Genomic DNA, 288,358 nt, shown 5'->3' with positions numbered 1-288,358 from the left:
CAGGCGTATGGGTTGAATGGCGGCCTCCACAAGGTATGTCCACTCTTTAATCGCAAGTGTCTGTGAGTATTACTTCAATAAAAAGTGTAAGGGAGGCGCCTGGGTGGCTCCGTCGGTTAAGCATCTGACTGTTGACCTCAGCTCAGGTCTTGATCTCAGGGTTGTGAGTTCAAGCCCCGCGTTGGGCTCCACGCTGGGAGTGGAGCCTACTTTAAAATACACACACACACACACACACACACACACACACATATATAAAATAGACAAAATTATAAAATAAAAGAAAAGAAAGAAAAGAAAAGAAAAAATAAAATAAGATATACAAAGTTTAAGTAAAGTCTTTGAGGTGAAGAGATCGTCTTAGTCTCTCTGGTAGGCCCTAAATCCAGTGACAAGTAAGAGTCACAAAGAGGACGATAGCTTGGAGGGATGCCTGAGGCCACCAGAAGCTGGAAGAGTAGAAAGGACCCCCACCCAGAGCCTGTGTATGTGGCCCTGCAGTCACCTCCACCACACACTCTGGCCTCCAAAACTGTGAGAGTTTCTGTTGTCTTAAGCCACTCGGTTTGCGGTAATTTGTTACAACAGCCACAGGAAACGAATACACACACACACACACACACACACACCCTAGCAAGCAGGCTATACACACAGGGCCCGGACTCCTGATGGAAGCCGGAGGACAGCTAAGACAGCAGGCGCAGCAGACGCCAGGATCATTTCCTCCTCGGACCCGTACCTCCCTTCCATCCAGGCTCTGCTGTTTGCCCAGCAGATGCCCGCCATTCGGCCTCAGCCTCCAGGTTGCCGCCCCAGAATGTCCTGCCCCCAGTTCTGCAGCTCGGCAGACCCCCACGGCTGGAGGGGTCTGCTGACCTGTCTGAAGTCCGGTGCCCTGACCCCCAGGCCAACCCTTGTGGGGGCCGCCACCCTATGGCTCCAGGGCCCTTCTCCTTCTGGAACCCGCTCAGCTGTTCTGCTGTGTCTGCCCCTGAGAGCCCCAGGCGGCCCCGAGAGGCCCCGGCTCAACCCCGCCCTCGATGGCTCATCCACTACCCGTCCCTGTCACACAGCCATCCTCTGTGACTTTTTATTTCTTCCCCGGAAATACGTTCTGTGACTCCTTCCTTTCCTGGTTGGATTTTAAAGATGATTTGTGCCATTTTGGATTTCAATGAAGAGTCTTGACGATTTGCCTTCTCCCCCTTTGGGTGTGTGTTGAGTTTGAGACAGCGACCGTTTTATGGCACAGGCCATGCCAAAGTTCCTGTCCTGAAACTGAAAACGTAAAGGTTTTCAGCACATTAATACAGCGAATAATACATTCCGAACATTGTTCTGAGGGGAAAAAATTCGAAATTTATCCTGTGTAACTTTTCACCGTGACTGTTGATCTAGAATACTGATGTTAGTCTCAAGAGATCATGCATTTTGTCACTATTTTATCCCTTAGCCTCTAGAGTTGGACATTCTCTGAAATGTCAATTTCTTTTCTTTATTTACTAAAACATTTTTAGTTTATTTTAGAGAGAGAGTGAGGGGGAGAGGGGCAGAGGAAAAGAGAGGGAGAATCTTAGGCAGACTACAAGGCTCAGCATGGGGCCCGACACCGGGCTTGATCTCACAACCCTGGGATCGTGACTTGAGCTGAAATCAAGAGTTGGACCCTCAGCCGACTGAGCCATCCAGGTGCCTCTGAAATTGTATTTTCTTTTAATATAGTTTTTGATAAGACGGCCCTATATAGGGCAAACATTTCTAAAGAAATATAGAGAGGTAAGTAAGCAAGGCATGACTTCACAAGGTGTCAGATGACCTGTGACTGCCTCTTTTGTGTCTTCACATTAACTCCTATCGTGACCATCCATTGAGAAGAGGATGCTGGGGTTTTCGCTTTCTCTGCTCCTCTGTGATAGCATATGAGGTCCTGTTTTTGGCAGGATAAATCATGGTTAGCCTCACGATGCCCCTACTGTCCAGAGCAGTGGGGATTCTCTTCATTCCAGGCTGAAACTTATCTTCTGATTTTCTGCACACTCCAAAAGCAGTCCCTTCATCCCCTTCCCCATCCATCATGGTGGAATGCTCCCGTCACGGGCTCTGATGAGAAAGGTCAGACAGGACACCTGTTGGACACACGGCTTTTGTCAAATAATAACCAGAGAGAAAATAATTGACGGAAGACAGACAGGAATTCATTACTAATTACAGAGCCGGGCCATCTTGGCTTCGGATGCAGAGTTCAGGCTAAGTATATTTGCAAAGCGAGTAGTATTAAAAAAGTTCACGTTTACATGGTGGCCATAGTTCCTATGTTCTGCGAGATGTCAGAATTATAAGCCATCGAGGAGGGGCTAGAAGAGACCAAAGATAATTTTACTTTTCATCATGAGTAGCTTCACTCTCAAAATAAAAGCTTCCCAGCCGTGATGTCATCTAATTACTAATAAAAGCAATTATATTCCCATCTTGCAACGTTCTCAAATAGTTATTATTAGAGCCCTAAAGCCGATGGAATTCACCGGGTTACTTTGGGCTGACTGCAGAGTCCTGACATCGACGGCTAAACTTGTCCTTTGAAACAAAAGGGCATCAACTAAAGGCAGGTCCCCTGCGGGCGGCTGTGGGGACAGGCTGGTGGGCACATCCAGAAAGACAGATACTACCTCTGCTCCAGACCCTTCCCTCATTTTATGACTTGCCCCCGCCCATGGCCAAGGCGTGTTGCTAATTAGCGGTTTATGGTGTGTTTACCTGCTTCCCCACTCCAGCTTTTAGGAAACTCAGAGGCAACTTTACATTATTTCACATCAACATCCTATGCTCCTTGAAGATGGTCTCTCTTCTGCTTTGGTCTTTCATTTTAGGTAACGTTCTGCAAGGGCTTGGGGACCCCCCGGGGCCCCGCTAGGAGCTGGGCATCACGCCCTGACAGAGAGGGGTTGAAGCGGGCCAGTGGGGACAGGGAGCTTTGGCAGACAGGGCTGCTGCAGAAAGTTCTAGAGATGGAGGGGGTTGCACAGTAAGCATTGTTGGCAAGTCTCCCCCGAAGTAACCTCCAGTTCTTCCAACATGCCCTCCCCACTCCCACGGCACCCCCACGACCCCCGCCCCAGCCTCCCGCACCCCCTCCGCCCCTGCCCTGCTCCCAGGATTACACATGGAGACAGCTCTTGTCCCCCCCTGCAGAGGGGCCTTCTTGTCTCGCTGAGGAACCCTGGCTGGGCTGGACTGGGGCTGAAACAGAAAATAATGTGTGGTTTTATTACCAAATTCTTGAACAGTTTTATATATATTCATAACTGGAGATAAGGTGAGTAAAATAACCCCATGCCCATAATTCTTCTGAAACATCTGTTTTCAAAATATTGTTTTACCCAGAGGGTGCCACCTTCAAACAGTTGAAGCAACTTCTAAAAGGACCAGGCTGTCAAGCTGGAGTTTAATGCATGAATTGTACTTTAACCCTTCAGACAACCCTTCAAACCCTTCAAACACCCAATTGCCATTCTTTGCTTAATGTCTGTGTTCTTTCTTTTTCTTTCTTTCTTTCTTTCTTTCTTTCTTTCTTTCTTTCTTTCTTCTCTCCCTCCTTCCCTCGCTCCCTCCTTCCCTCCCTCTTTCTTTCTTTTTCTTCCTTCCTTCCTTTCTTTTTCTTTCTTTCTTTCAGAGAGCTCGAGTGGGGGAAAAGGGGAAAGGGGGAGAGAGAGAGAGAGAGAGAGAGAGAGAGAGAGAGAGAATCTTAAGCAGGCTCCATGCTCGGTACAGAGCCTGACACAGAGCTCAATCCCACAACCCTGGGATCGTGACCTGAGCTGAAATCAAGAGTCAGACACTCAACCAACTGAGCCACCCAGGTGCCCCTAATGTCTGTATTTCTTAAATAGCTTTTCCCAAAAGAGGTCCAGAAGCACTTGCTTTAGGATCCTCTAGAAATCTGTAGACTTTTCTTACTCAGTTACAAATTTTCTGGATAGGACTTGAATTTAATAGGCTCCAAAAAGATATTAGGTCAATATAAAGCTTGAGACCCTCTACATTAGGGCGTTGGCAAACGTTTTCTTCAAAGGGCCAGATAGTAAATATTTGAGGTTTTGTGGGCTATAGGTCTTTGTGACAACTAAACTCTGCCATAGCAATACACAGATGGATGGACATGATGACTGTGTTTCAATAAAACTTTATTTACAAGTAAGTGGTAGCCTGGATTCAGCCCCTGGGCTGTAGTTTGCCAACTCGTGCACCAGACCGTGAGTTTAGAGAATGGAGACCCTGTCTATCTTGTTTGCCACTGCACAGAATCCAGCCAAGTCTGCATCATAAAATAGTCACATGGTAAACATAACCGAGTGCATAAACGAATAGATACTTAACAATGGACCTTGACTTTTTAAGGCTATTTGAAAATTTACAGAAGGTGACAATCATTCTTTTTGGTGTGCAATTCTACGTGTTTTGGCAAATGCACAGTCATGTAACCGCCACTGCAGTCAGGATAGAGACTTTCTCTCTCTCTCTCCACCCTGACCCCCAATGCCCCCCCTCTCTCCACCCAGACCCCAAATCCCCCCTAGATACTATTCACAATCACACAGATCTGTTCTCTGTCTCTATGGTTTGGTCTTTGAATATTTGCAACTCATTCGTGTTTTTGCATGTGTCAACAGCCTGTTCCTTTCATTGCTCAACGGTATTCCGTTTTATGGATGTACCTCAGGTTTTTTTTTTTTTTTTTACACATTTGGCCATTGTGGGAAATTTTGGTTGTTTTTAGCTTTTGCCAATTAGAAATAAAGCTGTTCTAAACACTTCTCTACAGGCTTTTGGGGGGGGGGGCGTATGTTTTCATTTCTCTTGGTTGAGAACTTCAGAACGGATAGCTGAATTATATGGGAAGAGTATGTTTAACTTTATTGGAAACTGTCACATTGCTTTGGAAAGCTGTCCTATTTTGATTCCCACAAGCAGTGTGTAAGAGTTCTTGTTATTCTGCATCCGGGCAAGCACATGGTATATTCAGTTCAAAAGAATTGCAGTCATTCTGGCAAGCACGTAATGGCAACTTATTGTGGTTTTAATTCACATTTTCCGAATGAGGAATGATGTTGAGCATCTTTTCTTGAACTTACTTTCTGTCTGTGTATCTTCTTTGGTGAAGTGACTGTTTAACTTTTGCCCACTTTTTAAAAATTGGATTTTTTGTTTTATGTTGAATTTTGAGAGTTGTTTATATATTCCTGATACAGGTTCGTAGTCAGTAGTATGACTCACAAATATTTCCTCTCAGTAGGTAGCTGGTCTTTTCTCTCTCTGCCATAGGACAAACGTTCTGGAATTTTGATAATGTCCACTTTATCACCTTTTTATTTTATGGATTATGCTTTCATTATCTCATCTAAGACTTTTCTGCCCAACAGTTGGTCAGAGATTTGTTTCCTACATTTTCTTTAATAACTTTACAGCTTTACATGATACTTTTAGGTCTGTGATCCACTGAGTTAGGTTTTATATGAGGTGGCAGATGTAAATCAAGACTTAACATTTTGCATATGGGTGTCCAATTTTTCCAGCCCTATTTGTTGAAGATTATCCTTTCTTCCTTGAATTGCCTTTGCATATTTGTTGAAAATCAATTGACCATAATCATGTGGGTCTGTCTGAGCTCTCTCTTCTGTCCCATAGATCTATGTATCTATTTATTTTTTTACCCCTCTTTCATTCTTGTATTAATAATTTTTGTATTTCTTTTTTCCTGATTGGCCTAGCTAGAGGTTTTATTAACTTTATGGGTCTTTCCAAAGAACCAGCTTTGGTTTCTTGATTTTCTCCACTATTTTACTATTGTAAATTTCATTGATTTCTGTTCTCATTTTCATTATTTCCTTCCTCTGCTTGCATTTAGATTTTATTTGTTCTTTATTTTCCTAAGGTGAAAGTTTAGATTATTAATGTTAAATATATGTCTCTAAAGTATGCATTTAATGCTATACATTTTCCTCTAAGTGCCGATTTCACTGCATCAAACACATTTTTACTTTATTTTCATTGTCTCCTAGTTCAAAATATTTTTTCTGACTTCCTCGAGACTTCTTTGATTCATGGGTTGTTTAGCAGCTTATGGTAGAATTTCAAATATTTGGGAATTTTCCAGTTATTGTTCTTTACTGATTTCCAAACTAATTTTGTTACAGTCTGATAATGTATGAGTTCTTTGTATGAGTTCTGTTTTTAAAGATTTGTTGAGCTGTGTTTTATGCTCCAGAATGTAGTCAATATTAGTGAATGTTCCGTGCACTGTTGAAAAGAATGTATACTCTAATGTTGTTGGATGTCAGTTAGGCCAGGTTGATTGATAATGCTGTTCAGGTCATTTACTTCCTTCCTATTTTCTATCTGCTTTGTCTATCAATTACTGAGAGAGGGATGTTGAAGTCTCCAACTATGATTGTGAATTTATTGATTTCTCCTTTCAGTCCTATAAGTTTTTGCTTCAAAGATTTTGCCATCCTGTTGTTATGTGCATACATGTTTAGGATTGCTGTCTTCCATAAGAATTGATCACTTACCATTATATAATGTCTCTTTTTGTTCCTGATAGTCTTCTTTGTTCTGAATTCGGCTTTGTCTGAGATTATTGTGGCTACCCTAACAGTTTTTGAATTATATCTATGGTATATGTTTCTTCATTTTTTAACTCTTACTGTGTTTGAGTTTTATGAGTTGAGAACATTGAGTTGAATTAAAATGTGTTTCTTATGGAGAGCATATAGTTGAGTCCTTTTATTTCCTTTAGATCTAATTTGACAGTCTCTGTCTTTTATCTGTTGTGTTTGGACAATTTGCATTTAAAGTGATTGTTCGTAGAGCGCCTGGGTGGCTAAGCTGGTTGAGCATTGGACTCTTGAATTTGGCTCAGGTCATGATCCCAGGATTATGGGATTGACCCCTGCATCAGGCTCTGCACTGAACATGGAGCCTGCTTGAGATTCTCCCTCTCTCTCTCTTTCTCTCTGCCCCTCCCCTGCTCATGAGCTCTCCCTCTCTCTCTGTAAAATAAAATAAAAAAATAAATAAAGTGATTTGGGTCACCTGAGTGGCTCAGTTGGTTGTGTCTGACTCTTGATTTCAGCTCAGGTCACAATCTCACAGTTTGTGAAATTGAGGTCTGCATCGGGTTCTGCACTGACAGTGTGGACCCTGCTTGGGATTCTCCTTCTCTCTCTCTTCCTTTCTGTCTCTCAAAATAAACAAATAAACTTAAAAAGAAGTGATTGTTCATATACAGGCATCCTTGCTTTGTATAGTTGCATGGGGCTGTAGAAATGACCATGGAAGCTGAAACTACACAGAGCGATCTCGATAATCAATGGGAAAAATAAGATGGTTAAAAATATTTTGTCAAAACATTAACAACTCTCGCGCTGTTGTTTCCTAATGTATAGGAAAATGAAAAATAGTAAGACTAATATTTACTTAGAACACTATAATGTAAAACATTAGAAACATTCATTCCTTGTAAAAAAAAAAATATCAGGTGTGTGATCATTGCTTGCCTTCTCCTCATATACACCTTCTGTGGGTACTGGGCATCCTCTCTGTGCTTTGGCAGGCCGCCATTTTGATCAGCCTCCAACATTGTCTCCTTTGCTGTTATGTCATGAAATATCTCTGGGAGTTCCATTAGTGTGAAGCTGATCCGGCATCCCTGGCACTAAGGAATCTTTCTCCTTTTTGTCAGAACGAATCTCCCCATGTGTGTTGGGCAGGGTGGCTCACGAAGGTCCTGGTTCACATGTGGAGCCCCTTCATGGCAGCCGTGTCAGCATCACCATGGTCATCCACTTCATCTACCAATCTGGTTATGTTCAATTTGAACTTTTCCTGAACAAACCGCTTTTCACTTATTGCATGCATGCTTATGTATGTTGGCCAATGCCCTTTTATGATTATCCATTCATTGTAAACATCCCATGGTTTTATTGCCAGGACACAGGCAACAGAAATAGAAATTTTGCTGTCCATGACACCCTGAGTAAGAGGGTGACCATCCAACAACAGACGCTGGAGGAAGTGATGGGATTAGTGACTGAAGTGATGTGCATCATTACTTGCCTCATGGTCTATGGATTGCAGAGCCAGTGGTGAAGCTGTGCCTTATGCAATTCCTCACAGTTAATGTGCCATGGTAGCTGAACCCCGAAAGGTGTTTTGGGGGCACTTTCATCACTGACCTCAATTTTTCTTGTCTCTCTCTGTGCTTCTCCTCAGAATCTGTCTCTGACAGTAACTCTGTTGTCGTCCAGCATTATTGTGATTGGAGGCCTAACCAGGTGGTGTAGAGAGTGGGGAAGGGGGTTGGATCACACATAGTTCCCTTTCACTGGCTGGATGGGGTGTCACTGCTACTATTTGGAAATGTCCTTCCCAAGATGAAGGTTTTGTTCTGTAAGGAGGATCACACAATGGTTACTCCTTCCTTCCTCCTATCAGGACCATGGGAAGTGTTGGGGGGAGGGTATTCCCTTTGCATTCACCCAATCCTCTGCTAGTTGGAGTTCCTGAAGGAAAAGGCTGAAGAAGTGTGGGGACTTCTCTAAAACTGTGGCCTCTAAGAGGTTCTCACTCAGTATCCCACACTCAGAGTCTAGCAAATTCCTCAAAATTCCTACCTTAATGTTCCTATTGGCTTGTGGCATCTGGTGATTGCTGTTTCAGTTTAGTAAATATCATGTCCTCTGTCTGCTCAGAGCACCTATTTTTTTCAGATGTCAGGGTGGTGGTCTGCCTTGAGACCTCAGTTTTCTGAAGGGTCCAACAAAAGTTGTCAGTATTCAGTTCATCTGGCTTTTCTCATGGCAAGGATGGAGTGCTGGCATCTGAGTTCTTTACATGTCCAGCTAAAACCAGAAGCCCAGCAAAGTCATGCTGGAGTTTCTGTCTCAGCTGTCCAGTTGTGAGGCTCACAGAGAGAGGGAGGCCACAAGTGGAAAGCCATTAGTTGCAAGTCAGAACAACCTAGTTCCCTCATCAGACCCAAAGTGTTCAAGAAGGGCTAGAGTCATTCCCTGTCACAAAGCAAGGTCGTCGAGTCTTTCCCCAAAAGGGATGGGAACATCTACAGGACACTCAAGCCAAAGAAGAGACACTTGGGGAACAGAGCAGACCCATTTTCTAAGACTGGTTACTGTCTGGGTGTCAGACACCGTGCTATGTCCTCTACATGGATGGGGCAAGTATGATACTCCCAATCCAAATTCACATGCCTTGTTAAACACCTACAATGATTGCGTCTCACTATATCTACCTTTCCAAAAGTGTGTCCTGAAATGCTATTTTTTGGAAGATGTTAATCAGAGTCAGGGGATGTTGGGGCAGAGAAGAGTGCTGTAGGAAGCTAGTTTGGGAAACTGGGTTGCACCTTGCAGAAAACTCTGATTCCAGGGCTCTAATCCTTGTACAGAGCTGGATTCTGGGACTGAAGGAGGAAGGTGGCAGAGTCCATGGAGGCAAGTTTCCTCCAAGCCATTAACGAGGGATTGATCATGTTGGTGAATCAAAGGGTTCTGAAGCCATGGATTGATGTAGCCAAGTTAAATGCCTAGTTAAAAGCTCTTGAGGAAGAAAGAATCCAAATGTGCACGGATTAACTGAAGCAGATGAAACAATCGATGCCCTTAAAGATCACACAAGAGGTCGCTACCCTGGGAGAGCTTTGCCACAGTTAGAAAATCACAGTCTGAAGGAGGAGGCAGCATCCTCCTGAACTGCATCAAGGAAAAGAAAGAGTGTTCGCCAAGTATCTGATTTGGAGGGGGTTTACCTTGTCGGGGTTCAGGAGAATCTTCCAAAGCACATGATAGGATCAGTCGCACATGTGAAGGTGTCTCATATGACACCTATACAATACAAGCCAAAGTTCTGTTGGAAAAATTTGAAGGAACCACTGGCTATTATCCAAGACAGCTTATTTTCCACGAAAGTAAAAGCTCAGAATAATGCACTGAGTGCTCTTTTGGCTGAGAGACGCCCACACAACTTAAAAAATGAGAGTGCTTACCTGAGACCAGAAATATTGAGGAAGAATCTTAAAGGTTTCCAAAGTATCCTTTTGTCCCTGCTGTTGCCGATGGACTTTTGGCAGACCCTTGGCCAAGAGCCTCCACCAGGTCAGCCCCATCCCCACATGGCGGCCTTACACTGAGCATGAGAAGGAGGGGCTGGCTTTGATCCAGCCTTGCCAAGGAACCGAATGTGGCTGGCCTGGGCTCCATCTTGCTTTGTCAAATGGTGTAGGTTCCAAGGGCTCTGGGGTGAGGGGCAGCTCCTGTGAAGTGACTCTGTCCTTACCCACATTCTAGAATGAGAGGAAAAAACTGCCTAGAGGTCTTCCCTACCTAGGGGGTCACCTCGCCCAGCACATCTTCTCCTGAGGTGCAGAGAAATATGTCTACACCAAGCACTGGCCACACAGCCTAAAGGCAGAAATGAATTGCCTCTGAGTTGCCTCTGCTTTCAATGAGGCTGCTTCTGAACATCCAGAACCACAGCAAGACACTTTTGTCTCTACCAAAATAATTTTTCTTTTTTTCTTTTTTAGTTTTACTTCTGTTAGTTTTTATTGGCCCAAATGGAAACTTGATAGGATTTTGTTATTCTTAGATAATGTTTTATAACTGCAGATTATTTAATATGACTCATAAATTACTTGATTCTATTTTATTTGTAGATAGTGCAATGATAGTATCTCTACTGTTGTTAACAAGTCCACTAAAATCTTCCAAAAACATGGCAAGAATTTTGTTTTGTCTTTCTTCTAGAATGATTTTGAAATTTTTCTACTTTGTTTTTACTCTGGTTAAGGAATTATACAATATTTCAAATGGAGACTTGATGCCTAATTTTTAGGTTAGTGTTTTATAAATATATTTTATAGAAGTGTGAATCTTGTTAGTCAATTGTTTCCATCTTATCTGATTTCTAGATGGTACAACAGTATTTTTATTACTGCTATTGAACAATATCTTCCGTTGATCCAGAAGATCTTTGGTAAATTTTGGTCTCTGTTTGAAAGTAATATTAAATTTTTCTCATTTGATTTTGCTGCAATAGTTGAGTGATTATACAAATGCTCAAATGGAAGCTCAATAGAATTAAAATTCTTCGGATGGTGTTTAATAAATGTAGCTTATTTAAAAGTGATTTCCCTGAGTACACAGACTCTTTCCCCTCTGAGTGCTTCAGCTGCTGTTCAACAAAGCCCATAGCAGGAGTGTGTGAGAATTTTATGTGAATTATCTTATGTTTGGAGATACTTGAAACTCAAACATTTATTTTTGTTTACCAAAGGAATCATTCACTCTATTATAAGATTAGCTAAATAAACTTTGGTTTTAAAAAATAGCTTTGGAAGCTTTGAATATGGCTAAAGATCCCTACTTTAGTATTCATTGTGAATATTAGGATGTATGTGAGGAGGGGCATGGGCAGGGTTTTGGGGGACTCTACAAAGGGTTGGGATTTCTTCCCCTGTTTCACCCTTAAAACTGAAGAAGAACAACCTGAAAGAGTCAGTGCTCAAAGCTAGAAGAATTTTGGCAATAAAATAGATAACGTAATATTGAATGATAAGATACAGCATAAAGTAATCACATATAACTCCACACTGATGGAAATGGACCTGAAAATTCTCTAAAAAAAAAGTATGGAGAGGAAAAAATCCTAACACTCCAGTGGAGAGGCCTCACAGATGCCACCTTAACCAAGTGATCAAAGTTAGGATCTCCTGTGATAAGTCACACTGATATTGTGTCCCTCCTGATATGAGAAGGTCACTGCATCTCCATAGATTCTACCCCCAAACCTATGATTCCAGTCAAATCATGAGAAGCTATCAGACAAACCCAAATTAAGGGGCCCTGCGAAGTCCCTGACCAGCACTCTTCAGGTATATGAGGTCGTTGAAAGGAAAGATGTACTGACAGAGGATTGCAGACCAGAGAAGACTGGAGACATGATGAGTAAATGCATTTAGGAAAAGGGTATTAGTGGAAATACTGGTGAAATCCAATAAAATCTGGAGTTTCGGTGATAATGGACCGATAGTTGGAGTAATGCAGCAGTGGTAATTTCTTGATATTGTTTGGACAAATGTGTCCTAGTTATGCGAGATATTAAGAAACTAGGTGAAGGGCATACAGGAACGCTACTGTATTGTCTTTTCAACTTTTCTGTAGATCTAAAATTATTCCAAAATTAAAAGTTTGTTAAAAAAAAAGTTTGTTAGGGTTACCTCGGTGACTCAGTCAGTTAAGCGTCAAGCTCTTGATTTCGGCTCAGATCATGATCTCATGGTTTGTGAGATAGAGCCCCTCGTCGGGCTCTGCACTGACAGCACGGAGTCTGCTTGGGATTCTCCCTCTCTCTCTCTCTCTCTCTCACTCTCTCTCTCTATCTCTCACTCAATAAATAAGTAAATAAACTTTTTAAAAAAATAAGAAAAAAAGTTCGTTAGACTTCTGAGTCTGGAAAAGATGGTGGAGACTTATCTCTCTGCTACTCCTGCTAAGTACAGCAAAACCCTGGACAGAGGCAATAGACAATTGATCCTAAGATGACTCTTAACATCAAAAGGACTGGCTAGGACCCTCAGGGCTAGAGGAATAACATGGCGATACATTCCCTGACTTCTTATTTTTTATTTTTTTTATGTCCTATTTTTCCCAGACTGCATGCTGGGGGAGCCTGAAACCAAGAACTGCCGGAAGGAGTAGACAACAAAAACACCAAGACAATCTTGCTCTTTCTGGTCCAAAGACATTTCAGTCGGACAGAAAACTTTTTTGGCAACATCAACTCAACATCAACTCAACGCCATAGCCCCAACTCAACGCCATGGATGCCCCACGCCACCCCACCCCAAGGTGATGTCAGCAGAGCCTGAGAGGGGAGTGCAGACACCCACCCCTCTCCCCTACATTGGGCAGAGGCACTCCTTTCCTGTTTCAGTGTCAATGAAGACAAATAGGAGACCCTGGGCTTCCTCTCCCAGGGCAGCTGGTGCCCCTCCCACTCCTAGCGTAGAGACTGACAGGAGAATTTCAGATGGGAGCAGGCTGAAGAAAGGATTCTTTCAACTCACATAAGAAGTCCTGGGCAGACACCTAACCGCTCACATGTGAAACTGACCTGAATAAACATGCTGTGGCCTCTGGGCACTGTACAAAGGAGACCAGAATAGTGCTGCAAGGATTCCAATCCAAACTGTCACCGGACCTACAGCCCACACCTGTAGTCAGGACCTGTGCCGGCTGTAGCCTGAGTGACCGCTGTTAAAATGGAAGATTCATAGAGGATCCAGATTGCCTAATATACTACCCAGATGTCTAGGGTATGATAGAAAATCACTCATCATAACAAGGGGGTCTCTGGAATGTGCACTGCACGGACTTACACGATCACACAGGCGGCTCTGAGATAGGGCACCTACCTGTACATCAACGTTCTAAAGTTTCAAATGTCTCTAAAGAGTGCCCTTGGGCACCTGTTTGGGCAGTGAGGAGACCCTCATGACTCTTTGTGGGGTATGGGGGCAGAGGACTGGAAAGGGGGAAAGAGAGTCAGGAGGGAAGGGAAGGGCGATTTGGAATGGGGAACACACACCAACACCTTCCAACGACGTTGAAATAGGGTCCTTTCCTTGGGTTCATCACACGATTGACCATTTTCTGTTGTAAGTGCTCTGGATTTATGTTCATGGCCAAAGGCAATAAACAGACACTTGATCGTTATCTGAGTTGGTGGAAGGATGAGTGATTAGTTATTCCTAAAGAACTAAATTCATAGAGCTCCCTATTAAGTTTCAGGCCAGAATGATGCTGTCCCGCTCCCGCGTCTGCAGTAAAACCTGTGACTCGTGCCACTTTGACTTGCGCCATCCATTCTGTACCTGCCTCAGCTTTGCCTAAGAAATAGGATATTTGGGAGACAGATCTTGTCTATTTTCTTTTGGAATGAGCACACTCGCTAAACACTGTTAGATCATCAAGAAGCAAAATGCCTTGACCACATGACCTCAGTTATCCCCCTCAGAAATGTTTCCATTCAGTGATGAGAACAGAGGGGCCATACAAACAGTGTGGAAACAGAATACGGCTTTCGGTTTAGACTACCTAAGACTGGTTAATGCCCTTTATGGTTTACAAAGCACTTTCACGTACGACAGTGTCTTGTTTGAGCCATACATTACTCCGTGTTGTGCCCCGTGGACTTGCAGAGAGGTTCATTAACGCCCTAGTCGTGATGAATGGGTTTCCCATCATTAGACAAGGATTGAGTTAAATCCTTGGGTGTAGCATCAGCAGCTCTCTCCAGATGTGTTTTCATGGCACCTTTTGTTTAAAAATGCCAGTTGTGCCCCAAGTGTTTCCCTTTTGACTGGCTTTTAGGAAACTTATAGCTAAAAGTAGTGTTAACTTGTTATAATAAGCTCATATCGAGACACTGGGACACTCGCCCCTTCTGCTTCTTTAAGATGGTCTCTAATTGTACTACTTTTCATTATGTTCCATCGTGCTTTTAGGCATGAAAGGGGCTTTGGATGTTATCCAAATGGCAGTGGGAAGCCATAAAAGGGTTTGGCAGGGAGGTGACCTGATTGAATAAGGATTTAAACGGATCATTCTGGCTGTCACATGGGGAATGGAGTGCAGCGGGCAAGCATTGGGGGTGGGGGGGAGACCAAGCGTGAGATGAGCGCCGGGGCCTGGAGCAGGTGGCCGCAGAGGAGATGGACAAGGGAGACTTGTCCGGACTCCAGGCGGTTTTGGAAATAGAATCCATAGAGATGTGGTAGGTGGTGTGGCAATGGGGATGAGGCCACAGAGACTGTGTGATGGACGGCCGGATAGCAAGAAGGGAATGGAGGGCAGGAGAGAGTGGGTGGAGAGAGGGAGCAGCAACCATGGGCGCCCTACTTTATGTCGATATACTAGACGTCTGTTACCTGTGAAATTGCAGGGAGAGGAAGGCAATGGATCCGAATGGGAAGGGAGTCTGAATTTTTCAGGGACATCAGGGACCCACACAAGAATAGTGCTGCTTGTCGAGTTGCTCTGGTTAACAGTGTGTGCCCCTTGGTGAGGGATTTCTTCTGTTGAGTTGTGGCTGGGGATTCTCCCACTTATGACCCGGAAAGATAACCCCTTGGTGGTGGTGGGAGGGTTGGGGCAGGTGTTACCCTCTGAGGTCTATCTTGGTTATCAGTCACCACTCCCTTCCTTTTCCCTCCCAGGGTAAGAAGATAAGGGGGCCCACTAACTCAGCGTCTTGAATGTTGCTTCTGCTGGCTTATCCCATTTCCCCAGCATAGGGATCCTCCTCTGTGACTTGCTCCTCTTCTAATTAAGTGGGAGGAAGTGGCATCCTGGCTGGAGTTAGGGATTGACCGCCATGTTGCTTTGATACGAGGATGGTGTCTTCTCTTTCCCTGTGACGATGCTGCCTCCGCCAGGTTCGTTCTGTGGGGGACTCCTGTCCGTCTTTTGCCTGGTGTAAGTCCAAGGCTGCAAAGGAGGTGGCAAGAACAGGGTGCCAGGCAGCCATGACCTCTCGCACCACATTTGGCTGGTCCCAGGGCAGTGCAGTCGTCTGCCATTAGACAGAAACCTCTGAGTTAACAATTAGGCAAGCGAGTAAAAGGATGTTCCAGACTCGAGCATCTCAGGGCCACGGCCACGGCCGCGTGGCACTCACCCAACAGCATGAGTTGGATAAACATCTGTTTCTATAAGAATCCGTCTACGGTTTCACTTAGAGAGCTTTTCTAACCTAATTATGTGTGTCAGCTCCGTGGCTGTAATCAGTGCTCTTGGGTTAACCTTCATAAACAGTCAAATTTAGATGGCTTTATGGGCTGTCTCAGGGAGTCCTTGGGTTACATTAGACATGACGGATTACCGCGCGGTGTAACTGAACTATGCAGCCCACTGACCTTTAAATATGCACATTAATGGTGATTGAGTCTCGGCACCACCTTGCCGTTTTGGCTCTTGGGTTGCCTTTGTACATTAAAGTATGGATAATAGCGGACATGTCTATCAAATTAGAGTGACCTGAACTGGTTCCAAGTTATGAGTGCTCGGTGAGTTGGCTTAAGAAGGAGCCCAGCAATTAGCTCTGAAGTCATTCTCATCTCCCATTGCCCACCCGTCACCTCCCCCCTGCCCCAGCCCTGGGCTAAGTAAAGGGATTACAGATTTAACCCAGTTGGGTTGGCCATCAAGATAAAATCACGCACGTTGTCTCTCCTTGGAAATCCTGAAGAATGAATGGCCATTGTTTTTTCCCCCAACTCTTTCCAGCTGTTTGTCATTTGGAATAAACACGAAGGCACAATGCGGGGAAGAAGGGGGCTTCGGGTTGCTCTGGATGTTTATTCGAAGCTCTGTGATGTGTTAGAGTCAAGGTCTTTCCTAACCTTTCCAGGTTCCTACTGAGTGTCTTTTATGCTCATACAGCTGTCTCTCTTCCCGATGATTGGCCCTGGAGCTGCCACTTGCTCAGCCCCTCTCTTTGCCCAGGGGGATTCTAGCAGAGAACACCCTGCATGCCTGTGGTCACCATGTCATCAGAAGTGGTCAGTTATTTTCAAATAAGGAAGCGATGATCCTAACGTGGCGAGCCAATCTGTGAAGCTACATGATTTTTGTTCCTCCTGTCACTAAAGGGCAATCTAAAATCATAAAATCGTTTTAGGAAGGCGGGAAAAGCAGAACGAGTTGTTTTGGGAGACACCATTAATATTCAACCGTAATAAAAGATTAGTGGGTAAAAGCAATCCTGATATATAATAAAGATTAGCTTCATTTTATGAGGCAGTCTACTCCCTAGTTGAGTAGAGTTGAAGAAAAATAAATCACCTTTCCCTCTTCTGGGAGATAAAAATCTGCCTGCGTTTGATGTTGGGTACAGTGTGTGTTCTTCAGGGTTCGCGGTCGAGAGCATTAAACTTTCTTACTCTCTTTTGCAGCTACCATGCCTCTTGTAAAAAAGGCGAACTCGAATTTACTCAAACTCCCCTTTGTCTTTTCCAGAGCCAGATTGTCTGGTTCTCTTGCCAAAAATGTTTTTAATTCTTCGGCATTTATGAGACAAGACTAAATAAGGTACATCGGAGCGCTAAGCGAGGTGGTGTTGCAAAGGGGAAACAGCCCCAGACTCTGTGGCGTGCCAGAGTGGCTCGTGCTTGCTTGCAAGAACTGTTAAATTTTCAGCCATTGGGAGAACTAGCTGAGTGTATGTGGGTAGCTTAAAATCGGCCATGGAGGGATTATTGACTTGGCAAGAGCTGCAAATTAGGGCTCTCCACCCCAGCCACCTATGAGGCCGTTAGCACATACCTACAAAGCACCGCTTCGTCTAGAATAGACCACAAGCTGGGTGCAGAGCCCTCCTCCGCCACTCGTGGCTCAGATGGCAAAATGGGTCATTTATCAGGTGCTCTGGAATACACTGAGGCTCCGGAGGGAGAGGTCTGGGACTGGGGATCTGGGCTGTTTTATCGGCAGCCTTCATAGCTGGGATTCTCTCGCTCACACCCTGGTTCCGTTGAGTTCTGGGAACAGAGAAGCTTCTGGCTGTCTCTGCTCGGACTTATCAAGCATTTAAAAGGACACAGGTGAGCTCCTGGGCCAAGAAGCCGTCCTGAAGTGCAGCAGGTGTGGAAGCCGGACGGCGCTCAGTCCTGATGCCTGGTCCTAATTTTCCCCTCTCTGTGGCTCTCACAGACAAGGTCCAGGCATATCTGTTTTAGGAATAGAAATAGTGTAGGAACTCATTTAAAAGCACTTGTTTCCATCCTAGCCGCCGATCTTACCCATATTGAAGAAGTCAAGCTAAAAAGATGTTTTCGAGAGACCTCAGGTGGGCACCAAGGGGAAGGAATCATGTCCTCGGCGTTATATCCAACGTTCAGGGCTCTGATAATGAAATGCCATGATGTAGCAGATGTGGGAGGCATGGAGCTTCTTCCTGTAGATTTCTGGGTTCCCTGCAAACCAGAATCAGACGCTCTGAAATCTTGGGTCAGGCTTTCCTCGGCACCCTTAAACCACTCTGCAATTCTGGCCGTCCTACAGCCAGCAGCGAGGCGTCCGAAGCCCGGCTCTCAGTTTTTTAAAACCGGCTTTGTTTCAGCCAGTTGGCCATTTGTTTGAAGAAGTCAAGCACCAGCTTTCGCATTTCGTTTCATTTAAATGTGGACTCGTTTAGCTCCTCCCCTTCCAGGGGCTGGAATGACTGGAAACCGTCATCTTCAGGCGGAAGGAACATTTTGTGAAGTTCATTTACGAAGCTGTCTGCTGTGAGTGCTCTTGGCCCAGAAGGAAATCCCAAAGGAGCCCTGTTTCTGTGGCCTCCCCTCCGCCCAGCTCACTACCCTCCTGTTCCCGCATCGTGCGGGCACTGGGCATGTTTGCAGCCTCACTTTCGCCATCACGATCCTTGTAATACTCAGCGAGGACTTCCAAAACCCCGAGTTTTTTGTTGCTGTCCTTGCTGTCCCGGTTAAATTCGTCTTAGGCTCTTAGTGGGTTCACAGTCTGAACGGAGCTGATGATCTGGGGAAAGGTAGGAAATTAATGGAATCGTTAAGGTAAGGATCTTGCAGTTGGAAGGATCCTCATCAGTATTCCACCCCGGTGCTTCTCGACCAGGTGACTTGGCCTCTCAAGGGACATTAGCAACGTCTGGAGACGTGGTTTGCCTGTCACTATTGGGAGGAGGTGCCACTGATGTCTGGTGGGTAGGGGTGGGGGAGGGAGTTACACACATTGTACAGTGCACAGGGCACCCCTCCCCTCCCCGGTACAGAATGAGCCAGCCCGGAGAGTCCATAGTGCCAAGGTTGAGGCACCCCAGTGTCTCCCCAGTGAGTGAATCCCTTTGATCTCGGATTGGACAGCTCCAGGGATAGAGAAGTTCAGGAAACTGAGCACAGGAGACGGCCCCCGCCCCGTCCCACCCATGTCTTAACGAGCAGGTGGCCTGCTGTGAGAGCAGGAAGGGCCAGAAGGCCCCTGAGGACCCACCTGCATGCAGGGAACCCCCGGGGGGGTGGCTGTCTTCTGCGCACAGAAGGGCACACATGCATTCGTTAAAAGAGATGGGCCTTCGTCTGTGGTCGCAGAGGGAGGTTTGGAGTGGTGACGTGGTGAGGTCAGATCTGGCTCCACGAGGATGGCTTACTAAGTCTCCCCGGAGGAAGTTTCACGCGAGCCCCGCTGTTGCCTCTGCCCGAGTTCACAGTCAACGAAAATCCCGAGGCTTCCTTCGTGCGTCTTGTTGACTTACGTCTCCGGCCCCTGCTTCATCCCGTTCCTGTGCAGTTGATATTTTTGGCCCGAGCAAAGTTCACGCTGGGCCGGGGGACACGTGGGGACAGTGAGGGTTGAAATTCCAGGAGCAGACCTGCGGGGCGCTTCAAGGCCCCGAGCACCATCTCCCTGGCCGTCCTCCCGCTGGAACGGCCTCCGCGTCCCGTCAGCGGGGACAGGCCATCGCGGCCAAACGCCCGAACCTCGCCTGCGAGGGAAGAACAGAGAGACACAAGTGGGGGAATGAGCACGTGTGTGCGTGGCTTATAGGATGTCCCTGGCTCTCCCGGAAAGTCTGGATGGCCCTGCGATCCACACGCTGAGCGTCCCGCTCTGGGCTGAGGCGGGCTTGGAGTGTCTCTTGGGGGCGTCTTTGAAGGGCTGCCCAAACCGCAGCCCTAATCACCGAGGCACGTGGCTGACGTTTGAGCAAGCCTGCCGGGACCCCGCGCTCTCCCAGAGCAGAGACTGGGGGATCCTGTCCCTCCAGAGAGCCGCACAGCTCTCCCTCTCCTGCCTCGGGTCTGCCGGCTTGTCAGCAGACACCCTCTTTGGGCAGCAACTGTGTGGGACCACACACAGCAACGGGATGTTGCTCAGGGACAGCGTCGAGCTGAGGGTTTCAGCGGAGACCCGGAGAAGCCCGGCCTTGGCCTGAGCTGGAAAGTCACGGGGGCCGACGCTGTTCCGTTGTACAGGGAGGGAGCGAGGACCGAGATGGACTGATGGGCCCGGTGAATGGTATCATAGGTGGTAATCAGAGAGGTCTTGTGAGTGGTCTGAGGTCACACAGCTAGCAGCTGAAGCAGGACCGAGCTGTCACCAACCAATGGCAGGGCCGAGTTCAGAGAAAAGGGCAACTTCCTCGGGGCCAGAAGACCGGCTTTCTAAGGTTTTCTAAGGAAGGCCACTTCCCTCTTCCCCTAAGCTGGAAGATGGATCCTGAGTGGGGCGCCTGGGTGGCTCAGTCGGTTAAGCGTCTGACTCTTGATCTGGGCTCAGGTCACGATCTCTTGGTTCATGGGTTCGAGCCCCGCGTCTGGCCCTGACTGACAGCACAGAGCCTGCCTGGAATTCTCACTCCCTCTCTGCCTCTCCCCAACTTAGGCTCGCTTGCTCTCTCTCTCTCTCTCTCTAAATAAATAAGCTTAAAAAAGAACCACAACAATGGATCATGAGCAGGGGGGCAGGAAGTGGTTTGGGCCTCTGCAGGATCGACGTGGGCTGAGCAAGCCCTGGGGGGAGTGCAGATTTGAAATCCTCTTTTGTGGCCTCTGTGGCAAGCCGGCCAAACCCGGTGACCACCGAGTGCTCCACACAGCTCCGGGGCAGGGGCTAGGCGAGGCACCCACGCGCCCCTTCTCTTCCTCTCGCCACACCCCTGCGAGGAGGCCATTCTCATTTCCGTTTTGCTGCTGAGGAAGTGGAGTTTTAAGGAAGTGGAGGGATTTGCCCAAAGACACCCGCCCTGGAAGCTCTGCCCTTCCCACTGCCCTCCCACTGGCCGGGGACGGAGCGTGGCTTCCCCGCCAGCCCTCATGCGCCCCTCGCGCAGCCGTGGTCCACTTATCCTCTGACCCCGAGCCCCCATCACGGCACCTAACACGTGGTGAGTGCTCGATGAGGGGCCTTTGGCTGGCACTGACAGCATCCCGTCTGCCCTTGAAGACTGACCTTGACTCTTTGGTTTGACGTAAGCCGTGATTGCATTTGCTCTAGGGAGGCGTCACCAGGATGAAAATCCCGCAGGGGGGACTTCCGTGGCATCTCACCACTCCCCGGCCACATGCCTGAGGCGTGCGTAGGAAGACTCCCTCCAGGATGTCCCCATCCTCCTCCCTGGAGCTGGTGAAAATGTTAGGTCACATGGCAAAGGAGAACTCAGCCTGCTAATTAGTTGACCTTAACTGAGGGAGATCATCCTGGGTTATCGGGGGGTCCCCAGTGTAATCACAAGGGTCTTCAAAGAGGAAGTGTGGGGACCGGGCCAGTTCTGGTCGCTGTCGCTGCTGGCCCCCAGGATGGGCTGTGATGGAGGGAGGACCCTGTTGGCCAGGGCAGGACCTGGCCCAGGGTGAGCTGGCCACTGCCACCTGTGGGTTTCAGCTGATTTCCCAGCGGATTTGATGTATGTTTTTTATAAGCGAATGGCCCGAAACACGGGAAGGAGGCTGAGCTAAGGGGTTAGCCCAGGTGCCTGACTCAAAGGCTCAGGATGTTTCTCGATATCAGCATTCATTCATTTATGCATTCATTCATTCACTAGGCAAGTATTACTGGCCTCCCCAGGACTGGACATGATTCTAAGTGCTGAGGCTGGGGTTCAGGTGCCCGGATGCCTTCCTATGTCTTCATAACACACACCCTCCACCCAGGGGCCACGACCTTCAATGTCCTGGGGGCCAGGCTCCATGTGTCCATGTGACTGCTTGCTTGCAGGGGCCAACGCCCGGTGGGCTGGGATCCCTTGAACTTCCAGAGGAAGCCAGATATCTGAAATCTCGAAAATGTGAAATATCGTATAAACATTTAAGATGAGATGACTTTCGAAATGCCGGCGACGAATTCAGTTGTAAAAAAACATCCCGGAGACAAACAGCACCCTGGGGGGCTGGATTCAGCCCGCTGGCCGCTGGTTTCGAGCGCTGGTCAGCGCTGGGTTGGCTCACACTGGAGCGAACTGCAAATGTCCCCGGGGAGGAGAGGTCAGGGGTCGTCGGAACAAGTGGGCACCGGCCTTGAGGGAAGGCTTTGTGCGGCTCCCGTGCAAGGGGCAGACGCAATTACAGACAGACACGACCGCGTGGCTGGGAGTAGTGCCTTGGCGAGGAATTTCCACATTTACTGATAGAGCTGGGCTGCTGTTCTCAGTGGAAAGAACAAAAAAGATAACGGCTCAAAACGAAGGAAATCTTGCTCTGGTTCCTCACTTACGGACTTCTCCTTAGGAAATCAAAGATGAATCATTTTCTCTTGAGTTGAAGTTAGAGTTGCCGTTGCCCGTGACCTGCGGGTCACAGCGCTCAGTCTTCAGTAAATCCGCCCTCCCCGGGACCAGGTGGCAGGGTTTTCTGCTCTGGCTCAGCCAGCCACACAGCGTCACTGTGTTTAAGGTCCCTGTGTTCTTGGAGGAGCTCAAGCTCTGTGCCCTGGGGAACCTGCCTCTGCTTTCGGATGGCGCTGTCCTCTGGAGGTTGGCTTTGCCTTGTCCCTCTATGGGTTCAGGGCTGGGAGGAGCCGGGTGGCCGGGCACACGCTGGGCAGCCTCTGGCTGGAATATGGAACAGGTGTGTGGGGGGGGGGGTCTGCCAGAGGAATCCCGCCCCTCTCCGGGGTCCCTTAGGATCGCACTTCTGACGCTCTCCCATGTGACTGGTCTCGAGTTGTCAGCGGAAGTGCATTCTTTCCAAGTGGCACCTTTATTGGCCAGGGCGAGACCTGCCAGGGCTCTCTGTCCCTGAGCCCAGATTGAGGCACAGGCTGCTCCATTAGCCTGGTTCTCAGAGCCCCCAGTTGTCCTGCGCGTAAGTGAGAAATAACCCTTTGTTGTTCAGGCTCCTAAATGGGATGGTTCACCAAGAGCGTAACCTGGTCTGTCCTGACAGACACGGGGACCAACTCTGTTTTCCACACCACCAAACTCTCCCTGGTCAGCGGCCCATGAGACGATGGCAAGATCTCCCCAGTTCCTGGAGCTCCTGTCCGCCCCCCAGAGCCACATACTCAGGCCACCCAGGTGGCCTCTTAATGACCAAATCACAAGACGTTCACGCTTTGTCCCCCCGCCGCGTTCTGGCGGTCCCCGGTGATACAGTGACCGTCCTGGTGGTCACTTGCACGGAGCCGGCGGTGTCCCCTGAGCCTGGGCTCACTGCCGCTGCAGGTTCCATGTGAGCATCTCGAGTCTGGCTTCCTGTGCACCCGGCCTCTCCCCAGTATAGACGCGGTGCCATCTACTAATTGCTCAAAGTACGGCAGAAGTGGAGCGGTCATGACTCGCACGGCCTGACTGAAGCCCGGGCTGGCAGGGAGATTATGATGCAGGAAAGTCCACTTAGCAGGGACTTACAGCCATTCTTGTCCCCATCGGGGGCCCCGCTGGCTCCATCTGTCCTTAGCTCTCGTTCTGCTGCCTCCCGCTTCCCGGACACCCTCTTTTCCCAGAGTCCACACTCCCAGGCACTTTGAGGGACAGCCGTGCTGCCTCCCCTCCCCCACGGCCCCCCTGGTATCCCTGCCTTGACATCTCCCGGTGACAAGCACGCCAGCCACAAAGGCAGCCTTCGACATTCTTCCTGCACGCGGCGGTCTGGCTCCCGGGTGTCTCCCGTGTTCCCGCCCAGGAGGATTCTGGCTTTCTCTTGCACGGTGATTATCAGACTGTTTTACCGTTATTTTCCCCCAACCAGAGCAGCAGTCTGTCCTCAAAGATGAGGCCAGATGGCCACCTGGAGAGTCAGGGATGTTCTGCCACCTTACACGGCTTCCCCACCTTTCTAGCTTGTCAGGGCTTCCAAAGCTTGGTACTCGCCCGACTCTGAGCGACGTCTACCCCAAAGTTGTCACGCGCTGGCCATCTCCTCGGTCATGTCACACAGCTGAGCTTGGCGGGGGGGGGGGGGATCCATCACACCAGGGTCCCCATCCTTGAATCAGGTCGCCGTTCCCTCATCATCGGGCAGCAGGTGGGGTCCCCTCACCAGCCAGGCGGCCGTCATATCAGGCAGATGCTGATGCCATTGTGCTGTTCATGGTCCCTCACGCCAGGCTGCTGGCCCACAGGAGGGCCTAGATTTTCATGACACAGGACAGCCCTGGGCCGGAGGGAGAGCATCCAGTTTTATACCTTATTGCCTTCATCCAGCACGTTCTACTCTATGGCCTGAGGACAGATGTCCTGCTCCTGGACCAAGGATGCCGGTGCCCAGACAGCAGGACCCCAGACCTCCCGGATCTCCTTGTGCAGGTGGCTCAGTTGTAGGAAGACGGGGCACCTTTGCCACCCCAGCTCCTCCCCGGAGCAGAGGTGGGGCCCCCGACCATGCACATGGCATCTACTGTGCCTGACGCCCCGTGGACACCTGGTGGCATTTGCAGCCTCTCGAGAATGAAAGGAATGTTTGTGTGGCCCTCACGCTTGCTCTCAGTGCAGGGGACGGGTGGGGACCCTGGCGTCCAGTACAGTAGAAGACTGCACATCGTGAATGTGATGGAGCCTCACCAGGTGACACTTAGAGAGCGGCACGAGGACAGGATCCCTGATGGACTTCTGGCCCGAGCGCACGCCCTGTTCTCATGTCTGTATTTTCTCCCCGTCTCCTCCTATATGTCATTTCCTATCACAACCCAATCATATCGACGTAGAATGTTATTCGCCACCTTCTAATGGCTGGTAAGTTACCACGACGGTTGAGAACTCTGTGTGGCGTGCGTGTGCACCTGTGTGCACTTGTGTGTGTGCACTTATGGGCCTGCATGTGTGTGCACCAGTGTGTGTATGTGTGTGCGTGTGTGTGTGTATATGCCCGCATGTCTGTGCATGTTCTTCTTTAAAAAAAATTGTTTTTAGTGTTGATTCTTGAGAGACAGAGAGAGACAGAGCGCAAACAGTGGGGAGGGGAAAAGAGAGAGGGGGACACAGAATCCGAAGCAGGCTCCAGGCTTCGAGCTGTCGGCACAGAGCCCGATGTGGGGCTCGAACTCATGAGCTGTGAGACCGTGACCTGAGCCGAAGTCGGACGCTCGACTGATGGAGTCCCCCAGATTTTTCTGTCTGTGCATGTTCTTGCACATGTGTGTGTAGGCACGTGCAGTCTGCTGGGCGGGGACCCAGGTCTCAAGGTCCGAGGGCTCAGTCAGGGTCACCCTCTGCAGCAACAGTGACTCCAGGCCGGCCCGCTGGCGGGGCTGGCTGTGGAAGGCTGTCCGGGCCAGACTTCTGTCCTCCACAACCTCACGTAGCCAACGGGGTAAGTCCGGCGAAGTCAGGGACAGAGTGGATGATTTCTCGCCCAGTAAGTCTGTATGTTGTCAGCGAAAGGCATCCACGAATACGCTCTTCTGTGACCTTATTCACAGAAGGTTCCACAGGCTGTGGTGGTGATGCCTCTGGTACTGGGATTTGGGCAGGAGCCCCGTGCCGTCAGGTCGCAGTTGTATAGGCTGGCGGTGCACGTTCGGGCGCGTTTGTGTTTGCACATGTGTTTCCGAGTATGAGTGTGTGCAAACCTCTGCCTGAGCGTGCGCGTGTGAGTACATACAAGTGTAGGTGTGTACGTGTGTTTGATTGTACACACGAGCGTGTGAGCCTTCGGGCGTGCACACCTGTGTAGTACAAGTGCACGTATGCCCGAGTGTGAACGTGTGTGTACATGATCGTGCACCTGGGTGTGAGCGTGTACGTGTGAATGTGGGGGCTTGTTGGCTGTAAGTGCTGTGACGCCCACCGCCCTTCCACAAGAAGGAAGAACATTCCAGGTTGTAGTCTCTCGCATTCCTCAAAAGTTCAGACGAGGGCTAGAAATCGCCATGCCTTGGCTTTGCGACGAGGACACTCTGACCTTTCTGGGCAAGGATGTGGAAAAAGGGATAAGTGGTATTTACGCTGAGATTAGCCCACGCCAGGACCGGTGGGAACAATGAGGTGGATATTCTACATTTCCTCCGGCGGCCCTGGGGAAGTCGGGAGGACAGGATGCTCTCGGGAAGGCTTAGTGCACACAGGGAAATGGGACAATTTCCCCCTCACATTTTAGAGTTCTTATTGCCTACCGCAAAGCTCCTTGAAGGAACTCGGGTTGAGAGTTTAACGTTAAACCCTGGTGGGTCTGCTGACTCGAGTAGACAGGGCTCCTGGATTATTCTGCAGCTGCTTCCCGGAGCGAACCCGGGATGCCCCGTGAGACGCAGCGATGTAGAATGTTTGGGGTGGGGGCGGGATCACAGAGGGCGCGGGTGGGAATCTGCATCTTTAGCCAGACAAGTAGGCCACATTGGCCCAGAGCTCCTTAGGGCCCAGGGCTGAGTACCTGAGTGTGCGATCTTGTTCAGTGCTCACCGTGAGCCTCTGTCGGAGTTGCTGCTCGGGCAGGCTTTGGGTCCAGCAGAGCTGAGTGTGGCTCCCAGCCTGCAGCGGGGCCCTGGGGAAGGGTGGGCCTCCGGAGGCCCCTCTTCTTCATCAGGACCCGGGATGGGACTCAGCCGACTTTCGACTCTCCTCCGGCAGGAGGGTGGCGCCTGCCGACCTTGGTCATTTCCTCAGACCTCGGCTTCACCAGGCAGAGAGCTTCCAGAAGCTTCCCAAATTCGAGCACCCGTGTCCGTTTTCTCTTGCGGATGGTGCGACTCTGCAGACCGCAGCCAGCAGGCTTTCCCGAGCCTGGCAGCGCGGCCCACGCTCGGACCCCAGTCCCAGCTCAGGCTTGCCGTGTCCCATCCAGTCCCCCGTGGCTCGGGGCAAAGGGAGCTTGGAAAGTCGGGTGGGTACAGTGAGGGGCCGGTTGCGTGCGAGGCTCCAATTCCCGTATTTTGCCGAAGGCCGTGTTGGCGGGTGTTTATTTTCCGTCCCAAAAATAGATTAGAGCATTCAGACGGTCTTCTCATTTGCTGAAAGTATGTGTTCAAGACGAAAACCTGAGTGTGCCGCTTTGTTCAATCGTCTTTTGGACCTGGCATTTCCCCCCCACCCCCCGACTTAACCACCCGGAAAATATGAGACTCGTATTTTCAATCCAGAGGTCTTTCTCTGGTCACCGCTGCTATCCATCACGGGGGAATGTAATCTCCTGGTAAGCGTATCTGGAAACATACCGCCCAGGATTTATACGGACTCAAGAATACGTGCTGAGTTTAAACACAAGGACACACAGGCAGTGAGGTCTGCTGCTGAGCCTGTCCAATGGTGTCTCCACGAACATGACACCGTTTTCTTTCTGCTTGTTAAGCAGGTGAGGGAGGAAAAACTTAGACATTGGGTCTGCTTAAAGAGTGTTGCCCCCAGGGGCGCCTGGGTGGCGCAGTCGGTTAAGCGTCCGACTTCAGCCAGGTCACGATCTCGCGGTCCGTGAGTTCGAGCCCCGCGTCGGGCTCTGGGCTGATGGCTCGGAGCCTGGAGCCTGTTTCCGATTCTGTGTCTCCCTCTCTCTCTGCCCCTCCCCCGTTCATGCTCTGTCTCTCTCTGTCCCAAAAATAAATAAAAAAAGTTGAAAAAAATTAAAAAAAAATTAAAAAAAAAAAAAAAAAAAGAGTGTTGCCCCCAGACCTTTGTCTTTGGGTACGAGTGAGGGTTTGAGCGTCCGTTTGGGGCAGTTTCCTTCCGGACGCGTGTCCTTCGACGGCACCCTCACTGTTCCATGCTGTGGACGGAAGCGGCCACGAGAGAGGTCATCGAATCCATGCTGTCGTGTTACAGCTAAGGACGCGGAGGTGCAGGGTGGGGATTGACTCTCCCACACAACTAGTTCATGACAGAGCTGAGGCCAGACTCCAGAAGTCCCGACTCCAAGACTGGTCGGGGTTTTCTCTGCACCCTGCTATCTCCCCTGATTGATCTCCTGATGGAGACTGAATGCCCCGCTTCTTAGTAATGGTAATTGCCTCATGTTGTGTCTTTATAAAGACTCCAAAATCATGATGCACGCTTCGAGGCAATGCAGAAGTTTTGAATTTGCAAGTCTCAACTTCCTTCCAGCTCGTGGAAAGTCATGATTTCGTTATAAGATGCGAGACTTTAAAATACATCTAATTTGATGGTGCACATAGCTTTCTCTGATCAACTCAGAGAAAAATCATTATCGCCATGCACAGGGAGTTTAGTACCAGTCTAGTTTTTGCTGTGGGAACTTAAAAAAAAGGGGATCTTGGTTTCTATCCATCTCTGTCAATCAATGTGGGGGTTGATTCTGTGATATTTAAACCAAATTACGTTCAGTCACATTAATTGTAGGAAAATGCAAACAGGCTTAGGGAACTTTTATTTTTATTTTGTGCTCCTTGCTTTCCTCTATACTGCAGCAATTTAAAGACTAGAACACATAAATGAACGGTATGGAAATTTAGCTAAACAGTTGGCTGAAAATAATAGAACCCTTTCATGTTCACTGCAGAGATCACTATTCATGTATTGTGATGCCAACTTTTGGCAAATAAGCCAAGTTTGGATTAAGTTACAGCCAAGTATGTTGGCTTTGCCCATTCAATTTATTCTTGGCAAACTTCAGGGAGTATTTATAATAAAGTCCCATTTCGAACATTCTATTGCCCCAATGGAGTTCTAATAACACTGGGTATTTATTTAATGTCTAACTCAAGGAGTTCAAAGCGCTTTATAGACATTCTTTGACGGATCTTAATATCCCTGCAAGATTTTACAGATTGGGAAAGTCAACTGAGGCATGGAAACTTGCTTGAGATCACCCAGGAAGACCACGGAATACTTCAAATTAATCACACACCTCCTGACATTTAGAAGTTCCTGTACCTCAGATGGTGATGCATTCCCAACGTCTTATCTAAGTGTTGTTGAATAGAAAAGTATTTGTTTGTTTCTCCATGGAGATCTTTAATTAAGGAAAGTAAAAACCCCACCACACTTATGTTTGTATGTCACAGCATTCATTTGGCAAACCATCTTTTAAATACTTTGATTCTCTGGCAATGAAGTTAGCATTTTGGTAGCTAGAGAAGAAACAGTTTGGGAGGCGTCCCGTTTGGAGAAGGAGCGAACAGTGATTTCTCCATGGCTTCTAGAGTAAATCCGCTCTTGCCTCGAAGGTGTGTGCATGTGTAGTGGGGATCGCAGGGCTGTGGTGTGGACGGTATCGGAGGGATCTCTGTGACATCTCCAGCTAGTAAAAGCATCAACCTGAATGTTATTACCGTGCAGCCGTCTGCTGTTCTCGGGCCCTGGCGGGAAGATGGCTAGTTAGCGTTTTCTTCGCCTTTCTTACCTTTGCCAAGTTATGCTTCTGTTAATCTTTATATCGTGTTTGAGTTGGAGACCATGCCACGTCGAGCCTGTGTAAGATGATTAAAAGAAGGAGCGACGTTCCGGTCCACGTGCTGGCTGACGGGCCTGTGCACAGGCCAAGAGCTTGTGATGTGCTCTGGGCAGAGAAGCATCGGTTATTCTGCAGCCGCTTCTCTGATGCATGGTGTGGAAAGGCCGGCTCACGGACTTGCCCTGATAACCGCAGACTGGGCATCTGCTTCACCAGCCCTGGCACGGGGGGGCTCGTGTAGGGATGGCTCCTGCCCTTGCTATCTGTTTATCTGACAGCTGATGTGTGGCCCGAGGTCCTCGCTGGGACTGCTGGTGGGGGCCAGAATTTAAAGGTTTTTTTTAAACATTTATTTATTTTTGAGAGAGAGAGAGAGAGAGATAGTGCGAGCAGAGAGAGAGGGAGACACAGAATTGGAAGCAGGCGCCAGGCTCCGAGCTGTCAGCACAGAGCCCCACACAGGGCTCGAACCCACCAACCGTGAGATCATGACCTGAGCTGAAGTCGGATACTCAACTGACTGAGCCCCCCCCCTCCCGCAGCTGTGTGATGGGAGAAGTCATTCCGATTCGGTGTGCCTTAGTTTCCTCATCTGTAATGTGGGAACAATAATATGCCTCGTGACGATTGGGTGGGTTGGTATATGCCAGATGCTCAGGACTGTTCTCGGCCTCATCGGAGTGCTGGCTGTTCTTACTATCCCTAGAAACATCACGGAGGAAGACTAACCGCCCAGCTTCTCTCTCTCTCTCCTTGGAACCGAAGCCAAAGTTTGGCGGTAAGACAAAAATAGGTGGGGCAAATACCATCGGTGCTGAGGGTCCCTGGCCGAGAGTGGTGAGGGCATCCTGCTGGATGTGGTGTAGGCGAGACAGCAGCAGGAGTCCCGGAGGCACCTCATCCGTCCCCAGAAGTCAGCGAGGGCTGTGGGTGTGGCAGGTGGTCTTCCGGAGAACCGTGCCACAACCCGGTCTCGGGATACAAGTCTCAAGCTGACCCTGGGCCCAGGCAGAGTCGCCTCTTGTCTTCCCTTCGCCCTGACCCCTGCGACCCCCAGGGAGGATGAATGGAAAGCTAGTTGATGTGGAGCTTGTCTCTGAGTGGCTCCTCCCATCCCCAGGAGGATCACCTGATCTCTCGGGAACGTTCGTGATCCATAGTCTCATTTGAGGCGGGAGGTAGCAGTCCTCCAATTCAGCAGGTGTAATGCCCACCAGCTAGGAGGCCAGCCAGAGACACCCTGGGTGCTGGAGCGGTGCCCTGGCTGGACAGCCAGCCAGGCGTGGACACCTGGGTGTTGATGTGAGGGTTTGGCCAATGAGAGAAGACGTCAGGCAGAGACCAGGGGACGAAGCAGGGCCACACTCACTGTCAGCCCCGGAGACCCAGCACCTTCCGTGGAAATCTACCCCTGTCTGCTCTCCAGATCAGGGTGGGTGACATGTCTGGAGGAAGGAGGGCCCAGAGGTGCCGTTCTGATCAGATGGCATCCTGTGACGGCCCAGGTCCATGCACGCACCCATGAGAGGAGTCTGCAGAGTCACAGAAGGAGGCAAACCCATGTTGCAATCGATGGGAGAAACACATTTAAAAGAACTTACTACAGGAAACGGATGGAGGGGAAATTAGGGGAAATTTAGACATCATCTTCTTTCCCCTTTTCCAGACTCTGCACAGGCAGAGGGGAGTCATGACACGGTCCGGCAGAGATGAAAAAAGAAATGGCAGACGTCAGAAGAAGTAGTTAGAGACAAAGAAAATGGCAACAGAGTTTAAAATGGGTTAGAAAAGGTAAAAGCCAGTAAGAATTCTGAAAATTGAGTTAGGCGATGTTTAGGATCTTTTCTTAGAATGAGGTAAAAACATGGCGGAAAGACGTCAGAAAAAAACATAATAGCTATGGATGAGAGACGGCAGTGTTTCCATGTACTGATGCCCTCTGTTCCTCGAGAAAGATGTGTAACATTTGGAAAGATGGGCTTCAAGCAGATGGTACAAGTCACCTGCCGTGGACCTTCAGGCTACATCCAATGGCAGCCACACAGCACTGTGACTTCACATTAGTGAGAGGGAACTTGCCGGAAATCAACACTAGTTTATTAATACACACTAGGTTCTTCCTTGGGTTTTAAGAGATCGCGTAAGCAAAACACAACAAGAGTGAGGACTTGAATCCTGTAATAAACAACTTTGAATCAAGAGCTAAGAGTCCAATGGTGTGCTCTCCAAAGGGAGAATCCAGCACTTTCTAACTGCCCCGGGGACATCTGCCAAAACTGACCTCACGTCTTAGCTAATTTTTTTAGACAAAACTCCATGAATTTCAAAGAGAAGAAACAGTATGAGCCGCATCCTTTGACCGCAACTCAGGAAAACTTGAGAGAGGTAATGGAGGCATAAACAGGAAACTTCAAACCCTGGAAAATTAAAACAAAGCAGGACAACATAGAACAGCCCTACGCGACTGAGGGGTCAAAGATAAAAATCAGACCACAACTACAAGCTATGAAAAGATTTCATGCTTTGCAAAAATTCAGCATCAGTGATGATAGATGCCTTTGACAGCATTGATTACAACAGGGAGAAAATGGGACATCCAGAATAGTGAACAATGAGTAGGCTCGCCCTGACGGTAAAACGCCATGTGGCTGTGAAAACATCTTTGCTGATGTGGAAAGATGCCCATGTTTTGTGTAAGAAAGTTGGGGGCTATAGAATCCTCCCACTTAAAAAATTCTCTTAATGTTTATTTATTTTTAAGAGAGAGAGAATGCAAGCAGGGGAGGGGCAGAGAGAGACAGGGAGACACAGAATCAGAAGCAGGCTCCAGGCTCCGAGCTGTTAGCACAGAGCCCGGAGCGGCGCTCGAACCCAGGAACCATGAGCTCATGACTTGAGCCGAAGTTGGACGCTTAACCGACTGAGCCCCCCAGGTGCCCCTAGAACCATCCCCCTTTTTAGAACTGTGCTTATGTTTTAAATGTGGGTGGTAGAGTAATGCACATGCTTTTCCCTTTCTGCTTATGGCTACCTTCCACTTTGTCTCGATGGGCGTGTATTTATTAGGTATCAGAATAGACAAACGTACCGACAAAAGGGGAGGCTAATGTGAGGATTTGGCATACGACAGCCGAGGGACCCATCCAGGGATTTTATGTGGGGCTGCGACAGTATGGAATTCACCATGTGGACTTTGCCTCTATAAAATCTTCAGAGAATTTATATTTAGCACACGATCATTTAGATACATTTTCATGAACAACTTTATGGCGTTCTGACCAAGTCCCGGTTGATGATTTCCACTATTTGCACGGTAACCATAACCCACTCACTAACTGGTAAATGGTTTAAGGATCCTGAGACCAGCTGGTAATGTTTAACTTTATTTCCAGAAACGCAGTGGCATGTGTAGACAAGACAAGTTGCTCTGAGCCATGTGCCACATGATGGCTTCAGGGTACAATCGCCCAAGACACCCAACACATGCTTCGGTCCAGGATCTAACTGCCAGAGATTCTGACTGATAGATTAGGTGCTTCATATAGATTTGGAAGCTATCCTCCTCCTCCAACCTCGTTTTAATAATCCTCGTATCACCCTTGCCCATGTCCAAGGTTACTGCTGTCAACAATTCAGAACAGTGTCGGGATTCCGGTTCACATACCAACCACTGAACGGCCAGGCCAAATGCTTCGTGCTGGAAATTGAACAAACTCAGTTGCCACATTGAGGAGCACAGAGGAACGCGCAACAGCCTAGACATGTCGGTGACACGTTAGCACTCCTCAGGGTTTTCTCCTCAAAAGTGTAACAGTGTGCCGACCTTATGGGCAAATTGGAAAAAAACACACCTTTCTATAAAGCACAAATAAAACGAAAAACAAAACCCCCAAGAATAGGATAGATTTATGGGTTTATACAATTCAGCAATTATTTACGGGACCTGATCACGATGAATCGTTGATGAATCATTTCTGGGAGGGTCGGTGTCATGAAGCAAAAAAGCTGACAACAGAGCCATCGAGTTGGAACTGTAACACGTACGAGGCAGCAGCTTAAACTGAGAACAGATTGCCCATGCGTACAAGGAGAGGTAAAGTGGCTGGATCCGGGGAAAGGAGGTTACTCCAAGATGTTATTGTCAGAGGCTCCACCTAGGGTTGTCAGTTAGCAAATAAAAATACAGGGCACTCAGAGGTGCCTGGGTGGCTCAGTCTTTTAAGCATCCGACTTCGGCTCAGGTCATGATCTCACCGTGCGTGGGTTCGAGCCCCGCATCAGGCTCTGTGCTGACAGCTCAGAGCCTGGATCCTGCTTCGGATTCTGTGTCTCCCTCGCTCTCTCTGCCCCTTCCCCACTTGTGCTCTGTGTCTCTCTGTCTCTCAAAAATAAAGAAATCTTAAAATAATTTTTAAAAACACAGGACACTCAGAGACATTTGATTTTCAGATAAACATTGACTCAGGTTTTTTTTTTTAGTGTCAGTGTTCGACCTGTTACCTTAGCAGCCCAGCTCCTTCGCGACCTGTCGCGTTGCTGTGAGAAGACCCACCGTGTAGTTTCCGACCGGGACTTGGCCCCCGGGCCACCCGTGCCCTAGGAAACCAAGTGGGGTTACGGTTCTAGGATTATTTTCTTCTGAGTGGTTCTGGGATTATTTTGTGCAAAGACTTTGCTTCGCCTTCCTGGTCCTTATTTTCTGGGCTGTGCCAGAGCTGGCTGTAGGCACTGAGACGCCAGCCAGGTCTTTGGGGCTGCGAGGGCAAGGCCAGGGCCATGGATCGCACGCCATGCTGTGTGATGAAAAGGTAGCAGTAAAACACCTTCCTCCAGGCAGTGGAGTCCAGTGAAGGAGGTGCTTGGTTTAAGGGTCTGGGACACATCGTGTCCCTCCCGTACCTATGGGTCTGTCAATCCGTGTGCCCAGGGAAGGACACTTCACTTCTTCTGTCTTGGGCCTGATCATCCCTTGGCAGCAAATGTACCCGTGAGCATCCCACCCCCCCCACCCCTGCCTCCCTGCCACCAGCCACTCTATAGCTGCTCACTCCTCTCTCCCATCAGAAGCCACGCTTGAGTCAATGCCAAGCCAAGTGGTACTCAGTCACAAAAACAAAATGGAGGTCCCCTTTGACTGGGATGCAGGCCACCACTTCCTCGGGCTAGCAGAAGAGTCCAGGAGGGAGATCGGATGGCCGGTCAGGGTCGTCATTTACAGGAGGCTCAAGCCCGATGCCCCGTCTCCAGCACCCGGGCGGGTCCTGCGCTTGTCCTGTTGATGTGGGAGCTCGCTGCATGGGACATACAGCTGAGGAGCGCCACCCAGGACCAGAAACCCACCTCCTGAGGCCGGGAGACAGGTTCGGAGGGAGAAGGTGGTAGAACTTCACGGCCGCAGCCCTGATGTTTCTTTCTCTTCCAAGTCAGCCCAAAGGATCCCTCATCCCCAACAACCCGTTTTGGGCATAGCAGCTCGTTGCTAAGAATCACTGTAACTTCCCCGGGGTGATAACGCTCAGAGAGGTCAGGCTGGAGCTCTCTTTGTCTCTGCATCCGAGCTACAGGAGATTCTGGGATCCCCGAGCCAACGATTTTGGAATTACATGGGCCATCATGGGATACGCATTAATTGGAGACTCTATTGTGTTTTCCCCATGTGGTTTGTAGCTAAGAAAATAGAGGTCTCTGAGCTGTGGTTCTAAGGTCCTCTGTGCTCCCTGGGCGCTTACAAGAAGGAACCTACCCATGGGACACCTGCTCTGGTCACCCACCTGGTCTTCTGCAGCCCCACTGGCAGCATTTGCCTGATTTCTCGGGCGAGGACCAGGAGGAGGCAGGTCAAGGGCGAATCAAGGTTGCCACTGTTCGCAACAAGGCTGAGGTCCGGGTCCTCGTGGCCCTCCATCCCGAGACTCCTGGTGGGGTTTCCAGCACCACTGAGACCCCAGAGATCTGCAGATGGTGTGGTTTCTGTAATCAGAGAATTCTGTAAACCAGCTTCTAGAACACACCAGAGAGAGAGAGAAATAACCAAAGAGCACTTTCAGGCCATTATACATCTCAAGCCCGTCAGATGCTGCTACTTTGGGGCATATTGTTATTTGGTTTTGGTTTACTGGAACTGACCAAGCAGAAAGCGGGTGTGGATCCCTTTTAAATTTTTTTAACATTTATTTGTTATTGAGAGACAGAGAGAGACAGACCGTGAGTAGGGGAGGGGCAGAGAGAGAGGGAGACACAGAACCCGAAGCAGGCTCCAGGCTCTGAGCTGTCTGCACAGAGCCCGAGTTGGGGCTTGAACCTATGGACCGTGAGATCATGACCCGAGCCGAAGTCGGACACTTCACGACTGAGCCCCCCCACTGGGTGCCCCCAAAAGGGGATTTTATTCTTGTCTCCTTGGACTTGAGAAAAAAAAAATGTGGTTACAGAGACACCTTGATCTGCCAGTTTCTGGGAAGCAAGTGCCTATAAAACTCAGTTGGCCTTGCTTCAAAAAGAAAACAAAACAGATTCATAAATCCTGGCCCTCGGGCTGGGCTTGTCATGGACGGGACCGCGCTGCTCCCCACCAGCCGTGCCAAGTGCCAGAACCTTCCACTCAGCTCGGAATGGAAGCCAGTGGGGGGCAGTCCTCACCCCTCGGTCCCGTGATGAGCAAGCTTGGCCGGAGCGGTGAGGCCACCTGCCTGATGTCACGCGTGCGGTGAGTGGCAGTCTGGGAGGCAGTTAACAGAGGCCCGTCTCCAAAAATCTTCTTCTAATTTCTTCTCAATTAGAGGCAAGAAGGTGAGCCAATGTATTCGCACTCTGCCTTTAAATCTCTCCCCAGTTATGAGTCTTGCCCACCCAGGCGCCCCGCAGCCTGCGTTCCCCAAGCTTTTCTGCCACAAGAATAGAATTAGAGCTCTCTGGGTGCCACCCCCCCGAGCCGTGGACCCCGGCGCATTACTCATTCCCACTCACGTGGTGGAACGTGGGATCTGGGGTCCAAGCAAGTGTTTGAACCTTATCCCTCCTCTTCAGAGGTAAACCCTCTGAGCTTCTTTTCCTCCTCCCCAGCAGAGGGGAGGTCAGGCTGTCCACCCCTTGGCGTCTTTGTAGGGATGAGATGAGAAAATTCTGGAGGGGGCGCCTCTCGCAGCCTTGTTGCGAATACCTCATGATCTCGCAGTCCGTGGGTTGGAGCCCCGCGTCGGGCTCTGTGCTGACAGCTCGGAGCCTGGAGCCTGCTTCGGAGTCTGTGTCTCCCTCCCTCTCTGCCCCTCCCCTGCTCACGCTGTCTCTCTCTGTCTCTCAAAAATAAATACATATAAAAAAATTTTAAAAAGAAAATTCTGGGGAGCTTGGGCATGTACCAGGCACACAGAAGAATTCAGTGATTGCTAGACATTAGTGATAATGCAGCCATTATTTTGCCCCAACCAGACATGTGCATTTTGAACCTCTCTCTTCTACCAGGGTCAAAAGACCTTCTGCATGTGACCTGTGGGCACTGGTTACCACGTATGAACAGAGGGGCCCCAATATCACTCTATGAATAAGTCCAGTTTTGTGCTGATAGTCAAATGGCCGCATGGCACCATCACTGACCTGGCATGGCCCCAGTGGAATGGAAGCCTGGTGGTAGGGTGTTCCGGTACATTCCAGCTGGATAAGAAGCCTGGGTCTAGCCCAAGAGTCAACTTGGTGGACAGAAACCCACTTCCTTGTGCAACTTATTAGGTGGAGATACCAGAAGCCTGCCTGTGTTGGCTACAGGAAACCTAGTTCCAGAAGCTTCTGAGGGTGGAAGAAGGCCGTTCTCTAATTTCAGAATCTCCGTCGGTTATAACCCCTCCCTGGAAGGCTCAAGGCGTAAGGAGAAGGTCTTTTCATTCTTCCATCGCTTGGTCTCTGCCCGGGCCTGCGCCTGGCCAGCCTGGCCAGTTTCCAGTGGCCCCTGAGCCTCTTCCAGCCCTGGCCTCCACCTGCAAGGCCCCCCCAGGCATCCAGGGTGGGTGGGGGGAGGCCAGCCTCCTACTTGGCAAACGTCTTCCCGGCCCTCCTCAGGCCCCGAGCGTCTCCCAGACCAAGCCTCTGGGCCTGAAATTCCCTGCATGTGGATGATCTGGCGTCTTCCTCCTCCTTCTTGCTCTGTGCAGGTCCCAGGGCAGAGGACGTTGGCTATGGCTTCCTGCCTGTGTTGCCCTGTTGTCTTCCCCAGCACCTGCCCCCCGCCCCCTTCCACTCAGCCGCTCCAGCCAGACATTTCAAAACCGGTGACCTCTCCGTCCCTCCCACCCTGCCTGCGCTCCCAAATGCATCCTGCGTGCTTCTGCCCTTCCACTCTTCTCCATGTCCCCGGGACCCTGGCAAGAGGTTGCACTTCCTGCTCTCAAGCTGACCCACTACGTCCTGTCTCCACACAGCAGCCAGGGTGATGCTTTATAAAAAATGCTATGGTCTCCTTCCTTAAAGCCCTTTAAAATGTCAGCGGTGCATTTAGAACGAGTCCTGGCCAATCCTGGCCCCCAGGACCAGAGGGGTCCTGCCCTGTCACCTGAGCATCCGTGGGTCCCTCTTCCCATATTTTCTGTGTTTGTCTTCATCACTACTCACATCAAGCTCTTTCTGGCCCCAGGACCCTTGCACATGTGGGAGGCACTCTGCCTGACTCCCTGCTCCCCACTCCATGGGCAGAGCCCATTCCTTCTCATCCCTCACACCTCAGCTTCGTGGCTGATCAAGCTATCACCTGCCACGTGACTCCCGCCTTTCTACTCAGCATGGAGCAGATTCACTCTCTGCCTCTGCCGTGAGTGGAAGGGCCTCAGAGGCAGGGTCAGACCTGCTCACCACCGCGTGTGTCCCCCAGGGCCTGACCGCGGGTGGGCATCCGCTTCCACACCTGGCTTCCTGTGTGTGTGTGTGTGTGTGTGTGTGTGCACGCGTGCATGTGAGCCATTCTGCCACCAGATCCAAGAGGGACCCTCTACTGAAATGACCTGAGGGAAGCCAGGATTTCTTGCATCTGACCCACAGAGCAGGCCCCGGCCAGAGTGCTGGCACCTCGGGGCGGCTGACTGGTTTGCACGGTGGCCGCAGGCTGAGATGTGAGTCTGCATTTGTGCTGTGACCTTCCCTGGCCCCAGGCCCCGGGCCCCAGACCTACAGCAGCTCCCGCTCCAAGCTGGCCTTTCTTAACCAGCTATGGAAGCTTCTTCTCTCCCTGCCAGACGTAGATGTAAAGTCCTTTCCAGACAGAAAGGGGAGAAGGTACGCCTCTGGGGTCACGCGGGCTCTTCTGGGTGGGGTGCCCTCCCCGGGAGCTGATGTCACGGGGTGGTGGCCGGAACTGGAAATCAGGTGGACGGCAGAATGTGCAGGGGCTGGGCGGGAGCCAGGGCCTCAGGCCCCACAGTGCTGGGTCATAGCAGGCCTCACCCGGTCGTTTGTGGGGAAGGAAGGGGCGATTTGGGATGTGGGGCCTCAGGGCTGAAGGCAGAGGGCAGAGGACCCAGGTGGAAGACTGGAGTGGAGGGCGGGGCGTCAAGGGTCAGGGGACTCGTTGGTGTAAGTGGGTGGGCAGCAGATCCCCCGCTGTGCCTATTCTCGGGGCTCCGCCTGTGCCTGGGCTGAGCCCCCCGGAGGCCTGGAGAGCTGACGCTCTGCTGACCAAGACACCTCCTGGCCGGGTCGCCCACACACCTGGGAAGTTTGGTGAAAGAAGACAGAGGAGCTTGTTCCAGAAGATGACACCCTCCCCCTGGGGCTTTCTGCTTGCAAAGCGTGGAAATAAATACGCAACGGGATCCGGAGGGTTTTCGTTTCTCGTTGCCGATGGGCTGGCATCAGAACCGTGGGTTTGTCTGGGACTCCCGGGCCCTCCCTCTACCGCTGGCTTCCGTATCAGACCCGAACATCGGCCTGCTGTCTGCTGCCTCCCGCCCTCTCCTTATGTGGCCGGTTCTCCAGGACGTGAGGTCCAGGGGCTGTGGGTGTGCTCCCGTCGCCGGAGGGGGGGCCGTGCTTTGCCTTCTCGTGGGCACCGGGAAAGCCGTCCATCGAGATGAAGCCCCTCGTGGTTCCTTCTGCGAAATGGTCAATAGGCTTCGAACCTGTTCTGAGAATTTCGGTTTGCACTCTTCCAGGTTTTTCCTAAGAGCCTTAGCTGTAATTCAGCCCGTCCTGGAGCCTGCCGCAGAGAACGTGCTCACTCTGTCTTCCAGCCCCTTCATCTGGAAAAACAATCACAAGGTCCCCACCTATCTCCACAGAGAGTTCCTGAAGGCCCTGGGAATATGATGATGTTTGGGGAATTGTCACGGTTTCCATGGCGATGTCTGGGCCGGGAGGGGCCATGACATGCGCCTGGGGTAGGGTGGTGCAGGAAGGACCTGGAGGTGATCCAATTTTTCAGGCAGGCCTCAGCCGTGACCTCGCAAGGAGGAACAGCTGTGCCTGATAAAGGGTCATACCGCCTTTCTCCTGATGTGACAAGGTGCATCTCTCTCCTGAAGCTCACAGGTGTTGGCCCAGCGCCCTCCCCTCTCCCCTACATGGCAGGGCTCCAGGGGACCCAGGAGACCTGGGGTGGACGCCAGCCTGGAGATGAGGCCCTGCCCTGCCCGCAGAACCGGGGGGTGCCGAGGACACTCCTCTAGAGGGGGCTCCCAGGCGGGGTCCGTGGGATCCGCTGGGGAGAAGCAGATCGTGTTCCCAACCGAGAGGGCCCAGGAATGCCGCTGTGGGGTCGAGCATGTTGAACTGGTTTGAATCCAAATGAAGGCATATCCAAAGTATGACAGGCATTCCTGTTACAGAAATACACATGGGAAAAGCCAAGTAGCTCTGGGACCACCCTGCAGACAACCAACAAGAGGCAGTAGATACTCTGTTCACTGCCCAGCTCACTTCTCCAATTCTGGGAACTGGGGAGCTGTCTAGAATATTCTACTTAAAAGTCAGCGTGTTCTTCACAAGCAGACGGCACCCCCGTGGCCCTTTATAACTCCCCACTGAAGCAACCGGCCCTGTGCGCACATCCACCCCGGCTGGCACCTGCAGGCCCCTCTCGGGTGGGGGGGGTCCCCATCTCCCTCGCTCTTGTGCACTTAGTTCAGAATCGGAGATCTCGCTGGGGCATCCGCTGCTTTGGCCAAAAACCTGCTCCTTAACCCTTTGATGCCTGACCCTTAGCGATTCCTAGGGGAAGAAGGGAGGTTTAGGGAGCGTTGGAATCAGGAGATTTGAGCTGCCCTGTCACTGAGGAGCTCCAGCGGGTGCTGCCCCTCAGGCGTGCAATGCTTCCTCCCCCGTGGCCGCACCGTCAGGCTGCAGGAGGTCGTTTCCGAGGTGGCTCTCGGGGGCAGGGTGGCCTCAGCGGCTGTGATCTCCCCGCTAACAAGCAGAGCCGGCAGGATACAGGGCATCTCCCTGCTGCAGGGGGGCCCCCGCCATCCCTGGAAGTGAGACCCCTCTGCTTCTCGGAAAATAAAGCAGGACGTTTTCCGGGGATCAGGCGGGGGTGGGGCCTGCTGAGAGCTGACCCTGCATTCGCTTCCTGGAAGTGAGGCCAAAGCATAATCCGGAGGGTGGTTACCAAGTGGTTAGTTATGTGAGTCTTGTGGGTGCTCCATGTTCAAAAATATTTTATTAAAAATTTTTTTAAGTTTGTTTATTTGTGTTTGAAAGAGACAGAGAGAGAGAGAGAGAGGAAGAGAGAACATGAGCAGGGGCGGGGCAGGAGAGAGAGAGAGACAATGGCAATCAGGCTCCTAGCTATTAGTGCAGAGCCCAAGGTGGGGCTCGAACTCATTAACCAGGAGACCGTGACCTGAGCTGAAACCAAGAAGCAGATGCTTCATGGACAGAGCCATCCAGGCGCCCCTCTAAAATATTTTATATATAATTTATATACATTATATATAATATATATATTTATTTTTATTTATTTATTTATTTATTTAAAATTTTTATTTTTTTTATTTATCTATTTTTATTTTTATTTTTATTATTTTTTATTTTTATTTTATTTATTTATTATTTATTTATTTTTTTAATTTATTATTATATATATTTATTTATATATATATTTATATATATATATATATTATATATATAATATTTATATACATACAATGAGGCTTAGGTAAGGTAGCAGGTCCAAGGCTGTGGAGTTCACAAACGCTGGGGACGTTGTGGTCGAGTGCTGGGTCAGTCTGAGCCCAAAGCCCTTGCCCGTGGTGATCCTGCTGTCACAGGCTTGGGAGATCCCAACAATCCATGCACATGGTGGGTACTGGGACTCGTCCCGTTCTTGAGTAGGACAAGCTCTCCCCGGGCCATGCCCCTTGCTTTCCCCGGTGACTCTCTGCCCTGGGCTCCTGTGGCCACCATGCCACTCCTGCTGTGTGCTTTCTGTCCTCAGACGGAAGGACAGTGGACCCTGCGGGCAGTGGAGCAGGACCCCTCTCCCTCAAAGAGTGAGTTTTGCACAGCACGTAGGGGTGTTCGCTTATGTGTGAATAGTACAGTCTAGCTCTGAGGGGACCATTTGGTTTTCTTTTTTTATCCCAAGTTTTGGTGGAATGTTCCGCCTCCTTCATTGGCTGTGTGGTTGGAAAAGGTGGTCCTCACCCTATCCTTCAAATTTGAGTCCGCTTGTCTACGAACTGTTATAAGATATACCCTGTAGGGATTAAAAAAATTTTTTTATGTTTATTTTTGAGGGTGAGAGACAGAGCATGAGCAGGGGAGGGGCAGAGAGAGAGGGAGACACAGAATCGGAAGCAGGCTCCAGGCTCTGAGAGAGCACAGAGCCCGACGTGAGGCTCGAACTCACGGACCGCGAGATCGTGACCTGAGCCAAAGTCAGACGCTCAACTGACGGAGCCCCCCAGGCGCCCCGTCCTGTGGGATTTTTGCGTGAAATGAGAAAAGCACCATACTGAGACGCAGAGGCTCTCCGCTTTGCATCTCCAGCTTTCGACTGCAGGAAGTAAACTTGCAAATTTCCTCTGGTCAGACTGCAAAGCGTGTTGCGTGTACCAGCCTTTCTGCAGCCTCTTCCTGAGGACGAGGAACCGCACTGTCACACCGAATTCGCAGGGGGAGGGCCTCTTCGCTCCCCGGGGCCGGTTTTGGAATGCCTTGCTCCGAAGTTTCTGCATGTCACACGGGCAGGGGGGAGCCGCACAGAACCCGTCAGTGGCGATCGGGATTGAAAAGGAAGAGTGTTTCCTCTTATCTCGGATTTGAGCCACGACATGGGAATCTGGCAGACTGACCACCTCCACCTCCGGCCGGCTGCCCGTCGGACCAGCCGTCCCCACCCCCCACCTCCCACTCCCCCTGCCAGGCCCAGGCATTTGCTTGTGCAGTTCGAGCCCCTCTGGGCTTGTCAGCAGGGAGACACCTCACACAGGCCCAGCCAGATAGCCTCCGTTTCCAGATAAGAAAACGTGGCCCAGGATAGATGGGAGCAGCACTGGCAGGCTGTGGGCCCCGAGGCTGGGTCGGGTCTCTGTCTGTGACATTTCCCTCCGTCCCTTAGCCTGAGGAATTATTATCTGCATCTTACAGATAAGCAAACAAACAGATACCAGGGAGGTGGAGGGATGTGTCCAAGTTGAAACGCAGTTTTTTGGGGCCTCGGGTTCAAAAGAGGGCCCTCCAGGGGCACACGGTTCATTCGTTTGCACGTGCACGTGTTCATTCGTGCGTGTTCGGCGAGTGCCCGCAGGGACAGCGGGGCTCGGGAAACCTCTTCTCCACGAAGACGGGGACAGACGGCTGCCCTCTTCTGCACCCCCAATATGGAGGTTTCGTGCAGTCGGGACCCTCGTCAGTTTTTCCCTTCTTGCCCTACGCCCTCTCCCCTGGGGAGAAAAGTCACGCTCTCCGATGGATCGGCTCTCGGCAGGGCACAGGATGATCTCCAAGTCTCTACCTTCCTGCGCGTGTGTCTGCTGCTCCTCCAACCCCCGGGGTGTCCCGTAGGCGCCCCCCCGCGTGCTGACCCCTGGCCTGCTGGTTTCCCGCCACACTGCAAGAAGGATTTCGTGCCCAGCATGTAGCAGATGTGTTCCTTCCCCCTTCACCTTCCGACTCTGTTCCGGGCTTACGGGACTGACGATGGTGCTGTGCACCTGCTCCCTGGCCGCGGCCAGGATTCGCCCCCGTCTCCCTCAGCCTCTACGCTTGATCCCCCCATCCCTGATTCTTGCCCTGCGGCTGCTGCAGCTTCCTGGGTGGGGAGGAGGACCTCGCCAGCCTGGACACCTGAAGCACGTCCCAGCCAGGTGAGACCTCACGGTGAAGAGGGTTGTTCTCCCTTCTCTCATCCTGGCCTTGCCCAAAAGAGAGTCTTTCTCTTTTACTCTACCGGTTCATGGGTGGCGGGGGGGGGGGGTGGTCGAAGGACTTGGATGGGCCCCGCCTTCCCTGGACACTGCCCTTCTGGGCCGTCAGAGCTGCCCCTGCTTTCATCAGACAGACAAGAGCGTGGCGTGTGACATTTCTACAGCCATCCCACTTGAGTTGGCCAGGGGCTGAGGTGACCCACTCGGCCAGAGACAAAAGGTGGGCAACCGCCACTGTGACCAAGCTTCTGCCCCAGAGACACTTTGCTCTGACACACTTTGCCCCCCAACTATAGGTGCCCTGGACACCTGACATTCTACAGTCTGGAGCAGCCTGTGGCTCAGGGCCACCAGGGCTCGCCCTCTGTTGGCCCTGGTGTGGACTTCCTGCCTGTCAGTGCCTCTCTCCAGGTCCCTCTAGTGAGATATTTCTAGGTGGGAGGACCTGGTCCTCCTGACATGGGATTCTTGACCAAGGCAAGAAAGAGGGAAGGAAGTGCCTGAGAGCCACAATTGTCCCAGCAGAGTTCTTCTTTGGGAAGCCCCAAGGACATCCGGCACCTCTGCGTAGGAGCCCCGCACCGTGCTCATAGTCTAGGGGCTTGGCAGACCCAGAACTGCAGGGTCCGTGGAAAGAAAGGCCTGGGAAGCAGGATTCAGGGGACGCAGAGAGAAAGCTCTCCTTGTTCTGTCTTCTCTGACCAGCCAGGATCTCATGCCTCCCTGCTGCTTCTCTGTGGCCTTCGTTTTTGGGTCTGTGCACTGTCCTGCTGTCCCTTAGCAGAGGACCGAGTGGATTTGAACCTGGACACCCCCCCCCCCCCTGGCCCCTGCCACCATTGCCGTTGGACCTTGGGCAGTTTAATTCTGTTTGGTGCATCTGCACAAGGCACAGCCAGCGTGAGAAATGCAGGAGATGAGGCGGAGATGGGTGTTGCAGCCTCAGGCCGGAGGGGGTGCCCATGTCTGGGAGTCCCCACTCCTGCAGCCCTCTCTTTATTCCCCTCCCTGGGCCTCTCAGCTCTTCTCATCCTGTAAGCCAAAGGTCTTCAAACTAACGCCCACAGGCCAAATCTGGCCATGGCTCATTTTTGTTAATAAAGTTTTATTGGAACAGAACCATTTGTTTATACATTGTCTATGGCTGCTCTCAAGCTACAGTGACGGTGCTGAGTAGTTGTGATCACTCCCAAATCTTAATTTCAACCTTTCTCTCAAAGTCCGAACATACAAGGAATCACTGACTAAACTCAACATGTTTCAACTGAAACTGCTTATCATTTCCCCCAAACCGGCTTCTCTTCTGGATTACCCTGTTTAATTAGTGGCAGTTTCAGTCCCCAGAGCTTAAACCCTGTGGTCAGTGGCCTTTGCTGGGTTCCTCATACTTTCCATACTTTCTCTCTCTAATGTGATAAAGTGCTTATCACCTCAGGAGAGGAGAAATGTCCTCTTCATAGGGTTGGGAAGTAGAGACAGAAGGGGTTGATGCTTATAAAACACTTAGCACTGGGTTGACACAGAGGAAGGGCTCCTAATCCATCTGGATGGATGGATGGATGGATGGATGGATGGATAAATGGATGGATGGATAAATGGATGGATGGATAAACGGATGGATGGATGGAAGGATGAATGATGGATGGACAGGTGGGTGGGAGGGAGGGAAAGTGGATGAATGGGTAGATGGGAGATGCACCAACAGCTACATGAGGTTAGATATGGGTGATAATGTCACAAGAACTCTGCTCCGTGAAGCTATGGCAGCAGTGTGTCAAGTGGTATAGAGGAGGAGGACTTGCAAGACCATGTCCGTGTCCCAGGTTAATAATGGCCTAGGCACTACCCACGATGGCAAAAGTGTGTGAGAACGAGCCAGGAAGATGCTGTTGGGGGACTGGATGGTGACCGGAGCTGTATCAGGCTGAGCGGAGAGACAAAGCAAGAAGAGGATGAGAGACTCATCAGAGGTGATCACGGCATGTTTGAGCTCTGGGGACTGGAGCTGTCATTATCTAAAATAGGGTAATTCAGAGGAGAAGCAGATTTGGGGGAAATGATGAAGGGTTTGAGTTCGGAAACACTGAATTTAGTAAACACGTTCTTGTAAAGGTATCGAATGTTCTAAAAAGTGATTTAAGGCAGCTCACCAAAATACAGGCTGTACCAGTGAAGGAGGTCAGGAAACCAAGGCCAAGGGAACAAGATGAAGCTTGTAAGCTTCCTGAATGTGAGCCCAGGCTTTTCTCCTGGTGTTCCAGTAGGCAGACTGAAGAGGAGAGCCGTCCATCTCCCAGGGCTTCTGGGAGGGGGGCCTGAAAGGATTCGTGTTTACAGAGCGCTCAACCCCGGGTGGGGACAGAGAAAGGCTTCATAAACACTCATGATTCCTTGCTGTTATCTTGACTTCCTTCCTTCCTTTCTTTCTTCCTTTCTTCTTTCTTTCTTTCTTTCTTTCTTTCTTTTTCTAGTTTCCTTCCTTCTTCCTTCCTTCCTCTCTCCCTCCCTCCTTTCTTTCTTTCTTTCTTTCTTCTTTCTTTCTTTCTTTCTTTCTTTCTTTCTTTCTCTTTCTTCCTCCCTCCCTCCTTTCTTTCTTTCTCTTTCTTTCTTTCTTTCTTTCTTTCTTTCTTTCTTCTCTTTCTTTCTACATACATACATACATACATACATGCATTACCAGCCTGAACGAGTGTAAGATCTCTGAGGGTAGGAGCTGTGTCTCATTGTAATCATCGCCCCCCCACCTCCACCCCATCACAGCTCCTAACACACAACCACATTGGAGCAGTGAGGCCGCTGGATGATTGAATGAGTGACCTGGCCCCGCTTAGGTTGGCTCCCGTCTGCACATCTGGTCCTTCTGGTGTGTAAATACAGTGCCTGTGGTGACGAGGACCCGGAGCCGATCCAACCCCCTTCACCCTCCGGTCCCCGTGTGTAGGCGAGAGGCTTGGTGAGTGATGGGGCCAGGAATGAATGGGCACTCTGGGGGCAGAGGAAAGATTTGAAAGGTTTGTCGAATGTTTCATTTAGTGTGACATAATTTCTCACTTGAGTTATTTGGGTGTTTTCCGTAGCAGTTAAGTATTGAAAGCCATGCTTAATTTAATACTGTATTTGCTTATTACATGCTGTGATTTCCAATCATAATATCTCCCAGGATTGTTGGCAGAGATAAACTATCGTAAGTAATCCCTTCAGAACTGGAAATTTGGGGTGTCAAGTAATGGGTCGTTACATAAATTTTATTATTATTACTTTTGTTATCCCCTAGGGCATTTTATAGCTGGAAGTTAGTATAATTTTTTATTTGAAAAGATCTTTGGTTCCTTAAAAAATACACCTCGTTCTATTTTTAAGTTGCTCGAAAATTTGATTTTTGAATAGTGAGTCCGTGCGATAAATTCCTTACCCTTTTCCAAAATCTGGGGTCAACATTTTTGCTGAGGAGTCAGGGGAGACGGAGTTAGGATCTTCATTTCTGTGCAAAGATGGGGAGACTTATCTGCCACCCTAGGAATGAGGCCTGTGTATTATTACTTGGTCTGGAACGTCCAGTTTGGTCTTTGATCTTTGGGCCATTGTTAACTTTATGGTTTACACAACTCGAAGTGTCAGACAACTGTGAAGTGTTTGCTCAGGAAAGAAAACCAGAGCAGGACGCCTCTGCTGAGCCGCCCTCTCTAACACACACCTCTTGGGAGGCTCCGAGCAAATATTTGCACAGCCAATTGCACATTCGAAGGCTACGTACTCAAGTGGAATTCTCTTTCCAAGTGCCCGAGAGGCTCCCGCCTCCTGGCTACTTCCCTGGGAAGGTAGAGATGGGTGACCAGTTCTCTCTGACCGGCCTTGAGTTGCTCTGTAGGCACAAAGTCAACACCCAAAAGTGTCTTGCACGCTGCAAGAAGCACGTGGAAGTGTGCTCTTCCTGGAATACATTGGCGATCTCCAGGGTTGCTTGCGGCAAATGTATTCCTTGTGGGCTGCGTGCGTGCGCACGGGTAAGCACGTCTGTATTCACGGCACACATGTGCCCACGCGTGAGTGCTTGTGTGTGCACTTAGGTGTGCACGTGTGTGCGTGGGCATATGTACGTGTGTGTGTGTGTGTGTGTGAAATGCACCGCTTCTGTTTTGGTCCCGAGGTTACTGTATGTTTGGTCTTAAGGGAGGAGAAGCAGACAAGTGACTGCGGTTTCAAGATCCAGGCGAGTGTCCACAAACCCACCAACGGCTGTTACTATTATTGCTGTCATCATTTATCAATGTATTTGTAAGGGGAGGAAGAGAGAGGCGAGGGGGTGAGGCTGTCAGGGCGGATTACGGCGGGAGGGCCTGAGCGCGAGGGCTGTGGGGAGCGGAGCAGGATGCAGCTGAGGTTAGCCCGAGAGACGGCTTTGCCTTCCCTGTGTCCCCCTTAGGAGAGACGGTGAGGGGACTTCAGGACAGAGTGCCGAGGGGAGGCGGCCCTGGAGGCCTTGTTTACCTCCTCGGGATGCAGAGGGGAGAGGCAGGTGCATGACCCTTCCTGCGTCTCTTCCTGCAGACCCCGGGGACCACCAGGGAGGTCAGGACCAGGAGCTCTGAAGCCGCTAGGGGGTTACCTCGCTCACTCCATCCAGAGCCCTCCCGGTGCCCACAGGGGATAAGGCTATGAGAGGGGAGGGAACCGGGTCCAGGGTTTGCCCGGCATGGTCACCGACGCTTTCCTGATCGCAGGTTGCTAATTTCCCAGAATAATCCTTGATGGGCCGTGTGATTTGGGACTGAGGAAATCGAGGCAGGGAGACGAAGCAACTTGACGGGGACCGGACAGCCTACAGAGAATGAAGCCTCGGTGTGACTCTAGGCCGAAGCCACCGCCAGGGGCTTTCACAACGTCCCGGGGCCGATGTGCCCTTGTGAGACACGGGTCTGCAGCTGTGTGTAGGATGGTGTCGGGGCAGCTCAGGGAGCCGCGTGGTGGGGACTTGCTTTCGGGAACGACGGGGAAGAGGAGGAACGTTCGGGGAGGGCCGGTATGGACATAAGTGAATTTAGCTACTCACTTCATTTCCACAAAAGCCTGTCAAGGGCCAGAACTTCCCCTTTCGTGGCCTAGGAGTAGGCGCCTTGCCCGAGGCCACATGACTGGTGGGGTGTGTTCAGGAACGTCTGGGTTCCCACTCGCTGTATTTTGCACAGTATCGTGGCGTGGCTGTGAATTGCCTTGGTCGTCGCACAACGAGTCCACTCCAGCGGCGGGTTGCCTGGCCCTGCGGTTCGCGGATGGGACTCATCTCTCTTGTAATGGTGGGTCCTGTGGACACGTGATCTGGATCATTCTTCACTGGAGAGCGGAACCTGGGGGTCACTACAGTCCTCTGGCCCCTGTGGGCTGGCCAAGTGATGGGTTTGGGAACCCTGCCCGAGTCCTAAAGACAACTTGAGGGCAGCCTTTGATCCAGGCTGTCCTTGTACAGTTCCCTTCGGGGTGACTCCCGGTGGGAGAGAAGTGTGTGACTTTGTCAGGGGTACAAAAGGAGGTGGGTGTGCCTCGTATGACACTTTCGTGCCTTTGATGGGACCGGGAATGGTTTCGTTGCCAAGGCCTCATGCTCTGGGTTATACGGCAGGCCCAGGCCAGCAAGCGGTCCAAGGCCCATAGAATTTTATGGAGTCACGAGGGAAAGGCATCTCTTAAAGCCACAGAGCTAAGAACCGCACGCACTTTTCAGGCCAACAGTTTCTGTGGTTACTAGAATGTAACTCATGGGTGTTTGGGGTTCAAGTCTACTGTTAGAATCTAGTCCTGTCTCTTTGGAACTCTGTGGACAATCCAAATTGTTACATGGTGTTTCTTTAGGATATCAGTCTTTGGAGAGTGGATAATGGAATATGGTTTGAGTTATCTGTTTTGTTTTTTTTTCTATCAGCTATTGGCTTTTTGGTTAATATCAGATGTGTATTTCTTACTTGAAGCTGAAAAGAACATGGCTTTATATGGACATTTTTAACTGACATTTCACTGGACACCTTCAGGTGTCAAAATGAAGCAGAATTAACCTTTCTGTCCCATTCACACATTATAATTACTACCACATTCCAATATTTGTGTGCACTGCTGGCTTCCCATTTCTAGAAGGTCTTCATCAAATGGTTGAAAAAATACGTCCTGCCTCAGGTCTGTCAACTGGCCAGTATTTTCCTATTACGCACAGTAATGACATGTACCATTATTAAAGCAAACCTGACCTTTCTAAAGGAAGGCCCAATCAAATGTCATATCCAGTATTCCAAAATGGCCTTGTAAAAACGCGTGAAAGCAATCTCGGGAGAAGCCATTTTCCAAGAAAAGCCAACTCAGGATCCCGTGAAACCTTGCTGGGTTTTAGTTTTCTCTATCAGATTACATCCTGGGTTTCCGAGGGGATTACAGATTACAAACCAAAAGGAAGGCCTTTTTTGAGTTGGAAGAAAAACAAATGAAATATGCAAGATGTTTATATTTCCAGCAGCTCGAGTATATACACACATACCCGCACACACACACACATCCCCACACGCCGCTAAGAACATAAACTTTTTAATGAGCACCCGCAGTCCTATCATTTTATGTGCATGAATCTTTAGCATAAAAATCAGATTGCATGTGGAACAGATCAGCAGTGGAGAGGAGCTAATGGCCCCGGAATCTCCCCGCTTGCTTGAAACCTGTCCCAGCTCCTTGACAGTGACCGTGACCTCGTTCCCGTGCCTGGCCACCTCACCTACTTAGGAGAACTCTCCGGCTCTCCCTCACTTTCCTGCCCCAGGAATGCATTCCCCTCCCAGTGGTTACGCCTCATGGATGCAGGTGTGTCTGTGGGAGAACGGAGCGAGTGGGCTTTTCCCAAAGGGGGTGACCTCTGCAACCCTCAAAAGATAATAGCTCCTGTGGACATTGTATCGCACATTCCGCTTTGCAGATCGGGTCCCCTGTTGTCCTTCTCAGTCTTCACTGAACTCTGAACTCACAAGGACACTTGAGACTGCTTGTCCTCTGGGTTGGATATTAAGGAAAAGGTGACTTCAATGGTTAAGACCCTGGCAGATGAGGACAAAGGACCTACTTACTTCATAAAACTATTTACGTATGGATTTGAGAGTTGCCTCTCACCTACCCACTGCCTGCCATCTTCTTCTGGGATTCTGGGCCACTGCCCTGCTGCCCACCCACCTCGCAGAAATGCTCTCCTTCTGCAGGGCTGACCCTCCCACCTGCCCTCCCACCCCTCTGCCTATTTTGTTCTTCCAACGCCCTTGCCAATGTGAACCGACTGTGACTGGTCCTCCAGGCAAAACCCATATCACCCAGATGAGGATTGCAACCCTACACCCACCTCCCTCCCTGTCCCCAACCGCCCTGTCCTGGCAGAATCCCCCGTTCCCCCAGGGGACCTTCTGCTTTGAGTCACAAGAACATAAATGACTTGAATGCATTTAAAAGGTATGCGCCTACCTTCTCAAACTAGACCGTGAACATCTCGAGGGTATTTAAGTGTTGTTTTTTTTTTAATATTTCGTGTCTCGCCTAGCATGTGATTGTTACACTTGCTTGATCTTTGTTGGTTGAGTAAATAAAGGAGTGCATCGCATGGATCCTGTTCCCAACTCTTAAAAATGTGGGGCATCCTCCATTTTATTGATTGTAGATATGACAACACGCATGCCGTGGATTCTTCTGATGATGCTATGAGAAAGCGTGGGCAGGACATTGCATCGGCCACTCAGGAGATAGCAGCTCCCTTTTCTGGCCGCATTCAGCACCTTGGTGTCTTTATATACAGCGTTTCACTGTCCGCTGGGGACATAGCTCTCTCTTACCTCCAGGAGAGGGACTATGTCCCGTCTGTCTTCCACTTACTCCCCAGTGGGGGTTCCAAGCATAATTCCAGCTGCTTGAGGAAGGAGGTGGTTTCTCTGAGCTGGCTCTATCTATTTCGTCCGGGGCAGGGAGGGCAGGGGTAAGCCTCTCACCTGGTCACTCCTGAGCCTCACCTTCCATGGTCCCACACCGTGGCCTCCCCCAGGGCCTGGACGATGGCAGGGCTCCCATCCAGGCCGTCTGGAGGCTGAGTTTCATCCACAGGTCTGACCCTCCCATCCCATGGGCTGGGCTGCGACCAGAAGCTACCGTGGTGACGTCTGGTAGGTCATTATCATCCCCCAGAAGCTGGCTGCTGAGGGGAGGAGCCCCCACAGGGGAGAAAAGCGTACAAAAACCCCCTGTATTCTGAACCACCAGACTCAGCATCCAAGCCATGGTGTGCCCAGAGGCAGGTTGGGACAAGATAGGGACTGGCCAGGTGCAGACCAGCCGGCCGGGAGGACCAGGTATGTCCTAGCCTGTGGTAAGAAACACAGTTTACATCCAACCTGGTGCCTGCATGAGTGTATGTGCACACCCCCCCCCCAGCCCCCCACACACTGGAAGCAAGCATCTTGTGAAAAAGTCCATGAGACGTATTCTGATATTCTCTTGTTTTTATTCCACTCCAGGCAAGTCTAGTCTATTTCAATTTTTTAAATGTTGGTCGTGGCTCTCTACGTGGATTTCACACCAATTTACATTAGTGGCTTGAGACCCTCCATTTGGCAAAACGGTGTCTTAGTCAGTTACTTCCAAGACCAGAGTTGGGGGGACAGGCGGTGGCGAGGGTTCATGCCTTTAAGGGCATGAGGGTGTGCAGGTGGCTGGGCTCCAAGCAGGGCTGGGACTAAGGTGAGGCCAGAAAGCTGCCTGGTTTAAAGGCACAAAATTTAAGGAAGTGCTTACTCCCTAGACCTGCAAACCTGAGGGTAGCTCCTTACATTTTGTACCTTGGGCACCACTGGCCCAACCCCGATTCCTACATATAATCGTTCTGCTTTACATATGAGAGCTGTCAGCAAGGGGCCAAGCCGTGGCCTCGGCCATGGTGGCTGAGGCAGGATTTGAACCCGGATCTGTCTGACTTCCCCGGATCTGTCTGACTACCCCAGCCCTGTGGGGACGCTAACAGCGAGGCAATAGACGACGTGTGGGGAGGCTCAGCTTAAGTGGGGCAATAGGGAGCCGTGTCCAGAGCAGCTGGAGGAGAAGAGGTTAAGTTTCTGAGGATCGGGTTGGGTGTCTTGGGTTTGGTGGTTTCCGAAAACACATCATATTCCACAGCCTTCAGGCTGGACTGGTTTAGCTCTTTGTGCTTGCTAATGAGTCATCTCCCACCCACCACGACCTGGAGTGTGGTTGACAGAGGAGAGAATCCGCCGGAACAGCTGGACCGAGTGCCCAGGAGGAAGGTCCCGGAGGAGCCGGCTTGTGGCCCCCGGGCTCAGCTGTCACACAATTTAGCGTGTCCTGGGTTAGAGGTCACAGGTACTGTGGGAAGAACACCGAGCACCCCCACGGGCATTTCTCTGCCGGGCACCCCTGCTCCCCTCACTCACCCTTGTGTTCACCCCTCCTCCTGCTGTGGGCAGGCTGGGCTCCGTGGCAGCGAAGCTCCCCTTCCTGCTTGGCCAGCTGGAATGTTCCGGTCCTCCCCGAGTCAAGGTAGAGCCTGTCTGCAGGCCTAGGTTGTGACAGTTGTGGCTAAAAGAGCCTGAACTTGCCTCTGACCTGTGGGCTGCCAGGTCCTTGCGGGCTCGTGAAGGACTCATGGCTCAGACGTGGGGTCCAGACACAGGTCTCCGTGGCTGGCCCATCAGCTCCTCGTACGAGGACTGGGGGCTGTAACGCGTATGGAACACCTTCTAAAGCCCCCACCCCAGCCGCGCGTCCCAGGGGAAGTAGGCGTGCGACAAATGCTTGCTGAAGGGCTAAAAGTCCCCACGTGAGGACAAAGCCAACCAAGAGGATCCAGGCGGCGACAGAAGAAGTGGTATTGAGGCCGGTGGAAGAATGGAGGCCGAGAGGAGAGGCTCTGTTTGTCTCTGCTTAGGGGTCGAGAGTTTCAGGGGGAATGGAACCTAGATCCAACTCCTGGTGAGTTTACCAAAACGTTCCGACCTTTAGTGTCCTCGTCTGTAAAATGAGACGACGTGGCACTGTCTTTGGTGAGCTTTGAGGGTTTAATGAGGTGGTGAGTGCGAGACTCATCCATAACGATGAATGTCAGCCACTAGTTCTGAAACTTGGCCTTGGCTGTGTCCTTGGCAGAAGGCAGGCGCTCTCCCACACCCCTTTATAGGTAGCCAGGACCAGAGCAGCTCAGGGCTCCCTGTTGGTGGCCTGCCCTTCCCTGCAGGGTGGCTCTCGGAGACCAGGCTGCGGGCCACGTGCCGATGCCCTTGCCTGCTGCTGGCAGCCCAGTCTGAAATCCGCCGGTGGCTGTGGCTGGACCTTTCACAGCCTGAAGTCGAGGTGGGGTTCCGACACCAGAAGTTTGTTTTTTCTTCTGACCTCAGAAGTTTTAACCCGTTAAAGTCTAAGGCAGCCTTCGAAGACGGGGAAGGTGTTTATCTCCATATGATTCCCGTCCAGGGAGTCATAAGTGAAAATCAGACGAATTTTCTCTTGATCACCAGTGTCATACTTGCTTTGAAAATTTAGAAAATAGGGGCACTTGGGTGGCTCAGTCGGTTGGACGTCTGACTTCAGCTCAGGTCGTGATCTCATAGCTCATGAGTTCGAGCCCTGTGTCAGGCTCTGTGCTGACAGCTTGGAGCCTGGACCCGGCTTTGGATTCTGTGTCTTCCTCTCTCTCTGCCCCTCCCCTGCTCACACTGTGTCTCCCTCTTCTTCAAAAATAAATAAACATTAAAAAAGACGGAAAAAGAAAAAGAAAATTTAGAAAATATAGAAAAATGAACACATACATACACCCACACACTCCAGCCATAGTGTTGCTAACCAGAGGGGAGACTTTGTTAATATCTATCTTATTATAATCTGTCTCTTTGAATACACCTTTCCTTACGTAAATGAGGTCCCTATATAGGTAATTTTAAATCTTTTTTTGGTTGTGGTCGTCTAACAGTATAATATGAACATTTCCTGGTCTTAAAGGCACTCAGTAAACAAACTAAAGTCTGCCCTGCACAGCACTGGCTGTATGTGTCATGATCTATTCACGTTGCCCCATCATGTCGGACACAGATCGTTACAGAATTTTCTCTGTTATAAATACTGGTGGGGTAGACGTTAGAAATGTATTTTATATCAAACACCCCAACATGTTCTCTGCGAAAAGTTTTACTTAGGTCTGATGCTGCTCCTAAGGAGAGAGAGATGTTCACGTGTTGGCCTTTGTCATCTGATGGTGTTGGTGGCTTCCTGGGCTCTCTAGTGTTGGCTGTAGATTTTCCACACAGAGAGGAAATGCCAGTGTCCTAAATCATGGGAAGCGGTGCGCTTGTAACAATAACAATGGCCGGGGCCTGCAGATCACTGCCTTAATCCTCACTAGGGCCCCACGAGGTGAGTGTGCTGATGGTTTTTACAGATGAGCAGACAGAAGGTCAGAGACACTCCATAACTCACCCCAAGTCTTGGAGCTGGTGAGTGGAAGGTAAACTTGGAAAGAGCCGGGCACACACTCCCTGGGGAAACCAGGTCCGGAGGAAAGAAAACAAAACCAATTGCATTGGCCCAATTGCCTCGCCTGGAGACAGGAGCCGGGGAGAGAAAAGTAAGGATGGGTCCATTTTTCATGTGTGAGGCTTGGTATTCGAGGACGCACATTTCCCTAGCTTTCGTGCATGTGCTCGTTCTTCTGGTCAGGGACTCATTTAGTGATTAACTTGATCGACAGATACTGATTGAGCCTCCCCCAGATGCCAGGCTGGGAACGTAAGGACGAGGTGCAGGCTGTCCCCGGGGACTCATGGAGAGGCAGACAGTGGGTCACCTCACACGCACGTGCGCACACACACACACACGCTTGAATCACGTCTGTGAGAACGGCTCTAAAAGACAGTAGCTTTTCTGAGGAGCCAGGGAAGATTCTCTGGGCAAGGGGTATTTACTGAAACCTGGGGAAGAGCAAGAATTAGCCGGGCAAGAAGGGAGAGGCCACACCAGCAGCCGCAGGCGTGTGCACCGGGCCCAGAGTCAGAAGAGCAGGGTCAGCAGACTACCGGGGCTGGTGCATCAAATCTGGCCCACCATCTGTTTTGTCAATAAAGTTTTATTGAAACGCAGTCAGGCCCATATGGCTGTTTGTGTGCTACAGCAGAGTTAAATGGTTATGACAGAGACCCTGTGAGCCACCGATCCTAAATAGAAAAGGTCCTTAACAGAAAAGGCTGAACAATCTCAGCTCTGGAGAAAATGGTACGGTGTCTCTGGGACATGGTGAGCGAGGGGCCACTAGCCCAGCAACAAAGGAAGGGTGAACCTCTAGGCCTTATAGGTGTGGGAGGCCGCAGGCGGGAGTCTGACCCTTTCCTGAGCAGAAAGAGGGAGACGTTGAAGGTTTTGAGCAGAACAGTGGAAGGATTGGGTTTGTGATGTCACAAGATTACACTTTCGGGGGCACCTTGGTGGCTCACTCAGTTAAGCGTCTGACTCTTGATCTCAGCTCAGGTCGTGATCTCAAGGTTTGTGAGTTTGAGCCTCATGTCGGGCTCTGCTCTGACAGCATGGAGCTTTCTTGGGGTTCCCTCTCTCTTCCCCTCCCTTGCTCATGCTCCCTCTCCCAAAATAAATAAATGAACGTAAAAAAAAAAGATTACACTTTTCATCTAACAGTCCCTAATGCTCAGCTTTAAGCTTCCTTTCCTTGGTTTGTAAATATTAAGTGGTCCCTTAATAAATATTTGCTAAATGAATGAACAAATAATTGTAAAAGGTTTCGATGGTAATCAGATGTAATTGGAATACAATAATATAGTGAGGCCCTTCATTATTTCAGACGTTTACTTCACGCAACTTTTTTTTAGAAAGTACACATCCTGTAAATAAATGAACAATCCTTAAATATTTTTATTAACACTATTCACAGTGCTGTCCTTTTTTATAGTGATTCTGTGTTTCAATATTTTACCTCAAAGCAAATTAAGTCTATGGAAGGAAGAGAGTTATAATGACAATTACAGACCACAGTTACATTTTGATTTCAACATGCCAGGTTTCTTTTGATGAGAAGCCCAGTTCCCCAGCTGAATTGGGTGTGAGTCAGAAATGTAGAGCTTTAGGAGGAAGTTTGGTCTGATGGGTTCACCTGCTTAGTGGGAGTGAGGTCATATTTATGGGTCAGAACAAAAGTGTTAGTTACTTTCTGGAACCAGGATGTCCTGGCTAGATATCTAGAACATCTCAGTCTGACCATCTGGTCAACCTAAAAATTAACTACTCTTGCTGGAGTGAGCCCCAGGGTCCAAGGAGCTGCTCTCTAAACGTGCACGTGCACACAAACACAAATACACACGTGCATGCATGTTCAGACACACCAGATTTCTTGTGTTTTATTGGTCAGTGTGATGGTTAATTTTATGGGTCACCTTGACTGGGCCACGAGGTGCTGTGACGTTTGGTCAAACATTATTCTTGATGTGTCAGTGAGAGTGTTTCTGGATGAGATGAACATTTGAATAGGAGACTGAGGACAGCAGATTGCCCTTCGCAATGTGGGTGGGCCTCAGCTGATCAGTGGAAGGCCCAAAGGAAACAAAGAGACTCAGTGAGGGGAACTCCTGTGGCCTGATTTCCTTGACACGAGACATCAGTCTTTTCCTGATTTTCAACTCAAAGTGAAAAATCAGCCCCCCTGGGTTTCTAGCTTGTCAACTGTAAATCTGGGCACTTCTCAACCTCTGTAATCATGTGAACCAATTCCTTATAATAATCTCTTTATACACGTGTCTCTCTGTGTGAATGTATGTGTCCATATGTAGATGTATGTATGTATGTATATGTATATGTATATGTATATGTATATGTATATGTGTGTGTGTGTGTGTGTTCGGTTCTGTTTCTCTGGAGAACCCTGGCTAATAAATATTACCATCAATTGCCACCTTCCTCAGCTTACTCTTTTTTAAAAATTTTTTAATGTTTTATTTATTTTTGAGAGAGAGACAGACAGAGTGCAAGCAGGGGAGGGACAGAGAGAGAGGGAGACATAGAACCCAAAGCAGGCTCCAGGCTCTGAGCTGTCAGCACAGAGCCCGACGCGGGGCTCGAACTCATACACCACGAGATCGTAACCTGAGCTGAAGTTGGACACCCAACTGACCAAGCCACCCAGGCACCACTTCCTTAGCTTACTGTTTGCATTATTGTTTTCCTTGAAATTGACTTATTTTTTGTAGTATGTTAGAAAGGGGACTGGGTATCCATGCTTGAAGTTGAAAAGCACCACCACCTGCCACGAATAGAAGCGGAGGAATGTTGTGCCCCGTAGGTTTGTCGCTGTGGCCGGCCCCGGGATCAGCCTTGGAGGCCTCCTGTGTTTCTCCGTGAAGTAGGGAGATTAGCACGTGTTGGGTGTTAAAGACAGACTAGCAACAAAGAGAGCTGCGACACCAATAAAGTTCTCACCATGTGATTTATGATTTGATGCCTTAGGCTTGTCCCCCATTGCCAGAAATGGCAGCTGATCCTGGCCCCTGTGAGCTGACCCATAGCCCTGGCTTCTCTCGAGGATGGAGGTCAGGAGAAGGCTGGCCAGTGGTTTTCCACAGTTTAATAAAAGTCACCGGGCGGGGGCGGTTATTAGAAATGCAGTTCCTGGGACTCCCATCCCCAGGGGTTCTGATCTGGGGGGAGGTTGCGTTGGGAGCTGACCAGTTCCCAGGTCCCCCGGGCAATCTCGAGCCTGTGGCACGTGGCTCCTCCGAGAAGCATGGCTGAGGTCCGATCCCTGAAGGGTCTGGGGCAAGCACGGTCCTGGATGAAAGGGCTCCAGCCAAACAGCCGTAAGTAGCTCTCAACCAACCTGCGGAATCTTTCTGGCTTCCTTCTCGCAGGGATGGTTTGGAAAAATAATCCCTATGCTACAGACGGGACCAGAATTCCACCTATCTCTAAGAGTGATTCTGGCTCCAGGCACTTTATTGCTGAATTCCTGGAATAAGAAATTGTTAGCTATTTAGTTAAAGCAAATGAGAGTTAAGTAAAATGCAGAATGCATTAAAAATTACTTGAAGGCAGAGCGCCTGGGTGGCTCAGTCGGTTGAGCGTCTGACTTCGGCTCAGGTCACAATCTTGTGGTTCGTGGATTCATGTCCCACGTCAGGCTCTGTGCTGACAGCTCGGGGCCTGGAGCCTGCATCGGATTCTGTGTCTCCCTCTCTCTCTGCCCCTATCCCCCTGCTTGCTCTCTGTCTCTGTCTCTCTCTCTCTCTCTCTCTCAAAAATAAACAAACATTAAAAAAATTACTTGAAAGTAACAGGGACATATGCTCTCTGGCTTCTGGGATAACAGATACATTCAGGCGGTGAGAAATCGACAGTTCCCTTCTCCTCAGGGATCCCGACCTGGGGTTCATTTTCCCTCCCTGTAATGGGCTTAATGGTGACCCCGAGAAGATATGTCCACGTCCTAATTCCTGGAACCTGTGAATATTACCTTATGTGGCAAAAGATTTGTGATGAAGTCAAGGTGCCTGAGAGGAGGACCTTGTCCTGGATGATCCAGATGGGCTCCCAGGAAGGGTCCAGAGCAGCACTGCCCGGTAGAAATACAATGTGAGCCACGTATGCGACCTTAAACTTTCTGGAACCTATATTTAAAATATTTTGAAACTAAGGTTCATAATATGTTTTATTTCCTTCGGTATATCCCAAATATTATCACTTCAACGTGTACTCTGTATAACAATGACCAGGGAAATATTTTACACTCTTTTCTTTTCCTCTGGTACGAAGTCTTGGAAATTCGGTGTACATTTTGCCCTTACAGCGCATCTCAGTGTGCCCTGGCCACACTGCAAGGGCTGGAGGACCACAGAACTAGCGGCTTCCGTGCTGGGCGGCGTGAGGTTAGGGCTCAGGCAGCTGGGAAGGAGTGGGTCCCAGGGGCTGCTTTGATCACTCCGTACCCTTCCACCGTGGCGTTTGGTCCACGTGCTCCCTGACAGCGATCCCTTGCAAGTATTTCCAGGAAGCTAGCCTGTGTGGTTGTGGTTTGGGGCTGGGGCCACGCAAAAGCAAACCAAGGAAGATGCTGTTGAGAAGAGGCCGAACGAGGGACACCTGGGTGGCTCCGTCGGTTGAGCGTCTGACTCCTGACTTCGGCTCAGATTGTGATCTCACGGTTCGTGAGCTTGAGCCCTGAGTCAGGCTCGGTGCTGGCAGTGCGGAGCCTGCTTGGGATTCTCTCTCTCTCCCTTTCTCTGCCCCTCCCCTGCTTGTTCTCTCTCTCTCTCTCTCTCTCTCTCAAAAAAAAAAATAAAAATAAAAATAAAAAAGGAAGTAACAGGACAGCCATGGTCCAGACATCTGCAGCTCTTTCTACCAGTTCTGAGTGAATTCCTGAGCACTCCAGGATTCGATGTGGTTGAGGTCCTGAGTTCTTAGATCATGGGATCTTCTCGAACAAAATCCCCTCATGTGGCATCGGCTCGTGAAAGTGCTGGATGTGTCAGACTTGAAGCGTCTTTAGAGAGAAGATAGGAGGAGAAATGGGTTTGCCTCCCTTTGAATGGGAACTTAATTGCTTTTTGGAAAGTTGTTTTCGGCCAGATGAAGACCACACAGAAAAAAGCATGGCCCTCCGATGGGAGCTGAGCCAACAGCGACAATAGCCGCCTGCTTTTCTGAGTCTGACGGACATTGAGGGCGACCCAAGGAGGGACCATTGTTCACACTGACAGCTTAACAGCAGGCTTGAGGAAGAAGAGGCTGTGATGGCAGAGAGGAGCCATAAACACTTAATCCGTCACAGAAACTTTGAGGGAATCAGGCGCCGTGGAGGCCAGACCCAACCCTTAATTGTTGGGTGACTGGCCGTCTGGGGCTGCGTGTCTGCGCCCGTCTGATGCCTGTGATCGGGCCGCCCACGGAGGGCGTGAGGGTGTGGTGGCATCCATGCCCGGGGAAGTGTGGGAGGCATGATGGCCACCCACCTGTCCAAGGCGCTTGTCTCATTCATTCAAATCACCTGGTGCCCAGAGCTGGAGACAAATGGATCTGGACCCCGACAAAGATGAATTACGGCAGAAATGAAAGCTACAACCCAGAACACCAGTACATCAGGCCACTGGGATGTTATGAGCTGATCACGGCTGTGATCCTGGGCTTCTGGAAACGCTGCTGTGACTGAACATTCACCTCGTACCCGTAAGGACTCTTCCGGATTCCTGCCGAGCAATGCGGGAGGGAGCAACACGTACGGTCACGGCCGGCTCCCCACCCTGTTCTTTTTCTAGCATTTTCCTTTGTTGCCCCGGTACCATAGATGTTTCTGCTACTGACGACACTTCGAATCATAACATCAGACCTAAGCGGGGGGCCCCCACCCAAGACCCAAGGGTCCGGCGTTATTTAGATCTCTCAGGGATGGCTAAGCATCTCCTACCAGGTACGAGGTGCTGGTGCGTTTCGGATGCAGGCAGTGAGTGCCTGTGGCGGCTGTCGCCAGCACCTTTGACCTGTGCACGTTCTGGGTTCCTGCTTTTTGGCTTTTCCCCCCTTGGCTGCATCTTTTACCACTTGGCTCAGGGTGTCCACTACAAGCTCTGACCATTTTATTCTTGCCGCCCCTGCCATCCCAGCCTGTGCTCCCCTGTGCCTTGGCTGTGGCTTCCAAGCCTACACTAGGGGACTCACGTCCCCCTGCCCCCCCCTCACCGTGTGACGTCCTCACTGGACAGCCCCCAGCACGTGGGGTCTTCCATTTTCTGTCTTTCTGTCTGAGGCTTCCCCAGCCGACGGACTCTGCCAGGATCCTACTGGACCAGCCAGGAGTGCCTGAGGCAGTGAGTCTCAACCACTGGGGGAAGGAGCCAGTGGATGAATCCCTTGCCTGATTCCCCAGAGGGACAGTTCCTGAGACATTCCGCGTTGTTCTCCGAGGGTCCCACGCAGGATCAAGGCCCCGTTCTCCTGTCTGAGTGGACCCCGTAGTAACAGCCTTAGGCGGCCTTCCTGCCCTTTCTTGCTCCCTTGCCTTACTCCAGCCCTCCCGCTGTTGCCACGGTAATCTTGCTGCTCAGCGGTACCTGTCTCAGATTTTTGCTTTTTGGGGGAGGTGGAGGATGGGGGGCAGCCCCTTGAGTCCAGGGTCTCACCAAGGGCATGGAAAATTGCCACCATTGGTGACCATTTTTTTTTAACGTTTATTATTTTTGAGAGACAGAGAGAGACAGAGAGAAATCAGGGGAGGGGCAGAGAGAGAGGGACACACAGAATGCGAGGCAGGCTCCAGGCTCTGAGCTGTCGGCACAGAGCCTGACGCGGGGCTCGAACTCGCACGCTGCGAGATCATGACCTGAGCCAAAGTCGGCCGCTCAGCTGACTGAGCTACCAGGCGCCCCACAATTAATTAGTTTTTAAAAACAAATGAATTCGCCTTGTGCTCTTTGACCCCAGGAGTGTGCCAGGCTGAAACACTGAGTGGGGCTCAGAGACTCGGCAATCCAGCCCCTGCCTGGAGGCAGTGAGGACAGAAAAGGAGGAGACCGGGTCTAAATCAATATGGAGGAAGGGTTGGCCTGCTCGGTGCCCGCAGTCTTGTAATTTCTTAGGATAATTAAAAATGGATCGAAATGCCGAAATCCCGGATTCCCTGCAGGACGTAGGCTTCCTCCCGAGGCAGCATATTAACAGCCCTGCTGCATTCTTTCTGTGTAATTTGATGATGCTGATAAAACCATTCATCATCTCATGAGCTGCACCGACTATCTTATTTGAGAATATGACTGCAGGCCCCGAATTTGGCGGATCCTGACACGCCTTAATGAGGGCTTCCCAAATCTGGGCATGGGCTCCTGTCGGAAGGTGGGACTCCACAAGCGTTTCACTCCTTCCCCGTCCCCCACGCTCCCCCGTCAAAGCAATACAGAAAAAGGAGAAATTCTACGTCTTCCCTGGAAAATAGAAAGGCTGCCATCAACAGGCTGGAATTAGGAGCAATTTCTGCAGACTGGAGGCACGGAGATGTTCACAGCCTAACGAGGCAGAATTCCTACCAGGCGTCCCCTGAACCCTGGCTCCACTGTCTTTGCTTTCCCGGCTGTGTTCACAGTGCAGTGTTTCTCCGAGTTTAGCCCGAAGACCGGCGTGGTCATCTGATTATAATTGTGACCAGTCTCGGAGCACCGCCTCGAATGCCAGAGTCCTTAGGGGCAGGGTGCCAGGAATCGGCTTAGTCCTTACCTCCCAGGGGTCCTCTGCACACACAGGACAGCCTAAGTGACGCGGGTGCACAGATTTTCCTGTCCCATAGTGATGGAAACCGTGGGTCTTGAACACACACAATTGGAGAAATGCAGCTGCGGGGGGCCAGGGCTAAGCATTGAGAGCTTCTCTGTCTCATCCCTGGCAGCCAGCAGGGCGCTGCGGTGACTCAGAACATTTCTGGGCTTCTCCTCCGATGAGTTCATCTTGCTCCCTGGTACTTCAGCCCCCAGAAATCAGCAGGGGCCAGGGGCGCCTGAGTGGCTCCGTCGGTTAAGCGTCTGACTCTCGGTTTTGGCTCAGATCATGATCTCATGATCGCGGGTTCGAGCCCCTCATCAGGCTCTGCTGACAGTGCAGAGCCTGCTTGGGATACTGTCTCTCTTCCTCTCTGTCTGTCGGGGTTGTGTTGGCATGTCAGGGGCAGGTCAGAGTCAAGGCCACTAGGGCCTCTGTTTACAACCCACAAGGCAAAGGGCGGGGGGCATAAGAAGGAGGAACCAGGGGCCAGGCCTTCAGCCCAGGCAGTGGGGGCAAGTCGGGGTCAAGGCCAGAGCCCTGGCTGCTACCCGGGTCATGGAGGGGAAAGCATGGAGCCCGGGGGGGGGGGCAGGGGGGGGAGAAGCCAGCGTGGGCTGCTGAATGCAAACCCTAAATTCACAGTAGGTTATAGGGTTCCCAGGAGGCCCCCTCAGACCTTACGAGAAGGGTGAGAACCGAGAGCAGGAAGAGTCTCCTCGCGGTTGTTTCTGTCTGCCTTCCCTCCCCCACTCGCCCTCCACCCCTTTGCTCCTCAACTTCTTCCAGCTTCTCTGACTTGCCCTGCGCAGTCTGAGAACCGACCTGATCTTCAGCAGTTCGAGTTTGGCCAGGTTTCCCTGCCAGAGTGTACCTGACTGACTGCTGGGTGCCCCAAAGTAAGGGGTTGCTGGGAGCCGCGAGAACCCCCTCACCCAGGGTGTCTGTGACCAAGATAGGCTGGAGCGACCGTGTGGCGGGAAGGGACAGTGCAGCTTACGGCCCTCAGCCCTGCCCCCTGGGGAAGGGCTCCCGCAATCAGGGAGCAGCCGGGCGCCGTGCAGTGGGGGCAGAACCCTGTGCAACGCTTTATCCCACCCCCGAAGAGCTGCAATGCCCTGTGACCTTCCCTGCGGCACGGAGAGGAGGTTCCCTCCCGCCCCCCTCAGAGAGGATACAACCGTCCCGCAGTCCAGGAGTCCCAAGATCCGTCTCGTTCCGGCAAAAACAAAAAATCCCAAGAGGTGTCAAGGCCAAGCTGCTTGGATGAGCCCACCTACCTTGGCGGGCGGCCTCCACGCACCCCGTGGCCCTCACCTTGTTGTGAACGCTGCCTCTCCCTTACAGAACTTTTGCAGGCCCCTGCCGGGCACCTGATCATAACAAGTACCCCCAGAAGAGTTGTGGGTTGAATGAGTGGAGGGGCAGAAGATTCTGCAGCCCTGAGCAGCCAGGACCAGGCCGGCTGCTGTGCCTCTCAGTAGGCCTGTGTCCTACAGCCTTATGGTGCACCTGCAGTGGTTTCCGGCCAGAGCTATTGACTGACAGATCTGTCTTGCCAAAAGTTAGTGAGCTCTTTGGAAAGGGCCTAGGCCTTGTTTGTCTTCGTAGTGACAGCACTTGGGCTAGAGGCCTGGGGTCTCTAAGCGCTCACAGAAAGAATGGATGGATAATGCATGACAAGTGGGTGGGTGGATGGACAGATGAACGGATGGATGGATGATTAAGTAAGTGTGAACAGAAACCTGATCTGGAAACATTCGGCCTATATGTTGATGTTAGAACTCAAGGTATGTTTGGGTTGAAGGTTATGTATTTTTGATTATGTTTTGGGTTAGTTTCTTCTCATTTCAACTATAAAGATAGATACGATTTTTCTTAATCTTCCGTTCATGTATTCATTCGATAAATATTTGTTGAGGGATGCAGCTGCTTTTATTATTTAACTGAAAAACCTGAGCATTAGCCAATAAGAAAGCTTGGTTCTGATTTAGCATTGTGTTAGGCTTTCTCTGCAGAATAAAATTCAGGATGGGGTGACTCATACCGTCTTAGAGATTTTTTTAAATGTTTATTTTTTGAGAGAGAGAGAGAGAGAGCATGAGAGCATGAGCAGGGGAGGGTCAGAGAGAGAGGGAGATGCAAATCCAAAGCAGGCTCCAGGCTCTGAGCTGTCAGCACAGAGCCCGACGCGGGGCTCGAACCCACAAACCGCGAGGTCATGACCTGAGCTGAAGTCGGATGCTTAACCGGCTGAGCCACCCAGGGGCCCCTAGAGATTTTCAATAAAGCAACGCTTTTTGAAAGAGAGTGACTGTCACTCTAGTAGAACAAAGTGGATAATAGAACACATTTCATTGTGGTTTTACTTTTTAGAAAGCATAATGTACCTTTCTCTTTGTGATTTATTTTCCCTATTTGTTTCTATGTGTGTATGTATGTATGTATGTATGTGTCTATCTACCTATTTTCATCCGTCCATCCATCCATGCATCCATCCATCTGTTTAGACTACTCATTCTCACATTTATAGACACACAAGTCTTATTCTGTCATATGCTGCATAAAATAGTCAAACATGTAGGGGCACCTGTGTGGCTCAGTCAGTTAAGTGACCGACTCTTGGTTTCATGGTCAGGTCTTGGAGTCAGGTCATGATCTCAGGGTCGTGGGATCTAGCCCTGTGTCAGGCTCTGCACTGAGCATGAAGCCTGCTTGGGATTCTCTCTCCCAATCTCTCTCTTTCTCTCTCTGGCCCCCCCGCCCACTGTCTCTGAAAACAAACAAATGAAAATTTAAAAAATATTCAAACACATGTATAACCACTCTCTAAATACACAATACTATATTTACATACATAAAATGCACATATAAAGCATACCACATATACACCTTGCATTTTTAAAAGTGAACACTGAACTTTATCAATAAATGGGTTCTGGTGACTTTAGATCGAAGTCTCCTGTTTGGGGGCTTTTACGATGAGCTCATGTTTAAGTGTTTAGGCACACTAAATGTACTCTGGGCATGCGTGGAGAGCCATCGGATGCCCCGTCAGCTTGGGTCTGGCCCCAGAGCACCAGAAAGCCCCCCCCCACCCCAGCCTCGCAGCACCTCTGCAGTGACACGTGATGATGTATGGCTGTGCCATGGCCCGTTACGTCACCTCCGTTGATAACTCTGTATAATTAATTTGATTCCATCTGATGCGGCAGCAGGTTAGACATTTAAGAAATAAAAAGTTGTCCATGCCCCACAGAGCACATCTGTTTAATGGCATAATTCAAATTAATATCCAACAGTTCCGTAAAGGCTCCCGGAGCGGTTCTGCATTTCTGCCTGACGTCCTCCCAATTGCCGTGAACGAGGCTCCTGTCGAGCCCCTCAGCTTGGCAGCTCCTGAGCCTGTCCACGTGAAGCACGTTTTGAAAACGTTTTTTTTTTTTAATTTTTAAAAAAGTTTAGAATGACGAAATTGTAAAAACAGCACACAGACTTCCTGAATGCTCTCCCCCACTCGCCCAAGGTTAAGTCTTACAAAGTCATACTGCGGATGTCAAAACCAGGAACTTGCTGTTGATACGACCCTATTAACTAGCATGCAAAGCTTATTCAAATTTTACTAATTGTCCCCCGAGATCCTTTTTCTGGTCCAGGATGTATTGTCATGTTCCTGAGTCATTTCCAGTCTGGGACATCTCTTTCAGTCTTTGTCTGTCACGACCTCAATGTTATTTCTAAGGGTATTGGCTCGTCCTTTTGTTTGTATTTTGTTGAATGTTCCTCATTGTGAGTTTCCCTACGTTTCCTCATTATTAGATTGAGATTATGCACTTCTGGCAAGAATACCACAAGAGTGCTAATGTGTCCTCAGTGAATCATAGCGGGAGACGCATAGTGTCGATTTGTCTCGTTATTGGTGTTGTTAATTTGGATCATTTCGTTAAGGTGGTATTTGCCAGGTTTCTTCACTGCCAAGTTATTAATGTGTGTGTGTGTGTGTGTGTGTGTGTGTGTGTGTTTAGTAGGTATTTTGTGGGGGATAATTCAAGACTATTCAAAATCCTGTTTCTCATTATCCGTTGGCCCACTAAAATGTGTATATATCAATGATTCTGCAAAACGTGGATTTTCTCTATTTTATATTCCTTCTGCATGCATTCATCCAAACTCTAGTGTAAGGAAGAGCTGTTCTTTCTCCCACCTAGTGATTTATGCACTTACTTCTTTAAATCGGTATGAGCTGACAGGTATTTGTTTTATTCTGTGGGTTATAAGTCACGGACATCATTAGGTATTGTTCAACTCACGCCCTTCCAGATCTGGCTCTTGGAAGAGTCTTCAAGATGATGGCCCTGTTTTCCCGTGTTTCTTTTTCCACGAAGCTCCGTCATTTTTCAGCACTCCTGTGAAGCCTATTTTAAAACTCCAAGGTCTGGGAATGGTGCTACTCTAGGTTGAAAATAAATTAAGAGGAGACAATATGGCATTTTTCTTAGAGTTTGAACTAAGTTGGATAACAGTGTCTAAATATAAGGTCATTATACTTTCTTATTGGGTAATTACTTTTTCACAGCCGAGAGGATTTGCCGTGTTGCCTCACTTTGAGTGCAATGGATTCTAGGCGAGAGGCTTGTTTCCACATCATTTGTGTTCCCAGAATCTAGCAGAACATCTCACACATGGTGGACACTCAATACCGTGTACTGAGGGAGAAGGAATGAATGAGGAACTTCATATGTGGATGAGCGTGTAGGAGAGGAAGCCCAGTGTGGGGTGGCCCAGGCGGTGGCTCCTGGCACCCGACTCCTGGGACAGCTTTTCCCTCTTTAGGGTGTCCCAAATCACCTGGCATCTTACTGAAAAGCAGATTCTGATTCAGTGAGTCTGGGTGGGGCTCAAGACTGAGTTTCCAACAGACTCCCATGAAGCATAGGTTCTGTTGGTTGAGGACAGGATTTTGAGGGGCAAGGTGCCCAACATCAAGTCTAACCACATGTACTACCTGCTAAGTAGGCAACCTCACGTGGGCCGTTTAACCTCTTCTGATCTTGGTTTTATCATAAAGTGAGAATACCCGTGATAACATGTCCCTCAGAAGACTTTGGCAAGGGGACGCCTGGATGGTTTGGTCAGTTAAGCGTCCAACTCTTGATTTTGGCTCAGATCATGATCTCATGATTATGAGATCGAGCCCTGTGTTGGGCTCTGAGCTGGCGTAGAGACTGCTTAAGATCCCCCCCACCTTCTCTCTCCCTCTGCCCCTCCCCCATCATTCTCTCTCTCTCTCTCTCTCTCTCTCTCTCTCTCCCAAAAAAAAGTTAACTATGGCAACAATCCAGAAAGATGGTGAACATGCCTGCCATATAGCAAGAGATGATTGATAATCGTATATTGGTATGTTTTTGTAGCAATAATAAACTATAATTATTTCTGTTTTTGCTTCTTCTCTGAACAGTGGCTTTCGTTAGCCTTTTCCCCTCTCCTGCCTTCAGATTTTCTCATGGCGCTGGAATCTGGGGACTCACCACTGCGTTCTAGAAGCAGCTGATGGGCAGAGAATCTGTTAGAGCCCTAAGCTCCCTCGTCCTGGCAGGCGTACCTGCTTGGAGCCATCTACTCGGATCATGGGGCATGGGGTCAAGCTGCACAGGTGGGACCTGGGGTGGATGGCAGCATAGAAATTTACTTCCCTCCTTGGTGGCTTGAGGGACAGTCTGGAGGTACCTAAGGTCGCAAAGCAGCCTGATCCTCTCTGCTCCTTTCTTAGGCACTGGGTACCTCGGCTGTGTGAAGGGGGTGGTTCTCTCTGCTGGGGACTCAGCAGGGAAGGGGCGGTCACTTGACTGTCACCCTGTGCAGGAATTTGGGCTCCGTCTCTCTGACCCAGCATGAACTGTTTACTCTGAAGAGCAGAGAGGAAATGTGGTCGTTTGTGGATCTGCCCATCTCTGGCTTTTCCACAGGTGCTTTATACCTGGGGAGCAGATTAGGATTGGGTGGTCATGTCAATGACCCCGGTGACGTGATCTGCACACGTTTCTCCACTTGGTCAGCACCACGTGTCTCGGGGGGGGGGTGATTATATCACCCACCCAGCAGAGGACGGAGCTCCGGCTCTCCGAAGGTGGAGGAAAGGGTCTGGAGCCACACCTCCTGTGAGGGGCAGAGCCAAGATATACCCGGTTTCACCGGGTCCCCAAAGTTCGCTCTTTCTGCTACACCAGCTGTCACACGAAGCGAGTCGGTCACACCTGTGCCTGTCCTCCAGGTGCCAGCAGACACCCCAGGGACAGAAGCCTCTGGCAGAGTTGGTGCCTAACACCCCGGGATGTGACCTCCACGTGGCTTCTGGGAAATCCTGTCCCAGCACGCCCACAAGCACTAACCCGAGCTTGGGCATTCTGGAAGGTGGGAGCCGCCCCATCCAGGCCACATGCTTGGCGTGTGCCGTCCACACACATGTGGTGCTTATTACAAACACTCGTGTGCTGCCGACGGGGGGGGGGGGGCTGAGGCATCGCTCCCGGCTAGGAGGGGTCCCGAGTCTTCACCTGGCACGATGAGGAGCACAGTCTTGCCCACATCCTGGCGCGAGGGTTCACTGCCAACATCTCACTCCCCGTGTGCCCGTTTACTAGGGCGAGAAAAGCAGAATGCCCGGGATCCTGGACCCGAGACCCAGGTGGAGAGGGAGGCGTGGCCTGGATTAGCATTGCCTCAACGAGAGGGGCGGGCCCAAAGGCCACTGGGAAGGGTGTCTACGTACAGGTGGTACCCCAAAAGCCTTGCACGTAGAGCGGGCAGCGGGGGAGAAACCGACATGACACCCATTTATTTAGTAAGCGTTCGGGTTCCAGGGGCTTAAAGGCGAGCAGGACCCAGACACCCCGCGACCTCATGGAGTTTATGTGGATGGGTCAGATGGTTGTTAACAGAGAGACAGCTGTGAGGAAGAGAACAGAACAGGGTGATGTGATGGAGAAGAAGGCCAGGGCTCGGAGGGCATCCTTCAGGATGTGACGTGTAAACTCAGCAGTGCGATGACAGGCGCCTGGCCACGCAGAGGGCCGGGAGCCGGAGTTCCCACGGAGACCGAGTTCCCAGGCCGAACCGTGTGCACCGGCCGGGTGTATTTCCCTGGAGTCTATCACCACGGCCTGCCATGCCCGTGACCTACTGATCGCTCCGCGAAGGCAATGTGGCCCAGTGGAAAGGGACAGGCCGTGGGTCACACGGAGGGGCTCCCCTTACTACCTCTGTCACTAACCTTTTGGGTGACCTTGGGCAAGTTACTTAACTTCTTAAAGCCTCAGTCGCCTCATCTCTAAAACGGGGATAATATCATCTTTCTTGCAGAATTGGGAGGAACGTGGGAGGATTATACACATAATCAAGGGCAGTGCCCCGTACACAAAACATGCCGAGTACTTGAAACAGGTACACATAGCCCCATTATATCCGTGGGTGCTCGTTGCATACGCGTTCGTAGGACTACACGTGCACGCGTATCTGGTGCCTGGTGTGTGTATATACGCAAACATCCCTGCAGCTGATTCACTCTTGAACCACAGATTCAACCAGGATTTATGAAGGAAACAAGGCAAAGGAAACAAACATTCATTAAAACCTGATCATTTCTTGTGTTCTGCTTAAATGCTGCTTTCCTGAGCCATCTGGGAACAATTTATTGAAAACCGTAATTGTGCCGTAAATATTGCGATTTGTTCCAGACTCCGTCGATGGGGGAAACCATAGAGAGATTGATTATACACTTGGCACGTCAGGAGGCCCTGCAGCCTTTGTGACAGAGGCACGTTTCCTCGTCGCCACGGTCCCCTCCCGTCTTTCAGGACCCCATCAGAAAACGAAACGCCGGTTCCAATAAACATCGTGCAGGCAGAGACCGGCTGCTCCAGTAAAGGCGTTTCTGTGAAGATGAAGGCCGCTCAGGATGAGGTCTGCTTAGAAAGGCGTTTCCTCCTGGTTCGGGTTGAGGGTCCCAGGGCCCCCCAGGAATGCTGCAGCTCCTCGCCCGGGAAGGAGGAGAATTGTCTAAATGGCACCTGGCCATCAGGACAGGCCTGACCTAGGTTGGCTTGGCTTCTGGAGCGCCAGTGCCCGTCTTTCCCACCAGCGCTGCACACCCACCCCTCCCCCCGCCCCATGGGTGTCAGCAGAGGAGAAGGTGGGCTGTGGCAGTGTGGGTCTCTGGCCAGGATGGAGGGACCAGAATGCTGTCGGCCACGTGGCCAGGGTTTAGCTGAAGAGAACGGCTTTCGTGGCCCTGAACTAGGATTTAAGTAAAAACACGAAGAAGTCATCGACGCTGAAAAGCTGGATGGAAACCGGGAGTAGGTGAACTTTGGGGAGATGCGCACACGAGGAGGAAAGCGACAGGGCCGCGAATTTCGCTGTGATGTCTGTGAACTCAGGAAGAGTCTCGGCACCCCCGTTGGCCACCTGCAGATGCCAGCATCCTGAGGACTTAAAGGACTTGCTCCTCTGATTCTCCCACCAGCAAGTCTCAGGGTGGTACTCAAACCTGAGCGCCTCGTTCCATGCTGGGGCGTCTCAGACACTCCAGGTACAGAGTGCTCTGCTGGGACCCCACCTGCCTTTTCGGGCTGCTGTCACCTGCGTGAGGGTCTCCCTGCGGGGGTCACCAGGGGCCTCCCTGAGGGCAGGCTCGGCCCTTCCCCCCGCAGCTGGGCTCCACGCCCTGGACACGGTCCGAGCGGGTGGGTGCGGGGCCAGAATGAAGGCAGGGATGAGCCGGGGGCCCAGCAGCCCTTCCTGTGTCTCTGGTCACTTGGCCGAGGCAAGCTCTTTACACTGAGAAGCTTTTCCACCCAGAGCGGCTGAGTGGTTCCTTTCCTCTTTGTTTTCTCTCCTCTCCTCTCCCACCCCGTTTGTCCTGGGATCTACTTTCTGCTTCTCGTCAGCAAAAAGCGACCCCTGGACTAAGGCACTGCAGAACAAGCATGGGAACTGGGCTCCTGTCCACCGCCTGCCACCGTTGTCCCCATGACCTCCGGCCCACCAGCACCAGGACGGGACAAACGAACATGCAGTCTCTGTGACCTTCCTGTACAGAGGTTGCTGGCAAGAGAAGGGGCTGAGAAGGGGGACGTGAGGGTCGGGGGCCGAGTGGGCAGGACGGTGAGCCCCGGCCAGTGCTGGGCAGACGTTGGGGAAGGGAGCCAGAGGCAGCACCTGCTTCTCGGTGTCGAGGTCAAAGGAGACCTCCGTGATGCGGGGGCACAGATCCTGGGGATAGAGGAAACAGGCCCAGAAAGGAGCGGCCAGCTGGCCAGGCGGGAGGAGGAAGCTGGGAGCGGTGGCATTATTCCCACTGTGTGCTGTCCCCAAGGCCCTGCCTCCCCTCCCCCCGACCTCCCTGCCTGCAGCACCTTGGGCTTGGGGGGATTGCAGACTCACTTCTGCCCCGCCAAAGCTCAGGCATGGTGTTAATACAGCCTGGCACCAGGATGAGGACTGTCCCAGCCGCCTGGAGCTGTGTGTTCACAGAGGGATGTGCCTTTAACAGGCCCCGGGTCTTTGCACTGCGTATCCAGAAGTAAGGGTGCGTGGCTCCGTTCTGTGAAGTGCATGTACTCACCCAGGGTTTTCGTATTTACACGCGCATGTACGTGTGTAGGAAACACTCCAGAATTACTGCTTCTCAGCCTTTTGGCTACGATCAAGTGTGGAAACACTCCAGAATGTAATAAAAGTAAGAAACCGCAAAGTTAAAGTTCTATTTGGTGGTAGTCTTTCCCCTTTATTTCATGTTTTAAACATTTTCCATAATAATCAAAGAAGCAAATGGCAGGGTTGAAACAAAGTCTCAGGAGCAGGATACTGTATTGAAAAGGATGGTGAGCGTGCCGAGACAGCTTTCTGAGGGTGTAGCATGGTGAACCCCTTGAGTTCCAATCCTGCCTCTCCCACCGTCTGCGTCCACCTGTGCACGACCTTTCGTTGCCCGATGCCTCAGTTTCCCCGACTGAAAACTGAAAACCATAATCGCCCATCCCTGACAGTGTCGCTCTAACAGCGAAGTTAGTTTTTATCCTTTTGAGATGCGTTGTTATGCTTTAACTCTACTGACTAGCCTGTTTATAATTCATTACGTTCTTTTAAATTTTTTGATGTTTTTTTAAATTTATTTTTGAAGGAGAGAGAGAGATAGAGCATGAGCGGGGGAGGGGCAGAGAGAGAGGGAGACACAGAATTGGAAGCAGGCTCCAGGCTCTGAGCTGTCAGCACAGAGCCCGACGCGGGCTCGAACTCACGGACCATGAGTTCGTGACCTGAGCCGAAGTCGGCTGCTCAACCGACTGAGCCACCCGGGCGCCCCTGTAATTCATTATGTTTTAAACATTGCATTTTCACCCACTTACACAACACACTGAAATAATTAGGTCAACACTAATGGAGAAGATTAAGGAGGGACAGTAAGAGTGCTCATGGCACTTTTGTTGCTAACAGAGCACGGGGCACGCTGTTACACAGACCAGAGCCTGGTCTGGGCGGGGAAGAATATGACACAGCAGACCCGGGGCAGTGCTCAGGGTCATTTGAGGCTGAGGACTTGGCTGGCCGGCCTGGCTTGCATCCCCAGGACGATGTCCCATGAAGTCACAGGGGCTGGAGGCTGAGCCCTGACCTCCCACATGGACGCTCCCTCCCCCCACCCACCACCGATTTTTAGCCCTGCTAAATCCGTGATGATACTGTTTCGTGCTGCTGCCCAAATCGAAGTGATGTGTGCCGAGGGACGGCTGGTTTCGCAAATAAAAATAGAAGATGTCCAGTTAAAACTGAACGTCAGATACACCACACATTCTCTCTTAGTCTAAGTATGTCACATGCAATGTGTGGGATATGTATATACTAAGACAAATTATTGGTTGCCTCTCTGAAATCCAATTTTAACTGAGTGTCCTATATTTGATCTGGCAGCCTGGGCACCTACTAAGAGATGTATTTGGATAGCACAGCCCGGCGTGTGGTTAGGAGGGGAAGGGAAAAAAATATCCGCTTCAGGGAGAGGTAGTGAGTTTATTTAAGGCACGGGGTGGCAAATTACAGCCTGTGGGCCAAAGGCAGCCTGACCCTTGTTTTTATAAATAAAGTTTTATTGGAATGGAGCCATTTGTTTGTAAGTTGTCTATGGCTGTTTCCAAGCTGCACCGCCAGAGTTGATTAGTTGCTTTAGAACCTGTAGGGTCCAGAAGGAGCCAAAAATTTGTATCGTGTGCCCTAAACAGAAAATATGTGCTGACCCTTGATTTAGGGCAGTGATGGGAGGAAGTAAGTGATGGTAAGCACAGCTGCGGAGAGCCAGCCCTGTTCCAAACACTGTGTTAGGGCTGCAAGGACCCCACCCACTTCTCAAGCTCGTCTTTTCCAGGACGGAAGGACTCTTGGCCTCCAGAACCATGGGACAATACGTTTCTGTTTTAAGCCACCCAGTTTGAAGTACTTTATTACAGCAGAGCCAGGAAACGAATGCAGTCAACTATGGTGCTGGCCTCTCTCCCCAGTTTTGCACCCTCTACAGATTTTGCAAAACTCCATGTCCCCTCCCATGGCCGTCCCTGCGTTGGTCAATGTGGGAGCTCTTCTTGACAGGCTGGGGCTCACTGGCGTTGGTCTAGTGCTGCCCCACTGGCTGTTAGCCGTGAGAGCCACAGCTCCCCCTTCTGTTCTCCACTAAGAAAAGGGAAGCTTCTCATGTATGTTGACAGGTACCCATCATGCCTTCCTGGGAAAGACACGTAGAGGCCATGGCGGCCAGGTGAGTTCAGTGGGAACACTGAGTTCAGTGTCACTTTCCCGGGTTCCAACCCTGTGCATGGCCCTGTAGAGGTGCCAGGGGTGGGAGGAATACTCTGAAATGCATTGTGGGAAGAAAACCAGAACCGTGTTTCTTTGCACCACAGGTATTTGAGACACAACAAAAGGCAAAGCCCGAGTGCAAATAATGCCATGTGAGGTTTACAACATCAGTGAATTGGCCCCCTCCGAACAATGGAGTTATATGGCATGAACTATGCAATCACATTTAAAAGCAGAACGGAGGGGCGGGCTGAGCTACAAACACCGGGAGCACGAGATCTTCTGCCCACTCCCTGGGAAAGTGTCATGAACTTGAGCCACGTGCGGTTTCTGCCTACCGGTGCGTGATACAGAGTTAAGGTGTGCTCCGAGAAAACGGTCCCCCTGGATGTGACCTCGGTCAATGTCGCATATTATATTCTCCTCCTGGAGGTTGATAATTCACATTGCAGTATTAAAAACTACAGAAAAAAATCTGCAGTAAATAAGCCTATTTAAACTGCGAGTAATCTGTGATTTATAAGCTCGTTTGTGCACACGGCTCTTTTGTTATTTAATACCTGTTACCGTCCTATGGAATTACCACTCTAAGGGATATTCCTTGGGAAATGTCGTGGTAAAGTTTTCTCATGGATTAAGACCATTTCCTTTGTTTCCAGATTGCTCACTTTCCTTGGGGCAGTTAGGTTTCAGGTGGCCTTGGTCACTGCGGGACCGTGCCTGAGAGCCCCAGACGACATTCCTTTGTAACTTTTATCAATACAAAGAGATTAATATGGGGCACCTGGGTGACTCCATTGGTTAAGCGTCCGACTCTTGATTTCGGCCCGGGTTATGATCTCATGGTTCATGAGTTCGAGCCTTGTGTCGAGCTCTGTGCTGACAGTGGGGAGCCTGCTTGGGATTCTCTCCCTCTCTCTCTCTCTCTCTGCCCATCCCCCCCTTGTGAACACATGTGTGTGCTCTGTCTCTTTCTCTCTCAAAAATAAACTTAAAAAAACATTAAAAAATACAAAGACATTAATAGAACCGGAGATCAATTATAAAGCTATCTTTAAAAAATTTATCAGCATTCATGGTTTAAGGAAACATGAGTTTGAGTTGATATTAAAATCCTGAAATTTTGAATTCCTCTTGCAAAATAATTCATTCAGCAATCTGCTGATTTTCCTCAGGGAGGGCTACAAGCGAATACGTGGTTCTGAGAGTGCCCACCTGCCCCACCATCCTCTGCCACACGCTGATGTCACAGGTAGATGGAAACGCTCACTGTGCTTGTCTGTGGTACCTGTAACCTCCATTTCTCCTCCTGCCTGGATCCGCTCAGACCTCATCCTGGTATGGAGCTGTCATTCCTCACCTGTTCTGGTGAAAACACGTGCTGATGTTTCAGTATTGCTCATTCTTTCTTATCTAGAGGGTGTGTAGGTGGCCTGGGGGTCGGGTGGTGTGGGTCAGATGGGGAAGCCCACTTTGCTGTTTATCCTGTGGAGCTGCGTGCATCTTTGTCTGTGTCCTTAGTATGTCAGTCAGGGGAACGTCAGGGCTACCCCAGGCTTACATGCACGACAAGGGGTTTCAGAAGCAAGAAGCCTTGAGGTGTGAATTGAGGTCCAAGGAAAGAAGAGGAGGAGGGGTGTCAGAAAATGGGGGGATGGTGAACACGAGCGAGGTTTGGCAAGATCTTGAGATGGGGACCAACACACAGTGAGAATCTAGTGCATTGTCCCAGTCACGCAGCCATGCTAGAGTCCCAAGGAAGGCTGAGAACTGTTGGGCGTGATGCCCGCAGTAGAGTCTGAACCCACTTCTTCTAACCTATGGAATCTGTCAGTCTTGATCATCCCTGGGACATCACTCAAGACATATCTATGCATCAGACCATAACCAGGGTTGGTGAGGATGTGGGGAAATCGGAAACCTCCATATACCGCTGGAGGGAATGGCAAATGGTACAGCCAGTTTGAAAATAGCCCAGTAGTTCCTCAAACGATTCAGCTCAAGTTACCATATAAACCCAGCAATTCCACTCTTGAGTATTTTACTCAAGGGAAGTGAAAACAAACGTCCACAGAGACACTTGTGCGTGAGTTCCGTAGTGAGATTACCCATGATGGTCAAAAGGTAGAAAAAACTCGAATGTCCATCGGTGGATATATGGATAAACAAAATGTCGTGTATACATACAATGGCACGTCATCAACCACAAAAAGGGTGAAGCACTGACACATTCTACAATATGGATGGACCTTGAAAGCATGCTGAGTGAAAGAAACCAATGACAAAAACCTACACATTACGTGATTCTGTTTGTACGAAATGTCCAGAATCGGCAAATCTGTAAAGAAAGAAAGTAGACCGGTGGCTGTTTAGGGCTGGAGGCATAAGAGGATAGGGTTTGAGAGACAAAGGATACAGGATTTCTTTCTGAGGTGAAGGAAATGTTCTAAAATTAACTGTGGTGATGTCTGCACCTCTCCGTGCATATGTTAAAAAAATACCCATTGAATTGCACACTTTAAATGGGTGAATTGTATGGTATGTGGCTCTCAGTAAAGCTGTTTCGCTAAAAACAAAACCACACATATCTGTAGTATGCCCTCGAAGGCCCAGGGTCCACGAGACACCAGCCCTTAAAGGGTTCTGAGTCTGAGCTGTAGGGAAAATATCTTACCATGTACTTTACATTTTTAATTTTTTTTGAAGTTTATTTATTCATTTTGAGAGGGAGAGAGAGAGATAGTGTGGGTGGGGAAGGGGCAGAGAGAGAGAGAGAGCGGGAGGCATTGAATCCCAAGCAGGCTCCACACTCAGTGCAGAGCCCGACGCAGGGCTCCAACTCATGAACCATGAGCTCATGACCTGAGCTGAATTTGGACACTTAACTGATTGAGCCACCCAGGCGCCCCACCACATACTTTAATAGTATTCATTTACTCTGAAATCATAAAAAATGTCTGCAGGAAAGTAGGTTAGGGTGTGTATTTTGAAGTCCAGTGTGTTCTTTGGCAGGATAGAATGGTAACTTGGCAAAGGGTTGGAAAACAAGTGACGTAGGATCCCAGCAAATGCACACGAAGCCCAGGGCATGGAGTGGACACTGGACCCCTGGTCAGGGCAGCTCCTGGGCACCCTCAAGCCGGGGCTTGGCTTCATCAGATGAGGATACAGTGGGCACCCTGCTTTCATGCCCCTGGCCTTGAGAGTTGGATGTATGGTGACAGGGAGTCTTCTGGGGGGACAGTTCTCCAGGCTGCTAACTCTGCTACCGCAGAAGAGGCTGAGGCTGGCAAGGACGACACCCAGGCCGGGGCTTAATCATCAACCCTCGGGGACCTAGGCTTTTTCTCTGAGTGACCCAATAAGGAGGTTCCTCCCTTCTGTATAGACCCAGCACTGCCACCCCGAGCTTCCTGACGTGCAAACTTCTCCACCCCTGATGTCTGTGCCACTCGTTTGCACCCTTCCCCACCTCTTCTCATGCCAAAAAAAATCCTTTATCTCCTTCCGACACATGAAGGCTCTTCAAGGGTATGGCTTTTACTTTTTGAGGTTCCCCAGAGCATGCAGTATGGGATAGAGAGAAAAGCATGTGCTTGTAACCGTCTACGGTAAGTATCTGCAGAGGATGCTAATGGTTTTTATTTGTCCTTTCAAACTACATTTTGTGTTTTTTACCAATCTAATATTTAATTAAAAAGAAATTCAGACATGGAATACATTTGAAGGCATGGCCAGTTCCCAAACTGTACTTGAAAATATGCTACAATTCCTCTGTGCTTCCCATACACCAAATGTTAGCTCTTGTGTTTCTTGCCTGGTAGCATCTCCTGTTGGTTTGTTTTTCTGTCCAGTCTTCTGTCATCTTGAGTTCCAAGTTATTGGTAGAGCTAATGGAGTCGTCAAGTTCTGTTCTTTGAGTACAAAGATGCCACCAGGATGCCAGCAGGGTATGCACACTGAGCGGTTTCTCTGATTGGACGGACGTATTTTATTAAGGCTTCACTAAATAAAGTTCCTCAGGTCAACAGGTGACAGAATGGATGGGTGGATGGACAGATGGACGGGTGGATACACAGGTGTGTGGTGGGCAGGTCAGTGAATTGGTGGATAGATGGATGGACAAGTAGGTTGGCGAATGGGTAGATGAATGGATGGGCTGGGGGTGGATGGATGGATAGATAGGTAGGTGGGTGGATGAATGGATAGATAGGTAGATAGATAGATAGATGGATAGATGGATAGATAGATGAGTTGGTAAATGGATGGTTGAGCAGAGAGAAATTCTTATGGCTAGAAGGGATGTTAGCTCAAATGCCTCTTTCCCAGGGAAATTGTGTTATCTAGTAACACTTGTGTGGACGATGGAGTACGACTGTCTTTGTTTCAACCCCAGCTTTGCTGCTGCTTTGCTATGGCTCTTTGGTAAAGGACTTACTGTCTCTCAGAGCTCAATTATCTTATCTGTAGGATCAGCATAATAATAGTATTCACCTCCTATGCTTCCCACAGGAACCTCAGAAGGTAATCAACACGGTGTCTGATACATGAGCGAGTGCTCCAAAGTGATAGCTGTGACTGTCTTTATAATTGTTATTTACAGTTGAGTGAGGATTTGAGCGGGGAAGTTTGAGGGAATTACCTGAGTCTCGTAGAGTCGGTGAGATCATGAGAAATGAGGTCTCTCTGATTCTCAGGCAGTGTCTTTCCATTCTAAAATGGTGGCTCTCCTGGCCAAGAGTGTTCAACCCAAAGAAAACGAATAGAGTGCCAAGTGGCTAGCCGCAATGATGATAAGCATGTGCCCGTATATCTAGGGTCTACAATAAGTTCATTCAACAAATATTTCTTGAGTGCTACCATGTTCTGAGCATTGTTCCAGATGCTAGGAATTCAACAGTGAGGGGAAAAAAATGAAAATAAGGTCAGACAAAATCCCTTTCTTCATGGAGCTTATGTTCCATGGGGTTGGGGATATAAAATAAGCCAAATAAACAAGTAAGATATGTGAAGTGTTGTATTGTGCTAAATGCTATGGAGAAAAGTCGAGGTAAGAAAGCAGAGTGTGTGTGTGTGTGTGTGTGTGTGTGTGTGTGTGTGATTTTAGACATGGCAGCCATGGAAGAGGAAGTGATGGAGGGAGCCATGGGAAGATCTATAGGAAGGGCATTCCAGGGAGAAGGAAGAGCAAATGCAGGTGCCTAAAGAGTGGGGTTGACAGGGGCGCCTGGGTGGCTCAGTCGGTTAACCGGCCGACTTCGGCTCAGGTCATGATCTCGCGGTCTGTGAGTTCAAGCCCCGCGTCAGGCTCTGTGATGACCGCTCAGAGCCTGGAGCCTGGTTCTCATTCTGTGTCTCCCTCTCTCTCTGACCCTCCCCCGTTCATGCTCTGTCTCTGTCTGTCTCAAAAATAAATAAACTTTAAAAAAAAAAAAAGAGTGGGGTTGACAGCAGAAGTCAGTGTGGCTGGAGAAAAGCAGGAAGGGAGAACTAGGAAAGGGTGAGGGGCTGACAGAGGAGTTGATAGTCTTTGAAAATGTTTGCCTTTTACTCTGAGCGACGAGGGGAACCATCAGAGGCATTTAGGTTTTAGCGGGAGATTTGACCTTTATTATTATTATTATTAATTGAATCGTTTGTTGTGTGTTACCATTCCTTCCTCTCTCCTTTCCTTATAAAGTCACTTTGAAGTGGGGCAGGTATTTGGAAACCAAAGGCAGTAAAGGAGACTTGGTCCAGTCCCCCTGGCCTGTGTCACATCCATTCAGTTTGATTGTGACTGGCATCAGCCTGGTGCTGGCCTCAGAGCCTGCCCACCCCACTTGCTGGGCAGAGGGAGCTGTGACCCGAGGCCCTCCCTCCCTCCCCTGAAGGCCTGGGAGCTCCCCCTGAGGCTGCTGTTCAGCGATCACCAGGACAGGTGCGAGAGCCAATGGAGGGTGGACACAGCTGTGAGGACGGTCGGGACCGGGGGCAACCCATCAGGACCTCACTCCCAAGACCCACCGGGTCACCTAACTTTCTAGGGTTTCCGCTCTTCTCCCCAGAACAGTAGTTTTGTTTGCAAAGTTGCCCGCCCCTGAGTACAGAACATGTAACCGACCTGCCCAGCCCCGACGGGGTGAAGCTTGGGAACCTGACCTCCTCAGGGTCCCCCTCGAGCCTCTTGCCGCGGAGTGGGGGCTTCATCCTCTAAGGGATTTTACGTTGCGATTTTCTTGCCTTCCAGCGAGTGAAGACGGAGGGGTAGGCTGTCCTGCATTCTCTGTGTTCACACCTCTCCGTGCTGTGTCGTGAAGCCACGAAGGCTCACGTCCGGTGTCTTCGTCTTGGGTCGCACACTTCATTCGTACGAACGGACCCAATAGTGTCTCATACGTGTTGGTATCGCCCCTCCTTTCCCTTCACTCTACTTAAATGACTGATACATACTTTTGCTTTTCCCCTGTTCCGAGTCATCTTGGTTAATGGGTCTTGGAGGCAGCGTTTGGTTGGATTTATTGTATAACCAAAAATACGTTCTGTGACCTCTTCCACAGACGCACTGGCTCTCTCAGAGGCGAGGAGAGCCTGAGCCGCTGGGTGAGTTTATGATACTTCAATGTGTTGTTGTTGTTGTTGTTGTTGTTGTTGTTGTTTTCTTTCCTGGTTATGATATGTTTGCTTTTTTCCTGCCTCTGCCCTCCTGGAAACTTCATACACATTTTCCTGGAATGTCAGTAGAGGTTGCCCTGGAGACTGACTCCATTTTCCTCCTGAATTTTCTTGGAAAATACTTTTGTAATTACACACTTAGCTCCAAGGCATTTCATAGTCTGCTGAGAATGCAATCATTGTGATGCAGTTTACTAACAGTAGTATTTCAAGGGTACAACATTTCAGTATCTTACAGAAGGATATCAGTGGGTCTCCACAGACTGGTGTCCTACTGCGTGCAAGGATCGGTCACTGCATCTGAGTAAGTGCATTTGCGGGAAGCAAACGTGCACTCCTGTTCTCCAGCATGAATTCAGCTCGAGGAACAAAAATGACCTTAGCTATGCTTTGGGCATCCGTGAAGAAAAGGTAGAAAGAGATCAGGTGAGAGAAGGAGACACAGGAGAACCTGAGAGCAACAGAGAGGGCTCCTCTGGTGGACAGAGGGCAGATGTGCTTCAGGAAGAGGGAGGGGGGGTTCCTCCAACTCATTTGCCTCTTTCTCCCCACTGGGTACATAAATCTAAGTTGCTGTTAATGACCATCTTTCAAAATATAGTATCCACTTTCAAAACAGATGGTCTGTGATGTAGGGTCTCTATCCCCCAAAGTTAACAATGGAGAAAAATAAATTACAAAGAGGAAGAAGAAAACACTTTTGCAATGAGCATTAATTTGGTTCTGAGCATTCCAGAAGATAGAGGGAAAAAAGTGGGGAAAAATTATGTCATGGTCTCTATGATCAGAAAACAGGAAATATTTCAGTTCCTTGGGACTGACCAAATGTTTTCTGGCAGTTAATTATTAAAATAAAATTATGTTGGACTTCAAGTGTGGGAGAATGTAACATAATGAGAGGAAGCCTAACAGTGTTTTTACAAGAAACCCAGGGCTATTTTCTTATGACTATTTCTTTTTATTATTATTAAGTTAAAAAAAATTTAATGTTTATTTCTGAAAGAGAGAAAGAGAGACAGAGTGTGAGCCAGGGAGGGGCAGAGAGAGGAAGATGGAATCCAAAGCAGGCTCCAGGCTCTGAGCTGTCAGCACAGAGCCCAACGTGGGGCTCGAACTCACAAACCATGAGATGATGACCTGAGCCGAAGTTGGATGCTTAACCGACTGATCCACCCAGGCGCCCCAAGTTTTAAAAAAATTTTAATTCCAGTATAGTTAACATACAGTGTTCTGTTAATCTCGGGTGTACAATATAGCCATTCAACACTTCTATACAACACCTGGTGCTCATCACAAGTGCCCTTCCTAATCCCCACCCGCCTGCCAGCCTCCCCTCTGCCAACCATCAGTGTGTTCTCTAGAGTTAACAGTCTGTTTCCTGGTTTGTCTCTCTGTGTCTTTTTTTGTTTCCTTTGCTCATTTGTTTTGTTTCTTAAATTCCACGTATGGGCGAAATCATATGGTATTTGTCTTTCTCTGACTGACTTGTGTTACTCAGCATAATACTCTCTAGCTCCATCCAAGTTGTTGCAAATGGCAAGATTTCATTCTTTTTGATGGCTGAGTAATATTCCATTATATGTATATATCTTCTTTATCCATTCATCAGTTGATGGACACTAGGCTGTTTCCATAGTTTGGCTATTGTAAATAATACTGCTATAAACATAGGGGTGCATGTATCCCTTTGGATTAGTGTTCTTGTATTCTTTGGGTAGATACCCAGTAGTGGGATTCTTGGATCCTAGGGTAGTTCTGTTTTTAACTTGAGGAACCTCCATACTGTTTCCTGCAGTTAGCTGCACCAGTTTGCATTCCCACCAACAGGGCAAGAGGGTTCCTTTTTCCCCACATCCTCACCAACACCTGCTGTTTCTTGTGTTTCTGTTTCTAGCCGTTCTGACAGGTGTGACGTGATATCCCTTTGTGGTTTTGATTGGCATTTCCCTGGTGATGAGTGAAGCTGAGCATCCTTTCACGTGTCTGTTGGCCATCTGGATGACTTCTTTGGAAAAATGTCGGCTCATGTCTTCTGCCCATTTTTTAATTGCATTATTTGTCTTTTGGGTTCTTATGACTACTTCTTACAGTAAACCTAGATGAAAGGACAAGGCATGGCCTGAAAGTGTAACCGAGTAGTGAGGACTCTGGATGAGGTTAAACTTACGTGGTTCAGGTACGTAGCCTGATATTCTAACTGGATTTACATTTAATTAAATGTAAAAGGAGCAAGAGGAGGGAGAGGGCAGGCTACGCCCAACATGAGTCCTCACTTCTCCTAGTGGTGGGGACTTGTCTGTCCCCCCAAAAGGGCCTGAGCTCTACAATTAAGTAATAATTAACTCCATGCAGCTGACAGAGAGCAAACCCATGAACTTGGGAGTCAAGAGACTGGGGCAGCAGGACTGATCTTGCCTCTCAATTCAGAGGAGGGGGAGGCTGCTGTCCTCAACACGAAGAGGCCTTCACTGAAACACATTTAAGATTTTATTCAGGGGGCGCCTGGGTGGCTCAGTCGGTTGAGTGGCCGACTTCAGCTCAGGTCATGATCTCATGGCTCATGAGTTCAAGCCCCGCGTCGGGCTCTGTGCTGACAGCTCAGAGCCTGGAGCCTGCTTCGGATTCTGTGCCTCCCTCTCTCTCTGCCCCAACCCACTCACATTCTGTCTCTGTCTCTCTCTCAAAAAAAAAAAAATTAAAAAATGTAAAAAAAAAAAGATTTTATTCAGGAAATATCTTTGGAATTGGTCTAACTTTAAATCTTGTCTTTAATGAGAGCCCAAGTTCCACCCTCAATAGCGTCTGCCAGAGATAATTTAGCCTTCAAATGTCTGCAGAGAAAATGTTAGCACTTGCTGTCATGGGGAGGCCCAAGAAGACTTTGGAGAAGCCCCCTTCTATGTGGTTGGGGCAGCTAAGGACCCCGAGGAACTCGCCATGATAGCTGAGCTTTACATGTTGACTTGCTCATGAACTTACTGAGCCACAACCCATTGAGCTTTGGAGAGCATCTGCTAAGACAATGGCTTCAGGTCTGGGGTGATTCAACTTGAACTATTCTTCCTGGTTGTGGTTAAATCCTTTGAGGTCATTCTTGGTTCATGGCAGTAAAACTGTGTCATCAGCAGAAAAGAGAAGATTTATCTTTTTCTATATTACTACGCTGGGGACACACATCCAGTTCTTTAGAAGCTATGTTAGGCTAACAAGACACAAGTTCATGGGTGAAGATAGGAGGAGCATGGAAAACTGGAGCCTGGTCTCATGCTGACCCCCTCTGCTTGTCCCCATTCCTGATTATTCTTATCTGTATCATGTTTTGTTTGTTTGTTTGTTTTTTTAAGATGTTGCCAAAGCCCTCAGGGCTGATGAATTCTATAATTGTTTTGTTGCATTTGTTAACCAACAAAATTCCAATGGAGCAAGCCTGAAGATCAAATTAGGTTTATTTAGCAATTTATGAATCAGGCAGCATCCCGTTGCGCAGTAGAAGGGAGTTCTGCCAAGCTGTGGGAAAGGTTTTCAGAGGTGGAAAGGGGGAAGAACAAGGGACTTATTAGCAAAGAGCGTGTTATTTGAGGCAAGGTCACCCTACCGAGGGGAGCGGAAGTGCCTAGGGGTGGATTACCTCACCGGTGCTGACCAGGTAATTCCCGGTTGACTAGTTAAAAGTCACATTCCTCGAGTGGCTGAACCTGCACTTAGGTTAGGTATTAAGTCTTGGTTGCTAACTTAGCACAAGTGACTCCATTTTGGGCCTGTTGTCTCCTTTTTAACAATTCCCCTCTTTTGATCAGACTCTCAGCGTAACTGAAAATGTGATCAAAATTTAAGGCATTAATGCCACTCTCAGCTATGCCCTGTAGTGCTGGAAGCTTCTGCTCACCCTCTGTGTGGTGCCTACGGGTCCTGACATGTTTTGCTTAATCTTTGTGATCTTCACAGGCCACAACTTCAAGGTCATAGTTTTTAAATTAGCCATTCTCTTTGCTCTTTTTCTGACGTTCCATTCTTTAGGGAGATCAATGTTTGGCGGTTAGTGGCTGAAAGTGTACATTTAAACCTTCTGAGAGAATACAACACACCAGGGAGGTTACTGTGATCATTACAAGCAGGATAATTCTCAATGTGTGGACTACACTTCGGAGCAAAGACCCAAACCAATCAAAATCAAATAAGTCAAAGAAAGACCTTGCTGATGGAGTCACTTTTTTACACCAGTGGCTTGCTCCCCACTTTCCCCCGCACCCCGCCATCCACCCTCAGTTTGTTATCTGTATTCAAGAGTCTCTTGTGGTTTGCTTCCCTCCCTCTCTGTTTGTAACTATTTTTCCCCTTCCCCTCCCCCATGGTCTTCTGTTAAGTTTCTCAAGATCCACATATGAGTGAAAACATATGATATCTGTCCTTCTCTGCCTGACTTATTTCACTCAGCATAAGACCTTCCAGTTCCATCCACGTTGCTGCAAATGGCAGGATTTCATTCTTTCTCACTGCCAAGTAGTATTCCATTATATATATAAACCACATTCTTCTTTAATCCAGGTACAGCAGGTTGGTGTTGGCCACAGCATGGACACGTCCTTGCTCAGCTAGCAGATAATTGAGGGTTATCCTATTGTCAAGAACAACTTGGGCCAGAGTCTAATGATCTCTGTTGGGCAGCTATTTATCATCTTAGCAATGAATCACGTGATATTTTTAAGACTTAAGAGACTTTTCTGTTCATATTCTCATTTACATTTGATCCTAACCAGAGAAGTATGGCTGTGCCAAAGGATGTGAGTCCTGAGTCATGAATGACTCTTGAGAATTCCTTTTTAACTTGACGATGTAAATCCGGGTGAGCTGACCAGAGAGGTGACTCAGATCATTTGTGGAAAGTTAGGGGGCACCGGTAGAAAACCCGAGAGCCAGCCATTCCGGCATTCATAGGACCAAGAAGCATGATAACCCCCAGGGACAAAGATAAACCCGGTCAGGGCACAAACCATCCCAGCTAAGATATTGCCATTAACAGCATAAGCAGGGATTGTTGCATTTACTGTTCAAGCTGGGGTTCAGATAGGTTTTCAGCACAATTTGGGAGGAAAATCTCCGAGCTTGAAATAAAGAGTCATTCTGAATACTTTGTGGAGATGGGTGCTTCTGGTGAGATTTTCTAGTGAAAAGGAGCTCGTCCAAACCAGGTAATCATGAGCATAGGAGGAGCAAGCGTGTTACAGTTTGCTTAGGGATTTGTGTCTGACTGCGCACGGATAGTTATAATCTGAGAAGGGTCAAAAGTCACAGGGTGTTCTGGCTCTAAGAGTTGACCGTGGTAAGAAACTTCCAAGAGTGGGGTCAATCATGGTTCATAGTGACATTGGGGATGGAAGAGAAACTGGTGCCAGGGAAAACCAAAGGTCTCCAGTATCATGGATACATTGGGATCTCTGATGACAAATCCAGCAGGCTGAGAATTACCCTCCATAGCAATGCCTGGGGGATGTGAATGAGGGCATTATCTCTCCAGGCCAGTGCCAGAGTAAAGGAGAGGAAGAGAAACAAGCAAAGTTTCATGTTCAGTTCAAGTATGGGGTCTCGAACCGGTGTCTTGGGCAGAAGCCATGGACCTCGATGTCAGCTACTTCTCTTCTTTGTCAATTTGCCTCAAGGCCTCCAGTATCTTCACTGGACCAGGAGTCAGGGGAAACCATCTTTGGCCATGAGATGCATACCCTGGCTCAATGCCCTCTGGTTCTGCGGCAATGACAGTGGTCTGGAGCACTTAGAAAGGTCCCTTCTTCCAGGGTTCGAAGGCTGCTTTCTTCTAATGACACTTGCAGAATACTCAGCAGGCTCTAGACTGTGACCCACAAGATCCTTTGATTGGGATCTAGGGAGTCTTCTTTATCCTGTTGATAGGCTTTAGCCTATCATTACAGCAGCCAGTTAGCCTAGTGTGAGACGAGGGATCCACAGAGTGTTGTATACCAAATAACAGTGGTCTGCCCATGACTATCTAGTGTGGAGTGAGTCTGTTTCCCCAAGTGGGTACTGTGAATAGTCCTCAAGGTCAGAGGTGATGCCTTAGATCAAGGGAGTCTAGCATCCAGTAGTTTCTACAAGCTTAGAGGTTTTAAGTTAAAGGATCCCATTATTTATTATTTCTCCTAACCTTGCCTGATGATTCAGGGTGATAGGGACAGTGATCATTCTAAGCAGGTTTGCAAGGTTTTTGTTGAGGCTTGTATGATTTGCCCAGGGAAGGGGTTGCCTTGACCACTGAAGATTGAGGAAGGTGTACCATGTGTGGGGAACGCACTTTCTAGCAGTTTCTTTGCCACTGTGAGGACACCAGCATTGTGGCAGAGAAGGCTTTAGCCCCTCCAGAAAATGCCCCTACAGTAACCAGAGCTACTGATAATCTGTAGGAGGTGACAACTGAATGAGGTATAGTCGCAGGTGCTCAAAGGGTCCAGAAGGAGGAGGATTGAGGCCTCCGGGGACAAAAATAGGTTTCCCAGGAATATGGAACTGACAGGTCAGACATTGATGGCCAACTGTTATTGAAATTTTATAGAACTTTCTCCGCCAGTATTTATCATTTGAGTCATCTCAAATGCACCATGGTGGGCGAATGAATGCAAAAACTGAAGAACAAGGTTTGCCAGAGAGCCAGGGAGAACCAAGCAGCTCTCTTGATTTTCCCATAACCCGGCGTGTTTACTGAACTGGCAATACTCGTGTGCCCAGTGTGATTCCTCTGACTTGGGAGCAGGTGGTTGACATGTTGCAAAGACATTAGGATGTCCACGGTCTGGCAATGAGAGGCGATTTCTGCAGAAGCAGGGTGCCACAACCTTCACAGGATCTGTCGCTGCTGCCTTTGTGTGAAAGTCAGCTGGGCGTTTCCCTGATGCTCAGGTTCAGTCTTTTTAGTCTGAGCCTCAGTTTTCATGACATCAGCTTCAGAAAGTAAAAGAATGACGGTAAAAAGCGTCTTCACTTGATGTACATTTTTGACTGTGATCCCAGTGGACAGAGAAGTCCCTTTGTTTACATGAGATCCCCAAATTATGGACGGCCCCAAAGGCATACCAGTAGTCAGCATAAATACTAACAATTTGTTCTTTTGGTACCTGCCTTCTCCAGGAAGGGCACAGAGCTTGCTTGTTGGGCTGATTCAGCCAGTGGAAGACTTCCTCTCTTGAGCAGTTCACATTGGCTGGTAACAGCATAACCAGCTTGGAAATTCCCTTTCTTGGTTTGTACAATAAAACCCATCAACAAACCAAATTAGATTTAGATTAGTCAAAGGAGTGTCTGGTGAATCAGGTTGTGGTGTCACGAAATGGGACCTTATTCCCTCACAGTCATGGGGCTGGTCTTCGTCAGGCAGGAGTTAGAACATTGGATTTAGAACAAAGGATTTCCGAGGGGGTGAGTCTCCCAGAGGCGTGTTGGGTCAGTTGAGAATGAAGAAGCCTTGAACTACGTGAAGACGTTGTGAACAAAGTCATCTCCTGAGGTTAAACCCACTGAGGTTTCTACCACCTCGTGACTGTGGCTGTAGCCTTGAGGCAGCTGGGATGGACACAGGCAGTGGAGTCCAGTTGTGTGCTGGCACAAGCAATGGGCCAGTGTTTCCTGCCATGGTCTTGCGTGGGCATCCCCAGGGCTCGGTTACCTCTTTCACACACAAATAAGGTGAGGGTTTGAATAGTTAGGTAGCCCTAGGCCGGGCTGGGCTGGTGGTGCTTGTTTAGTCTTAAAAAGGCTTGCTCCTGCGTGTCTTCCCAGGGAAAAGGTTCAGGGACTGGAATTTTAGCAAGTTCATAGAGTGGGGAAGCTGACAGGAAAATCAGGAGCCCACAGTCTAGCCCAGCCAGGGCTAGAAACCCACCAGGCTGTCAACTTACTTGTGGGGGTAGGACGTTCTCAGATTAGCTTAATCCTTTCTGGAGACAGCTGGGTTCTTTCAGAACTTAGATTATGACCGAGGTCAGGAGCGGTGTCTGGAGATCATTATAATTTCTCCTCAGAGACCTGAGACCTGATGTGCCTTTGCAGCTGAGTATTGCAACAAATATGCAGACTCCTTCACGGACATCTCTTGGAGAGCTGAGCCCAGCAAGGGGTTGTCTCTATGTCGTAGGGGGCTGATTTCCCGGAGAGCGAGAGGTCCTTCACTCTCAGTGGGGCACTCAGGAGAGATAAGAAGGGGCCTCATGGAATCCCCAAGGCATGACTGTCCGGGTATGTTGTTGATTGCTCTGAGTCAAGGCAAACAGGTATTGGCTATTAGGGTCCACAGGGATGCTGGAGAAGTCTGAGCAAAGGCCTGCATTGGTGAACCATTCTGGATCTGGTGGAACTTGGGAGACAGGGGGTGTGTGGGTTTGGGACAACTGGGAAATGGGAAATAACTCTCCTGTTAGTGGCTCTCAAGTCCTGGACAAATGGCCACCCTGCCCATTAGGTTTCCTGACTGGCAAAATCTGTGTGTTGCAGGGGCTGATACGGGGAATGACTAACCCTGGGCTTCTGCTATCAGTGTGAGGCCTGGTATAGCCTCAGGCTGTAACGGATATTGAGGCAATTTTTGCAAGAGGTGTAGTCATATCGACCTGAATCTTTACAGTCTCTGCACTTGCTGTTATCCCAATGTCAAAATTAGAATCAGCCCACAGAGTTTTGGGCACCTTCATTAAATTAAAGCATGTTTCATTGGAATCCTTCCCCTTCCATTTCATGGATAGATTGTAAAGTTCATAAAAGGTCAGAGTCAGCTTGGCCAGGAAATTCTAAGGCAAAGTCTCCATTGCTACCAAAGTGTATTAACTCTTTTAGTTTAGAGGGGACGTCTGTGCTTAATAGATTGATTGGGGCTTTATCACACAGCAGAAAAGGAGGCTGTTCTCTGAAAGGCTCCCAGAGTCATTTGTTTTTCTGATTGAGACAGAAACTCCCTCTGAACTTTACTAGATACCCCCACTATGGAAACCTTTCTTTTATTCCCAGGGAGATGTTGTCCTATGAGGGTAGGGTTTAAAGTAGCTCCCGTAGCTAGCAGAATTTGGGAAGGTTTTCCATTAATTTTAATTGTAGTTTCCCATGGCTGTTTAAGGGTATTTCTGATAGTGTTTAGCAGAAGGTCCCTCAAAGCCCCATCAGTTTTAGGAGGAACTCAACCAGGGGCTCTTGCTTGGGGGCACTGAGGAATTTGCATCGGACCTTTGGGGACAATCTTTTCTCTAGGGCCCCTGTTGATTACAAAAGAGACATTGGCCCCTGGGACAGACTTTTGATGATGGGCCCCTAGAGGATGTGATCTGGGAGGTCCAGGTGTTATTTTGATCTCTGGCCTTGGAACTGTTGTATCTGTGTGGCCGTTGGTTTGGCAAACCTCTGTTTATAACCTTGGTCCAAAGTCCTTTCAAAGTGCTCAGCTATGGTCACGAGTTCAGTCAGGATTATGGCTTCTCATCCTCTTTTCTGTCTTTTTATTAACCGACTAATCTCAGCAGATAATTCATTGACAAGTAGGTCAGCCAGAGCAGGTGGGGTGGCCTCATTTGTTGTACGGAATCCAGAATGCCCTAGGAAAAGCACTTCCGAACGGGCTTTAAGTCTGCCATGGCTTCATCTTTCTCTGGTTTGCACGTTGAATAATAAGCCAGGTAACATGAGCAGGGAAGGCTCCAGTAATGGCTTGTGAAAAAACAGTTGCTATAATGCTAGCTTTCCCTGGTCCAAAAGAGGACTACGTTGGAAATTGAGGATCATGGGATCCTCATGGGATCATGCCATTCTGCTTCCGGCCATCAAATTTTGGGGCTTCAACAGGTCCTACTAAAGTGCACAAGTAGATGAACGTCTGGCCTCATGGGGTCTTGAGACCTGAGAAGGATTCTAAACTCTTCAAAAAACATTTGGGGATTCTCCCTGGGTTTAGGCAATTCTTTAACTATGGCCTTTAGTTCAGTAGTAAGCAAGGAGTGAAAGTATATGAGGATCACCCCCACCTTGGGCAGTTTTATTTTAGGAGATATCTCTTTAATCTTCTCTTCCAAGTGGAAAGGCAGGTCAGACTGAGAGCTAGCAGACCAGGAGGATTCAGGTAAAGAAGGGCGAGGTTTGTCAGTCCAGTCATCCTGTGTTTTAGGTTCCTCTTGTGTCTTTAATTTTTCACTGGCCTTTTCCAGTGAAACTTTCAATGAGACAATTTTTGAATCTTGAAGACTTTTCGATGCGTTTGCATGCCAATTAAAGCAGGTATCCCATTCCTTTCCTTTAATTCAGGAACCTTTACTTTCAAGTACATTTCTTCAATGAATGATCTCGTCTTATTGGAACGTTCCCCCAAGGGCCATTGTACCTCTAGGTGGCTGTTAGTAAGATTTTGCCATTTTTGTAGCTATTTATAACTTTCAGAACCCTCGTTTTTAGACATAAAATAAGCAGATGTGCCAGAAAGTGGTATGCGGAACTCTTCAAGGTTAAAAATTCCATTAGCTGATCCTTTGGGTTTCTCAGATCCAATCTCCTATCTAAAGGAGATGTGCCCTGGGTTGAAGATTGTGTAGCATTTTATAGTGTGCCTTGTTGCATGGAAATTTTCTTGGGGTCGATTGGTGACCTAGAGTCAATCTAACCAGTTTTGTGACCAATTTATCCTATCAAGGGAGTCTTCTTGAGGTGGAGAATGCTCTAATGGGCTTTAAGTGCCCAATCTGTGCCCACCAATTCTCACAGCTTTTTGGCTTTTAAGATCCCCATTGGAAATAGCCTTTATCTACACAAAATAAGACAAAAATATGTGCACCTTAACATACTAGCAGTAACTATGAGATGTTACTGGAGACTGGCCATAAGAAGACCGTGCATGCCACCCCAATTCCCAGCATGGATTAAACCAGCAGACTCCAGTAAGTGCAGATTGCAGACTGGAACTGGGGAAGGGTTCCAAACAACTGCACCAAGGGCTAGAGACTCGGATTCCAGATGAAATGTACTGCCAGCTCAAGTTGACCTTCTAAGCTCGGAACTGGAGCATGATTACATCATGAGATCAATGCAAAGAGAGCATAACTCAGAATGGAGAGTAACTTGGATGCCTGCGTGGCCCAGTCAGTTAAGTGTCCGACTTTGGCTCAGGTCATGACTTCACGGTTTGTGGGTTCGAGCCTTACATCAGGCTCCGTGCTGATGGCTCAGAGCCTGGAGCCTGCTTTGGATTCTTTGTCTCCCTCTCTCTCTGCCTCTCCCCTGTTCACACTCTGTCTCTCTCTTAAAAATAATTAAACATTAAAAAAAAAAAAAAAAGAATGGAGAGTAGCTTACCCACAGTCCAGGGAAGTGGGGAGAAAGACAATGAACTAAAAAAGGAATTTACCTATGTTTCCTGTTGTCCCCAAACGCCATCAGAATTTCACTTCTGATCCCGCCATTGCCACCAAATCTGTTAAACAACAATAATTCAACTGAGTAAATTTAAAGCTCAAGTGGGCTTTATTCAACAATTTATGACTCAGGCAGCATCCTATCCAGCCACGCTGTAGAAAAGGAGAGGTCTTTAAAGGCAGAAAGGGGCCAGAAAAAGGAAATTATTAGCAAGGAATGTGCTGTTTGAGGCAAGGTCGTCCTCTTAAAGGCAGTGGAAGGGCCTATGGGGGTGGATTACCTCACTGGTGCGGACCAGATCATTCCAGGTTGATGGGTTAAAGTTCAGCTTCTTGGAGAGACCGAAACTGCTGTCAGGTTGGGTATTAAGTCTTGGTTTGCCACTGTGGGATTTAGCACCATGACTCCATTTGGGGCCTGCTGTTTCCTTTTTAGCACACTGTACAGCGTTGGTCTTTAATTAGCTTTTGATTGCTTAATCGCAACTCCTTGGCTTCCTCAGCCCCGACAAAGAATATCATGCTAACGAATTCACTCCCAGGGCTGTCTCAAAGAACACCTAAGGAAAACCATTGGAATGCATTTTATACATGCAAAAATGCTTCAGAAAAATCGCCAGTGCATCCCATTCACAAATGTTTCTGCGTGTCAGCTGCACTTCGTTAGCTATAGACATTTCTTGAGCGCTTCATCTTGACCACAAATATGAAGTTGCTGACCGTCAACTGTTCTCGCGGAGAGAGTGGCCGTGCGCAGATGCTTGAGTCAGCACACAGGCCCTCAGAGCAGACCCCTTGGCCGGGAGACAAAAGAGAGCGGCCACATTCATTTATCAGGGCTTTAATGAGGCCTGCAGATTCTCATTTCTGTGCCAAAAAATAGAATGAAACGCAACGTGGTCAAAGATGCACAAGTGGGGGAAATCCTTCCATTCAGGAAAAAATAAAGGGTGATAGTAGAAAGAGGTACAGAAAGGTGCAGCTTGCTGAGTTTTTCCGAGGTTATTTTGCTTTAAACGTATTCCTCTGGTGTTTGCCCCAGATTCCTACTTGTCACTGAACTTTGGCTAATTGCCTTGAAGCATAAGAATGAATGGGGCATTCACACAAGCTGGGGGCTGGGGCAGCCTCTCGATGCCACTGCCGAGGGTTCCTGTGTGCACAAGACCTCTCTCCTCCCCACCCTCAGGTACCCACACTTCTGAAGGAGGATGTTCCTTAGTCTGTGCTTGAGCTTCTGGAATGGAATTTAGCCTTCAACCACAATTGTTATTTTTCCTCCAGCTAAAACCTTGTATTCATCAAGCTGGGTGGTCTATTACAATGTAATAGCTCTAAGAATGTGAGTGATTTACAGAATTCATAGACCTTATCACCAAAGGGGTAGACCAACATGTGCTTCAATTCAGGGCATAGATGTTTGTTGTTAAAAGATTATCCTTAAGCACCATTCTTAGGTGGCTGGGTAACGTCTTCAAAAGTTGTAGATAATTGAAGGAAATATATTAAAGCAGATTTCTGTTTCTATCAGCAACTTATGATTTCCCCTCTCCTCGTCCCTGGGATAGCTTTATAAAACTTCCTGACTAGTCCTCCTAAGAAGTAACTCTGGATAATGGAGCCTCAATGCCTCTGTTGATGTACCATTGCAGTCACTGAGAGGAGGGGCTAGGCCGGTGATTGCTGGCCTTTGGGAGTTGCTTACATTAGCAATGGTAGATTCTGGAGAGCCACATCTTTTCTTCTAGAATGGCAAAGCGACTTTAAAAAACACAAGCAACGGGTTAGAATTTCTTGCCATTTGGTGGACATCTAAGGTATCTTCGTGGGGTTAACCAGCAAGGAACTACCAAGTACCAGCTGACAGGAAAGGCCACCTTCAGAGAAAGTGTGGCATTCCTGCCCAGGATGAAATGTCGCTGGACGACAGGACGGGTGGAAGCCGACTGTCGGAAAGATAGCGTCCACGGTTACTTTATCCGAGATCTAAGAATGAAGTGCAAAGGTCACAAAATTTATATCAGGCGTTTGCATCTTCCAATTCAGTTATTTTTGGTAACTCCTCCAACCCCACCTCCGCTGGAAAGGATTATGTACACTGGGTGGCAAGTCTGTGTATCTTAAGACAAGGATGTGTGGGTCCGTAACTCCCTGCCCACAAGCTCTCGATGGAAGCGGGGAAAGATTTATTTTTCTGAGCGTGGTCTGCATTGCTTCCTTGGTTTACACTAGTACGTGTCTGCCCGAGGAACGAGCTGTGCAAGCTTTCAGGTAAGGAGGGGCTGGGGCGCGGTTAACAAGGCACGAATGGCCTGACTCACACACAGAGCTCTGAAATACAGGCAGGTCCCAGCTGGCCGGGGCTCTGCCTTGTTCTTGATGATGATGGTCCTCGCCAGCAAGACTGAGCACGGCGTGCTGAATCCTGCCGGCTCCCCAGGCCCGCGTGAGGGGGGGGCCGTGCCTGGAGGATCTCGGGACCAGCCCGTCCGCTCCCTCGCTGGAGAGGACTGATGTCTTGCGTTTGTTTGGAATATCGTTTCCGTGATTCTTTTATTAAAACCAGCCGTGTCGGGTTCCCCTAAACTATTCTTAGCTCAACAAACCGAAGGATGTCGAATAGTGAAAGTGTCATCCGAGTTATAAAATGGAGAGGCAGGTCCCCCTCTGGTTTCTCGGGAAGACATAATGAGGGGACCCGGCGGAAACCCAGAGCTGCGACGGAAGGAGAAATCGGTTTAGAAGACAGGGCAAGAGCTTCGAGCCAGAGGTGACGGGGCAGTCCAGGAGGAGGGATGTCACCGCCCGCTCGAGGACTGGGAGCTGGAAGGAGGCCCTTGCTTTGCTAGATGAGGAGGCGTGAAGGGAAAGAATGGGGCCAGCTGCCCCGAGCGACGGAGCTGGTTCTAGAATCCCTACCTCTGAATCTTGGTCCGTAGATTCTTGCACCCAGACACAGGGGTTCCCAACGAAGCGAAAATAGAGCTGAAGCAGGCAGGACCCAACTATTTACATACAATTCCCCGATTCTGTGACAGGCCCTGGCACTTCTCTGAGTGTTCTGCTTGTCGTTGCAGAACATGGCAAGTCTGCTGCTTCTCTGCGGACTCCCTGCGGACGGTTGTCACTACAAATCTCGCTCAACTGGTGCGTGTCTCCATCACTGATGTTCCTATTTTATCTGATGCAGGACGCACTGGTGTGTGACCAGCTGACACGTGGCACTCAAAGTGTGTCACACCAGAGCCTTGGTGCCTACGGACCTTGGCTGGAATGTGCTGGATGCAACATCAGAAGTCCTAAATAATTGGCAAAGGGTCCATAATTGGCTCCAGATGCCCCTCACTCGACGTTCCCCAACCTTGTTATTTCCGTGGAATTCGCAAAAGCAACTGGTGTCCCAAGGGAAGCGTGAGTGTGCCTTTGACCCCGAAGGGCCTTTTGCACTCGCCTTGAAGTTGGGGCCTTCTCACCTGCAGACGCCCTTTGCTAGGCTGCTCCTGCTACCGTCCCAGGCCTTCCTGCGGGCTCACCAGCCCCTCAGCACCGGCCTGTCTGTCCGTTCTGGGTTGTGCTTTCCTCGCTGCTGCTTGGTTGTGTTTGCCTTCTCAGGCTCATCTCTTCCTTGGATGTCATCATTATTATCGCCCAACGCTAAAAATCGCTTTCCGCTTCTTCAAATCTGGAAAACAAAATTAAGTGAATTCACTTGAAGCCCGTTACAAAAACGAAGGATCGCAGATTGTTTCTCTCTTACTGTTTTGCCATCTTGAAAACAAGTCTGCTGACCCATTGCTGAGATCAAACCACAGAGCCCCGTTATCCCAAGAGGTCAGAGTGTCAGTTCCTCTTTATTTCTTTCTGCGAATGGGACTCGTGTTGCCGTGTTGCCTCCTCTCGCCTGATTAGGGGGAAGCTTTATGCTTTTCAGTTATGGTCAGGGTCCTGGATCTCGCTGATTCCCCAGAGCACCTGGGTGCCAGGCAGGCCTGGCCTCATTACCCTCCTTCCGGAGGAAAGTGATGTGGCAGGGTCATAGCCACCGGGCACTGCCGGAGCCGGACTTTCGAGGGCCTTGCACTTCCCCCATCTTAGGACGCCCTGGGACCTGCAAGGGGGTGAAGGTCGTGAGAAATGAGTCAAGGCTGGCGAATCACTCTGTCCTGCGGGTGGGACCCTCCATCAGACATCTGGGCCGTGCGGCCGGGTGGGGGTGGGGAAGTGGGTGAGCCTGAGAAAAAGGACACTTCCTGGATTTTAAGGCCACTCTCCCCAACTTAATCGTTTCTTTGAAATCCAGGATGTAACTCATTTACGTGGAATTGTTTCCTTGTTTTTCCTAGTTTTAGAAATAATTGCCGAAGTCCTTTACCAAAGTCATTACCGGTCAGCGTAAACCAGTCGAAGGGCACCATGCTATTGCAGGAAGCCCAGGAGGGTGGGGTCTGTTTTCATTCTTGTATTAAATTTCTACATCGGCCCTGAGTGGGACTTACTTTGTCTAATACTTGGTGTCTTTATCTCTAAAATGAAGAGGTTGGATTGACTTATTTTTAGGGTCATTTTCTGATTAGCAAACCGATAAGTTGACATATAATTAAGTGTGGGGCACAGCGTATGTGTCCAGGAGCGAAGGAGACTCTGTGGAGGGCTGATGGGGGCAGGCGTCCTGGAGGAGGCAGGGATTTGCCTTTGGTGATGGGAGGCCCCGCTGAGGGTCAGACAGGGGAGCGTGTGGAGCACACGAGGGGGGTCCTAAGTGCTCAGAGAGGCAGGGGTCAGGGAGGTGACAAAGGGAGTCTGAGAAGGGGAAATCCAGAAGGAACTTTCCACCCGATGGCACATAAATAAAAATGTGGCTTTTCGCCCCCGTGTGCCATAATGATAAAAGAAAAGATGGGGTTTTTCTGTTTGTAAATGAATATTCCTTTCAGAACTTTCTATATTATCCCCCAAATAGCCTCTCATCTCTTCAGTTATGCCCCCAAGTGGCCCTAAGTCCCTTTGGCAAACGGAGCTCCCAACAAGTGGAGTTGGGGTCAAATCCCCCTTGTGAGGGGGGAAGACCCGGGGCAGGAAGGACAGGTGCTTGCTCACCCCCTCGGCCCTGTGGTCTCTACCTGGAGGGACCACTCCTTCCGAGCCCATCAGGGCTAATGCGGTGGGTGGCCGATGTGTCACCGCTCAATCCTCTGACCTCTGGACTGCCTGCCTAGGCAGGGCGCAGGGAGTCACCTGAGCTACTGTCTGGGTCGGGCGCACTTGACGACAACCTCGGGTCACAGCCTCGGGTCCCAAACACTGCAGCTTTGGCGACAAATGCAGGTTACCCTGGTGGGGACAGGCCACCTCTCTCCTGTTACTGCTTTGGAGGCCCACGCGGATGGAGTTTGGGCACGAATGTCCCCTCTCCACTATGCAGACGGTCATTAGTCTCCAGGGACGTCGTGGAAAAGCCATCAGATTTCCTCACTTCTTGGTTCATCTCACAGGCCACCAGCAAGGGCTGTGCAGCTGGGATCTCAGGTTCCGGAGCAGTCATCCCTGCACTGGGGGGCTGGTCTCTCGAAAGTGAGTTGCATTTGGACGCTCCTAACCCCCGCCCCCCAGCTCAAGAGCTGGGACTCGGTGGGGTCACGTCTCAGAAGGGCTGTCCTGAGAACCAACCACCCCTGCAGCCAAACCCCCTCAACTGCCTTCCTTTTTTTCCTGCAGAGCAATGCAATGAGGTTAGCCCTTGGGGCCCATCCAAGAAGCAAACCGTCATGATTAGGAAATACGCACGTTAAATAATTTCCCTGGGCTTCATTTGCTCTCACAACCCGGCCGGGCCTCGCGGCCCCCAAGCCTTTTTCCTTACTCGACTGTTTTAGATCAGGTTCCAGGACCTTACCTGAGCATCCCCGCCCCCACGCCCCGCTTCCAGTCCTGGCCATTGAGCCCAGATAGTTTCAAATCACAGAAGCTTAAGGCTGGAAAGCATTTTGACAGGTCCCCGCGGCCCAAGGTAAATGCCTTTTCTTGGGTTTTGCTGAGTGGTTCCCTCCAGCACGCAGGCTCTGGACGCAGGCGCCGGGCAGCCCCTCAGCGCAGCCCTGAGCCTCGGCCCTGCCTTCGCCCACCTGCAGCTGGCCCACCTCGGGGACATCTGCTCTAGGCCAGGCAGAGCACGAAGGTGAACAGGACCAGGTCCCAGAGGTGGCAATAGGGTGGAAATAGGGTAGCACCTTGCATTAAACAAGATGTGAGCGGCCTTATGCCTCCCGAAGGTAGAGTTACTTCGAGTCTACCTGTATCTCAAATAACATTTACAAAAACATTTTCTAGAGTATTCTAGCTCAGACCTGCCCAGTGCTGGGGCCAGTGTGACAGCCTCAGGCCTCGATGCTGCATCTCGAACAATGATTACATCCAGATCTGACTTTTTAGCATGTGGCCAACAGAAGCCACTGATAATTTCCTGAAAACACTCTTTTATTTGATATTTGCATTGGTTATTTTATTTTTCTGAAGTGTTTTTTATTTTTTATTTATTTTTGAGAGAGAGAGGGAGAGAGAGAGAACCCCAAGCAGAGCCCGACATGGGGCTCGAACTCGCAAACTGTGAGATCATGACCTGAGCTGAAATCAAGAGTCAGATGCTTAACTGACTAAGCCCCCCAGGCGCCCCTGCATTATTTTAATCCGCTGAGATTTATGGAGAGCCCTGGTGGTTCAGTGGGGAACAGGTCAAGGTGCTGTGTTCCCACACGGCCTTCACAGCCCCGCAGGGAAGCAAATGGTCCCAGTCTCACAGGTCGGTGTCTGGGCACAATTGTGGGAAGTGGCTTGAGGGAAGGAAGGCATTCTTGGAAAGTCCCAATGGGGCAGGAAAGGCTTCCGGGGAAAGGCTGTTCACATGGAGCCCTCCAGGGTTACTGGTGTCAGCCAGGAAGGAAACGGGGGCCCAGGAGAGAGGAAAGTTGTGGAAGAGCCTGGCCCGCAGGACCAGCAAAGGAGAGATGTGGTCCGCCAGCAGGAGGCAGCAGGGAGCCGGAGGGCGTGGGGGTTGAGAGCCGGTGAGGGTGGGCGGCTTTGCCCTGCAGCAGTGGGGACTCCCTTGAGGCCATTAGTCCCCGCACACGCCTATCAGATGGGCCTTTCTCTAGGGTCCCCCGGGATGCTGAGTGTAGACGGTAGTGGTCCAGAGTGGAAGGGAAGAGCCACCAGGAGGTTGAAGCCCTGGTCCAGGGGAGCGGAGGGTGAGGCTTCAGTGAGAAGTTTCGTGCTCATGCGAGATGTCTGGGTCAGAGATGCCGCCATGACACTTGCCAGTCTGCACGTGTGGCCTTGGGTGAGTCGCCTCTGACTGAGATCTGGAGGGGCGCTCACGAAAGGAGGGGAGAAAGGTCAGCCCAATCGGCAAGTGGGGGCTCCGTGTTAGCTGCTCCCAGGGTCCGTGCACAAGTATGCCAGGGCCCCCCTCCCCGGGTGTTCCTGTGTCCCGGCCCTGCTCTCAGTGTCTCGTGGGGTTGCCTCACTGAGTCACCCCACAGTCACCCGAGGTAGCTCTGGTTCCACTCCCATTGTACATATAGAGAAACTGAGGCACGTGGCCATGAGACCATCCCCCTCAGGCGGTCTGAGCGCTCCACCCTGTCCCTGCCCCCCGATTTGGGGGAGCCGGGCAAGCCCCCCCCCCCCCCCCCCGGCGAGGCCAGTGGCCACTACTCAGCTCAGCCAGTTGTTGCTATGGAGGGATCTGGGTCAACAAGACCTTTTGAGTTGTTGAGGTCTGGATTTTTGTGTCATCACCAATCCCTTCACATTTTTCAAAAGCACTGTTGGAGTCAAAGAAAATGGGGGACGATACTTCAGTTTTATGTCCTTGAGTTAAAGGTCGGAAGAGGAGGAGGGGGTGTCCCAGATACAGAGAAATAGGGGTGGCCAGAGGGGCGGGGTGTCCCAGGCCGCATGGGCAGAAAGCAAGGGATACGTCCGCCCAAGGAAACTTGCATTTGTGGTTGAATTTTCTCCTCTTCCCTTGTCCTGGGTGGGCATTCTCCCTTTTGTGGACGGTTCTCTGAATGTCCTTCCCTTTTCCTTTCTGAAGTCCTCCAATCATTCTGCATTCCCAGGCAGGAGGCACGGAGGTCCTGGGTGATCTGGGTCCAGCAGTGACACCTGTGGCCTGGGAGCCAAGGCTGAGTGACGTAGGAAACTGGGACCTGTCTCAGGTAGATCAGGTGGGCCCCAGGACCCACCTGGCAAGGGGCTGCAGACCGACCACCCATGGGGCAGAACTGGGCTCACAGAGAGTTTGGTTGGGGCCACCCAGCTGCAAGGAGTTTCCGGTGTTTAACGTTCATCCACTTGGCTTGCTTTACCAACTTCCCTACCCGCCTGCGCTCCCTGGGCAGGTGAGTTTGAGACCCTGCAGGAAAACTCAGCGAATCAACCACAGACTTCAGGGCAAAAGACAGGTGGAATGGATGAATGGATGAATGGATTAATGCATGACCCAGCAGATCCCCTACGACAGCCCCATCCCATGTCCCTAGCATCATGAGCTCTGTGTCAGGGGCAGAATTGGGGTGTGATTTCCTGCTCCTTACCCTGCTCCAGGACCCCCCCACACACACACACCGGGTACTACCCTCCTAACTTGGGGAGGGGAAATTCCTGGCAAAAATCAGTCATCCAGAAAGCATCCTTTCTTCCCAACCCCTCATTCTGCACCTACTGCATAATAAGATTAATAAGGGCACCTAACGCTCCCCACTTCTGGGGGCTCCCCAGACCCCTGCAGTGTTTGAGTCCCATTCTGTCATTTCCCTGCAGACCCAGGGTCAGGCTTGGGTTCCAGCCCACAGCAGTTTCTGTGCTCAGACTACAGCGGGGTCTGTGCTCGCACAGTCCTCAGGGAACCACGCCCCTGAGCCAGTGCTCGTCTGGGGAGCCTGATTTTCTGTCTCCCTGCCTACCCCTCAAGACTTCCCTGACATGCCTCCTGAGGGCCCAGAGGGTCCCCGGGGTCTGCATTACACTCTTTCCTGGGGAGCCCCCAGCTGGGGCCGGGCCACTGCTCAGACTTCAGAAGCAACCACGCCGGCCCCTCCGTGCCACCTCCAAGCTGTAGGGCGGAGGTCTGTTTATTTTGGGTTTGATGAGTAAATCATGTGGAACAAAATCAAAAGCTCGGCTGAAGTCAACACAGATGACATCTGTCACTTCCCCTAATCCCTCAGGCAGGGGGAGAGGGGTTTGGATTAATTAGTCTCTTTAAAACACTTGCCAGCAATGACTCAATGCCTTCTTTTAATGTCTAGCGAGTGAAAATAACACATTCGCCCTAGTTTTCACGTTTGAAGGGTCAGGTTTGGAGGTCTAGTGTCCGCTGTAATCCTGTCTCTTTGAAAAGGCACAGGTACCGTAGCCACTCATACTGAGTACGTCTATCATTGAAATCAAGCGTTCTTGTATCTTATGAAATGCGTCAGCTGCCATATATGGAGGCAGTCACAGACATCAGCTAAGTGACACTGTCTGGGCTAAGCTTTGCCTAATTGACGAGGGAGGCGTGCATTTGGGGTGAGAGCCTTTGGGGAGCAGGGGTGAATCCAGGGTAATTAAATGGCACACTGCTCTCTGTTTATCCGCTTAAACACGGCTGGGCTTGGGAGGATGTGCTGGGCACTCTTGTCTTGAGCTGCCCGTGTATGACCCTGACCCCTACTCAGGGGATGGTCTGCCTCCCATGGCCTTGACTTTGAGAGCAAGTCAGGCACAGGGAAGATCCCGCAGTTGCAAACCCGAGAGTGAGCGTACCCTAGCCTCCTCGCTTGTCCCATCTGGTCCCCAACCCCCCACCTGGACCCTTTTCATAGTCAGCTGGGTTGTCCCTTTGCTGTCCCTGTAAAAAAAAATACTGTCCTCTGCTACCCATGAGACCTGGGAGCCCTTGGTCTTGGTCCTATTCTGTTTTCTTGGAAGTGGCTTGTGCTTATCCAGGCTTCCTGATGGACTCTATGGGAAGCCAACCTTCTGTATACTTCTGCAGTGAGTCCTCACGGGGGGGAAACCGGGGCAGGACAGAAAGAGCCTTGGGCTTGCAGCCAAGAGACCTGGACTTGAGAACCAGCTCTCCAGGCACTACCTGTACAGTCTGAGAGTCATCTGATGCTCTGAGCTTCTGTTTGCTCCTATTTAGAGTAAGCATAGTAACATCTTTCTTATAGAGTTGTTGTGGGCATTATTTTAATACAGAAACAATGTGTGCCGCTCAATCCTTGCACATGGTGGTGCTTAACGAACCTTAGGCAAAAATCCGTGGCCTGAAAGTTGTACAATTAGGCCGTGGAAGGAAACAGAAGAGCTTCCCAGTCTGCAATAATAAGAAATCACTGTGTAAACCCAAACACTCTCATGGACTTGCAGAAGGCGTAAAGCTAAGTGAAATAAGTCAGACAGACAAGGACGAATACCACTTACAATTTCACTAATGTACGGAACCCTAAAAGACAAAACAAACACAGGAACCAAAACAGAAACAGACTCATAAACCCAGGGATCACACTGCTGGTTGCCAGAGGCGAGAGGGTGTGGGGCGTGGATGAAATAGGTGAAGGGGACGAAAAGGTACAAACTTCCAGTCATGAAGCAGATCCCAGAGACGGAAAGTGCAGCAGAGAGAATATGGTCAACAATGTCGTAGTCCCGCTGTGTGCGGACACATGGGGACCACACTCATCCCGGGAGCTCTGAGCAATGGACAGACTTGTCCAATTGCTATGTTGTGCGCCTGAAACTAACATAACACCATGTGTCACCTCACAACCGTTGAAAAAGTTCTGAAAGGTCTAAGTCCCTGAGAGGGTGGCCCTTTCTAGGTGATCCAAAACCAGTTGCTGAGGTTGGGGGCAGGCAAGCAGAAGAGTGAACCTGCTCGAAGGACAAGAGGAAGTGGGAAAATTGTGTCTATCCGGTGGGCTTGTGAGTCTGTAGTAAGTCCAGCGTAAGGAAAACTCTCTCTGCTGAGCCATCTCCCATGTGGGAGTGACGCTGAGGGACCCAGGGGTAACCGGGGCTGAGGACGCTGAGGCACATGACTGGCCATTACCCCAGCCTCTGGCCTTGAGATTTCCAAGCCTGAGGTCTTACCATTGTGAGGCCAGGCAGTCCCCAGCTATTTAAGCCCAGAGTCTCTCCGGAGGGAGGTCTCAACTCTCCTTCAAACCCTTTGAAGGTAGGACTGAACTAACCAAAGTTGCAACCAAATGTCCATCCAATTCAACATTTGAATCTCTATGATTTCTTTTGCTGCCAGGCAGAGAAAGGACTCATGTGATTAGATTTAGACTCACCCAGATAATTCAGGATAATCTCCCTGTTTTAAGGTCAGCTGATCAGTAACCTTAACAACATCCGCAAAGTCCTTTTTGCCATGTAATTTGACATACGCGTGGAGTAACGGCCGGGAGCAAGGGTCATGGGGCCCAAATTCTGCCTGCTACACATCCTGTTCCACAACCAGTAATTAACGGAGAAAATAAAATCCTCTTAAAATTGCATATATCCTTCCAGTCCTAATTAGTCAAATGAGAAGGGTAAATAGACACAACAATTTTCTTGACCCCTGTTCTCCTGGAGCTTCCTCCCCCTCTGACCACCTCCTAGAAAAGGTGGGAGAGACCCTGAGGGACAAGGTCCTGGCTTGCGTAGCCCGGGTGGCCACACAGAAGGCCTGCGGCTCTCCGACCCTTATCTCTTTCACTCCTGATGATGCCTTCTACTGCCAGCACTGACTCCTTGTTGACTCTGCGCAGGGCTCGTGCTGAGTGCTGTCTGCACATCATTCTGAATTTCATCTTCCCAACAACCCCGTGAGGGTGGCATCGGTAGGAGGTGATTTGAAGGTCACCTTCTGGCACTGGAGCAGGTCTCTGCTGCACAAGGGCCCCCATCCCAAGCGGCACGTGAAAGCCACTTCCTTCCGCACGTGGCGGATCTGAGACCAGGGCAGCTAAGCAAAGCGCGGACCCTCTCCCTGAACCTTGGAGATGCTTCAGAGCCCCTGGTGCCAGCCGGTGTGCACCTGGCTGACCCATCGCTGTGCTCACTCTGAGTCAACACCCTCCTGCTACTGACCACACAGGGCAAAGGGTCCCGGCCAGACCCCCTGGTCAGGGGTTTCCAAACCATATTAGGATTGGAAAGATTTCGAAACCTTTCCAGGCAAGACCCAGAAGCTTTGGTAGGGAGTGGGGGGGTGGGTACGAGGAAGGAGCTGATCCCCACTTAACCCCCCACCTCTAACGGCAGCTCGGAGAACTCTTGGCTCGAAAGATGGTGCCAGAGTGGAATAGAGAAATGACCCGATGGGGACATTCTTCCCTTCAACCCTCCCCAAGGGCCCCTGGACCTCCTTCAGGAAGGTCTCATTCTTGTTGTTGATTATTAGTTTATGACACCAGATATTTTGCTTGAAAAATATTATGAGGCTACTTACAATGACAGGTTGTGGAATGTGACAAGATACAGGATAAATAGGGACGTGGACATGAGGGGGAAGGAAGGTGAGCACCCAGTGTGCTGGGCACTGTCAGAGGTGAGCCCAGACCGGGCTCAGAAGTTCCTAAAGCACAGAGGTTCTAGGGTCAAATATGTTTGGGAAACACTGCTGACTTTATCCCAGCTTTGGAGACTTAACGTGCACTTCAGAACATTAAAGGGTCTGGATTTCTTCGTGGTAAAGAATCCAATTAACTTGCTCTCCATGCCACACACAGACACACACACACACACACACACAGCTTATTTTTTTCTGCTGTTGCCATAATGGGATGAACTGAACACACCATTTCAAACCCGCTTTCTCAATATTATATCATAAACATTTTTCCAAACCATTAAATAATTTTTTTCTCACACATATTCCTTAATAATTGCATTAGTATTCCACTTTTTTCTTTATTTATGCTGTTTTTCTTTTTCTTTTTTTTTTAACGTTTATTTTTTAGACAGAGAGAGAGATAGAGACAGAGAGAGACAGAGCATGAGCAGAGGAGGGGCAGAGAGAGAGGGAGTCACAGAATGCGAAGCAGGCTCCAGGCTCTGAGCCGTCAGCACAGAGCCTGATTCAGGGCTCAAACCCATGAACCACCAGATCATAACCTGAGCTGAAGTCGGACGCTTAACCGACTGAGCTATGCAGGTGCCCCAGTATTCCATATCATGATTATATGATACAATAATGTATGTCCCCAAGTCCTGTTATGTTTAGGTTGGGTCTCATTTTTTTAACCTCTAAATAGCCCTGGATGAAGAGCTTTGGAGCTAAACCCTTGCAAATATTTGTGATTATATTCTTGGGATCTATCCTTTCTAGTGGAATTTCTGGGTCAAAACGTATATAGATTTTAAGGTTCTTGATATGTACTGCTGTTGTCGAATCTTTACAATAATCTAATCTTATCCTTTTATATTTTGAAAGAATTTTAAAGAAACAAACAAAAAAAAAGCTTGCAAGAATAGCACAAGGGACTTTTTCCCTGAATCGTTTGAGTGGCTGTCATAGCCGTGTGCCCCATCACCCGCGAGTACTTTACTGTGTGTGCTTTGTGCAAACAGGGTCATTCTCCCACGCAGCCATGGCACAGCCCTTGATGTGAGAGAAGGCGATGCATTGCTGTTCTCCAATTCACAGGCTCCTTTCAGGTTTCACAAGTTGGTCTAATAATGTCCTTGAGAGCCAAGTGGTTCAACCCAGGCCATGGGCTGCCTTTCGTTGTCCTGTCTCCTTCAATCTTCTTCATTCTGGAACAATTTCATAATCTTTCCTTGACTTTTATGACCTTAATGCTTTGAAGAGGACAAGCTAGTTATCATGTGACACCCCTCAATTTTGGTTTATCTTTCCTCATGATTAGGTTCAGACTGTTCACATCTGTCAAGAACATCACAGACCCGATGCTGAGCTCTTCTCATTGCATCCTGTCAGGTGCCAAGTGATTCCATTCCATCCTGCTACTGGTGACATTGATGTCATCAGTGGTTCAGGTGGCGTCTCTCCTGTAGGGATTCTCTACTGCAAGGTTCCTTTCTTCGCCTTTGTAATGAATCAGCATTTTGTGAGGAGTTACGTGAATATCCCATTTCTTTTCAAACGTTCACCTGCTCGTTTTACCAGGCGTGTGTTTTTTTAATGAACTACTCCTGTAGTAGTTGCCAAAAACGATCATTTCCTAATTCTATCGTATCTTCTGCATCTGTTCGTTGGCTTTCAAATCTAAAGTGGAACTTTCTTTTCTCCTTAGTTATTTGTGAAGTCCTATTTCATTCCATGGATTATGGTACATTACTCCTTATTTTCATGCTCAGAATGTGTCATGTTTAGCCAGTGGGAGGGAGCCTCCCTCCCTGGGCACCTATGTCCTTTTGTCCTATCCTCATCGTCAGTTTGGCAACTCTTACCTTCTGTTATAGTGAGATGTTTCTAGTCTTCCTGCCTTGAAATCAGCCATCTGTCCAGGTGGCTTTGGTATTTGACCAGGCCCCACCTAATGGCTATTATGCTGAACTATTCAGGGAACAAGGAAGGAAAGAAGATTGGGCTATGATTATTCTTACCGAAGGTAATCATGGCAATAAGGAAAGGGGACAATGATTTTAATTTTATTTGTACTGGTATTTAGATTTTTTTTTTCTTAAGTGAATACACACTAATTATGAAATGGGAAAAAGTCACTTAATTTTGAAATATGATGAAGACACAAGTTAAAAGATGAAACTGTATGTGGGGGACCGTGCATATTGCGATGACAAGTTCAGTTCTGGTAACCACATCTAGGAAAGAAGCCCAGAAGGAACTTCTGGAATACCATCTATCAAGGGACTGGAAAACACCAAATAAAGTGTTCAGAAAGCAAATACAGAACGCTCAGCAATAAAAAGGACCAAAATATAATTAATATATTTTCATTATAACACATTAAAAGTTGTGGCTTTACCCTGAGAAGGTACAGGTGATTCAACATCAATCTATTCCTATCATTTGTCAAGTTTAGAGACTAAGGAGAAAAGCCATGCAGTGACCCTAGCTAATGGCAAAAAGGCTGTTTATAAAGTCGAAAATGGAATTATTTCTAAACAGTTTAGTAAATTGTGAATAGAGAGATACTTCCTGAGTAATAGTTAACATCTATCCAAAACCCACAGCCACCACTAATGAGGATGTATATGGGTATTTCATCTCCAAAACCAGGGACACATCCACATGTCAGGTGTTACAGAGGGCTGTCCGATTTTGTTTTGGAAACTTGAGAAACTTGACTAAAAAGTGTGAAATAAATGAGATAAATATGGGAAAGCAGGGAAACAGTTTATTTGTATGTCATGGTGTCTAGAGGTGGTGAATTAATTCAGTATGGTGACCACATACATCATGTATCTATAAAATTTAACATCTCTACTCTAGTTATAAAACATGAAAAAAAAAGCTCTATAGCCACAGATAGCTATGATAACTTAGAAGCCAGTTCCCAAACAACGTTGGTATGGTACAGAAAACCCAGAAAATTGACTGCAGTGGGAATGACTACCATGGATAAGAAGGAATGAGTGATTTCAACAGCATCATCCCTGTCCTTTAAAATGTTTCAGTCTAAATTTTTGTGGCTATAGTTCTTTTCGAGCCTTAATCTCTTACTTGCTCAGTGCCCACGTATTTACATGTTGGAGAAGATCCCGCATTCGATTTTCAAATCAGGTTGGTTGTAGAATAATCTTGAGGTTGTAAAATTTTGCTTGTCACCAAGTAACTGCCACCACAGGCAACATGTAGGATGCGTGCGACCACGCTAGAAACATCGCTTGTGCCTCTTGGCAGCCAACCCTTCTCCCCGTTCCCAGCCTCTGGCACCCGCTGATTGGATTCTGTTCCTGTTTTCCAGAATATCATATACATTGAATCGTGCGGTATGCAACCTTTCCTGTCTGCAGCTCTCACTCAGCATCGTGCTTTTGAGACTCACCCATGTTTGGTAACCCCATTTGGGTTATTTCCATTTTTCCTTTCTATTGCTGAGTAGCAAGTGTGGAGGTACCACTGTTTACCTGTTCTCCAGATAAGGGACATTTGGGTTATTTCCATTTTTTGACAACCCTGTAAAGCTGTTACAACATCTGGGTAGGTTTTTATGTGAACATGTGTTTTCATTTCTCCTGGATGAATATTGAGCCGTGGACCTGCTTGGTCTTATGATAAATTTCAGTTTAACTTCATTAAAAACTACACTTTGGGGCAACTGGGTGGCTCAGTAGGTTGAGCGTCCGACTTTGGCTCAGGTGATGATGTCATGGTTCGTGAGTTCGAGCCCCACATCGGGCTCACTGCTGCCAGTGCAGAGGCCACTTTGGGTCTTCCGATCCCCTCTCTTTCTGCCCCTCCCTGACTCACACCCTCTCTCTCTCAAATATAAATAAACAGTTTTAAAAATAACCTTTTTTTTCTTATTCTTGTCTCCCTGTTATTTTCCTTACCTTGATTACCTCTTCATAGTGTTTTTATTTACCCGCATTTCCCTTCACATCAGTCCCCTGACAGTGACTAAAACCATCTCTCTCCATAGTTCTCCACTCTGGTTGCTCATCAGAGTCGCGTCTGCCATGTAAAAACTCTATGGCTGATGCCAGTGGAATTTAGTCGGTCTGAGGAGGCAAGGGTGTTTCATCAGGAAAATGCTTCCTGTGTCATTCAGATTAGCGATCGAGGCTGAGAAGTCCTGGCTGAAGCGTATCATTTAAAATTGTGGATGCAGAGAGAGACTGAAGATGGTAAAACGACAGGAGCCGCAGGGGAGAGTGTGTGCGCGCTGCGTGTGGCCACGGGCTTAGAGACACGTGTCTAAATGCCATGTCTAAGGTGATGGCAGCTGTGGGAACAACCCCAAACCAGGAGCACTTGCGGGGGTTGTCTATATGGGGGATGGGGAGGAGGAGGATACGGGAAGAGATTTTTTCTCTTCATTTAACACCTTTCTGTACCGTCTGAAATATTTTCGACCGTGTGAATGTGTTATTTTTATAACAATAATTTAAAATAGGAGTTTAAAGGATCAATGGCTGGTGTGGAGTGGGTGTTAGAAGGCATACTGGCAGTGTGGGGGGCACGGTATTTGTAGGAATGAGTTCCTACTCAGACTGCCGGGGAGGGATGGAATCCAGAATCTTGAGAAGGGAAGTCTCCTCTGGGTGGGAGGGTGTGTGTGGGGCGATGGGGGGCTGTGCTTTGTGTGGGAGAACGGGGTGAAGGCTCTGGGTACTCAGAGGGGTGCTCTCAATTCTTTTCTTGTTTTTCAAAATTTTTAAATGTTTATTTATTTTTGAGAGACAGAGATGGAGTCAGAGACAGATAGAGTGCCAACAGGGGAGGGGCAGAGAGAGAGGGAGATGCAGAATCCGAAGCAGGCTCCAGGCTCTGAGCAAGAGGTCAGCACAGAGCCCGATGTGGGGCTGGAACCCACGAACCGTGAGATCATGACCTGAGCTGAAGTTGGATGCTTAACCGACTGAGCCACCCAGGTGCCCCTCAACTCTTTTCGTTCACTGGTGGGGAGGCATGGATTGAAGACTTATGGAGAAGAGGCTGGCTGTGGGTGGGTGGGTGGCGATTCAACGTCTTGGAAACAGTGAATAGAATTGACCAGATGGCTGAATTCTGGGATGTCCAGGTCCTTGGTCTAATTATTCCAGAAGCTGATGCTGAAGACAGTGAGACATTGGACCATGAGTCCTAAAGACCCCCCACCCCCCACCCCATCACTGTGTGAACCCTAATGAAGTCCCTTGGAGCCCCAGAGACCCATGGGAAAAGCAATTGTGGTTTTCTTAAGGATTCAGGTGTAGGATTGGGAGGATAAGCCCTATGTGTCCCCCGAACATCTTCCCTACCTTCTGGTTCTGAGATTACAGGGAGCGGCCACGGTGGTGCCTCCAAGTAACCCCGCACCCCGGCATCTTAACCTGTGTTCTGTGTTCATGTTACCATCACGTCTCTGGTTCCCCAGCAGGTGCAGAGCACCCGCAACACCTCCGGAGCGACCCCTCCTTAAGTTGTGCTCCTGGGTGCCTCACTCACTGCACCCAAGACCTAGCCCTGGTCGCCACTGTGAGAACCGGAAACAGAAGCACAGTGGGAATGGTTAGTCCCTTTCTTAGGTTTCTCAACAGAAGTAGGGGTTCAATGTGGGAGCAAATGAATAAAGGGTTATTTGACATGTGGAGATTTTAGTTTTTCACCCCCAGAGCACTTTTTTTCCTTGTTTTACCAATGTTTTGGACGTCTGCAATAAGTAAAATACTTGAACATGTTGAGAAAATAATGAAAATGGTATAACTATCTGGATATTTTTATAGAAAATTCGGCAAGGGAGCTCGTGCCCTTCCGGATGCGATCATGTGCACGCACAGTGGGACAGAAATGGCATTCCCAAGTTCTTGGGCACATTTTTAAGATAAAAGCCTTATTTTGAGGGAGGGTAGGTGATGTAAAATTGTCGTGCGTGTTTGCCACAGACTCAGAGAAATGAAAAGTAGCACGTGAATCCCATTTGCTGAGCATATGGCAACAGCTGATCTTTAGGCATCGAAAAATCTACAACTCCATCAATTTTTCTACATCTGCTCTTGCAAATCAGTGAAGCTTAAGACCGGTGTATTTGTTTATCTATAAATTCCACATAGATAATTTGAAGAATTTCTGGTTTTTAATGATTTTGCATAGGTATTTTTTTTTCTTTTTTGTCTTACCCTGCCTGTCAATCCCGTGGGAAAAATGAAGATCTCATCACTTACTGCGCGAGATCACGGTGCCGGCGGTCTGCACAAATTGCTAGACGGATGGCAGCCCTAGAGCCCCTCGTGTTATTGGAAAACATGTACACGTGTTGCATCCCTCTTGAGAAGGTTAGTTCTTAGCTACGTGACCACTGGTGTTCCTCCATAAATTCCAGATGTGGGGTTGTATGATCTGTGCTGTCATGTACAGTGAATAACATGGATGGATGCCTGGAAGGTCACATATGCTTCCCATGTGTAACGTTCACCTTCTCAGAGGCATGATGACAGCAGACAGCACTTTGATAGGGTTGGGGCAAGTTTCTTGCTTAACCCCATAAACATCCCATTTGCCTTCTCTGGCCTGAAGCCGCAGATTTAGGGCACCGCAGGCGGCTCCACGGACTTGCCTTTCCCGGTACCTTTTCCATGTCCCCGGATGTCAACCGGTCCTCTGCCAGTGGTGACTATTCTGCCACAGTCAGAAGCTTGGCCTACGTGGTCGCAATGTAGCAGCCGAGCAACTGAAGCTATGGCACGTCTACACGCCCAACGGCGGTGGTGGTGGCGGCGGGTGCAGGAAGATGGTTGGCATGGGTCCGATTGGCCCCCCTTTCCAGACTATTCCAGATGATTCCAGACCTTCTCCAGGTGTGCGTCCGGGTGCTCTCCACAGGTGCGCTCCCAGCCCACCTTTCGTAGGGCCTCTGCTTTCCTTCTCTGCTTCTCCAGCTCCCTGTGCAATGAGGCTTAGAAAGGGGCAAGAAAATGTCGGTCCCCACCTCCGGGGTTGTGTTGCTAGGTGTCTGTGTTCCCAGAGTCACCTTGAGCAAATTCTGCACGGCGTGGCCCGCCGTTGCCCCCCCCCCCCCCACAACTCTGCATCACCCCTACCGTGAAAGCTCCCAAGGAGTGGAGGCTGGCCGCACCCAATGCCCTTTACATCCTCATGAAGGTCACCTGTCACAAGCAAGCCCAGGCACTGAGGTGCTGGTGGAGGTGTTCCCAGGGTGATGGGATTCTGCCTGCTTCTTGCTCTCGCTGGCTCTCTCCCAAAGCTTTCAGATGCGGTAAAGCCTTGGACCGTGAGTAAGTTGTTCTGCGGGAGTTCCCCAAGAGGAGCAAACATTTCTAATACATTTTAACTCGATAAAAGAGCGATGTCTCGCGATACGAGTACAGCCTGACGCCGAACATCACATGGTCACACAGAGCCAATGGTTCTTCTCTGTCTTGCTCTCTCACTGAGGGATTATGGTTGATCGTGCCCTGTGCTTGGATGCTTGGTCTCAGGCCGCAGCGTCTGGCAGATCTGTGATTTTTCAGAGCGTCGGAAGGGGCCACAACTGGTACTGGTGTATCTTTTGTCACTTCAAAGCACCTGTGGACAGTCCTTTGCTTTTCCATATGAGAGTAAACTTAGAAATGTTTTGCTTCCGGGTGCCTGGGTGACTCAGTCGGGCAAGCGTCTGACTTCAGCTCAGGTCATGATCCCATGGTTCGTGGGTTCGAGCCCTGCGTCGGGCTCTGTGCTGACAGCTTGGAGCCTGCTTTGGATTCTGTCTCTCCCTCTCTCTCTGTCCCTCCCCTGCTTAAGCTCTGTCTCTCTTTCTGTCTCAAACATAAACATTAAAAAGGTTTTTTGAAAATTAAAAAGAAATTTTTTGCTTCATTCTAGGTCGGGCTGCCTGTGGATATAGACCCTTTCCTTGGCTGCCTTACTGCCAGTTACATTAAATACAACATATGACAAGAGTTTACTGATACTGCACTATAGTCAACGTCCGTGTGAGCGTATACAATGGCCCCCGTGCAGAAAACGATTCCATTGGGCCAGTAGAGAGCAGTGATCCTGTTAGTGGTAGTGAAAGTCATCCTACACAACAACCCTCCTCTCTCTTGCCTCCCTCACACCAGCCATGAAGGTTTTCAAAGATAAGCACAGGTTAATTTGTTTATTCTTCTTTATGTTTTCTATTTTCGTTATTGTTTTATATTCTAGGACCGTTTTGCAATCATTTTTATGTGAATATTTTGGGGTTGTGGAACGAATCGTCTGAGTTTCCATGATTTCTTACGGGGCAACTCGCTTTGATGTACGAGTGCTTTGGGTTACAAGCATGTTTCTGGAACCAATTAGCTCGCAAACCAAGGCTTTACTCTATTTGTAAAATCGTCAGTCCTCGCTCTTTGTTTGTTGTTATTGTTAACAGAAGAGATGGGAACTCGGGCCTTCTGGCCAGCTTGGCCTGATATGAACTCTCGGCACTAGGCCACAGGGTCTAGATACCAGGCCCTATGAGGGCCAGCTGGGGACCAACCCTCTCTGTATCTGCACCCTCCCGGTGGCACCCTGAAAAATCCTCCTCCTGCAGAAGTGTGCTTGTGGTCCAGCCGCACACCTGCTGTGGTTGAAGCTGCAAGCCGAGAGAACAGGTGGGAAAGACTATCTCCCTACGGTTTTCCCTCCCGGAAGACACCCTCAGGTGTTTGGGAACTGGCCGTGGGAAAAAAAACAGCCAAGCTGCACACCACACATTCCCTCCTGGACTTTATTGCCCATGAACTAACATGCAGTTGGTTGCGTGTCTGGCTGACAGCGCCTAGAGGCCAAGGTGATGGCCCAGCTTGCACTCAGTGTTTGTCCTTCCTGGCTTGGGAGGTGCAGACGCTGTTGCCCAAGCCCTTTGCCGCTGCTTTATTGTGCCCTTAAGTACACAATTGCCGATTTTGTGAGCGTGACTGAGGATACCAGCGCTAGTCTCTGCTAAACCACTTTTTAAACTTCCTGGCGATCTTTATTCTCCAACGGCTGGTGTCATTCGATCCTGCCAGGCCCAGCTTTGCACTCCTAATCCCCCTTGTTTACAGTGAGTTTAATCTCTGTCGTACTTAGCCTTTAGCTGGACAAATCCCCCCCCCCTCTCCACGTCCCACCATATGACCACATCAGTTAGGTCCATGACAGGGGTTTTAAATGTGTCTATCTCTTGAAAGAACAGACCTTTTTCAAAGCTTTAAACCTTTCCCCGTAAACAATCTATAAGGGCGTCAGAGGCCGGAGAGATAGGGGACCACCCTCGTGTAGGAAAAACCAAGTTTTCAGAAGGAAAATGAGTCGGCTTCTCCAGGCAGTGTGTGCCTATGAAGGGACTCAGAACAGCTTTATAATAGTTTTCTACTTAAGAAAGGAAGAGAAATTTGATCCACGTGACTCACAGATGACTATTTACCGTCCCCACTCTGGAGTGCTCTGTCCCAGCTTGGGGACCCCCGAATCTGTGCATGTCTGAGGCCACGTAGAGGGGCTGGGGGCCACCAGAGCCGGTGGTCCACAAACACGGCCAAAGATGCTGGGGTGATTCCTGGCGGAAGACAAGGAACTCCTTGTTTATTTTTGTATTTATTGGTCCAAAAGCACAGCTGTCTTTACACTGGGGACCTGGATTTGGCTCAACCCACCAAGACTTTTTAAAAGGCGTAGTAAAATATATGCGACATTTTACCACGGAAGCCACTTTAAGTATACCGTTCGGTGGCGTCGAGCACATTCCAGTGTCCCGCAGCCATCAGCACTGTCCGCCTCCAGGACATTTTCGTCGTCCCCAACTGAAACTCTGCACCCCTTAAACGCTAACTCCCCAGCCGCGGGCCCCCAGCCCTGGAGCCCAGCATTCTGCTGTCTGACTCATGAATCTGCAGGGACCTCATATTGGTAAAATCAAACAGCATTTGTCCTTTGCGACTGGCTTATTTCACTTAGCATAGCGTCTTCAAGGTTCACCCGAGTCCTAGCCGGTGTCAGGATGTCCGACCTCTGTTTTAGGCTGGATAACATTCCCCTGTGTGTAGACACTACACACAGTGAATGAATGTTTACTCATTCATCGATCAGCAGACCCTTGGGTTGTTTTCACCTTTGGCTGTTGTGAACGATGATGCTGTAAACGTGGGTGTGCAAATGGTTGTTTGAGTACGTGCTCTCACTTCTTTGGGGGATGGGCCCAGCAGCGGACTTGCTGGATAGTAGGGTAATTCTAGGTGAAGATTTTGGAAGGACCGCCACACTGGCCGCATCATTTTACATTCCTGCCAACCGTGCGGGCATTAAGTGTTCCGATACCTGCACGTCTTTGCCTTTGCCTCTCAGTTCCGTGCTGTGTGTGTGCTGTTTCAAAATCAGTTATCCTCATGGTACAAAGTGGTATCTCATTGTGGTTTTGATCTGTCTTTCCCTGACTAGCGATTTTGGGCATCTTTTTATGTGCGTATTGGCCTTTGTATAGTGTGTGTGTGTGTGTGTGTGTGTGTGTGTGTGTGCATTTAAGCCCTCTGCCCATTTCCGAACTGGGGTGCTGTCTTGGCGGATGACGAGTGTGGGAGTTCTCTAGGTATCCTACATGTCCGTCCCTTATCAGATGTGATTTGCAGATATTTCCTCCCGTTCCATGGGCTGCTTTTCGCTCCCTTGCTAATGCCCCTTCATAATGCCCCGCCGAGTGTTAATTAGTATGTTCGGGACTATGTGGCCTCTGCGTGGAGCACAAGAAAGTTATGGGGCAAAGTGTAACCCATCAGTGACCTGGATCCCTGACCACGGTGTGGGGGGAGCAGGCAGACTTCAGGGTTACATACCAGACCTCTCGGGATAGAAAAGGGAAGCTGGCAGACAAATCCTGGCGTTATTTTTAATAATCATGTGTGTGCGGGCTGCCTCCTTTACTAGGCTGGGAGGCAGTGACCCGCCCTTGGCATCTTGGAAGCCCAGCGCCCACCCCCGGGGGCCTCTCCCAGTTCTGTCCGGGGAATGAGCCCACAGACCCCAGTGTCACAGGACTAAACGGCCACGGCACATGCAGCCTATGGGCCTGTAGATCTGTGACCTCGTATCTAGCCATTAACCCCAGGTCCTGGCTGCAGCTTGCCCTCTGGGGCTATTTAATACTCACACTGAAATTAGAAGCCACGAAGGTCATGGGTTATACAAGAAAGAATCCCTATCTGAGCCAGAAACCTGAATCGTTTCCTTAAGTAATGCCTTCCAGACATCTCCTGCCCTCTGTGCCTCCTTGCATTTTAGACCCCAACTCTTGAGGTTAACCTACGGACCGCCCCATCCCAGCCTCTGGCCTGAACTGTCTACGCTGGTGGACACAACATTGAGCTCTGGAGGGAAATCGGCCGTCCCCGCAGGCGCTAGCCCATCCGCTCTGCAGGCCGCCTCTGAGACTTGGGGCATCCCTCCTCCTCTTTGGCTGCTGCTTCCCAGGCATGCTCACAGTTGGCTCCGGGCTCTGAGCTGAGCATCTTGAATCCAGAACGCCTCCTTCTTTGTCTCCTCCGGGCCTGGGGTCTGCTGACAATACAGAAATGCAAATATTACGCATTTGCATGTTAACACAGAAGCCTTTCCCTCCTTGCTGCACCACATTATGGAAAACCGGGTTTTGCCTCTGGATAGGTTTGGCTCAGGTTGAGGCAGGAACAGGGCACATGATCGCACACAGGAAGTGGTCTAGCATGGGGTGTGCTTGTCACCTCATTCCCTGGAGTGCTCCAGGCTTTGGAGATGACTCCTGCCTGCCTTTAGAGTCAAAGGACCAGCGTCAGGCCACCACCCCTCACTCCCCACCCCCCAGGGAAGGGAGGGAGCTGAGTGCTGAGTGCTCTTCCAGAGTAGTTCTTCCCAGAGGATGCCAGTCCCAGCTCTGCACCCGGGCAGATCGTGTCAGCCTACCCATCTGGATGGGGCCCTGGGCCTTCTCCCTGCACCACCCGAGAGTTCTTGCTGCAAAACACGGGCCCCCTCAAAGAGTGTTCTCCCACCGCTCTGTAGCGTGAGAAATGATTGTGGTTTCTGAAGTCATTTTGCATCCCAGATAAGCAGATGCTGGCCGGAGAGAGGCCGAGGAGCGGTGTCTCTGGGAGGAAGAGCTTCGGCCGGGGCCCAGAGGACCAGGCAGGGTCCAGAGGAACGTAGAGGGGCTCCTGACGGAGTCGTCAGCAAATGGTGGGTTTTGGGGGGAAGGGGCTCCATGGTGGGGTCCTGAGAGCTAAGGGGGTGGGGGGGAGCACAAAATGGGGATATGAGACAGGGGTCTGAGATCCAGCATCTGTCCTGTGGGCAAAGAAAAATTTCTGCAGCAGTGAGCTGGGAGTGAGTGCATTAACCACAAAGTGCTGAGGGGCAGGAAATCAGAAAAAGATAGCAGCTGGGAGTTCAGACGGCCAGCCCGAGGGCTTAGACGGTTGGATAAGCATTTGTGTCTGTGTGACTTGACAGGGTCCCTACGTACCTCTGTCAGGGACCCAGTGTGCCATGAGGGTGAAGCCGCCTGAGCCACCCAGGCACCCCTCCTGCATTGTTACCGTAAACACTTTCCGCACGGGAGAGGCACAGGACCCCTTCGATCTGAACGAAAGCTCTTGAGTTAAGTGCCCGGCCCTGGTGGGTCAGCTGTGGCCAGGTGGCCAGTGCCCTCCCCTTCAGTGCCCCTGTGGATGGGGGGAGGCGGGGACCAGGGTGTCACTGGAGTGGGGAGATGACTCGGGGTCCCTGGAGGTGGCTGGTCTGGTGAGGGGTTAGGAAGACACCCTTTACTGGGCCCAGAGAAGCCTTGCTGGCTATTCGAGGCCACTTAGGACAGGAAGCAGAGAGGGCCAACTGCTTCCTGGGGAGAAAGTCAGAGAGAGGTCGGCCACCCAAACATCAGCCTTTCGAAAACACTTAGGAGACCCCGGGGCTTGCTTTCTTTTTCTAAGTTTACTCATTTATTTTGAGAGATAGACAGAGGGCACAAGTGGGGGAGGGACAGACAGAGAGGGAGAGAGAGCGAATCCTAAGCAGGCACAGAGCCTGACCCGGGGCTCCATCCCATGAACCGTGAGATCATGACCTGAGCTGAAATCAAGAGTCGGACGCCCCACCGACTGAGCCACCCAGGCGCCCTGAGACCCTGTACTTTCCAGAGAGGCTCTGACGATTTTGGGGTGGCTGCCGAGAAAAAGCAGGGCCAGGACCACGTGCAGTTGGATGGGGGCCTGTCGAGTTTGCTCAAACTTGTCAGAGCGGTGCAATGGTGGGGTGTTTCCGCCGAGGGGTTGGGAGGCACTCGGGCCAGCACGGGGTCCCAGCTGCGGGCGGACAGCTGTGACTGTGTCTTCTCCCCGACAGGATTCCTCCCTGAGGCTGAACGCCACTGCCCGTTCCACACTCCTCTCAGGAGCTTGTGCCCTGAGCGCACTTCTCCTTGTCACCCCAGCCTGTGGCCACAGGCTTTGCAGGCATCCAGGAGGGGCCGCCACCCCCAGGGGAGCACGTACCAGCCCTTGCTCGCTCTTCCTCCATCTGGCTCCTCTGCGGACCCCCAAGCTGCCCTCGCGGAGTGGAGACCCTCCTTCCCGAGACAGCTGTGACCGGGGACATGGCCCCGTCCCCAAAGTTAGACGTTCCCTTCCCCGTTGACATCACGATCCATGGCTGTGCCGCCTAGATCTGGAGTGTGGTGGTGATGGAGTGGGGAGCGTTGGTTCTGATTTACGTTTCTTGCAACTTAGGACGTTCAGGATCTATGTTCTGTTGTATCGACAAGTGAAAATGGAAAACTCCAATGTTTTTCTTATTGTAGATGAGATACACGCTCATTGAAGCTGTTTGGAAAATACGGAGGAGTGTAAATAGGAAAATTAAAGTCGGTTGTAAAATCACCATCGCTGCTGAGATTTTGATGCATTTCACGTGGCCGTTCAGAGACTGTTGCAGTCGAATGCGTGCCTGGAGGTCTTGTGAGAATCCAGATTCCACGGGCGCCTGGGTGGCTCCGTTGGTGCAGCGTCTGATTCTTGATTTCGGCCTAGGTCGTCATCTCACCGTTTGTGGGATCGAGCCCCGCGTTGGGCTCTGCGTTGGGCTCTGCATTGGGCGTGGGCCTGCTTGGGATTCTCTCTCTCCCTCTCTCTCTCTCTCTCTCTCTGCCTTTCCCCCGATCACATGCGATTGCTCTAAAATAAAATAAAAGAAGTCAAAAAAAAAAAAAAAAAGAAGAAGAAGAAGAAAAGAAAAACCAGATTCTGATTCGGAAGGTTTAGGGTGAGGCGGAGATCCCACAGGTTTGAGACTCGGGGCACACCGATGCTGTGGGTGGGAGGCCTGGGGGTTGAGCCTCAGTTTTCTCATCTGTGAAAGGGGGTAGCCTCTACCATGGAGAGACATTGTAAAGAATAAATGAGGTCAAGCATGCCAAGATTTCTGCTGTTGCCTTGGTGCACAGCAAGTGCTCAATACATTGTAACGAAAGTAAAGCTAAATGGATTCTCTCCCAGAACGCTGTAGTTGGCACACTCAGCTTAACATCCTGCTTGCTCTCACTTGACGTCATATGGGGAACATTTTTTCAGCATTGAAAATTCTCTGAAAACATAATTTTTAATAGCTGTATTTTAATGGCCCCCACGGTGTTGATGGGCCATAATTAATTTGAGCATTAAAATGTGGAAATAATTGTTTACTCCTGTATACCTTATAATCCAGTGAGGTCCTATTAACATAGTAGCTATTTTATAGGAGAGGAGAATTCTGAATTTTTTTTTGTTTTAATGCGTGTTTTGCTTTCCTCTGGAAAACAAGGGTTTCAAGGCATTTTGAGAGGACAGTTGTAGCAATTTATACGCCCTCAGGCAAGGGTGTTTTTCTTGTTTTGTTTTCAAGTTCTGAGGGTTCTTTGCATCCTATGGGCTCTTGACAACAATGAGAGGAAGACAGTTATATTACCCGAAAACCCCCAAAACCAAAACCCAAACTTTATAGACCTACAACACTAAGTAAAGTTAGGGATTTTGAGACAGAAAGGATATTTCATGGCTTTGCTTCTAGTGATGGAGGAAATAACTATTAAGATTTGGGGGGAGGATCTCGACATTTTAAGAAAGAATTCAGACATTTTAGGATCCTTTTGCCCATGGCGGGGGTTGCAGGTGGTGGTGGGTTTTGGTCAGTTTCATAGCCAATAATCTTTTGCAAAGACGTTTCGTGGCATTTACATCAACCCTCGAGAACGGTGTCTCTTTGGAATGCAGCTTGGGTGTTTGACGGGGCCCCTCTCTTCACGGGTCCACAGGAGCTGGCTTGGAGGGAACTATACATGTGGTGTCCCTTCAAAGGGACACCATCCAGCGGATGTCCCAGCCAGACACAGCTCCGGAGTGACTGCCATGGGGATCCGCACAGACCCTCACCTGCAGTGGAACAGTTTTCTGACGACTCGGAAAGCTCTCACTGATGGCAGGCTTTGCTTATAGCTGAGGATATATGTTGATTGTCTTTAATGAGGATTTTGTGGACTGTGAACTGGGCAGTGGGGAGGTGGCTTGTGGTCTCCATTCATTTTCCCTCTGGACAGCAAGGGCACTTGAGGCTGGGACCACTTGACCCCCTTTCTTCTGGGACTGGTGCCTGGCAGGTGTGAATTAGGCATCCCGAAAGTCCCTGTGCGTGTGTGTGGGGAGATGTCACCCCTCCAAATTCCGTTGTGCTCTAGCTGCTTGCGTCTCCTCACACACGGGAACAAAGTACACCTAAGCGTGAACAGCCAGCATCCAACATCCACGCGCATTTAGCAGGTGCTCTGAATCCCAGACCTTCTTGTTAAACCCTAAATCCACCCCAGTAGGGCCCCTCTGCTGGGTTGCCTTCTGGGGGAATGGGTCACGGACTGAGCCAGGCTGCGGGCTTCCAGCATGTTCGGGGTCTATGCACAGCAGCCTGCGTGTCCCTCCAGATTCCTGCAGGGACCAAAGAGGTACTCAGCTTTCTCCTCTCTCTCGCTGACATTCAGGAGACGTCCGTGTTTCCCACTCAGATGGTCCTCGGAAATAGGTTGTCCTTCAGCTTCTTTAACTCCGACAGACCCCGTGACGTCTTCATCTACCTGATGCTATTTATGTTTCCTCAGTGATCACGTTTATCCTAAGCAGCGGTTGCCAGGAAAAATATTGTTGCATTGATCGTAACATCTGTTCACATGAAATCTGATATTCACGTTCTCCCTGTCCTGTTCTCTGCCAGCCAGTATGTGTTCATGTGCCCCCGGGACAGTCACACCCACATCTGCAACCAGCCAAAGTTGTTTTTCACCTTCACGGTGTTTGTTGTTTTCTGAAGTAACACGTGCTTGCTTTCACACCTTGCAATGGTCCCAAAACACAGTCGCAAGGAAAGGTTCTCTGCTCTTTCTCTGGGCACTTCCCCTCTGCAGGACCCTCTCCGGTGGGGTATTCTGGAAGGGTGTCTGCTCCTCCCAGACATTGACAGCTTGCCAGGACTGTGGAAATTTGACATCCCTGCTCTCTGACAAGCAGAGCATGTTTCTTGGTGGACGAGATGACCAACAAACCACAGTCATGCTTGTCTACTTGGGAGGAGTAAATAGTCCGCACCAGGGGAGGCGGGCTCGGGCACCTGTCTGCCCGGCCCCCCAGTGTGGGACACCGGGGTTCCTCTCAGGGGCACCCTGGGCAGGTCCCTTGAAGCGGGGAAGAAGGCTGCACCCCATGCCTGAAAGCAGCCTCCCAAAAAAAGGGCCGTTGGGGGTGGGGAGTGAGTGGCAGTGGCCACGTTACATAGGCCACCATGCGTCCCGGGCAAGGAGAGTGACTTATAGGCATCGTGATCTGGTCCTGTGACCTGGACGAGAATGGACCCTTGTTCAGTGTCATGTGGCCGTCCTCAAACCGCGGCTCTGCGAGAAAGGACAGTGCTTGTCCCCATGGCAGGCTCTGAGACATCCAAGGAGCAAGTCCCAGGTAGGAAGGAGCCAGGTCACAAACACACAGGGGCACTTTGCTGTTGGGCTGTTGGCTGTTCCTCCAGTCACAGAAGGACCCACTCTCACAGCCGTCTGAGTCAGGAAACATGGTTTTTGTCCACAGAGCGGTAGTCCTCTTAACCCACTGAAGGTGGTTTTATAAGAGAGTTGGCTCAAGAGCATCTTTAAAAATTATCAACGTGAGCCATATCACGCCTAAAAAAAAAAAACAACGTTGATCTTTGTCTCCCTCCATGGAAGATGTTGGTTATGGAAAACACGATCTTCCTTTTTAGGAACGGCTCTGTCATGCAAATGAACCCCAGAGCTGCTCTCCCCCGAAATTGCCTTTCCATATTTACCCAGAGGTCTATGTATGGGAAGGACTCTGAAAAGCCAAGGGAAGAGCTGAAACCTTATCATACATTTTCAACAATTTTTTAAATTTTTAGTTGAGACAAAAGTTACCGTATTAACCATTTTAGAACCTAGACCATTAACCATTAGACCATCAGACCATTAACCTAACCAGTAACCTAGAACTGTTTTAATCTTCCCAGACTGGGACTTGGGACCAACTAAGCAACTCCCCATGTCCCCATCCCCGCCCCCCAGCCCCGGTGACACCATCGTACTTTGTGTGTCTGTAAATTTGACTCCGCTGAGTCCTTCGTGTCAATGGAATCATGAACTATTTTGTGGCTGCCTTATTTCACTTACCACGACAACTTCCGGATTCATCCCTCCGGAGGCGTGTCTCAGCATTTCTTTCCTTGTAAAGGTTGAATCGTATCCCATTGTATGGATGGACCACATTTTGCTTATTCATTTCTCTGTCAGCGGACACTCGTGTGGCTTCCACCATTGGGCGGTTGTGAACAAAGCTTTTACGAACACGGGTGTGCAAACGCCGCTCAGAGACCTTGCTTTTCATTGTTTGGGGTGCCTCTCTAGAAGTGGAATTGCTTGGATCGTATGATAACTCTGTTTTTAATTTTTTGAGGAAACCCCATATTGTTTTCCAAAGTGGCAGTGCCATTTTATGTTCCCACCAACAATGCACAAGGTGTCCAATGTCTCCATGTCCTAGGCGACACTTGTTTTCTATTTTCTGATAGCAGCCATCCAAATGGGTGTAAGGTGATACCTCGCTGTGGTCTTAATTTGTACTTCTCTCATGATTAGTGATGTTCAGCATCCTTTCGTCTGCTTATTCATGTGCCTTTATGTATCTTCTTTGGAGTAATGTCTATTCAAGTCCTTTGCTCATTTTTAATTAGGTTGCTTTTTCTTGTTGTTGTTGACTTGTAGGAATTCTTTAGATATTCTGTATACTAACCCATATCAGATATATAAATTGCAAATATGTTCTCCAATTCTGTAAGGTGCCTTTTCGCTCTGCTGATTGCATCCTTCGATGCGCAGAAGTTTGTTTCATGTAGTCTAATTTATCTGTTTTTTCTTGGGTCGCCTATCATACAATTTTTAGGATAAAAACTTCTTTTGGTCAAAATATCAAAGGACCAGACAGAAATGAGAAAGCATCTCGTGATAACAGATTTCCTGTGACTTCTGGAGGTTGCCCGTGAAACTGAGAAGTTGCCGTATGGTAGATGAGGGGAAGTCATGTCGGTCTGGCTCTCCGAGGGATGAACAGCCTTCAGCTAACACACCCTTCATACCACGCAATCCACACAGTGCAGTGACCGCAACAGCCCTGAGCTCAGCTGTGGAGATTTAAGGGAGCAAATGCCCTCTTGTTTCAGAACCACGGACTCTTGGTCAACTGGGGAACATGGCCCTGTTTGTTATGTGTCACTTCCGTACATCTGTAAACACACACACACACGCGCGCGCACACACACACATACACCACATATACACCATGCACACAGACACATGCACAAACGCACCACAAACCACACGTTTACCACACACAGATATATACACACGCACACACATGCACGCATGTTCAGGTATAGATTATCTCCGAATCTTCTGTTCTTCTGGTGCAAATATGACCAACTCTCCCTGGCTGTAATTATCATTAAATGTTTGGAAGTCATATCTTGTGCGCTATACATGTTATGTTTTCCATCAAAACAGAAATCCCATCCGAGACTGAGGCTCTAATTCCCAAAGGCACATTAGTACACTTTCGGAGACGTAACTAGTTTTTGGTTCGTGCCACAGGGAAAGGATGTTCACAGACTCACTGAAGGGTTGCCTGTGTCTGGGCCCCCCTCTCGCTCTTTCTCCTGGTACCGCCTTGGCTGCGTGTTCTTCTGAGGCCTGGAGCTCCATGTCGGGCACCTCTCAAGCTGAGGCGACCTCTGCCCCGAGAACCTGGCTGGCCACAGACCCCAAGGTTCAGCACGTCAGCATGAGAGCAGGGTCCCCGTCCATTCCGGGTGCTCTCCCCAGGTCCGTCGTGTTTCTGCAAGGGCCACAGTCGGCTCTGGGGGCCTGGCCGTTCTCCATAGTCCCCATCGACCATCCTAGAAGCTGCCACTTCTGGAAAGTCAGTGCCTTTCTAGAAAGTTCCCTGCCTCTCACCCCTCTCATCGGTGTTTCCACTGCCTTTGACTCAGGTTCTGGCCTCTTCCCGAGCAAGTAGCCTTTTCCCACCTCTTCCACCACCACCACCGGCCGCTGGTCCCTGAGGTCCTGCATTGGGCTCGCTTCCTTGAACGGATTACAGCGTCCAGGTCTCTTCTTCCCTTCCCAGAGGGGGGCAACCCCTCAGCCGGCAGCCCACGGCCTCCTCCTCTGAAGGCAGGTGATAAATGCCTGGTGCCCTTGCAGGGTGGGGTGAGGGAGTGTCGGGGAGTCAGGCGGGCATCGGAACGCGAAACCCCCTGCACCCCACTCCCCCCCCGGCCTCCCTTTGTGACACACAAATCACTCCAACTGCTGCTCGAACAGATTGGAAAACAAAACTAAATAAAGGCTGTGGGCAGGTGGGGGGTGGAGGTGGCCCCCGGGGCTTGGGGGAGGAGGGTGTGGTGACCCAGGACAGGGCACAGCCTGGTCCGTGGGTGACCGGCCAGTTCTGTGGTCAGAACCTCTACGGAGCAGCAACCAGCTGGGTCAAGGTCTCTCTCTACCTCTGTCCTTGGCAATAGTGCCGCTCAAAACAGGACCCCGAGGAGTTACTCTCTGTAGAGCAGAAGAACCGGTTTTGTCCAGATAGCAGAAACAGGGCAGTAAATGGAGTGTGGCTGCTGGCTTATTACAAGGACAGTGTTTCCAGCATTTAGCCCCGTTTCTAACCTTCGCTCTTTGCATTTGATCAGCTTGCACACAGAGCCATTCTCACGCTCGCTAAGGACTGTCGTCTTTTTTTATTTATTTTTTTAATTTTTTACCTCTTGTGAGAAAGCAAGCAGGAGGTTCAAGAGCTGCCGTAGAAATACTGATCGCCAGTCACTTTCCCCCCACTTCCCACGTCTCTTGCATTACTCATTTCATCATTTTCTAGGAGCTCCGAACACATTCTTTCCTGGAATTCACGCTGCATTAGGATTCCGGGTACAAACATGTTTTATATTTGATAAGGAGGGGGCCCATGCAGCTCTCCAAAGCCACTGGTCAGGAGCTGAAATCACGGCCAGGAAGAACAAGTCCCAGAAGAAGCAGACATACCATGCACATGCCCTTTGTCTCTGATGTAATTGATTTTTAAAGCAATGCAATTACAAAGAAACATCGGTACGTTTTGCAGCGACCTATGCCTTAAGCTGCATGGGTGGTACCCGTGACTATTTGGCCTTAGGTATTGTTGACACATCACTTGACCCTGTCATTCTGAGACCGATGCTGCCAGAGCCAGTTTCCACTGAGAAGTCTGGCCAATGGGACCCAGATTTTCCAGATAATGTCCATTTCATCCATCCATCCACACATTCACTCGACGCATATATCCCAAACTCTCATTACAGACAAAGCACCAAAAAAAAAACGGTATTTTTTTTTTAACAGAAACATGTGGTAATTAAGTCAAATGTCAAAACCAAAGCAACTACTAGGCAAAAATTATTGGCACTCTTGCTCTGAAGAAACAGACCGTATGCATGGGAATTGCGAGGGTGGGGAGTGGAGAGGTGACTGCTGGCCTTCACGCCCCGCAGAGACCGGGAGAGACTAGCTGTCACTTGTGGGCATTAACGGTCCAGCTCTCGGCCTGGGGATTGTAGAATCTGATTTTTTTTTTTTTACGAGATGGAGTCAAAAGTGTCTGAGTCCCATTCTGAGTCAGCAGTTGCTTGTCAGTTGTGGGTGATGAGGGTTTCCTGAAGGAGAATGCATGAAAAACCGACACGGCAGCTAACATTTTAATTCCAACAATATTGGTTGGTTGCACATGATAAATTGGATCCCTACGCTGAAGACACGCAGAGTCCAGGGTGGACAGCTACTAACCCTGGGTGACATATCACCTCTAGAGCTAATGCTGAGCAATTTGGAAACCAACATAGGCCGGATGCATTCAATCTCTCTGCTGCCTTCTTGTGTTCTCCCTCCGTGGAGCTGCCCGGATCATTTTGTGCCTTTGTGGGTAACGAGGCCCTCCAGTGTTAGCATGTTGGGGTGCTGGCTGCTCCCTAGCTCTCTGCTGACAGGTGGATGCAGTCAGCTCCTGACATAGGGGAACCGTCTGGATAAAAGCCACCAAGAACCCAAAGAGTCTTCACGCTGGGTAGTGCTGTAGGGACTGTCCAGTCCCACACCTGAGGTCACACAGCCAGTGAGGCGGTCACCAGCCTTTTAAGCTGAGCCTTAGGGCTCAGCTATGGCAAAGCAGGAAAAAGGGAATGTATTGAAAGCACACATTTGCTCTTAAAGCTTCTCCCGTGGAAGTCATATGTGCCCCTCTGGTCACATTTCATTTGCCAGAGTAAGTCACATGGCCACAGCTAACTTCAGAAAGGGTGGAGAAGTGAAATCCTAATACGGCCCTCAAAAACCAAGAACTGGGGACACTTGGTGAATGTAAGGGAGGTCTGGCACAGTGCTTTGGTCCTTGGCTTGCCTGGCCCATTTCTAAACTTTCCAGTTCTGCAGACCATCAGATAAGATTCCTCCAGCTGCAACAGACAGAACTAAGAAGAAATGAGTTTATTGGCTTATATGGCCAAAAGTTCCAGTGGTTGCTAAATCTACCTTTAGGGGAAACTAGTTGCAGACAGGCAGGCAATGTTGACAGAAGTTGGTCTCCATCTGTTGGTTCTGCTTTCGTCGGTGCTGGTTTTGTTCTCAGACAGAGTCTCCCAAAGGTGGAAGCCCCAGGCTGGGAGCAGACAGGGGTGCACCCTTTCCCAGCAATCTCAGCCAACTTCTTGGGCTGGGATTCAAGTTGGTTGGCTGGTTCGAATCATGTGTCACACATCCTAAGTTAGTTCGCTGGCTGGCCGGGCCTATTTTATGGCCCTTGTCCAAGAGCCAAGGGTGGGCCAGCCTTGCATGAACTACCTGGTCTAAGAGTAGGGGTGGGGTGTTTCCAGAAAAGAAGTCAATGGCCTTCAACCTAAATAGGGGGAATTGAGTGTGGGGCAGATGGAAATACGTGACATCCTCCACAGACGTTGCTCTCAGGCCACAAATAACGTTTATCTCTCAGGCCACAAATAACTCATGCAGCCCCCATGTGTGCACCAGCCCTTGTTGTCATGGCCCTCCTTCCACCAGAAGCCAGCTCTGATTTTCTCTGGGTTGCCCTTGGTGGCAGTCACAGAAGCAAAGTGGCCCCAGCTCATCGTATCCTGGACAGCAGTGGGGGACCAAGAACCTAACGGTGATCTTTCCTTATTTCGGTCCGGCCAATGGACCTTCTCAGGCCATCAGCAACCAGAATTGAAGACAAGCTTCGAGTCTTGTGGAAAACTAAGTCCAAGAAGATTAAAAAAAAAAAAACTTTTGAAATACCCATGCCCCCCCCCCCCATCTTCTAGCATTGTAGATGGAGACAGGATTCTACTTTGAGCCACTGTAAAGGTATCCAGACAATCAGGACAAAGAGGTCAATGCTGGCCCAGCTTTAGCCAGCTACACCTACGTGGTGGTTATTTCTGTAAAGCTCGTGGCCCATGTGAAAAGTCTGACTTAGCACATTCTATAAAAAGAGGAAGATGAAGCATCTCCTCCAACCACAGACCTCTGAGCTGGATCCATGGCAAGAATTTAGAAATGACTGTTAAGTACATGGTTTATAAGCCCCTGGAGACAGAAGGTGATCATTTGAAGTCAGTGGGAGTTCAGTGAGGGCCAATCACGCAAGATTAGTTTCACTTCCTTGTTTTGACAAGGAAATTGGACTCACAGAGCTGAGGCCTTCTGTACACATAATATATCTGGATCAAAACAGCATTTTTGGAAGTTTCTCATGATATCCTTGGGATGTCTAAGCTGGGGGATCACACTGGATTGGTAAGGGATTAGTGGCTCTACCAAAATGGGGCTCAAATGGGTGGGCAGCCCCCGGCTTTCCACAGGGCTCTTATTCATCCTCTATTGTGAAGTATTTCCGTCTATAATTTAGACGACATTGATGGCACACTGAGTACTATTATTAATAATATGAATATTTCTTATTAATGGGAATAACGACAGCAATGGCACAATTGTCACTGACAATTATTGAGTGCTCGCTGTGTTCCAGGCACGGGGCCCGAGGCATCATGTGGATTATATGATTAATGCCCCAGAATCCAGTAAGGTAGTAACTATGATTTTTACCGAGGAAACAAAGGCTGTCAGTGGGGGGAAAGTAATTTGGGAAAAGGCAAGTTAGCCCATCTGACCCCAAGCAGTTACATCCTGGTGCCCACGGCAGGAGGGGGTGGGGGTGGGGAGGATGGTTGATTTTGTTTTGTTTCCAAGGGGGTTCCCATCCAAGGGAGGGGGCTCAGCAGCTAGAGTCTCACTGCAGAAGCCCTGCCCTCAGCAGCCTTCCTCTGGGAGCGATCATCTTGATCCTGGGGAAAGTCTGCCTTGTTTTAGGAAGAGTGTCAACCACGGCCTAAGGGGAAAGTGATCCCAGCCCAGGACCTGGGAGGCCCAGGACCTCACTTGGCATGAGGTGAGCAGGTGTCAGGACAGCAAGGGTATTGATGCAGGCTGAGCATTCATGGGCGGCCCAAGGAAAGGACCCCAAATGGGGAGAAGGCACCTGGGACGCCCACCACTGGAGGATACTGGAAGACGCTGGGTTTGGGCAGTCAGGGTAATTCCTGGAGCCACACCCTGATGACGGGATGGTGCAGTTTTGTGTTTCAATATTCATCGTTCCCTTTTACGAGAGAGAAAACAATTGCAAATACTAAATTAGGTCAATGAGTATTCATTCGTACTTGGAAAGAAATCACAACAAATCACCCATTTTGAAAAGCTGACGTATAACACATAAGTTAAAAATCCAGAAAAATGATCCTGTTTTCTGTCATTTGGGATCACAGTTAATGTTTGTACTAAGTGCCTAACCACTGTCTATAATACTTCTCCCTTACATTTGGCTGTACATCCTTTGATCAAATCGGTATTCGACAATAATTTTGACTTACTATTTCTATAGAGAGACTAGATAATCAGTTTAGTCCTTCCCTTGGCAAGATTGGTCAAAACAGTGTTATGTTTTTGCTGATCTAGAAATGTTTCTTTTGGTTTCACGACCCGTTGTTGGTAACAGGTAATGCTAAGGAGCAGATATTGAAAACTCAGGTGAACGTGTAGAATTTGGAAAAGTGTCTGTCAAAATTCTTTCCTGTATGATTTCAGGGCGTTTCCACGTCTCTAGTAGAGGGGCCGCCTCTCGATACTCTTTGTATCTATGACACTGGTAACCAGTTGGTCAAAGTCCAGATGTGAGCAAGCTGGATGGGCAGCCGAGGGACGGAGCGGGGCGAGGGGGGGTGGGGGGCGTGGATTCCCGGAAGTTTATTCCTTAACACACGGAAGTGGACACAAACCACAGGAAGAGAGCTCATGAACACCAAACAAATCACTTTCCCAACTCAACATCCCCTTAAATGGATCCTCCAGATGTGCCTGGCCCCTCCAACACCAGCAGCAGCGTGGAGGAGACCAAGAGTGGATGGAAGGATCAACGGGTCTGAGCGGCACAAATACATTACTCTGCAAACTGGATAAAATGGATGCCCATGGGAACTGTTGCTTGGCCCCCAGAGCCCTGAAAGGGAAGATTGGTCTTCTTCAAAGTCAATCCATCTTGCTAATGGGCTGGGGGGGGCTGGTTGGCACAATGCCTAGGCAGGGTGCTCACTCAAATGGCTGCGTGGGGCCAACAGAAGTTGGGGAGGGTTGCAGGCAGGCACATGGTGGCCAGGACCCTGAGCGGGCAGGGTTGGATTAGAGCACATCTAAGTTCTCTGCCACCACCTACTGGGCAAGATGTCACCCCAAACCCTTTTGCTTGCCTCTGTGTGTCACGTAGTACAAATAGAGTGCAGTCCTCAACTGGTTAAGCTTTTAGAATCTTTGAAACCATGATGCATAGTATACTGATCTGTACATCAGCCACAAAAGAATCCACACACACAAGATCAGGATACTATTTTGTCGCTGTAGACCCAGGCGTGCTGGGTCCAGCTCTGGGTGACCTTGAAAGTCTTGGCTGCCCCTTCATGGAATAGTGGTGGCTTTTCAAGAAGGCTCTCTCGGAGGGAAATAGGGACTAAGGGTGGAGGGACACCTCCGCCATCTGCTGCACGGTCAAGCACGTTTTCCCGCTAACGAGTGAAGAGCTGGAGAGGGAGGGAGACGGAAGGTGCGGGAGTGCCTAGACCAAGGGCGGGACCAGAGCCCCAGGGACAAGACTTCCGGCTCAGAGGCTCTTAGGCTTCCTTGTTTCCTTTTAATGTGGATGTTCAGAAGAACAAGCCTGCTGTGGGAACAATGCCTCATTCCTCAGGCTCACACATAGAAAAGTACGTTTAACCGTGTCGTTCCAACCCTGATGGAAGATGTTTGAACTCTGAGCCCATCATTCATCAATTTGATTGACTGATTGATTGATTGATATACCTAACTCCTTCCACAAATGGCTTTAGGTGATTATCACAACATGGATATGTGAACCAGGAAAAAACAATAATACGTTAGGACTGGGGACACCGGCTTGGGAGAGAAGCTCAAGATGGCAAAAGTGTGGGGACAGACAAGCGTAGGAAGTGGCAGAAGGGTAGGAAGACAGACAACTGACATGGACCCGTGGTTTTCCCCACACCAAAGCTGAGACTCACATTTGGCTCTCATGGTTCTGACAGCCAGAGCAAAATCAAAACCATGAATCTGTTACCAGATTTCAGTGTCCATGAACAGAAAACACACACATCCCTCAGGGAAGCAAATTTCTCCCAGGGTATGAGTGTGCGTGCATGGGTATGTGTGATGTGAGCATGCATATTCATGCATGTGTGTGATGTGTGCATGGGTGTGCACACATGGGTGTGTGGGTTCACATGTGTGTATGTGTGCGTGTGCATGTGATGTGGGCATTGTGTGCATCCATGGGTGTATGGGTGCGTGCATTTGTGTGATGTGGGCATGTGTGTGTACATGCGTGTGCATGCATGGGTGTGTGAGTGCATGTGTGTGCATGTGTGCATGTGTATATGTATGTGCGTGCTCACGTGGAAAGCTCTAGAACCTGTGGGAGACTGCATGGACTCCGTGTCTTTCAAACAATTCTCAGAGGAATCTTGGGTAATAGCTGCTCTGGAGATAGATGGTTGCCTTGAAAAGTGCACCAAACCCCTTTGTGTTATTGGCTGAGGTCAGACCCAATTACCCCGAAGAGCTTGCTAGATGGTCACGTTGCACGTAAGTTTTTGGGTACTGAGGACCCAAACCTAAACTCTCCCCTGGAAGTAAGCTGAGGGGGATTAGGAACACATTAGGAACCAGTTAAAAGGTTTCGCAGAATGTATCTCATATCAAACATTGGAGAAATTACTTTAGCTGGAAATTTTTTGAGATAGGCTCCTCATCATGGCAAGGGGAAAAAAAATCTCAATAATCTTGCCATAGACTATCAGTTTGGATTCCGTATGATTTCTCAGACACCAGCAAGAAGAAATTTCTGCAACGTGCACCCTTAAAGGGCCCACGGACGACATACTTTCCAGAACATCTTGCTGGAACGAGGATTCTAGATTAAGACGAGTTGATATCACATCATCATCCCTGGCAACAATTAACCAGCGGGACTGGTTCCGTGATGGAGGTTACTTCCAGCTCGTGACAATAAAACCCGGCGTTTCCTTAGAAGAGGAACTTGCCCTGAGTTTTCCAGGCAGGAGGGTGGGAGCCAGTGCCGCTAAAAGTCATTTCATTTATGAAGGGGGCAGGGTGGGCACGGCAGTCTTGTGTTGTGCCATTTGGAATTACAGCGTGATTTGCCAAGAGACCCGATGCACGCGGTAGTGTTTACACGTGGGTCCCGTGTTAACAGGAACCTGGAATCCACAGTGCTTACCCTGCAGCCTGGCGGGGTCCTCAGTCAGGGGCCAGATGGTCGATGGGAGCGATAAGCATTGTTTTGTTGACTAAGAATTCTTCAAAAGGGGGTAAAGAGGACGGCCAGCCTCGGAGCTGCAGGAACCTTGCTGAAAACTGTTCCATCTGGACCATCGGTCTTGATGTGAGTTTCGTCCTGGTGTCTTTCGGCTGAACGAGCTTGCCGCCGATCTGGGCTCAGAGCGCTCGCGACCTTATGTAGCATTCACCCCAGAGTAGCTTTTAGTGCCTCGTTCCTTCCTCCCCTCCCTGTCGTATCGCCTTGAAAAACAAGGAACAATCTCGGTCTTTTCAGAGAGAATAATTGCCCGTGATTTTGGAAGAAAGCAGGTTTCGTGCCAAATCGAGACGCTCACGTGACTCTGCCTAGCACAGGGCAGCGGTATGTGCGCCCAGGATCTTCTGGAAGCTGGATTTGCATATCTAGCTGGCCGGGACCCCCTGTGGTGTCTGCAGCTCACTGCACAGAGTGTTCCTAGCTGCCAAGGAGTTTGAGTCCTAAGCACCTCCCCTCAGCTACCTTGGGCTGAACCTTCCCCAAGAAGTCACAGTGTGCCACATCCAGCATGCCTGTCCTTGGGGCCCGGGGCGGGGTCATTAACGTGTGGAGCACGGAGCGAGCTCTGCCCGTGTGTACCGTCTCCTGTGCTTGCCGTGCCCCTCGTGCCAGGCCAAACGGTGAACCCTTCGAAAAGGTTTGTTGGGAGTCTTAACCCTGGGACCTTGGAATGTGACTTTATTTGGAAATTGGGTCTTTATAGAGGCAATCGATTTCAAATGAGGTCATTAGGCTGGACTCTGATCCAATATGTCTGGTGTCCTCGTCAAAGGGGACATTTGGACACAGAGGCAGGACCCTGTGAAGAGCCACAGGGACATTGGAGGGAGGCTGCTGAAAGCCGGGAACATCTGGGGCCACCGGAAGCAGGAGGGATCTTTCCTCTCCAGATTTCACAGGGAGCAAGGCCCTGCCGACGCCTTAATTTTGGAAACCCTCCCATCACCCCCCCAGCCTCCCGAACTGTGAGATGACAAATTTCTGTCGTTCTGAGCCACGCAGTTGGCAATATTTTGTTTCGGAAACGGATACGCTAAGCGGGAATATTACCCGCATTGTATGGAGGAGGAAGCTGAGGGTGGGGACTTTGTCCAAGCTCACGAAGCTGGTGTTATGGGGCAGGTTCAAGGACGACGTTACCGTCAGTGGCTTGGTGTTGTCCATGTCCCGGGACAGGGCTGTTGCCAGCTGATGACAGGCGCTAAGGGTACCAGCAGCCTCGCTTTGGGAGGGCGGAGGTGTGATCATAGCAGTCCACGTGCCTCACATTGTTGCACAGGGTCTATTTTCTTCACGCTTTGCCACGTATTCTGTGCACAGACTCAGACCCTATGAACGCGACCATAAATGATGAAAGCTCTTCCTGGAGATTTTGGCCCCCGATTTCACATCCGCCTTGGAGGGAGCCTTGGAGATGCATTTCACATCCGCCTTGGAGGGCGTGGCAGCGGCCAGCTGACGTGCCACGCGGGGATGAGAGGAAGACCCCCTTAGCAGAGCCACGGGACTCATTCAGCCCGAGGGGCTCGGGAATGAGAAGGCGGCATCTTCACAATCAGCTTGGAGTAAAAGACCGCAAGACAGCCTGTCGGCATCTTTCCTGATTACAGCCCAGGAAAGTCTGAGTTCGGGGACTCGGGGAAACTGATTCCGGGCGGTGGGCAGGGCTCCTCGGAGGAGATCGGTGTTGTTTGAGATGGCAGGGTACCGCATTTCCGGCAGCTTCTCCATCACGGCAACCGTCGGCCTAATGCGGGCGCTCTTAATCCACATCTCAGTAATTGTGACCGTAGATCACAGAAATTCATTCACGTGGCACACAAGATAAGACATGAAACTGCTTTATGCATGCAAATCAAAACCGCTTGTATTCCTGAATATAATGATGATGAAAAAGGAAAAAAAAAGAAGCGAGTTTCCAGATGTGCTAGAGAGAGATTTGCAAGATGCACACTCACTCCGTAACGCATTCTGATGAATTTTTCAGAGATGAAATATGCCTTTGATTAGGGAAGGTTTTTTTTCCCTTTTTGATAAGTCCTGGGTGCATTGGGGTACTCATTTAGTCCTGATGTCCTATGCAAAATGAAAGGATAAAACCTTCACTTTGATTTATGATCATGGTTATTAATTTCTGATGCAGCTTTTTGGTTTGGATTATTTGGGGGTGGAGGGATTTGGCAACATACATGAGAAGCCGGGGAGATTTACTGGCATAAACATCACAGCAGAGGTCCAGCCGTAAATAACAGAACTTCTAAAAGAAGTATTAAATCCCACATTATTAGTAGGTACAGGAAGAAACCGTAAAATGTGCAAAATAAGTTGATACAGACTAGGCTTTCTGCACAGGTTACTTCCGAAGGGAATCTGTGTCCAGGGACTAGAGCACTTTTTCTGCTTCTCTTAAGAACTGTGATGCCAAGGACGCCAGGGTGGCTCAGTCGGCTGAGCATCTGACTCTTGATTTCGGCTCAGGTCGTATCTCGTGGTTCGTGAGTTCAAGCCTTGCATTGGGCTCTGTGCTGTCAGCACAGAGCCAGTTTGGGATTCCCTTCCCTTCTCTCCCTCTGTCCCTCCCCTACTCATGCTCTATCTTTCTCAAAATAAATACGGTTAAAGATAATAATTTAAAAAAAAGAATGGTGATGCTTAACCCGTTTTACTAGGTTGGGGGTATCTCCTGGATCCTAGTGGGACCGGCAAACTAAGACTATACCTGTGGTTAGTTTTGCTAGTGACTAGGGGTCACAGGATGTAACATGGATGGGTTATGTTCTATTCCCTTATGTAAAACATGCACAGTAATGAGCTGGTTGTACCAAAATTCCTCCTTTGGGTGCATGCTGAATTCATGTAACTTTGATTCTGGATGTATCAGGTGATGCGTCGTTCGCGGCTTGGGCAAACAGCCTTGGGGACCTGGGGGTGAAGGCGTGAAGCTGGTCCGCCAGGGGGGAGGTCAGACCCGGAGCAGGGGGGAGGTGAGAGGTGCTGGGAGCCTGGTGTGGCACAGGACAGGGCCAGCTGCCCCTCACAAGGCCTCCTTTTCTTGGCGTGGTCTGGCTGCTGTCCGTGGCCACGGGATGCGCCAGCTTGGGGTCTCGGGGCAGAGCCACGATTCCAAAGAAGTTCTGCTCGGAGAGCAGGTCTATTCTTCAGGGGTGGTCTTGGCTGGCTCTAAATGGGGATGTGCTTAATAGGCAGGATCCAGAACCATGAGTTAGGCCCAGGTGGACTCAGGGTAAAGTCAAGAGGTAAGACGTCAAGCAAGGGGCAGGAGAGCCTAGGCAGGTGGTGACGCCAGGGGGCAGGGGTGAGGGAGGTGAGGTAAAGAAACCTACCACCTGCCTCAGGATTTGAGGATTTGAGATTTTCTTCCAAGCACCAAGAGTTGAAGGACCCGGAGAGTGAGAGTTTTGGAGGACGGTGTCCCGTCTCCCTCGGGCGTTTATGGAAACGTGAGTAGAGCTTCCAAGGAAATGGCAAGCAGTCTGGAAGAATTGTGCTGGGCCCCGGAGCTCTGGGTTAGCATCCGCTCTGCCTCCTGAGTGCTCGCTGGGCTTCCCCGGCCTCGCTCTTGGGCACTGGTAGGCTGCAGAACTTGTGTCCCTTTGCTCAGCCAGATGGGAAAAGCAGGCCTGCCTGAGATCCTTCATCCCATATTTTCCAGAAAACCAGCACGTGGGATTGTCTTTTATCGGCTGTGAACCAGAACGGGGCTTGGGGGGAGAGGTCTTGAGGTGTGGAAGCTGGAGAAGCTCACCTGCCCAGGGTACATCTCAGGAGGGAGGTCTGAGAACACAGAGCTTCTTTGAACAGCTGAGAAAGTGTGCCAGGAGGCCCTCCAGGAGTGTGCAAAAAGGACCTCCAGGGGTGTGCCAGGGGGACCTCCAGGACTGTGCAAAAAGGACCTCCAGGAGTGTGCCAGGAGGCCCTCCAGGATTGTGCAGGACAACCTCCAGGAGTGTGCCAGGGGGACCTCCAGGAGTGTGCGGGAGGATTCCAGGAGAAAGCAAAACGGAGTGGACTACACGGCTGCCAGTTTCCTCATTTCACCTGCTGATCCTCTCCTGAGTTTGCAGCCGCTCGAGGGGGGAAGCTCTGGGCTGTTGTTCTCCCTGCAAAGCCGGCCAGGCCGGGCCCAGGCAAGCACTTCTGTGAGGCGGAGGAACAGACGTGTGTCCTCTGAAATGCTAGCCAGGTGCCTTGGAGCCGTCCCACACCAAGACGGGAGAAGCACGTATATTTAGAGGATATTTCGTTTTAGGTCTGAGGGGTATTCAGTTTGGACGTCTTTGCGGTATTTAAGATTTGTGGTAGGGTGAGCTTTAGAAATAGGAGTCCTGAAGGATTCCTATTCCAACATGTTGTTGGAAATATGGGGAAAGAGCCTGGGGAAAGCTGTGTGTTGGAACAGAATTATGAGTTCCTCGAGAGGAGGCTGCTCCTCAAAAGCTCTCTAACGCCGTCATCGTAAAGCTCTGGGGAGAGTCTTCTGGATTATTCCTTACCACAAGCACACACAAGACAAGCCGGACAAGCCATGCATGCATAGAAGTCAAGGGTACCGGGGATCATCTCCAGACTAGCAAAGCCGTGAGCGTGGCTGCCCGCCTCTGGTCTCAGGTCCTCCCGGGCACGGTGCGTCCAGCCGCCTTCCAGACCACCTGCCAACGGGCTGACACCGGACTCCAGGGAGATTTCCCTTAATCCCAGCACGTTGGCTTGATGGGAACCTTCTCATTTCCATGTTCGTGGGTAGCTGAGGAAGTGAGAGGAGCTCTCGGGTTCTCTGCCTTCTCTCTTTTCCTCGGATTCCATCCTGCTACGGTTGTGAAGAACCCCCCCAGAATCCTGATGCACTGACGGCATCTCTCTGACCCAACCGTCCATCCCATCTCTGCTTGGACAGACACTCCTGTCATCTCTCTGGAGCCCAGCGAGGCTTCGCTGTCCACGTGCTTTGCCTTCACGAAAGCAAAGCCCTCCCGGTCCTCACTCTGGAATTGCTTCCCTCCTGAGGCGGGGGTCCTCGGGAACCCTGCTTGGATGGGGAAGGTGATTGCCTGCCCCACATGCCCACCCGTTCTGGGCCTTGAGGTTCAGCTGCAGATGAAAGGCTGGCCTTGTTAGCGCCTGTCAGGGACGCGTGCACAGAGCACCCGAAGCAGATTCGACTTGGCACACAGGTGCTTTGGTTCTAAAGATAGTTCGAATATACAGAGTTCGGGAAACTGTGCCAAAACCACAAAATGAATCAGCTCTCTCTGATGAAATCATCTGAGTTTCTTTCTCAGGAACATGCCAGGAGGTGATGGGAACATGCGGTGAAATCGGTGGCTTTGGAGGTACGGCCAGAAACGAGTCAGAGGGGCAGGAAGTAGGGGCGTCACACGTGGGACTTGGGCAGCGTGGGGCCGTGGTGCCTGCCGAGCACTGTGAGCTCAGTTGGTCTAGATGGCCCCCATCTGTCACCTGGGCTGGGGCAGGTCCTGGGACCAGAGGTGGACACACCTCAGGGGCGAGTACAGGGCCGCAGGCAAGAAGCAGGGTCCGGCATCTACCTGGAAGCCACGACCAGCCTCTGGATCTGAGCCTGAGGGTTTGGTCAGGTCACAGGGCAAGGGGTCAGGAGTAGGGGCTGCGAGGCCAGGTCGGGGAGACGTGAGCAAAGGGAGCAGCGGCAGAGGGCTCACGGGGTGGCACCTCCTTCCAGGTGAGAGCATTTAATTCCACTTTCCTTTTGCACTTCCCATGCCTGTGTTCTGTATTTTTGTGGAAAAGGACGCACCGAGAGATTGTTAAGTGCTTTGCTACGAAAATACAACTCTGTCCCATTCCTACTTTCGAATCTACCAATTCTCTTAGTAAGAAGTTCTGGCAGACAGCGTCTTCTTTGCAGGCTGACAGTGGGGTTGAGCGGCCCTCATACCCTCTCCGTGTGCACAGACATCCACCCCATCATCTGCTTGAAACGCTCCTGCTCTCGTGGGACAGGACAAAACCGGGAAGCAGAATTGCACGCACAGCGAGACCACCATTTGAAAGAACTGCGCATCTTACGCCAGCCGGTGGGAGATATAGAAGAATGCCAGTTGTTAGGTGCCAGACCTTTTAGGTGATTTCCTTTCCTTTCCTTTCTTTTGTTTTTATTCTTTCCCCCTGTTTCCTTCTCCTTTTTGTTTGTTCATTGAAATTTTCCACAAATGACTTTGCTCTGCTTTTATGGTGAAAAATGAATCAGGATTAAACCCAGCCGAACCAAAGCAGAGATCGTGACCGGGGCAGATGGCAACGTTGGAAGGAATTTCGGTCGGCGGAGGCTGCTGGGCACCCTGTCGCTGTCCAGTCTCCTCGGAAGAATGGAGACGCCAGCCTCGTGAGGGTGTGTCCTTGCTTCAAAGTCTCTCCCCCCCCTTTGAGTCTTGCCTCTGACACCCTCCCTTTCACGCAGGTGCCAGGAATGAGCGGTCAGACCAAAAGAACCTTCCCTCTGTAAGCAGCTGTTTGGTCCTACCCTCGCCTTATAAAATTCTAGAAACTCGTGAAGTCATGGAGTATGAGATCATCTGTTTCAACCACTTGGTGTTACAAATGAGTCTGCACAGAGATATTAAACAGCGTCCTTCAGATTACAAGAGGGTCTGGACGGGGAAAACGCATTTACTTTTGTTTACAGTTGGCTTCTCCACATCCATCACTTCCACGCTCGTTCGTTTTGCCATTTTTGCCGGAGAGACGGCGGAATATCTCATCAGGAAACAGGACGTATCCACTCATGTACAGTCATTAGGAATTAAACCACAAATGCCATTCCCCAAATTAATTTGATTTAGACTTAAGTGGGGGGATGCCTGCCCGAGGCTTCATTTGTCACCGCGGAAGAGATCTCGCCTGCGTTCTCTGCAGCCTGGGAGACCTGGGGCGGCGAGCTGAGGGCCAGGGAGGGGTTGCTTCTGGGGAGGCGCCGGGGTCGGGGTGTCCGGGTGGGGGTCTGGGGATCCAATGAGCAGGAGCTGGGGTGAGGCCCCCGTGTTGGGGTTTGGGAGGTAGGGGCAGAGGGAGCGGAGCGTCTGGCGAGGGTGTGTGGGGTGAAGGTGATGGTCAGCGGAGACGGGGTGCAGGAATGAGTGTTGGGGAAACGCAGGGATTCCCTGCCTTCCTCTGCGCACGTCTTCACGGACTGCTTACGGCGGAAGTTCATCAACTCCTCAAACTGAAGTTTAAACAAGCTTCGATGTCTTCCTCTTCTCCGGGGGTCTCCGTGACCCTGCATCTTGCTGTCTCGCCCCTTCTTTGTCTCATCTCCTGTCCTCCGGACTTTGCCCTCCTTTCAACTCTTGGGCTCTCCAGGGGTTCTTTCTTCTACAGGTTCATGTCAGCCCCTGGGTGCCCGGGCTCTGAGGCCCAGGTCAATGTGTCCCAAACCTACTGAAGAAGTAAGTGACAAAGTGCGTACCATTGTCAGAAGCTGGGCAGTTGGAAAGGGGGTGGGGGCCGAGGCGGAGGGGGTGGAGGAGAGGAGCCGGTCAGGGTCCCACAGGAAGCCGAGGGACCGTCGCAGCGGGACGAGCCCCAGAAGGCTCGCTTGCAGGAGGCTCGTCTGCAAAGAGAACGAGAGTAATTGGACCCAGTAGTGGCCAACCTGGTACCTTCGCCGGCCTGAGGGGAGGAGGGAGAGAGAGAGTGATCGGAGCCTGGGGGAGGGTGGGTGCCGAGCCTCTGAAGGGGGCACCTTGGAGGTAGGATGCCCGCCCGCCCTGAGTGATTGGGAGGGCGAGAGCCCCCTTCCACATGTCTCGCTAGGAACTCTCAGAGTGAAAGGAGCTGTGAGCAGCCAGGGCAAAGTCTCAGCTGCCTCCAGAGGGGTAGGGACCTTTCGTTGAGGGACGGGGATGGCTTGTGGGCGGCGGCCTCACTGGGGAGGAGGAGGGGGCCCAGGGGATCGTGCCCCGACCTCCCTCCCCCACTCACTCCCTTTCCCCGATCTCCAGCGGCTCCTCATTGGCCAAACCCCACCGGAGCTCACACGTGGGAGTCCAGCTGGGGCACCTAGTCCATCAGGGCCCAGAGTGGGTGACCAGGCGTGGACACGGGAGCTGCAAGGAAAGAAAACACCTCCGACCTGGTCCCCAAGATCCAGACGGTCAGCCGCAGCGCAGATGGTGTTTTCTTCTACGAAAACCAGCGCTCCGCCCTGGCCAGCCCCAGCCCCACTCCTGCTCCAGTGGCCAGGCTATTCGTTCTGCCTACATCTTCCTGGCACCGTCCCTGGGAGGCTGGTTTTCCACTTCTCCAGGGCCAGGGCAAACGGCTCCCAGAGACCCTGCCCAGGTCGGGGAGCTGAAATGTCCCATTCAGAAGTGGAAGAGATGTTGGCTGCCACAGAATTCCCCCCAGAGCTCCACTGAAGAACCAAGGGCGCGAAGCCTGTGGGGGAAAGTTTCCATCCGCTTGTTCACGCAAGCTTGCCGTGGCCTTGCCGTGTGCGGAAGGCATCTCTGCCTTCACCGGTAGAAATGTTGACTTTGAGAATGGACCAGAGAACTCCCTGACAGACACACAAAGTGCCGTTCAAGACCAGGGCTCCTTACGGGTCATTTCCCGGGTGCAAAGCACCAAGGGACTGTGACTTTCTGAGGAGCCCTCCACAGGTCCCCTCACTGAAACAATTATGGCAATTTGAATATGTGGGTGATTTCAGGAATTGAGACCACAAACTGGCATATATTTAGGGACAGAAAATAGGATCCGAATGTTATGTGGCATTCATTGATACTCTAGACCTCCTCTCGGCTTCTGAATAATTTGATAGGTCTTGATTTCCCATTATAGATGTATGGGTTGTATCTTGAATTGTGTTTTCCAGGGTTCCGTAATGAACTGTACGGCCAGTCTATAGCTGTGTAACCCCTGAGTGCTTACATTGAGCCTTTGTAAGACATTAGAGGGCTCAGGACACTTACACTGTGGTGGTCCCGCAGCAGAGTATCCTCAAAGAGTTTAAATATGTCGCGGAAATTCTAATGAGTTGAGCTGGTTAGTCATTTAAAGCATTTTTGTTGACTTTTGTTTTCTTTTTAGTTTTTTTTTAAATTTTTTTAATGTTCTTTATTATTGAGAGACAGAGAGAGACAAAGCATTAGCATGGGAGGGAAGGAGAGACGGGGAGACACAGAACCTGAAGCAGGCTCCAGGCTCTGAGCTGTAGGCACAGAGCCTGACGTGGGGCTCGAACTCACACACCACGAGATCATGACCTGAGCTGAAGTCAGACGCTTAACCGACTGAGCCACCCAGGCGCCCCAACTTTTAGACAACTCTTAATCTTACCTTTCTTATAGGTTCAGGCAAATATGACTTCCTTTGTCTTCTTTAGGTTCCTTAGAATTCAGAAAGTCTATATATGGGAGCTTGAGAACATCTCCTAAGCTAGCTGGTTGCCTGGGATGTTGTGCTGGAGACAGAGTTAGGGATGAAGAGTTTGTTGGGGGAAATCGCTGTGACAGGTAAAGGGAGAGAGCACGACTGAGCAGGGGTGGGGGGCGTCAGGCTGTGGTGCAGACCCAACAGTCCCTGCTCCCCACAAGGGAGGGAGTGCTGGAGCAAACCTGTCTGAGGAAAGAGTCCTGTGTTGGGCGGGAAAAGCCAAGCCCTTACATGGCCTTGCTGGGTCCCCGGTTGGGGGCCACCTAATGAGGAACACGGTCTTGCCTTAAAGCTGAGGTGGGCCCTGAAGGAGCCCACAGCTGGAGGTGTCAGACAAACATGCCCTTCCCAGCTGGAAAGCGGGTCCCTTCTAGAAGCTTCATCCTAGTATCACTTCTCCATGCTGGCAACAACTTCCTTTGAACCTTGATGAAATGCTGCTTTGTTGGCTGCCATATTTGTTGGCTGCCATATTTGTTGATGAAAAGCAGGGGTTCACAGATGTAGGATCACATTCAGGAAGTCAAGACGCCCACGTCTGGAACCAAACCTTGGCCAGGGGATCTCCTGACCCTATTTACCACTTTTATCCTTGCTGCAGCTTGCTTGTAAGGGACTTTTCCATGCTGACCTTGTTGGACAGGTACAGGTCTCTTTCTACTGAGGACCTGAGAATTCTGGGGAGCTGATAAGCCCCAAGGGTTCTTCAAGACAGCATCTTATTCCCTGAAAGCAGTGACCTCTGCAGGCAGGAAATGGTAGTGCACCACGGGGCATGAGGCAGACGCTATTCTGCCAAGATGCTGATGAGGTGAAGACACCAGGCCTGCCATGCACACATGTGTAGTTTTGATGGGTCCAGCCCAGGGTGACTGCCACAGAATGATTAGTGTCAGGAACTGTGCTCCCTGAGATTGGTGTTTATTCCATAATTTTCAACTCAGTGGATGGTCTCTCGTTCCCATAGTTGGGAGAACTTTTCCGATTATGAGTTATTATGAAGTGGTATTTTCAAAACTTCACTCTAAAAATAATGGATTTGGAATGGCTCAGAGCAAGCTTCTAAATATTTCAACACTGCCTTGCATCTCTGTTTCAACTTTTGCCTACTCAGGCTGAAATTGCTTAAGATTTATGAATCTGGTAAAAGAACGCTCTGGTGTTACAATCTCTATAGGAAAAAAAATTAACTAAAAATAGCACTAATTTGCACAATTTGGTAATTATACCGTGAAACATTGCAGAAGATTAAAATGATCTCATCAAAGCAATCAAGGATTTCATGACCGGAAACGCATCGATTTTCCAGTGATTTTCTGAAACACATGCCCTGATATGTCAAATCCCCTCTCTTTCCAGAACAATCTCAACTGTTTAGGCTGGTGACCCACGGCCCATTGTGAAACTTACAACATATGAAAAACTTAAAGCATATGAAGCAGGAAAAAAAATATAAAGGTCTGCCTACCCTAGTTTCTTAACCACCACACATTAGTTGTGAAGTTCAGAAAAATCTTTGGTTTGCTTTCTGACAAGTGATCAGATTTTATCTCATTTTAATGCAGGTTTACTATGACTTTACCCTACCAACCTTGTCCCTTTTTTTAAAGTTTATTTATTTTGAGTGAGAGAGAGAGAGAGAGAGAGGAGAGAAAGAGCACGCACAAGTCGGGGAGGAACGGAGAGAGAGAGAGAGAGAGAGAGAGAGAGAATCCCAAGCAGGCTCTGCCCTGTCAGCACAGACCCCAATGTGGGGCTCGAAGTTACAAACCATGAGATCATGACCCGAGCCAAAACCAAGAGCCGGATGTTCAACCGACTGAACCACCTAGGTGCTTCCCTCCCAACCTTGTCTTCGAATCTCAACCCCACTCAAAGACATAGAGGCTACATACAAGGAAACAACTCATCTCTTCAGCTGTTCTAGAAGTCTAGCAGGCAGGGTGGACGCCTGTGAGGGCGAGCGCAGGATTTATTCTGCGAAGTGCCACTTAAATGTTGCTGCGGGGCTTAGAGGGCTCAGAGAGGAAAGCTGGAATAAGTTGAACTTTTTCGAAGTTGATTTTGGCCCCGAGCAAACAAAAAGCACATTTGTCTCCAGCATGGAGGGCCATGTATCACATGACAGTGATTTGTGTCGGAATAGTGTCATTTAAGATTAACTGTGTAGTATTATGCACCTTTACTCAGTAAAAAAGTGAGTATTTATGGCATGTTATATTGCACGAGCCCAGGCTTATGTTATTCATTTATTTTTGTGAGTGTGTGTGTGTGTGTGTGTGTGTATCTTTGGTTCTACCTATACCTATAGCCACCACTGTCTCTAGATTTTTCCACACTATAGGAAGGGATTGGCAGAAACAGATTCCTGTGGCTATGGTAACAATGACCACAACAAGGTGGTGTAAAATAAAATACATTTATTCTCTTTAAGTTCTGGAAGCCGGAAGTCAGAAATCAAGGTGTCGATGGGGCGCCTGGGTGGCTCAGTTGGTTAAGCGTCTGACTTCGGCTCAGGTCATGATCTCATGGTTCCTGAGTTTGAGCCCCACGTCGGGCTCTGTGCTGACAGCTCAGAGCCTGGAGCCTGCTTCGGATCCTGTGTCTCCCTTTCTCTCTGCCCCTCCCCCACTCCCACTCTGTCTCTCTCAAAGAAATAAACATTAAAAGAAATTTACAAAAAAGAAATCAAGGTGTTGAAAGGCCATGTCCCCTCTGAAGGCTCAGGGAAGTCTCCTTTCTTGTCTCTTCTAGCTCCTGGTGGTTCCTGGCCTTCCCGGGCGGTCCTCAGCTCATAGATGTGTCACTACTGTTATGACGGCCTCCATCATCACATGGCCCCGTTCTCTGTGAATGTCGCTCCTTTGTGTCTCTGTCCAAACTTTCCCTGCTCATAAGGACGCCAGTCGTAGGGTCAAGGCCCATCCTGATCCAGTATATCTTCGTCTTAACTTGATTCTATACAGAGCCCCTGTTGCCAAATGAGGTCATGTGAACAGGTGCCAGGGCATTAGGACCTGACCAGAACTTTTGAGGGGGATATAGGCCACCCACAGCAGAAGGGCAGCACAGAATGAAAAGATGGCTAGATCGGGAACCTCAGTAAAACTCTGGTTTTAACTCCTCTGCACTCCCTGATTCACTAACGAGGCTGCTCTGCTCTCAAAGGGGGTTGTAGGGACAGGTGTCCTGACGGATTGGCAAGGCATCCAGATGTGCTGTGGACATGGGAGGGGGATGGCAGCATTTACCCAGAACACCTGCCAACCTGGCTCATTGTTTCTTGGCTAAAATACTCGCTCGTGAGGGTCATGTACCTGTATTCATGAAGTGAACCGATGCATCAATCAAATTCAATTCAATTTTGAACCAACATGCAAAACCTAACTCTTCACTTGAATCTGGATTCCCTCCAGCTCCCAACGAAGATTCGTGATGCTCTGCAAATGATGACTCACTTAGCCAGTGTCCCTGGGATTTGCACGGCCACATTCTGGTCACCCACTGTGGGGATACCTCCATAGAAAATGCATTTTTCAAAGGAAGATGTGTGCTGTCTGAAATTACATCATAAATCCTTGACTGGAAGGCTAAGGAATTGAAAAGTTTCGTGGAAGGGAAAACAGAATTGTGGTTCTTTTACTCTTGTATGTTACCCTATGTTCCATGGTTAGTAAGAAACCCTAACAGAAGAACTATTATGTCATTTATCCCCTAATTCATAGATCTCACCTCCAATCATGCAAATATAAGATGAAATGTGTAGAATATTAGGGTCGTTGTATTTGTCTGCCCTGCCTGCTGTAACAAAGTACCGCTGACTCAAGGGTTATACAATAGAACGGTGTTTGTGGCCGTTCTGGGGACCAGAAGTGTGAGGTCAAGCAGGCAGGCTGGATTTCTCCTGCGGCCTCTCCCCTTGGCTGTGCGCTCACGTGGTCTTTGCTCTGTGTGCGTGTGTCCCCTGTGTCTCTTCCTCCTTAGGAAGGACGCCGATCCCATGACATCAGGGTCCCAGCCTTATGACTTCTTTTAACCGTGATTATCTCTTTGAAGGCCCTGTCTCCAAATAGCATCACATCCAGAGGTACTGAGAGTTAGGGCTTCCAGATAACAATTTGAAGGGACACGGTTCAGCCCTTCACAGTTTCAGAGGAACGTAGAGACAAACTAGTCAGCTACCCTCTTCTAGAAGAATGTGCATTGAGCGTATTAGTCAAGCAAAGCAAGTCTGTGGTAGCAGATTTAAGAATTTCCATCTCAGGGGGGCTTAAAATAGCAAGTTTCACTTCTCCTCATGTTACCCGGTCAGTGAGGGTCTGAGGGAGGCCCCTCGAGGCCCAGGCTGATGAGGTCTCCTGAAGCTGTGTCTGTACCTTCTGGAAGGTGAGTCCCCGTGTGGCCCTGGCAAGGACAGCACGTGCACAAGTCACCCACACATGCCCCTGGAAGTGATACATGCCCTTCTGGCCACATGGTCCCCGGGGGCGGGAATGTGGGGCGACACGGGCACGTGCACTGAGCGCAGACTCGTGTCTCAGCTTGACGGGCAGCAGAGTCCAAACCTTTGCTCGGGGTGATGATAAGCTCGCGTCGTATTTCCTCTCTACATCCTGTGTGGCGGGAGGGGTAAAAAACGAATGAAACACAAAACCAAAAATGTTTCTGTGTTAAAAACTCCCAAAGTGTTGTCGTGGTATGTTTTATTCCGTAATTTCCCCACACACACCCCCCAACCAACACTGAACGGAAGGCTCCCTTCTCAGGTACCCGGGATACGATGACAAGACGCAACTCCGGACTTCCAGGAACCCTCAGTCTAGAGTCGAGGAGGCCAGTGGGGAGACAGGAACTGTCGAGACGAATGTAGAAGGCACTCTTAGTGGAGGGCGGCGGCTGAAGGCTTTCCAGGAGTGACGTCTGGGTAGATGCCTGACACTTGGGAGGTACAGCAAGGAGTGTGCTCCCAGCAAAGACAACAGGTGTGTGCATGCCTGTGTGTGTGAGTCCCTACTGTCCTCTCACCCAATGCCATGCCACCAAAGAATTCTCTGACACCAGCTGGGCGTCCTACAATTCGACGCGACCTGGCCCTATCTGCTCAGAGACAGCATCGACCCCAGAGGATAGGAGCTCGGTCCCACAAACTGCCGTCTGCTTCACACACCGATCGCAAGTCCAGGCCACTTGTGCTGTCCCCAGCCACCTGTGTCTCTGCCCTACCAGCCATAGATCACGGTTCCCACAACCCCTTCCTTGGGTTCGATTCATTTGCCAGAGCAGCTCACAGGGCTCGAGAAACCCGTTTATTCACGAGACTGCTGGTTTAGTATCGAGGATATTAAAGGATGCAGATCAACAGCCACATGAAGACGTATACGGGGCGAGGCCCTGAACAAAGGCGCTTATGTCCCTGGGGAGCTGGGGACCAGGCTGGGTGGCATGTAAAAACATACTGGTCCCCCAGCCTGGAACCTCTGCCCATCTTGACCTTTTGGGGTTTTGTGGAGGCCTCGTCACATAGGCCTGATTGAGCAAATCACTGGCCACTGGTGATTAATTCAGCCTCCAGATCCTCACCCCTCCTGGGAAATCAGGGGGTGGGACTGAAAGTTCCAGCTCTCTATCCTCTAGCGAAGGGGTTTTCAACGTCACCTCATCAACATAAATTCATTCGTGATGGAAAAGGGTTTGTTACGAATAATGAGACACCCGTTCACCTTAAGGCTCTGAAAGGGTTTCAGGAACTGAGGACAAGGGACCAAATGTTACAACAAAATATGCTCCCCTCAGCCCTTGTTGCTCAGGAAATTCCAAGAGATTGGGGAGCTCTGAGCCAGGAACCCACGGGAAGACCAACATACGTATATTAGCAGTCACGACAGGTACGTGTGAGAGCGAGGCTGAGGGCGTCTGCATGAGCCGGTGTGAGAGCCCCTGTGCCTCCCCCTGTGTGGCTGGACCCCTCCCTCCCTCTGCCCCTGCACATCCACCCATCCACACCTGTGTGGCCATCCTGGGCTCCCGGGCTCTGTGCCTTCTGCTGAGCTCAGCAGATTCCTGGCAGAACGAGATCTGGGTTTCCTTCCCTGACTTTGACCACATCCTGCCTCAACCTGCCCCCCCACGCCCCCCCCGACGGACCTTCCCCTGGGTTCCTGGCACTGCTCACGGCTCACTACTCTCGTCTCTCGGGCCGAGACATGGTAACAGCAGCAAATGAATGAGGATGGTTGTCACGGGGCAGGCGTCATCCAGAAAGGTGCAGGTGATGTGGGAGGAAACCTGAGGGCGGGTGCAGGGTGATCAGGGGTCCAGACCAGATGCGACGTCCATAAACTTTCAACCATTTGCTGCCATCTCTGTCTATACCCTCCAGACCCCTCTCTCCCTCCCTCCAACTGGCTTAAAAACACCATATTGGGGCGCCTAGGTGGCTCAGTTGGTTAAGCGTCCGACTTTGGCTCAGGTGATGATCTCACGGTTAGTGGGTTCGAGCCCCGCGTCGGGCTCTGTGTTGACGGCTCGGAGCCTGGAGCCCGCTTCGGACTCTGTGTCTCCCTCTCTCTCTGCCCCTCCCCAGCTCATGCTGTCTCTCTCTCTCTCTCTCTCTCTCTCTCTCTCTGTCAAAAATAAATTAAAAAATTAAAAAAAAAAACTAAAAAAACCCCACTGTATTGAGGTAAATTGGGACAGAACTGTGGAGTTGTGTTTTCGGTTCCTTCTGGGGTTGAGCCAGGTGTAGCAGTAATTGTTTGGACCTGTCTTCCTCGAGTAAAGGAGCATCGAAGAAAATAGAATCATTACATGAATCTGTTCTACCTGTTAACAGCTACGCGGAGAATAAACCCACTGTTGTTCATTTGTTCCTTCTGGCTCTAGAAACTGAATTCTGGTTTCAGAATAGCTAATATAATTATTTAAGTAATTAGGTAAAAACATATAAACACACAAAACCCCAGCTGGCCCCCGGGTTCCTCTTAAGGAATTGCTTTCCTTGAAGGTTTATTACATGAATAAAGAACATGGAACACTGCCTGTAGGGCCAGTTTGTATTTGGAGTGGGTTATCTGGGAAGGCGGCCTTGCGTGGCCAGAAGGAAGGGGTGGGGGAGCAAGCAAGAGGGAGAGAAGTAGGGAGCTGGGAAAGACAGGGCTGGAAGGGAAGGCGGCAAGACATCATGGGTTTGGGGTAACCAAGCAACATTCTAGAAGGCCAGTGTAGGAGCTCCTGGGTGGCTCAGTCGGTTCAGCGTCCGACTTCAGCTCAGGTCATGATCTCGCGGTTTGTGGGCTCAAGCCCCGCATCAAGCTCTGTGCTGACAGCTCGGAGCCTGGAGCCTGCTTTGTATTCTGTGTCTCCCTCTCTCTCTGTGTCCCTTCCCCTGCTCTCTCTCTCAACAATAAATAAACATTGAAAAATTTTTAAAAATTTCCCACTTTGACTTACCCAAAGGGGGGAAAAAAGATAGAAGCCCAGTGTAATCTGTTCACCTGACCTTGGTGTGCTGAAATCATTAAATCCTGTCCTCTGTTCCTCATCCTCCTACCCAACTGATGTGACATTGAGTAAGAACCATCCTACACCTCCAAGTACTTTACATGAATGGTTTTCTTGATCTGTGTTGCCTGTTTGTCGATGTCTGTATGCTGTATGCATGCACGTATTTATAAAGGAAGAGCTGACTCCAGTCATATGGTTTTTTTTTTATGTCTATTTATTTTTGAGACAGAGAGAAACAGAGCATGAGCAGGGGAGGGGCAGAGAGAGAGGGAGACACAGGATCCCAAGCAGGCTCCAGGCTCTGAGCCATCAGCACAGAGCCCCGCGCAGGGCTCGAACCCACGAATTGTGAGATCACGACCTGAGCCGAAGTCAGACGCTCAACCGACTGAGCCACCCAGGCGCCCCAGTCGTTTTGAAGATGACTTTGAACTTCCACAGGCCCTGGCATGGGAAGGGTTGTCAGTGATTCCCGGATCTCATGGCAACTTGTTTTGGTTACATTTGTATCCGCACCTGAGTATGTTCCTCAACTGGTAAGTTCCCAGAAAACAGAGACAGTGCACAATGTATCTGACACTTCAGGGAAAGCTCGCCTCTCGGGTCAGAATATGGAGGTAAGCAAAGAGAAAGCGGTAAAGTAAAATGTGTCTCAAGTCCTGTCCCTCATGGGATCTATTGCCTTCATGTTTGTGAATGTGCTTCCAGATTATTTTCTAGCCTTGCTTGTCTTTCTTTACAACAGTTCGATTTTAATAGACGCACTGTTTGGTAATGTGCTCTATTCACTGGACAGTAACAGTTGGAAAAAAAAAAAAAAAAAAAAAGAAATCACCTGTGGTGGTTCCAGAAGATTCCACGACATGGATGGACCACAATCAGCTGGCAAATGTGGAGTTGCTGTACGTTGAGACTGGCTACAGTTGTTTTATGCTATTGCTGTCTCAATTAAAATGATTCTGCTAACTAACAAACTGATCTTGATAGCTAATAACTAATAAACACACCCTTAATCATGTTTTTTGACTAGAAATGCCAAGGGGCAAAAGTCTATGGCAAAAGACATGCATATTTTAAAACTCTGGATATTTATTGCTACATTGTCTGTCATAAAAGTTGCACTCGTGGGGCGCCTGGGTGGCTCAGTCAGTTAGGTGTCTGGCTCAGGCCATGATCTCGTGGATCGTGGGTTTGAGCCCCACATTGGGCTCTGCACTGACAGCATGGAGCCTGCTTCGGATTCTCTCTCTCCTTCTCTCTCTCTACTCCTCCCTTGCTCATGCTCGCTCTTTCTCAAGGTACATAAATAAACTTTGGGGGAAAAAGTTGCACTAGTTTACATGTTGGTCTTGGGGTAGGAGGGGTGGGGATATGCCTCCTATGGAAATTCACAGTCCCTTGCTCATCGGTAATTTTAAATTTTTTCGGGTCATCGTTATCCCTTTGAATTTCTTTTGTATGAACTTCCTGCTTGAGAATGAAGCAATTTTTCAATCAGTGTGCTTACATGTTTAATTTTTTTTAATTCTGCATTTATTGTCCGTACTCTACCTCAAAGAGGTTTTGACATGGCTTCTTTTTTAAGACTTAAAGAATAAAAATAAATTAAAAAAATAAAAATAAGATCAAACATAACATAAAAGGAGAGAAACACAAAAAAGCAAAGACGCACAGTGGCACGTAAGACGTTGACTGTAATGGACCAATTTAGACCTGAGTTTCCAGAGGGACAAAGAAGTCAGGAGCAGGCAACGTGTTCCTCGGAAAAGAGAGCACAGCTGTTTTTCAAAACAGAACAAGGGAATTATTCTATTAAAATTTAAAGGGATTTGGGACACCTGGGTGGCTCAGTTGGTTGAGTGTCCGACTCTTGATTTGGGCTCAGGTCATGATCCTGGGGTCGTGAGTTCAAGCCCCACACTGGGCTGTGGGCTGAGTATGGAGCCTGCTTGGGATTCTCTCTCCTGCTCTCTGCCCCTCCCCGGCTCTCTAAATTAATTAATTAGCTAATTAATTAAAGAGATTTATCACAAGAGCATATCATTGAAGGTTTTGAAGATCATTGCTGAAAATGTCCTCAGACCAGAATATTAGACCTCTCATAGTTATAGTTAAGTTATTCTGTGGTTTTATATATGAAAAGACTTACAAAAAGCATGGAGTCCATTGCTTCCTGGAATCTGGGATCTGGAGACCATTTTTTTACAATATTTTAAAATTCATTTTTGAGAGAGAGGGACAGAGTGTGAGTGTGGGAGGAAGAAGGAGAGAGAGAGAGAGAGAGAGAGAGAGAGAGAGAGAATCCAAAGCAGGCTCCAGGTTCTGAGCTGTCACCATAGAGCCTGATGTGGGGCTCGAACCCACAGACTATGAGACCATGACCCAAGCCAAAGTTGGTCGCTTAACCAACTGAGCCACCCAGGCGCCCCAGAGACCATTTACATACAACAAAATAAAAGGTATTGGCAACAATAAAACCACCAACTTCTCATGTAAAGGTGGTAAGACAAAAAATTCAATAGTAATCATTTGCCACAATAATGGTTTCAATACTGAAAACATTTTTTTTATAAATTTTTTTTAACGTTTATTTATTTTTGAGACAGAGAGAGACAGAGCATGAAGGGGGGAGGGGCAGAGAGAGAGGGAGACACAGAATCGGAAGCAGGCTCCAGGCTCTGAGCCATCAGCCCAGAGCCCGACTCGGGGCTCGAACTCACGGACCGCGAGATCGTGACCTGAGCTGAAATCAGACACTTAACTGAGCCACCCAGGCGCCCCAATACTGAAAACATTTTGACACTCCTCTCCCATCAAATTTGACTAGGAAACTCTGATGTCAGAATAAAGGGTAGAAAATTCTCAAACCAGCATGTACAAATATTCCATTCCCTAGGGTTTTCATTCAGCTATGTGTTCACAGCATCCTTTTTTGATGACTGGAGCCAATGCATGGACCGGTTTTCTAGCAACACTCTGACTTGGGCTGCTGAGGCCAAGAAAACTTGAAAGTGTTACCCCAGATCACCCAGCTAATTAATAGCGAAGCTGGGGTGAACGTTGCAGACTTCGGGAGCCCAAAGCAGGCATCTTCAGATGTCAAGAGGAGATGCAAAGAGCCCAAAGTATGACATTTGATGGGGGTGCCCGGGTGGCTCAGTAGGTGAAGCGTCCAACCCCTGATGTTGGTCATGATCTTGTGGTTTGTGGGTTCGAGCCCCGAATCCGGCTTCCCACTGGAGCCTGCTTGGGATTCTCTCTCCGTCTCTCTCTCTCTCTCTCTCAAAATAAATAAACTTAAAAAAAAATTTTTTTTAAAGGTTGACATGTGATACACAGTAGCTGAAGAGATAAGAAGGGTGGGTGGGTTCTAGAGTAGTCAGGGGTCGCCACCGTGGAACGGGACCCAGGCCGTGGGGAGTGCTTGCAGGTGTGAAGGGTGGGCAGCAGTAAGGTCGGGTCGTGGGAGGCCCCAAAAGCCTGTGTGGGAAGTGGAGTTCAAGGAGAGACAGCTGAGGAGGGGGACCGCTCGGGCCCAGGAAGCTTATGGGGGGGTCTGTCAGTAGTCCCCCCGATGCCGCCAGGAAGAAGTGAGTGCTAGAGATGCCCCTGTGGTCTCCCCACTCTACAGGGCTTCTGCACAACAGAGGGACGCTCACCATGGTCTCAGGGCCCCTCAGGTGGTTATGCAGCATCCAGCCCCGTAGAAGGAAATTATTTTTTAAAAAAATAATGCATTTTTACTCTTCCCCCATCTGTTTGAGATGCGGCCGTGGCTCAGTTCTTCAGATGGGAAACAGATGAAAGCAGGACAGTGCAGGCCTCTGGCCGGGGTCTCCCCAGTCCCGTGTGGGGGGCTCAGTGCATCAAACCCCTGCAGCAGCCCAGGGTGGTGACTGAGGCACAGAGCCCCGGGTCTGGGAAAGGCCAGGTCATAGGTTTTTAATACACACAGGTTCCTGCTTCAAGTGCCGATACTAAATATACCCCCAAAGAGGCCTGTGTCCAGCAACACAATGTTAACAATGATTTTCTCAAGCAGAAAAGGACCTTGGAGGATGGTCCCTTTTGTCATCTACTTTTTCAGAAGAAGCTACCGTGTGGGGAGATTCCCTGAGAGAATGTGACAAAAGGCAGTGTTTCCGGGCTTGAAATGAATGCCAGCTTCTCTACCCTTATGTAAAATCTCTTCCGGGGGCGCCTGGGTGGCTCGGTCGGTTGAGCGTCCGACTTCAGCTCAGGTCATGATCTCGAGGTTCATGAGTTCAAGCCCCACCTCGGGCTCTCTGCTCTCAGCACAGAGCCCACTTTGGATCCTCTGTCCCCTTTCTCTCTCTGCCCCTCCCCTGCTTGCTCTCTCTCTCTCTCTAAAAAATAATTAAAAATCTTAAAAAAAATAAAATAAAATTTTCTTCAGGGTCAGGGCTGAGCAAGGAGGACTGGGCTACTGGTCAGCATTTGGGAAGAGATGACAATGATTGGCAGCGAGCCCATGTGCCTGCACCCTCTGCTTTCCTAGCCAGCAGGTTGGATTTGCTGTCCCGGAGCGCCCGCCAGGCTCTGTCTCCACCCAGCGTGTTTGTAAGAACTTTTCCTAAAAGTTGAATTTATATTAGCCTTCAGAAATGGTCGCTACTAAATTCATAACATTTTTTAAGCTAGTCACCCCCACTTTTCGGAGTTGATCAATTATTGGCAATCAGTGATTTGTGTCAAGAGGAGTGGGGGGTGAAGCAATTCACAGACTCACGATTTTTACGAGCCTTAAACTGGAAACAACCTGGATGGCAAACCAGGGACTCCCCTGGCTTATGTGGTATCCTGGAAGAAGTGGGAAAGAGGTGTGCCCTCTGGGCAGCCAGTGCCTGGTCTCACAGCCTGACAGGCACCCCTTCATCCGAGAAGACACCGCCCCAGCTGGGATGCCTGGCCTCTCAAGTTGCACATAAGCTGAATTCCTCTCTCGTGCAGTGAACAACTTGTAGAGCCATACCTGGAAACTCCGTCCAGCAATAGAGACACAAGTATCAGGGTAAATTCATGGGGTGGAATGTCACACAGCTGTGAAGAATCAGGTTGCAGGGGCACCTGGGTGGCTCAGTCGGTTGAGCGTCCGACTTCGGCTCAGGTCACGAGCTCACGGTCCGTGAGTTCGAGCCCTGCGCCGGGCTCTGTGTTGACAGCTCAGAGCCTGGAGCCTGCTTCAGATTCTGTGTCTCCCTCTCTCTCTGACCTCCCCCGTTCATGCTCTCTCTCTCTCTGTCTCAAAAATAAATAAAGATTTTTAAAAAATTTAAAAAAGAATCAGGTTGCAGACATGTTTAATGAAAAAAAAAAAAAAGCAATGATTTCAAGGTAACATCGCAGACTACAGATAGCATAAAACATAAACCCAAACACTAACACCTTGAAGAAAGGTACAAAAGGCATAAACGACAATTTTAACCATCTTCCTCTCTAGGAGATGAATTTTTCCTTAGCAATTTCATATTTTAAAGTTTCTGCATGGATAACTTTTGTCATTAAAACAAATGCCAGGGGGCACCTGGGTGGCTCGGTCGGTTGAGCATCGGACTTAGGCTCAGGTCATGATCTCACAGCTTGTGAGTTCGAGCTCCTCGTCAGGCTCTATGCTGACAGCTCGGAGCCTGGAGCCCGTTTCGGATTCTGTGTCTCCCTCTCTCTCTGCCCCTGACCCACTCGCATTCTCTCTCAAAAATAAACATTAAAAAAAATAACAAAAAAGACGATTAAAACAAATGCCAGTCCGTTCTCATCGTTCACAGTAGCTGCTTCAAACACTGAATTGGCAAAGGCAGATCCAATGCTCCCGGAGGAGATGCGGGGCGGGGCTCCCGGGAGCCTTCGTCAGGACGTTTGTATCAACTCATCAATACGTAACCTTGTTTCATATGTGTTTCTGGATAAAGATGACTTTAATTTATATTTCTTGTCTGTAATCAATTACATGCAGTATTTCTTTTTCTTAGTTTTTTTTTTTACATTTATTTATTTTTTTAATTTTTGTTAATGTTTTTATTTATTTTTGAGACAGAGACAGAGCATGAGCTGGGGAGGGGCAGAGAGAGACGGAGACACAGAATCTGAAGCAGGCTTGGGGCTCCAGGCTCCAGGCTCCAGGCTCCGAGCTTTCAGCACAGAGCCCAACACAGAGCTCGAACCCACGAACCGCAGGATCATGACCTGAGCCGAAGTCGGACGCTCAACCGACTGCACCACCCAAGGGTCCCTACATGCAGTATTTCTTTGCCATTAGACACTGGCTGAGAGGGCCTCACGTTTTCGTGGCCATGGCTAACGCAACCATAAATTTCCCTGGCCTGCAGCCTCAGAGCAGTGGTCTTGCAACTACATTTTCTCGAATCTGCACATTTCGCTGCTCTTTGATGTTTTCTATAGCTTCCTTGGGCGCTGTGGATGTTTGCACTGTGGATGCTGCACTTTCCAGAGCAGCCTCACGTGCAGATCAGTGAGGTTGCCTCCATGTACTGAACTGTTCGCTCGTTAACACGGAACTCACGGCCAAGGGCCGGGTAACTTGGCCCGGACGCCGTTCATCTGGCCCGTGGCTTTTCTCCTTAACACCTCGCAGCTTCCTGGCACATAGGAATGTGGACAGCCCTGTAGGGCTACACTTGGGGGCCGGTGAAATCACCAACAAGAGGCATAAAGAAAGCAAAAGACATTGATTGCATTAAACAGACCGCGAGAGGGACGCTTGCCTTTGCCCACAGCCTGAGAGCTGGGACGTGGGGACACAGTGTCCCTGGTTCCTCCTTGCCTAGGAACGCAGGCTTTGTGCGAGTCTAAGTTTCTGCTTCTCTGTGCATGTCCACAAATGACCACAAAAGCTCCATGCTTGTTGAGTTTGGAGTTACCAATAAAATATAGTGAGAAAGTGAATTTGCAAATATGAAATTGGCAAATGAAGAGGTTCGACAGTAATTAAAAACTAACAAACAGCTCGGGGTTTCATTGTTTCTGTAGTAAGTGAAGTCATTTCGGTGGCATCTCAGGTCTTCTAGATAAATCACGCGGATCTAAATTCAGCAGCTTACCGTTGTCTGAACACAAGGCTAGGATGCCATCCGCCAGGGAACCATAATCCATAAAATTTAATGACATTTAATATGTTTTATGTTAGAGAGCAGTAATTTCCAATCAGAATCATTATGTCTAGGTTTTATTTTTCTGCATGGAATTTTCTGCATAAAGCAATGAATCGAAGCAAGATGTGCTGAAATCCAAGCGCAGCCCTGGTGACAGAGGGGCCTCTGGCAAGAAGGACAGGGTTACTTTGGGGACTTTCACCCTTGGGGGGTATCGTGTTTCACTTCCCTTGGCTTGAGCCCCACCCAGCACCTGGGAAAATAGACCCCCTCCACCCCACCGGGCAGCCCTGCCCGCCAGCAGTCTTTCAGAAAGATTTAATTTAATTAACAGAAAACAGCATCAATAAACATTAGCTCAGCGAGGCTCTCGTGGCGACTCCAGGGCCGCGGCTCGAGCTGTTTGGGAACACACCCTCTGTCTTTGCGGAGATCCCCAACATGCTGCCTCTCTCGTGTGGCCCTCTGGAAACCTCCACCCTCCTCGGGGAAGAAGAGACTCTGGAGACCGCCAGCCTCCCCTCTGTTCTGTCACATGCCGTAGTCACCACCCCCTTGCAAGGAAAAGGCCTGCTCTCCCCCCACCCCCACCGGGGCACTCTGCCCGGGCTGGCGCGCGGCAGGGGAGGGAGGACACGGCTGCGAGCCCAGCCCTGTCTTACTGAGCCTCTCTCCCCAGGGGTGGTGCGTGCGTTGTCCACATTTGGGATGGGCTGACCAAATGGGGGGTCTTTGGTGACACCCCGAGTAGAGAGAGGAAGGTAACAAAATGAGTGAGCAGAATGGGTGTTGCAGACCCCGTGGGAGCCATAGCAAGATCAACGGCCGCTGTCGCCGGTGGGGTTTGGTGATGACAGAAAGGCCAGGTTTCACCAGGTTATCTGCTCCGGTGGGGGACAGCAGGGACGTGGCAGCGAGCCTGGCTGCGACCAGCTGGGGGAAGCTCAGGAAAAGTTGTTCCTTATAAAAAAGTCGAAATACAGTCTGGCCTGTCCGTGCGACGAGGACACTGCTGTCAAGCAAGCAAATGTGTGAAAAGATGCTCTGAAGACGGGCAGGCATGTTTCGTGGGAGGCTTACTGGGGTCAAGCAGGGTTCTGTGCAGGGAAGCTGGACGGGAGTCTCCCAGCCTCATTATTGCTTTTTAATAGTAATGGCAGTGGTATTCCCTTTAACAGTTGACATTGGCACGCGTGAACGATTGTAATACATAAGAAAAAACATTGCAAGAAAAGCCACAAAGAGATTTAGCAACTGCGTTTCTGTGCCTGTTAAAACAGCCTTGATGTGCGATTCCTTCGGCTCCCACGGACACGGAAGCATTTCAAAGGCGACATTCGGGGCTGCCAGTAGGAGAGTGGGTTCCAGGAATAACAAGGGAAATGGATGTGCTGCATGGGTACACGTTGGAAGTGGAACTTGGCAAGTTCGGGTGCGAGCGGAGGTGGGCAGACTGTCACCCACGTTTCCTCTGACTCATGAAGAGCGAAGACTTCGTGAGCCTTGCTAAGCTGGTTGCCCGTGTGGCTGGACATTGCCAGGAGGACCAGGCACCCCAGAGCCACCGCCCGATGCAAAAATGGTTGTGAGTTGGTTGGTGTAATGGAGGGGGGGGGCATCCCTTCTGAAAGGAGGTTCCATCCAGTTCGAGAACTGGGCTAACATGTCCCCCTGCATGTCCCTCCATTTAACTCTGGACTTGATGAAGACACCAAAACATCGTCACGGTGACTGACTCGCTAAGAAAGGGACTACATATAGGTGTACTTATAATATATGTGCTATATACATCATATCTGTACATGCGAATACATACTCTCACCTCTCATTCTCTCAGGGCTCCACGCCTCTGTTCACTTGCCTCTTGTCTGCTTCCACCCTCAGGATTCTGTTTCTAGAACAGACCTTGTGTGCTCCAGGGCACATGTGTCCTTCCAAAATTCACGCCTGGAAACCTGCTCGCTGCTGTGCTGGTATTTGAAGGTGTGGCACCAAAGAGGTCAGAGCCCTCAAGAACGGGATTGGCGCCCTTTATGAAAGGGACCCCAGGGAGCTCCCTCACCCTTCCCGCCATGTGAGGACCAGGAAGAAGGTGGCTGTCTGTAAAACAGGAGGCAGAACCTCACCAGACGCTGAATCTACCGGGGCCTCCATCCCGGACATCCCGACTCCAGAACCATGAGAGATACATTTCTGTTGTCTACAAACTAGTTTCGGGTACTCTCATTACAGCAGCTCAAACAGACTAAGACGACCTAGAACAATGTGTGGCACATAGCAGGTGATCCATACGTATTTGTTGAATAACTGAATGAACAAAGGGATGACCATTGTGGAATTGACTTGGGTCCCACCAGGACGGTGGTTACAAATGGGGTCACTTCATGGAGCACATTCCTTGTTGTCCCTGCTCCTTGGACCCCAGCCAATGCAAGGTGAGTCCCCTGTCCCTGTGATGATTGGGGACCTTCCCAGGGTGGCTCCCAGACCTCTCACAGGTCTGATTGGCTGCCTGACATTAGCCTCCTCTGGGCCATGCTGAGTCTCTCGGGATGTACTTGACTGGGCCACTGGATCTCAATGGTTTCTCCTGATGGCAGGGTGGCCCCCCGGGCTGGCCTTCCCTGTCAAGCACCACAAGGCCTCCTGCGCCTGGGACTGTGGGCTCCAGAGTGTCGTGTGGCCACTGCTGCTGCCCCTGCCCTCTCTTCCCGGAGCAGCCCGCCTCTGTCAAGGCACCGGGCAATGGCGTCTTCAACAAAGTGCAGGAAACGCCCCTTCCAACGTGTTGTGTTAAGTAGGGCTAGTGTTTGGTGGCCCTTGCAGCTTTTGTCCTTGACCTTGCCTTCCCATGGGTCTCCAATGTGAGTCCCCGAGCCATAAGCTATGGTGACGCCGTAGCAGTGTGTGCTCAGGCCAGATGTCAAAACACCACAGACCAGGGGGCTTAAACCAGACGTCTGTTCCTCACGGTCCCGGAGCCTGGAAATCTGAGATCAAGATGTCACCGATTCTGTTCCTGGTGAGAGTTCCTTCCTGGCTTACAGATGTCTCCCCTCTTGCTGAGTCCTCGCATGGAGGAGAGAGGGAACTCTGGCGTCTCTTCCCTGTCTTACTAGGGCACCGACCTTAGTGAATTAGGGCCCCATCCTTATGACCTCATTTAACCTGTACCACCTTCTCACTCCAGGAACAGTCACATTGGGGGTTACGGCTCCAACATAGGAATCGGTGGGTGGGGGGTTCCACATCTGGTGCCTAACATGCTGCCCCTGTCCTCCCCAAATTCATGTCCTTCTCACATGCAAATACACTCATTCCATCTCAAAGTCTCAAAACTCTTAACTTGTTCCAAGTCCTGTCTGAATCTGGTCGAAATCACGGTCAGAGAGACTCCAGCTGGGAACCAGTGGAACTGGATGAATGGCGTGCTTCCAAACACCCTGGCGGGACGGGCAGCAGACAGACAGATGGACAGATCCATTGCGAAAGGGAGGAAGAGGGAGGAAGGAGGGGACGACAGGTCCAGGCAAGCTCACAACCCAGCAAGGTGAATTCCAGTAGGTCTTGTCGCTTGAGAACAGCTTTCCTTGGCTCGACCCCCTGCCTTCCAGACCCTCCGGGGCAGCAGTCCTGCTCCCCCGGTTCTGCTGGGCCTGGCTTTGGGCAGAGCCCTTCTGGTGGAGGTCCTGACAGCTCTGTGTAGGCCCCAGGGTCACTTATCCTTTTGTGTGCACAGGTTCACAATCTGGTAGCTCTGTGGCCCCACCATGCAGGATCTGGGTCCGCAGCCCTTGGGCATTTCCTCCCACCTCCCTGGCCTTCAGCCCCAGCAGGGAAGAAGAGGGATGCCACAAGTCGAATAACTTGACATCCTTGACATCAGTAAGGCAGGAATGACCCATAGCAAAAGTTGGGTCCCCCAAGAATGCCAGATTCTAGACGTGAGCAGAGGCAGAATCCAAACCTAGTGCATCCATCACTCCAGAAACTACATCCCTTACTGCCTTGGCCTCTCTGGAGCACAGTGTCTACTCACCCTGGAGGCTCGGGCCGCAGCATCCAGGACTCACGGGCAGTGGGCGTCTGAGTGGTGTCCCAGCACCGGCCGCTGCTCAGGTGCCATCGTGCTTCTCCTGGAGCCCGCACGCGCAGGACCCATCAGGGAGGTCAAAGCCCAGAAGAAGACTTTTGGGAAAGGCGTGACCTAATTTAAATAATGTATTAAGCTTAGAAATCATTGCAAGTAAATACTGAGAGAGAAGCCGAAGAATTTCAGGCCCAGGAAATACTGCAATCTTGGAAAAAGATCTCTTTTAAGTAATTAAACAGCTGCGTCTGGACTGGAATCTAGTCTTTTCTCATTCAAACGGATCTATCTACCATACGGGGCCGTGAGGTTTGGATGCCAAGGGAGCAGGGACTCGGAGCTCTGCCCCAACTGTCTGTAGGAAGGCATCTGTGGTTTAGGGGCAGGAAGTCACGGTGCGAGAATTGGCTGAGCACTGAGAATGAAAACAAGACAAAGTAATGAATGAATGGGAGCCTTCAAGGGCAGTGGCCTCCGGGGATGTCCAGGCAGCCATGGACAGCAAAGGGGTTTGGGGGTTATCAGCACACACATGCTTGGGGGGATAGCATGTAATGATTAACCCTGGGCTTGTCACGCAGATAACTCAAGCCTGGGATTTCCCCCGATTGAGGCTTCTGGCATTCATCTGGATTGCCCCAAGTAGGAAGATAATTATGAACAGAGAAAGCAGAGATGAATTTTTGAACTTTTTGACATCAGGTGAAAAACTAGAGGGAATGGTCTGACTGTGCAGCTCAATTATTTGCCAGTGACGGCAATTGCCTTTTTCCCTGCTCCTCATGGAATCCTGGTAAGAGCCTCGAGTGGTGACGTGGAAGTAAGCTGGAGGAGGGGCAAGACAGTCAGTGACTCATTCCAAGGGCCCAGGCCCCACTGGCTGTCTTCCGGCCCGGTTCCCTCAGGAGTGACTTAGTCTCAGCCACATCAGTGGATCCCAGGCTGGAAGAATCCCATGCCTCCCTTCCCGAGGGGTTCCAGGCAGACAGCAGGCCTTAGAGAGAGGCAGGTGTACAACACGGCACCAGAACGGCAGCTGACACGGTTGTACTTCTTCCCAAAGGCTCATGGACACCCTAGGGATGTGGACGGGTCTTCCTGTTGGTCTGAAAGGGCAAGCAGATTGTCTGAGAAAGAGCCAGCTGGCAAGCCTTGCTGTCTGGGCTGAGGGATCAGGGTCCCTACCTAAGAGCTGGATTGGCACACGGTAGCTGAGGCCGTGTCTGAAGGATGGTGATACGCCAAGGCCGGCCTGGAGGGCCACATTTCAGTGGGTGACAGCAGGTGACCGTGGCTGAAGATGGTGAAACAAGTGGAAGTCACACGGACAGACGTTGGCCCAGAACCAAACGTTCGTCCCGGATGCTGTGACGATGGGCCGGTGTCCACTGAGCCCAGGTATGACCCTAGAAGAAGGGAGAAAGGATCCTGCATTTAGCTGAGTTTAATCCTGAAATTGCCAAGAAATCACCAAATCTGGCTAAGTTTACTTGAAAGTGACTAGATTAAGTTTCGGGTAGAAGTTGGGGCTCAATGTTCAACGTCCAGATATGGGGACATGTTTGTGCACCCAAGTTAGTGACTTGTGAAATTAGAATCTGCTATGAGCAACTGATGAATCCAACGAGCGAGGTCCCCCCAAAGCCCCAAGAGCATCATTACCAGGTGTCGAGTGTTTGTCATCTGTGTGAATCAGCACAGTCACCTCTCCTGGGAGGTGAGCCTGTGCTGTCTGTTGAGGAGACAAGGAACCTGATGCGTGGAGAGTTCAGTGACTTGGCTGAGGTCATGCAGGTGGTCAGGCCAGAGTTTCCTCCAAGCATGCCTGCTTCACTGCAATGCCTGGGACTTCAGACTCCAGCTGTACTGGGTGTAGACAGCGAGAAGGAGGGAGCTGAGGATGGAACCCTTGGAAACGCCAGCGTCTAAGGGAGAGGACAGAGGAAGAGGGAACAGGGAGGGGGATGCAGGAGAAACAGATTTAAGGGATGACCTGGGAGAGAAAGATGCCCGACAAGCTGAAGGAAAAGGTACTTCAGGAAGGAGAGGGCGTTTTCTATGCTTCTGTCCCCAGAGATGCCACCTGAGTCATAGGGCTCACCGGGTTTGGTGACTAGGATTTCACTGGCGTCCATAGCAGGGGTTTGGAGGAATAGGGGGGACCAGAGAGGCAGTGGTTGGCTGAAGCATGAGTGGAGCTGAGAAAGAGGAGACAACGTACAGATGACGTTTCAAAGAGCCTCTCAGTGGAATCACATAAATGGGGAAAGAGTTCCCTTTCATTTTTCGATTAGGAGATATTGAATCTACTGGTGTAGGCAAATACATTAGTAGGCAGGGAGAGATCAGAGATAAGAAAGAAAAGCGGATCACTGGTGAAGCCAGAAGGAGAAAGGTCTATGTGGTATAGCCAGGCTTCAAGATGGCCCCAGGAAGGCTTGCGTCCTGCTGTTCACACGTCGGTGTGGGTCTCTCCAACAGGGATCTGTGTAACCCGGGATGTTAGGAAGCTGACGGTGAGGCTCCGTTATGCAAGTCAAACCTACTGTCTCTGGGATCACACTCTGGGAGAAGCCAGCCGCCGTGATGTGAGGGCCTATGGACTGGTCCGTGTGCCAAGAAACTCAGACCTCTTGCCAAAAGACAGTGAGAAACGAAGACCTGATATCGGGCCTGTGAGTAAGACGTCTTGGAAATGGATCCTGCAGCTCCAGTCAAGACCCGAGATGACGTCAACCTTGACTCACAAACGACCCTGACCCAGAACGCCTAACAGACGAGCGGTTCCTGAATTCCTGAGTTATAAGAGATAATACATGCTTATTGTAGTTTTATGCCACTAAGTTTCGGAGTGCTCTGTTATACCGTAACAGGCAACCAGCGCAAGAAAGGCAAGAGTGGGTGTAATTCTAGAAGTGGAGTTGCCAGGGAAATTGAGCCTCCTCAACGCTCCACCGTCTCCAATATTTCTATGAGGGAGAAAGCAAGCCTGTCTTCTGGATTTTGGATGACGGAGGAGGGGTAAGGAGGTTTGCAGGTGACGGAAGAGAGAAAATCAATACGACCAACCTTTAGGAAGAAGGAATCTGGAAGGTCAGACCCTCTCTGTGCCTTACTGTAGTTTAGGGTTGGTAATGAAGGTGAGGAAAATGACCTTTGGGGGAACAGGTCCCTTGCCTCAGAGAGTAGACACCTGGTTAATTGCCTGGATTAATTATCTGGTTAATTCTGGATGCGTGAGGCACACTGTCAGAATGGAGGCATGCGGGTAATTCAGCGGAGTTATTTTTAATAGGGACATGGGGAAAGTGGGGGGCAGAGACCAAAGGGTAAGGGAGGGGACAGAAGTTGAAAAAGCAGCTACCTCATCTTTCAAGAGGTTTGACGGTGAAATAATCTGGATGGAGAGACAGAATTGAAGAAGTCTCTTCTCGTTCTTTCCTTCTTTGTGATGTCTCTTCTTGCTTGTTTCTACATCTTTGTGTCTTCCTTCCTTCTTTCTTTCTCTTAAAGATAAGAGATATTTAAATGTGTTTATTAGTTTCAGGAGAGAAGGCAGCATCCAGGAAAAGACTTAAGATAAAAAAAAAAAAAGTGTATTTCTGAACAAAGGGCAGACATCATTAAAGCCTCCTTGTCTTTAAGAAGGGGTCACTGAGTAATGACTGAGTGTCTACTGGGTGTCCCCCCCCCCCCGTGTAAGGGGCTGGGTGTGCAGAAGTGAACACACATAGCATCTCAGCCCTAATCCTGGGTCTAGTGAGGGCAATGGCCAAACGTCTGTACAAACACAACCCCGCGGTTTGTGCGGGAGCCACAGAGGAAGTGAGCTGGGTGCAGAGCCGGGACCAGCATAGGAGGCCTGGTGGGGACAGAGCGGTGGGGCAGGCTGAGGGCAGGCGTCCTGAGCCCCAGGCCATGCAGACGGGACAAAAGAAGTCCCTGCTGACCTTGCTTTCTTCTGCCTCCCAGACTCCAATTTTCACTGTCAGTAACTCCAGTCCCTGGCTACCTCCCACATCTCCCCTTTCTCCTCCCCCAAAGTCCAGAAAATACCTTTTATCAAACGTCTATAGAACAAAAGCATCAAACAAAACCTGTATGTGCTGTGAGCATTTTTCGGTTTCTTTCAAACGCTGGTGAGTTCTCAGCTGTGTCACAAAAGGTCTGCATCCATCTGGTTTCTTAGATCATAGAAAAAAAAAATCCTTCTCTCCCTAAAGAGTGTCCTTTTTCACCAAACACTCCCTTCCGGTGGAATTTGCCCCCAGACAACAACAGATCAGATTGGCAAGGAACACCCCAGTCAGCTCTGTAAACAAAGGCTGTCCTGATTTAAAAGGAAGAAAGCCACTTTATTAAAGGTGAGAGCCCGTTACTAGACGTCTGTAAATGAGCTAGAGCTCAGGCCTCTGATCTTGCACATCAGGGCTCCAGAAAATGCAGATGCTGCGGGGATCCTTTCTCTTGCCTGGGAGAGCTAAAAAGCTCTCAGAAGATCCTGGAGGACGTCGTGTGCACATCAGGGATGAGGCACAGGCTCATTAAATATGTCCTGGAATGTCACAACTGGTAGACTTTAGGGGTATCACTCGTTCTGAATCCAGGATTTGTCACGGAGAAAAATTGCTTCTGCTCAGTGTTGCAAGGATGTCTACACTGGGTAAGAACTCTGTGTCCCCAGTTCTTGTGCACATCTTAGCCAAGAAGAATAAGAAGAAAAAACAAAAACAGGTTGTAGTTACTAACGGGACATCTTTTCTTTTCTTTTTTCTTTTTCTTTTTTAAGTTTATTTATTTGTTTTGAGAGAGACAGAGAGAGCGCAAGCAGGGGAGGGGCAGAGAGAGAGGGGGGGGGAACCCCAAGCAGGCTCTAGGCTCTCATCGCAGAGCCCACGTGGGGCTTGAACTCCTGAAACCGTGAGATCATGACCTGAGCCGAAATCCAGATTCGGACGCTTAGCCGTTGAGCCACCCAGGCGCCCCTGGATGGACATATTTTCTAATCTTTTTGTGTAAGCATCTAGTTTCTCTCTTGAGAGTCAGGAAATAAAATGCCTTTAAAAATGTGGACATATCATGGGCTCTATAAATTAGACACTCGGTTCTGGTTTCCAGACATTTCAGACATATCCGTTTCCTGGGCAAGTATATGAGGCTGAAACATACCCGTCTGTATTTAATGATAAATCAAACAGTTTCTTTGAAATACCATCCAGGAAGGGGAACGGCGAGCCCGGTGTGGATCTGCTGACGCTTCTGGCATTATCCTTAAGTTGTCTTCTTCCGCTGGTGGGTGGGATCCAGTTTTGAAGGTCTCCTTCCTCCCCCGGTTACAACATACAAGAAGCTGCTCTTTAGATGCGCTTGACGAAAGAGAAAATAATTAACAGACCGACTCTGCCTATAAGCACTTGGACATATCTGGGCTCATTCTCCCGAGGTGGAGATTCTACCTGACAAAGTCAATATCCTGGACCAGGTATTTGGATTAGACCCCCCTTGCCTGCCGAGAGGATATCATTTGCTTGACTAATCAAATGTGCTTTCAAAGAGTCTGCAAATGTCAATGTTGACAGTCATAAGGAAATGAAGTTAGGCGGGTGGTGTCACTTACCAGGTGGCCTTTGTTTCTGCAGGACTTTTGTAACCTGATAACTAAGCCAGGCCACCCGAGGCTTGGCGGTCCCCGTCGCCCAGCCTCATGCTGTCCTGGCCACCTGGACCTTCCTCCCCGGTCCGCACCTGTCTAAATCTCAGTGATCTTCAAGACCCAGTTGCAACTTTACCTCAACAATTAGATGTGGTTTACACGGCGGCTGATACTATTAGCTGCTTCTTTCTGAAACGTCCCCCTTGATTCTCTGTGACGCGTCCCGTTGCTTTTGTTCCTGTCTTTGTTGACATTCAGAATACTTCAGGTAAGTGCCTTCTTTAGACATAATTTGCGCCAATATTCATAGATTGTGTTTTGTTTATTCACTCATTGATTGGCTTAACATTTATGTGGGTATAGTTTAAGGTGAAGTGGCTTTTTTTGTTTTTTTTTTTAAACCGATGAATCAGCTTTCCTGGTGATTTCTTGTAAACAACTCCCCTGGAGTCTGACGATCCGGGGTTCTTACACTGAATCTGTTCCAAATCTCTTCTGTGCCACCGTCGGCCCTCTCTATCTGAATCGATTCTGTAGGATTTGAATCGCTTGGGCTCCAGCTGGCTCGATCTAGGTAGTGTGTGCTGGGGTGCCTTTTGAGAGTCTGGAAAGCTCCTAGATTCCAATTCCCAAGCTTAGTTAACTTTGCGGGTTTGTGCGTGGGATTCTGTGCGCATTCCGATGAGCTCGGGGTGGGGGGGAAGCAGGTGGGGTACTCTTGTTTCTACCAGGAAGCCTCCCTTCTGGGCCCTCTGGCTTTTCTCCCCTGTCTCCCGAAGGGCTTCCTCCCCTTCCTTGAAGCCCTGGTGGGCTGTGGTCCTCTGTGTTCCCATTCTTGATCTTATTTGGCTCTCCCGGCTTGGTTTCGCCCTGTCCCATGGCTCTGGCAAGCACGCTTACATCCACCTCCACTTGACACAGTGTTCTGTGGGCCCTTTATGTCAATGTGCCACTCATGACGCTCCCGACCCCCCCACCCCCCAGCCTGCTATTTCCTCTATGGATTTGAGACTCCTGTCCAGCGTTGTGTTCAGGCAGGCACCTAAATCTGTCAAAATAATTCCCAGATAGAGCTCCTTCTGGCCTTTTCCATGTAGTCCCCCGCTGTGCCCTAGCTGGTCATCGGTTCCTGTGGTTGTTTCTGGACGGTCTCCTCCCCTTGCTTTGCCCCTTACAGCCCCCTTTATTCATGCTGACGGTCACCTGACGAGGCTCACAACCCCTGCTTAAAAGCCAAATCTTCGCCAGGGGGCACTTTGGGATTTTCAAGCTGCTCGTGGAGTTTCACGTGTTGCTCAAATACACACGCATACACACCCGGCCCGTAAACCTATGAGTAAAACCAAAACAAGCTTCACAAAGCAGTTCCCCTTAATACGTGTAATGTACCTCTGGTATTTCTATTCTACACAGTCTACAAAACTCTCGCCTAAAATTAGACCCCCTTGTATGGCCAACAGGGATTATCCTAACCCGGTGCCAAGTGACCTGCCATTTCCGTCTTTTGTTTACTTATTTTCACCTTTAATTTAAATTCCGGTTAGTTACCAGACAGTGCAAGGTTGGTTTCAAGAGTAGAATTCGGTGATTCATCACCTACATATAACACCCAGTGCTCAGCCCAGCAAGTGCCCTCCTCAACGCCCATCACCCATCTAGCCCATCCCCACCCCCACCCCCCGCCCTCCATCGACCCTCGGTTTGTTCTCTACTGTTAAGAGTCTCTTGTGGTTTGTTTCCCTCTCTCCTCTTTTCTCCCCCTTTCCATGTGTTCCTGTGTTTTGTTTCTTAAGTTTCACATATGAGTGAAATCATATATTTGTCTTTCTCTGGTTGACTCATCTTGCTTAACATAATACATTCTAGCTCCATCCACACTGTTGCAAATGGCAAGATTTCATTCTTTTTGATGGCTGGGTGATATTCCATTGTATACATACACCACATCTTCTTTATCCATTCATCAGTCGACGGACATTTGGGCTCTATCCATAGTTTGGCTATTATGGATAGCGCTGCTATAAACATTGGGATGCATGTACCCCTCTGAGTCTGTATTTTTGTATCCTTTGGGTAAATACCAAACACCGCAATTGCTGGATCAGAGGGTAGTTCTAGTTTTAATTTTTTGAGGAAGCTCCATATTGGAAAGCAGGGTAGTTCTATCTTTAGTCTTTTGAGGAACCTCCATACTGTTTTCCAGAGTGGCTGCACCAATTTGCATTCCCACCAGCAGTACAAGAGGGTTACCCTTTCTCTGCATCCTTGCCAACACCTGTCGTTTCTTGTGTTATTAATTTTAGCCATTCTGACAGGTGTGAGGTGGTATCTCATCGTGGTTTTGATTTCTATTTCCCTGATAATGAGTGATGTTGAGCATCTTTTCAGGTGTCTGTTAGCCATATGGATGTCTTCTTTGGAAAAGTGTCTATTCATGTCTTCTGCCCATTTCTTTTTTTTTTTTTTAATGTTTATTTATTTTTGACAGAGAAAGAGACAGAGCATGAGTGGGGGAGGGGCAGAGAGAGAGGGAGGCAGGCTCCAGGCTCTGAGCTGTCAGCACAGAGCCCGACACCGGGCTCGAACTCACAGACTGCGAGATCATGACCTGAGCCAAATTCGGATGCTCAACCGACTGAGCCACCCAGGCGCCCCTCTTCTTCCCATTTCTTAACTGGGTTATTTGTTCTCTGGGTGTTGAGTTTGATAAATTCTTTATAGATTTTGGATACTAACCCTTTGTCCAATATGTCATTTGCAAATATCTTCCCCTATTCCCTGGGGTGCCTAGTTTTGTTGACTGTTTGCTTTGCTGTACAGATTTTTATCTTGATGAAGTACCCAGAGTTCATTTTTGCTTTTGTTTCCCTGACTTGCCCTGTAGAAACACATCTTCCCACACACAGACTTAAAGTCCAGCTACCATGGAACACACCACTTCTTCCAGAAATGCTATAGAATTTCAAATCTCTATCTGTAACGTGTATCAAAACCTCCCATCCACTCACCTCCATCAAATGTTCCTTCTGGAAACCATCACATTACATTATATTATACACATTACATTATATTACCATTCCAGACCCAGCTCGAAGATCTCCACAGGGACTCCTCTATTTCTCTGGCCACTAGCAACCCCAAATGCATTCCCCATTAATTATTTTCAAAAATTAAAATAATTCAGGGAGACTGGGTGGCTCAGTATGTTGAGCATCCAACTCTTGATTTCAGCTCAGATCATGATCCCAGGGTTGTGGGACTGAGCCCTGTGTTGGGCTCCATGCTGAGCTTGAAGCCTGCTTGAGATTCTCTCTCTCTCTCTCTCTCTCTCTCTCTCTCTCTCCCCCCCCCCTCTGCTCCTCTCCCCAGCTCACATTCTCTCTCTCTAAAATAAAAAAAATTGGGGTGCCTGGGTGGCTAAATCAGTTAAGCCTCCAACTCTTGATTTTGGCTCAGGTCATGATCTCACAGTTTGTGAGTTTGAGACTTGCATTGGGCTGTCAGTGCAGAGCCTGCTTGGAATGTCTCTCTCTCTCTCTCTCTCTCTCTCTCTCTGCCCCTCCCCTGCTCTTTCTCTCTCTCAAAATAAATAAACTTCAAAATAAAATAAAATAAATCATATTCTAATATTTTTCAAGGTATAACTCTTGGACATAGACCATTGTGATATAATAAGGAATATACCTGGTCTTTTTTTCCCCATCCTTGGCACAGAGCTCTAAAACCTTTGGAATTTCCTGAGTCATAGAAGTGTCTATTTATAATAAACACTTTTTGACCATACCCGAATTTATGCTAGTGAGGTGGGACCTTAGATAGTGGGGCCCCCAGGAGGAGCTGGCCGTAACGGAAAGACTTAAGTATGGGATTGAGGGTTGGAACGTTTGAGCCTCACACCCCGACTTCTGGGGAGGTGGGGGTTAGAGATTGAGTTCAATCACATGGCCAATGATTTAATCAATCGTGCGTAGGTAATAAAAAACCCGGTAAAAATTCTGAACACCAAGGTGCGAGGGAGATTCCTGGTTGTTGCTGGGGGGGGTCGTGTGCCTGGATTCCAGGAGATGACATGACAGCACTGTGCTCGCCTCCCCAAGACCTTGTCCTGGGCATCTCTTCATCCGGCAACAGTTTGTATCCCTCAAAATAAAACTGTCATCACAAGTACAGCACTTTCACGAATTTTGTGAGTCCTGGCAAATCAACAATTGTGAGGTGGGAGGTTGCAGGAACCCCCACATTTGTAGCCGTGTTGGACACAAGTCCGGGTAGCTCCAGGATCCCATCTGCGGCTTGCATTCTGAGGCAGACCAGTCTCGTGGGGAACTTGCCTTTGACTCGAGAGGTCAGATGCTAACGATCGATAGTGTCGAAACTGGAGTACTTTGCCTTTAACTTGGGTGCCTGTGCTCACACCGGGTAGTTGGTATCAGGATTGATCTGAATTGCAGGACACCCAGTTGGTGCCATAGAAGGGATTTCAGAACTGCAGACCCCCCCCCCCCCCGCCAATGCTGATACAGATGTAGATTCCACATCCTGTAGATGAGATCATCTGAGCCGGGGAATCCTCATTTTTAAAGAGGACCTCAGTGACGCTTAGTGTGTGCTGAAATTTGAGAGCCACTGACATGTGCATGAAAGCACATTTATAATACGTAAACGAGCGGAGTGAAATGAAACGCACATCGTGTCTAATCCCAGCATGAAAACGCATTGTGGTATATTTCTTTTGACTTTCCGTGGAGATCCTTTTTATCGTGCTTTGATCATGCTGTGGGTTCAGGTTTACGTTCTGGTTTTTCCACTGAACATTCAATCAGACATATTTTTCTTATTATGACATGCTCTTTTAAAATAGAAGTGATTCCTCTTGAAAAAGAGTGTTTCCTTAACCATCGTGTCTCTTTGGGGGACGTTTATGATATTATCAGCCTGTCGTTATTGTGAATTATATTGTGATGATTTTTTTCTCTCTCTGAGGCTTTTACGGTATTTGTTTTCATTACCTCAGGATTCCCAGAAGTTAGATTATTTGGCCTGTCACCACAGATGGCTATGGAGCTCTGGATAAGTATTGTCCCCTGGCAACCTGAGGGACTGTGTTTCCATACCTTCTCTGGCAATGATGTTTATTTTTATAAGCTTTGTTAACTTGATAGGTCAAATGGTATGTAATTATTTTAATTACATTTATTCCATCCTTAATACTGCAGGAAATTTCCCCAAGTGTTTAGTTACTAATTGTTATTTCCTTTCATGAATGCTGGTTCATGACCCCAAACTTCTTCTTCCACTGGTATTTTCCTGTGAAATTAACCCTCTGTCCACATATTTACTACACTAATGTGTTCTTTATCCATTCACTCTGAAATCCTGGGTCTATTTTCAATATATCGGCATTTAAAATTTTTATCTGGTCATTATGCAACATGTTTTTCCTTGGTAATTTCTTCTGTCGTTTCAGAATTTAAGAAGCCCATCCTTCTCCTGAGATTTGATGATTGATGCTTACTTTCTTGTAGCTTTGATGCTTTAAAAAAAAAAAAAAGGTGATGGGGCACCAGGGTGGCTCAGACGGTTAAGCATCCTACTCTTGGTTTCGACCAAGGTCGTGATCTCGTGGTTCGTGAGTTCAAGCCCCACGTGGAGCTCTGCACTGACAGTGTGGAGCCTGCTTGGGATTCTCTCTCTCTCCCTCTCTCTCTCTGCCTCTTCTGGTTCTCTCTCTCTCTCTCAAAATAAATACATAACCTCAAAATATTTTTTAAATAGGTGATTAGGTATATCCTTCTTGCATCTCTCTAGGATGTATTTTGGTGTACGTTATGAGATGAGATAATTTAAATAAACTATTGTTCTAGATGGTATTGTTCTAAAATCATGTGTTAAGGCCTCTTTCCCTTCTTGTCTGATGTTCTGTGACAGTTGCTTTTATGGTCCTGGTCACTTTGCAGGACAACTGTTTGTCTACAGCATGACCCAAGGGTAAGACTCGGTCATGTTCAGCTCTGTGACCCCAGAACTAAGCCTGGTACACAGGCCTTCCAGAAAAGTTTTTAAATGAACATTAAAAAGCACACAAATGTAGAGGGGGAGGCGGGACCGTGAGGTGGCTGTCCCCAAAGGCAGAGATTCCTGGATCCTAGAGAGCCAGCCTGATCTTAGAACTCCATGCCTTCATAGAATGAATCATATTTATTCGTTTATTTGTATTTTGGCACACGAGGCTTTTTCCCCAGGAAAATCTCAGTGCATTGGCATGACTTGTTTTTAAGCTGTTATTTTTATATTGCTTATGTGAAATGGATAAATATTTTTAGAAGTTCTCTTTTGCCACAAATGGAAGAAAACAGGGAGGTCTTGGAGAATTCTTGTGATTTTATTGCACTGTAGACTACGTTGGTGAGAAAAACACGCTTCCAAAAGCTCTGAGGCCCAGAATGGACTTACAGACAAGCCTCTAGAATGCAGAGAACACAGGGCTTCTTTTTCCACATAGACACGCCTTGTCTCACGCCCTTTTCACCCCCGCACCCAGGCCCTGTCCAGGTCTCCTGCACCTTGACTCACGCTTTCCCTTTGACTCTGAGATTCCCGAGCCTTCCTAGACAGGTACAGGTTTTCCATTTTCTGTCTCCTCCGAGACTAACTAGAACTACAATGAGATCCCGGTATCTGTCCCAAAGCTTGGCCAGCTGTTTCATGGGCAACTGCCCCAAGGCTGGCACCCCCGGGACACTGCAGGATTTGGGCCCTTTCTTTGTGACCCCGAGTGGTCTGGCCTACTTCTCTGCCCCCCCCCCAATTGCTGGCTGTCCACCCCCCTGCCCACCAGGGCAGGGTTTCTGCCCTCACTCTCGGGGTCTCCTAAGTGCACAGTGTGATATCAACAGGCAGAGCTGTATTTGTTCTTCCTCTGCTCTGTTCACGAAATCTGCCTCCTCACCTCCACATACACCTCCAGGGACCATGGCCAAGTCATCGCTTCGTGTCAATGCACCCGGACTCCACAGCACAGTGAGTTCTCAGGGTCCTGAACGGGGGGAGCAGGTGTATTTTGAAGTAAACGCGTTGTGTGTTGAGTGTTTGGATGATGACAGAAATCGCCAACGGTTCGGGTAACACGGACCGTAGGAGCCCCGCCTGGCTGATGGAGAGCCACAGTGACCTGTACAGGTCAGGAGAGCCGAGTGGCATCCCCAGGGATTTGAGCCCTTGTGGGGAGGCAGCCCACGATGTGTAAGCCTGCTGGAAGACGACACGGGTTATAAGAGGCTGAGGGCATCGCCCAAGCGAGTCTGTCTTCATTCATCTGTCCATTCCCGTATCCATCGGTGCCTCTGTTACTCCAGACACTGCTGGGGGGGGGGTGGGGGGTGGGGACGCCGAGATGAGGAAGTCACGGTCCCTGCCCTGGAGGGGGCCCCATCCGTCCGGGAGAGGCCGCGATCGGCTGCAGATACACTATGATGTGATGCGGGCTGGGTCTAGAGATGCTGGTCAGGGGCCTAGCCCCGGAAGGCAGGTCCAGAAGCTTCCTGGTGAGGAACCACCCAGGCCGCCCTGCCGATGGGGGTGTCAGCGGGAGGAACAAGCAGTGTCCCAGGGGAGACGCTCCCCCCTCCCACCAGCTCTGCCAAGGTGACTTGAGTCCCGAAATCTCTAGTTGTGCTCTGCCCCGTCCTCTGGCATGACGGGCCAGTGCCCTTCCCCGTCAGCCCCACCTGACGGTCACAGCAGTGTGACGTGGGCTGGTCACCCAGCACGCTGAGCATCAGTGTCTGCCTTTGTGAAAGGGGGGGGCAAAACACCAGTCTTGGACGCGGTCACCGTCCCGGATGTGGTGGGCACTGAGGAGGTGAGGGTTGCCAGGCCCATTCTTATTACTACCCACTGTTTCTGCCATCGTGATTGTTAGTGACTATGGCTGTCGTTGCCATTGTTTCTATTTTTGTCTTTGTCATTTCTGCCAGCCAGTAGGTTCCAGAGATAAGAAGGAGGGCTGGGCCCCGGGGCAGAAGCCTTGGAAGGAAACTCCCAGCCTTTTGAGCGTAGACTTGCATTTCATCTCTTCTGTCGGGAACCTGAGATGAAGCCGGAGAAGCAGGGAGATACGTTCCGAGCCAAACGTCCTGGAATTTCAGAGTGGAAGGTAGCCAAGCACCCAGAGGGGACAGAGGCTGTTGAAAACCACGTGCCAGGCCTCCTTACCCGCATGTGTGTGGCCTCTAATTGCATTTAGACTTTCATTTGTAATTTTAGTGCCATGAATGGGCTGTGCATCAGTGGGCAACATACTCCCGGCTGTGGGCCAGACGATCTGCATGAACCCTGCCAGTCGCCAATGGTTGCCATCTATACGGCAAGAATCTCTGGGAGAAAAACCCCTGCCCATGACTCGTGTCCCCGTTGGCCAGCATTGTGGATCCATGAGCCAGGGGCTGGGCACGCACCACCCCCTTCCTCCCCCGCCCTTTCTGTGCATCCTTCCTGACACGGAGCCCCAAACCCAAGGGCTCTGGGCTTCTAGAGAGAGGCCCTGAAGCTTCTCCCCTGGCAGCATCCAACAAGCACAGGTCAGGCTCATGGTCAAGACCCAATGTCGCTGACCCACTCTCACCTAAAGGGAATTTGGCCAAGGACAGCTAAGTGCGAATTAAGCTTCCCATAGCGGTCCACGAGGTAAAAAGTTCACAAACTCAGCTGCAACGTACATCCTGTTGGGCACCGTGGGAAATCACTGGACTTAGGAACAAATTTCGAGCCCTGAGTCTCTTTCAGGAAACGATGTCTCCCTTTCTGATCCTCTGGCTGTGGAGTGCTGTGGGGATTCCATCGTGCAGAAATCCCGCTGCCCTCTCAGAGCCGTACCTGACGGGGGCGCGGGGGAACACCGACCCCATCTAACTCGAGAAAACACATGACTCCATAGAAGGGCCCTGGAAACAATTAAGAGATTTCAGAACTCAGTGCAATTCAAACATTAGGAGATGCCAGTATGTGGAGCTCACTCTATGCTACCAGATTTCCTTTGGGGATGAAGAAAGCTTGGCACTGGGCAGGCACTCAAATGTTCCATGATGATCAGTTTAAAAGTTAAGACAGGCCAGATGCTTCTCTAATTTTTTTTTTTTTTTGGTAGGTCACCCGGTGTTTTGCGTTTTTGTTTTGTTTTGTTTTGTTTTTTGGTTTTTTGGTCTTTTTTTTTTTGTCTTTGTTTTTTGAGGCAATGCAGAGCAATTTTGTCCTCCTGGGGTCAGCAGACCAGAATTCCTGGCCGAGCCGGAAACTTCTGAGTTTTGCTGTGTGTGTGGGTAAGCAACTACACAACAGGATGCCTCGTCCGACAGTTGCACAAATTTTATTTTAACAGAAATTTTATTGAGCGTTTTTGAAAACGGTTCCTCCTTCGCTTGGAGTCAAAGCGGGTAGCCGGGATGGAAGCAGGCTACCCCTTCTCTGGCTGGTGATGGGGCTTGGGGGAAGGGTGGTCTGAGAGAGTAGACACGGGCTCATTCATTCATTCATTCATTCACTCGAGCAGCCTGCACTTATGCGGCAGCTTCTGTGTGCCAGACGTTGGGTTTGCAGCTTCCCCCCCCCCCCCCGGCCCACTCATTGTCCTTGGCTTGACTTTGGTCTCCGGCCAGCGTCTGAGCCGCATTCAGTTGCGTGTGCTAGGACTGAGCACCAGAGCAGCACAGGGCAAGTGTGAGCACATGTCCTCTGGACAGCCACCAGGGTCCTGTTGGTTCTGGCGTCCTGCCCCAGCTTCATTCACATATCCCGCTTTTGGGCGGGACCGCTGGCCAGGATACCTTCTGAAAGCTTGGATTCTGAGGCAGGCCTTTTGCAGCGTGTCCCAGGCGGGACGGATCGGGTGCCTTTGGCTCGGTAGCGCCCTCTGAACACCCCATCGACAGACGTCTCTGAAGCTCTCGCCAGCAGGTTGGTCTCAGACTCCAGGCTCTGCCCTGAGCAGCCCACAGTCCTGGGAGACTGAGCCCGGCTCTTGCTCTGGCCCCCTTGGGCAGAGCTCCCCTAAAGATCCCATTTTCATCCCGCTCCTCCCCTGCTTGCTGTCAGACCCGAACCCTCTGAACACCAGTCTTTCGTCTCCACCAGACCCTAAAGCTCCTGGCTGTCCTTGAGCGTCTGGACCATTTCCTCCAGGCTCCGGTATCTTTCCGTCCAGGTTGGCTCCCTCCCTGCCCAGGCTCCAGCCTCTGCCTCCAGGTCCTTCCAAAGGCCTGACTCACATTCTCCCCGGTGAGGAGCTCAGCTTCACCTCTCCCTTTATGTCTTTTGTGTCTTTATGCTCTTTATGTCTCTTGATGGCTGAGGACGTGGACAAGGGCCTTTTCCTGTCCTCTCCTGCATCAGCACAGCATCCTGCACACGGGAAGACCCAGGAAAAGTTGGCTGCTCTGAATTCTCAACGTGAACTGGCTTTCCCCTGTCGGTATGAATGAACAAGCACCCTTTCTCATATACTTTTAATTACTTTGGAGATTTTCAGCAGCTTTGTTGAGGTGTAATCGACAGATTGCAAGTGTACAATCTGAGAGATGTTGACATTTTTATGGTGAAACCATCACCGCAGTCCACATGGAGACGAAGCCCATCACGGCCGAGGATTCTTCCTCCTCCCTAGCCCTCCCTCCCTTGCACTCCCCCTTCTCCCATCCCCAGGCAGCCACCAAGCTCGTTTCTGTCACTAAGGTGACCTTGCAGTTTCTACAACTGTAGGTAACTGCATCACCCAGCATGGCCTCATTTTTATCTTGCATCGTTCACCCCGCCTCATTGCTTGGGGACTTTCCAGTGTCATTGTATGTATTTCTAGCTCTCTCCTCGCTTCTCAGGGCCCTTTTGCAGGGACGCACCGCTGTTCTTTTGTATCCATCCACCTGCTGATGAACACTGGGTTGTTTCTACCTTTTGGCCACGCAAATACTTGTGGTGGGCATTTGTGTCCACGTCGTCGCCTGGATATTGCCCTTTTTCTTTCTTGGGTACATGCCTAGGAGGGGAATGGCTGAATCATGTGACAGATGTCGAAGCGTCGAAGAAACTGTCACACCGAAGCAGTAAGGGACATGGGAACAAGTTCCCAAAACACTGCGCACCTGGGGTGCTTCCTGTTGGCTGCTGCTGTTAAACTGCTTCTGTTACAGAGCGGAGCCAGGATGTCCCCAGAACTCAGTATATTCCATATGCAAACCAGGCTTAACACACACAACCTTGGCTCCAAAAGGCAACTGAGAGTTGCTGCTGGATTGCCTGCCAATATCGACCAATCAGGACAATCTGATTCTCACCAATCAGAATGAGGTTCTTCTGACCAATCAGGCGAGCATCCCGCCCCTTCCTTCATGAGCATATTGGACCTGAGTGGGAAGCAGAGGGAACTTTCTGTGTATAAGGGGGGCCTCCCCTCTCTGCTCCCTTTGGGTGCGGTGTCTCCTCTAGCCGGAGCTAGAGTCCCAGGAAGGCCTTGCCTGCACCTTTGACTTTTGGGTCTGGCTTTGTGTCTGTGGTTGTCTGGCCCGAGAACCCAGGTAACAAACCTGTTTTCTAAGGTGGTTGAGCCTTGTCTGTTCCCACCAGCCACTCCCAGTCTGCAGATGTTTCTGGCTGAGTCCACAGTAGTGGCATTTCAAAAGGCTGATGCTCAGGAAATTCCCAAGGGATCCAAGATGTCTCTAGGTCCCTGAAATATCTGGGACTGGAAGTGTGTGCCCTGTTCCAGCGATGACAGCCAACTTCACAGGCTGGCCAGGCTCTTCTCGGTGGTCGGGGTGGGGCCTGTTCTGCAGCCCAGTGCTCTCTGTGGGGGCTCCCTGCCCAGCTCCTGGACAAAATGCAGCCTTGTGGAGCCGGCCAGGGGATGGGAGGGTGTGAGAAGCACTTGGGGATAACCCCAGTCCCTGGGCCCCAAATTTCACTGATTTCTCTTACTTGCCCCAGCTGCTGTAGAGCCCAGATTGGCGTCTTGGGGGCCCGCGATCCAAGTCTGTCGAGCGGATGGGCAGCTCAGTCTCTTGGACAGCAAGAAGCAGTGTTTGGGTTTCCATGGTGTTTTTCTCACACTTAAAATTATGGTATTTTAACTTCCTAACATATCCTAATTTCAAGACCCAGGACAACTGGGTCATGAAAGAAGCTGCATATTTAAAGGGAGAATACGGGGCTTCACCATGAATACTAATGACAGAGGCGTGTCGCTCTTCAGATATTTACTGAGCACCTGTGTTGTGTGCAGGTGCTGCGCTAAGTACTCCAGGGGAACGAAGCCACACGGACAGCAGACAGAGAAACAGGCGCACCTGCTAACCCTGAACACGCCCACAGGATGGATTCAGCTACTGAGGGTTTCCAGAGAATGAAAGGCTTATCAGAGTCCCAGATTTGGGGAGAAGCTGGAGAGCTTTTGGGGGCTGTAGAATTGCCATGCTGGAGAGCCACGAGATCTGTAGGGTTTCGCTGCGGGGGGACTAGGAAGGCCTGAGGTAGAGCACAGTGGGGGGAATTATAAGTTGAGGGAAAAATATGAGCCACTTCCTGGAGATGAGGAAGTGAGCCGTCACCTAATTTGCTGGGAAGTTCCAGAAGGGAAGCGACAGAGATAAGGTTAGAAGGGTATTGGGCATATTGGCGAGGTTCTGCAACACCCAGCAGACGCACTTGTGTCTCTGGAGGCAACAGGCAGCATGGATAATTGGCGAGTAGGGACCCCTTGGCCAGAGCTGCACTTGAGGGGCCCTGCCAGCCTAGCGGGGAGTGGGGAGGGAGGCTCTTTGGAGGCTCCAGGTGAAGACAGGCACAGATGCCATCAATCTGCAGCAGGTGGCCTCATGGTGGGGACAGAAGAGAAATGCACTGAGAGGAAACCCAGGTGGGGACTGGAGGCTTGGAAGGGGACTGCATTCAGGGACAGAGTGAGGAGACTCGAGGTTGTGGGCAGGGTGACCGCGAGGCCGGCGGGGTGTTCGCTGTAATGGGCAAGTAGGGTCAGGCAGGTGCAAGGGATGTGGGGGGAGTAAGGTACCTCCCCACCCCGAGCTGACTGCAGGTGCCCACGTGCCCCTGGCCCTCCGACTGCCCCATCGGGCGGGCACTGGTCAGGGGCCCGTTGTACGGCTTCGACAACTGAACGCACGTTACTTTTATCATCGTACTCTGATCATGAGTCAAGACGTCGAAGGATAAAATCTTTAAGATTTTAGTCTTTGATGGTTTTAGATGCCACAGGGTGTCTGTTGATGACAAATCTCATACATGTTGACTCAGAGAAGAGGAAGATGGTGATGTCATGGAGAAAAACGAAGACGTGAATGGCCACGGCACTGGTTGAGGTAACACCGGCTGCCTGACGGACCCCAGACTCAACGCCGGGTGTGCTCCCTTGGGAAAGCAGCAGTGGGGTGCAGTATCTCCACTCAGCGGGTGACCCTGGTCGCTGGGTGAGTGTAACCGGTCAGCAACCCAGGCCAACTCCTGCTTTGCCGTCTTCAACCTGTTTCGATGCAGGGCAAATCCTAACAGCTTCAGCGTATGCCCGTTGTGGTCCTTTTACGGAAACCATAGAAAACTGTTCTTACGCTGGCCCTGGGCCCCCGAATTCCTTGTCTACGGCTCATCAAGCCCAACAAATAAAATTCCTCTCATTTTTCCAAGTTTGTTTTCCCATCTTTTCCTTTACTGCATGCTACAAAGGCATCATCCTGAAATAATGGATATTCTTGTGATTGAACCATAGCTCTTTGGAACAAATACAAAACTATATTATTAAGTTAGAAACGTCAGTTATAATGTTAATGATGGCAGGACAGTCCCCTTTGCTTTTGTATCATCATTCACCCAGCTCCTTATCATAAGATGACTCATTTTCCCACATGAATGTATAAAACTGTACCAAATATATACCTAGAGCAGTTTTGTTCTTCAGAATTTCCTCCAGAGGGACATTACTCAACCGAAAGAAGTGAACCATTATGTGGTTCTCAGTCAATCATACCATGTTGACTTCCAAGAATATTCCCAGAACTCTCCACATTTACAAACAATATAGGAGTGTGCTTGTTTCAGGACAGACATGCCTGCAGTGGGTGTGTGGGTTTTCCATTATTTTATTGATAAAACATACCTTAAGTGCTACCTCATTTTTTTTTGTTTTTAAAACATAAGCACAAACTTATTTTAGAAGAGTTGTAAAATACAGATATGCACAGAGAACAAAACAAAAGCTACCTATAATTTTATCTTCTAGAGATAGCCCATGATCATGTCTTTCAAGAATTATTTCTATGTATACATGTGAGGATGTAACAGGTTGTACTCATCTAAATGACTATGCATGGGTTTGCACTGGACACCAGACCTTGATTTCTTTTTCATTTGATAAATAACATCATAAGAATTTGATTTTAAACCATCATAACGCATATTTCTTTTAATTCCATATTTTAAGACGTTCAACTTAATAATAGTCTCAGGTCTGGTTATTTGCTTTTTGTTTGTTTGCTTGTTTGTTTTGTTTTGTTCTGTTTTGTTTTAGAGAGAGAGCACGAATGGGGAGGAGAGGGGTAGAAGGAGAGAGAATGAGATGGAACATCTTAAACAGGCTCCATGCTCAGCATGGAAACTGATGCAGGGTCGATCCCACGACCCTGGGATCATGACCTGAGCTGAAATCAAGAGTCAGACACTCAACTAACTGAGCCACCCAGGCGCCCCTCAGCTCTTGTTTTAAAGCTCTGATTATTCAGGGCACTTGGGTGGCTCAGTTGTTTGAGCGTCCGATTTCGGCTCTGGTCATGATCTCACGGTTGGTGAGTTCAAGCCCCGCATCGGGCTCTGTGCTGATGTCTCAGAGCCTGCAACCTGCTTCAGATTCTGTGTCTCCCTCTCTCTCTGCCCTTCCCTCGCTCATGCTCTCTCTGTGTCTCTCAAAAATAAATAAACATTGAAAATTGAAAAAAAAGAAAAACTCTAATTATTCAGCTTGTGCCTAAGCCTTTTTGCCAATTTTCTCAGTACTTTCTTGTGCATAAACTGCTTCAGTGAGTTTCCTTGGTGAACGTACTTTGGACACACATGGACACGCTTCTTTTCGGAATGATCACACCATTTCATGCAGCTCCCACCACCCAGACCTGCATCAAGACAACGCACTCTACGCGCCTTTAACCTTTTCCAATCTAATAAGTGGAAAATATCCATTTTTAAGTTTGAATTTCTTCGTTTATTGGCCAAATTAAATATTTTCAATGCTTAGTTCCTGTGTTTTCCATGTGAATCTACCGTGGTATGAATAACTTGTTTGTGCCCTCTTTTTAAAATCATTTTGAGAAGATTCTTATTACATTAAGGATTCCAACTTCTTTTAATCATACATACTACAGATATTTCCAGTATGTTGTTTTACTTTCTATATTTTATGGGTTACTTTAACATATGAATACTTGTAATTTTAGGCGTGAAAAAAATCAATGAACATGTTCCTTGTGTATTCTTTTTTTTTAAGTGTATTTATTTATTTTTGAGAGAGAGTGCAAACAGGGGAGGGGTAGAGAGAGAGAATCCAAAGCAGGCTTTGTGCTGTCAGTGCAGAGGCCAACACGAGGCTCAAACTCATGAACCGTGAGATCATGACCTGAGCTGAAATCACGAGTTGGACGTTCAACCAACTGAGCCACCCAGGCGCCCCTTCATTGTATATTCTAATTTTGGTATTATGCTTAGAAAGGCCAAATCAATCCCAGGGTTTTTTTTTGTTTTGTTTTGTTTTGTTTTGCTAACATTTTCTTCTAGCTATTTAAGTATTTTTTTTTCATGATTTTATGATTTCATTTAAAAAGAGTCTATCTCCGGCTGAAATGTAGTTGGCTCATCAGCTGAGATCAGGATCTAAACAGTTAACCGATGACCTTATCACCGTATTGGATAATCCAGCCTTTCAGCAATTCTTTGCAGTGCCATCCAGATAAGAGGAGAAGTTAGCACTCTTTTACGTGGGTGACCCAATAGCTATCTTTAAATACGGTGACATCTGTGATGCCAGGGGAGGGCTGAACGTTCCAGAGAGCAGCGGTGGGAGCGGTGGATGGAAGGAGCGTGGCCTTCACCTGGGTGCAGAGTCTCACTCGCCAGGATGCGTAAGGAATTGCTTGGAATTGAAGCGGCCACCTTGGCAAGAGTCAGCCCCGTTCCAGAACTGACCTATGCCGCTCCCCTGACCGTGTGGGGAGGACGGCTGTATCAGGGGGCTCTGATTCCCTTCTAGTCCTGAGAGTCCTAATTCTCCTGGATCTGGGGCAAACCGGGACTTGGAATATCTCCTTTCCATAACTTGGCATTGGATACAGAGAAGCCCAGGGCTGACGATGGCTGTGCTGAATCCGAACAAACAGACCTTTATGACAGGCTCATCCAGGGGCAACGACTTAATTACCCGACTGATCTCCACATATCCGGTTCGCAGCGGGTGCCCCTGACCCAGCTTGGCCCAGTGTGAGAATGTGGCACAGACCAATGGCAGGCATGCGCGGTCTGTCGTAGGGAGGGACTGCGGTATCTGGGAAACTATTTGCTCTGTTTATTTTGGGCTAGGAGCATCGCATCTTATTTGTGTGTAGCTGTTTGGCAACAGAGAAAGATTAGAAAGGCTAAATTTACCAAATGCTAAATGTATCCTGGGTCCAATGAAAACTATGACAGCTATTTTCCCACCTGGTAGAGACTATAGGAAATCATGCCCCCAGGATCCCACAGTCCAAGGAATGGCAGTTTTTCTTCCTTGGGATTATTTCTGGGACAGACCCTGGCATTTGCTACATTAATCCAATCTGGTCAAATTATCCCATCTATTTAAAGGGCATGACACTTGGCCACCAAAGTTCAAAAGATGAGGCAGAATGCCCTTAGCTGGTGTTCTCAGAAAAAACCAAGTGGGTCTGGCCAATATTTCTCTGAGAAAGGAAAGCAGCCTCAGCCCACGGCCATCCTGTCCCCTTGTAAGGGCCTGGCTCATGGGCCTCTGCCCAGAGAGTGAGATCATGGGGTGTTCTGAGCCTTCCACATGGCCCGCAGGCCCATTGAGCCATCTGTCTGTGTCCAGGACAGAAATCGAGAGAACACGAGCCTGGAACACAGCTGTGGGCCGTGTTACCCAGCACAGCTTAATTCTCACAGTCTATGTGGGCTGGGGGTCCACGACCACGTGTGTGGGCAGGAGGGGGGCACAGGAGACAGGGACCCTCCCTCGAGGTCTTTTATCAATCAGGACAAATGTTCCCTGTGACCTGTCCCCAGGCACAGCCCAGAACATCATGGTTAAGAACGTGAATCCAGGAGAGTGAGTCTGAATCCTGGTTCCAGTGCTCACTCTCCAGCTGTATGATTTGGACAGGTGACATAGCCTCTCTGGGCCTCCGTTTCCAGTTCCCTCATCTGTGAAATGGGATACTAGCAGGGGTCTCAGGGTCTGAGGGGAGTAAGTGACTCATTTCTCTCTCATGAACACTCCCATGCACGTGTGCGTGTGTGAGTATGTCCGTACAACTGTTTCGTGTTAGTATTTGTTCCAAATTATGGACCAGGTGCTGGACAAGTGGAGAAGGCTGTGACCTTGCTCTCGGGAACCTGGCGTGTGTTTAGTCCTTAACCAGAGCACATCCATCTAGAAGGGATGAGAAATACTATCTGCCTAGGGAGGGAAAGCAGATTAGCCTTTATTTATCTCCTTCCAGACTTTCTGAGATAGATTCCCAGTGGCTCCAGAAATCAGGGTTCAATTTGTATCATAGCCAAAAAAAGAAGGAAGGAAAGAAGGAAAGGAGCAAGGGAGAGGGAGAGAGAGACAGACAGAGAGAGAGAGGAAGGAAAGAAGGAAGGAAGGAAGGAAGGGAGGGAGGGAGGGAGGGAGGGGAGGAAGAAGGAAAGAAGGAAGGAAGGAAGGAAAGAAGGAAGGAAGGAAGGAAGGAAGGAAGGAAGGAAGGACGAAAATAGGGGCACCTGGGTGGCTCAGTTGGTTAAGTGTCCAACTCTTGATTTCTGCTCAGGTCATGATCTCATGGCTTGTGGAACCGAGCCCCGTGTTGGGCTCTGTGCTGACAGCGTGGAGCCTGCTCGAGATTCTCTTTCTGCCTCTCTCTCATAATAAATAAATAAACTTTGAAAGGAAGAAGGAGAAAGAGAAGGGCCCGTATCAAACCCACAAAAGCCTGCTTCAGTGGCCCATAGCTTGCTGTCCCATTTGTCTTGCCGTTCCAGGCAGTTCATCCTGACACGGGCTCCGTTGTTGTAGACGTGTTCCTGCTTGGATCCAATCACCATTTCATTTCTGTCTTCTTACCCCACTTGGCTGCCTGTGAACGTGGGCATTTGGGTCTGGCCCTTGCTCCCTCGTGACCACGTACACACAGGACACCCAGTAAAGTTTGCATCTCACACACATGGGACATACTTACACTACAAAGTTTCGGTATTTATCCGAAATTCTATTTTAACTGGCAGCCCATATTTCTATTTGCTGAATCTGGTAGCTTCTTCCTTCTGTTGGGCTAACGTGGAGACTAGCCAAGCTCCAAGACAAAGCCCCCAGCTACCCAATCCCGAGGGGTGGGCCTCACCCCACCTCAGCCCCACCACTCCCTTGTCCAGAGGAGGGACTGGCCCTGTGTAGACCGGCCTCCCCTCCACCAAGGAGGAAGGGAGAAGAGCTTCATTTCTAGTGAATGCTGGCTCTGTTCCCAGGATACTCAACTTCCAGCTGTGCACAAAGTCAGCCGTGGCTCTTGTCCACCTAACTGACACGCTTTCTGTTACGAACGTGTGAGGTTCCAGGCCAACAGATGAGTCTGAGGTGTCTACACAGCCCACAATTCCCGATATCCTCCTTAAGAGCTGAGGCCTTCCGGAATTTTCTTTTTCAGATATCAGGTCAGGTTTTCATCTCACAGACAGGAATTCTGTACAAGACGTAGGATATTCCTGCAGAGTGGCACCAGGTGGGGGGTCCGACCCCCAGAAGAGGAAAACCAGCCTGCGGAGTCGCTTGGCCTCTGCGGCCTGCGGAGTCCGACAACAGTGGCGAGAATAGAAAAGAAGCATCGGCTCAGAGGTCTTCTCCGTGGGACCCCAAATTAGCCATAGAGCAACCAGGGGACTGAGAGCCAAGCGGGGCCGCGGCTGAACATCCACCCGCAACACCGAGGTGCAGGTTAGAGGGAGGGAGCGGACCTGGTGTTTAACACAAATCACAGGTTGGAGTGGGGGGCAGACACATCAGCTCCGCGACTCTTGTTATGACGGGCTCAGAAATCAGCCTGGCGGGAGGCTTTACATATGCACGTTTTGCCGGCATAATTTATATTCAGGCCGGTGGCTGAAATGCGGATCTGAGGCCAGACACAAGGAAGCAGGCAAGATGGGGGAATTGGATGTATTAGAGTCCCATCAATTTTCTTGATATCCACAGAGGATGTGCTCACACACCCCACTGCTGTGGGACCAATAACAAGTGAATTTATTCCTGCTGGAGACAAGACAAGGGGATCCGGGGAGGTTTGTGTTCGTCCGGAGGGTGATAGATTCAGAATGATCCTGTCTTAACGCTGTGGTTCCCAAGTCTTGTTTAAAAATGGAGAAACAGAGGAGGCAAGTCCTTACCGGCTAAAGATAAATGAGGTCTTCATCCACCAGGTTAATGTCACAGGTTTTGTAGGAAAAACCAGAGCTAGAAAGTGCTTAGAGGTAGAGCTGTTTACCCAGGGGGCGGTGGACTCAGAACAGCTGGCCACGCCATGCCGCGTTCACACTGGAGTGACTGTCCTAGAGAACATCACGGGGAAACCCCTGCCTTCTGTGGAGTCGAGACCCACTGCAATACTACCCCTGGGACTTTTGAGTGCCCTACGGCGGGTGCAATGCATCGAGAGCCCATCAAAATGCCGAGACACCAATGGCGGTAGAGAGGGACAGGATTTTCCTGGTTCCGGCTCCGTTGTGATGCAGCACAGAAATCCAAGGCTTCAAAGGAGGCGGGTTTCCGAGAGACATCGCCTCCATCCCAGTGAGCGACGGGTAGGTCGAGGGGGATCCCACGTGGAGTTGAGGGGGCTGCTGTCTTAAGAGCTTCCGCATTGCCTTCCCATTCGTTAATCAAGGATCAAGGAAAGTCTTTCTTCTCCTTAGGGAATCAGATTCCAAAACGATGCTCAGTCTGCAAGAGACATGCTGTTTTTGTTTCACGCATTCAGAGCCTCGTGGCCCTGGAGCCATGGGCGAGACAGCGCAGGTCCGTGCGTAAGGATCCCAGCACCATGTTCGGAGGGATCCCCGTCTCGACCATCTGGAAATGGGGATATAACTCCTTCCTCTTGGGTTTCTTTCAGGGTTGAACAAGAAAATCTCCACCAAATGCCCAGGCCCGGATGCATCCAGAAAATGTGCACTAGATCCCAAAGAGACAAAGGTCACTCCCGGTGGAGGACAGGTGAGGTGGGCAGAAAGGATGGGGACTCAGTAGGCCTGCTGATTGGATGATTGCAGTTGAGAAAGAAAGAGATGACAGGTGAGGGAGAAGCAGTCCCAGGACGTGGGGACACCACCTTGGCAGCCACCCGCACCCGCCGAGGGCCAGTCTCTTTCCAAAGGCCGTGCCTTTGCCGTGGCTATTCCCCGCACCTGGGATGCTCTTGACCCAGATCTCTGCCAGGCCGGCAACCTTTGTTTTGCAGAGAACAACTCAAAGTCACCGGTGCTGGGACTCTCATGGGTACCTCCCATCAGCTCCCCAGTGTGTCCCCCGCTCCCCGTCTCTGCATGGCTGTGTTTAAAACCGAATCCAGGATTTCATTTATCAGCTCTGGTAAGATGACAGGCACAGAGGCACCTGCCTTGGGAGAGAGGAGCGTATGACTCACAGTTCCCAAGACAAGAGGACCACCAGGCACGCGGGGCCACACGAGGAAATGCTGGCCTTGACCAGGAGGCACAGGGGCAAGTGGAAATCAGGGGCCAGAACTTGGATGTGGTTTTTGTGGGAAGGAATGGGGAGGGAGGGCGGACCAGCTGAGTGGTTTAGCATTGGATCCCTTGAGTATTTTCGGCAGGCTCTGGGCGGCAGGGGTGGTCTCCCGTAGCCCAGTACTCGGACTTGGGAGGATTTAGGGCAGGGGAAGGTTGGCTTGGCACGAGCGTTGAAGGAGATGACTGTGGGACCAGACTAAGGACTGGTTGGCCTGCATAGGGAAGGTGTGCCCGCAGGCCAGGTGAGTCGTGTACTGCCTCTAGGAATCGGCTAACCCTGAGAGGGACAGTCCGCTGCTGGGTCTGCAAAGCCCCAAGAGGCAAAAGCCCTATAATATATAGAAGATAAAAAGGGTGGCGGATACAGGCTGCGGGCGTGGGATCCTGTGCCCTCTGGCTTTTGCCAGAAGAGAGATCGCCATCGGAGTATTTGCCCGCCTGTCCCCTCCCTGGCAGGCTGTCACCTGACTGAAGCCACACGGCTTTGTCCTCCTCTGCGGGACTTTCCCTGTGGTTTCTGTGGGCCACCCCTCCCTCCTTGCCCTGGGGCCACTGCCCCCATTCCCTGTGAGCCTCATAGGCCCTTCCCACGCTCACAGGGGGCCAATCTTGTTAAAGCCCTCTTTGAGCTATCCTAATTTAAGTGTGGCGGGTGCCCTCTGTTTCCTGCTGGGATGCTTACGAATGCCAGAACTGCACCCAGAAGCAGCCCTCTGACCCTCCGAATGGATTCTGGGATTGGGTTGCTTACCTATTCAATGACCACAGGACTCACCTCCCTGCTGGCAACGTGATTCACGCGCGGCACGTGGAGGCCTCACGGCGATCACGTTACCATCGTGGCATCGCCAGCGGAAGCATGGCACGACGCACAGGTAGAAGGCAGGCGGCTGTGGCACTCGGTCACCGTGGCGACGGCGATGCTCGACAACATTGTGGCGTGATCTGGCTTCTTCTTACCACCCAGGGAGCAGGCAGAGAGAACGAGAAATTAACACTATACGTAACGCAATTAAGAACGTGTGTGCAGAGCCAGCTTTCCAGAATCCTCTCTGTGGTCTCGGGGCCGACATGGCGGAGGCCTTAGTCTGGGCGCTGGCTGTACGGCTGGGCCGCAGAGTGGGGTCCCCGTGAGAAGCGCAAGCACCCGGGTGCAGCCAGAGTAAGGGCGGTGGGAAGGGGAGTCGAGGGTGGAGGGTCTGGAATGAGCCTCCGTATTTTCCCCGAACCTCCCTTTGTCAACGTGAATAGTCCCTTTGTTGAAACCAGTAATAACAGCAGCCTGATGATCCTAATCGGGGTGTCGCACCTGTTCTCTGTGTCCTTTGCGGGTCACACCTTTCCCAGAGCACCCTCCTCCCCACCCGGCCAGAGCCGGGTCCTTCCCCCTCCCCGCTCTGCCCCAGAATCTCAGGGTTAGCTGATTCCTAGAACCTCACTCTGCTGTTTGATTCGTTGCTGTGCTCGGGCCGCCACAGCAGAATGCCACAGGCTGGGCAGCTGACACGGCAGGAGCTAACTTTCTCCCAGTTCTGGAGGCTGGAAGTGCAGGGTCCCGGGGCTGACAAGGTTGGTTTCTGGTGAGACCCCGTCCCGGCTGGCAGACGCCCTAAGTCCCTCCAAAGGCCCTTGGCATAGTGTTCCAACTGTGCTGGGAGAAGGCAGCCATGGCTTTGATCATGGGGTGACATGGGGACAGTATTTGGGGGAACCAATATGGCATCAACGTGAAGATGGACGGAGGGGGAATAAATGAGGCGGTCAAGCCCCTCGGGGGGAGACTAAGCGAATCCAAACGTGCGGAGTTGAGTATCTAGACTGACAGAGCAGCGGAGGTGAGACAGGGGGCTGCGTTTCAGAGACATCCAAGGGAAGATGGAAAGAAGGAAGTTTAGCTGGAAGGAGTGGGGGGGGGGGCAGCAATGAGGAAGAGCTACAGACATCCCAGTGAGGGAACCCGGATGCCTAAGAGGCCGTGCCTGTGGGAACCTGGCTGGCACTCCTGCGTGGGCACCTGTGACGTTTAGGAGGGCTGACATCTCGTGGACCAACGCTCAGCCGTGGGGAGATGGGCACTGGTGGCGGGTGAGTCTCCGTTTCATCCCACACGTGGACCATTCCGAGTCACGCCCTTCTGTCCTCACCATGTCCCACTGGCGGTGGGGGGGGTGGGTGGTGACCAGCTTGATATCAGATGGCAGGGTGTATCACACTGACCGCACGGGCTTTTCGTCTCTCCCTAGGTACTCTTCCCGGATCCCTATCCCTCTACCTGGTTGACCTCCCAACATCAGCTACCTGCACACCACCCTTCTCCGAAGCCGGATTTTTGGCGGGTGAAGGGATAACACCAAGTCAGGTCCCTTTTGGTGAGGGATCACGCGGCTGGCTCGAGACACGCGGGGCTTGATACGATGCTGGGCAGGCCGTCCGCGATGCACAGCGAGGGACGTGGGCTCAACCTCACGTACCCAGAACGGACAGCCATTGCCAGGATCTGATGCATTTCCTGATGGAGGGTGTAAGAAACAGAATGCTAGAGGCTGAGGCACTGGCAAAGACTACTAGAACGATTCACCACGACCCGCATTTGCTGTGCCTGCTCGGGTCCCAGGCTGGGCCAGGAAGCAGGTGCACAGCGGTCAACAGGATGTGGTTCCTGGCCTCTTGGGGCTTACAGTCTAGGGGAGGAGGCAGAACCAAACAGGTAGCAGCCCCCCGGGGACAAGTATAATCCTAGAGGCCCCCTTGGGGGACATAAAGGGAGGGTGATCCCCACGATCCCCAGAGATGAAAGTCTTCTCCTGAAAGAAGTCTTCCTGACCCCTCACTACCAGAAATGGCCCCTCCCTGCTCTGAACCCCTCCCCCACACGTGACCTTCTCTTTGCATTTTTCACACGTTCGTTGCCTTCTGTTCCTTGCTTCCTTTTCACCCATGTTCATCTGGCCTCACCAAGTACGCGGCAAACTCCTCGGTTCCCGGCCAGGTCTTAGTCATGTTTGCACCGTCCCCAGTCTCTCTACTGTCCCTTCTGTCTCCCTACTGGAATTTTGTCCTGCTCCAGGCCAAGTCTCTCACATTTAAGAGCTTAATGGACCTTTGGGTCGGTTATTGATAAACGGATGGGACGAAGGGAGGAGGGAAAGGAGGAAACAAAGTGCAGAGAGTGAGGAGGGGAACCAGGCCAGGAGGGCTGCACCAGGGAGGGGGTCGGGACACAGGGGCCAGGCAGTGGTGATGTCAGATGCTTCCAATGACCAAGGGGACATATGTGGAGAAAGGCCAGGGAATTCGGGAGGAAGGAGATCCCACGTGACCACAGACAGAGAGATGGCCACAGAGTGAGAGCTCCATCTATGGATTTCGGGGGGCCGACAATGTCCCCGGGGAGCACTCCACTCAGATCCCATTCCTGAACTTCCAGCTCCGTGGACCTGCCTCTTGGGCATCTGTATCTGGGCATTTCACAGGAACTTCAGAGTCCACATGGTCAAGATGAGAAAGACTATCACCTCCTCTAGGAAGCCTTCCATGATGCCGCTTCCCCCATAGAGCTATTAGTTCTTTACCTTTTAGTTGCACCCACCACAGTCCCTTATCACCTACTCACCAGGGTGGGGTCTGTCTCCCCTGTCTGGCCATGAGCACACCCAGGGCAAGGGCTTTGCTTCGGTCACTGTGTGTTCCCACACTTAGCTCTCTGCCGGTGTGCCGTCCAGACTCTAAAAAAAGATGATGGGTCCCTGAAGGATGGGAACACGAGGCATTGCAGTGAGTGGGAAAGGGAAACAGAACGTTCCCTGGGGGTGTCAGCTAGACCAGCCGTGGGTTTAGTACAGATGTGAGTGGAAAGTGAAAACGGTCAGCAGTGGAGACAGAGGCAGTTAGAGGAGCCGCGGGTCTGCTGTCCCTTTGCCTCCAGTTACTTGCAGGTGGCCATGATGACCTTAGTTAGACTCCAACCAGAAGTCGGAAGCAGCCGACGCTACCTATGAGTAGTTTGAGTGATTTTTGCCCCGCCAGCATCCTGGAGCCGGCTCTGCTCGAAAATGTTCACCCATGAAATACAATAATATATCTGTAAACACATTCTGATGAAATCTAGATGAGGGGAGTCCCCCGACAAGGTGGGTGTGTGTCTGGGGTGGATGCTAATGGCCTGGAAATGAGGACAGAAGAGGTCAGCTCCGGGGAGGTCTGGCAGTCTCCACGGTGACATCTCAGATGACCCTGGCGTCAGGGAAGCTCGCTCGTAAGTCCAGCGAGGCGGGCTTGCCAAGGACTCTGGGAGCGGGTCACGAGGAGCCAAGTGCACAGGAAAACCAACCAGGGGCACAGCCCAGGGAGGGGACAGCAGCCAATAAGTCCAACCCCCTGACCTTTTTCCATTCTTTTCCATGGGAATCTGGGTTTGTTTGGAAATTTGCTTCCTCATGATTTTTCAGCTCAGGCCTGCCTGCTCAACTGGCCCCGAGCACCCAAATGCAGACGAGGCATGTCTCCGTGATTCTCCGATTGGAAGTACCCGGCCACCGGTGGCGAACCCAGGATCTCGCGGCATCTACTCCCGCAAAGCCGGCTGCTCTGTGCCTGACGCACGGGGCCGACAGTCAGGCTTATTTCCGCATCAGCTGCACCTTGAGGAGCCTAGCACTGAGCACCACGCTACGGGAGACATTCTTCATTTTCCTTCATTATTTTCTTTAAGATTCAGAATGCAAGGACCTTGGTGTCACCCCAACCCTACTTTACAGGTGGGGAAACTGAGGTCAGAGAGTTGAAGTGGCTTCCCCAGAGTCCCCAGGCAGCGGGTGACAGAGCTGGAGTCAAGTCAAAGCCTCTGCCCCACCCAGGACAGGTGTCACCGCTCTGTGTTTGGGGGCCGATAACCGTATTCTTACAAAATTAGCAGGCGGTTCATCCGAGGGCCCCGGGGCTCTTTTCCAGGCTTTCCCAGCGCGTTGGGTATTTCTGCCGAAAACTGGGGCAACGCACTTACAAGATAATGCAATGACTTGATTCCGTCTGCGTCCCTGTTAAATTTATTTTAAAATGTCAGAATGGTAATGTGACACATACATTTCACGTGTTGACTGAACAGCTGGTAGTTTTTTTTTACTTTTTTAAAAAAATGTTTACTTATTTATTTTTGAGAGAGAGAGAGAGAGAGAGAGAGAGAATAAGAACGCAAGAGCAGGGGAGGGGCAGAGAGAGACAGGGAGACCCAGAATCTGAAGCAGGGAATCTGCAGCGGGTTCCAGGCTCCGAGCGGGGCCCGAACTCACGAACCTCGAGACCCTGAGCTGAAGTCAGACGCTTAACAGACTGAGCTACCCAGGCACCCCTTTTGCTTTTAATGAAGTGATGGATTTAATAACTAGTTAGTAGCCAGTGAAGATGGTTAAGCCAGCTGTTGACAGATGTCATTCAAGTGTTTCTTTCTAAAGCATGTGATTTAAAGGAAAACACCATGTAGGTTCGTGACCCGCTGCCTCACCTGTGCCACCTAAAGGCATGTGTGGACAGGTTCCCTGCACAAATCCTCTGCTTCATCCTTTCTCCTCCTTTCCTCTTCGTGCTTTGTTGCCCCAGGTTTGGGGGCCCCCCATCTACCTCATGACATTCATTGTATATCACTGTGCTTCTCCTGCCTTTCGTCTGCTTGGAATGGGCTCCCTCTGGGACCGTCCAACTCCTATTCATCCATCAAAACCCAACGTGGGCCTCCTTTCCAGGCAGGTTCCCTAAAACCTGAGCTAACAGGTGCTCCCACAGCCCCCAGGGACACTGCCATGTCTGGCCCTGCATATGCGCCTGCTATCGCTGCCATAACAAATTACTGTAAGTTCAGTGGCTTAAAGCAATGCAAATTTATTATTTTGCAGTTCTGGAAGCCAGACGCCCATCCTGGGTCTCCCTGGGCTAAAACCAAGGTGTCCGCAGAATCGCACTCCTTTCCGGAGGCTCTAGGGGGGATCCACACCGCCACCCTTTTTGGCTTCTAGAGGCTGCCTGTGTCCCTTGACTTGAGTTCCCTTCCTCCTCCTGCAAAGACAGCATGAAGGGTTAAGTCCTTCCCACATCCAGCCACTCTGACTTCTGCTTTCTGCTTGCCCGGTCACATCTCTTGGACTCTGACCCTCCTGCTTTCCTCTAAAGTGCCCCCTCACACGAGGTCTTTAACGTCCTCACATCTGCTTGTTGCCACATGAGGTGGGGGGATTAGGACATGGTCGTCTCTGGAAGGAGGCACTATTCTGCCCCATCTCCTGTCCTTGTTTACAGCTCTTACTAGAACGTAAGTGCCTTGGGGCAGAGCCCGCGTCTCGTTCGTCTTGCTTTTCTATCCCCCACCACTAGATCGGACCCATCGTGGGACCTTCATAAATACATGAACTGAGTTCACCTGCCTCCCCACTACCCGGAATCACATCCCGCCAACCCGCTGAAGCACTAGCTCTTGCCTGCATCGTTCGGGGACCCGCCTCTGCCCCAGGACGATGCACACTTGAACCGGGAGCTCCTGGAGACTACACCCTTTGGGCTCAGAGGAAGAAGAATCTAGAAGTGGAAGGGGAGGCTGTGGGATCCTCAGGTATGCACCAGCTACCCACCGCTCTGCTTGGCGGGGCAGGAGCCCGGAGAGCCCTCTTGCCTGACAGCAGACCCAGACCAACAATGTTAGTTTCTAGCATCTCTGCTGACTCCCGTTGCCGCAGACCAAGCCGTAGAGCCCAGAGCGGTGCGTGAGGCTCGCAGGGCAGATCCAGGTGTCTAGACAAAGCTGCTCGTTGGCAGGACCCTTCCCATCCCCTGCGCACTGGAATCAACGGCTGTTGGATCCTTCTTGGCTCTGGGCTCTTGGTATATTTCCAGTGTATACCTTTGTCTCCCACCTGCCTCACTTTTAGGCTCCCACGCGTGCAGGGTGCGCCTGGCTGCGTCCCCCCCCCTTGCACTCCACGCCTCTCTGCTGTGCTCCCCGTGATCCGCCCCTGGGCTCGGCCGGCCAGCCTGAACCCCATCAAAGGCAGCCTTAAAAAAAAAAAAGAAAAACAAACCCATGCCGGAAGAGAATGAGTGTTTTGGCACAGAAACAGAAACCGCCTAAGGAAAGAGCGTGTAGATGAGAGCATCACAGCACGGGGGGCAGGCTGTGCTGTTGCCCGGCCTGCGCAGGACCCAGGACGGCTTCTCCGGATCCCAGCCAGCGGCTCAGACGTGTTCTCTCTCCATGGGGTTCTCTCCGGAGGTGTCCCGGGGGGAGGCGTGGAGCCCACCTCTCCTGTGCCGGCAGGCAGGCAGAGCATAAGCACGGACATCAGCAGTTAGAGTCTCCCAAGGCCCTCCTGCTGGGCTGCTGGGGGCCTAGGTTTGTGCACCGCCCCCCGATCCCCAACACTGGCCTTCTTCGGACACGCTGGGAGCCTCTATGGACCTCAAATGCCAGCTTCTCTGAGCTGCTCTGTGTTGCTCTGAAGGGAAGGCAGATAACGACCTTGACCGGGCGGTCGCCCTGCCTGAGCCCGTTCAGCAGCACTAAAGCCAGACTCTAAAGGGCTCTCAAGTCAGACTCGGCCCCAGTTCTGATTGGCTGCACCACTCTGCTTGCTGGTCCCGCCTCCCGATCCGGGGTCTACCTCAGCGGTCGGCTTGCTTTTCTTGTTAAGGACCAGACAGCAAAGATTTTTGGCCATGAGGTCTTGAGAGCAGCTACTCATCTTGGCCACTGTGGTGCAGAAGCAGCCATGGACAATGTACAAAAAAGCGAGCGTGGTTGTGTTACCCAGAAAGCAGGCAGCCGCCAGATTTGGCCCACAGTTTGCTGACCCCTGTTCTAATTCGTAAAATGAGGATCGTGAAGGTATTTATTAGATAGGACCGTTGAGAAAATAAGGCTCTCAGCGCAGAACGTGACAGACTCTAAGTGCTGACGGATGCCCGTGAGTAACGCTGTGCACCCGAAACAGGTGCAGGTGTCTGGGCTGAGCACTGAGTTTATTCTTCTGTAGAGCTCGACGTTCTCCTTTGACTTCTCTGGGCTGTGCATCTGTAAAATTCTGTGGTTGCACGGACTAGCGTCGATGTTCGCGGAAGTCAGACTCGTTCGCGTGAGCCAATGATTCTTGAACACTCCATATGCCTGAGCCTGAGGGTGAAGGAAGAGGTTGGAGGAAGGGGCACGTCCTGTTATATCCACCTCTGAGCATTTCTAGGCTCTGCTTTTCTGGCTCTGCATCTTTCCATCCTTCTCCCACCTCTCGTTTCCCTTCTCAGGCACTGGGGGGCTGCGTCCCGTAATACCCACTTTACTCTTTCCTTCTGCAAATACCGGGACATCTCTCTACCGTGCAAGCCTAATCATTATCTCTCCTCTTTGTCGGGTACTCAGTGACCTCTGCAAACTTCCACAGCCTTCTTTAAAACATTTCTTTTAATGTTTATTTATTTTTGAGAAAGAGATCGAGACAGAGTGTGAGAGGAAGACGGGCAGAGAGAGCAGCGTCTTTTACGACCTAGCCTTGGAGGTCACACATGTCACCGGTGCCACAGGTTCTGATTCTGTAGAACGTCACTAAGCCCCGCCCACATCCCAGGGGCAGAGAGCTAAGCTTTACTTTTTCTTTCTTTCTTTTTTTTTTTTTGTTTGTTTGTTAAGCTTTACCTCTTAAAGGAAGGAGAGTCAACGAATTTATACATACACTTAAAAACCACCACATACGCATGCGTTAAGTTTTCAACATGCATATCAACGTATGAAGGTTCAGGAACTGAGAAGCCAGAAAGACAGGCTTTTAGATCCCAAATTTCCCCTTGTGCTCCTTAGAGGCTCTTAAACAAGACTATCATCTTCCCTGAACTTCAGTTTTTATCTGTAAAAAGAGAATGAGGTTACCTAATTCCAAGGAATGGCAGAGAGAGTAAATGAAATGATATGTGGCATAGATAATAAAACTTGTCTCATTGTTCCCGTGCAGGGCGGACGGGTCCCCACCAGGCTCACCTCCCTCCTGCTCCCTGGACACCTTGGATTCCAGCCTCACTGAATGGCTCATTGTCCCGCCTGCCCTGTGCGCCCTCACACCCGGGCCCTTCACACACGCTGCTCCTTCCGCCTGCAGGGTCCCGAACACTTTTATAATTATTCTTACTGTTATTAATCAAAATCACTATTCTGTGTCCTCTTGCAAAAGACCTGAAACACCAGAAGGGCTCATATGTTCAATAGCGCTCGCACAGAAAACCGAAACAAGAAAGAGGAAACTTCCTGTGGCCAGTGCCCTGCAGAGACAGTTTTCAGTGGAGACGTGTTGGCCCCCGGCCCACATTCCCGCCCGGGAAGAGGGCCTTCCCAGCCCTGGGAGGATGACGCTCTGGGAGCTCCTCACCTGGAAAGGGATCGTTTCAAAAATCAGATCTGTAAACTCACGACGAATCTGCCAAAGATGCTGTGTCGCGTTCTCTGTCTCCGAGGCCACCCGAGTATAAAGGCGTGTAAGGAAAACCTCCCATAAAACCTGGTGGCTCCTGAGCCACACGGGAAAGAAAGAGAAAAAGGTGCTGACTCTTATAAATGGAAGTCTATCGAATTCCTCTTATTATCTGTGTGCTAACAAAGAAGACAGGGGCTGGGAGACTGCGATTCTGATTCCACTTCCTGTGTGGGGTTTTCCAACACCACCAAGCAATTCTGTGACACCAGCTGAGTGGCCGCTGTCACAATAGCCAGTGGCCGAGCCCCGGTTGTCACCTGTGCTTCGGGCCAACCTGCTATAGATGAGAGGTTCCCAAGACCCCTCCTCAGGTTCAACCAAGTAGCTAGAGCCCCTCACAGAACTCGGAGAAAATTTCACTTAGTAGATCGCCAGTTTATGAGAGAGGGATGGAACCCAGGAATAGCCAGACGGAGGAAATGCATAGACCAAAGCATGGGGAGGGGACGCGGAGGGTCCGTGCTGACGGTGCCACTTGTCCCACACCTCCACGTGCTCACCAACCTGGAAAGCTCTCCGAACCCCGTCCTTCAGGGTTTCGTGGAGGTTTCACCACACAAGCACGACTGATTCAATAACTAGTAGCTGACAAGGGAACTCAGTCTCAAACCCTCCCCGCTCCCATCCTTAAGTGATCCAGGTGCTTTCCAAAAGTCGCCTCATTAACATGACAAAAGACACCTTCCGGGCTCGCCTCGCCTAGGAAATTACAAGGATTTTAGGAGCTCTGTGCCCAGATCCAGGACGAAGACTAGATATATATTTCTTATGAAGAATCACAATATCACAGAGGTCTATCTTCAAGGTGTCCAACAGAGGAACAAATATGAGAACCCCAACTTGCAACGCACCCTATGTTACAGCCTGACAATTTCAACATGATTTAAAAATTTCTATTAAGCCTTTCCCATCCAGACTAACAGTTTAAGGGTCAAGCATTAGGGACTCTTATTTGGACAGTTTCTTTTATTTGATTATAGAATTCTGTTATAGAATTCTATAGAATTTCGATTATAGTTTCATATCACATTTCATTGTAAGGAATACATATTTTTGCCTAAAGATTTGTTGTGAGCACACATATTTGTATATACACATATTTGGTAATTTCCTTCCTTGTTCTTCCCTTCTCACGGTTTCTAGTAGTAAAATCTGTCAACAGTTGTACCACAAAAGAGGATCCCTTCCAGAAAGTTTCCACTAGGTGCCTTTGTCCTGGTAGAGTGCTCCGCTATTTATATGGAGAAGCCGGAGCTCCCCTCGGGCACAGGGTCTATGGATAAGCACAGAGACCAGTAGGCTTCTGTCTCTGGACGTTGCCTCCTTCCCCATAGAGAGGATGATGAAGGTCATCTGAGCACCAGACACACCCTCATTATAATATGGGGACATGCCTCTGACTGTGAACGTGGGACTTATCAACCAAGAGGGTTGCATGGCTCTGCATGGGATCCCAGCCATGTGCCTTGCCCAATTTATTCTTATTTCTTTAGGGATTGGGCAGAGCCAAGGGGAATCCAATAATCACATCATTATACAGCTGCCATTACAGCCAAAGTGCCATTACAGCCAAAGTCCTGCACAACGAACATTTTTCATATGCAGGCCCGTCAAAGGGGCCAAGCCTGAGTGCCATTTGGAGCCCACGTGTGGAGGCCCTTTGCCAAGAACAGTATATGAAGACAAGGAAGGTGCTTCTGGGAGACTGGTGGGCTGGTGTTTTTGCCGCCTACCAGGTTGTTGGACTATTTTCCCTTTTTATTAAAGCGCTGACCCTCAAGAGCCAGTGTTCTTTCCTGTGGACCCCCCCCCCGCCCCCACCAACCAGGACCCTAATCAGGGGCACAGGTCCCTTTAGGGACCGGAGTCAAAGGCAAAGACTCAAGTATGTGCAGCTCCAAGATGCAGAACTGAGGCCAGATGACTAGTCCCTCTCTATCCCTTGCTGGAGCAGGGCAGTCTGGCAGGGACCTTCTGAACACCTGGAAAGGGGCTGCATAGACAGGTGCAGCCCCTTTCACACCTAAGTAAGCTGCAAGCCACGGTGGGAGCGGGACAATCCCCATATGCTGAATATTCTCAGTCCCTACTGGGTGTCACTGCAAGTCCCACAGAAGCCTCATCGTCCCTTACTCTGTATTATCCCTTAGTTTTGTCAAAAAACACATATCACAACTGGCTGGACAAAGTCAGGATAGCACAAAATTCACTCGATTGTCAGCTCCAATCTCATGGCGACATGAGATCACATTTACGCTCAGTGAGAAAGAGTTCTGGGATCAATTAGAACTGTCTTCCGTGAGCAAAGGTGGAGGTGGTGGTGATCAGCTCGCTCTATGTTTCCCTCCCCTGGTCTGAATCTGTGAGGCCAATGTATATCCCTAAGTTACAAGCTACAATATCTCTCCCCTGACCATCTTACAGTAAAAATAGAGGCTGTACATTCTCTTGAAGTCTCCAGAATATGTTTGATGTTCTGTAGGGTGGCCCTGAAGAAACCTCCCAGCAATGGGCATCCAGCAACACCCTGTCTTTGACTCTGACAAAGTGCGTCAGCATCATATGCACAGATGGACGGAGAAGTGGTACTCAGATTCAATATTAAAACTGAGAGGGGGGCTCCTGGGTGGCTCAGTTGGTTGAGCGTCCAACTTCAGCTCAGGTCATGATCTCGTGGTTCGTGGGTTCGAGCCCCACGTTAGGCTTTCTGCTGACAGCCCAGAGCCTGGAGCCTGCTTCAGATTCTGTGTGTGTGTGCCTTTCTCTCTGTGCCCCTTCCCAGCTCGTGCTCTGTCTCTGTCTCTCAAAAATGAATAAACATTACAAAGAATTTTTAAAAAAACTGAGAGGAAAGTCCCCATAAAACAGGGGATTGGCTCTTTCTAGGAGTCTTGAACATAAGGCCAAATTTCAGACCAAGCAATAAAGAGAACTGAAGCCAGAAGGTGAGTCTCAATGTGGGACACAAACAGAGCACAGCAGGGTCATGGCAAGAATGCTCAGTCCAAGGGTCTACAAAAAGGAGAGTGGCGTCTCAGGGGCTATGCTCAGAGAAATAGCAATGTGAGTGGGTTCTGATGACCTTCTTCAACTGTCACGTCATAGATTCTTAGGGTTTGAAAGAACCTTTCAAGTGATTGAGTTCCCTCACTATCCAATACATTCTTCTTCACCCCCAGTCTCAGGAGCTAGGACAGAATGACAGCCACAGCTGTGGTGGTGGTCTCTCAGGGGAAGGATGTTCTACCTTCTCCACTGGTTTAAATCCCCTTGTCAGGCACAGAAAATTATTCTTCATTCAGCCTTCATTCATTCACTCATTTGGATAGTCAGTCAGTTATTCCAACATCTGCAGGACTTTTTGGAGGACCATGCCTTTGGTGGTCCAAGGCCCCTCTCTGGGAAACATCCCAGGTCTGGCGCTCCATCCATCCAACCACACCTTGGATTTGTTCAAACATTGGTTCACCAAAAATCGTCCAAGGGGCATTGTGGGTTGGCAAGGACTGTGTGCAAATATTCAACACCCTAAATTTCAGACCCACAAAGAGCTTCCTGTAGTCACGCACGCTTTGGACCATTATTAAAGCCAACAAACTGTTTCCATTTCTTCTAACTCATGCTGAAACACATCATCATCTGATGTGGCAGGGATGGCTGCCCTGCCCAGCTGTATTTTCCCAGTTGCTGGAGAGAGTGGGGGAAGGGGATCAAAGAGCCTGAGGATACCAACCACATGGCATGGCTGTGAGCTGCAGCAAAAACACGAACAGCTGGAACTCTCCACTGAGCGGAAGACAATTCGATGGTTGGTACCTCTCAGCCTCTGGTGATTCTGAGTCAGATTTGTCTCAGCTTCTGCTTCCTGGCCTCTGGAACCTCTTTCTGGCTTCATGATTGGCTCTTTTTGTCCATGAAGCTGGTGGCTGAATTTGGCTACGTGGAGGAAGCTGTGGACACTTCAGTAGCATTGATCACCATGTCCTACAGCCCTTACAGTTTCCAGGCTCCTGAAACCTGCCCCAGGGTCTCAGGTATTACATGGGATGATGCCTTGGCCTGAGCTCATGACCACTTCCTCCAGTATGCTTGGGTTTTGCAGAAAGGAATCTGCGTTTGGGCAGGAATCTGCCTGCATTTGAGAAGCTCCTTGAGGAACTGGTGGGATTATCTCAGCTTGAAAAACAGTAAAATGACAATAAAAGGAAATGACCACACACCAGTAGGTGTTTGGAGGAGACCCACTGCTGAAAATCTGACTACATTTGTGATGCCTTTTTCATTTCAGCAGGACTTTCTCAGTCATTTGCATTATGGTTATGGAATTTTAGCCATTTTTAAAAATCCATTTTAAAATGATTTTTTGTCTTTTTTTTAAACAAAATCTCTAGCTTACAGTTCTGGAAATTATTAAACCTTGGTTTATGTAATTGTCAGAAGCCCTATTTGTTGCCTTAATTGTCTACTGTGGTGACATAAATATCTTTTCCCTCCTTTCTTTAGCCTGATTTGAACAGCTGTGAAATTTTTCTGTCATTTAGTAAGTTCCATACATACTAAGCTAACAGACCATTGGATACCAGAAATACAGATTCCTTTCTTTTCTAAGATCCCCTTTATGTACAGCAATTTATTAAAGTCAAGAGTTCTTATGGGGGGAAAAAGGAAAAAGGTAAAATGAGGGTCATGCTGAATATGTTCAAAATTAGAGGTTGAGGTGTTTTGTTTCCAAATTTACTATTTGCAATAACTTGCTACCGGCCAAGAGGACACCCCTCCCCCAAACTTTAAGTTCCAGCGTTAATCAGAGGTTGTTCCTATAGCCTCTATAGGATAGAAGGTGGGTCCTGTTTCCCTAGGCAAGTCTGAGGGGAGTGTCTGCTGTAATAAAGGAGAAAGACTATAGATCTGGCCCCACCATGGTGGGCAGAAATGGACCCAGAGGGGTTCCAGAAAAGGACAGTGTCCCAGTCACAGGCAGAGTGCCACATGGGACCCACTATGCCCATGCTCTTGACATGAGCCCTGAGACCCTGCTCAGCTCTTCTCTGGTCTCTCCTTGGACTAGAACTTGGCAGAGACCCAGGGCCTTGGTCAAACCATGACTGAGATGCACCCTGAGCCCTGCATCCAGTCCAACCACATTCATCACAGAAGAAGATGAGGGATGGGCAGTTGGTCCTACTTTATTCAACCACCACCATTCCCAGACTCTGTCTTCTTCTCTTTTAAGTGCCTACTACTGCTTTGACCAGACTCTGACAGATGTTGGGGAAAATTAAAAGTGAGGTCTGGCTTCTCTAACTAGAAAGGGGACATGTGCGACAAGCTGGGGTAACCGGACATGTGTCTTTGGCTTCCCTTGGTCTGTCAGCAGTTTCCATGACAACCCTGCATCACTGCTGTGGGGTAGACTCACGTCTCCCCTAAGGCTCTGTCCACATCAGAAGTCTGGGACACCCACTGTCACCTACTGTCACCTCCTGAGCATCCCAAATCTCCATGGGATCATGCTTGGATCTCCCTTCCTATGAGATACAGTTGCTGAGACTGGCAGCATTCAACGTATGCAGTTGGTACCCAAGATGTCCCAAGATGTGTCCCAAGATACAGCCCTCAACTGCTTCAACTTCACCAATGCCTTTGTGATAAGCATTAGGCTTATTTGTATTTGCAAGGCAAAGAACGGTAAGAGCTAGTATTTATTAATCACCTCTGTGCCGACTACTTTGCCTAACACTTTATACACTCTACCTCACTTTGCTTTCACATCAGTTCTGTGTGGTGGGCACTTGTTTCCTGATGGGAACACTGAAAGCTTGGAAGACGGTAAATAACTTGCCAGAAGCCACAGATTTTATCAGCATTAGAGGCAGAAGATTCAACCCCAGGCAGCCTGGCTCCAGAGCCCCCACCGCAGGTATCCCAACACCCAGATGAGCTGCTTTCTGCTAATGGTACCCCAGGTCCCCAGGTCCACCTGACGCTTCTGGTCTACTGCGCTCTCTGAGATTACCCTGGTCCCCTCTTTCAAGTAGAAGCAGATAAATCTCCTGGACTGTTAGGTCACCTGGTGTCAGTGCCGTGACCCCCTCGGAGCCCCCTCTGGCTGAGGGCTGGGATGTGGAACTCCAGAGGAGATAAACTCCCCTCTTTTTTGGGGGGTGGGGTGGTTGATGGGCCGATGCTTGCCCAGAAAGCCTTGGACAATGAATGCATTCTAAACACAGTGGTTAAGCCTGATCCATAGAAGTGGTGATGGGGGCAGGGGGTGGAGGGGGCGGGTGCCAGAATGGCACAGGAGAATTTTTACATAATAACAACCATATGTCTTAGAAGAATGGGAATGGTTTTCACTTTTTGCACAAGGACCCTGGAAATTGCTTCAGGAAATCGGCTTCAACCCCCTGATGAAGTTAAACTAACGTGTCAGAAAAGCAGATGAAGTGAAAATGTGCCTTCGAGCATCTTCTGGCTTCTGACATCTTCTGACCATTACCCACGTTACAGTGAATGAGTACTGGATGTAGACAAAGGGAACATAAGAGTATCTCGGGTGAAAAGAAATCCTTCAAAGATCACGTTGTTCATTTTTCATAGAGCTCTCTAGGTAGACTTGAAATTCAACCTCCTACTGACTGAATTCTTAGAAAGAGAAGTTCACGCAGAAAACAGTGTGCATTATTTGCTGGCATTTGGTCTTAATTTTAAATACTGTAGTAAACAGTATTAAAACACTGATCTGCCCACCTTATTTCCACTAGACACAGTCTTGATAGCCGGCATCATTCAACACTCACTAATAGGAACAGTACTTTGTGTCATTAAACCCCCCACACACACACTCATGAGACTTTGACCCTGGAATGCATAACAATGGCCATATTGACTTCAGTCCCCCCACATCATGTGACTGCTCCATGAACTTCCAATTTCCTAAGCATTTCTTTGTGAATTGGCATCAGATAATGGGCACTTGAAGGAAACCATTTCCTTTGCATTTTCTTACCTCATTATTCCGATTAGTGTGGAATGACAGCACTTGAACTTGATTTTATGATCAGAGTCAAGGAAAAACTGGCCAGTGGTTGTGCCTTGTCTTTCCTCTCCTTCCAAACTGTGGATTCAGTGTTGAGCAATTCCTAGGAATCTTCGTCGTAAGACAGGAAAAGGCCTTATCCACCGAAGACAACGAAAACAGTTCTGCAGGGCGAGAGCCGAGGCTCAGGCACGGTGTGGAACGTCAACACCAGAACCAAAGGGTTCTGGGCAACTGGCAACTGGGAATCCTAGCCTGTGGTGGCAAGAGAAAGCCACATTTTTATGGTGATAAGTTTTATTCTCGGTGGCTCTGAGAAAATCTGTGCCCTCATCTGCGGGCACGCTGCGTGTCATAGACCTTCAGTGGGGCCCCACTGAGCTTTGAAGGGATCGCTCCCTGCAAATGGTGGGGGAGTTTTATGCCTTGGGAGCTGCCTTCTTTTTTTGTGGCTCAGAGACAGTGAGATGCTGTCGGAGGTGCTCCCTCAATAAGCAGCCATTGGAATGTGCTCCCTGGGACTGTGAGGGCACCTGCCTGTCCACTCATGTGGACTCTCTCCTGGGGGGTGCAGTTCTCTGTTCTCTGTCCTCAGAGCCAGCTCCACCAGAAGGGACCCTCTCCTACGGAAACTTCTGAAATCCAAGGACTGCCGTAGCTGTCATTTTTAATCATCTCTGTTTCTGATTTGTTAGGAGACATATACCCTCTTTGGTGACATTTAACTTTGTTCTGCCTTTTGAACTTTCTGCCATCTCCTTGGAATAAAGAGCAAGCTCTTACACATGGGCCCTGGCACAGATGTACGCATGACAGCTGAGTTATCAAAACAGCCACGGCAAAAGAAAACAAGAGTTATGCTTTCTCCAGGATAAGTGATGGAAAAAGACTCGTTGGCAGATCAAAATGTGCTGCTTTCCAACTCACTCCAAGCTCGTTCCATTTCCACTTAATGACAATTTTATTTGTGAAAGTAGTGTAGACAGTTAGATGTTTTCCCTCTAGAAATGACTTAAAATTTGAAGACAGGTGACACGATCTGTTTCTGTAACAGTGTTTTCACTGATATTTTAAGCACAAACATCACATTTCCTCACCACCCCCCACAATCCAAGTCACTTCTCGATTATAGCCTTCGTGGCAGCACAGATTTTCCCTTCTTCCCCTCTCTCTGTAACCTTTGGTACTGTGTTTCAGACTTAAACAGTTGTGTCTAAAACGGCATTAATTCTGGGGCGCCTGGGTGACTCAGTCGATTAGGTGTCTGACTTCGGCTCAGGTCATGATCTCACGGTTCGTGGGTTTGAACCCCACATCGGGCACTGTGCTGACCTCTCAGAGCCTGCAACCTGCTTCAGATTCTGTGTCTCCCTCTCTCTCTACCTTCCCTGGATCATTCTCTCTCTCTCTCTCTCTCTCTCTCTCTCTCTCAAAAACAAATAAGCATTAAAATGGCATTAATTCTAAAGAGTCTGGACATTGTTGTGGTTTAACAGTGACTTTTCGATCAGCGTGAAGGTGTACCTGTGAAGTCCTTGTAGAGCCTGGCTGAATGCTGAAGGTGCTTAGTTAAGTGTTATTAAATGATGGGTAAGAAAGTTTGAGATGACAGTGATCATATTCGTAAGGAAATCAGAGTCTCGTTAAGTAAGACAAGCACTTGAAGACTCCCAACGTTGGAGGCATCAACAGAGACAACGCTGGGCCTCCAAAACTTTCCTGGTTTTGCCATGACAAAAGATTGTCGAAAAGATAACCATCAGGCACCTGGGTGGCTCAGTTTGTTGAGCATCCGACTCTTGATTTCTACTCAGGTCACGATCTCACAGCCATGAGGTCAAGCCCTGTGTCAGACTCTTCACTGGGTATGGACCCTGCTTGAGATTCTCTGTCTCCCTCTCCCCCCAGTAAATAAATAAATAAATAAATAATAAAAATAAAGCTCTAAGTCTTTAACACTTTCAATAAGGACAAAAGTAATTACTCCATTTTTCTTATTTTTCACACATTTGGCCATTTCTGTTAGCTCCTCTGTGAGCTACTTTTACAATAGTGACCTTCACTTTTGGAGACTATAACTGGGCATGTTGTTTTTTTTTTAATATAAAATTTATTGTCAAATTGGTCCATACAACACCCAGTGCTCATCCCAGCAGGTGCCCTCCTCAATGCCCATTACCCACTATGCCTCCCTCCCACCCATCAACCCTTAGTTTATTCTCAGTTTTTAAGAGTCTTTTATGGTTTGGCTCCCTCCCTCTCTAACTTTTTTTTTCCTTACCCTCCCCCATGGTCTTCTGTTAAGTTTCTCAGGATCCACATGAATAGACACTTCTCTAAAGAAGACATCAAGATGGCCAACAGGCACATGAAAAGATGCTCAATGTCGCTCCTCATCAGGGAAATACAAATCAAAACCACACTGAGATACCACCTCATGCCAGTCAGAGTGGCTAAAATGGGCATGGTTTTTTAAACGATGGCCCAAAACGTGCCAACAATCATTTTAAATAGTCTTCAGGTTAATACATAGTGACGCTTCACTACCCCTTTCCATAACACTATTCCATTACTGGCTTGGTTCTTCTTACTGTCCAGAAACTAACTCTAGATCTTTCTCGGAGGCATGTAGACTGGCTGTATCCATCCCTTGACCCTTAATTACTGTTTAGTGATTTATACTATGTCCCCACCCGTATCGCATTGCTTCCTGTTTGTTGTAAAACAACGGCAGAACAGCCAGGAGGAAATCGTTGCCTTTTCCTCTTGGTATTTATTTACGTGCTGCTCTGGGCATCATATGTAAAGAGTAGCTACGGCAAGTGTGGTGAGCCTGGTGTCCTGGGCAAACTGACAGCAGTTGTCAGGAGGGTTTGGGAAAAGTCCTCCGCGCTGGCAGAGGGGGTAAAGGGGAAATAGAGCAGGGCTGACCATGCCTCTGACTCATCCTGTCTCGGATTTGTCTTTGTTCCCAGGTTACTTCCTGTTACCGCAGGAACGTCCAAGGGGTTCTGCGTAAATGGAGCTCTCCCAGACGTGTCTGCGGTGAGGTCAGCCTACATTTCATCCTTCTGATTGCTTTCAATGTACCGTAATTGTGAGCTGGCAGACTGAATATCGTGTGTCTTGGGTGGTGGGAGCAAACCAGCTTACCTGGCCAGAATAGAACCCACACTTGTTTGTGTTATGCGTTGCCATGTTTATTCATTCATTCATTCATTCATTCATTCATCCATGCACCCCTCCAACGCACCTTTGGAACGTGCGGTCCGTGCAAAGTGTTATGTTAGGCTCTAGGAATGCCAACAGTCCTGCCTTGAGGCGCTCATGGCCAGCGGGTTCCCCAGAAGACTCTTTGTCAGGGCTTTCCACTCACCCTAGCAGAGGAAGAAAGCGCACCTTGAACAGACTGTCGTGTGGAATCCGATATCTGGAGCTATGCTGCCTAGAGAGGAATACAGGTTACTTCTAAGAGGGCAGCGAGTTACAGCAGGTCGAGCATGAACGTAGGAGCCATCAGGCACTTACTATGTCGTTTACCTATTTCACGTACTAACTCGTTCAATTTGGGCAACGTCCTTCACCTTCTAATGTATAAAACAGAGCTGAAGATATCGTCATAACAAATCACTATCCTATAGGAAGAAGGTAGCACAGTCAGAGGCAGGAAGAATTGCTTGAGGTTTTCAACGCTTCCTCTCCAGCCAACATCACTTACCTCAATCTCTTATTATTGAAAACCAAACGAGGCCAAAATAAAACTATGTAATCTGGATGCAACATTCTGCACCAAGCGACACTTTATAATCAGTTGCTGTGATTATTGGATGCGACTTAGAACAAGAGCGGTGTAGCTGAAATGCAAGTTATGTGTGCAGATGGGCCAGGGTTAGCCCAACTGCTGTGGGGTATCAGGGGGCTGGTGGGGGTCTCAGGGAACACAAGGACTCCAGCATTTTCTGTGGCTTGTTGAGTCCAGATTAATCAGGTGGAGGGTTTGTGCTGTCGTTGCTGATAGTATTGGGGTTTTTAAAAGTAAAAGACGGAGGTAAATGAATCAGGCTCATCTAGGATCATCAAAGTGTAGACGATTTCTTCCTGAATCGACATTTCGAAGTCAGTAGGCTTTGCTCAATGCTCGTGAAGTTATGCTGAAAGCCACATGCAGGAAGCAAAATCATGAACAAGGAATATGTAGACACAGTTGTGAAACCTTTTTTTTTTTTTTTTTTCAAAATAGGGACCTGGGCATAAAAAGGAAAACATTGGACTAGTCACGCATCCTGAGATTAGTCAAGACACATGGGACCTTTCACCTCCTACTCATGTGGGGTGCCTGGCGTGGCCAGAGGTGGCCGTGAGCATTTGGCACTTGGCAGCTGTGATGGACCATGGTGAAATCAGATCCAAGCCCAGGGCAGTTCTAGGGTAAACAGGTGCCCACACTGCACATGTTAAGTGCATTTTGTGAGGGGCGAGTAATCCCAGTGACTAGGTGGTCTGAAAAATGAAATTGCTCTGGGGCCCCCTGAAATCCACTCATTAATGCCCACGGTCGTTAATCCTTAAGCCCCTACTATTCTTGTTGGGTTGCGAAGGGGAATTTTATATATTCTGTCTGGCTAGAATTGGAGAGACTATCACAGGATTCTAGAAAAGGCTGTGTGTGTGTGTGTCTGTGTGTGTGTGTGTGTGTGTGTGAACACAATGAGCAGGGAATAAGAAATTGCTTAGCTCAATAAGATTTTTGAAAAGGAAAGACATTTTTAGTTTGGTTCAGAGCAAGGATAAAGGTCTCAAAGCTGGAGGCTGAGGACATGATATTAAAATCAACACAGAAAGGAAAATTCCTTCCCCGCAGGCTGATTTCTGCAATCTTTGTAAAGTGAAATATTTAACTATATGTTTCTCAAGTACGTAGACAGAGCACTGATTTTTATTCTTGGCTATTTATTTTCATGTCATAGGTTTACCTGTTCCGGCAGGAATTTCCCTTCTAACACATATTCATAAGTAGATGTGTATATAAATTTCCAAATAATTTGAGTCCTGCTTTTTATATGTGTGCCTGTCCCTCTTACAGAAATGTTGATAGCGGACCTTAAGGGTCACTTCAAGGGCACCTGGGTGGCTCAGTGGGTTAAGCGTCTGACTCTTGGTTTTGGCTCAGGTCATGATCTCACAGTTCGTGGGTTCGAGCCCCGCTGACAGCATGGAGCCTGCTTGGGATTCTCTCTTGCTCTCTCTCTCTCTATGCCCCTCTCCTGCCCGCTGTCTCTCTCAAAAGAAACTTAAAAAATAAATTTTAAAAAAAAACCCAATCACTTCAAGTGCTTCTGTATTTTCCCTGAATGCTCCAGAAAGTCTTGACCGTGACCGTTGAGGCTTTATTGCAAATCTAAGGAGTATAAGGCACTGTTCTACATCAAGGGCCAATTTGCTACAAAGAAGGAATGTTTTCGGGCATTTTTCCTCCTCTCTCCTAACCTGAGGTCATGGTCCCTCTGTATTTTTCATGACGACTGTCCTTGCCTCTGAAATCTGTCAAATGGAGCCCGGGCTGGCTGTTTGCTCCACGGGGCTTCTGCTAAGGGATCTAACCTCCAAGTCTCTGTGCTCAGCAACCGGGGCCACATGTGGTCCAACCGCAATTGAAGGGGCTGGTTATATAAACAAGCTCAGAGCAGAGACTGGTGACAGCCACTGGCAATAGACCCTCCAATTAGCGAAGTTCAATCCCACCCCCCCCCCTTTCTGAGAATTTACTGGATACCTGGAGGAGTTGCCTCAGGAATGTATTTACAGCTAATAAAAGGTGACCCTTCCTGCAAGTCTCCTGCCTCTTCAAACAAACAAGGCTCCCCTGCGGCCAGCCCTCACCTCCCCCTCTGTCCTTTGAACCTATTACTATGCACCCCTGCCCCAGAGGATGTCAGGCCAGGTTTCAGATTTCACTGGTATGCAACAGCTCTTGCTTGCTTTTCCGATAAAAACTTCAAACATCAGGACTGCGCTAGACAAAGCAGGAGAACCATGGAGCTGGCTGTCCTTGAGCTGAGGGCATTCTGCGAGATGGGCCCAAGGGCCACATGGATGCCTGCTGGCTTTGGCGGCTATAGATAACCTCGCGGAGTCCATGCCCGCGTGCTTTTAAGGGGGAGACCGGGCAGGATGGGCTGTCCCCACCTCTGTTGTTTCCTTTCCTTCCACATCATTTGAAGGGAGAAGCTTCTTGTCAAGAACTGTATTATCCAACCAGAGACGTCGTTAGAATAGCAAGATATTGATTGACTTTAGTAAGCTGTGCTAAGGGTCTAATAATAGCAAGAGACAGTATTGTCTTAGAGTTACTGCCCTCGGAGAAAGCTGGGATTGTTAAAGCTTTGAGAATCTGCCATCACTCTCTGAAACAGAACCAGATGGAAAGGGACAAGAAAGGCCCCCAGAATCCTGGGGAGGAGACGAACAAGGCCAGAGAGAGATGCCCAGGACTCACTTGGCAGAAGACCCCACGAGAAAACTCAAAAGGTGTGTATGTAATCCGCTACAAGCGAGAATTTCCATCTGGTCAAGATGTCTCAGGCTCCCGGCCCAGCCAAAGGCTGCATAAAGCTTCTTCCTCCTGTTTTTTTTTTTTTTTTTTTTTTTTTTTTTTTTTTTTTTTTTTTGGGATTATTTTGAGAAAGGAATATCAGAAGGCTGTATAAAAGGCATAACATTCCTACTCGTCTCTCAAAGCTCGTAGGGTCGAAGGAACATTCTCTGGGTGTTTCAGAGCACAAAGCAGTGTTTGCCCTACCTTGACGAAATGCTTCCGGATACAGAACAAGTGATGGCCTGCCTCGTCCTGGCCCCAAGGGTCCCAAAGGGCTGCAGGCAGTGGGTCCAGACAGCCTGTGGGGAGCAGGCGGAGACCTGCACTCCATCAAGGAGGCCTGGGTTGTCCGAGGGGAAACGGAACCTGCCAGCCCTGTCTCATCTTGGCTTCCAGTCACCTGCACTCTACTGCGTGCAGAGCAATGATGTGTCGTGAGCTGTGTCTGGACCTGCTGTCCACAGGCTTGCAGTCTCCAGCTGGAAGAATGTGGCTCCCTGTCTGGCTTCCTTGATGTGTCCGGGGGGATCAGAACTCGTGGGGTCACCAGGTTGTCGGAGCTGACCAAGGGGGCCTTGGGCAGAGCCCCCGGGGTTCCTTTCTCTCCCCCAGGAGCTCCTGGCCAGCGTGTGGTCGGCTCGCTGCGGGGACAGCTGACTCACAGGGGACCGCACAGAACCTCCGTACCCCTCCTTTCAGCCTCCAGCTCTGCAAGATGAAGAGTGTGCGGAAGGTTCGCTGCTGTTCTCTCACGACGGCAAAATCAGACACCCACGTAATGCAGTGGAGAAGAAATGCATCAAGCCTGCCATTTTGCGTCATGCAGACCAACCACACTATTCATTGATACGTTCTGGTAGAAATTCACATGGCGCAATAATTGAGATACGCGTCTTGTAGGCAGGGTGTATCTGTTCTTCTGATAGGAACTTTTAGCTCATCAAGGTGGTGTTTGCAGAAGCTGACAAAGTGATACATTTTGCTTATTTTAATCCTTTCCTTTTTCCCATCAGAGGTTAATTGTTTGGTATTCTTTGTTAAACTAACACTTTTGATGGCTTAAGAACCACTAAGGCTGCTTAAATAAACAGACCCTTCAGGTAAGAACAGAAGAGGCAGTATAGACACAAGCTATTAACTTGCTGCCTTGGGGTTGGAGTGTTGGTTGATGGACACTGAAAATGACTTGTGGATTTCACTCGCAGAATTTTGTAAATACCCATCAACTGCCAACAAGTGTTAACTTTCTTTTTGGAGGCCGGAGAAATGGATTCCTCGATATTTAATCTTCCTGAATTATTGAAATAATCCTTCTTAAGTAATGTTATACCATCCTCCAAATGCACTGCGTACTCTCCTTGACATCATCTTTAATAAAGTACATTGACTTTATCACATTTCTGTGCACCGATGTTAGAATCTAGATTGTACAAGTTTGCGGAAATGACTCAGGAAATACTCCATTTGTCTCTATGCTCCAGAAGAGATGTTGTGTGGTGGAAATTCTGAATTTGCTTCACAGACCATTTTACAGTCTGGAAGCAGGATAGTCATTTATGTCCATGACGGCAGGTGTAGAAACCCTGGCCTATCTGCCCTTCTCCCAGAAGTGTTTACATCCTCAAACTTCCTCCTTTTCTGAACTATTTTGCCCATTCTGAAACATCTAAAACTCTGAATACACTTCAAAATAAGCTACAGATTTGTACAAAACCAAGTGTGCTGATAACTTGATTTGAATGGCTTAAGGCTACAGAGGAGACTGAGAGAATAGACGTCTTAACGCAAGGGAGTCTGACGACTTATAGGCACATATCTTCCTCATTTAGGTAAGTCTTCATTCGTTTCTCAGCAGTGTTTTGTAATTTTCGTGGTATAACTCTTACGCGCATCTCGTTAAATTTATTCCCAAGTGTTTTATATTTTCGATGCTATTGTAATTATTACTTTTTGAGTTTCCAATCTTTAGTTGTTTGTTGCTGGTACACAGAAGTACAGTTGACTGTTGTAGGTCGACCTTAGGCTGATCCATCTGGCTGAGGTCATTCCTTAGTTCCGTCAGCTTTTTTTTTTTTTTTTCTCCTGGTAGATCCCTTAGAAGGATTTTCTACGGGCATTTTTTCTTCCATTTTATTCTAAATTCTTTTTTATCTCTCTGTATTGCCCTGGCTGGGAAGTTCAGTACAACATTCACCGGAAGTGGTGAGGGGGTATTTTGCATTGTTTCCATAGGAAAAAATGCATTCAAATTCACCATTAAATATGAAGTGAACTGTGGATTGATATGCATGTTCCAAGGTGAGGGCAATTCATTTCATTCCTAGTGGGCTGACAATTTTAAGATGAACTGGGTTTAAGTAATGTCAAATGCTTTTTCTACATTTGTTGAGATTATCATGTGATCCTTCTCTTCTGCTCTGTTAATATTAACAAATAAGTTGAAGTGATTTTCTTGTATTCCTGGAATAAACCTCACTTGGCAATGATATTTTTTGTATATGTTTCCGGGTATTTCCTAACAGGCTATGAAGGATTTTGTGTGTGTATTCATGAGGGGTATCAGTCTGTAGTTTTCTTTTCTCATAACACTGTTGTTGGGTTTTGGTGTAAGGTTGATGCTGGCTTCAAAAAATGAGTCTGGAGGTTCTTCCTACCCCCTTCTATTTTCTGAAAGAATTGGTATAGGATTGGTATTATTTTTTCCTTAAATATTTCATAGAATGTATCAGTGGGATCACATGGGCCTTGTGTTTCTTTTGGGAGAAATTCTGAAGTTAGGAATTTGGTTCCTTTATTGGATCTAGGGGTACTGAGATTTTTCTATTTCTTGTTGCATCCATTTTGTTAATTTGTGCTTTTCATGGAATTTGTCTTTTTCATCTAAGTTACTGTGTTTGTTGTCAAAACATTATCAAATATTCTCTTATTGGCCTTTTAATGTCTGTTGGATCTGAAGTGATGTCCCCTCTTTGATTCCTGATATTGAGAATTTAAATATTTTTCTTTTTTTTTTTTACTCGATCAGTCACACCAGGGATTATCAAATCTTTTCAATAAGGCAGATCTTAGTGTTACTAATCTTCTGTATTGTTTGTCTATTTTCTATTTCATGGATCACCACTCTTACATTTCTTCCCTTCCACCCACTTCAAGTACAGATTATTCTTTCTCCGGCCTCTACATTGGAAATTTGGGTCATGGATTTTAATCCTCTCTATAAGCATATAAAGGTAGAAAATTTTCCACTACAATCATACTGTACGTTAAAATTTTTACTATGTCACATTTTCATTTAGTTTGAAATATGTTATAATTTTTTCTCTGATGTTTGTGTTCTTTAGATGTGTTTGGTTTCATTTTCAATAATTTGGGGATTTTCCAGATACCTCTCTGTTACTGATTTATCATTTGATTCAGTCACGGTGAAAAATAAAACACACAACAACACTGTGATTTCAACCCTTTAATATGTATTGAGATTGATTTTATAACCAAGTATTTTGTCTGTTTTGGCAAATGTTCCACATGCATCTGAATAATATGTTTTCTGCAGCTCTGGTGTGTAGTGTTTTCTTTTTTTGAAGATCAGTCAGGTCAACTTGGGTCATAGTGTTCCCCAAGTCCAGTGCATCCCAATTGATTTTCTCTTTGCTCTGTCATTTACTGAGAGAGAGGTGTTTAATTCTCCAAATATAATATGTCCATTTCTCCTTTCAGTTCTGCCAGTTTTTGCTTCATCGATTTTGAAGTTCTGTTATTAGGTACGTGCACATTAGTATCACATGCCATCATGATGAAGTGAGTCCTTTATCATAATGAAATGACCCCCTCCAGTCCTGGCAGGATCTCCTGTTCTCAAGTCTCCGGTTCCGGCTCTTTTGTGATTCATGGCCAATGGCGTGTCTATTTCCATTCTTTTACTTCTATACATCTCTGTCTTTATGTTTATGGCTGTTTTGTTGTTGTTTTGTGTTTGTTGTTTTGGAGACAGCATACATGTGGACCATGTCGTTTCATCCCATCTGAAAAATCTGGGTTGCGGTCGAAAATGTTTAGATGGGCATTGTCTAACAGGACTGTCCATGGTGATGGAAATGTTCTCTATTCACACTGCCCAAGATGGCGGCCACTAGCCAACTGGAACTACTGAACCCTGGAGATGTTTCTAGGTTGACTGAGGACTGACATATTTATTTTATTTTTTTAATAATTAATTAAATTCAAATTCAAATAGCCACATGTGGCTAGTGACTATCATATAAAATAATTCAGGCTTAGATCATTTATATTCAATGCACTTATAGCTGTGTGTGGGTTTAGGTATAACATATTTTGATTTGTTTTCTATTTATTAATCTGATAAGTGTTCCTTGTTTTCCTCTCCACTTGTCTTTTTAAAAATTAATTTTTATGTTTTGTGATTCCATTTTGTATCTACTGTTACTTATTAACTTTACCACTTTCTTTCTTTTTGGGGGGAGGGGTTGTTCTAGGATTTAAAATACATATTTTTAATATTTCATACTTTATTTTCAAATGATATTATATCACTAAAATATAATTTAAGAAGTTCATATCTACTTTCCATCTTTTTGCTGTTGTTACACATTTTATATATACATATATTATAAAATACACAAATCAATGTTATTATCTTTCGCTTTAAATAGTCAGTTGCTGGTGAAAGGAATTTAAAAACTAAAAAGAAAGTTTCATATTTCTGTACATATTTATAATTTGTAGTACTCTTCATCCTTTCTATATATTCAGGTTTCTAGCTGAAATTCTTTTTTTTTTTTTTTTTTGCCTAGAGAATTCCCTTTAACATTTCTTGAATGAAGTTCTCAAGGCCCAATTTTTGGTGAAGATTTGCTAGTGATAAATTATCTGTTTTTGTTGATCTGATAAAGTTTTAACACAAGTTTTTAAGATAAAATTTTAAATTGAAGTGTTTTTTGGGTTTTTTTTCCCCTCTCAGCCCTTTAAACATGTAATCCAATTGTCTTCTGGGTTACAACATTTCTGATGAAATGTCTTTGTTCCTTTCTTTATAATGTGCCTTTTTTTTTTCTTTTCGAGATGTTTAAGATTTTCTCCTTATCACTATTTTTCAGCAATTGTACTATGAGGTGTTTAGGTGTGGTTTTCTTTGTTTTGTTGGGCAACTTGGACCCGTGGGTTATAGTTTTCATCAAATTTGAAATATCCCCAGCCATTTCCTCAAATATTATTTCTGACCCCACCTCTCTCTCTCTCTTTTTTTGTTTTTTCCTGATTCTAATCACACATTTGTTAGGTGGCTTGGTGTTATCTAAAAGGCCATTCAGAGTCTATTCATTCTTTTTCATTCTTTTCTCTCCCTATGTTTTGGATAGTTTCTATTGTTATGTCTTTTAAAAAAAATTTTTTTAATGTTTATTTATTTTTGAGACAGAGAGAGACAGACAGAGCTTGAGTGGGGGAGGGGCAGAGAGAGACAGAGACTCGGAATCCGAAGCGGGCTCCAGGCCCTGAGCTGGAGCTCAGCACAGAGCCCGATGCGGGGCTCAAACTCACAAACCAGGAGATCATGACCTGAGCCGAAGTCAGACAGTTAACTGACTAAGTCACTTAACTGACTAAGTCTCTCAGGCGCCCCTCTTTTGTTGTGTCTTCATGTGCACTGATCTTTTGAGGTTCTTACTCTTCTCTTAATCCAATCCAGTGGAAATGTATATTTTAGAGTCATTTACCTTTAGAAATTCCACTCTTTTGGAATCTTTTCTTTCCTTGTTATATTCACGTCTTCCTTCAACCCTTGATCATATTAAGCATATATATAAATAATAGCTCCTTTGGAGTCCCTTCTTCCTGAGTTTACCACCTTGCTCCTATCTGGTTCTGTTTGTACTGACAGAACTTTCTCCTTGTATATGTTACATCTTGCCTCTTATGATGTCTAGTAATTTTTCTTAGATATCAGACATTGTCAAAGTTTTTAGTGCTAGGTGTTTTGTTTTGTTTTGTTTTGTTTTGTTTTAAGCGTGTTAGGCTTTGTTCTGGCAGGTAATTCAGACATTTGTGGGTTAACTTGCTATTTTTGGCGTGTATTTTAACCCTTTCTATGGCCTTCCTCTAGGGTTAGTTTAGCTCACTGCTACTGCATGACCCTTCTAGGGTCTCAGTTCAAGACCACAAACATCCCATCTTCTCTGGATGTAGCAAATCAAAAGCTTTCTGGCTCTGTGTGGATAACTCTGAGCATTGTTAGACCTATAGCTTCCTGGTAACTTTTTTGTGCCTGGAAGCTCTTCTTCCTCCAGCCTCATATGCAAGTGCAGAATGGTCCTCATCCAGAAACGCAAGGGGACATTTCTGAAGATCTCTCAAGCTCACTCTTTGCATAGCATCCTCCTCTCTGGCACTCGGCCTTGCAAAGGCCTCAGTTTCCCCAAACTCTGATAGCTATCCCCTTGTATCAGCGATGTGGCCCTGCTCTGTTGAGGATTCTTCTCCCTGTCTTACAGTCTGGGATTTGCTTCCTGGAAGGAAGCTGAGGAAATCTTGTTTCCATCTTGCTTGTTTCCTTTTTTTCTCAGGGAACATAGTCTTGCACTTCTTTTCCAATTTCTGAAACAGTTGTTTCAAATAGCTATTCAAGTGTTTTTTATCTGTTCAAAGTAGGACAATGAGGGGCACCTGGGCGGCTCAGTCGGTTAAGTGGCCGACTTCAGCTCAGGTCACGATCTCGCGGTCCGTGAGTTCGAGCCCCGCATCGGACTCTGTGCTGACAGCTCAGAGCCTGGAGCCTGTTTCAGATTCTGTGTCTCCCTCTCTCTGACCCTCCCCTGTTCATGCTCTGTCTCTCCCTGTCTCAAAAATAAATAAAACGTTAAAAAAAATTAAAAAAAAAAACAACCAAGTAGGACAATGAGTCTCAACGTTTTTACTCCCCCTTAGCCACAGTCATATTTGATTTTTAATGTATATTTAATACATGCCTTTAATTATAATTAAATCATCATTCACATAGATTTGTGCCTGGTTTTAAAAATTTATCTGATTTCTTTATATTGTTTATACACTATGTGGGCTACATGACTGCATTTTGAATGGCATTTTAATATGATCTCATCTATTTTTTTCCCAGAAGACATTAAGATTATTTCCAATATTTCCAGAATTATGATAAACATTTTGGGCCCATCTGTCCTCTTCATGTCCTATCCCCACTTTATCTAATAATTCACTTCATCTTTTCCCAGCGTGAATTCTGCAAAAGAGAAGTCCATTCAGGTGCTCTATGAGGAAAAAGCACAAGGTTGGGTAAGTTTGGGAAATAGTGGGTGATAGACCCTCTTCTTGGTGAATCATAATGTGCCTTGGCTTGTTACAGGCTTGGCAAATTTTTCACCAAGAAGCCACACTTACCTTTTTTGTTGTTACTTTAATTGTTTGGAAAGTTTTAGATAGTTTTTATTATTTTGTTAAACAACATCCAAAGCAGGACTGATTTCTGTTTCAAACAGGAGGGCCTTGGAAGCATTTGTCCTGCTGGGCCTTTGGCCTGCTCTCCCACTGAGGCCTCAGCTGGGGATTTGGATTCCAGCAGATGACCCGTGGCATTTTTTGCCCATTCCTCAAGTACTCTAGCCCGAGAGGTCTGGAGGTGAGCAGACTCCCACTTCATGGGAAGGGACTCAGACTCCCTGCTATGGGTCTGAGGCACAAAAGCCGGTAGGTTCCTGAGGGAAGGAGACGGGGATGGAGGTCAGTAGCCATAATGCCCCTTGGAGACTGCAAAGGCTCTGGAGAAGTAGGTTTGTTGGAACACACGATGCTATGGGACCCCCAAAGTCTTTGCATCCCACAGGCCCTGGGACAGGTGGTGCTGGAATCTGGGGATCATGAGGTCTGAGGCCCTATCCCAATAGAATTGTGGAAGACGTGCCTCTAGGCTGCAGACTCTGCCCTCTGGGTCCCCTCTTGTGTCCTAGACACTTCTGTGTCCCCACTCTAAGGGATAGGCCAGCAGGTGGGCAATGTGGTGAGGGGAAGGCCCCTTGATGCTGATACAGAGGCAGGTAGTATGTTCCCCCATGGGGAAGCATAGTTCTGCTCCTGGGTGTCCTGTGTTGCTAGGTGCTCCTAAAGAACACCGTTATGTAAAAATCTGGTGGCTCTGATGGCTCACTGTGGAGGCATCTGTCACTCACTGCCTGTCTCCATAGGCTCTGGCCCATCACAGGGCCAGGTAGGTAGCATAACCGACTTACTTCAAAGAGAGAGCTTTCCTCATGGGGTTTCCTATCTTCTCAAGGTGAAAATGCGGGTCTAGTCAGGATGAAATGATGTCACCACGACCACATGCAGGATCTACTTGGCCTTGTTTGCCGGGACAGCTGGTATCACTGTCCAAAGCCAACTGGGACCTTGGTCACCCTCAACCTTAGGACCATGGGGAGCTTCTCTTGTCCTTCTCTTGTGTAGAGGATGTTTAGAGAACAGAGATACTAGGGAAGGGATATGAGTGAGGCAGTAGCAATCGTCCTGAAGAAATTTGCCGAGGACCAGAACTGAGCCCGTGCAGATGGAAAGAAAGTGAACGACTTAAGACTCTTGATAGAAACTCAGCACCACTTCCAGCCCATCTGATGGTTCTGTTCCCCTCCAGGCATCTTGTGCTGTGACCTCTTTTAGAGGATCATCAACAGCCCTATGCTTTCCTGGCTTCCTGCCTTGCGCGACGTGATGCCATTCTGCCGGCCTGGAATGCCACCTGCCTTTGACCCTCTCTTCTGCCACGATAGCTTCTCTGAGGCTGAAACCTCCCCCGGAGCTTCCATTTCCTGCCCAGTGAACACTTTCCAAATCCGTGAATAAAACCAAATGAGTAAATGGAATGCACCTGGCAACGAGTGGCTCCCCTCTTTGCAGTGGCCTGGATGTGGTCACGGCTTCCCACTGATGATGAGTGACCTCTCCTGCAGGATCCTGTTTTCCTCTCTTTCACCTCCCTCACCAGTTTGTTCTGTCTCACAGCTGCCTGTGGGCATAAACTTAACATAGAGGGCACTTAATAAGGGCGCTAGATGGCTCAGTCAGTTAAACGTCTGACTTCGTCTCAGGTCATGATCTCACGGTTCGTGGGATTGAGCCCCACGTCCGGGTCTGGGTGGGCGGTATGGATCTTGCTTGGGATTCTGTCTCTCCCTCTCTCTGACCTTCCCCCCGTTCAAAATAAACAAGTCAACTTAAAAAAATACAGCACTTGATAAATATTCGTTCAGTGAATAAAGCGATAAACAAATCACCCAAGCAGCAGTTCAGAAATCAATCAATCAATTACAACATTTCTTAACTGGAGATGACCAACCCATGGAATAGTGTCTCCCCTATATCAAGTAATGGGGCTGCTCGGAGAAAAAAAGACCCCTCTTCACACACTCTCCCCATGCCCTGGACGGTGGTGGAGTTGAGGAGGAAAGTCTGGGCATTTGGTGAGGACACTCAGAGCTGGCCAGTGGCCGCTGTCCAGCTTGAGTTGCCCTGATGGACGCTTTGTAGTCATAGCCTCATTCTAATAGGTTTGTAACAAATGTGTAAGACACATGGGTTGCATTTTATGCTGCAGGGCTTAAGCTGGTTACCACACATGTTCATTTTCCTGGCCAACAAGCATTGTCAAAACCAAGGAGTAAAAACTAAACGAGGAAGTGGACTCTACCCGGTGTGATGAACGGCCGCCTGTGGGGAGGAGGGGCTGTGCCTGGAGGTGTCTAGGTATTTGGGGAGCAGGACCCCAGCCGTGGAAACACAATTATCTGCCCAGACCCAACACTGGCTTGGTCTGTGTAGTCGGACAGGCATTTTTACTGGCTTTTACTCTCTCCCTGGAATTTTTAGGTTGTTTGCCGGAATTGGCTGCATTAATCAAATAGTTGTTTCTCAGAGACATCGTTTATGTTTGCTGGAGCCAGAGAGGGATCTGTGGGCCTTATTTTTACTTGCCGAAAGTAAACTCTGGGCCAGAAAGCGAAATGCCATTGGTTTTATTTCATCACAAAGCCCCGAGGACAAATTCTCGCCCCTTCTGGATTTATAGTTGGGCTTGTGACAGAGTAGGAGGAAAGAGACCAGAGAGTAAATGCCAGGGTATGAGAAGGAAGAGAGGGGAGGGTTCTGGTTCTCTAAGGCGTAAGGAGCAAACCAGGGAACCGCTGGTGTCCAAGCCCCATCTGGGGATGAGGACACCCCCTTCCCCCAAGGAAGGCCGGCTTGTCTTCCTATGCCTCGTTGTCCCCCAGTGAGTTCAAAGCACTTTTCCTCAGCCAAAGGGCACAAGGACTCTGGGGATGGTGCTGAGCATTTTCCAAGCAGGTGCAGAGGACTCTGGTAGCTACTCGCTGACATTGCCCCAAGTACCAAATTTAACAAAGCTATGCGGCTAATCCACATCAGGTTATTACTAAAGGCTGTGCCCTCCTTTATTTTAAGATGGCACTCGTCACTTCTGCAGAGAATAAAAGTAATCTATGAATTCCGTTTTTTTTTTTTTTAAGGGAAATAGAGAAAATATAAAAAAAGGAGACATTGTCTGCAAGCATAGAATTCAGGTATCACTTCTGACAACATTCCGGTATTTTTCTTTCGTCTCTTTTTAGACAAAAGAAAAAGGCATGACCTTTACTATTCCAGAAGAATATAATTTTTATGGACTTGTAATATTCTGTATTATGATTTGGCTACCCCTCAACTATTATTGAAGTTGTTTTTCTCCCCCCACTGTTACAAAGAGGAAGACATTGAACATCCTTGTACACAAACCACAGGCCACTTTTTATTTATGATTTTTCCAGGGCACATTTCTATAGGTGAGAGTGGGAATAAAACAATACTTACTCTTTCAGAAATCTTGATACGTCGTGCTCAGAAGAAGTCCACGTGGTGCCCTAACAATGTGTTCATTTACCAAGAAAAACAATCAGACTTATTGTGAAGGCGTCTAGACTCTGGTCATTTGATTTATTTTTCTTTGAAACTTTCAACCAAATGTCTTACGATAGACGTAATGTGAAGTGGAGAATGTTGCTACAGCTAGAGAAAAGCTTCGCTCGTTCTTACATTTCCTATCTTCTGAAACATTTTCCCATTTGTTCGACTGCATAGCCCTCTGTCTCACTGCATGAAGATGATTTCGAAGAGTTTCCACTTGTGGGGCACGTGGGTGGCTCAGTCGGTTAAGCATCCGATTCTCGATTTCGGCCGAGGTCATGATCTCACGGTTCCTGAGATCGAGTCCCGCATAGGGCTCTGTGCTGGTGGCACAGGGGTTGCTTGGGATTCTCTCTCTCTCTCCCTCTCTCTGCCCGTCCCCCTTTCGCACTGTCTCTGTCTGTGTCTAAATAAATAAATAAAATTAAAAGAAAAAAACTAAAAAAATAAAAGAGCTTCCACTTGTGAGAACATAGGCTGGTCTCTTCCCCGGGCACAGGCAATACAGCCCTCCAGGCAGCCCATAACTCCTGAAAGCCCTTGCTGGAAAACAGCCTCAGCTTTGGTCGCCAGCATCAGGCACACGACGGTTAATGCAGATTACAATGGATAAAACAATTTGTGTGGTTGGCATCACATTCACCCGAGGCTGTCACTGCCTCGACAGAGCTGAGACTTTCCCTTTGGTCCAGTCCTCCCAATAAATCAGGTCACACCATCAGCAGTGAACTTGTTAGCTTCTCTCGAATAGGGTTTCTTTTTCAGCCTTGAAATTCCTACCTCTGTATGTAACTTCCCCGTTAACTACGACAAAAAATAAATAAATGCATTCCCCGAGCAAGTAAAGAAAGAAAGACAAGCAGAGAAAATGACATTTGCACCCTCCGGGCGGACTCCTGATTAAGGACTAGGAAGGTAAGAACAATAGTGTCCCTAAGATCCAGTGGCCCGGCGGCTGCCCCCTCCACCCTGTGTCTTGGAAGGATTTGAATGAAACGCTTCATAGATATTTACACGTTGGTAACTGTGTTAGGACGATAGCCATGGTCTGCACAACCTGATCTGAGCCAGGAAGTTTGGACGTAAGGCAGCAGGAACTCTGCAGTCGGGCCTGGTGCCGTGACTCGTGAATCCTCGGCTGCCCACCTACTGTTCAAAGGCCCCTGACGGCAAATTCAGCACAGAGGCTGCATACCTGCATTGTGTCGCAGCACAGCACCCTCTCAGGGATGGGACAGTAAAGCCAGACCAATGGCTTTATTAAAAGACATTTTTTGGGACGCCTGGGTGGCTCAGTTGTTTGAGTGTCCGACTTCGGCTCAGGTCATGATCTCCCGGTTTGCGGGTTCAAGCACCACATCGGGTTCTGTACTGATAGCTTGGAGCCTGGAGACTGCTTCAGATTTTGTGTGTGTGTGTGTGTGTGTGTGTGTGTCTTTCTCTGCCCCTCCCCCTCACATTCTGTCTCTGTCTCTCTCAAAAAATAAACATTACAAAAATGTTTTTAATTAAAAAAATTAAAAAAAAATAAAAGACCTTTTCCCCGGCATATACATCCCCCCCCCCCCGCAATTCTATATTGGAGAGGAAGGGGTTGGAGAGACACCATGCACTCGAGGGGCCACACTTGATGGGAACACACTATGTGTGGCTCCCATGATGCCTGAAAGTTTGCTCTGTTTGCCCATCTGTGATTCTGGGTGCTTGGAATGCATGCAAAGACGCAGTGCCCCAGCCTCGTGGCACTTACATTCTATGGGGAAGCATGGAAGGCACATGTTATTAAGTGAATCAAGTGCAAATCTATCGTCATCGGCCACAGGGTGACATTGACATGTCACACGGTGACATTGACATATACAGTGGAAAAACAGAGCCGCGTGAAGAGAAGGAGCCTGCGCACAGCCTCTGGTGGCCTGCTGGAGAAGGTAAAGGACACAGCCCTGAAGGGCAAGGCCTCCCCCCGCAGCAGCCCGGGAGAAGGGGATTTCGCACAAAGGCCCCGACACAGGCACGAGAGTGGAGAGACAGTAGGGCCACGGTGCGCCACAGGTGACAGCCGACAGGTCCTGTGGTCACCAAGAAAGGACTTAGAGTTTGCTGAGAGATGGGCAGCTGCTGGGAGGTTTGGAGCTTGGAGACCCACGGGACCACGTCCAGGGGTTCTGCCGCCCCAGCCTCCCCGTGGGCACCTCGATGCCCCAGCCCATTCGCTGCTGGAACCCTCTCTCTGGAGCCAGGGGCCCCAGACTCGCTCCTGGGCCCACATTCTGCCTGTTGGATCAGCAAAAGGGCAACCGCTCAGCCTGGTGAGTTTAAAGCAATTGCAGCCTCCTTAAGTCACTGAGAGAGAAGCTGGGGGCCGCTCCCCCCGGGCTATGCGTCTTCCGGGCCCGCCTGTGATGGCAACATGGGGCGGCGCTTCCGGTCAGGGAGGGACCAGCTCACTTGTCTGGGGGTGCCCCATGTGGTCCCTGCCTCCCTCTGAGCCCCGCCAGCAGGCTGGGGGTGGGGGTGGCCAGATGTCGTCAATTTCCAGGTTCAACATTATATTCCCCAAACATAAATTAATCTTCCCACGAAAGGCAGAAATACGTTTTGCTTCATATTGCTTTATAGTTATCTTCAGAATGACTATGGATGAAATATCACTAGCTTCATATTTCAAGATAATTCCCCTTCCGGCCAATGTCCCCCCACCCCAGGAATAAAGACATGGCAGGCACACTCTGTTGTGACTGCATTTTCTCCCTTTGTGTAAACACGCTCCTCTGGGCTGCCTCTGATTGCCGGGGCCCAGCATGTGACGGTCACTGCTGGCCCGAGAGGTCTGGCTTTTAGCGTCCTAGATCGGCCAGGGAGGTTAACAAGTTAATAAAATCCTATTTATCAGGCTCCTGACTCCATTTCCTCCTCCCTGTGGCTCATGGTTATAATTATTCTTTATGGACTCTCTGTGTTCCTTTAGATCTGGTTTCCTCGAAACCCTCCTATTTCCTGAGAGTCAGGGCCACAGAGAGAGAGCTCAGTTCCATGGAAAGATGTCTGTTACTCATTTCCACCTGGTGTAACAAGGGTCAGTGGAAGGCGGAGCTTAGATAGTCCCCATGTTAACCCGTGCGCGGGTCCCTGTCCTCTCGGGGTCCCCACATGGCCCCAGCCCTAGCCACACACATCCGGAGGCCCCGACAAGCTGCTCCAGGGTTTTACCTGAAAACCACGCGCACGTACGGCGATAAACAACAGTAGTTTATGTGAAAGAACTTTGAGAGCAGCCCCAGGAAAGCACGGAAAATCAAGGCCTGGTCTTGGCTGCATTTAGCAGGTGCCCTGCCAGCCTGGGAGACCCGGCCTCTGCCGCCGAGACAGTTAAGTCCCGGAGAAATGAGGACCGCTATGTCCCCTTTCCCTCTATCCATACCTCAAAGCACCGCTCTGAGACCCAAACACTAACAGAATCCATCCACCCCCGGAAGCTGGGCAGGCAGAGGCTGGCCTTGGCAACAATTTAAAAACCAGCGCATCAAGCACAGCTAATCAGGCATGAAAATCTATTAATTAATTCAACATTCAACAATCAAAAGAAGAAAGTAATGTGATCAGTCCAATAAATGCCAACGGACCTGTCTGATATAATCGAACCTATCTTAACAAATTTTGCAGGCACACGTGCTGCACCACAACCCTTCCATAGAGGAATGCACTGTAGTCCTCAAATAATAGGCGCCTAAAAATCAAAAAACAAAAATCACGGTCAAGCTGAATGGTTCAGATTAGAGTCAGGGCCGTGAAAAGGTATGTCTGTGCCCACTAGTAATATTTAATGTTGTTTTGGAAACGTCAGCCAATGGAATTAGATAAGAGATCATTTCATGATAATACGATCGCGCATCTGAAAACACAGAAGAATCAGCTAAAGTAATTATTAGAATGGACAGGAGAATTTGGTGAACTGCCTGGTGGTCTTTAAATTGATATGCAAACATCACTAGCTTCCCCTTGCCTGAAAAATAAGCATTTGGAAAATACAACTGAAGGAGCGCTCCCTTTACAACGGCAATAACATTTGAATAACGAGGCAAGAATTTTACAAGACTTGCCGAACCTATGTAAAGAAAATACGTTATTCTGCTGAGAGAGATAAACTCTGCTGTGAGTAAGTGAGATAACATAGCTTATCTCTGGAAAGGGCGACTGGATGGTGTAAAGGAATAAATTACCCTAAATTGGACTATATATTCCATGAAATATTAAGTAAGCTACAACAGGATATTTTGGAATTTCACAGCGTGACACGTGGGAAATCGCACGTGGGAAAATAGTTGTGAATCATCAAGGGATTTGTGGAAAGGAAAGTGATGAAGGCTCTCTTTTTCCAAAATGTACAATGTTGAGATTTTCCAGAAAAATCAGCATGCCCTGCACTGGACCATGGACAGACACAATCACTGCACTGAAACGGACAGCCAGAAAGAGGCTGAAACACAATGCATCTCTCGGACATGAGGCTTCAGGAGTATTTTTATCCCTCGTAAGTGTTTTGAGCATCTTTGAATATTTTGAATGTTTTAACATTTGTTCTACTCTCTTTTTCCTAATTGCCCCTGTGGTTTTCTATTTTATTTTGTACAAATCCTTAAGTCTGTTCCTCAAGTCCTTGAGAGTATGTTTAGTTTAGCTTTAGTATCAGTTTTAGTCATTTTAATTACTATTTTAGTTTCAAGAAGTTAGGTGCATTATAAATGCACATAAATCACACAAACTCAGTTAATACCGAAGTGTATACAAAAAGTTGAGTGTCTCTCTCCTTGTAGATACCTTGCCTCTCATTCTGTCATCTCCAGAATTTTGTGTATCTTTCTAGAAATTTTTGCCACAAATGGCAACATGATCTATGGAAGGGGCAGTGTAGTATAACATTTTTTAAAAACATCATGTCATGACAGCACACATAAATGTACTTTATTGTTGTCATGACTATAATATTCCTTCTGATACAAACACTGTACATTATTTCTGAACACTTAAGTTTTTGCACTTTTCCATTTTTTCCATTTTATTTTTCTCAAGAAATAATTTTTTTTCTTGAGTCCATTTTCTAAACATATAGTAATGAATAAATATTTATAGGTAACCCCCCACAATAAAATAAATGCTATGTGTTAATACTGCCTTTGCCCACATGTGGAAGAATATCTAGGAAAAAATTCTGCACGTAGAATTGCTACTTAAAATGCCATATGCTATAGTAGGGTGCATTTGGCAAAGTCTGGAGACTGTTTTGGTCATCATAACTAGGGAATGGGGTTCTAATTAGCATCTAGTGAGTGGAGGCCGGTCGTAATGCTAAACATTCAACAGTTCTTGACAAGGTAATTCTCAGCATACACATGGGCACCTGTCTCTGCAAGATTAAACACCTTGTCTCAGCCCAAAGCAATAAGTGCATAACCAAAATTGAGCTCTGGTTTCTCTGCTCTCAAAGCCCACGCTCCACGCTTTTCACCATGAAGCTGACACCCAGAATAAAGACCCACAAGAAAGAGATGAATGAAATTAAAAGGAAAAGACGGGCAATGGAGGTCTAACATATCGTCAGCAGGTGTCTCTGATGTGGAGAATAAACCCACGAAGCAGTGAGCAAACCTAGAGATGTCAGAGGAGAAACCATTCCCAACATGAAGGAGGCACTCAGGCTGCTGTTGGAAAGCTCACATCATCTTCCTGGAAAATTCGGATAGAGAAAATTCATCTTGACTCTATCCTGGTAAAATTAGTTAACTCTAAGGACGGGGAAAGAATACCACAAGCCTGCAGGCGGAAAAAAATACAATCAGTCTAAAGGAGAAGAAAGATGAAGCGTGGATTCCACACGACACAGCTCTGACACAGAAGCAGGTGTCATGCCATTTAGAGGGGAAGGCGTGAGCCCTCGATCCTGTACCCAGTGAGGGTGTTCTTTGTGTATAACGTCAATACAGAGTCATTATCAAAAGTGCAATGAATTCCTTCTGACACAGTAGCAAGCCATATCTGAAATGATTACAAATAAAGAGCTCAGGCGAGGGGTGTAGTGAGCATTTTAAATATAGTCATCATGCTTACAAAACTCTGCAACAGTCAACATTTTGTTTTTTTTTTTTTTAATTTTTTTTTTTCAACGTTTTTTATTTATTTTTGGGACAGAGAGAGACAGAGCATGAATGGGGGAGGGGCAGAGAGAGAGGGAGACACAGAATCGGAAACTGGCTCCAGGCTCCGAGCCATCAGCCCAGAGCCTGACGCGGGGCTCGAACTCACGGACCGCGAGATCGTGACCTGGCTGAAGTCGGACGCTTAACCGACTGCGCCACCCAGGCGCCCCAACAGTCAACATTTTGAAGGAAGAGATTACAGAGTAAAATTTTTAAATAATCTATGATAAAGACAGACTGTTTCCTGTGTTTGTTAATAAAAGGAAGAGGTCAGAGTGGGCTGACCTGTACATATAACTGATGTTCATAGGACAGAGGCAAAAATTATTTTAAGATTTCCTTTCTTGGGTTGAGCAATATTTAGTGCTATCTGCCCATATTATTTAAAGCTATAAAGTTAGTCGCTGAGAGAAGTAGGGACAAATTATATAGCTCTTAAATTATCACAAGATGAAAAACATATTGATCATAAAAAGGGACATACAAAAGGAATAGAACATATTTCATTCCGCCTGAGAAGCGTGGGAAGCACGGATAACTTAATATGTGAAAATCTATTAGCATAATTCCCTATGTTGCCAAATTTATGGAGAAACCATATGGTCATCTCATAGATGCAGAGAAAAAACATTTAATTAAATTTAACACTCATATATGATCGAATAACAACTCTTAGCAAACTAATAAGGAAAGGGAATGTTCTGAACTTAATAAAAGACATCAACAACACCGGAATCATCCCGTGAGTGGTGAAATGTTAGAAATATTTTGAAGTGAACTGTAAGAGCATGTTGTCTGTGATCATTGTTTCTGATTAATATTGTTCTGGAATCCTTGGCAAGTCTCATAAGACAAGGAAAAAGGACTCCTTTCTCCCCACCCCCACAAAAGTCCCCAAACTAAATAAAACATGAAGAGATTGGAAAGGAAGAGACACAGTTATTGTTTCCAGCAACCATGAATTAGAAAATGTAATTATAAAAGTTTCTGCCAACAACACAGCAGAACTCACAAGAATCTGGGAATAAATCTCACAAAAGACAAGTATGACTTTTATTGAGAAAATTAAGACACAATTTACAGATAATTGAATCAGTGGAAATGTATTGTGTGTTCACAAGTGGGATGATAACTTTATGGTGATATCAATTCCCTCTAAATTAACTCTTGAGTTCCAGGCAGTGTCAGTCAAAATCCCACGGGGTTGTCGATGAAAGTTGGCATTAGCTTTATCATAGACTCCATATGGGCTAAGAATAGAGAGCAGAGGAAGCATTCTGAAGAAAGGTGACCATGAGAAGTGGGACAGGTGGGGGACAGGAGGAGAACAGACCATTTCTCCCAACTTTGTAACATTATAGTAATTAGAAGAGGGTGATGTGTTCAGGGGGACGAGAAAATAGACCAAGAAAACAGAGCAAAGGACTCAGAAGGCAATCTGTGTGGATATGCTCAACCAGATTCTACCAAAGCTCTGGGACAAAACATTGGCAGAAGGACCAGCTGGTGCTATGTGCTACCTGAACAATTGCCCACCATACAGGCAAAATCAAGTGAAATCTACACCTGATACCATGGCCCATGATGGATTCCAGTAGGCTAAAGAAATGAGTTTGAAGAGTAAAAAAATAGGACAATAGGCAGTGTTGGGGAACATGGAGAGAAAAGATGACACTTCAGTCCCATGGGCGTTCGGGGGGTGGGAATGTATATGGGACGATTTCTCTGAAACACCGTGGATGATGGATATATGCTACATGCCTGCATTTCACTCACTCAGAAAGTCTCACATCTGAAGACGTTCATTACAGCACCGTTTTCAAAAGGGACGACTGGAAAATAGTTATGTGCCTTTTCATGCAAAAATGGATAAATTATGCCATATATAACAGAATCCTACATAGATCTGAACATACCCATGGGGAGTAGAACAGGACCAGAACAGGAGCTCCAACCGTGTGAATAAGATCACATCTTTTCAAAGACGTAACATCTGAAGCAAATTAGAAAATGCAGTTGAATATACAAATTACCGTGTTGACAACTCGCACCAGTGTTCTTGGGGAGAAATTTGTCTGTTTAGGAAAAATGGTCTGCGTAAACTCCTTTAGGTCCAAAAGGGAAAACCCAGACGGTATATTTTGGAGGAAAAAAAAGGCATCTGAAAGAGGATACACTGTGCCATTGGACCATGATTAATTTAGGAGTGTGAGATCATAGAAAATGTTTACTTAAAGCTTGACTATTCTAGTCTGTACGTCACTCGAATGGTAATCACACATCATTATGCATTTGTGCAAGCCCACAGAACATGGAGATGAAGCCTAATGTGGATTGTGGACCCTGAGTGATAATGGCGTGTCCATGCAGGTTCATGCATTGTAACCAAATGTCCCCCTTCGTGGGTGGTGTTGATCATGGGGGAGGCTGTGCGTGGGGGACGGGAGGGCAGAAAGCATGTGGGAAATCTCCTCACCTTCCATTCCTTTTTGCTGAACCTAAAACTGCTCGAAAAAATAAAGTCTGTTGAAAAATACTCTCCAAACCAAACTTGTGATGTAGTAATTAAAAAAAAAAAGGGTTTTCATTCAAAGATTTTAATATGTGCCCATTTTGCAATAGCGTTTATTACTTTTGTATTTGAGAAAAATAAGAAATTTCAACTATACTAGGGATTCAAAAAATGCAAATTATAACAAGGAAATACCATTTTACATGGACCAAATTGTCAAAAATGTAATTAAAGTGACGTGACCCCTGATTGGTAAGAGTGCATGAAACAGACATTCTTTTTTAGTGCTGGCAGGACGTAAATTAGTATTGATTATCTGGAGGGCATCTAAACCCTGGAAAACATTCAGACCCTTGAAATTGTGATTCCAGTTTAGGTGAATTAACCTTAGTGAAGGTCAGAGATGTGCAAAAATATTTACATAGAAGGGAGTATGTTGTTTCTTAAGCAATAGAGGTAAAATATAGGAGACCTCCGTGTACCCAACAATAGACATTTATTTAAACAAAATATGCTACAGCTATATAATGGAATATGACCCATCCATTAAAGCAAACTTTCAAAAAAAAATATTCAGTCTTATGGGAAAATGTTTGTGATATATTGGTAAACTTAAAAAGTGAATTTCAAAGCAGTATTACAGTTTGACTCCTCTTTGTGTGTGTGTGTGTGTGTGTGTGTGTGTATCATGTGTGTATGTATGTACATATATATTTATTTATTTAATTACATAGATACACACATATAGATGAAAAGAAAGGAGAGGAGGCTGAGAAAGAGACGGAGAAAATAAATGAATAGAAACAAATAGACCTAAATGTTAAACATGTTTCTGGCAGGTTTAACACAGTTTCTGTATTGGCCCATTTTTGTATAATATACTACTTTGATAACAATTTTCTTTTTTTTTAATATTTATTCATTTTTGAGAGACAGAGTGAGCAGGGGAGGGGCAGAGAGAGAGGGGACAGAGGATCCAAAGCGGGCTCTGTGCTAACATCAGTGAGCCTGATGCAGGGCTCAAACCCATGAACCATGAGATGATGACCTGAGCCAATTTTAAAGTGCTAGCAATTTTAAAGTGCAGGGGGAAATACCTCCAGCTTGGGGAGCCAGGGTCACCCAACACATTGCTCACGTGACCTGTGGCTGGTGGAGTCAGACCCCTTCTGGTCTAGTGGCAAGAGTAATTTAGAATTCATTCCTTCTGAATCCACTCTTTGTACTACAAAGCAATTTAGAAATACAGAGGAAAGGGAAATTATATTGTAGTTTATATGCAAGCAAAGGAAGGAATCGGAAACATTCGGTAACACAAACGTGAAATCCCTCACCTCCGTGAACGCATGTGACACAGATAAATCACGACTGATGTGTCACGTGGGGCTCTAGTTCTTCAGAACTCGTGGTAAGGAGTAAATTAGAATCCCACCAGGGCTTGAACTGAAAATGAACTACTGGGGAGGAATACCATTTTTGTTGTGAAAATAAAGGTACTAATTTGATAAGGAGATTAAGGGAGTGGATTTCAGGGAAGGGAGGTTTCCTTGTTAAAAATTTACCATTGCTAATGGAATTCATTAATCACTCCCATCTGCTATGTCTGGTTATAAAAATAGCAAACCAAGAAGGAAAATTATGGAGATCTTACACCTCTGGAATGTTCTTATACTTTTTAAGGAATTGGACATTTAGCTTTCATATTTGGCAAAGAGTAAAGGTTTATTAAAAGATAAAGTTCAGTGTGCATTTGCATAAATATTTATGCAAGTGTCTATACCAATAACCAAGGAAAGCACACACAAAGTGTTTCTGGAAAAAAAAAGTGAACACAGTGTAAGAGACTTTTAAACCACCCACAAGGCAGAAGTGTTCTTGTTCACCTGTTGGGTGTATTCTTACTCTTTCGCAGTTAGGAAGCTAACAGCATGTTTGCTGATGTTAAGATTTCACTTCCCCACTCTATTGATCATCTGTCCAGTCACATGTGATCATTTCCTTAGCCGTTCTGAAATCCTAATGATTCCAGAAGTGATGCCTATTCCTTCTGGAAATTCAGCAAAGGAAAGACTAATTTATTTGAGGCTATGGTATATACTGTAAAAATACCAGATAGGAAGAATTTTAGTTGTTTAAAAAAAGTTTATTTTTTCAACACATTGAGCCTCTACCCTGTTCTGACTTCTGTTCTGGGATCTGTAGTTAGAGACAGTTAATACTCAGTCCCAGCCCCCCAGGAGTTCAGCGTCTGGGGGCCTCCAAAAGTACGATTCAATATGGCAAGTGAGTAGAACAGTGATTGACACAAAGACCTTTTGTAGCCTATTAGTTCTGCCCTAAGGTGTTGGGGGCATGATATTCATTTGTGCTATTCATGGATATTTTTTCGTTCTCCCAAACATGTGGTAGGATTATACTTGTGTACCTTCATTTAGTTGGGTGTAGCCATGTGGTTTGCCTTACCTCGATAATCATGGAAGCTAGACCTTCAATTAGATTCTTGAGTGGTTAAAATGGCAGTCTCACTATTGACCACTCTGGACACCCAACATGAGTGAGAAACAAGGCTTTGCTGTGTCAAGCCCCTGAGATTTGGGGACTGTTTGTTTCTGTGGCATAGCCCTGCCCTGCTGACTAATACCACGATGATGTATGGGCTAGGACTTGGAGAGTCTGCCCAAGTACAGAAGAACAGGGAAAGTGGGAACAGAGACAGCGAGACCCACAGATACAAACCCATTCTCCTGTGTCTTGACTGTTCTTCCTCATGTCCTTGTTTGCTAGGTCAATTTCTCCTCATCTCTTTCCAGACTGCTGGTTAAACATGGGGCATCGACCACAACCATCTATCTCCTCTCCTGCCCAAACTACACTGATACATCAGCAATGGAACGGCAAAATCATGACTCTGCCAATAAAAACAGCAGGGAACAGGAAACCTCAACAGACAACAGATATCAACACAATTTTGGATGAAAGAAGCAGATGGAAGAGACACCACCTGAAGGAACTCAGAGGGAATAACACTCAGTAGCAACTTGGTTCACTTTGCAGAGTCCCCAGAGGCTCAGCCCCCTGGGAGTGGTGGGGCAGAGCTCCAGGGATGAAATCGGGTGGGGGGGGGGGTTGTAGAAAGACCAGGTGAATAGGTGGGCAGATCCCCACACCCCTTTACCTAATGAGCACAGAGCTATACCACTTCCTGCAGAGGAAGATGGAGATCCCTGGTCTTGGGTGCACCAAACACACAGGAAGTCTTAGGTGAGAATCAGAATTTAAATACAACTTTTAATATATTTAACACAGAGACCCCCAGTTCTCTTCCTCAGTATGGCTTCCAAATGTTTGCAGCCATGTATATGTTCTCCAAATAAACTTCTCCAGGTACTGACATTGGGGAATGCTTCAATAAAACTATCAACTTGCTTCTCTCAACCACAGGGAATCCTACCAGTCAGTGAGCTCCACTTGTGAATCCAAGACTTATGATTTGTTGGTCAGTGTCCCACACTGAATATGAATGACAAAAAAAAGACCACCAGCATTTGAGTGACTCCAACTTGGAAGCATGAAAGTCAGTCAAACAAAGGCATGAACAGAAGGAGCCTGGAGGAAACAGATGGTTTGGGGACCAGAAGAAAAATTCCAAACAAACAAATGGAAAGTATTTTTGAGAAATAAAGAAGATATTGCATCCATAACACAAGCACTGAATGTTTTTATAGGATGAAAAATTAGAGAAAAGGAAGAGCTCTGGGAAATTAAACTCTTGAGCCAAAATTTAAAATATTAAATTGGACGATAGGATTGCGGACTCTGATAAAGAATGCAAAGGCAGAGAGGTGTAAAATGTTAGGGACAAAAACAAGGCTTCAAAGCTTTATCCAGGAATTCCAACATTTTACTAATGGGAGCTTGAGATCAAACAGATTACCAAATTACCAAAGAACCAGGATGACAGAATGGCTGAGCGAGACCCATCTGGGCCCAAGTACGGTGAAGAGGGCAGCCACGCAAAGGGGCAGCCTGACTGGGATCTCAGAGCTCAAAGGTGGTAAGGAAGATATCCGGGAAGAACAGTGTCACAGTGGAAAGTCAGGCCCAAACAGGAAAGGAAGTCATCTATGACAAGGGGCATGGAGTGCTGGTGGACCTGTGAGATTGGTTACATAAGGGGTGGTCAATTGGAAAAGTATATAAATATATGAAGGATAAAGGGAGTCAGGTCCTCAGTGTCAGAGAAAGGAGTTATATAGAAAAAAAAAAAAAAAGAAAACTAGAATGAACTCTGGCTATTGGTTTGGAATCAGAGGTATTGAGCATTATTGTGAACTCAGGATCTTCAACATACAGGTAAGTAGATGATAGATGGATAGATGATAGATGATAGATAGATGATAGATTAGATAGATAGATAGATAGATAGATAGATATTGATTCCTAACTCTCTATACTAGGAAGATCAGAGCACAATGATGTCTCCAACCAAGATCTTGGTTTCTACATATCATTCTTCACTAAAGCACCAGGAGGAATGTCTGAATCCAGGGCTGGGGGACAGAACAGTCAAGAGGAGCCTGGAACGCTTTATACTGCAAAGCAAAGAATGAAAAGAACATGTCAAAGCTGGACCAGCTTGAATGGTCTCCTTCTGGCCAATTTGAGCATCAAAATAAATCATAACAATAAGGGATTATAACCCATTGGATTGAATAAATTAAATAGGAAAACCTGAGTCCATACAGATGCAAATAAAATAATTTAAGAATTGAAGGTTTAATTAGAAATAGGATATTCCCATAATTTCAAAGGCTTATAGATTCCCTAGGAGAAAGAAGGACACCAGACAAGAGGCCAACACCATGTTCACCAATTGACCCATTCATCATGAGGAAGGGGACAAACAAAAGAAGAACGTGACATCCTTTCTAGGATATTCCTACAAAAGATGCAGAATCGGAAACGTGAGACCAAGGCAGAGAGAGTGGTGTTCTACAAAACAACAGGTCTGGAATCTTCAAAAGCTGGTCTTAAAGGTCAGGGAAAGGCAGAGGAACTGTTTCAGACTGAAGTAGAGTAAGGAGAGGCGACGATCAGCACAGCGAGTGGTCGAACAGAACCTTCTCCCTGTGGAGGACAGGCCACTCCTGAGTGGGGGGTGGGGACAGTAACAGCACTACCTTCCCGATGGTGGTGGTTGCGTGTGGCTTCACAGGAGGTGCCCTCGCCGGCGGGCCTCACGTACTAACGAGTTCTGGATGGATGAGACATCAGTTGTGCAACTTATCCGTTGCATCAGAAGGAGAAAAAAGGGGGCGCCTGGGTGGCTCAGGCAGTTAAATGCCCGACTTCAGCTCAGGTCGTGATCTGACGGCTGGTGGGATCAAGCCCTGCCTCGGGCTTGCTGAGGTCTGCGTGGAGCCCTCTTTGGATCCTCTGTCCCCGTCTCTCTCTGCACCTCCCTGGTTCATGCATGATCTCTCTCTCTCTCCAAAAATAAGCATTAAAAAAAGAAGGGAAAAAAGTGATTTGCACTTTACTACCAACTTTTCCATAAGTTTGTGGCTGTTGAAAAACATTGTTCAAAAATTTGCCACTTCTCCTCAGGCAGGCTTTCAAAGTACAACCCATTTTTACCTCCTTTGACTATTTCTTCTGGAAGCTACCTACTTAGTTCTAAATAGTATGTTTTCACCGCTATTTGGGGGAGAATATTCCATTAACTGAATGGTTTTGCTTCTAGCTTACGGTAGATTAGGGAAGATTTTGCATGGATGCTGTTTGTCCTTCGTTGTTTACTTTATATTGGAATGTTCCGGAGCCACAGGCAGAACAACAGTGTTTCTACTGAGCATTGTTTGTTTCTGTAGATTTCGACCCATTTGCCTTTTTTCTTTCCCTTCACCAGTAAGCCTCTCAGGGATGCTGCCCCCTTGGAGCTGCCCTCCCCCTCAGAAGCAGTACCTGCCTGAGGCTGGCCTGAGCCCCCTCAAGCCAGTAGCTGGAGCTTCTGTCCCCAGGGTTCCAGACCTGCCCTCAGAACCCCCACCAGGGACGGGAGACTCTTTCTGGGTGACGCCATCTGTGGTCAGTCATCACCAGGTCCACGACTGCCTCCTTTTCCAGAGCTGGCCTTGTTAATTAGAAACACTCTTTTTTTTTTAATTGTTTTTTAAATGTTTGTTTATTTTTGAGAGAGAGAGAGAGTCAGAGAGTGAGCAGGGGAGGGGTGAAGAGAGAGGGAGACAGAATCCGAAGCAGGCTCCAGGCTCCGAGCTGTCAGCACAGAGCCCGACGTGGGGCTCAAACTCACAAGCTGTGAGATCATGACCTGAACTGAAGTCAGAAGCTTAACCGACTGAGCCACCCAGGCGCCCGCCCCTCATTTCCTAGTTACTTATAACGCAAAGTCTGCAATATTCTCTGGCCTCCAGGTTACGCTGCGGGTGAGGGTGATACAGACTTTTGTCTGTTATCTTTGTTGATCTGTGTGGTTTTGGGAGGGCATGTGGGGACATTGGGGTTTAGGTGGTCACTGTTGTCCTATAGGGACACGGTTACACTGCAGGTGTGGGTGCTACAGACTTTTGTCTTTTATCTTTGTTGATCTGTGTGCATTTGGGAGGGCATTTGGGAGGGCATGAGGGCATGTGGGGGGTTTAGGTGGTCACTGCTGTCCTATAGGGACACGGCGATCCAGAGACTAATGTGGAGCGATGTCTTCGTGTTCTTTGGATACGCAGAGACGTCTGCAGCAGGGGAGTAGCTAAGATGAGCAGATGGAAAGTACCAAGTGTTGGCAAGGCCGTGGAGCCGCTAGCCCTGACATTCGCTGCCAGAGGGAGTACAAGTTGATACAACCGGTTTGGAAAACTGGCGGTTTCTACTAAAGCTGAGCACAGACACACCGGAGGATCCCACACGGATTTTCGCTCCCGGTGACACACTCAGCGAAATGTGTGCACGTGCACTCAAAGACACACGCAAGTATGAGTCCGTGGTCCTCAAAGACTAGAACCCCAGATGCCCAGCATCAGCGAGCAGATAAATCCGTTTCAGTACACGCCCGCGGTGGGATACTACAGAGCAAGGGAGAGAAAATCACAGACGTAATATTGAGTGAAAGACGTCAGACACAAAAAGAATACTGCAGGTTTCATTTACATAATGTTTAAAATAGGCACAGACAGCCAACTCCAGAACAAAAGCCATGGTGTAGGCATCCGGGAGAGTGGGGCCCCTCTGGGGAGGAAGGGAGCAGTGAATGGGAGGGGCATCTGGGAAGCTGGTTTGTTCTGTTTCTTGGTCTGGGGGTGGGGGCGGGGGGGGGGGTTGCTAAAAATAAGAGTTCACTCTGCAAAACTTCATCCAATTGTGCACGTTGACGTCGTTTACTTTTCCGACAGCTTTTTATTGCAATTGAGAATTTTATTGAGAGTGGGGATGGCCTAACTGGGTAAGGGGCCTTAAGGAATCTAGTCCTGAAATCGTGGTTGCACTATATGCTAACTAATTTGGATGTAAATTAAAAAAAATAAAATAAAATAAAGAGGGATGTATAAATGAAACAGTGGAGGCTTTGGGGGAAGGGAGACGGAAGGACTGATGAGGTTAGGAAAGAAAGACAGAAATTTTCAGGACACAGAAGATATTTGGGTTTGGGCTTTGGGGGAAGATGATGGATAGAGAATGTTTCAGGCAGCAGAAATGAAATGAGCAGTGCAAGGAGAAAAGTGCAAACACCTAATAAATATGTACTGAATGAAAAAAAATAAAAAATAAAAGTTTGTGGCCATTTGATTTTTTTTTAAAATATAAACGTAGACGGCAAAAGAAGCCTTTGGAATGGTCATTCTAAAGCTTAACAATTAGCCAACAGTGCTATCACAATGGAATTAGATCTCCATGTGATTAGCCATTGATGCTTTAGCTTTACTTCAAAAACCCGTTTTGTAGAAAATTAGGTTGTAATTGTTTGCATTGTTAAGTGATATTTATCTGGGAAACTAGCCCAAGAGAATTATTGTACGTCGGTGATTTGGAAAAGGGGTTTTTATTGTGCAAGTTAATAAGCCATAATACAGATCCCCTTATTTGTACTTTTTGCCTGATTTTTTTCTACAAGAAAAATAAGAAAACTCTTCCTGCTGATGGACTGAAAGGTGCAAATAACTTTTTAATTAAACATAAAATTGTGGATTCTGCCAAAAATAGAAGGAGTTTATTGAGAGCAATCTTTAAATTTTTTTTAATGTTTATTTATTTTTGAGAGAGAGAGAGAGAGAGAGAGAGAGAGAGAGAGATTCGGGGAGGGGCAGAGAGAGAGGGAGGCACAGAATCCAAAACAGGCTCCAGGCTCTGACCTGTCAGCACAGAGCCAGATACGGGGCTTGAACTTGAACTTACAAGCCGTAAGATCCTGACCTGAGCCAAAGTTGGATGCCTAACAGACTGAGCCACCCAGGGGTCCCTTGTTTACTTTTCTGATAAATTTTTATTGCAATTAAGACGTTTATTGAGAGCAATCTTTTAAAATTATCTTCAATTCGAAATAAAAAATTTACTCCAGTTAAACATGATCTAAAAGTACGGTTAAGCTTTTCTTTGGCTGTGAACGGTCTTCCGCTTTTCATTAGGTCTATGCATTTTGCCCCTAAAGGAGGCGCCCTCATCAGGCATGCATCTGGGCACTGCCGCATGGACACTGCAGCGCCATCACCTGGCGAGCCCGTGTAGAGATGCTTGTTCAGCCAGGTGCAGAGGAAGAGCGGCCAGCAGGGAGGGGGCGGGGACCCACCCCCGCGGGGGCGGGGACCCACCCCCGCCCCCACCCCACCTCTTTTCTTTAACAGTGGTATTTCCAGAGCCTGGAAGGAGGTGGGTGTGGCACCAGGGGGCGGGTCTGTGCTGGTTGCTATGGTGACATTTAAATTCTCTCATCACCTATTTTCTGCCAGTTACACAAATTCAGGGTCCTGTTCCTGTTCCCAAATGTACTAGATAGAATTCAAGTAAAGAGAATGAGGTGACGGCTTGATCCGTGGAAGCTCCATCGAGATCTTACAGATGCGTCTGCCAAACGTTACACGTGGAGACTTTTCTTATTTAGATTCTTTCCAAGTTGTATGAACAGAAAACCGTGACAACCATTTTCTCTGAAAGGCCGATGTGAGCCCTGCGATCCCACAGCCTCACAAACTCCCATGTGTTCCCGTGAACCCTCTGGGCTTTATCCACCTTGTGCGGATTTCATACCAGTGACCGTCTGGCACATGGGATTTCACGCTTGCATTTCCATATAAAACACTGTATCACGTATCGTTCTATTGCGGTCGCAGACAATTCATAATTATTCTAATTGTGTGGGGGGGACAGCGTGACAAAAGTTTTACAGGAATTTTTGAAGATAACAGATAAGTTACCCAAGGCCATGTTTGAGCTCCTCGCTCCCGAACCAAAAAGCCTCCAGTGGCCTTACTCTGCTCCGGAATGAGACCAGACCTCAGTGCCTGGCAAAGTCTCCGGCCACTTCCCCACCTGCTGCCCATCCCTCCGCATCAGCCAGGACCCCGTGTTCTTCTTCGGGCTCCCAGGAGGCACGCTGGCGAGACCTCAGAACAAACATCGCTGCCTCAAGGGGGCTGTTCTTGATCCCGCCCAGGCAGAGGTGGGGATGACCAGTCCTGTATGTCCTCCTGGACTTTACTACACATCACAGCGAGTAGTTGTACTGTTATCTCCGGGGTTATCAGCTCACTAGTCTCTCTACTCGCAGATGGTAAACCACACGGCTTGGGTCGCCGACGCCTTGCCTGATTCTGGCAGACATTCAGTACTGGGTTTGCTGAATGGCAGAGCCAGCCTGCCACCCCAACACGCGAACATTTTCATTTTGTATGTGTGCTTCCCTCCGATCTTTGTTTATCTGCGTATATACCTTCTACCAACCTGCCATCTGTATATTCATCATTTTACGTTCAAGGACCTTTTTAAAGTACAAACGCCCGTGAACCTATCGAGGTTATCATCTGACTTCAGCGCATGCATGGGCGGAAAGTTTACAGAGGTGAGGTTCTTGCACAGTCAGAAGGCGGGCTGTGAGCAGGGCAGTGGGGGCTGCAGACGGGGAAGGTGGGGGCGGGGGGTGTTGCCACACGTGCCCAGAGCCGACAGCCTCTCAGAGCGCTCTGTACCTGTTCTGCCTGCCACTGCGTCCCCGAAGGCTGAGCTCAGTTCTCAGACACCTCAGAGGCTGTTGGCACCGCGTCTGTGGATGAACTGACGTCACTTAATTTCACGCACACGAGGCAAGAGGCAAGAGCCACGGTACGGTTGCACTTGAGCTTGATAACAAGTCATTCACTGCACTACCCTTCCCACATCAAAACTGTGCATACCACAGCCCTTGGGAGAGCCTGCATTTCAAGGTGGCTCCTTCATGGATGAGGTGGTGCAGAAGACAAAGCTTAGTCAAGTTTCTGTAAACTTGGGAGATGTGCACTTTTGGATCTTTTGTATAGAACCTGGGGTTATGATCCCGTTTTAAGGGTGAGCAGGCCCTATTTTTAAGCCGGCATTCTTTGGGGCCACTCTGCCTCTCCCGACACTTCAGACCAGACACAGAGAGACGTTAGTGAGAGGTGCAGGGTAGCAGTTGCCGGTGATCTGTCATCAGTGACCTTGGACTGACCCGGAAGCCCTGGAGAACTCTAGGGGCCCCCGTGAATGAAGCGTGTGTGGTCTCCCCAGTAAACTTGAAAACCAAAGACCGACAAAGACCCCTGACCTACTCAAGGGGGCATCTGAATTGGTAGTGGACTTCAACACGAGCACGTCCAGAGGGAAATCTGCCTGGCATCTACCCAGGGAAATTCTTGCAGTGAATGAGGAGTGTCCGTTCAGGATCTCAAAACCCTGTTCTTTCCGCCCCGCCCCCCACTCTCCGCATTTTCTCCATACGCTGCATCGTTTTAGCAGATTGATTGTGCCTTGTTTTTAATGCGCACTTGTCTTTATTCCCACAGGAGAAAGCATAATAAACAGAAAGCAGGTCTTTTTACCATGCAGAAGACAGGCCATAACATTAAGTCTACCCCGGATGCTCTTACTTGAAGCCCCGTGACTCTGAGCCTGAAGGGCCCTGATGGAAATGAAAAACAGAAACAATAATGCAAGCACAGAGCCAGGTCTGGGTACCCGACACCAGATAATGGGCTTAATGAATTTTTTCCCAGGACGTGGCAGACTGCCTGTCTCGGATAAATTGACTGGCTGTTTTGGCATGATACAGACAGCCTTGAATATCAGATTCAGTTTGTGTAATCAACCAAATGACCATTTCACCTCTCTTTCCCTATCCACAATGCCCTGCCTCCCCCAATTCTTCACCCCATTCAGAGTGGGAGGAGTGTCATGGCCAGAACACGAGCGTTGCGTCAGAAGGCCTTGTGTGATACCAGCTGGGCGATTTACCATGGGGGTGACCCGGGCCAGGCCTGATCTTTCTTCGCAAAGTGGAGATGGTGTCAGCTTCAATGAGCACACAGAGCTGTTACAAGAATCAGGGTGCGTGGGTGCGACGGAGCCACCAGGGAAGCCTAAGTCACTACCCGTAAGACATTTAAAAACGATTCTTCAATTTCTATTTCCTCCCCGCATTGTGTACCTTAAACGAATTAGAACTCTTTTAGGGCAGGGGCTGAGTCACGTTCATCTTTTTCCCTGGAACTTAACAGATAGTCTGTATATATTTGCTGAATTCAATCATAATCTCCGGGAACTCATGGAAAGTAATCATTTGCTTGGCAGGAAACCAGCATCCCCAGGTTCCCTCATCCCAGGGCTTTGCACTACCAGGTGTTTTCTTCTTGGTTTATTTGTTTTCTTGCTCAACTACAAAAGTGCCTTAGATACGGTAGGCACCCAGCTATTAACTGGCAAAGTCTTCCATTTGGAATCCGTACTTGTAGAACCAACAAGTCCCTTGGCCAACACTCCGCGTAACCATCGTTGGTCTGTTCATCTGATTTCATTGTTGGTTTGTAAGTTGGGGGGATACAGCACAGGACCCATAATGTGTGTTCCTAACTTAATGAAAGAACACCTGCCATATTTACTTATATTGTTAACCTTCTTTACCCAGGTTTGTCTTAAGAAAGTATTCTCTGAGCCTAAGCCAACAGTTGACAAGAAAAGATATTGGAAACAACAACAACAAAATCAGAACAAAGGGCATCTGGGTGGCCCAGTCAGTTAAGCATCCAACTCTTGATTTTGGCTCTGCTCATGATCTCACAGTTCATAGGATCGAGCCCTGCATCAGGCTCTGTGCTGACAACACAGAGCCTCCTTAGGATTCTCTCTCTCCCTTTCTCTCTGCCTTTCCCTTGCTCTCTCTATCTCTCTCATCTCTCCCTCTCCAAATAAATAAACATTGAAAAACCCAGAACAGTGAGATAATCACTTCTTGTACCTGTCTGGCAAAGGTTAGATACTCCTGAGTGTTAGCCAAGGTAAAAGAAAATTCAGAAACTTACCACTGATAGGAGTGTTAATTGGTATAAGATTCTGAGAGGTAATTTGAGAAATTGTGGCAAAATCCACTTAAAACTGTATACATTTTGACCTCGAACTTCTGTTTTGAGACATTATTGCCAGAGGTCAGCAAATATGTGAAAACCCGTTCATGAAGAGAGGGTTATGATTCGTGGTGAAGAATGTATTCACAAAATGGTGCACGCATTGTATCCTTCATGAAAACTGGGCTCCAGACCCACTGTTTTCTGTCGAAGAGCTTTCCAGAGTTCTTTTCCAACAGTGAGTCACTGTAGACTGGTGGGATCATGGATAGTGTCCTCTGTTTATCTACAGTTCTTGTATTTTCTATAATAAATACCTATTATGGGCAGAACAAAAATCAGTGTATAGAAGCAACCAGATCTTCTAAGACCTTTGCTACAGGCATCATTGACAAATTATGCATGGTCGACTATAGTGTGAGTGACTGCAAGGTACACAGTGGCAGCTACTAACTGAAGAATATTAAATATTTACATGATGCAGAGGCCAGTGGGGAGAGCACACACATGAAGGGGCCATCGGAGGAATGTTGTGTTTACACTGAATGCGGTTGAAGGAAGTTGGTTAGGAAGTCAGGGAGGGAAGAGGAAGAAATATTTGATTGTGAGGGAGGCTGCATTGGAGATGTGGAATGCAGCCAGTTTACTGTGAGGATGTCCTAAGACTTATCTGAACCCTACTATTCCCTTCTTAGGATGGAGATGTCCACGGCCATGTCCCTGGGCCTTATCTCCCGCGTTTCTTTCTTAATGTCTGCCAAGATCTGAAATGAACAGTCGGGAGGGAGATGCTTTCTGGCAAGCTGGCAAACGTGAGGCCCACACAGTGCCATTTTCTGTGCTACCTGACAGACATCTCTCATCCATCACAGCTCTTCGGCCCACCGAGACGTATAGCCAGAAGCTACCGAGAAATTGGAGAGGGAGGACAGCGGTTGAAACGATCCAACTACTTAAAAAGCAGAACAAAACGCCCCAAACAACTATCTTCATATTTCCGTTCAGTTTAAAAGTTCTCTTCTTATCAAAAATATCTTGCATAGGGTGCCTGGGACATAACAGACCCCTAACAAATATTTGTGGAGTAAAGTGGATCAGGGTGGAAATGAATGCAGTTAGAGACACTCATCAATGTTTTGCATTCTGTTCTCGTCTAGCCATAAAAGTAATATGGTGGGTCATTACACCGTAGCCTCAGGGAATTGGACCCACAGTTTTTGAATTTCTGCACCGTCCGAGGCCCTGTCTGAGGCTCTTTCCCAGTGGAAATGAGAACACATAGGCAGGCTACCTGGGGAAGGAGGTGGTGCGTGATAGGATTAATATTAAAATGACATGAACCACAATGGGAAGTCAGTGTGGGCCAGAAGGTGCAAAGATTTTGTGCAAGAGGTAGACTTGGGGTGAACCTCAAAGGGTTGGCAGGATTGGGGGAGCTACAAGGATGAGGGAGAGCCCCTAGGAGATGGGAATCGGGGACAAGCACGGGAAGGCCGAGATGGGGGCAGACTGTTCAGGGAACAGGTGACCACAGACATTCTGTTAAAGAAGAGTACAGCCAAATCAGAATTTGATCCATGACATGGGAGTAAGGAATGTCACATTTCATTATTTTTATAACTTGGGTAAATCTCTCTGAGCCCTGGGGTTGGCAAGAATTTGAAATGTGGTCATTCATTCCCAAGCTGCTCCCCATCGCCAGGCCTGGTTCAGTGTCTACGGTGGCCCCTGTGCCTACGTGTGGTTGGCTTAGTTACGAATGGCGGCCACTTTCCTTTCAGGTTCAACTTCGCCTCAACCACCCTCTCTGACGAGACGTGGCTTAGTCTGCTTCCGTGGGGCCTCAGTGCTATGCTATTTCACCCTCCAGATACCCGGGAGCTGCCGGAGCCTCTGGACACGGGGGGCTGGGTTGTCCTCTCCTTCTGCACCCTCTTGCTCGCTCCACTTTTCCCGCTGTGTCCTTCTTGTCATCTCTTGAGGGTGGACTCTCTGGAGTCTCTTTCCCACCGCTGGTCCTATGCTCTTCCTCCCGGAAAGGCGGCCTTTGTCTTGGCCTGGCCAACACCTACTCATGCTTTGAGTCACAGTGGATTGCCACCCTCTCAGAAGCCCTTCCCGGAGCCACCACCCCAAATTCACGGTGCCCTGCACTCCCCTCGCTGTCTCTCATTAGATTCCATTTCCTTCAACTGCACATCAACCACGGGTAGCTTGGGCCATGACCTGTGAGGAGCGAGACCGTCCCTGCGCCGGGCCGAGGACCTTTAGACATGGCAGACGCTGACTTGTGGTGGCCCCAGAGTGACCGCAGCCCACCCTTACCCTCATCACTGTCCCGGTCTAAGGGGCGGACTGAGATGAGGGCGAGGAGGCTCTGCTTCAGTGAGGCCCTGCATGATGAGGACCGAGAAACTTAAAGGAAAGAGGACATTGAGAGACCTCTCAAGCCCTCCCCAACCCCCGTCGCGGCGGAGGCTGGTCAAACTGGCTGCAAACACACCAGCACACAGAACCACCATTTGCCATGCATTTCCTGTGTCTCTACCACCGACAAAGCGAACACGGTGTGAATGTATCCACAAGTCTTACTTCCCGTCTCCCGCAAGCTTTGGCCAAGGCTGATCATTTCACATCTTACGGTTTTGTTGATTCCACTGTAGAGACAGTTTATCATTTTTCCTATTTGTTTATCTCCCGTTTTCATAGGACAGATGGAGAAGTCGTTTTACGCCGAGGGAAAAGAAAAGACCCTCAAGGCCCAGGTGGACGGATATTGTTACGGATTCCTGCTCAGTGTTGTGCTGTTAAACAGCTGGCAGATGCCTTATTCTCATTTCCTCCATGGGGCATCTTGAGGGGACAGAGTAGGAACCGGGTTTGGAGCACTGCCCCCCGGGGTGATTCTGCTGTGGCTAGTGTTGAGGCTTTTCCCTGCAAGGGTCCCCTCGTCCAACTGTCCCCGCACAGGAGGCTTAATCCGCGTCTGCACAATAAACGTGAGCTGCCCTTTATGATGAATCTATTGTGCATTTTGTAGGCTCTAGCATTCGCCTCCTGTCCAGTTAGGAGGAAGAAAATGTGTTGTGTAAATACAGCTTATTTACCTCGCACAAGGCGATTGAATTGCAGATACGCCACATTGTCAAAGAGCGTGGGACATTTCGTAGCCGCCACCTTTGAAAATGGACGCCTCCGATACGTGACAAAGGTCAGCCAACGGGGACAGGGGCATGGTTATACTTTCCTTTTCGAACTTTCTGGTATCATTTGCAGTAAGACGTAAAAAGCTGAACGTCAAGTTTAAAAACCTCAAAGGGAAGCGATATTCATTAAGATGGAATCCGGGTAGTCTTTGAAACAGGAAATGTTCTCCTTCGCTCAGGTCTCCCCTTCGGGAAGTCTAAATGTTTGTGCGGCACCTTCATGCTGGATGCGGGGGCTTGGGCCCCTGGCTTCCTACTTTCCCGTCTTGGAACCGGCACGTGCATTTTGTACTCAGGGCTTGTATTTTCAATTGCCCTCCAGATGCAGAGGTGGCTCCTCACAGCCAGAAAGCTGCAGAAGCAAGTGCCCCCCTCAGGAGAGGCCCTCCACTCGAATGTTCCCACTGCCTTCCGTGGGCCATGGGCCGTGGGCCGTGGGCCGTGGGCTCCCGTTCCTAGGAGTTGGACTGGATTCCTTTTTAGGGTCTGACACGAACCATTTGAACTCTTCCTTCCCACGGTCAGTTCTCACTCTGTGTCCTGATGAGGCATTTTACCATTTTATTTTATTTTATTTTTCTTTTTTATTCTATTTTATTCTATTTCATTTTATTTCATTTTATTCTATTTTATTGTATTTTATTCCAGTTTATTTCATTCTATTTTATTTTATTTTATTCTATTTTATTTTATTCTATTTTATTATTCTGTTTTATTCTAGCCTATTTCATTCTACTTTATTTTATTTTATTTTATTCTAGTTGATTTCATTCTAGTTTTATTTTATTTCATTTTATTTTATTCTATTTTATTTCATTCTATTTTATTTTATCTATTTTATTTTATTCCATCTTATGCTATTCTATTTTATTCTATTCTATGTATTCTATCTTTATTCTATTCTATTCTATTTATCTTACTCCACCGTGCTAAGAACACTTAACATGAGATCGACTCTCTTAACAGGTATTTCAGGGTAAATACAGTACCGTTCTCTATAGGCGCAACACTGCACAGCGTTTCTGGAAGTTACTCATCTTGCATAACTGAAATTTTATTCCCAGCGTTCAGCAAACCCCTCTCTCCCCTCCCGCAGCCCCTGGCAACCACCATTGTATTCCTTCCTTCTGCGAGTCTATTTTAGATTCCTCATGTATGTGGGATCGTTCAGTATTTGTCCTTCTGTGACCGGCTTCTTTCACTTTGCATCACGTCCTCCAGGGCCATCCACGTTGTTGCGTACGGCAGGATTTCCTTCTTTTTTAAGCCTGAATAATAGTCCATTGTGTACCTATGACACGTTTTTTCATCCATTCATTCATGAACGGATGGCGAGGAGGTGTATGAAAACACGCACGATGTCCCTGATCCCCAGCCGACCGCAGACCAACACCACAGCCACACCACCTCACCGCTGTGGGGACGGCCACCGCCAGCAAGGGGACAGGTGTCGGCGGGGAGGCAGACCAGAGACCGGTGCGTCTCTGCCAACAGCAGAGGTTCCTGGAACGTTGAAGTACCACAGCCGTGTGATCTAGGAATCCCACCTCCGGGGATTTGTCCAAAAGGACTGAAACCAGGATCTCCAAGTGGTCCAGCCCCACCCAGCCTCTTGCAGCACCGGTCCCGGTAGCCCAGGCCGGAAAGTCCTGGTGAGCTGCCGAGCCCAGAGTGCTCCTCCTCCTCCTCCTCCTCCTCCCCCTCTTCCTCCTCTTTCCCCTCCCCATAGCCCACCTGGCCCCTTCCCTGGCGCACTCCAGGATGAAGCATCTGCCTCCCAGCCGGCCTGTCCGCCTCTGTTGGCCTCAGCCTCAGACATGGTCTGTGAGCTATTGCCAAACATAACTCTGTAAGGACCGCGTTACCCTGTGAAGCCGATGCTTAATGGTGCAGAACTCCCCACTTCCTACCCTTAATTTGTCATCGTGTCCCTTAATAGCCTGTGCACCCCACTGACACCGAACTGGGCTCTTCCCCAGAAACTCAAAGCCCATTCCCGCCAGCACACTTCCTCTCCTCTGCCCCCCTAGGCCGTGCCTGCACAGTCCTGGGCACCTGACTCCCCCTCAGGGACCCCACGCGTCCCTCCTCCACCCCTTCTCTCTGGGCACCCTTTCCCTCCTCCCCCCACCCCCCAGCCCCGCTGTCCTCGAACCTTTGCAGGATTTGGATCTGTAACAAATTACTTGCTATTTCATTCTGTTCTCTTGCCCATGCTGATCTTGGCTGTGAACTGCCCACTCCTTGAAGGTGGAAATTCCTTATTGTCCTGTGTAGCCCCAAAGCACAGATCCCACGGGAAGGGGCTTCCGACCTGAGGTCATCTGACCTCCATCAGGCTTGCGCACGTCTTCACGTCTATGTTTTCCCAGACCAACCATTCCTTTAAACTTAGATGACTTCCTCATTCAAGGGACTTCTTATCACCTCTAGAAATGGAAAACAGGTATCGCTTGCCCTCAGCAGAAGTCGGTTGGAAGACAAATTCCCTGCAAGCAGAGTGGTGCTGTCCGTCAGCGACTAGCTCCCCACGTCTGAGACGTTAGGGATGTGAGAGAGAGGGACTTGGAGTGAACTAGAACTCTCGCTGTATCACAGTTGTGGAATCCAATGTGCAGTCGCCTCCTGCGATGGCCACCCCGCCCACACTCAGGCTCTAATAACTACCACTGGTTGTGCGATTCTCAAGCAACGGGTCCTGGGTCTTGACACATCCGAGCCAGCCAAACTCTCCTGGAACGTGGTGCTTTCATCGGCCATTTTCCAGATGAGAAGATGGGGGCCCGGCAGGATAAGCTAGCTGCCTGAGGCCCCACCGTGCCAAGTCGCCGCATCAAGACCCGACGGCATGACAGCAGCCATTCTGAACTGCAACACAGAGGGGATTTAATGCGGGGACTTCACAGGACGGAAGCTGGAAAGGCAGGGATTTATGTCACAGGAGCTGACACACAGAAGGCAGCAACGTGTGCGCCTAGGAGAATGGCCGGAGGGGGGAGCGATAGTATGAAGAAACTCAGTTCCCTCCAGTCTGGTGGGTCGAACACATGGAGTCGGAATCGGATGAATTTGAAGAAGATAAAGACGCGCCATTTCTTGGACGCCTGCGCGTTGTAGACCAAAATTCCCAGCTGCTATGGGATGTGGAAAATGAGGGCATAGTATGAGGTCAGTCTCTGCCCATCCGGGGGGTTTGCTTGAGTCCCTGCAGGCAGGAGTTGGTGGATGGATGTTCATGGGGGCCTCTGGGAGACCCTGGGCCCAAAGCAGACCTCCTCCCCGGCCAGGTGTAGGCGTCACACAAAACTAGAAAGGGGCCCATCCTACCCAAGGGGGGACTACAGAGTCGGGGAAGGTGGTTTCCCACTGAGACACAGCAGCCGAAGTCGTGGTGAGTCACCATAGCAGAAGTACTGACAGACTGGTCCCCGGGCCCAGGACAGCTGCCCCTCGCAGGTCCCGCGTGAGCAGGACGCAAGCAGTGGTGAGATTTCCGGTCCTTCCCCACTGGGCAGGGGCAGGACATTCAGGGTCACTTGGGCCACTGCGAGTCAAAAAAGCATTTTCTGTCCAATCATTTCTTTTCACAACCACCTGAAGGCCGTGGACAGTTTCCTGTACTGGTGTTTTACTGCGTTTTCATGGGAGTTCTGCAAACCAAGGAAACTATTCACATCTCTTACACGAAAAACCCGAAGCTGTGTTATTTCCAAAGAAGCAGTCATCAGAAAATAATAGGGTCTCTTGAGAATTTACTTCCTGCTTCCAGGGAAAAGAATTGTGTTTTCAGCTTATATCTTGGGGACTAAAAGCTTTCAGGTCACAGGTTCCTGTTCCACTGAAGCCAATTTCCTCCCAAATTTCCTGGAAGGGTCTTGGCCATGAAGTTTAGGTGACCCAAAGATTCGTGCTGGGCCCCCAGAGGCCCTAGGGAGGTTCCCGGCCCACATGGGGTAGTTGACCCCCTGGCAGTGGCTGGCTCTCCCCACTCCTGCTCTGGATGTGCTTTGGTGAGCTGACATGTCAGGCGTGGCTAGTCGCGAACTCTCCCACCCCAGGGAAATAGGAGGGCCATGGGGCTTGACTCCCAGGACTTGGCCCTTGGGACGAGGGCCACGGGCATTATGTCCCCTGGAGCAAAATTCTTAGACCCCCCCCCGCCCCCCGCCCCAGAGTAAAAGTCACACGCTCAGAAACGCTCGGGTTTCAAAACGGTCGGTTTTCATTTGACATCATGCCTGGGACCTACGGAGTGATTTCTTGGAAATATCTAACTTCTTGGAACTGGTAATGGGGCGTACAAAGCTGAAACAAAGAGATTAATGGGAACCTCAGACTGAGAGAGAGAGAGAGAGAGAAGGAGATAAGAATGCAGCTGTGGTCTCTCCTAAGAACGCTGGCGGTAGGTGGGGCTCCCTGGGATGTCCCTTGTGCTCTTGGTTAACCTTAACCTTCCTTAAGGCCCTTGAACAAAACCTGAGCTTTGCTCTTTAAACCCGGCGTGGGCTTTTGTGTTGGGAAGAGGAAAGCCAATTTGTCTGGGGAGGAATTACTCAGAGCTGTCTCACGGGCCTCCGGGAACAAAAGAGGAGCATTTGCAATGGGAACAGAAGCCTCTGAAAGGGTGTCTTTTAGACTCAGAGATGTGAGGCCTCAGATACTCGGGTCTGTCCCCCTGATTTGCATTTTAACTGCTGTTTTCAGGCGCGGCCATTGTGAACGGGCAAGGCGTCTTCCCTGTACACCCTGTCTGGGCAGCTGGACACTCTGCCCATTGTTGGCAGGTGCAGTGGGGGACATCGGTCGCTTCTGTACTCTTGTTTCAGCTTCTTTTGGTATGTTAACGTCTCCTCTTTCGAAAGAATTTTGTCTCTTATTTCACTCGCGCAAATAGATAGAATTCCAAACAACCCCCTTATTTATGAAATATTTACAACAAAAAATTGGAAGAAAAGAAGAGTAACTATGGATCTCTCATAGGGGGACAGATAACCCAAGGCACACGAAAGCTTAGGATGTTGTGACAAATACTATAGACTGGGGTTAGATGGTGTTAGCGGGTCCTCCACGGTGAGGACCATGATGTCAGTCCCCACAGGTGCTGAGGTGTCCTGGGTCACCTAACAGAATTCCATTTGAAAGACCAGGAGCTGCAGAAAGACGTTTCAGGGAAGGACTGGGATTTCCCATTTAGAAAATCTCATCTCATGGATGATTCCCTTGCACAGTTATCACAGAAGAGGAATGGTCAAAAAAAAAAAAAAAAAAAAAACCCAAAAAACAAGAAATGCAAGGAGAAAAGAATCACCACGTGCCCTTTCAATGTCATAGAATAACCTCTAACATTTTAACAAGCCCATCCAAGGAGCATCTGAAACTCTAGAAGAATGTTCTTTTAAAAATGTAATACTTAGGGATGCCTGGGTGGCTCAGTTGGTTGAGCATGTGACTCTTGATTTCAGCTCAGGTCATGATCTTACTGTCCTGAGTTCGAGTTCCACTTTGGACTCTGTGCTGATGGTGCAGAGCCTGCTTGGGATTGTGTCTCTCTCAAAATAGATAAATAAAAACATAAAATAAACTAAAATAAAAATGCAATGCTTATTACTGATGTGGGGGTACAGCAATGTGATGAATGATCAGGAGCAAATTTTTCTGTCCAGTAGGAAGGAGGATCAAGTCAAATGGGTTCCTTTCGCTGTTCGTGATCTGTTTTGCTTTGCTTTCCCTGTAAGCCACCAGCTTTGTTTCTAAGTGCGAGCTCATTCAACATACTTTCCCCATGGATCACATACACTCACATCTTTTTTTTTTAACATTTGTCTATTTATTTTTGAGGGAGAGAGCATGAGTGAGGGGTAGAGGGAGAGAGAGAGCGAGAAACACAGAAAGGGAATCTCCACGCTGTCCACGCAGAGCCTGATGCGGGGCTTGATCCCACGAACCAGGGGATCATGACCTCAGCTGAAATCAAGAGTTGGATGCTCAAGCGACTGAACCATCCAGGCACTGCTCGTATGTTCTTTTGACCTAGCTTTTATCCTTCTGGCTTCCTCATTAATGAGTTCAGCAAATCTTTAAAACATGCTCACTGTGTATTTGTACGAGTTATATTTTATAAGCTTCAGGAAATAATGCTCTGATTGTGTGGCTAAGTTTTTAGAAAACAGTGATGGTCTTTGTGCTACGTTTACAACAACAGAGAGAACCAGAGGAAGAGCTTTCATTCTGCACATATCCCTAAATAAAAGCAAGGACGCAAAATAATTGCCTAAGGGAGTTTTGAAAAGCCACCATTGACTTGGGAGAAATCTCCTCACGGTAGAGCACCCGTGACAGCATCAATGTTATCCACACATCAAAAAATATTTTGTAGGTAGCAGCTGAAAGAGATATTATTTCCATTTCTTGAATGAGAGTGGAATCATAGCTGGGCCTTTTCAGTTGTGCATGGAGTCGCTGTTTAGTCATGGTTTTTACTGTCCTTCCCTCACAAAGCCATGTTATTCTAGAAGAAAAGGCGATCAGAAAACAAACAAACAAAAAAAACGGAAGATGACACAGTAAAGAACTCTACTTCAGATCTCTTCTATATGGAACAATTGACATTTTTTCCAGGAAAACTCCACTTGTTTGTAGAGGCAAATATCAACGCACGAGCTCCAGGAGTGTAATTGCTTTAGGAAAGGAAACTCAGCTGCTCTGTGTCCTTTTGAGGCTTCAGATGAAGGCCTTGACTTCTTTCCCAGGGCTGTTTTGCTTATCTGCTGCAGCTGTATTATTTATAGGGTCAGAGAAAGTCAAAGTCTCACCAGTGCTCACGGATCAAGGGGACCCTCCCGAGAGCTAACTTCCTAACGTTCATTTGGAGAAATCCAGGACGTTTCCTACACAGAGTTTGGCTACTGACAAGTTCAGGGGTCTCGTGATAAAGAAAATATATCTTCCTTCTGAATTCTCCTACAAGACAGTGAGAAGGGTAGTGAGCTATCATCTTCCTGAAGATACACAGGACAGTGGCCACAGCAGCAGTTTAACAGTGAATCGCAGAGCCTGAATGATCAGAGTGGCCAGAATGTCCGTCAGATTGAAGTACCACACTTCAGGAAATGTCTGCCGGTCAACTCACAACCTGGGATTAAGGCATATGTGCCTCTAAAAGCCTCGTCAAAACAGAACATGTTATTTGGGAGGAATAGCTTATTAGCTAATCAGGACAGACTTAGGAGTTCTTGATTAGAAAAAAAAGGGCACAGAGGTGAGAAGCAGAGGTGGGACGGGAATTCAAGAGAATTCCTGCCCAGGGAGGAGTTTTGTCTTGTTCTGTTTTGTTTGCAGGCGGGTCCGGGATGTGGGCAGTGCTGAACAAGGGTTGGAGGGGCCAGGGGAGGACAGCAGGGAAGGAAGCCTCTGTTTCCCAGTTTTACCAAAGACCTCACATTTCACATACAATTTTCTTATTTCTGTAATCTCTGATAATTCAGACACACACACACACACACACACACACACACACACACTTTCTTTCTCGAGCCTGTGTAGCTTCACCGTGGTCATCATGAGAGGGGCTTTGAAGTCAAAAGCCCCGATTCCACCTCAGCTCTGCCCCTTCCTCACCGTGTGGCCACAGATAATTGGCCAGACTTCGTGAGTTTCAGTTTGTTCTTCTGTCAAATGGGGACAGTAGCCCTTATGCATGTGCCTGGCTTGGGACAGACAGTCAATAAATGTTGGCAACTAGCATTCTATTAACACACTGTAAAAACATAAAGCTGCTTCTTGGGAGATGCAAACTGGCATTTCGAGTAGGCTTGAGTCTTTGTGTTATTTGAGTTCTTATATAAGAAGTCTTGGTCTATCTGATGCTTCCACTAGGAAGAATATGTTCTTACCATTGATGCTGGACGATCATACGCTCCAGGTACAAGAGAGGTGCACAGCATCCTTCAACATTATATTGTATATCCTCAACCATAACTCTGGTTGCGGATGTTGAACAACTTTTGGAAGGCAATAATTATCTGAAATGTAGACAGAAATCCATAAGATGCTCCATGGAGCTGATGGTCCCATGCAGTTTAGGGCCACAACTCCTACCAGCTGCCTGGGGAAGTCAGGTGACATCTCCCTCAGGCAGAGCTTGAAATGTGGGATCTGGGTACTTGGCTGAACACACTGGAGTGCATCAAGGGAGGGAAAATGTGTCTCCGAGGCCAGGTTGAAAATAGATTCTCCTCTTGACGAATTGGAGAGATTGCCTTTGTCTTCTTCCTGAGCTATTCCCTTAACACTTACAAAAACACTCCCCAGGTGATATGAAATGTATGTAAGAACATGTAAAGATGAGTATTCATAGTCATGAGTCTTTGTCGTACCTGTTTAAATTCTCATGTATTTGGCCTTTGTTTAAGATTTTTTATCAAGTGGACAAGAGAAGCAGAAAATTTGTATTTCACACAAATTGCTAGTGTGGCCCTCATATCCTCAGGTCCCAGCAGCTTTGGGAGCAAGGGGTACCTCACTTTGCTGAGTACTTAACTTTCAGCAGAGTCCTTGCTGGCCCAGAACTGGCTATGTCAGGAGACCTGCAAGGGTCTAAAAGTTGCCTCGCTGGTCTTGGACCCCGTATCTCCTGTGCCACATCATGCCACTTCTCCCTAGTTGCCACCAAAGTGTGCTCTTCCTGGCCAGCTTTGGAGGTTCTCCGTCATTTCTCTCCAACGGTTAATGTCTTCAAGACATTGCCACCAGCACTGCTCTCACCTTGGCCCCATTGGTGACCACCGAGGGTGGTCTTGGTGTTCCATTTCCTCCAAAGCAACTCTTTACCCATGGACTGGGGAGGAAGTTTGGAGAGATATTCTCCCTCTACTGGCATTACTTGCTGGCCAAGTCTTTGTGCCGTGAGAGTCCCCAGGTAGAGAAACTTGGTCAGAGAACATTTGAAAGGTATCAGGCATCGAAACTCTTTCTTCATCTTTGATTCTTCTAGTGGCTCACTGTCCCTCCACCCACAGGGAACTGTCTGGGACTGGGGCTGTCTGAAGAGGACCCTGGAGAACTCAGTGAATCACCAATGGGTCTAATTTTGGAAAAAATGTCACTATTCAGAACTTACTGAAGAGGCAAAGAAAAGCAATGTCTTTCATGAATAAAGCTTGAACTTCAGGCAAAACCACAATGGTTGGCTGCCTCCCTGCAAAGAGGGCAAAATCCCATCAAAAAGAGAGCAACTCACTTTGCACTTTCTTCAAAAGTGTGGAGAAAATACCTTTGGAAAAGCTTAGTTCATTCAAACTTACAAAACAGCCATAAGGTCACTACAGATTTAAGTACGATGTGAACATATGGGATAAAATTAAAGAAAGGTTTATGAACTTCTGAGGAAAAGTCCAAGAGCAGTTTTCCCTTTCCAATATAACTGCCTTCTTCCCTTCCTCCTCTTTTGAAAATATATTGTCATCGTCGTCATCATCATCATCATCATCATCATCCTGAGTGGGCAATTTAGTATCCAAATTAAATGGAAATCAGCAACTCTGCATTAATGCTTCCTGATTTAATATATTTTTATTAGTACTGCTATTTAGTGTGTTGCATTTTTTCATAACTTTAATGATCATAATTTTTTTAAGTTTAGTTATTTTTAAGTAAGCTCTACACCCAACATGGAGCTTGAACTCACAACCCTTGATCAAGAGTCTCATGCTCTCCCAACTGAGCCAACCAGGTGCCCCTAGTGATCATAATTTTTACATTTTTATTTATTTTTGAGAGAGAGAGAGAGACAGAGCACAAGTGGGGAAGGGGCAGAGAGAGAGGGAGACACAGAATCGGAAGCAGTCTCCAGGCTCCAAGCTGTCAGCACAGAGCCTGACGTGGGGCTTGAACTCATGAACGCTGAGATCATGACCTGAGCTGAATGACGTCAGATGCTGAACCGACTGAGCCACCCAGGCGCCCCTATAATTTTTTAAAATCATATTTATTGGACTTCTATTGGCTCGGTGGTAATACAGTTCTTTTAATATTTTACATTGACTCTACTCTTGACCATAAGTGATTCTCCAATGAGCGATGCTTAAGGAAACCTAACCCTCACATTTTGGAAAGAACTGCCATACATAAAATGGTACCATAAGATGCTTTATGTATATTTATGGCCCATCGCTATGAACAAATTTAAATAGTTTGTTGAGAAACTATTTAAGGAAACACATATTTAATTAGAGAAATGTTAGACTATTAGGGGAAAATGTTCAAATTCTAAAAGTAATATATTTAGCAATCACATGTTGTTGATTTGTAATATATGGCTATATTGCCTGGAGACATTTTGATGATTAATGAATAAGATTAGCAAGTACAGAGATTGCTTTAGTTTCTAAAAACTTTACAACTTGTATTGAGCCCTCACACGGCAGAAAGAAAGATCAATTATCCCAAGATGAATAGCCACTCCTTTCGTACAATATACACCAGATTAGAATCAAAGTTTGGATTTGGAATTAAAAGGCATAACTGTAACCTGCAATTTTGCACTTACTGTAAGAAAAAGTGAATTATGTATAAAATAGTGTTAGCACAGCAAAATTATTTTGTGACACTTGGTTTTGAGGTGTTAAGTACATGGATTTACACGGAGTTAGGATTTGGATAATTCGCAGGTTTTCATTTTAATGGTATTTGCGTAAATTAGATAGAAAGGCAGGGCCATCAAAGTTCCTAATCAATGTAAGGAAGGGAGAAATTTTTGACTATGTGTACCGACAGGTTATTTTCACTTAAAACAGCAAGAAACTTTAAACCCATGTTAATATTTGGACATCTTCTGATGCTAATAATAGCAAGCACTTCTATAGAAGGTGCAGCGAGCACTGTTCTGAGCAGATGTACATCGCCTGTGTAATCCTCCCCTCAACTTGACAAAGTAGGCATCATCACCATCACCACCATCATCATGGTCATTGTCTTTGTCATCACTATGTCACAGGCAAGGAGACCCATGCACACGGAATGTAAATTGTCTGCTCAAGACTGGGCAGCAAGCATGAAGGAGCTTGATATAAAGCCAGGCATTCTGGCCACCTCGCCTGCACCCTTCATGGTGGCTGTGCTCAACCTTTTGCCAGTAGAGCACCTTGGTGTAAGCACCTTCACCTCTGGTGTGTCTGCAGTGTTGGTGCACACTTCCCAGTGCTGTGTGTAGACACTGTGATGTCTACTGTTGCTGGCCTCTAGTATCTTACTTCCTGAGAAAGACAATGCCATCGATCACACACAGACACATTTGAGCTTTTGAAAAATGTAACTTTGCCCTGAAATGTTGAATGACTATTTTGGGTCATCGGTACTAAGTGCTTTCTGCTAAATGACACAGTCGCTCACCGGTGAGTGTTTGTTTCCATTTGTGTTTTCAAATTACAGGGTTTCATTTGTCCTGAGGCCATTCTCTGCTGTAAGGTTGAGTTTTAATTAAGCCTCCTAAAAATAGAAAATAGAACTGGATTAGCCATGGGTATTTTAAAAGTATTTTTCTCTTCTCTTTTGTTTCTGGTTTATTTTAGAACAAGAACACAGAAAAATAAATGACAGACCAAAGTATCATTTCTCTCTAAATATCACTTCCTTCTCTTTTCTTTTCCTTTCTTTCCTTTCCTCTCCTCTCCTCTCCTCTCCTCTCCTCTCCTCTCCTCTCTTCTCCCCTCCCCTCCCCTCCCCTCTTTCCTTTCCTTTCTTTTCCTTTCCTTTCCTTTCCTTTCCTTTTTCCTTCCTTCTTTCCTTCTTTCCTTCCTTCCTTCCTGTGTGTGGCTTATTTAATTACACTAGTCATTTACTTTTATTTAGCCAAAAATTATATTATTTATTCACTTCTTGTGTTTTTTTTCAAGAGAGTGTTCTCTGATGCTCACATCATTCTGATATTCAAGTCATATCTTTTTTTGTTTGTTTGTTTTATTGTTGTTTTTGCTTTTATTTTTAATTTATTTTTATTTTTTACTTTTTAAAATATAATTTATTGTCAAGTTAGCTAAATACAGTGTATACAGTGTGCTCTTGGTTTTGGGAGTAGATTCTCATGAGTCATCAATTACATACAACACCCGGTGCTCATCCCAAAAAGTGCCCTCCTCAATGCCCATCACCCATTTTCCTCTCTCCCCCACCCTCCCCCCATCGGTTTGTGCTCTGTATTTCAGAGTCTTTTATGGTTTGCCTCCCTCTCTGTTTGAAACTATTTTTCCCCTTCCCTTCCTCCATGGTCTTCTGTTAACTTTCTCAAGTTCCAAGTTCAAGTCAGATCTTATTTCTTTGGTACTTAAAGGCAGATAATTCTCAGTCCAAAATTATCTTGTTACACTTTAAATTATGAGTTATATGGTTTATCAGTAAAGCGTACCTTACTGAGAACAGCTTAAAAGATAGTAAAGCTAGCAAAGGAATTTACTTAAAATTGTCTATTGTTTTTTAGGCTAGAAATGTATTTGTACACATGTATTTCCCATTTGCAAATCGATAGCCCATAACATTTCTAATTCAGATTACCTCTCAAATTTATATCTTTGCAATAATAATGACAACAAGAGTCCCTTAGTGTATGTCGAGTACTGTTCTAAGCATATTACAACCCTTAGCTCATTTCACCTCACAACCTGCCCGTGAGCAGTTGTTATATCCACAAGGTCAGAGGGGCTAAGTGACTTGCTCAGGTCACACTGCTAATAATGAGATATTACAGAGGCATAAAAATATTTTTTATCATCATCATTTTTATCATAAGGTTCTTTATTGGGAGGATACTATCTATGACTATCCCAACTGTCCCGTGAGTGATGCATTAAACATGTCGCTCTGGTGTAGAGTCGGTAGTGGTAACTGACATGTGGAAGATCAAAGACCTGAAGTCAGTGCTGGAAATCAAGTTCCACTATCTCTTCCTCTGCTCTTCCACACCTGTTTACATCTGGGGGGGGGTCTCAGTGTTCTCAGGCAAAAGATGAAAACAAGGCCTTTCTAATCATGACAACACATGATTGCGTATGAAAGACAATTATTATGGCTCCAAGTCTGAACACTAGCAGTCATTTCTTAAACAAAAGGCAAAAACTTTTGGTGTTGAGATAAAACATTCTTGATAGGAAAAAACAAACAAACAAAAAAAAACAGTCTAGGCAGGTCCAGTCTGATAGACATGATACAGATTTTCTGTGGTCTTAAATAATCAAAGAAAAGGCCTGAAGGTTTAGAATCTGTTGAGGCTTAATGTATTTCTGGGACCATTCGTACTTCTTTAATATTATTTGTCTTGGGTGGGTATTTGGCAAGATTTATAAAGGAGAATATATGCACGTCAAACTTGAGGACTTGTGTTTTAGGCATTCTTGGCTCTTTTCTGCCTTTTTACCATCCGTGAAGCTTATTTTTTATTTTGTGTAGATCCAAAGTTCTATTGGGTATCCCATCCTTTCTGCTAGAAGAACATTCCATGTGGTACAAGTATGCTGGCAATAAATTCAGCTTTTGCTTTCCTGAAAAAGTCCTCATTTCATCTTTACTTTTGAAAAAGCATTTTAACTGGATATAGAACTCTGGGTTCACAGTGTTTTTTCTTCCTTTCAGTACATTAAAGATGTCACTCTACTGACTTCTGGCTCATGTGGCTTTTACTGAGAAATCCCCTGTAATCACTACCTTCATTTTTTTGTGTGTTATATCCTTTTTCTCTGGCTGCCTCCAAGATTTACTATTGTAGGACTGTGATTATGATGTATCTAGGTGTATGCTTTTGGAAATTATCCTGCTTGGGACTCTCTGAGATTCCCCTTCTTGTGGTGTGAAGTATGATATTATTTTTGAAAAATCTTGATGATTATCTTTTCAAGTACTTCTCCTCTTTATCTTTTTTCTTTTATTTCTGAGAGTCTAGCTATACCTATAGTTAAAAAAAAAAAAAAAAAAAAAAAAAAAAAAAAACTGTTACTGTCCCCAAGGTCTTGAGAGCTCTTTTATCATTATTTGTTTTTCTCTCTTTATGTTTGAGTAATTTCTCTGGACTTCTGTTCAAGGCTACTGATTCTTTTCTTAGTTGTTTCAAGTCTACTGAAGAGCCTGTCAAAAACATTATTCATTTCTAATATTATGTTTGTTTTAATTTATGGCATTTCCATGACACCTTTTCTTACAGTTCCCATCTCTCTGGTAAAATTCCCTGTCTGGTCATGCACATTGTCTGCCCTTTCTGCTAGATTATCAAACATATTGGCCAAGTATTTGAAAGTCCCTATTAGAGACTTCTAACATCTATGTCATTTCTGAGTCAAGTTTTGTTAATTACACGGAGTTTCAGCAATGAAATTTTTTTCCTTGCTGTTTTTCTTTTTTTGGTGTGTGTGTGTGTGTGTGTGTGGTTCCTAATCATTTATTAAAGCTTCATGTGTACAGCCCAGTATACCATTTATATTCCAATAACCAAGGAAATTTTAGAAACCACACTTATAAAAGCAAAGCAATAGTCATTTATTTTACAGATCCAGATGGGACTTTAACACACAGTTGGTCCATAATACATGGTACTGTGACTGCCCTGAGTCCAAAAGACGATTACTGGCCCACCCAGCCTTACTATGAACAGGAGTCCCACAGCACCTGAACAGCAAGAATAAGAATTAAATGTAGACCATCCAACTGTCCTATTGGTCCAGGCTCTGGCAGGTCTGGTCATCCTGTTTTCGTTATTCTGGATGAGTGAACAAGTGAACTACTCGTGAGAAGACTGCTAGGGAGATCTTTTAAAGTGGTCCTCAAACCTTCTCAGCCACAAAAATAAAAACAAAGAATGGATTACAGAGAAAATATAATCTAGAGCAGACAGACATAAAAGTTATCTAGCATCAAAAATAAAAACAGAAATACAGTGGAGAGATGCCATTAAAAACACAAGAGCAAAACAAGATTTATTAAATGTTTATTTGTTAATTAAATAAATGATGCTTGGTCCACTGGTTAGTTCTTTGAGAGAAAGCTGAATAATCACATGAATTCAGAATCTTCTTTAATACTGCATCCAGGTGGCCACTATCAATTAACCAGAGTTAACATTTAACTGAAAAGAATTGATCATCCCTTATACAGTATCCTACTTCTAAAAGACTAGAAAAATAATCAACAATCTCAAGGACTTCCATGTGCAAAGATAGAGAATAATTTTGACATATGGTCTTTGGACTGTTAAAGACTTTCCTTTTTAAAAATTTTAATTAGTTAATTCTTTTTATTGATGAATAATTGACATATGACATTACATTAGTTTCAGGTGTACAATGTAATGATTTGATATTTGTATATATTGCCGAGCAATCATTGCAATAAGTCTAGGTAACATCCATCACCATACGTGGTTATAATTCCTTTTTCTTGGGATGTGAACTTTTAAGGTCTTTTTAAGATCTCTTAGCCGCTTTCAAATATGTAATACAATATTAACTATAGTCACCATGCTATTTGATACCTCCCAGGACTTATTCATTTTATAACTTGAAGTTTGTACCCTCTGGCAATCACCAATCTGATCTATGTACCCCTGAGTTCCATTTTTTCTTTTTTTTATTTTAGACCCCACGTATAAGTGAGTTCAGACAGTATTTGTCTTTGTCTGACTTAATGCACTTAGCATAATGCCTTCAAGGTCCATCTATATTGTTGCAAATGTCAAGACTGTATTTTTATGGCTTTAAAATATTCTATTGTGTGTGTGTATATATACATATATATATATGCACATATATATATAAATATATATATATCAAGTTGTCTTTAACCATTCATTCTAAGAACTAAAATTACTAAACAAACCACTAAGGAACAGATTAATAAATGTGAATGAAATTACAGAAAAATTTTAGATGTCTCCATAGCAAAAAAAAAAAAAAAAATCCTCTAGCTAACAGTAAGAAAATGAGTTTATCTATATATAAGATTTTTGAACAAATATGACATGAGAGAATTATGTATACTGAACAGTGAACTCGATCCCAACTATCACATCTCCAGCACAAGCTTGGGGCAAGTTCTGTAGTCATTATTCATGGTAAAGATGAGACCTTAGTTCCTTCATCTCTAAAATGAAGATGTTGGGGCGCCTGGGTGGCGCAGTCGGTTAAGCGTCCGACTTCAGCCAGGTCACCATCTCGCGGTCTGTGAGTTCGAGCCCCGCGTCAGGCTCTGGGCTGATGGCTCAGAGCCTGGAGCCTGTTTCCAATTCTGTGTCTCCCTCTCTCTCTGCCCCTCCCCCGTTCATGCTCTGTCTCTCTCTGTCCCAAAAAAAAAAAAAAAAAAAAAAAGTTGAAAAAAAAAATTAAAAAAAAAAATAAAATGAAGATGTTAATAATTCTCACCCCACAGGATGATGATTTTCAATGACTTCCTTTTGCATCATCGCCGTACAGTAAACACTGTACCATAGTGAGTGTTTGCCACTATTAATATTGTTTCTGACTAAAGCAGTGCACTTATTCACTAAATACTTAGAACTAGTTAATACGTATTGTCATAAAAATAATATATAATCACTGAAGACTATTTACCTAAGAAGTTTAAACAAAGTTATTCATAATCATAGATAAGCCCTTTTAGGAATTTTTCCTTCTAATTATATGTATGCATTCTCTTTAGTATAACTATGGATTGTATTGCATAAGTTGTTCTGTTCTGCTTTATTATTTACTATTTATTTTAAACAGCATGTTCCCCTGTATCACTAAAGGTCTTAAAAAATCTGGGTTTTTGCTGTTTATCCATTTCCTTTGAGGACACTTTGCCAGTTTGTTTATTTTTACTACAATAATCCAACAAAGAGCACTATTGTGTAAATGCATCTCTGGTTATTTCCAAGAAGAGTCAAGATATTGAAAACATATTTGTTTGAGTGGAGAGATGGGTGAATGGATGAACTGAAACATGGATGAATGTGTGAATGTTAACCACTGGCATGTAAATGTTTGCATAAGACACAAAGCTCCAAGAATATCCATTGACAAGTGAGACAAAAGTCAGTTTTTTTTTTCATGAAAAGGTCTTGAGAATATTTATGCGTTGAATAAAACTACTTAGGGAGTTGAGATTCTAAGCCCAAGATGGAAAGAATATGACTGAGAGAAGCAGACCTCCAGGGAGACCAGAGAATCAGATACAGAACAGAAGTAGAAGGCCAGTGTCTCAGGAGTCACCGCATCCTTTGCAAACGGAGAGGAGGAGGCAAGATTGCAAGGTTGTGTGCTGATGTGACATGATCTGTGGAAGCAGAAAGAAAGTTAGGAGGGTTCTGAGGCTCCAGCGGGGTCTCTAGGTAAAGTCAGGATGATTTTTTCAAAATGGAGGGGGAAAGGAGTTGGTATTAAAGTGTGGGCAGATGGCAAAAGTCCACAGGAGCCTAGCTACTACAGAATATGAGAAGACACTGGCAAGGGCCACCCAGAGAGCTGGCCAAGCAGCTCTGCAGTGCTGCTTGATCCTGGAGGCCTCACAATGCCAGATGGAGGGGGGGAAGTCATGACTCAGCTTTGCTAGAAGGAAGGCATAGAAGGACAGGTCAAAGAAGGGAACCACCCGAGTGTCTTGGCAGGAATGTGAATGTTGTGACAACCCAGAATCAGGGCTTGATATCAGCACAGTGGAGGCAAGGCCGAGGGAACATATAGATTGGCAGAGTCCAAAGGATCAACTCCTCTGGGTTTCACTGCATCTCAGACAGAGCTCATAAGAGAAAGCAGGAGTGATGGGAGATCATGGTCAAGGAATTCCTGGAGTAGAGGAGTTTAAGATTTCAGAAGTAGGTAAATTCTAGGCACAAGTCTAAGATACGGCCCTAAGACTGAGCACCTGAAGGATGTGCCATTGGGTTGAGAAGCTGAAAGTCATCTGGTCAAACCCAATGGACACTTAAGTCATCCAGAATAGAGATGAGTCTTAGAGTACAAAAGGAGACAAGCATCTGGTGAGAATGTTTTCTAGGAACATGAGCCAATGATTTAAACTGGATACATGGTCAAGAAAAGGAAGGCCAGAAGGTGGTAGACAGGATGACAGAATCTTCATCGACACAAGAACACCTGGCCCTCGGAAGGGAGTAGAACGGGATAAACAGGATTGCCATCAACAAAGGAGGGGAGGAGAGCCTGTTAAGCAAAGGCTGCACCATGAGTAGAGTCAGAGTTCCTAGACCATGGTGAACAAGAGAAGAATGGACAGCAGTGAGTCCATGTGACCAAGATGTAGTCAAGCACTCAGCATTTAATGGCAGGACTCTTGTACCAGCGAGGCTTATAGTCATGAGTAATGGAAAGTGTGTTTCAGTTGTCAAAGTAAGTGAATAAAATGCATTTTATGGGGTGTTATTTTTAGTTTTATAAGGCCAGATGTTCCAGCTGTGCATTGCCTTATGTGCCTGTATTTCCTGGAAGCGTCACAGTCTCCATTTTCCTTACAGTCTGGAAACACCAAGTTTGGCCTATGTTATCCAGAGTCAACCCTCCCATAACCTCACTTATTTGAATGCTGGAAAAGGAAACAGAGGGGACATGATGGGCTTCGGAGTGGCCAAAACAGATGTCACAAAGCCCAGGAACTTTAGCCACTGAACATCAGTCACAGCTCATTGGATTTTAAGGCAAAACTTTAACAAAGAACAGTTTTCTGGGTTTTTAACCCAGAAGTGTAGGTTCTGATGCTAAACTTGAAGAGCAGATAGGGAATAATAAATCCAAAGGATCAGCTCTCAAAGAGGCCAAGCAGAAAAACACGAGAGGCTGCCTCATTCTGGGGCCTTCAGGAGCAGCTAGGACAGGAAGTAATGTGTGGTTTGTGGCCATGATTCTGTTATTACCATAAAACTCTGTTACAATAAACAGTCCATTTCACCTGAATTGAGGGCCTCCAAGGTAGGGCCCCCTCCTCCCTCCCTGGCTGTCACCTTCCTTGAGTGCTCCTGTGTCCCTCCCATGGGGTCCAGGAGCTGAGCCATCACCCTATAGTCTTCTTATCTTGTGAGCCAGCTGCAAACGGAGAGCCCCTTTTCTTTTCAAGAGTTTTTGTACCAGGGTTTTGGGCCAGAAAAAGATAGAGAGAGACAGAGACAGAGACAGAGAAGAGAGAAAACAGATACATGGGAAAGTTTCAAAGAACGAGAAGTTCTCCAAGCAGTCATGCTATGGTCAATAAATATTTGTTGGGTGGATTAATGATCTGTTTAGGATGAACTCAGACCTCAGCCAAGCTCTCACTGCCCTTCCCCCAGGCCAGGGGTCTCAGCTGTCCTCTGGAAGTCAGAGTGTTTTATTTCCATTAGATGCTTTTGGATATTCGGGACGGAGGGACAGAGCATCAGCTGGAGCACAGACTCCTGAAATAAGCCTGGGCCCCTGAGGTTTTTCCACATTTGAATCTGCCACACAGCGCTCCTCCCCTTGGCTCCTCCCTAGGCGCCTTTCCTCCAGCCCATTCTTCCAAAGACTCGTTTGTAATGGCAGATCAGTCCATCTCTGGACTGGCTCCTGCAGTGAAAGAATCATTTGCTGACCCAGAGAATTCCTGATGAGTCTGCTGACTTGGTCCATTCTCCTTATTCCCTGGTACTAAGGAATCAAATAATTATTATATATATTTTACAAAAAAATATTAAGACCATTAATGTTTTATAAGCAGTGGTGGTTAACATCATGGTCTTCATTGTGAAAAGTGGACTTTTGGAGCCACTGTGTCCCAGCTCCACATGGACTCGATGAATGATGACAATAGGTCTCTCCCTTCATCTCAGACCACTCAGGGCTCTGAGTCGCTCACCATCTTCTCTCCTCAGTGTGTGCAGGGGTATGTGTGTGGCTAGTGGTGATAAAGGGATTCCTGGAGAATGAGAATGAGTTCTCAGCTTGAAATAAAATCTGCACAGAGAGACAGGGTAGAATCTTCTGGAAGTCAACAGAGTGGTCCAGAGTAGTGCTCTCTAAGAGTACAAAGACTGACTTCAGAAATGAGAAAACTTCCACTTTGGTTCAATTCCCCAGTCACTGTGCACAAATCATGAGCCAGATGTAGGCTACCTGCTAGAGATACAGAGAAGAAAATTCAGTCCTTAAATTTGCAAACCTCACAGTCCAGAGGGGTGAAATGGAAACGGGAAACCGTTCAGATGCAGTGAATGAAGGGCGTAGGGTGAGGTCTGGATCTCTGATGTGGACAACTTAGTGAGGGGTGATGCCTTGTCTGAGCCAGCAAACATAACAGAAGTGGGTTGGAGGAAAAGATAGCAGGTCCAGTGCCGAGACTTACCGTGATTTTTCTCTGAGCCAGGACCGTGTTAGCATTAGAGATAATCATAGCATCCAGTCCAGTGGAACACAAGGAGTCTTGCACAACAAAGCATGGCAGGAGACTCGCAGCTTGGGTTTTCATGGATTCATTCACCCTGTGACCAGCAGGACGTACATACAATGAGGACAGACCCAGATCCTGCAGCAATGGATGGAGAAAGATGCGATAAATCTGCTGGAGAAGGGTGTGGGGGTGGGTAGCTGGGGGTAACGAGGAAAGTTGTTTTGCACACAGGTTGGTGGGGGGACGAGCAGGGCACAGAAAGTTGCCCTTTTCAGGAGTGGTGGCCTGGCCTGCAGGGAAAGGGCAGAGAGAGGCCCCCAGCCCCTAAGCCTAGTTCCTCCTCTCCGTGAGTTTTTAGAAGTGATTCTAGAAAGAGTGGGATCAACACATTTAACGGCCTGGTGCACCTTGGCCTCTTCTCAAGGGTGCTTTGGAAGAAAATCTGTTCTTCCTTTTGGGCCAATGGGGCATCCACCAGAGAGCCAAAGCAGAACAGAGCCCCTGGCCACCTTCAGGATCCCAGAATACTTTACTGTCTGGTGAGAGATGACACTTTTCCAGGAAGGCTAATTCTTGTACTCTCCTAAAGGTCCACAGAACCAGAATGCAAGCTATTAGCTCCCTAAAACCCCTCTAAAATGAAAAGCCTGTATTTCTTAACATTTTAATGAAATGTATTTTATTTTTTTAAGTTAGTTTATTCTGGGGGGGAGGGGGAGAGAGAGCAGGGGAAGGGCAGAGAGAGAGGGAAAGAGAGAGAATCCCAAGCAGGCTTCGCACTGTCAGCTTGGAGTCTGATGCAGGGCCGGAACTCACGAACTCATGAGATCATGACCTGAGCCGAAATCCAGAGTGAGACGCTTAGCTGACTGAGCCACCCAGGTGCCCCTAAAATGTATTTTAGAGCTGAAATCTTGACTACTCAAAACTCTGGTCTGGCTAACCAGGTGGCAAGTTTCTATGCCATTATTGCTGTCATTGTTTCCAAGCAACATTATAGACTGCATGATGGGACTGTAGAGTTCATTTTGAATCGTAACGGCACATGAGGCTTCTTTAAAACTGATTTTCGTGTAGAATCAGAACAGATGCAAATTATTTTTTCTGCCATTGACAGATCTGTTGCTTAAAGAAATCCTGTTTTTCGAATGTTTCAATCATATTATCTCCTTCAAGGTATTCTCTTCATTTGTTGCCTTTAATTCTTTCACATCATGTCACGTATCTTTCCTTTTGACATTTCACAACAGTAACATGGCAGCTGGGCCATGCCACATTACTGCAGCCTTAGTGTATGGAGGGTTTTATTTGATTTTAGACTTCCAGATAACAAGTGTGGGTGTTGGGGCACCCAGGTGGCTCAGTCGGTTGAGCGTCCAACTTTCATGGTCATGATCTCCCAGTTTGGGAGTTCGAGCCCCACGTCGGGCTCGGCGCTGACAGCTCAGAGCCTGGAGCCTGCTTCGAATTCTGTGTCTCCCTCTCTCTCTGCCCCTCCCCTGCTCATGCTCTGTCTCTCTCTGTCTCTCAATAATAAATACATGTTAAAAAATAAATTAAAAAAACAAGCATGGGTGCTGATTGCAATGAATAAGAAGCCTTATTTCTCTGTGTGCCACCAGCGTGAATTTTGATCGCGTGATGACTTCAAATTTGTTAATTCCTTATAGTCAATGATCAGTTCCTGTGGGGCAGGGGGAGGGCACAGCATTTTGCATGGAGCAGCATGGAGACTGGGTCTTGCCCTCGCCATATGAGGGGAGCCTGTGGTACGTGACTCACATCTAACACATAGAAGTTGGTGACTGTCTGGTGTAAGGTTGACCAATTGATACTTTCATCCATTTAGTTCAGCAAATTTGCATCAAGTAGCTACTATATGCCAGGCACTGAGCTACACGTGGAGTAGTTAGTGATGAGTAGTTACACACACCTTCTTTGGGGAGACAGATGATAAGCCCACTTAGGAAACACAATGGCGAGTTCAATGAAAAGTATAGATGAGGCAGTGGTAGGGCAGAATACGAGTGTGTGCGTATGTTCATATGTGTGTGTGTGTGTGTGTGTGTGTGTGTGCTATCAAGTGTTAGGAGAACACTTTAGCTAGGGTGGCCTGAAACATGTCTCTGAAGAGGTGAGGTTTCAGCTGAGACCTGATGCAGGAAAGAGAGGCACATGAAGAGCATTTCAGGCAGAGGTGATGCACATAGAAAGTTCTGGAAGTACAGGAGTCCTGGGGGGGGGGGGGGGGGGGGGTACAAAGACTGGTGGAACAGAAAGGAGGCCAATGTGACCGAAGCAAAGTGAACAACGAGTGAGAAAATGGAGGGGGTACAGATCAAAGAAAAGAGTTAAGAGCACTGGGGTGTCATTAAAGGAATTTTTTAAACATTTTTCAAAATATGAGAATAATTTTAGATTTGCAGACAAGTTGTAAAGATAGTACAGAGATTTCCTGTATACTCTGAACCTATTTTCCTCTGTTGTTAATCTCCTACATTTGTGGGATGCATTTGTTCATAACTAATTAACCGATAACAATACATTTTTGTCATAGTTTGCAATTTGTTTTTTTTTTGAGTGCTTCCTTTCTTTCTAGAACTATAAGGTGCTCCAGACCCACCTGGTACATTTCCTGCCCCAGCCCTACCACCACCAGTCATTTCCTCAAGGGTCCTCATTCCTTTTATTGGAGAAGGGTGGTAGAAACCAAGATCTGGGTGCCAGGTGTGCTCATTGCCATGGGGTGCCTCTGCTCTGAACTCTCAGTAGAAAGAACTTAGAACTGTCTGTGTGTGAAGGGCACCTGGGTGGCTTGTTAAGCGTCTGACTTCGGCTCAGGTCATGATCTCGCGGTCCATGAGCTCGAGCCCCGCATCGGGCTCTGTGCTGACAGCTCAGAGCCCGGAGCCTGCTTCGGATTCTCTGTCTCCTTCTCTCTGCCCCTCCCCCGCTCTCATTCTGTCTCTCTCTTACAAAAATAAACATTAAAAAAATAATTTAAATAGAAGATATGTCTCTGTGTGTGCTAACCCAGATATCTGCAATTGCCTCTGTGTTTATCCGTATGTAGCCGTATCAGGATAGATGCAGATCAATGTTTCCAACCCTGATGCTGTACCATGCATACACTCTCTCTCCATACCGCAGCTTATCTCTAACCTCCTACTCCAAGAGGCAGGGACCCAGTCCTCACCACTTGCTGCCCATTTCTGTGACTGTCCTATTCCAGCAGGCATATACTGGTTTCCGAGTTGTTAGCCCCTATGTCCCCAAGAAACAGCTTCACCAGCCATAGCACGGTGCCCGTGTACAGCTCCTTTTGCCTCTAGCCTTACAGACTCCACTCGTTTCCTAAGTTTCTCAGGTCAGCCCCTCTTTTCCCCTTCCACCCTCAGTGGCGTGGTTTCCTGCATCTGTGAGAGAGTCACGTTCTTTGGTCATAGTCCGTGTTCCATCCTGGGACCCCCCAGCCTCCGTCAAGACTTTCTCTGTCTCATTTACCTTTCTCGAGCCCCCTCCAATTTCTGAATGGGAACCGAGCTGCAGGGAGTTGAGTTGGGGCAGGAAGACACAGACGGGCCAACACAGCCTGCAGGTGAGGGAGGACAGGGTTTGGACCTGGGTGACTGCTTTGGAGATGAAAACATGTACATGAGCTCAATTGTGGGCATAGGTGGATAGATTTGAGGTTAGTTTTTGCAGTAAGTGTTAAGATGTCCCAGAGGGAACTAGACCTCCCCATTCCATTTTGTCCTGAAACCAGCCTCAGCGTCCTCCCTCCCAGCCCTGAGTCCAGCGTTAGGCCTGGTAGAAAGCTTTAAGGGTGACTCATCATACCCCAGAGAATCGTGCTCACTAGCAAAAACGCTTTATTATTCACGTGGATAACGTCTCTCAGTGCGGTTGAGTCAGGCCGTCTGATCATCATAAACATAGTTGCCGGGCTGTTTTAAAGAGTTATGAGTGTGAGAAGGACGTCGCTCACCTCCGCCATCTGCTCAGCACCAGGAACAGCTGAACGAGGTCTGGCAAAGGGGACAGTATATACATTTTCTGCCCCTTTGATAGATTTGTTTGGGGAACATGTTCTAGTGATTAATGAGCCATTTCCTTACTGATACACAACACGTGTCCCCATTAACAAATAAATGATTCCAGGGCAGGCTTGGCGGAGCCCTGCCTTGACCATATCTCAGGATGCAGCCGGAGGGGGCGGGCCAGGAGGGGCTGGTGTCTGGGAGGAGGTCATGACCCGGGGTGGACAGGCCTGGAGAAATACCTTTCTTTGCAGGCTGGTGGACGTGGTAAGCATGGTGGGGGACCCAGGGAACCCACAGAGGGGCAGGTTGGGGCACCCAGGCTGCAGGATGCAAAGTTCCCTCCTGTCCATTCCGATATCACTCCTCCTGATAGTTCCTGCAAACATGAGCTCCTGCCTGAAGGATGCATCACTCTCCCTCCGACTCGTGCTAGCACATCTCATGTCACACCTGCTCAGTGCCTTTACCAGGGCTGTGATGAGCCCCATGCAGAGTCCAGGCACTCTCTCCCAGGACTTCGGACAATGAGATAGAGAGCCAACAACCCAGAGTATACTTGTCACCCCAGCCCCCAGAAGGATTCCCTTAAAGCAGCCATTGTGAGGTCCAGTATCCCTGGGACGATCCCCAAAGAAGCCTCTCTCATGTGAGGTTCCCAGCTCAGAGCCATCTGCCAGGGCTCGCTCCCCATGAAAGGGGTCAGTGAGCCAGATCAGGGCCCCGCCCAGCTCGGGTTTATTAATCTCAGGGTCTGCAGAGTCTCAAGGACCACCTCCCAACCCTGCATCTAATGCAGGTTCCCAAGACTGGGAGAGATGCAGCCCTCTCCCTACGGAAGGCAGAGGAGCAGTTTCCAAGGTCCCAGAGACCCAAGCAGCTTGGCCATGTCCACTTCTGAGCACGCTTTCTCCAACCCTGCCTCTGCTCCCGTTTTCCCCTGGCTCTTTCCTTTTCTCTGCCTGGTGCCCCTTTGCATTCTGCAGCTCTCAGCTCACATGTCACCTTGTCTAAGAAAACATGCTAGTTAGGAGAGACATCCTCCTCTCAGCTCCTATAATGTGCCATGCCAGTCCTAAACATAGGATTCTCGTATTGTCACGGGAGTAGCATCCTTAGTAACTTCCTCATTCTCTGGAGTGTGGGATTCTTAAGTCACAGATGAGGTCTTCATATTCCTGGAACCTCCGAAAAGTACACACTCAACAAGTGCCTGCGGAAGGAAGATTCAGATGAAGGAATGAGCCCGATCACTTCATAGGGTCTTTTTCTTCTTCCGGGTGGAGAGACCCCCACCTTGTAGTTCACAAAGAATTAAGACCGATCATGGAATGACTCCTTCCCGGGGATACTTTAAAGCACAAAGAAAGGGAACTGGAATTTGTTAAGTACTTTCCAATGCTTCTCAAATTGTGGATTGTGAAATCAGTTTAGAAGGTGGGGGCCAGCATTTGTTGAACGGAACGGAACGTAGTATAGGATGAAGTACAATGGTAAGGGAAATCATACCCACATGGTAAGGATAAGTGCTGTTTAATTCCATTTAAATTACAGCATTAACCACACACACACAGACAGACAGGAATGCCTGCAGTTTGGGGGAATCTGTCCTACATTTGTGGCTTCAGTCTTGGCCTTCAGAAGGCCAGCTAGCTGTATGCCTATTTCACATCAGTTCTGGCTTCCCCAATCCTATGTGGATCAAGGATTGTGTGATCGTGTAGTATAGGTTATTATACTATCTAATCAGTTTAACAAAACAATAACTTGGACAAAGAGATGACATTCAGATTTGTTATCAGCATATGAATATTTGTTTCCAAACCTAGATAGCCATTCCAGATATAACCAGGAATAAAAATCTCCTTGTCTACTTTATATTTTAAAATTCCACCAATCCGTGGAAACATAAGTGCGTATTCAATATTGCATGAGCAGAATGCTACTATTAATAATAATATGAATTCTATTTTATATCAAATATCATTACAATTTTTCATATACTTAAACAAGAACAAATATTGGTAGATACTGAAGAGAGTGGCCATGTGTTACGTGGTGTTAGGAATAGCATTGCTTTCTTTGGAACCAAAAATATTCATAAAAATTGAAATAGTAACACAGGCAGAACAGAAGTTAGTTCTAGCCTTCGTAGAATTTTTTGGGTGCTGGTATTTATAACAGTAAACACAATAAATAACTGTATTTCTATTTTTTATTATTTAATTCCATTTAGCTCATGAGTGTTTTAAGAAAAAACAATCCACTTGAGAATACTTCACACCTTATATGGAAGAATTAAAAGCAGAAATATCAACATTTGCCATCTTGAAATATTATAAAAGGCAAAAATCCAAAATTATGATCTTTAGCAAATGGAATAATCAAGACACAATAAACAGTGTAAGAATATGAAGGAATTAAATCTCAGGAACCCATTTTCAACTGAGGTCAGAGGAGGAGCAAAGTATTGGAGGACATCCCCCCCTTCTCTGTTTCATGGTGCAAATGTGCAGTAGGGTGCCAGGAGTGAGAGGTGCCCGTACCAAGAGATCATCGCTCCTGCATCACACTGCCAAACTTCAACATTTTGATCTCTAAATTTTTTTGAGAGAGAGAAAGAGAAAATGCACAAGCAAGAGACAGTGGCAAAGAGAGAGCAAAAGAGAGAGAGAGAGAGAGAGAGAGAGAGAGAGAGAAGCTTAGGCAGACTCCACGCTCAGCACAGAGCCTGATGCCGGGCTTGATCCCATGACCCTGGGATCATGACCTGAGCCAGCCTCAAGAGTGGGACGCTCAACTGACTGAGCCACCCAGTCACCCCTTGGTCTCTAAAATTTTAATAAAAACACAATAATAAATAAGATTTAAATAAAAGTTTAAATAAATTTGAATTTTTTTTTTTTATTATTAAAACCCAGATACTTTGATCTTAGTGTCAGTCAGTTGTTGATTTTAATATTTGGTCATTCAACATTTGGCCAATACATGTATTCAGTGCATCTCTAATGTCTCTGTGTGTGCGCATGTATGTGCCTGCAGTGTGTCCATGTGGGCACATGTATCTACATGTGAGTGTGTGCATGCGTCTGTGTGTGTGTGCATGTGTGCTTCTGCATTTGGAGACTAACGTGTGTCTTTGTCACAGCCCACACTGGGATTATGCACCCAGAGCGGGTTTATAAGGGTTCCTCCTCCTCAGCATCATCCTGAGCTGGGACTGACTTGGGTTGGATCTAAGGTTTTCCCTGGAGGAAGGTGAGAGTCCTAGGGATAGTGTCCTCCCGACCTTCTCCAATGATAATCTAGGTTACATTTAGGGACTTCCTCTTGATCCTATGCTCCTCCATTGATTCATAGATGCAGGGGCAGCCTCTGGAGTCTAGTATGTGGAACGACACAGTGGCTGTTTCCTGCAAGAGACTCTGAGGAACTCGGGATGGTGTATGAGGATTCCACGGGACTGGAGATAGCTCTGTACCCTAGTTACACTTCAATAGATATGTTGAGGAGGCCCCACAAACATCCCAAAACTACGGGTGTGTTTTTAAGAGTGTTTATAACTGTCTTCTTATTTTCAAAGGGGCCAGTGACCCAGAAATGGATAGAAGCCCACTTCTCTGAGAGTTTCATCAAACTTCTGAGTCACCGGCATTAATCCTGGACTGCTTTTGATGTGATGGTAGGAAAATCCTATTCTCTGCTCTGCAGCTGGTAGCAATCCAACATAAAGCAATGCAAGATCAGAGTGTCATGCTGAAGGTCCGGGCGTGAGTCAGTTGCTAGGAGGGGATTAGTCAGGGCAAGGAGAACTGTAGCCTGCCCAGGGTACCCAGAAGGTCCTGAACAGTTTCTGACCCAGCTATAGAAAAAGAGCATGTGGCCCAGGAACAGGGCAAATGAAGGACGGTATTTAGACTCAGAACCCTGAACACTTTCCTGGAATGCAGGGGTCAAAAATCCCTGGTCATTTGGCAAAACGGAAATAGGAAGAAATTTGAAAATTTTAACACACCAATAACCAGCAAAGAAATTGAGTCGGTAATCAGAAAAAATCCCCAACAAACAAAAGTTCAGGACCAGATGTCTCTATAGGTGAATTCTACCAAACATTTAAAAAAGAGTTAATATCTATTCTTCTCAAAGTATTAAAAAAAACAGAAGAGGAAGGAAAACTTTGAGATTCATTCTATGAAGCCAGGATTACCCTGAAACCAAAACCAGATAAAGACACCACTAAAAAAGATAACTACAAGTCAATATCCCTGATGAACATGGATGCAAATATTCTCAAAAAAATACTATCAAACCAAATTTAGCAGTATATTTAAAAAAAAAATCATTCACCACAATCAAGTGGGATTTATTTCTGGGTGGTTAAGGATGGTTCAATATTCTCAAATCAATCACTGTGATACATCACATCAGTAAAAGAAAAGATGAGAACCATATGATGATTTCAATGCAGAAAAAGGCATTTGACAAAGTACAACATCCATTCATGATGTAAAACTGTCAACAAGGTAGGTTTAGGGGGAACATAGCTCAGCATAATAAAGGCCATATATGAAAAACCCACAGCTAACATCATCCTTAATGGGGAAAAAACTGAGAGCTTTTCCCCTAAGGTCAGGAACAAGATAAAGATATCCACTTTTATTCAACATAGTACTAGATGTCCTAAACAAGGCAATCAGACAACAAAAAGAAATAAAAGACATTGGTAAAGAAGGAAAACTGTTACTATTTGCAGGCGACATGATGCTCTACATAGAAAATCTTAGAGACCCCACAAAAAAACATGCTAGAACTGATAAATGAATTTAGTAAAGTCACAGAATACAAAATCAAGTTTAGAAATCTGTTGCATTTCTATACACCAATAATGAAGCAGCAGAAAGCGAAATTAAGAAAACAACCCTATTTACAATTGCACTCAAAAAAAGAGAGATTAAGGAATAAACTTATTCAAAGAGCTGAAAGACCTGTACTCTGAAAACTATAAAACACTGATGAAAGAAATTCAAGAATCCACAAAGAAATGGAAAGACATTCCATGCTTATGGATCGGAAGAACAAATATTGGTAAAATGTCTATACTGCCCAAAGCAATCTACACATTTAATGCAATCCCTATCAAAATACCAACAGCATTTTCACAGAACTAGAACAAACAATCCTAAAATTTGTATGGCACTACAAAAGACGCTGAATAGCCAAAGCAACTTTGAAAAAGAAAAGCAACCTGGAAATATCATAATTCTGGGCTTCAGTTATATTACAAACCTGTAGTAATCAAAACAGTATGGAGTTGGCACAAAAATAGACACATAGATGAATGGAATAGAATAGAAAATCCAGAAATAAACCCACAATTATATGGTCAATTACTTTTCAACAAAGCAGGAAAGACTATCCGATGGGAACACGAATGTCTCCTCAACAAATGGTGTTGGGAAAACTGGACGGCTGCATGCAGAAGAATGAAACTGGGCCACTTTCTTACACCAGATACAAAAATAAATTCAAAATGGATTAAAGACCTAAATGTGAGGGGCGTCTGGGTGGCTCAGTCAGTTAAGTGTCTGGCTCTTGATTCTGGCTCAGGTCACGATCTCAGGGTCATGAGATCATGCCCTGCGTCGGGCTCCCCTAAGTGTGGAGCCTGATTAAGTTTCTCTCCCTTCTCTCTGCCCTCTGCCATGTGGACTGTCTCTGTTTCTCTCTCAAAAAAAAGACTTAAATGTGAGACCTGAAACCATAAAATTCCAAGAAGAAAACACACTAGCCTCTTTGTCATTGGCTATAGCAAATTCTTTCTAGATATGTTTCCTGAGGCCAGGGGACAAAAGTAAAAAAAAAAGTAAAAAGTAAAAAGTCCCTATTGGGACTTCATCAAAATAAAAGATTTCTGCACAGCAAAAGAAACAATCAATAAAACTAAAAGGCAACCTACAGAATGGGAGAAAAATTTGCAAATGACATATCCCATAAAGGATTATACATCCAAATATATAAACAACTTATGAAACTCAACAACCAAAAAAAATCCAATTAAAAAAGGACAGAAGATATGAACAAACATTCCCGCAAAGAAGACATCCAGATGGTCAACAGATACATGGACAGAGTCTCAACATCACTCATCATCAGGGAAATGCGAATCAAAACCATAATGAGATATCACCTCACACCTGTCAGAATGGCTGAAATCAGCAACACAAGAAATAATGAGTGTCGGCGAGGATGTGGAGAAAAAGGAACCCGTGTGCGCTGTTGGTAGGAATGCAAACTGATGCAGCCACTGTGGAAAATGGCATGGAGTTTCCTCAAAAAAGTTAAAAATAGAACTACCTCATGATCCACAGCAATTATGCTACTGGATATATGCCCAAAGAAAACAAGAACACTAATTAAAAGGGATACATGCACCCCCATGTTTATAGCAACGTTATTTACAAGAGCCAAGATATGGAAACATCTATCCATCAGGAAGACGTGTGTGTGTGTGTTACACACTCACACTCACACACACACACAATGGAATATTACTCAGCCATAAAAACAAATGAAATCTTGCCATTTGCAACAACATGGATGGAGCTAGAGAGTATAATGCTAAGTGAAATAGTCAGAGAAAGACAGATATCATATGATTTCACTCGTGTGTGGAATTTAAGACACACAAAAAAATCAAGCAGAAAGAAAAAAAATAAGAGAAAGAGATATAGAAAGAAAGAAACAGACCCTTAACTATAAAGAACAAACTCACGGTTACCGGAGCAGAGTTGGGTGAAGAGAATGGATTAAATAGGTGATGGGAATTGAGGAGTGAACCTGTTGTAATGAGCACAGGGTGATGTATGGAGGTGTTGGATTGCTATATTGTACACCTGAAACTAATACAACACTGTTAACATACAGCGGTAACTAATTGGAATTAAAATAAAATCTTTTTTAAAAAGCTCCGGTCCGTTGGGAAATGAAGTTCATTCATTACAAGTCAAATTGCCTTGTAAACAACTATTGCTGAACCCCAGAAGGAAAGCTCCTTTGGTCAGGACTTGGCATGTGCTTTCGTCATCTGCCTCATTCTCCGGAGGGCTAAAGGAGGTCATGAAGAGCTCTGAGCCAAAACGTAGTCTCATGGTTAGACCACGTGTTTGTCCTTTGGTACTTGGGGCTGTGTAAAGTCACAGATGGACACACGAGCTGGACATTCCGCTTCATGTGGACTGCAGTGTAGGAGTGTGAACCGGGCTCTGCAGAATTCAAAGATTTCCTGACGCAGCCCATCTGCGCTGTGTGTACGAGGACTCGAGGGTTCACGTTGGGTGAAGTCACATCCTTCCATTTCCTGGGCAGCTTCAGTGCCTGCACTGGAGTTTCTCTTTCCCGTTTATCCCAAACCTATCCTGGCTGTGGTTCCTCAATGACACTGAACCTGCTCTTTATCCTCATTTTTGGTGCCTCATTCTTAAACTTCTCTCCTTGCTCCTGCTTCGTTGACCCTCGTGTGCCTACTCGGTCTTAACGATTGTCAGTCAGGATTCTGTAGTTGCAGATAACAAGAGTAGACTATGAGTAACTAAAGCAAAATAGTGTTCTATAGGACAAATACAGGGAATGTCTCACAAAATAGACAGCTAAAAGCCGACAGTTGCAGGGTCTGTAGATGGCAAGAACTGATGGGCGGATTCCTCAGGACTCAGCTTTCATGACTGACATGTCTGAGCCAGGGTCCGACCCTGACCCACTCGGCTGGATGTTTAAACATCAGAGAGGGTCTCATTTGTTTAGTTTGGACCATCTTCCCCCATGGATGGTGTTGGATGCACCTGGAGCGGTGGTGGAAACAGAACGTGGTGCATCCCCAAATGAAGGTCAAGGAGTTGTTACCAGGATATGGGAGAAAGGATCCTGGGCAGGTAGAAACAGGGGCATCCGTCAGAATGCCTCACAGAGGACACAGACCCAGGAACAAGACAAAGCATGCACAGTGGGCAGGGGCATTTCTGAGTGCAGCCACATTCTTCTCTGCTGAGCCTCACAAGCTCAGACTGGTAACGAAAGTTCCCTGGAGTCAGCTTGTGCTCACCCCTCCTGGCAGGACGGAGGTTGATGGATTTTGTTTATGCAAATGGACCATTTGGTAATCTTGCAGACACACTCCAGCTATTGTCCCACAGGATATGAGATAAAACTTGCATGCCCCAGGAAGGGCGAGCCTCAAGCAGAATGTCATTTCAGCGAGGAATTAGATAGGGGAAGACACAATCTCTGACTGAAAGTCTGGAGCTCAGCACCCCTTCAGAGCCCACCGAGACAAAGACCGAGGCCAGCTTTGAACTGTAACACAGAAGTGGGCGACCCGGGTCAGGAAAAATCTGCCACAAACCAGCTGGTGTCCTTAGATAGTCAGCTCACCTCCTTGAACTTCAGTGTTTTCATCATGAAAATGTTAAGGTAGCCATCCTCACAATAGCCCTCTGTGAATCTATAGTCAACAGGCGAAGGCTGGACAATGAGCAGGGCTCACTGTCCATAACTCCATTCTAGGACTTCTGTCACAGTGCATGACTGTGTGTGTGTGTGTGTGTGTGTGTGTGTGTGTCCCATGGTACAGCCATTTCTTCCATGGCTGGAATTCTTATTCATATCTATAGCCAACATATCTAGCACAGTGACTGATGTATAATCAGCTCCTACTGGATATTTGTTGAACAAACAAATGGATGGATGAATGAGTGAGTGAATGAATGAATGAATGAAGATGACTCAGAGGCCAGACTCCATTACCTTAGAGGATGCCATGAACAAAAGAATGAAGTAGGCCCCCTTCTGCTTAGAGCATCTAAGAAAGGAAACACCTAGCTCAGCTGTGCTGGTGTGATATCCTTAGTGTCGCCTGTTCTGTAGCTCAGAAAACTTCTCTCTTTGGAGCCTTCTGAAAACAGAAAACCATGATGCTTATGCAGGGAGGTGGGGATTGGGTCAGTAGACTCCCTAAAATTTCCAAGAGTAACTGGGTGGGAGGTTCACATTAGAATCAACCTCATCCAGGGCATGGTGAGAGCCTCATAGCAGAGCAGAAGCCCCTTACATGTCCTCTGTGGTGACATAGGGCTGTGTCAAGAAGGGTGTGGAGTCAGAGCATCACCCAGTGCCCCCAGTGTCATGACACTCAGGTAATAACCCTGAGGCAGGACAAGGTCTTTGTTTCTTTTCTTTTCTTTTTTTTTTTAAATTTTTTAAAAACCTTTATTTTTGAGAGAGAGAGAGACAGACAGACAGAGTGAGAGCAGGGGAGGAGCAGAGAGAGGCAGAGACACAAAATCCAAAGCAGGCTCCAGGCTCCAAGCTGTCAGCGCAGAGTCAGACGCAGGGCTCAAACCCACAAACCGTGAGATCATGACCTGAGCCAAAGTTGGACGTTCAACCGACTGAGCCACCCAGGCGCCCCAAGGTCTTTCTTTTCAAAGGCCATCCAAGGACTTGGGAGTTACAGACAGACCACATGTCCTGGAGCGCTCTACAGTTTTCTCCCCATCAACCCCCAAAAATGGGCTGCGGTTTTCACAAGAGCCAAAAGGTGGAAGCAAGCTAGGTCATCATCGAAAGAAGAATGGAGAAACAAAATGTAATCTGTCCACACAATGGCGTGTTATTCAGCCTTAAAAAAGAAGGACGTTCTGATACATGGACGGACCTTGAGAACATATGCCAAGTGAAATAAAGGCAATCACCAAAGATACTGTGTGATTCCACATATATGAGGTTCCTAGAGTGGTCAGATTCACAGAGACAGAACATAGAGGGAAGATGGTTAAGGGCTGGGGGGCGGGGGCAGGGAGGGAAGGAAGGCTAGTGTCTACAAGGTACAATTTCAAATTCCAGAGATTGGTTGCACCACAATGTGCATGTACCCAACATTACTGAACTGTACACTTAAAAATAGTTAAGGGGCACCTGGGAGGCTCAGTCGGTTGAACGTCCAGCTTTGGCTCAGGTCATGATCTTGCTGCTTGTGGGTTTGAGCCCCACTTTTGGCTCTGTGCTGACAGCTCAGAGCCTGGAGCCCATTTTGGATTTTGTGTCTCCCTCTCTCTCTCAAAAATAACTAAACATTTTAAAACATTGTTGAGGTGGTTAAGAGAAAGAAAGCAAGAGTTCTGGTTGCGACCACATCGCTGATGCAAGGAGCTCGGAGATTCAGATTTCAAAGAGAAGCAATGTAGAATCCAATGTCAGCTCTGCTGATAAAGGAAGGAATTAAAATAAATGGCAAGCAACAAAGTAGGCAAAATGAGCCCATAGATGTGAGCTGGGGGCCTCCCTGCTCCTCAAGAACCAGGCATAGATAGCTCAGTCTCCTGCCAAGGCCCTGGTGCGTGGCAGCCTCAGGCCCTACCCTAAGCCCCCACACTTTTGAGGACATCCCACAGCCTCTGCGTCCAGGCTCCTGTTCCCATGTGCATAGCACAGATGTGAACCCCACACCTCTCTGAGCCTCACAAAAAGCCACAAACTCAAAGTAATTTGAGCACTCTGGGGTCTGGGGGTTGACGATGTGAAAGGAGGGGTTTCCACTGCCAAGATGCCATGAACGGCAGGGACACTGTAGGCATCACCTGCTAAGGACCGGTGCAGGCTGTCCGAGTTGGCCGCCCCACCACCAAACTTCACTGGCACCATTGCTTTCCAAACCCACCCCCATTTCCTGCCTTCCTCAGCATTCCCCACTCTCCCAAAAAAAGTCAATGCCTCCATGGGAGTCTCAGAACACCTTCTTCCCTCTGTGGGCCTTCAGCACCGGGTCTTGTAGGCCTCCAGTGGTTCATCTCTGTGCCAGACCATCAGCAGAATGGTCCAATCAACGTTACTTCTCCACCTATGTGGAATTCTCACGTCCACTGCTAGGATAACACAGGGCTATCCATGGTGTCACTGGGTTGCTGAGAAATTTAGCTCCTTGTGCAGGGTTGGGGGAGAGGATTCGCATTTCCATCCAGGTCTTACATCAAAGCAGCGGAATAAGCTTTGGACAGAGTTAGATGCAAAAGTAATCCACAGAAGGCAACATTTAATCTAAGCTCTTGAGACTGAAAGTAATGGGAGAAATAATAAAAATGGAAATTGACAGGCTCAACTACATGAAAATACAAAATTCCTAAATAAATAAGCGAAGTTTGAAGGCCTTAGAACAAATCTGTGTCGAACATGGCTGGTTTCGACCTCTTCTGTCCACAGCTCAGACAACCAATAAAAACAACAGCAACGCCTTTAATATAAGAGAAAGCGCTGATTCTCTGCAACAGTTTTCTCTGCACATGAAATAGAAACAACGTGTTTTTTCCAGTCACTTTTAAAAGAACACGCAATACGACATCAAATGTCATTTATTGTCTATACAATTGTCAAAAGATTTCAATGACAATCCTCAATGCTGACAAATCGCGGTGACATGGAGAGAATAAAAACTTTTTACGGAATATTATGTCCCAACAAATCTTCTGGAAAGCAATTTTGGCAATAACGATGAACAGCCTTAAAGTGTTCATTTGGGTCAATCTTTCTAGACTCTGTCCTAGGTACACACGCTGAAATATTGCAATACGTACCTAGCGTTTTCTCAGTCTCACTTATAAGTATGAAAATCTTGCAATAATTTGGCTAACAACATTGGAAAGGCTAAATGAATTGCCATATTGATATAATGAAACATTATGCAGGCACGAACAATTACGCTTTGGTGGATATAAATGACACTTAGTCAACATTAATTTAAAAAGCAATGTTAAAAACATTCTATATGCGTTGATATATATTATAAATAAGCATGCATATATATATATATTCATAATATTTTTGGTAAAAGACTGGAAATATGCTGAGTCAATTGGATATCCTCCTGGGAAAACACACACCATAAAACAATCACTCCCAGATTTATTATAGATTTAAACGTTGAAGGAAAAACAGTGAACGATGTAGAAAAAAACAGAGCATCCTTATGAATATGAAGTAGGTAGAATTCTCTTTTTTTTTTTTTTGAAGCAGGTAGAATTCTTAAGCAGAACATAAAAGTGCAGAACTGTAAGGGAAAAAGGATTAGCATAACGTTTTAATATCTTGAGGAATAGAAATGCAAGCCACAGAGCAGGGGAGATTTGCTGCACATGCGTCTGAAAGGGATTTACAACCAGAATTATAAAGAACTCCTACAAATCAGTACAAAAAAGAAAATGAGTAGCCTATTGGCCAAACAGGTGAAAGATATGAATGGGCACCTCACAAATGAAACCATCCACACAGCCGCTACACGGGGAGGAAAATACAGCGTTGGCCACACTGTGGACAGAGCGACTCGCTCGCTCCTCCGCTGCCCGTGAGAGCGTAACTCCCTACAACCACTTGGGAAAACTGGATCGGCTAAGGTTGGACACAGATGTCAATAAATGGAACACGGGTAAATACAGCGAGCTCTGCTCACACAAGAGAACGCCATAGAGCAGCGACAAGGAGCAGCTATGTGGGGGTGGGGGTCTCAGAAACACGATGTTGAGTACAAACATCCGGTTCCAAAAACGAGGCATACTGTGTGATTCCATTTACGTCAAGTTCGAAGATAAGAGGAAAACGTAATCCGTGGTGCTGTCACCCCGGAGGCGAGGGGGTGGGGGGACCAGGAGGGGCGCAGGAAGTGCTTCTCGCTGTGGCCAAAGCTGTTTATTTGGGTAGCGGGTTGCACGGATGTGTGCAATCTGTGAAAATGTGGCAGGCTGCACTGTTATTAGGACATGTATACGTTTCGTATCTCTATGTTGCTTAAAGGTTTGTTTAGGGCCGTGAGAAATAATCCCTGAAAAGGACACAGGTCGTTCCAATCTCTGGACGGTTGGGTTCCTTGCTTTCTTCTTTGTGTTTGTTTTCTGAAACGAGCATGTGTTACTTGTAAAACAACTGTTCTGCTTTGGGTTTTGCTTGTTTTGAGGACAGCCTGCCTGCCTTCAGCAGAACGAGCCCTGCGATGTATCACACCTGCTGGGCAAGGGTGCCCCCAGGGGGGACGGAGGGCACACGACGGGGTTCCCGCTCTCAGGGCAAGGCCCACTGGTGACAGCTCCTCGTAATGCTGAAGCCGGAACCGAAACGCAGGCACGTTTTCGGGAGCTCAGGGGGTGTCCCTGCCCTCTGCTGGAACTGCTCCCTCCCGGTTCCCCAGCCCGTGCAGTCCGGCCTCTGGCCACACGGGGACCATCGAAGGCACGCCAGTCCAGAAAGCCAAGAGTGGATCCCAAACTGTCCTTCATGGACAGGAGCGTCAAGGAGGAGAAAGGTTGTAAACCCACTCCGCGTACAGCTCTTTCAAGGGGAGAGAGAACCGGTGTCAGAAGACGCCGATGCGTTGACGTTCTGATGGTCCAGCCAACAGCACGTCTTACCTGACACACCCTGTCATCCACATCCTTTTGGTTTCAAATCTCAGACCACCTGACTCACACTGGGTTACACAGCAAAGACAGAAAAAATTCGGAGGTGGGCTCGGTATCCAGGCGTGCTTTCCTCTGGACCCTGACTCAGACTTGCCCACCTCTCTCTGTTGGCCACCCCTCCCCCATGCTGGCGAGATGGCGGCAGCAGCCGCCAAATCCACCTGCTTCCTCATTCAGTTCTGACCAAGACCTGAGTTTCGATCTGATGGAACGCTCCTGAACCAACCCCAGTGACGGGGAGAATGGCATGCTCTGAGGTCGTGATTTACCTGACGTGTCCACTCTGCCAGGGACACTTGGCATCCTGTGCCGAGGGTGGGGTCACCGCTACCCACACTGCTAACCGGGGAAGGAGGGCGTGGGGAGGCAATCCTGAGTTCCATTCCATATCCGTGTGCAAAATGGTTATCCGACCTTAGGTTTCTTAGGTGCAGATTTAGAGTTCATCACTTTAAAAGGACAGAGAAGGGGGGACTCCTGGGTGGCTGGGTCGGTTAAGCCTCCGACTCTTGGTTTCAGCTCAGGTCATGGTCTCACGGTTCATGAGTTCAAGCCCTGCATCGGGCTCTGTGCTGACAGTGAGGAGCCTGCTTGGGATTCTCTCTCTTTCTCTCTCTCTCTCTCTCTCTCTCTCTCTTTGTCTCTCTCTCTGCCTCTCCTGCGTGCTCTCTCTCTATCTCAATATAAATAAATAAACTTAAAGACAAAAAAGGAGAGGAAGACCACAATAAGATCTTTTCCTTCTCCAAGAACCCTCAAAGTCTCCTTTTAAAAAATATATACCAGATACCTACCTACTTGGGGCCAGGTCCTGACCGAGGTCCTGGAATAGAAACATAAAAAGGATAGACCGTGTGACCTTGAGATACTCCAGGGGGCTCCTTTCTGGGGGTGGGGGTGGGAAGGGAGGGTCTAGCCTCTCCCACATGCACATGTGGGGAAAACCCTAGAGGCTGAAGCAGCAGGTGCGGGATCCTTAGTGCCTCTGGCTGGGCTGGGGGTGGCAGACACCTTGTCCTGCCTTCCTCCTAGGTCTGGAGGACACTGGCACCTCCAGAGTGATCCAACCTGGCATTGTCACCTGACCCAGAGGATGGCGAGGCCTGGGGAGTCACGAAGCTCCTCTCCACCCACTTTGACACCCTCTCCAAATTGCGTCCCGTTTTCCTTTATGTCAGTCTGTGAAAGGCAGGTCTGAGCCAGCGTGGCCTGGGAAAGGAAGGAAAGGAAACGCTCTGCTTTGGGAAGGGCCACTTTACGCAGCCTGCTTCTGATTGTCTTTTCCTCCGAGTGACCTCTTCTTTTAAAAGCACTGGCCTTTTCTGAGGCCTGGGAAAAATAGCCAAGAAAAGCTGAGGACCACCTTCTTTTAGGGCCAACCTTTCCTTCCTTTCATGTGGTAAAGAAGCCCCCTTTGAGGGCTGCGCTGTGTAAGCCTCTTAATTGCAGAGCTAATATGAACCAGAGCAGAATGATCCATCCAAGAATCTTTGTTTGGATTCGTGACCGTTTTCAAAGGGGACTCGGGGTCCCTCCCTTATCTGGTCTCCTATCAGCTGAATGACGTAAGTGTTTACAAAGGGCTCAGCAGAAGAGATAACACATTATCACCCCTCCCAGCCTCAGGGGGGAGGGAGGTTTACTCTAAAGATTATCAAGTCTTAACTCCCAAAGGGTGAAGAAACCCAGGCTTCTAGGAAGCTGCTTCTGCCCTGTTCATGGCCCGGCCCAGCCAGGTGTCCCAGGGAAGGTCAGAAGGGGGTCCCATAGCACTGTGGCCACAGCACCGTGGCCAGAAGCGTGAGCCAAAAGGGGTGAGTAAGACCGGTTCTTGTTTCAGAAAGGAACTGGATCCCGGTGTAGACGTCGTGCTAAGGGGATGGGAATCTTCCTGCTGGAGCTGACAAGACTACACAGAGGTTATCAACCGTCCCTGTTATGAGCGAGCTGGGATTCCCCTTCAGGCTGAGAGCGGTGGTTGGCCGAGAGATGTGGGTGACAACTTACAGGTCGCCCCCTGTTTTTGACCCAGGACCACGCTGATCTTGGGGCGCTCCCACCAGGACTAGGCGGGGGTGCGGTACGAGGTCCTGGTCGTTTCCACGCAGCACAGGACTCCTTGAAAGAGCAGGCCTGTTCCGGAGCTCAGTGTTGGGCAGGCAGGGAAGATGTCAGCTTTGCACTGTGAACCTGCTCCTGCTTCTTCCCTTTTCCTCTCAAAGCCATTTTCCGTCCTCACTCTGTCTCCGTGCTTGCTTCCCAGAGGGTCCATGTCATGCGCCCATTCACCTGTCCGTGAGGGACTATCTTGTGACCCCTCGCATTTGAGGACGGAGCTCCACAGCGGGGTGGGGCCTCAAGGACCTTTTAAAGAACAGCAGGGATGATTTGGACAGTTGAGGAAAGAAGAATTTCTTGGAATCTGGCCCTAGATTCTCTTCCACCATCTGAATTCATTGGCCAAGGGCGGGGTGAGGGATACTAGCTGATTGAAGAAGACAGCTTCCCAAGGATGTTCCCTAAGGGAGGGCTCCTGTCAGATTCAGAGCAGCACACTCTGTGTGTGACGAGCCATGCTGTGCACACTTGGGTGGAGATATGTCCGGGGCTTGCACAGCACAGGCGTGCCAGAGTATGCTGGACTCTAGACTGTGTCCTCACCAGACAACACTTGGAAAGGTGAACAATATACTCCTCAGGGCGCCTGGGTGGCTCAGTCAGTTAAGCATCGACCTCTTGATATCGGCTCGGATCATGATCTCAGGGTTTGTCAGTTCAAGCCCCACATTGGGCTCTGTGCTGACGGTGTGGAACCTGCTTGGGATTCTCTCTCTCTCCCTCTCTCTCTGCCCCTTGCCTGCTCTCTCTCTCTCTCTTTCTCTCTCAAAATAAATAAGTACACATTAAAAAATTTTTTAAAAATACTTCTCATCACCCAGTTGTGTCCGATCTGGCCCCCAATGTCACCAAAATGTCCTCTCTCCAGGACCCGGAGTCAGGCAGCGTCCAGCTGCCCCTGGCACTGCATCTGAGGAGGCATTTTGCACCTGTCTCTGGAGGACGCCCCAGCCTCGGCCGTCCTGGCCCAGGGCACGCTCCGTGACATTCCTCCCTCACCTTCGCGCAAGAGCTTTCTCCTGGAGAGTAGCCTGCAAACGTTCTAAGGCTGCCATTTCCTCCAAGATACACCCTAGTGGCTTCTTTGTTCCTTGATGTACAGCAGAAGATAGGTTTAAGTGATGTTTGGAGAATTTGGTAATTAAAAGAATATGTTATGCGGAGAGAGTTTTTCAGTTGAAATTTAATACATAAGTGCATTCAAACCAGGTTTCCCAGACCATAACCCAACGGTAAAATCTAGAGTGCTGACACCACGCCGAGCCCAAACTCCGCGTTTCTTGAACTTGAGCCCAGGGAAGAGAACGTATAACTGTCTGTCCACTGACATTTTTGCAGGGCATCAGGGGCTGTCCACAGTCTGGCACATCACTCTGTGAAAATATGTCTCTGAACCAAACCATGATGGCTTTGTTTTATTTTTACAGTGGGTGGGTTGCAGAAAGCCAGGAGGAAATTCTGTTTTCTAGCCTGCTTATTTTACTTGGACAGGGAAAATGCCTCCCTAACGGGTGTCCTTGAAAGCAATCAAAGCCAAGAAAAAGCGTTGCCAAGGTTCAAAGGGTAAATATTCCAAAAAGTAATATTTAGCAAATTATTTTCAGGAACAATGCCGACTACCACCACAATTATTTATTAAGGTTTGGAAGTCTTGGTCATTGTAACATTATAATAACATCGGAAACAGAATAAAATGAATGCATATGGTAAGGGGAGAACAATTCTCTTCACAAAGAGTAGCCGTTAGGAATATACTATCGTTTAAAAACAGTTTGGCTAAGTA

Source organism: Panthera uncia (genome assembly GCF_023721935.1).
Source record: "Panthera uncia isolate 11264 chromosome C1 unlocalized genomic scaffold, Puncia_PCG_1.0 HiC_scaffold_3, whole genome shotgun sequence".
NCBI classification, from domain to species: domain Eukaryota; kingdom Metazoa; phylum Chordata; class Mammalia; order Carnivora; family Felidae; genus Panthera; species Panthera uncia.
The sequence above is the reverse complement of the archived record's forward strand: the minus strand, read 5'-3'. Positions refer to the sequence as shown.